Source organism: Eschrichtius robustus, chromosome 5 (assembly GCF_028021215.1).
Source record: "Eschrichtius robustus isolate mEscRob2 chromosome 5, mEscRob2.pri, whole genome shotgun sequence".
Taxonomy (NCBI): Eukaryota; Metazoa; Chordata; class Mammalia; order Artiodactyla; family Eschrichtiidae; genus Eschrichtius; species Eschrichtius robustus.
In genome coordinates this window covers 60,020,183-60,308,351 of record NC_090828.1, presented here as the reverse complement: position 1 = coordinate 60,308,351, position 288,169 = coordinate 60,020,183, and the positions used below count along the sequence as shown (strand labels likewise).

The window sequence follows — 288,169 nt, the reverse complement described above, 5'->3', positions numbered from 1 at the left end:
TGGAGCCTAGGTCTGCCAAAAAAACCCCATTGTTAAGCTGCATATGAAAGGAGGGGTGGGGTCCCACCATAGCAGCCCCATTCTTAGCATGCTCACAGCTGGCGCGGCTCTGCCTCTGAGCCCTGGGAGCATGCAAGCACCTGTGGATTGCGCACACACGGAGGTGGGTCTGAAATCTGAGCCAATTCCCCACCACTGTGCGAATTCCTGGGATTTACCCCTCCAGTAGCTCTGTAAGCTCAGCGCTTGCAGGATATCCAAGCAGATTGCTGGTGCTCCCATGGCGGGGGTGGGTCCAGCATTAGTAGCAGCGGGCTTTGTGGGTTCACTCACGAGGAGACAGGGCTGGCACGTGAGCTGATTACTATAGTTCCCACTGTGTGTCCAGGTGCATGACTACAGCAGGTCTGGGTACCAGACCAGTGGGTCTGGGCTGGACGCTTTGTGAGCACAGTGCCTGAGGGACACCCAGACTTATTTACTGCATTCCCAGGGTTGAGGCAATGCCGAGGGCAGTGCCAACAACAGTGTACTTTGTGAGCCCACACGACACGTGACAAATGACACCATAGAGCGCACTTCCACATGGACAGCTCCTGCGGAGGAATACTCAGTGCCTCCTCTCCCAGCAGGAGTGCTCCAGTAATGCCTACCTCACACCACAGCTCTGAAACGGATCTGAGGGCTTCTACTCCAACAACTGGGGGAGGAGACCCTGACGCCCACAGGGATGTGACAACCCCAGAGCAAAGAGGAAGCCCCATTCAACATCCAGAGCAGCCTCTGGTCACCACAACAGCAATCACACACCCTAACAAGGGGATAACAGCCAGCACACATTGAGGAAAGATATGGCAGACACCCATACCAGAAACAACCCTCACACCAAAAATATTAGACTTACACATGGACACTCCCACATAAAAATGGCCCTTCAAGACCATGGTAGATAACTGTTTCTCCTAAATTCAGAGAAAGCTAAGTAAAATGAAAAAGCAGAGGAATTACTCCCAGTTAAAAGAACAAAAGAATTCCCCTGAAAGAACAAACAATGAAACAGACCTCTCCAGTCTACTAGACCCCAGGTTTAAAAAGGAAGTAATAAAAATACTAAAGGAATTTAAAAAGGCTATCAATAGAAATTCAAGGAGTTCCCTGGTGGTCTAGTGATTATGATTCGGCACTTTCACTGCTGTGGCCTGGGTTCAATCCCTGCTCAGGGAACTGAGATCCCACAAGCTGCACATTGTGGCCAAAAAAAAAAAAAAGGAAAGAAAAAAGAAATGCAAATCACTGTAACAAGGAACTAGAGACTATAAAGAGGAGCCAATGAAAATTCATTTGCCAAGACAAAAACTGAGCTAAAGGCAATAAATAGCAAGCTAAATAACACAGGAGAAAGAATAAATGATCTGGAAAATAGATTAATGGAAATTACCCAATCAAAACAACAGACAGAAAAGCAAGTGGAAAAAAAAAAGCAATATGCAAGACCTATGGGATAATTTAGAGCGAGCCAGTCTATACATAATAGGGATCCCAGAAGGAGAAGAAAAAGAAAAATAGATAGAAATCATATCTGGGGCTTCCCTGGTGGTGCAGTGGTTAAGAATCCACCTACCAAATGCAAGGGACACGGGTTCAAGCCCTGGTCTGGGAAGATCTCACATGCCGCAGAGCAACTGGGCCTGTGTGCCACAACTACTGAGCCTGCACTCTAGAGCCCGTGAGCCACACCTACTGAGCCTGTGAGCCACACCTACTGAGCCCACATGGCCCAACTACTGAAGCCTGCATGCCTAGAGCCCGTGCTCCACAGCAGGAGAAGCCACCGCAATGAAAAGCCCGCGCACTGCAACTAGAGAAAGCCCGCGTGCGGCAACAAAGACCCAATGCAACCAAAAATAAATAAATAAATAAATAAAAATTTTAAAAAAAGAAAACATATTTGAAGAAATTATGATTGAAAACTTCCTGAACCTAAAGAAGGAAACATATCCAGGTACAGGAAGCACAGAGGGTCCCAAACAAGATGAACCCAAACAGACCTACACCAAGACATAGCATAATTAAAATGGCAAAAGTTAAAGACAGAGGATTCTAAAGGCAGCAAGAGAAAGCAAAGAGTCACAAGAGAACCCCCATAAGGCTATCAGCTGCTTTCTCTACAGAAACTTCACAGGCCAGAGGGAGTGACAAGATATATTCAAAGTCCTGAAAGGAAAAAACCTGCAACCTAGGATATTCTACCCAGCAAGGTTGTCATTTAGAATAGAGGGAGAGATAAAGAATTTCTCAGACAAACAAAAACTAAAAGAATACAGTAACACTAAGCCTATCCTAAAAAAAAAAATACTGAAAAGTCTTCTCTAAATAGAAAAGAAGAATCAATAGGAAAGAGAAAATCACAATAGAAAAGTATAACACTTAAATAGGAAAGTATATCACTTAAATAAGTCAGTAGATTTCTAAAAAAACAAAAAAAATTTAATTGTGAAAGCAATTATAACTACAATGAACAGCAAAAGGATAAACATGATGATGTAAAAGAGGACATCAAAAGATGGAGACAAGATGGCAGAGTAGAAGGACATGAGCTCACCTCTTCTTATGAAAACACCACAATCACAACTAACTGCTGAACAACCAACGAACAAAAAAATGCTGGAACCTACCAAAAAAGAAAACCTACATCCAAAGACAAAGAAGAAGCCACAACAAGATGGTAAGAGGGGAGCAACCACGATAAAATCAAATCGCATACCTGCCACGTGGGCGACCCACAAACTGGAAAATAATTATACCACAGAGGATCTCCCACAGGAGTGAAAGTTCTGAGCCCCACGTCAGGCTCCCCAGCTGGGGGTCCGTCAATGGGAGAAGCCCCCTAGAGAATCTGCCTTTGAAGGCCAGCAGGGTTTGATCGCAGGAATTCCACAGGACTGTGGGAAAGAGAAACTCCACTCTTGGAGGGCACACAAAGGTCTCGTGTGCATCAGGACCCAGGGAAAAAAGCAGTGACCTTGTAAGAGACTGGGCCAGGTCTACCTGCAGAGGTGGGAGGGCAGCTGTGGCTCACTGCAGGGACAAAGACACTGGCGGCAGTAGCTCTGGGGAGTACTCACTGGTGTGAGCCCTCCTGGAGGCCGCCAAGACCTGGCCCCACCCACAGCCTATAGGCTCCAGTGGTGAGACACCTCAGGTCAAACAACCAACAGGGCAGGAACACAGCCCCACCCATCAGCAGATAGGCTGCTTAAAAGTCTTCCTGAGGACACAGCAGCCCGCTAAACATACCCCTTGACACGGCCCTGCTCAGAGGGACAAGACCCAGCTCCACCCCCCAGTGGGCAGGAACTGGTGCCTCCCACCAGAGAGCCTGCACAAGCCTCTTAGTCTCATCCACCAGGGGGCAGACAGCAGAAGCAAGAAGAATTACAACCTGCAGCCTGCAGAACAGAAAACCCAGAAAGTTAGACAAAATGAGACACCGGAGGAATATGTCCCAGATGAAGGAACAAGATGAAACCCCAAAAGAACAACTAAGTGAAGTGAAGACAGAGATAGGCAATCTGCCTGAAAAAGAATTCAGAGTAATGATAGTAAAGATGATCCAAGACCTTGGAAAAAGGATGGAGGCACAGACTGAGATACAAGAAATGTTTGACAAAGACCTAGAAGAACTAAAGAACAAACAGAGATGAACAATACAATAACTGAAATGAAAAATACACTAGAAGGAATCAATAGCAGAATAACTGAGGCAGAAGAATGGATTAGTAAACTGGAAGACAGATGGTGGCAATCACTTCCATGGAACAGAATAAAGAAAAAAGAATGAAAAGAAATGAGGACAGTCTAAGAGACTTCTGGGACAACATTAAATGCACCAACATTTGCATTATAGGGGTCCAAGAAGGAGAAGAGAAAAAGAGAGGACCTGAGAAAATATTTGAAGGGAAAGTAGCTGAAAACTTCCTTAATATGGGAAAGGAAACAGTCACCCAAGTCCAGGAAGTGCAGAGAGTCCGAGGCAGGATATACCCAAAGAGGAACACGTGGAGACACATACTAATCAAATTGACAAAAATTAAAGACAAAGAAAAAATATTAAAAGCAACAAAGGAAAAGCAACAAATAGCATACAAGGGAATTCCCAAAAGGTTATCAGCTGATTTCTAGGCAGAAACTCTGCAGGCCAGATGGCAGTGGCAGGACATATTTAAAGTGATGAAAGGGAACCTACCACCAAGAACACTCTACCCAGCAAGGCTCTTGGTTCAGATTTAATGGAGAAATCAAATGCTTTACAGATGAGCAAAAGCTAGACAAGCACCACCAGCCCAGTTTGCAACAAATGCTAAAGGAACTTCTCTAGGCAGAAAAGAAAAGGCCACAACTAGAAACAAGAAAATTATGAATGGAAAAGCTCACCAGTAAAGGCAAACATATAGTAAATGTAGGAAATCATCTGCACACAAATATGATATCAAAACCAGCAATTGTGAGAAGAGGAGAGCACAAGCGCAGGATATTGGAAATTAACAGACCAGAAACTTAAAACAATCTTGTCTACATATAGACTGCTATATCAAAACCTGATGGTAACCACAAACCAAAAAATACAACAGATACACACAAAAAAAGAAAAAGGAATCCAAACACAACACTAAAGTTAGCCAACAAATCACAAGAGAAGAAAAGAGAAAAGGAAGAAAAAAACACCTACAAAAACAAATCCAAAACAATTAACAAAAGGACAATAATTAGAACATACATATCAATAATGACTTTAAACATAAACAGATTAAATGCTCCAACGAAAAGACACTGACTGGCTGAATGGATACAAAAACAAAACCCTTCGTCTTGTCTTTATATGTTGTCTACAAGAGACCCACTTCAGATCTAGGGACACATACAAAATGAAAGTGAGAGAATGGAAAAAGGTATTCCATGCAACTGGAAATCAAAAGAAAGCTGGAGTAGCAATACTCGCATCAGACAAAATAGACTTTAAAATAAAGACTGGTACAAGAGACAAAGAAGGACACAACATAATGATCAAGGGATCAATTCAAGAAGAAGATATAACAATTGTAAATATGTATGCACCCAACATAGGAGCACCTAAACTATAAGGAAAATGCTAACAGCCATAAAAGGAGAAATTGACAGTAACACAGCAATAGTGGGGGACTTGAAAACCGCACTTTCATCAATGGACAGATAGCCAGGCAGAAAGCAAATAAGGAAACACAGGCCTTAAATGACACATTAGACCAGACGAACTTAATTGATATTTATAGAACATTCCATCTGAAAGCAGCAGAATACACATTCTTCTCAAGTGCACATGGAACATTCTCCAGGATTGATCACATGCTGGGCTACAAAACAAGCCTCAGTAAATTTAAGAAAATTGAAATCATATCAATCATCTTTTCGGACCACAACGCTATGAGATTAGAAATCAACTACAAGAAAAAAATGTAAAAAAAACCCACAAACACGTGGAGGCTAAACAATATGTGACTAAACAACCAATGGATCACTGAAGAAATCAAAGACGAAATCAAAAATTACCCAGAGACAAATGAAAATGAAAGCACGACAATCCAAAACCTATGGGACACAGCAAAAGCAGTTCTAAGAGGGAAGATTATAGCAATACAATCTTACTTCAGGAAACAAGAAAAATCTCAAAGAAACAACCTAACCTTACACCTACAGCAACCAGAGAAATAAGAACAAACAAAAGTGAAAGTTAACAGAAGAAAGAAATCGTAAAGATCAGAGCAGACATAAATGAAATAGAGACTTAATAGAAAAGATCAATGAAACTGTAAACTGGTTCTCTGAAAAGACAAACAAAATTGACATGTAGCCAGACTTATCAAGAAAAGAAGACAGAGGGCTCAAATCAATAAAATCAGAAATGACAAGGAAGTTACACTGGACTCCACAGAAATACAAAGGATCATAAGAAACTACTGCAAGCAACTATATGCCAATAAAATGGACATCCTGGAAGAAATGGGCAAATTCTTAGAAAGGTACAATATCCCAAGACTGAGCCAGGAAGAAATAGAAAATGTGAACAGACCAATCACAAGTAATGAAATTTAAACTGAGATTTAAAAACTCTCAACAAACAAAAGTCCAGGACCAAGTGGCTTCACAAGCTAATTCTACCAAACATTTAGAGAAAAGTTAACAGCTATCTGTCTGAAAGTATTCCAAAAAACTGCAGAGGAAGGAACACTCCCAAACTCATTCTATGAGGCCACCATCGACCTGATACCAAAACCAGACAAAGATATCACAAAAAAAGAAAATTACAGGCCAACATCACTGATGAACATAGGTGCAAAAATCCTCAACAAAATACTAGCAAACCAAATCCAACAACACATGAAAAGGATCATACACCGAGATCAAGTGGAATTTACCGCAGGGATGGAAGAATTTTTCAATATCCACCAATCAACCCGTGTGATACACCACATCAACAAACTGGAGAATAAAACCTACATGATCCATCTCAGTAGATGCAGAAGAAGCTTTTGACAGAATTCAACATCAATTTATGATAAAAACTCTCCAGAAAGTAGGCATAGAGGGAACATACCTTAACATAATAAAGGCCATATATGACAAACCCAGAGCTAACATCATACTCAATGATGAAAACCTGAAAGCATTCCCTCTAAGATCAGGAGCAAGACAAGGCTGTCCCCCCTCACCACTTTTATTTATTATTATTATTTTTTATTTTTGGCTGCATTGGGTCTTTGTTGCTGCGCACAGGCTTTCTCTAGTTGCAGTGAGCAGGGACTACTCTTTGTTTCAGTGCACAGGCTTGTCATTGCAGTGGCTTCTCTCGTTGTGGAGCACAGTCTCTAGGCACGTGGGCTTCAGGAGTTGTGGCACATGGGCTCAGTAGTTGTGACTCGCGGGTTCTAGAGCTTAGGCTCAGTAGTTGTGGTGCATGGGCTTAGTTGCTCCACGGCATGTGGGATCTTCCCAGACCAGGGCTCAAACCTGTGTCCGCTGCATCAGCAGGTGGATTCTTAACCACTGCTCCACCAGGGAAGCCCCACCCTCGCCACTTTTATTCAACATAGTTTTGGAAGTCCTAGCCACGGCACTCAGAGAAGAAAAACAAATAAAAGGAATCCAAATTAGAAAAGAAGTAAAACTGTTACTGTTTGCAGATGACATGATACTATACGTAGAAGATCCTAAATATGCTACCAGAAAACTAACAGAGCTCAACAATCAATTTGGTAAAGTTGCAGGATACAAAATTCATACACAGAAATCTGTTGCATTTCTATACACAAACAGCAAAAGATCAGAAAGAGATATTACAGACACAATCCCATTTACCATAGCATCAAAAAGAATACTGAGGGGGACTTCCCTGGTGGTCCAGTGGCTAAGACTCCACACTCCCAATGCAGGGGGCCCAGGTTTGATCCCTGGTCAGGGAAATAGATCCCACATGCTGCAACTAAGAGTTCGCATGCCACAACTAAAGATTCCACATGCTGCAACTAAAAGATCCCAGACGCAGCAGCGAAGATCCCGTGTGCCACAACTAAGACCCAGCACATCTAAATAAATAAATGAATGAATGAATAAATAAATATTTTTAAAAAGAATACCTAGGAATAAACCTACCTAAGGAGGCAAAAGACCTGTACTCCGAAAACTATAAGATGCTGATGAAAGAAATCGAAGATGACACAAACACATGGAAAGCTATACCATGTTCTTAGATTACATGGATCAATATTGTCAAAATGACTATACTACCCAAGGCAATCTACAGATTTCATGCAATCTCTATCAAATTACCAATGCATTTTTCACAGAACTAGGACAAAAATATCTTAAAATTTGTATGGAGACACAAAAGACCCCAGATAGCCAAAGCATTCTTGAGAAAGAAAAATGGAGCTGGAGGAATCAGGCTCCCTGACTTGAGACTATACTACAAAGTTACAGTCTTCAAAACAGCATGGTACTGGCACAAAAACAGACATATAGATCAACGCAACAGGATAGAATAGAAAGCCCAGAAATAAACCCACACACCTATGGTCAATTAATCTACAACAAAGGAAGCAAGACTATACAACGGAGAAGAGACGGTCTCTTCAATAAATGGTGCTGGGAAAACTGGACAGCTACATGTTAAAAAATGAAATTAGAACATTCTTTAACACCATACACAAAAATAAACTCAAAATGGATTAAAGATCTAAGTGTAGGACTGGATACTATAAAACTCTTAGAGGAAAACATAAGCAGCACACTCTTTGACATAAATCACAGCAACATTTTTTTTTGATCCATCTCCTACAGTAATGAAAATAAAAACAAATGGGACCTAATTAAAGTCTAAAGCTTTTGCACAGCAAAGGACACCATAAACAAAACGAAAAGACAACCCACAGAATGGGAGAAAATATTTGCAAACAATGCAAATGACAAGGGCTTAATTTCTAAAATATACAAACAGCTCATGCAGCTCAATATCAAAAATCAAAAAACCCAATCAAAAAATGGGCAGAAGACCTAAATAGACATTTCTCCAAAGAAGACATACAGATGTCCAAGAGGCACATGAAAAGATGTTCAACATCGCTAAGCATTAGAGAAATGCAAATCAAAACTACAATGAGATATTACCTCACACCAGTCAGAATGGCCATAATCCAAAAATCTACAAACAATAGATGCTGGAGATGGTGTGGAGAAAAGGGAACCCTCTTGCACTGTTGGTGGGAATGTAAATTGGTACAGCCGCTATGGAGAACAGTATTGAGGTTCCTTAAAAAAACTAAAAATAGAGCTACTATATGATGCAGCAATCTCACTCCTGGGCATATATCTGGAGAAAACCATGGTTCAAAGGGATACATGCACCCCAGTGTTCATTGCAGTGCTGTTTACAATAGCCAAGACATGGAAGCAACATAATGTCCATCAACAGATGAATGGATAAAGAAGATGTGGTACATTTTTACAATGAAATATTACTCAGCCATTAAAAAGAATGAAATAACACCATTTGAAGCAACATGGATGGACCTGGAGATTATCATACTAAGTGAAGTCAGTCAGACAAAGAAAGACAAATATCATATGATATTGTTATACATGGAATCTAAAAAAAATGATACAAATGAACTTATTTACCAAAACAGAAACAGACTCACAGACTTAGAGAACAAACGTATGGTTACCAGGCGGAAGGGTGGGGGGATAGACTGGAATTTTTGGATTGACATGTACACACTACTATGTTTAAAACAGATAACCAACAAGGACCTACTATATAGCACAGGGAACTCTGCTCAATACTCTGTAATAATATAAATGGGAAAAGAATAATATATATTATTATACATATATAAACTATACATATAGGTACACATATATGTAAAAAAAATAAAAGAGGACATCAAAATCCTAAAATGTGTGGGAGGGGAAGTGAGTAAGAAAATGTAGATTTTTTTAGAATGTGTTTGAGCGTACATGACTACCAGTCTAAAGAAGAAGATATAGTAAGGGGTTAACATACTTGAAAACCACGGTAACAACAAATCAAAAATACACAATTCATTCACAAAACCAAAAAGAAGAGAACTCAAGCATAATACAAAAGAAAACCAGGGGAAGAGCAGCCAAGATGGTAGAGTAGAAAAACCCTGAGCTCACCTCCTCCCAGGAGTACACCAAAGTCATAACTATCTTCAGAACAACCATTGATGAAAAAGCCTGGAACCTACCATAAACGATTTTCTACAACTAAAGACATAAAGAAGGAACCACAATGAGATGGGTAGGAGGGGTGAACTTGTGATATAATCAAATCCCATACCCCCCAGGCAGGGGACCCACAAACTGGAGAATAAGTATATTGCAGATATTCTCCCACAGGAGTGAGAGTTCTGAGCCCCACGTCAGGCTCCCCAGCCCAGGAGTCCAGCACCAGGAAGACACACCCCCAGAGTATTTGGCTTTGAAGGCCAGTGGGGCTTTATTCCAGGAGCCCCACAGGACTGGGGGAAATAGAGTTCACTCTAAAAGTACACACACAAAAACTCATGTGATTGGGAGCCAGGGAAAAACAGTAATTTGATAGAAGCCTGGGCCAGACCTATCTGCTGGTCTTGGGAACTCTCCTGTGGAGGCAGTGGGGGTGGGCAGGTGTGGCTTACCCAGGGGACATGGACACTGGTGGCAGACATAGTGAGGAGCATTTGGCCTCTTGAACACTCCTGGTGACTGACACATTGGATCATTGGCACCAGGAGCTGGCTCCACCCAACAGCCTGTAGGCTCCAGTGCTGGGACGCCTCAGGCCAAACAACAAACTGGGTGGGAACAGAGCCTCACCTATCAGCAGACAGGCTGCCTAAAGAGTTGCTGAGCCCACAGCCACCTCTCAGCATGTCCCCAGACATGGTCCTGCCTACCTAAGGGCCAAGTACCAGCTCCACCCACCAATGGGCATGCACCACCTCCCACCCCCAGCCACCAGGAATCCTGCACATGCCTCTACACCAGGGGGCAGACACCAAAAGCAAGAAAACTATGGTCCTGCAACGCATGTCAGGCCTTACCTTGGGACCAGGTGGGCCCTGGCCCTGACCACTAGCAGGCCAACACAACCTTCGGAACACCCCAGACGTCATACCCAATTGTGTCAGGAATTGAACGCCCCACCACCACCAATAATCTGAAACAAACATTGGGATCCCTGGGCCCTGCAGCCAAACTCCAGGTACCAGCTCTGCCTGCCAGCAGTCTGGCACCAACCCCAGGATCTGGCTTCACCTGTTGTGGGTGGGCAACAGCCTCATTGTCTTCGGGACCCTGATTCCACCCACTGGTGAACCAGCACTAGGCCCAGGGCCCCCTAGGGTTTGGCATCCAGCCACCTCATGACAAGGCCCCACTAAACAGCAACCAGCAGGATCCACTCAAGACAGGGCTGGATACCAACCAGACTAGGAGCCAACCAAGCCTACCAGACTGCACACATAATCAGCCCACCACAACAGAAGGACCCACGCAGTCATCTTAGGGGGAATCCCTAGAGAATATAGCTTGAGTGATGAGGGGAGTGCACTGCTGGGACACATAGGACATCTACAGAGAGTCACTTCTCCAAGGTCAAGAAACATAACTAACCTACCACAGATGTAAAAATACAAATAGCAACTTAGACAAAATGAGGTAGCAGAGGAATATGTTCCAGACGAAGGAACAAGATAAAACCCCAGAAGAAGAACTAAGTGAAGTGGAGATAGGCAATCTACCTGAGAAAGAGTTCAGAGTAATGATCGTAAAGATGATCAAAGAACTTGGGAGGAGAATGTATGCACAGAGTGAGAAGTTAGAAGTTTTACACCAAGAGTTAGAAAATATAAAGAACAACCAGACAGACATGAAGAATACAATAACTGAAATAAAGAATACAGTAGAAGGAATCAATAGTGCACTGGATGATACAGAAGAACAGATCAGTGAGCTGGAATACAGAGTAGTGGAAATATCTGACACTGAATAGAAAAATGAAAAAAAATGAAAAGAAATGAGGACAGTTTGAGACACCTCTGGGACAACAAGAAGCACACTAATATTTGCATTATAGGGGTTCCAGAAGGAAAAGAGAGAGAGAGACCAGGGCTGAGAACATATTTGTAGATAATAGCTGAAAACATCCTTAACCTGGGAAAGAAAACAGGCACCAAAGTCCAGGAAGTGAAGAGAGTCCCATATAAGATTAACTCAAAGAGGAACACACCAAAACAAAAATTGTGTGTGTAATCAAAATGACAAAAATTAAAGATAAAGAGAAAATATCAAAAGCAGTAAGGGAAAAGCAACATATAACATACAAGGGAACTCCAAAAATCTAAATCAGCTGATTTTTCAGGAGAAACTCTGCAGGCCAGATGGGAGTGGCATGATAGATTTAAACTGATGAAAGGGAAAAACCCTACAACCAAGAATACTCTACCCAGCAAGGCTCTCATTAAGATTTGATTGAGAAATCAAAAGCTTTACAGACAAGCAAAAGCTAAAAGAATTCAGCACCACCAAACCAGCTTTACAACAAATGTTAAAGGAATTTCTCTAGGCAAAAAACAAAAGGCCACAACTAGAAACAAGAAAATTACAAAATGAAAAGCTCACCAGTAAAGGCAAACACACAGTAAATGTAGGAAATCATCCATACGCAAAACTAGCAGGGAGGTTAAAAGACAAAAGTAGTAAAATTACCTGTATCCACAATAAGAAGTTAAGGGATACACAAAACAATTAGATGTAAAATATGTTATCAAAAACAGTAATCATGAGTGGAGCAGAGTAAAAATGCAGGTTAAAGTGCATTTGAGGGAGCTTCAAGATGGCGGAAGAGTAAGACGTGGAGATCACCTTCCTCCCCACAAATACATCAGAAATACATCTACATGTGGAACAACTCCTACAGAACACCTACTGAATGCTGGCAGAAGACCTCAGACCTCCCAAAAGGCAAGAAACTCCCCACGTACCTGGGTAGGGCAAAAGAAAAAAGAAAAAAACAAAGATAAAAGAATAGGGACGGGGGGCTTCCCTGGTGGTGCAGTGGTTGAGAATCTGCCTGCCAAGGCAGGGGACACAGGTCCGAGCCCTGGTCTGGGAAGATCCCACATGCCGCGGAGCAACTGGGCCCATGAGCCACAATTACTGAGCCTGCGCGTCTGGAGCCTGTGCTCCGCAACAAGACAGGCCACGATAGTGAGAGGCCTGCGCACCGCGATGAAGAGTGGCCCCCGCTTGCCGCAACTAGAGAAAGCCCTTGCACGGAAACGAAGACCCAACACAGCCAAAAATAAATAAATAAATAAATAAAAATTAAAAAAAAAAAAAAAAAGAATAGGGACGGGACCAGCACCAGTGGGAGGGAGCTGTGAAGGAGGAAAGGTTTCCACACACTAGGAAGCACCTTCATGGGCGGAGACTGCAGGTGGCGGAGGGGGTAAGCTTCGGAGCCATGGAGGAGAGCGCGGCAACGGGATGCGGAGGGCAAAGCGGAGAGATCCCCGCACAGAGGATCGGTGCCGACCAGCACTCACCAGCCCGAGAAGGGGCTGGGAGCTGAGACTCGGGCTTCAGAGGTCAGATCCCAGGGAGAGGACTGGGGTTGGCTGCGTGAACACAGCCTGAAGGGGGCTAGTGCGCCACAGCTAGCTGGGAGGGAGTCCGGGAAAAAGTCTGGAACTGCCAAAGAGGCAAGAGACTTTTCCTTGCCTCTCTGTTTCTGGGTGCGCGAGGAGAGGGGATTAAAAGCACCGCTTAAAGGAGCTCCAGAGTCGGCGCAAGCCGCGGCTATCAGCGTGCACCCCGGAGACGGGCATGAGATGCTAAGACTGCTACTGCAGCCACCAAGAAGCCTGTATGCAACCACAGGTCACTATCCACACCTCCCCTCACGGAGCCTGTGCAGCCCGCCACTGTCAGGATCCCGTGATCCAGGGACAACTTCACCGGGAGAACACACGGCGTGCCTCAGGCTGTTGCAACGTCACACCAGCCTCTGCCGCCACAGGCTCGCCCAGCATTCCGTACCCCTCCCTCCCCCCAGCCTGAGTGAGCCAGAGCTCCCGAGTCAGCTGCTCCTTTAACCCCGTCCTGTCTGAGCGAAGAACAGACGTCCTCAAGCGACCTACATGCAGAGGCAGGGCCAAATACAAAGCTGAATCCCAGGAGCTGTGCGAACAAAGAAGAGAAAGGGAAATCTCCCCCAGCAGCCTCAGGAGCAGCAGATTAAATCTCCACAGTCAACGTGATGTACCCTGCATCTGTGGAATACCTGAATAGACAACGAATCGTCCCAAATTGAGGAGGTAGACTTTGGGAGCAACAATATATATATATTTTTCCCTTTTTCTCTTTCTGTGAGTGGGTATGCATATGCTTCTATGTGTGATTTTGTCTGTATAGCTTTGCTTTTACCATTTGTCCTAGGGTACTGTCTGTCCGTTTTTGTGTTGGTTTTTTTTTTTTAGTATAGTTTTCAGTGCTTGTTATCACTGGTGGATTAGTTTTTTGGTCTGGTTGTTCTTTCTTTCTTATTTTTTTTTAAATTACTTAAAAAAACTTTAATAATTATTTTTTATTCTTTATTTTAATAACTTTTTATTTTATTTTATCTTTTTTCTTCTTTCTTTCTTTTTTTCTCCCTTTTATTCTGAGCCATGTGGAGGACAGGCTTTTGGTGCTCCAGCCAGGTGTCAGGGCTGTGCCTCTGAGGTGGGAGAGCCAAGTTCCGGACACTGGTCCACAACAAATCTCCCAGCTCCAGGTAATATCAAATGGCAAAAATCTCCCAGAGATCTCCATCTCAATGCCAAGACCCAGCTCCACTCACCAACCAGCAAGTTACAGTGCTGGACAACCTATGCCAAAAAACTAGCAAGACAGGAACACAACACCACCCATTAGCAGAGAGGCTGCCTAAAATCATAATAAGGTCACAGACACCCCAAAACACACCACCAGACGTGGACGTGCCCACCAGAAAGACAAGATCCAGCCTCATCCACCAGAACACAGGCACTAGTCCCCTCCACCAGGAAGCCTACACAACCCACTGAACCAAACTTAGCCACTGGGGGCAGACACCAAAAACAATGGGAACTACGAACCTGCAGCCTGTGAAAAGGAGACCCCAAACACAGTAAGATAAGCAAAATGAGAAGACAGAAAAACACACAGCAGATGAAGGAACAAGGCAAAAGCCCACCAGACCTAACAAATGAAGAGGAAATAGGCAGTCTACCTGAAAAAGAATTCAGAATAATGATAGTAAAGATGATACAAAATCTTGGAAATAGAATGGAGAAAATACAAGAAACGTTTAACAAGGACCTAGAAGAATAAAGAGCAAACAAACAATCATGAACAACACAATAAATGAAACTAAAAATTCTCTAGAAGGGATCAATAGCAGAATAACTGAGGCAGAAAAACGGGTAAGTGACCTGGAAGATAACATAGTGGAAATAACTACTGCAGAGCAGAGTAAAGAAAAAAGAATGAAAAGAATGGAGGACATCCTCAGAGACCTCTGGGACAATAATAAATGAACCAACATTCGAATTATAGAAGAAGAAGAAGAGAAAAAGAAAGGGACTGAGAAAATATTTGAAGAGATTATAGTTGAAAACTTCCCTAATATGGGAAAGGAAATAGTTAATCAAGTCCACGAAGCACAGAGAGTCCCATACAGGATAAATCCAAAGAAAAACATGCCAAGACACAAATTAATCAAACTGTCAAAAATTAAATACAAAAAAAAATATTAAAAGCAGCAAGCGAAAAACAACAAATAACATACAAGGGAATCCCCATAAGGTTAACAGCTGATCTTTCAGCAGAAACTCTGCAAGCCAGAGGGAGTGGCAGGACATATTTAAAGTGATGAAAGGGAAAAACCCACAACCAAGATTACTCTTCCCAGCAAGGATCTCATTCAGATTTGATGGAGAAATTAAAACCTTTACAGACAAGCAAAAGCTAAGAGAATTCAGCACCACCAAACCAGCTTTACTACAAATGCTAAAGGAACTTCTTTAGGCAGGAAACACAAGAGAAGGAAAACACCTACAATAACAAACCCAAAACATTTAAGAAAATGGGAATAGGAACATACATATCAATAATTACCTTAAATGTAAATGGATTAAATGCTCCAACCAAAAGACATAGACTGGCTGAATGGATACAAAAACAAGACCCATATATATGCTGTCTACAAGAGACCACTTCAGACCTAGGGACACACACAGACTGAAAGTGACGGGATGGAAAAAGATATTCCATGCAAATGGAAATCAAAAGAAAGCTGGACTAGCAATTCTCATATCAGACAAAATAGACTTTAAAACAAACACTATTACAAGAGACAAAGAAGGACACTACATAATGATCAAGAGAACAACCCAAGAAGAAGATAAAACAATTGTAAATATTTATGCACCCAACATAGGAGCACCTCAATACATAAGGCACTTACTAACAGCCATAAAAGGGGAAATCGACAGTAACACATCATAGTAGGGAACTTTAACACCCCACGTTCACCAATGGACAGACAATCCAAAATGAAAACAAATAAGGAAACACAAGCTTTAAATGATACATTAAACAGGATGGAGTTAATTGATATTTATAGGACATTCCATCCAAAAACAACAGAATACACTTTCTTCTCAAGTGCACATGGAACATTCTCCAGGATAGATCATATCATGGGTCACAAATCAAGCCTTGGTGAATTTAAGAAAATTGAAATCGTATCAAGTACCTTTTCTGACCACAACGCTATGAGACTAGATATCAATTACAGGAAAAAATCTGTAAAAAATACAAACACATGGAGGATAAACAGTACACTACTTAATAACCAAGAGATCACTGAAGAAATCAAAGAGGAAATCAAAAAATACCTAGAAACAAATGACAATGAAAACACGATGACCCAAAACCTATGGGATGGAGCAAAAGCAGTTCTAAGAGGGAAGTTTATAGCAATACAAACCTACCTTAAGAAACAAGAAATATCTCAAATAAAAAACCTAACCTTACACCTAAAGCAATTAGAGAAAGAAGAACAAGAAAACCCCAAAGTTAGCAGAAGGAAAGAAATCATAAAGATCATATCAGAAATAAATGAAAAAGAAATGAAGGAAACGATAGCAAAGATTAATAAAATTAAAAGCCGGTATTTGAGAAGATAAACAAAATTGATAAACCATTAGCCAGACTCATCAGGAAAAAAAAGGGAGAAGATTCAAATCAAAAGAATTAGAAATGAAAAAGGAGAAGTAACAACTGACACTGCAGAAATACAAAGGATCATGAGACATTACTACAAGCAACTATATGCCAATAAAATGGACAACCTGGAAGAAATGGACAAATTCTTAGAAATGCACAACCTTCCGAGACTGAACCAGGAAGAAAAAGAAAATATGAACAGACAAATCACAAGCACTGAAATTGAAACTGTGATTAAAAATCTTCCAACAAACAAAAGCCCAGGACCAGATGGCTTCACAGGCAAATTCTATCAAATATTTAGAGAAGAGCTAACACCTATCCTTCTCAAACTCTTCCAAAATATAGCAGAGGGAGGAACACTCCCAAACTCATTCTACGAGGCCACATCACCCTGATACCAAAATCAGACAAAGATGTCACAGAAAAAGAAAACTACAGACCAATATCACTGATGAACATAGATGCAAAAATCCTCAACAAAATACTAGCAAACAGAATCCAACAGCACATTAAAAGGATATACACCATGATCAAGTGGGGTTTATCCCAGGAATGCAAGGATTCTTCAATATATGCAAATCAATCATTGTGATACACCATATTAATAAACTGAAGGAGAAAAACCATATGATCATCTCAATAGATGCAGAAAAAGCTTTAAACAAAATTCGACACCATTTATGATAAAAGCCCTCCAGAAAGTAGGCATAGAGGGAACTTACCTCAACATAATAAAGGCCATATATGACAAACCCACAGCCAACATCGTTCTCAATGGTGAAAAACTGAAACCATTTCCACTAAGATCAGGAACAAGACAAGGTTGCCCACTCTCACCACTGTTATTAAACATAGTTTTGGAAGTTTTAGCCACAGCAATCAGAGAAGAAAAAGAAAGAAAAGGAATCCAAATCAGAAAAGAAGGAGTAAAGCTGTCACTGTTTGCAGATGACATGACACTATACATAGAGAATCCTAAAGATGCTACCAGAAAACTACTAGAGCTAATCAACGAATATGGTAAAGTAGCAGGATACAAAATTAATGCACAGAAATCTCTTGCATTCCTATACACTAATGATGAAAAATCCGAAAGTGAAATTAAGAAAACACTCCTATTTACTACTGCAACAAAAAGAATAAAATACCTAGGAATAAACCTACCTAAGGAGACAAAAGACCTGTATGCAGAAAATTATAAGACACTGATGAAAGAAATTAAAGATGATACAAACAGATGGAGAGATATACCATGTTCTTGGATTGGAAGAATCAACATTGTGAAAATGACTCTACTACCCAAAGCAATCTACGGATTCAATGCAATCCCTATCAAATTACCAATGGAATATTTCACAGAACTAGAACAAAAAAGTTCACAATTTGTATGGAAACCCAAAAGACCCCGAATAGCCAAAGCAATCTTGAGAAAGGAAAATGGAGCTGGAGGAATCAGGCTCCCTGACTTCAGACTATACTACAAAGATACAGTAATCAAGACAGTATGGTACTGGCACAAAACCAGAAATATAAATCAATGTAACAGGATAGGAAGCCCAGAGATAAACCCATGCACATATGGTCACCTTATTTTTGATAAAGGAGGCAAGAATATACAATGGAGAAAAGACAGCCTCTTCAATAAGTGGTGTGGGAAAACTGGACAGCTACATGTAAAAGAATGAAATTAGAACACTCCCTAACACCATACACAAAAATAAACTCAAAATGGATTAAAGACCTAAATGTAAGGCCAGACACTATAAAACTCTTAGAGGATAACATAGGCAGAACACTCTATGACATAAATCACAGCAAGATCCTTTTTGACCCAGCTCCTAGAGAAATGGAAATAAAAACAAAAATAAACAAATGGGACCTAATGAAACTTAAAAGGTTTTGGACAGCAAAGGAAACCATAAACAAGACCAAAAGACAACCCTCAGAATGGGAGAAAATATTTGCAAATGAAGCAACTGACAAAGGATTAATCTCCAAAATTTACAAGCAGCCCGTGCAGCTCAATATCAAAAAAACAAACAACCCATTCCAAAAATGGGCAGAAAACCTAAATAGACATTTCTCCGAAGAAGATATACAGATTGCCAACAAACACATGAAAGATTGCTCAACATCATTAATCATTAGAGGAATGCAAATCAAAACTACAGTGCGATATCATCTCACCTTGGTCAGAATGGCCATCATCAGAAAATCTACAAACAATAAATGCTGGAGAGGGTGTGGAGAAAAGGGAACCCTCTTACACTGTTGGTGGGAATGTAAACTGATACAGCCACTATGGAGAACAGTATGGAGGTTCGTTTAAAAACTAAAAATAGAACTACCATATGACCCAGCAATCCCACTACTGGGCATATACCCTGAGAAAACCATAATTCAAAAAGAGTCATGTACCACAATGTTCATTGCAGCTCTATTTACAATAGCCAGGACATGGAAGCAACCTAAGTGTCCATCGACAGAGGAGTGGATAAAGAAGATGTGGCACATATATACAATGGACTATTACTCAGCCATACAAAGAAACGAAATTGAGTTATTTGTATAGTGAGGTGGATGGACCTAGAGTCTGTCATACAGAGTGAAGTAAGTCAGAAAGAGAAAAACAAATACCGTGTGCTAGCACATATACATGGAATCTAAAAAAAAAAAAAAAGTCATGAAGAACCTAGGGGCAAGATGGGAATAAAGACGCAGACCTACTACAGAATGGATTTGAGGACACAGGGAGAGGGAAGGGTAAGCTGGGACGAAGTGAGAGAGTGGCATGGACATATATACACTACCAAAGGTAAAATAGATAGCAAGTGGGAAGCAGTCACATAGCACAGGAAGATCAGCTCGGTGCTTTGTCACCAGCTAGAAGGGTGGGATAGGGAGGGTGGGAGGGAGGGAGACACAAGAGGGAAGAGATATGGGGATATATGTATATGAATAACTGATTCACTTTGTTATAAAGCAGAAACTAACACACCATTGTAAAGCAATTATACTCCAATAAACATGTTTAAAAAATAAAAATAAAGTGCATTTGAAATTAAGAGATCAATAACTTTAAAAAATCATGTTTATATGTAGACTGCTAGACAAAAAGCTCATGGTAACCACAAACCTAAAATCTGTAATAGACATACACAAAAAAGAAAAAGGAATCAAAACATAACACTAATGACAGTCATCAAATCACACGAGAACAAAATAAGACGGGGGGAAAAGACCTACGAAAACAAATTCAAAGCACTTAACAAAATGGCAATAAGAAGTACATATCAATAATTACCTTAAATTTAAAGGGACTAAATGCTCCAACCAAAAGTCATAGGCTGGCTGAATGGATACAAAAACAAGACCCAAATATATCCTGCCTACAAGAGATGCAGTTCAGATCTAGAGACACATGCAGACTGAAAGTGAAGGGAGGATGGAATTCCCTGGCAGTCCAGTGGTTAGGACTTGGCCCTTTCATTGCTAGGGCACGGGTTCAATAAATGATCAGGGAAGTAAGATCCCGCAAGCCACAGGGTGTGGCCAATAAATAAATAAATAAATAAAATTTAAAGACACTAAAAGCTAGTCATGAAAAACAAAAAGGGAATTCCCTGGCAGTCCAGTGGTTAAGACTTAGCGCTTTCACTGCTGGGGCCCAGGTTCAATCTCTGGTCAGGGAACTAAGATCCTGCAAGCAACATGGCGCAGCCCAAAAACAGAATAAGTGATGGGATGGAAAAAGGTATTCCACGCAAATGAAAATCAAAAGAAAGCTGGAGTAGCAATACTTATATCGGACAAAATAGATTTTAAAATAAAGACTGTTCCCCACTGCCCCACAGAAAAAAAAAAGACTGTTATAAGAGACAATGAAGGACACTACATAATGATCAAGGGATTAAACCAAGAAGAAGATATAACAATTGTAAATATATATGAACCCAACATAGGAGCACCTCAATATATAAGGCAATATTAACAGATGTAAAAGGAGAAATCAACAATAACACAATAAATAGTAGGGACTTTAACACCCCACTTTTATCAATGGACAGATCATCCAGACAGAAAATCAAATAGGAAACACAGGTCTTAAATAACACATTGGACCAAATGGACAATTGATACTTAAAGAGCATTCCATCTGAAAGCAGCAGAATACACATTCTTTTCAAGTGCACATGGAACATTCTCCAGGATAGATCACATGCTAGGCCACAAAACAGGCCTCAGTAAATTTAAGAAAATTGAAATCATATCAAGCATCTTGTCCAACAACAGTGCTATGGGACTAGAAATAAACTACAAGGAAAAAACTGCAAAAAACACAAACATGTGGAGACTAAACAATATGCTACTAAACAAACAATGGATCACTGAAGAAATCAAAGAGGAAATCGAAAAATACCTAGAGACAAATGAAAATAAAAACACGATGATACACAACCTATGGTCTCAAGAAAAGCAGTTTTTTTTTTTTTTGGAAATATAGGTTTTATTTATGTCTGAATAAAAATATTTTTTTCCCTTTAGAGTGTCCATTGATGCCTTCCCCTGCCATCTAGCCCATTCTTTTATCTCAGAAGCACTGAAATAAGGAATAGCAGTTCTGAAAGGGAAGTTTTTAGCAATACAAGCTTACCTAAGGAAACAAGAAAAATCTGAAATAAACAACCTAATCTTAAAAAAAAACACCTAACTTTATACCTAAAGCAACTAGAAAAAGAACAAACAAAACCCAAAGTTAGTAGAAGGAAAGAAATCATAAAGATCAGAGCAGAAATAAATGAAATAGAAACAAAGAAAACAATAGAAAAGGTCAATAAAACTGAAAGCTGGTTCTTTGAAAAGATAAACAAAATTGATAAACTTTTAGCTAGACTCATCAAGAAAAAAAGGGAGAGGGCCCAAACCAATAAAATCAGAAATGCAAAAGGAGAAGTTACAACGGACACCACAAATATACAAAGGGTCATAAGAAACTGCTATGAGCAACTCTACACCAATAAAATAGACAACGAGAGGACGTGGACAAATTCTTAGAAAGGTACAATCTCCTAAGACTGAACCAAGAAGAAACAGAAAATATGAACAGACCAATTACCAGTACTGAAATAGAATCAGTTATTTTAAAACTCCCAACAAACAAAAGTCCAGGACCAGATGGCTTCACAGGCGAATTCTATCAAACATTTAGAGAAAAGTTAACACCTATCCTTCTGAAACTATTCCAAAAAATTGCAGAGGAAGGAACACTCCCAAACTCATTCTATAAGGCAACCATCAACCTGATACCAAAACCAGACAAAGATTTCACCAAGAAAAATTACAGGCCAATATCACTGATCAACATACATGCAAAAATCCTCAACAAAATACTAGCAAACCAAATCCAACAATACATTAACAGGATCATACACCACGATCAAGTGGGATTTATCGCAGGGATGCAATGATTTTTTCAGTATCTGCAAATCAATCAATGTAATGCATCACATTAACAAATTAAAGAATAAAAACCATATGATCATCTCAATAGATGCAGAAAAAGCTTCTGACAGAATTCAACAACGATTTATGATTAAAAAAAAACTCTCCAGAAAGTGGGCATAGAGGTAACATACCTCAACATAATAAAGGCCATATATGACAAACCCAGAGCTAACATGGTACTCAATGATGAAAACCTGAAAGCATTCCCTCTAAGACAAGGAACAAGAGAAGGATGCCCAGTCTCACCACTTTTGTTCAACATAATTTTGGAAGTCTTAGCCACGGCAATCAGAGAAGAAAAACAAATAAAAGGAATCCAAATTGGAAAAGAAGTAGTAAACCTGTCACTGTTTGCACATGACATGATACTGTACGTAAAAAATCCTAAAGATGCCACCAGAAAACTACTAGAGCTCATCAATGAATTCAGTAAGTTGCAGGATACAAAACTAATATACAGAAATCTGTTGCATTTTTATACACTAACAATGAAGTATCAGAGAGAAATTAAGGAAGCAATCCCATTTACCAATACATTCAAAAGAATGAACTAGGGACTACCTTGGTGGTGCAGTGGTTAAGAATCTGCCTGCCAATGCAGGGGACACAGGTTCAAGCCCTGGCCTGGGAAGATCCTACATGCCATGGAGCAAGTAAGCCCGTACACCACAGCTACTGAGCCTGTGCTCTAGAGCCCGCGAGCCACAACTACTGAGCCCACGTGCCACAACTACTGAAGCCCGCGCACCTAGAGCCTGTGCTCCACAAGAGAAGCCACCACAAGAAGCCCGCACACCACAATTAAGAGTAGCCCCCACTTGCTGCAACTAGAGAAAAGCCCAAGCACAGCAATGAAGACCCAACACAGCCAAAAATAAATTAAAAAAATTTTTTTAATTAAAAAATGAAATACCTAGGAATAAACTTACCTGAGGAGGCAAAAGACCTGTACTCCAAAAACTATGACTCATGAAAGAAACTGAAGATGACACAAACAGATGGAAAGATATACTGTGTTCTTGGATTAGAAGGATCCTTATTGTTAAAATGACCATACTACCCAAGGTAATCTACAGATTCAATGCAATCCCTATTGTATCAACAATAGCATTTTTCACAGAACTAGAACAAAAAATTTTTTAATTTGTATGGAAACACAAAAAACCCTGAATACCCAAGACAATCTTGAGAAAGAAAAACAGAGCTGGAGGAATCATGCTCCCTGACTTCAGTCTATACTGCAAAGCTACAGTAATCAAAAGCAGGGTACCAGAACAAAAACAAACACATTGATCAGTGAAACAGGATAGAAAACCAGAAACAAACCCACGTACTTACAGTCAATTAACCTAGAAAATGGAGGCAAGACTACAAAATGGAGAAAAGACAGTCTCTTCAATAAGTGGTGCTGGGAAACCTGGACAGCTACATGTAAAAGAATGAAATTAGAACATTCTCTATTACCATACACAAAAACTCAAAATGGATCAAAGACTTAAATGTAAGACTGGATACTATAAAACTCCTAGAGGAAAACATAGGCAGATCACACTTTGACGTAAGTCACAGCAATATTTTTTTGGATCCATCTCCTAGAGTAATGGAAACAAAAGCAATAGTAAACAAATGGGACCTAATTAAACTTAAATGCTTTTGCACACCAAAAGAAACCATAAACAAAACAAAAAGACAACCTATGGACTGGCAGAAAATATTTGTAAACCATGTGACCAACAAGGGCTTAATTTCCAAAATATACTAACAGCTCATACAGCTCAATATCAAAAAAACAAACAACCCAATCAAAAAATGGGCAGAAGACCTGTTATGTGTTTTTGCTCCAGGGAGCAAACAGGTACAAAGCTAGTCTCTGAAAGAGCTGGCAAAAGGCTTCAGGGAGGGGAGGAAGGAGATAAAAACCCCATTCTGACATGCACCCCACTGTTCATAGCAGCACTATTTACAATGAACAAGACATGGAAGCAACTTAAATGTCCATCAACAGATGAATGAATAAAGAAGATATGATATATATACATACATACATATACACACACATACATACATATACACACACCTACGTAAACACACACATATACATACAATGGAATATTACTCAGCCATAAAAAATGCCATTTGCAGCAACATGGATGGGCCTAGAGATTATCATACTAAGTGAAGTAAGTCACACAGAGAAAGACAAATATCATATCACTTAGTGTGGAAGCTAAAAAGATGATACAAATGCACTTATTTACAAAACAGAAACAGATAGACAACAAACTTATAGTTACCAAAGGGAAAGGAGGGGATAAATGAGTTGGGATTAGCAGATACAAACTACTATATATGAAATAAACAACAAGGTCCCATTACATAGCACAGGCAACTTTATTCAGTATTTTGTAATAAACTATAATGGAAAAGAATCTGAAAAAGAATATATATATATATATATGTATAGTGTCTGGCTTGTTTCACTTAGCATTATGTTTTCAAGGTTTATGCACGTTGTAGCATGTATCAGAATTTCCTTCCTTTTTAAGGCTGAAAAATATTGTATTTCATGTATATACCACATTTTGTTTATCCATTCATTCATCAATGGACATTTCGTTTGTTTCCATCTTTTGGCATTGTGAAGAATGCTGCTGTGTACATGGGTATACAAATATCAAGTCCCAGCTTTTAATTCTTTTGATACATACCTAGAAGTGGAATTGCTGAACTGTATGGTAATTCTATGTTTAATTTTTTGAGGAACTGTCATACTGTCTTCCACAGTTGCTGCACCATTTTATGGGCTACATTTGACATAGCCCATGATTTTCTACATCATCTTGGAGATGGAAGCTGACAATGTATGGCATGGCTGCTAGGAAAAGCAATGGCTAGAGGACCCCGGGCTCAGTATGTGGGTGTCCAAGCATGGAGAAGGAAGCCTCCACTTGTTACTGTGCCCTCCTTTAAGCCATGATGGCCCAAAGGCAGTCACAGCTCCAGAACCTTGGTCTGTCCTTGCTGCTCTGTTGGCTAATTTATTAGACTACCGTTGCCTACTGCTTGACACTAAAGGATGGGAGAACTAGAGGAAATGTTACTAACCCCAAGAGAACAAGAGCTTGGGAACAGGAAAAGTGCCTGCCTTGCTTCAGCTCTTTGCATGTGCTTGCCCAGCAGCTAGGGAAGGTCAAGATTACAGGAAGCTAGGATTGTTGTTCTTGAGGCAATTAAAATTTGGAAAAATTGAGACCAAAGCCCTGCTCTAAAGGGAAGTGAGCACAAGGTATTGTGAATTTGTGGGTATTGATTGGCATGGGAGAACCTCCAGACTTAGGGAAGAGTCTAGAGAGGCTGGGGTCAGGGCATGTGAGCACAGCCCAATTCTGCAATAGTCTCCTCCACTCAGCAGGGGAGGGTTCAGACTCTTCCTAGACAGGGAGAGTTGAGGAGAGTGGAATTCTGCAACATGAGGACCAACACAAGAAAATAATTGGAACAAAAGTTGGCATAAAATTTTTCAGAATAGGTTGTAGTCCTCTTCTATTCTCAGGTCCTGCAAGAAGACCCTCATGAGGTCTCCATCTACTACTTTAGCCATAGGCGGGTGGCAAGAGTCTCTAGTGTGATAACAACAGGGACCTAGAAGGAATGGAGGTGCATTGATGGTTCGGTCTCCTCAGCAGGAAAAAGGGCTGAGGGTAAGAAGACTCAGCAGCTCTGGGGGGAGACAGGTTCTGTACTAGCCAAGATGTAGCCGTTTTAGAAGGATGAAGAAAGAGGTGGTTCAGTGGAAAGATAAACTACATCAGCAAGTGTATCAGTTACTGTGTGTATTAGACAGGTTTCTCCCAAGAAACAGCACCAATAGAATGTGTATACATGTAGGAGAGCTATTATGAGGAATTGGCTCACACAATATGGAATCTGCAGTGTGGGCCAGCAGGTTGGAGGCAAAGGAGAGCTGATAGTGCAGAGAAAGTCCAAATCAGTGTGCTGGGGAAATCCCTCTTCCTTGAGGAAGCCAGCCTCTTTGTTCTATTCAGATCTTCAACTAATGGAATGAGGCCCACCCAATTATGAAGAGCAATCTGCTTACATCAAGTTCACCAATTGAGGCAGAAAGAGTCAAGATGGCGGAATAGGAGGACACAGAATCCGTCACTTCTCACAAGTTCATCAAGAATACATCTACAGGGACTTCTCTGGTGGCACAGTGGTTAAGACTACATGTTTCCAATGCAGGGGGCCCGGGTTCAATCCCTGGTCAGGGAATTAGATCCCACACGCATGCCGCAACTAAGAGTTTGCATGCAACAACTAAGGAGCTGGCGAGTTGCAACTAAGGAGCGTGGCTGCCACAACTAAGGAGCACACCTGCCACAACAAAGACCCAGCACAACCAAATAAATAAAACAAATATTAAAAAAAGAAGAAGAGTTAATAGAATTCTTTTAATGTTTAAAAAAAAGAATACATCTACAAATGGAACGGTTCTCACAGAGCACCTGCTGAACGTTAGCAGAAGACTTTGGGCACGTAAAAGGACAAGAAAAATCCCCTCGCAACCAGGTAGGATGAGAGAAAGAAGAAAAAAAGAAAAGAGGAATCAAAAAAGGGACCAGCAACTCTGGCAGTAAGCTGAAGGTGAGGGGAAGTCCCCGCATGCAGAAAAACTTCCTCACGGTGGGGAAATCAGCTGGGACAGAAAAAGAACTTTGGGGGATCAAAGGAGAATGCAGCAGATGGTCTGTGGAAGGCAGGACAAAGTAAGAACCGCATGCATGGTCTACACCACAGCACTGCGCATCCCAGCCTGAGTCGCAAGTCTCCTGCTGCGAAGGGGGCTGGGTGCTGGAAAATGGGATTTGGAGCACGGACACAGGGAAGGGACAGCTGTTGGCTGTGAAAAGACAGCCTGAAGGGACAGGAGTAAGGAGCCCCACAAAGTCTGCAGAAAAAGCCTGGAGCACCATAGAAGCAAGGTGTCATTGTTGAGTGGTGTGCAAGTGGCAGCGTCACCATTACAAACCCTTTCCCCAGCCACCGGCACTGGGAGGGGCTCCCATCTGAGTGGGCCCATCCGCCCCACAGGCCGGGGTCTCCTCCACCCATGGGCTCCAGGGGCCTGAGCGCCGCCCATCCCAAAGTCTCCTTGGGAATCAGCCCTGGGTGCCCCTGCCTGGGACAGAGTCTGCCAATGCTGCGGGGGCTGAGTACTAAGGTGTGGCGTTCAGCAGATGGATCCGGGGAGAGGAGTGCTGTTGGCCGCGCGGGTACAGCAGAGGGGACGGGAATGCAGGGATGCACGGCCGGGAGTGCCCCTAGAGGAAGCATGGTCTGCCTGAAAATCGAGGCACCAGTGTTGAGAGGTGTGCAGGGGGAGGGCAGGGCTGCCACTGCCCCCACATGCCAGCTCCTGCCTCCACAGACACTGGGAGGGACTCCAGCCAGAGGGAGCACACCACAGTCTGTTGCAACTGCCTGATGGTTCTGCCGCTACAGGCAACTCACACACACTCCAGCCGTGGCCGCAGTACTGCTCCCTGGCTTGAGTGAGTAAGTGTGCCCCAAGCAGCCACTGCTTTCACTCCCTCTCACCTGGGTAAGGAACAGATGCCTAAGGGTGGCACACACACAGAGGTTGGGTCAAAACCAAAGCGGAGCCTCAGGGGCGGTGTGACTAAGGGAGAGGAAAGGAAATCTCTCTGGGCAGTTGCACAAGCCGCGGATTAAATCCGCAGGATCAGCTTGGTAAATCCTGCATCTGTGGAATACCTTAATAGACAACGAGCGTTCCCACAATTGAGACTGGCCTAGCCTTCACAGCAATGGACTTTGGGGGCAAGTATACGCGGGAGTTGGGCCAGGTCAGAGTCTGAGCTGGCCCTACAGTGGCCACAGCAGGTCCAGAGACCTACCTAGAGGTATTGAAAGGCCTTCTGGGGAGGCAGAGATGGGCTCTGGCTCACTGTGGGAGCAAGGACACAGACAGAAGAGGCCCCAGGAAAATAATCTTATTACTTTTATTCTTTTTTTTGCTTCATTTTGTTCAGTCGCTGGTGTTGTTACTTTATTTTTTAATCTTTTATTTTTAATTTTAATTTTTTTATTTTTAAATATTTTTTTATTTTTATTTTACTGTTTTGTTGTTTTGTGGTATTTTCTTATTTTTCTTCTTTGTTTTTTATTTTATTATTTTGATTGTTTTCATGGATATATTTTATGTTTGCTTTTTTGTTGTTTGTTTACTTTCTGTTTTTCTTTTATTTTTCATTTTTTGTTTTTGTTAGTTTAGTCCTCATTGACTGTTCTCAATTTTAATTCTTTTGTTTGTTCTCTTGTTTTTGTTTTTTCTTTCTTTCTGTGTCTGTGTGTTGTGGTGGCTGCTATTTGTTTGCTGTTGTTTTTGCTATTTGTCTTGGGGTCGGTTTGTCTGTTTGTCTTCTTTTCTTCTCTTTTTTCTCTGGCCACACTGCACAGCTTGTGTGCTCTTGGTTCCCTGGCTAGGGGTCAGGCTCCTGGGCTCCTGGGGGGGAGGGCTAAGTCCAGGACACTGGACAGCCAGAGAATTCCTGGGCACAGGGAATATTAATTGGCACGCACACTTTCAGGGGTATCCATATCAACACCAAGACCGGCTCCACACAACTGCCTGCGGGCTCCAGCGCTGGAGACCTCATGCCAAACAACCAGCAAGACAGGAACACAGCCCCACCCATCAGCAGACAGACTGCCTAAAGTCGTACTAATCTAACAGACACCCCAAACACACCACCTGATGCAGCCCTGCCCTTCAGAGGAAAAAGACTCAGCTCCACCCACCAGAGCTCAGGCCTCAATCCCTCTCACCAGGAAGCCTACACAAGCCCCTGGACCAAGCTCACTCACCAGGGGGCAGACAACAGAAGCAAGAGGAATTACGACCCTGCAGCCAGTGGAAAGGAGACCACAAACACAGTAGGTTAGACAAAATGAGACAACAGAGAAATATGTTGCAGAAGACGAAGCAAGGTACAATCCAACAAGACCAAATCAATGAAGAGGAAGTAGGCAATCTATCTGAAAAAGAACTGAGTAATGATAGTAAAGATGATCCAAGATCTTGGAAATAGAATGGAGGCATGGGTCGAGAAGATACAAGAAATGTTTACAAAGACCTAGAAGAACTTAAGAACAAACAATCAGTGATGAACAACACAATAACTGAAATGAAAAATACACTAGAAGGAATCAATAGCAGAATAACTGAGGCAGAAGAACGGATAAGTGAGATGGAAGACAAAATGGTGAAATAACTGCCGAGGAGCAGAATAAAGAAAAAAGAATGGAAAGAAATTAGGACAGTCTCAGAGACATCTGGGACAACATTAAATGCACCAACATTCGAATTATAGGTGTCCCAGAAGAAGAAGAGAAAGGGAGAGGGCCTGAAAAATTATTTGAAGAGATTGTAGTCGAAAACTTCCCTAACATAGGAAAGGAAATAGTCAATCAAGTCCAGGAAGCTCAGAGAGTCCCATACAGGATAAACCCAAGGAGAAACACACCGAGACACATATTAATCAAACGAACAAAAATTAAATACAAAGAAAAAATATTAAAAGCCGCAAGGGAAAATCAACAAATAACATACAAGGGAATCCCCATAAGGTTATCAGCTTATTTTTCAGCAGAAACTTTGCAGGCCAGATGGGAGTGGCAGGACATATTTCTGATGAAAGGGAAAAACCTGCAACCAAGATTACTCTACCCAGCAAGGATCTCATTCAGATCTGACAAGAAATCAAAATCTTTACAGACAAGCAAAAGCTAAGAGAATTTAGCACCACCAAACCAGCTTTACAACAAATGCTAAAAGGAACTTCTCTAAGTGGGAAACACAAGGAAGAAAACGACCTACAAGAACAAACCCAAAACAATTAAGACAATGGTAATAGGAACATACATATCTATAATTACTTTAAACGTAAATGGATTAAATGTCCCAACCAAAAGACATAGACTAGCTAAATGGATACAGAAACAAGACCTGTATATATGCTGTCTACAAGAGACCCACTTCAGACTTAGGGACACATACAGACTGAAAGTGAGGGGATGGAAAAAGATATTCCATGCAAATGGGAATCAAAAGAAAGCTGAAGTAGCAATATTCATATCAGACAAGATAGACTTTAAAATAAAGACTATTATAAGAGACAAGGAAGGACACTACATAATGATCAAGGGGTCAATCCAAGAAGAAGATATAACAATTGTAAATATTTATGCACCCAACATAGGAGCACCTCAATACATAAGGCAATTACTAACAGCCATAAAATGGGAAATCGACAGTAACACAGTAATAGTGGGGGACTTTAACACCTCACTTTCATCAATGGACAGATCATCCAAAATGAAAATAAATGAAACTCAAGCTTTAAATGACACAATAGACCAAATAGACTTAATCGATATTTATAGGACATTCCTCATGAAAGTGGCAAAATACACTTTCTTCTCAAGTGCTGACAGAACATTCTCCAGGAAAGACCATATCTTGGGTCACAAATCAACCCTTGGTAAATTTACGAAAACTGAAATCATATCAAATATCTTTTCTGACCACAATGCTATGAGACCAGATATCAATTACAGGAAAATATCTGTAAAAAATATAAACACATGGAGCCCAAACAGTGTTACTAAATAACCAAGAGACCACCAAAGAAATCAAAGAGGAAATCAAAAAATACCTAGAAACAAATGAAAATGAAAACACGATGACGCAAAACCTATGGGATGCAGCAGAAGCAGTTCTAAAGGGAAGTTTATAGCAATATAATCCTACCTCAAGAAACAAGAAAAATCTCTAATAAACAACCTAAACTTACACCTAAAGCAATTAGAAAAAGAAGAGCAAAAAAACCCCAAAGTTAGCAGAAGGAAAGAAATCATAACGATCAGATTAGAAATAAATGAAAAAGAAATGAAGCAAACAATAGCAAAGATCAATAAAACTAAAAGCTTGCTCTCTGAGAAGATAAACAAAATTGATAAGCCATTAGCCAGACTCATCAAGAAAAAAAGGGAGACGACTCAAATCAACAGAATTAGAAATGAAAAAGGCGAAGTAAGAACTGACACTGCAGAAATACAAAGGATCATGAGAGATTACTACAAGCAACTATATGCCAATAAAATGGACAACCCGGAAGAAATGGACACATTCTTACAAAAGCACCACCTTCTGAGACTGAACCAGGAAGAAATAGAAAATATGAACAGACCAATCACAAGCACTGAAATTGAAACTGTGATTAAAAATCTTCCAACAAACACAAGCCCAGGACCAGATGGCTTCACAGGCTAATTCTATCAAACAATTTAGAGAAGAGCTAACACTTATCCTTCTCAAACTCTTCCAAAATATAGCAGAGGGAGGAACACTCCCAAACTCATTCTATGAGGCCACTAACACCCTGATACCAAAACCAGACAAAGATGCCATAAAAGAAAACTACAGGCCAATATCACTGATTAACATAGATGCAAAAATTCTCAACAAAATACTAGCAAACAGAATCCAACAGCACTTTAAAATGATTATACGTCATGATCAAGTGGGGTTTACCCCAGGAATGCAAAGATTCTTCATTATATGCAAATCAATCAATGTGATACACCATATTAACAAATTGAAGGAGAAAAACCATATGATCACCTCAATAGATGCAGAAAAAGCTTTTGACAAAATTCAACACCCATTTATGATAAAAACCCTCCAGAAAGTAGGCATAGAGGGAACTTTCCTCAACATAATAAAGGCCATATATGACAAACCCACAGCCAACATCGTTCTCAATGGTGAAAAACTGAAACCATTTCCACTAAGATCAGGAACAAGACAAGGTTGCCCACTCTCACCACTATTATTCAACATAGTTTTGGAAGTGTTAGCCACAGCAATCAGAGAAGAAAAAGAAAGAAAAGGAATCCAAATCGGAAAAGAAGAAGTAAAGCTGTCACTGTTTGCAGATGACATGATACTATACATAGAGAATCCTAAAGATGCCACCAGAAAACTCCTAGAGCTAATCAATGAATTTGGTAAAGTTGCAGGATACAAAATTAATGCACAGAAATCTCTTGCATTCCTATACACTAATGATGAAAAATCTGAAAGTGAAATTAAGAAAACACTCCCACTTACCACTGCAACAAAAAGAATAAAATACCTAGGAATAAACCTATCTAAGGAGACAAAAGACTTGTATGAAGAAAATTATAAGACACTGATGAAAGAAATTAACGATGATACAAACAGATGGAGAGATATACCATGTTCTTGGATTGGAAGAATCAACATTGTGAAAATGACTCTACTACCCAAAGCAATCTACAGATTCAATGCAATCCCTATCAAATTACCAATGGAATTTTTCACAGAACTAGAACAAAAAAGTTCACAATTTGTATGGAAACCCAAAAGACCCCGAATAGCCAAAGCAATCTTGAGAAAGGAAAATGGAGCTGGAGGAATCAGGCTCCCTGACTTCAGACTATACTACAAAGATACAGTAATCAAGACAGTATGGTACTGGCACAAAAACAGAAATATAGACCAATGGAACAGGATAGAAAGCCCAGAGGTAAACCCATGCACATATGGTCACCTTATCTTTGATAAAGGAGGCAAGAATATACAATGGAGAAAAGACAGCCTCTTCAATAAGTGGTGCTGGGAAAACTGGACAGCTACATGTAAAAGAATGAAATTAGAACACTCCCTAACACCATACATGGAAATAAACTCAAAATGGATTAAAGACCTAAATGTAAGGCCAGACACTATAAAACTCTTAGAGGATAACATAGGCAGAACACTCCGTGACTTAAATCACAGCAAGATCCTTTTTGACCCACCTCATAGAGAAATGGAAATAAAAACAAAAATAAACAAATAGGACCTAATGAAACTTAAAAGCTTTTGCACAGCAAAGGAAACCATAAACAAGAGGAAAAGACAACCCTCAGAATGGGAGAAAAATTTGCAAACAAATCAGTGGACAAAGGATTAATCTCCAAAATATATAAACAGCTCAGGCAGCTCAATATTAAAAAAACAAACAACCCAATAAAAAAATGGGCAGAAGACCTAAATAGACATTTCTCCAAAGAAGACATATAGATGGCCAAGAAGCACATGAAAAGCTGCTCAACATCACTAATTATTAGAGAAATGCAAATCAAAACTACAGTGAGGTATCACCTCACACCAGTTAGAATGGGCATCATCAGAAAATCTGCAAACAACAAATGCTGGAAAGGGTGTGGAGAAAAGGGACCCTTCTTGCACTGTTGGTGGGAATTGATACAGCCACTATGGAGAACAGTATGGAGGGTCCTTTAAAAACTAAAAATAGAACTACCATACGACCCAGCAATCCCACTACTGGGCATATACCCTGAGAAAACCATAATTCAAAAAGAGACATGTACCACAATGTTCATTGCAGCACTATTTATAATAGCCAGGACATGGAAGCAACCTAAGTGTCCATCAACAGATGAATGGATAAAGAAGATGTGGCACATATATACAATGGAATATTATTCAGCCATAAAAAGAAACGACACTGAGTTATTTGTAGTGAGGTGGTTGGACCTAGAGTCTGTCATACAGAGTGAAGTAAGTCAGAAAGAGAAAAACAAATACCATATGCTAACACATATATATATGGAATCTTAAAAAAAAAAAAAAAAAGGTTCTGAAGAACCTAGAGGCAGGACAGGAATAAAGACACAGACATAGAGAATGGACTTGAGGACACGCGGAGGGGGAAGGGTAAGCTGGGACGAAGTGAGAGAGTGGCATGGACATATATACACTACCAAATGGAAAACAGATAGCTAGTGGGAAGCAGCCGCATAGCACAGGGAGATCAGCTCGGTGCTATGTGACCACCTAGAGGGGTGGGATAGGGAGGGTGGGAGGGAGGGAGACCCAAAAGGGATGGGATATGGGGATATATGTATTTGTATAGCTGATTCACTTTGTTATAAAGCAGAAACTAACACACCATTGTAAAGCAATTATACTCCAATAAAGACGTTTAAAAAACTTATTAAAGAAAAGGGCACATTGACCATAAGTAAATAATATCCATGTTAAAGGTTAAATGCCCCTCTTCCTGGGATGCCAATGCTGGTACTCCTTTGAATGTAAGACTGCCTTCCCAGGTGTCAAGACCATACTAACTCACTGCGGACACATTGATCGGTTTTGTTTTTTGGTTTTGTTTTGGCCGCAGCGGGCGGCTTGTGGAATATTAGTTCCCTGGCCAGGGATTGAACCTGGGCCCTTGGCAGTGAGAGCGCGAAGTCCTAACCCCTGCACCGCCAGGGAATTCCCTGTTCTTTTTTTTGAAATCTTAAAGAAATGTAATCCTGACTTGTTCAGTGTTCTTTGTTCTGACAAGATATAAAACTGTGCTGAAAACCCTCCTTCTCTGGAGTAGTTTCTGAGAGTAATCTGGCAAGTGGGATTCCGGGCTAGACCTCAGTTTGGCTCAAATAAGACGTTTCTATTCTTATTATTGATTGTTTATGGATTATTTTCATTGACACCTCTGACCACTCTACAACCTTTTTTCCAGTGGCAGCCTTCAGAACCAACCACTGAGCTATCCTCGGCCACCAGGACCAGCCAACACCATTTTTTGAGCTTAGCGCCTTATTACTCATCAACCATGAGCTCCCAGATTCGTCAGAATTATTCCACCGAGGTGGAGGCCGCCGTCCACCGCCTGGTCAACCTGCATCTGCAGGCCTTCAACACCTACCTCTCTCTGGGCTCCTATTTCCACCGAGACGACGTGGCTCTGGAGAGCGTGGGCCACTTTTCCCACGAATTGGCCGAGGAGAAGCGTGAGGGTGCCCAGCCGTCTCTTGAAAATGCAAAGCCTGCAGGGCGGCTGTGCCCTCTTCCTGAACGTGCAGAAGCCACCCCAAGATGAGTGGGGTAAAACCCAGGACTCTGTGGAAGCTGCCCGCCAGACCCCCACCTCTGTGACTTCCCGGAGAGACGCGGCCTGGCTGAGCAGGTGAAACTCACCGAGAAGATGACGACCACGTGACTCACCTCTGCAAGCTGGCTGGTCCCCAGGCTGGGCCGGGCGAGTTCTCTTCCAAACACTCACCCTCAAGCCTGGCTAGGGCCTTCTGGAGCCCAGCTGTTACCAACCTGGGTTCTTGGCCTCTTTAATCAATAGAAATTGATAACAGGCCAGAGGGGGAATTTAGGCAAGGCTTTACTGGGACTCGTGCTGCAGCATGAGGGAGCAAAAGCAAGGAACAGGTGCCCTCACTCGTTCCTGGGAATGGCGAGAGTGTGTTGCACTGGTCCCTTAAATGGGGTGAGGGTAGGGGTAGATTGGTGGGTCGGGCTGGAGGGGCGGCTTAGGTGATCTGCCTATCCCTTTGGTGGTGCTGTGAGCAGGGATCCTGGGTAGTACCCTGCTTTTGCTCCCCACACCTCAGAAGTGTCAGTTGGGTTTTGGCCCTTTTGTATCTCTTTGTTCATAATTTGCCCCAACTGTGCATGCAGGCAGTTATTTTTAGTCCCTTATAGTTTCTTTGTATTCTGTTGCTGGAGGAGAGATTTGTCCAGGTGCAAGCACTCCAGTAAAGGGTCCCAGGTCCCAGCCTGTCTCACAAGGGCCTTTGAGGAGCCCTTCCGGTGTCAAGGCTTCTACCTGAAGCCACTAGGCAGCTTTTTAACCACCCTGGAGCCCTCTCTCAAGCCTTGGACCAAATGAAAACAATAAAGCTTTTTGTAGCAAAAAAATCATCATCATCATCATCAACTCATAAAATCGCCAAAATTTTGCTCTGGATAGAAAACTAAATTAATAGCTCAATTAATGTTTTCAGCCAAAATTCAACTCTTTTAGACTTCAAAAGCAAGAAAAAAGAATAAAAAAGAGTTTTCCATAGGAAAACAGATTTTACTTGTTTTTTTGATGTCTTTTTAAACTCAGAGGTCTACTGTGAAACTATTTATGAACCTGGAATATAAAATTGCATGTTGTTTAGTTATCTAAAATGCAGATATTTTTCCCTTCAAATCTTAAATTTAGTACTGAATTGCATTGAGAGCCAGTTATGAAAGGATAGTATGTCTTTTGCCATAAAAGTGGACATTTACTGAAAGTTCAACATGGAAAACCTCTGGAAAACCAGCTTTTATTTCTCAATGAAAACAATATTTGTATTTGTCTTTACTATGTTTCAATAAAAATAATACCATTTATTTGCTTTTATATCACTTATAAAACACATTTGCATGAATCATCTCATTTGAACTTGACAACACTCCGAGATGAACAGGCGAGTTATGAGAGGACAACTTATTACCGAACCAAACAGGTCCCCTCACCTGCGCATAGTAAAGCCAATCTACTGACACCGGGTTGTGGTGAAGGAAAATGCAGCGTTTATGGCAGGGCACCAAGCAACGAGTTCAGGACAGCTCGTGTCCAAAAAGCCAAACTCCCCTATGGATTTCAGTAAAGCATTTGCCAGCTACAAATTGGCACTTGGCATCTACCTCTACAAGGATTAAATCATGAGCCGCTGCAGCTGCTGACTTTCAACACTCCTTGAAAGGAATTCAGGGTGGAGATCAGGAATGAGGCACTCTGCTCTGGGAAAAACTGGCAGAACAGGTCTTCAGATAATTAGATATTTTCAGGAGAAGGTTTTATGAGCCCAATTCTTGCATCTCCTCATATCTAGGAAAACGCTAAAATCCTTCATGGTGACGTCTGCTCCTCATGACTAGCAGCAACCTGCAAAAAATGTGCTTGATTGCATGTACTCCCCCTTCACCAAAATCACATATATACTGACCTTCCCCCTGCCTCTTTGGAGTAGTTTCTCAGAGCTATCTGAAATGCTGTCTCCTGGGCTATAATCCTCAATTTGTCCCCAATAAAACTTAACTCACAACTCTCATGTTGTGCATTTTGTTTTCAGTTGACACATTTTAGAGGCAAGGTGAGGGAGGGGAGTCACAGGGTGCGTAACCAACTCGTGCACAATACTCTGATTGGTTGATGGTGAGGTAACAGGGCTGTGTCACAGGGGTTATTATCAATCCTCAGGTGCCAGCAGGTCTGGGGGCTACATGCTCACGATTATCAAGTTGTTAATTTCTTCCATTTGGTGGTGGTTTTAGGATCTGTAAAACAACTCAGGAAATGTGCATCACATATTTTTATCTAGGCACTTTAGAGAGGAGCTAAAGCAGAGAATATGGGGGAAGGGTCTGTCCCGGGAAGGTCCCATAGGGTCCTGCTCGGTTACAAATTCACAGAGGGGGAAACTGAGATCTAGAGGTTAAATTTCTCAATGTGGAAAAGAAAAGATTACCATGGGATTGTACTCAGTTGACTTTATAAGGGGAAAAAAGAGAGAGAGATTGAGAGTGAGGGAAGAGAAAATATTTCCTGGAAATATTATGTATTGAATTGTATAGAAACATGAAGACTAACCTCCTGAAAAATTATTTAAAATTTCAATATGTGGGACTTCCCTGGTGGCGCAGTGGTTAAGAATCTGCCTGCCAATGCAGGGGACACGGGTTCAATCCCTGGTTCGGGAAGATCCCACGTGCCGCAGAGCAACTAAGCCCACGGGCCACAACTACTGAAGACCGCATGCCTAGAGCCCAAGCTCCGCAACAAGAGAAGCCATCGCAATGAGAAGCCCGCGCACCGCATGGAAGAGTAGACCCCACTCACCACAACTAGAGAAAGCCTGCGCGCAGCAACAAACACCCAACGCAGCCAAAAATAAATTAAAAAAAAAAATTTCAATACGTGAACCTTAAGTGACATGTGGGAAGCCTCATCTCATTGAAAATGAAGACTGCCACTATTGAGGGCCCTAATAAGTAGGATGATGTGTGACACAAAGTGAAGCAAAGGCTTAATGAATCTCATTCTCTGATTTGAAGGTGGCATGTCTAAGTCTTTTATAAAAAACAAAGTCACCCCAGAGTCTCTAGGAGTTAGGGAGTCAGTGAGCTGATTTATTATAAAAGAAAGTATATACACACACTTCTAATGTATCTATATCTCTCTCTAGATATAGATATTATATATTATTTATATAAAATATCTATTTAATATATATAAATGTAATATACATTACATTTACTTGCTTTAAAAATCTAGACTCTATTTCTTTTTAGAACATTGATACCATGCATAGGAAAATCAAATATTATGGTTATAAAATAATTTTTAATGTTAGAATATTCCTTTTATCAGTGGAAGAATATCCACTGAGAAAGAAGACTTAATTTCCTTTTATAAATAGTGGTGGATTAGAACTACACAATAGTTCTAACTCTGCTACTGCTGTGTATTTAAAGCCAAGATGATGACTATATTGAAAAAGAAGGAAGAGAAAATCAATAGATTATTGCTTCAATGGAGCTCACAACAGTGCTGATTAGAGAACACAAATGGATTGCATAATAGTAAAATAACTATAAACTGGGTATGGATTTAAGCCTATGTTAAGACCATTCTTAACTGCATTGTATCTTTAGAAAACATGCACTGAAATTACAACAGCAAATTAAATCTATTCGACCGCAAAATTTAATACATAAGAAAATAGCATTTATTAATGATCTGGAAGAGGGAGTAAATAGCATGTTAATGAAATTTGCAGATGATAGTAAATTGGAAGGTGTTACAAACCACGAGGACAGGGGCTTAATACAAATGGACATTAAAAAGTTAGAGAAAAGCCAATGGTGGCAAAAAAAACCCCAAAAAACAAAAAACAAGTAAAACTTATAAAAATATTTGCTAGAAAAATTTCAACTTGAAAAAGAATAATATAAAAGAATTGTAGATGGAAAAGAGACTTTGAAATTTGATCAGGATTTTCTGATTATAATAAACTGATTAATCCACTCTTGAGAGGTCCTGAGCCAGCTACTGGAAAGTAGTCATTCCTTCACTCCTTCCTCTATCCCCTTTCTAGGCAGACCAGAAAAACTATATCACCTGGTTGTAGACTTTTTGGAGGCAAGCAAAATGAAGAAAACAGAGGCCAGGCAAATCAGTTTTTTAAAAATTGCATTTTGAAGAGAAAAAAATGGCTAGTGAAGACACGTGATTATGCATTGGCATCATCTAATGGTGTTTATAGTAAAGAGGGGCCATGAAAAATCTACAGGTACCTGAAACTTTTATATAGAAGGTGGCTGCTGTCACTTGATTGCTTATGAGCAGTTATTAAATGAAACTAATACTTACCTTATGAAATATAATTCTAGCTTTTCCAGATACGAGCAAATAGAAGAGTTCTCCTTCCTAATCACATGTGCCTAAATCCAAGAAACTGGTGATATTCTGAATGTCATGTGGGATGATCCTATTGGTCTTCCTAGAATGTCTGGAAGTTTGGGTCTGAGAATTTGGTTTATCCAAAAAACAGCATCATGTGTCTCCTGGAAGCTCTGGAAACCCTAAGAAACCAAGTAATGTATCTATAATGTTTTACCAGCTCATCTGGGTCTAAGATACAGTTATCTGGGGATGAAAGCTTATCTGTATTGGATCTAAGACAGAAATCTCAGTTTCAGAAACTGGACTATTATCGTAACATTTTAGGTTTCCCTTAGATTTCAGTAATGTTATCTTTGAATAGAATCTGCCACTGCCACACCTGTGATGGAGGAAGAGCACAGTATTCTTGGTGGCCAGATGTGATGATAAGAGTGAGAACTGATGTAGGAAAATTCCAAGGAGGAGGTGAAAGGTGCTGGGGGAGAGGGGCAGCATGTAGCCCACAAAGATGGGAGGTAATGTTGGGGAGGAAAATTTGGGTGAGCTAATGGAGGGTTTTGAATATGCCCTAAGGATCTGGGACTTTAGTAGGCAGTGAGGTGTCAATAAAGGTTTGTGAGTAAAAGTTTTTAAGTTTTGATATGATTCTTCTATGTAATATGTTAGCTATTCCTTCCAGATACATGTTATTCCCTAATTAGATAGGCATGCCACTTAGGTCTTCATCCAAGTTGTAGAAATATTGAACAGGGCAGGCTAGAGAGAGCCCAACAACATCCCTTCTTAAGATAACACTGCACCCTTAGTGACATCAACACTTTGGGGGTATAGCTTCTAGGCTGTTTTCAGCCTAACAGCAATTTATGTTGTACTGTCATCAGTTAAAATGCCCTTCTGACTTACAAAGCCATCATGAGAAACTTTGTCACATTTCACTGACAGAAGTCCTCAGAGTCCTCTATGATCCCAGTAGAGAAAACTAGATTTATCTGGTACATCTTGATTTCAATGAGTCCATGCTGGTTCCTAGTGTTCACATTCAAAGTGCTTACCAGCCTTTCATGTAATAGTGCCATTTAATAATAACTCTAGGATCTTGCCAAAAAATAACATCAACCGTCGTTTCTCTGGGGTGTCTGCAAGGTCAGAACTCTTCTCATAAGAATACTAAGAAAGAGACTTCCCTGGTGGCGCAGTGGATAAGACTCCACACTCCCAGTGCAGGGGGTCCAGGTTTGATCCCTGGTCAGGGAACTAGAGCCCACATGCATGTTGCTACTAAGAGTTCACATGCCACAACTAAGGAGCCCACCTGGTGCAACCAAATAAATAAATAAATATTTAAAAAAAAAAAGAATACTAAGATGTTATTTTCACTGTCCTCTCTTATGAGTGTACAGTGGAATCTTCCACAGGGTAAATGTAATATGATACTGGAATAGATTAAATGTCAAAGCAGATATGAGAATCAGCTGTCTTCTATTAGGCCCGATATTAAAGAGATTTGCAAAAATATAAAACAATGACACTCTGCTCACTAACTTTTTTTACTTTGGACAACAGTTACTTTTCATTAAAACATGTTATTTACGTTAATATATGTGGCTTTGTTATTTTTAAATGAATTAAAAGATTTCAGTTTTAATTTCCTGTATGATGAATATTGACAGGTATAACATAAACAAAAGCTATTTGATGTTCTCAAGGACTTATTTATTTATTTTAAAATTTTATTTATTTTGAAATATCGTTGACATGCAACGTTATGTTAGTTTCAGGTAGTATAGTGATTTGGCACGTGCATACATTATGAAAGGATCACCACAATAAGTCTAGTAACCATCTGTCCCCATACAAAATTATTACAATATTATTGACCATATACCTTATGCTGTATATTAATAAGCCACCCCCATGGCTTATTTATTTTATCTCAAGGATTTTTTAGAGTGTAAAGGAACCCTGAGACCAGAAAGTTGGGGAACTGCTTAGTCGAAATGAACAAGCCCTAAAGTTTATGTCTTGCTCCCTGAGCGCAGACAATTTGCCTAGGATTTCCAAGACTTCTTCCTGCTCTACAGCGTAGGATGATGATTTAAACTGCCTTGTCGGGTTACTTTGAAGATTGGGTGGAGTGAGCTTGTGTAAATCTCTTAGGTCGGTGCATGGCACATGAGTTCTCAGAAAATATTAGCCACCACTGTTACTAGTACTGCTATCACTACTACTATTACCACCACTATGAGGATTATTATTCCCTCCTGGCAATGTCTTTACTTAGCTACTAGGGGATTTGGTCTTTGAACTTGTTAAATGCTCTTGGGCCTTTGTACTTGCTGTTCCCTTTGCCTGGAATAGCTTTCCTACCTTTCTGTCCAGCAAATTCTCACTGTTCTTCTCATATGGACTTAGAGCTTCTTTGTCTTGGAAGCTTCTTTGTCTTTTATGGCTTTCCAAAAAGGTGTCCTGCTGTAGGTCCCCATATATGCCCACTTAGCACACTTCCTGTATCTTTAATGGCTTTTCTATTGCATTCTGAAAACTCTGTGACAGTGGGGAACACGTCTGGGTCACTGCTATAATTGCAAAGCTCAGCACAGTGCCTGCCGTTCAGTAAATGCTTGTTGAATAAACTTTGCAAAAGTCCCCAATTTCTCTTCTCACCTATTGCTCCTTTCATATCCTGGAACACCTAAGCAAATTTGGTACCCGAAATACTCTTGTGAATTCTTCAGTCCTCAGATTAGATGTGAAATTTAAGCTTGAAAAGTGACCTGGGCTTCATTTGTCAGTTTAAGGTAATGGCTACTTATCTTAAAAGATGTTTGATTGTATGCCTTCGTTTCCCAGGGATCCAGAGTTGTGCAGACGGTAAAGTATCAACTTTTGTATAAAAGCTGGTTAATTCTTAGTTATGATCCAGACACAGATCACTCACAATCTAAGATAGAGAACAGAGATGGCTAGAAAAAATGCTTCTGGGTACCAGCATCACAGCTCTTATTGCTGTAAAGAGAGGGAAGAATACTTTGCTTCCTTTTAAGTTGCCTTTCCTTCCATCCTTAATGGAATTCATGCCTGCACTTCTCTGATCCACTGATAGCAGTTCCAGAATTTCTATTTTAGAGGAGCTTAGGGACAACAATCTGATTGAATAAGGGGCTAGGAGACTTTTTCTTTAAGCTATATTTGCATAGCAAATACACTGTTTTTACTGACATTGCATGTTTACTTTGGAGGGTATTCTTGGATATAAGAGGGTGCTAAGGACTCCTAAGTCACCTTACTGCTGAAAGTACATCTATTTTTAGTATGGAGACATGTGAAGTAAAGGAATAGGAAAGCTTGATAAGAGAGGTTTGACTAGGTCTCTTTTGTTACTGCTATTTACATTTGTAAACCTATACTCTGCCTGGTGAGAATTAACCAATATGCTTTCAAAAAGATTTGAAAGTCTGACAAAGCAGAGTCAACCATGGGAATAAGCACCAGAGTATATTTATTAAGTCTGGGGCCTAAAGAGATCAGTATAGTCACAAGGAAACAGGCAGGTTGACCAGAGAAAAATAAGACTTGAAGAAATCAGTTTATCACACAATTATTATGTATTTATTTCAGATACAATAAAATATAAGACATGACCTCAAGGAGCTTGCAGCCTAATTGGGAAGACAAGAGAGTGCCTACGAGGTTATCATTTAAGCATATTTGTGAGACTACTTTTTAGCATTCACTGTTCCTGCTGGTTATTATGTTCTTAGCCTAATTTATGTGAAGAAAAATAAAATGAAGAAAAGAATGGATAGAAAGGAAGGGGATCGTGGCTAAACGTATTACGACATATACTCCAAATTTAAAGCAGTATTATTCATAGTTTTAAAGCTGGAACCTTCAGCTAACATTTAATTGGGCCTTCTTATTTTGCAGAGGAGGAAACCGAGGCCTGTCTAGCAAAATACCCCAGCTGATAAGTGGCAGGCCTAAAACCAGAAGCCAGGTTCTCTGTTCCCATTCTAGTGTCCTTTCTATCACAATCTAGTGCCTTTGAAGTTGAGGTAAAATAACTGGAGTCACCCTATACCTAGGTCTGTGCTAAAGAGCCTTAGTTTTCCCTTTAATGGTTAGATGGCTTTTGGAATTCTTTGATTACCTACATCAGGAATTTCTTTTTTTTTTTTTAGCATGACAGTTTTCATCAATCCTAATTTCTCAGTTCCCCAAATAGAATCTATCAATGCTAAAGTTCCTAGTCCTTATCAAAGGGAAAATTCAAATAATTAATCTGAATCACAGACTAGAAAGTGGGTTTTTTTAACCTCTATTCACTCATCTCTCCACTTCCATATCTTTAACCATATGAATGATTTCCAAATTTTATATTTCCCTCCTGACCTCTTTTCTGAATCATTTTCATATTTCAACTGCTGCATCTCTACCTGTTTTTCCTCCCATGACCTCAAACTCAACAGGAAGCCAGCTCCTACTCCACCGGTATCTCTGTTTCTGTCAATGACACCATCATTCTTCTAGTCACCCAGGTCTGAAATCTTGGCATCATCTTTCTTCTTTTCCACATCTCGTGGATCACCAATTCCTGTGGCCTCTTCCTGAAACATGTCTCTGAAGTTCATTTCTTCTTTCCTAATTCTATTTTGTACACGCCAACTCAAATCCTCACAATTGCATAACCAGGTGGTAACAATATGCTGCTTCCCAGTTTTGCCCTAGCAACCCATTCTACAACCACCCTGGACTGCTCTCTCTCGAAATCACCATTAAAAAACAAAACCACAAACACCTACTTCACCCCTTTGATTCTAACTTTCCACAGTTCCCCAGTGTCCATAGATGATAAGATTCAAAATCAATGAGCCCTGGATCATGCCTCCCATACTTTTAGAACCTCGTCTCCCGTTTCCTCCACAGAACCGTCCTCCCCACTGACCATAACTTCTCTCCCCAGTACTGATTGCCACCTTTTGCTCACACCTGGAGCGGATTCTCGTCTCATCTGAACTCGGCTTTGCTAAAGTCATCAACCAGGGCAGCAGACCATGACCCCTCCTCAAAATTCCGTAGGTATCTACTGATGGTTCCACTGAGGCAGCCTTCAGCCCTACCTCCCCCGAAATATCTGTACACGTCGGTCGGTCCCCTTCCCAAGCAGATAATTAATATCTGTCCGGCACGAAGGAGCCTCCCGTGTCTTTGTATCCCAGCGCCTTTTTCATAGTAAATGTTTGTTGATAAGGATGAGTTGAGGGAATACGTGGTGTTAACTTGTTAAAAAGATGGGAAGGCACAAAGGGAGGCAGAGGCACACCCCTTCTCCCCGCGCCCCCGCGGTATGGGGTGCGGTCTGAGGGGTGCGGCGGTCTGGGAGGGGCCCAGGGCGCGGGGCGCAAGGTGCCCTCGGGGTGCAGCCTGGGAGCCCGAGCGCCCGCCCCCGCCTCGCTGTCTGGCGCCTCTGCGCTGCGGCCGGGCCGGCGGGCGTGTGGGGCGCAGACAGCGAGGCCCGGCCGTTCCGCGCTCGGAGGTAGGTGGTGCTGTTGCCGTGACTGTCTTCCTCATTGGCGCGGGCGGAGAGGCGGAATGTTCAACTCCTGACTCGGGCGGAAAGCGTGGGAGCCGCGCCGGCCGCAGTCCTCTCGAACCCCGGCCGCCGCCCCTGCCCTCCCCGCACGCGGGGCCTCGGCGCCCCCGGCTGCTGCTCGCGCCCGGCCCGGGAGCCAGGTAAGGGGCCAGGCCGGAGGCTGCGGGGGTGAGGGTGCGGAGCAGGCCCGCCGCGATCGCGACTCGTCCTGGCGTCGCGGGCCGAGGCCCTGCCGGGGTCAGGGCCTCCACGGAGCACCCCTGTCCGACCCGGAGCTGGCGTCCCCGGTTCCCGCGCCCTTGCACGGCCGGAAGCGGCTCGGGAAGTTCGCACGGGTCCCAGGCAGAAGTTGGCGCCGGGAAGAGCGGGGCGCAGCCGGAGAGACTCCGGTGGTCTCGGCCCCGGCGGGCGGCGCCTCCCGGCCGCCGCTCCCCTCCCCGGACGTGGAGCGCCGGCCTCGCCGGGGGTGACCCGGGCGTCTCTCGGGAGGCGAGGCGCGAATCTCCCAGATCAGCGCAGGGTGCAGGCCGCTTCCTGGCAGAGGTGCTTGCGTGCGAAGAGAGGCCACTAACTTCTGCTTTCCTGCTGGCCGGCCCGGGAGCTCGCCTCCCGCCGAGAGCGGCGGCGCCTGCACTGCCCCGGGCAGCGTGGAGCTCGTGCCTTCCGCGGGCGTCGGGGTGGCCGCTTTGCCGACCCGGTGGCGTCCCCGGGTTCCTGGGCTCGGGGTCCTGCACCAGGCCGGAGGTGAAGGCTGAGGCGGCCGCCACGCCTCGCTTGCTCCTGACGGCTTGCAGACAAACTTTAATCCAAAACTGGCCGGAGGACATTGAATTTCCTACAAAATGGGGCAATCGTTAGATTGTTGAAAATGTATGTTTCTGATGCGCCTCTGGGTCTTGGATAAGCAGTGTTTATGGGGAAACTTAATTACTACTTTTGTTAGTTTCTTTAATAATGAAAGCAACACCATTTAGTGTCCTATTCCAGTGATATTACAATAAACAGCTTCTTATGTATGATAGTGTATTAGAATGGACTTACAGAATTAATTCTATGATTTTTGAGCTACAGTGGTTGTTAAAGTATATTCATATTTTAACCTTAAAGCTGCTTTAGGAGAACCTTCTTGCTTTCCTGACCTCCGTTGAAGTGAACAGCTAAGATTCAGTGGAACCAAACCTACAGACACATTTAGACAAAAAATAAACAAGCAATCCAAGACAGTTAGTGTCTTCTTTGTAGTAGGCCCATCTCCACAATGAAATTTCATGTCGTTTTTTGATTTTCAAAAAATATGGGATGGCTGCATTTTAATTATAGTTTTAGTCATTTGTGGAGCCTTTGTTTTACGTTCCTGCTACAATAGTGAGAGATTTGGGAGATTGTAAATGAATGCGAATTTAGTTTGTTTGGAAAGAGAGAATGAAGATAAAGAAACATGGTCTTTTAGAGCAATGTGTACTGTTTATTTCAATCTTTCAGAATTTAATTTTTATTATAACTTTTTTGAGATTATTGTGGGAAGTTTTTTAAACTGGAAAATATTGTTTATATCAAAAATTCTAGTGGTAATAATTCCAGAGTAAATGACCATAATGGCAAGGACATTTTGTTCTTGTCTAGGAAAGCAAATAGATGATTGATCTCTTTTTCTTATTCTTTTAGGGAACACATAAGGACAAATTAAAAAGAGAGAGAGAAATATCCAAATATTAAGCACTGAGGATTTGGATCTAAAAATGGATGGTCAAAGATCTTGGGAACTCAGGGACCTTCTTGCCAAATAAGGAAACTTGGCAGGCTAAGCTGTGTATTTTAAGTTAGCACACGAGTGAGTGTTATTGGCAGTATATTGGCTGAGTGCCTATCTGGAATGAGCGGTGAAACTGATAGGGCTACAAAATTATAAACAGGAGTTAACAGGGGCATGGAGTGAATAATCTAGTAATCAGAGAAAACACTGGAGAAATTACAGTGATGTTTCATGAAAAGGGGTCAGACATGGAGTGAAACTGTTAGTGTGGAGTGAAAGAGAAAAGTGGACAGTTGATTTTAGAAATTGATGGATTCAGAGAAAAGAAAGGAGAGAATCAATGATTTTTTTTTTTAAACCAGAAAAGGATGTTTGTGGTGATATAGGCCTTCTTGGAATAAGATAGCCTTATATCTGTATCCAGAGATGCTGGAAATAAAAATCAATTTGGATCATTTGTTTTCCATTTTATTCTACCCAAGACAGATTGACAGGGAGGGTGTCTTGTCTATCTACATGTAATAGGAACAGCTAAGGCACCTTTTGGCCTTACTGCAGGGAAGATTTAGGCTACTTCTTTTGTGGCTGTTAACCTTGCCCCACTACACACAAATAAGCAGACTTCCAGCTGTGACCAGAAAACTGTACCTGTTAAGGAAAGAGAGCTAAAAATGCTAGAGCTTAGATTGGTTTGACTGATACCTGGGTGCTTTTGTGTCAGACCCTCCTACAGACAGCTGAACCATCGATTATGCCCTAATAGCAGTTAAGTAATCCCAACACAGTAGAAGATTCTGTGAGAACAAAGCAGCCACGCATTTGACACCCTAACCCCAGCATCACATTAAAGCCTCACATTGAACTTTAGGTGGATGGTAAGCAATCTAGTAATTAACTGTAATAAGAAAAGTGTTTGTTTAAAGAAAAAAAAGGCAAATTAGGAGGAGGCAGAATGATATAGTGGAAAAAAGACATGATATGGTGGAAAAAATGATATGACTTTGAAGTCAGACCTGAATTTGAATCTCAGTTGTGTCACTTTAAGTTAGGTAGTTGGCTTGGGCAACTTTTACACCGTTGATCCTCAGTTTCCTCACATGCAAACTGAGGACAGTAATCCCTGCTTCATGAGCAGAAGGGTATGAGACAGCACATGGAAATGCTTGAGCCAGTGCCAGGAACTTTAGCCACCATCACTGAGTGGTAGAGAAGGGGTTTTCCACACTCTCAAGTTATACACAGAGAAAGCTACCTGTCTCACTTGTTCCCAGCTAAGGCTTGCCCTTGGTAGCCTGCCCTGTTCCCAAATCATACTTACGTGTGTATGTAGGGCTAGGAGGTTTTCATAGCTATTCTCCTGCTTTGCACATAAGGATTTCTAAAGCAGCTCTGTGGGTACCTCTGTGTTTATACACAGCTTTGTAATATTCTTGGGGGGAGAATCTGAAAATTAGTGCATTTATATTTGAAGAATTTGGGAGCTGTAGGAATGGTGGAAGATTATGACCTTGAAGACCAACATTGGAACCATTCTTACAGCTGATTTTGAGCACAGATTGCCTTCAGGGACCAACATTCTTCTTTGTGGACTCATCTCTGGACTTCCATAGAGGAAAACCAAAAAGAGACGGCAAGGATCACTGCCTAAAGGTCATGGAGTAAATCTTTGCTTATTAAACTTTTCTACCAAAAGTGGGGAAGAATGTATTTCTTCAGGGATCTGTAGGTATAGCCATAAATACCCCCAGTGTAAGCAAGCACTTTTTTTTTTTTTTTTAAATAAATTCATTTAGTTTATTTAAATTTGGCTGCGTTGGGTCTTCGTTGCTGCACGCGGGCTTTCTCTAGTTGCGGCGAGCGGGGGCTACTCTTCGTCGCGGTGCACGGGCTTCTCATTGCGGTGGCTTCTCTTGTTGTGGAGCACGGGCTCTAGGCAGGCGGGCTTCAGTAGTTGTGGCACGTGGGCTCAGTAGTTGTGGCTCGCAGGCTCTAGAGCACAGGCTCAGTAGCTGTGGCGCACAGGCTTAATTGCTCTGCGGCATGTGGTACCTTCCCGGACCAGGGCTTGAACCCGTGTCCCCTGCATTGGCAGGCGGATTCCTAACCACTGCACCACCAGGGAAGCCCAGCAAGCACTTTTTTTTCAAATCTTGCATTTAATCTTAAAAATTCATGTGACTTTGGCATTGTCTTCTGTACTGTTTGACTTTATTGAACAAACCAATACAAACAGACATTAGCAAGTTTATTCCTCCAAATCTTAAAAGTAAAATCTTAAAGTAAAATCGCTGATGTAAGACGTGTGTTTATTCGTGCATCTTCTGCTCAGAACTGGGTACTCCACCTGTGGGATTACCCACATTTGGGGAGCATGGTCCCGGTTCTGGTAAATCGTACTGCACCATTCTGCTTCATAGGCCAGCCCTCCACACGGGGTAATGCAATTCCATTATGCTGAGAAAAGAATAGGGGTAGATCATCATCCAAAGAGTTTTTTTTTTTTCCTGTGGTCATACTGTGGCTTTTGAGGTAAGCAGAGCTCTTTGCTTTGGAAGTCGAGAGGAGGGGGGAGGATAGTTGTAGGATAGAAGTCTGAAATATGGCTCTCACCTTCTCAGCCAGTTTGGGAGGAGAAATTTAGGAGGATGCCCAGTCATCTCCATTATTCCCATTGCTGATATTGATCACTGTGTTCCTCCACAAGGGAGGGGGCTCTCAGTGTCAGGTTCATGACTGTATCGCTAGGAAGGGAAGGGAGAGGTCAGTTAGTCATGGTGTACTCATAGGGTTGGAGTGGATCTTTGTGAAACTAGTCGTTCTGCCCTCCTAGTCTCCTGCCCACACTCCCGTTGAACACTGTCAGTGATGGAGGACTCACTACTAAACAGGGTAGCATATTTCCTTGTTAGGCAGCTCTGATAACCCAAAATTCTTTCTGTAACTTTTGTCCACAGATAGCGTTGCCTCTGGCTCAGTGATACATACTACTGAGTCTTCCTTTGGTCTTATCTAGTTTTAATGACCCCATTTTTTTTTTTTTTCATGTTACGTCAAGGTTACCAGTTTTTAACTCTCATATTTCCCTTTCTCAGGGAACCTTCATTCTAGGTTTGTCCAAAATTGTACTGTTTGTTAGCAGCCAGGAAGGTGAGATACTTCTGTTTGACAGAAAACTGTTCTAGAGTAGAAATAAGAGCTGAGTAGCAGCAGGATCTAGGGATGGGTGGGCCTGCTGACTGAATAAGCCGTGTTTACTCACCAGGCTTTCTCCCCTACCCTCACCCGTATCCCCAAACACCAGTGTATTCCTCTTCCAGCCAGCCCATAGAAACGTGCCCTCTCCATGCTCCTTTGCTTTAGTCAGACTCTGGCCCCGTTCTCCTTCCTCATGCCTCCAATCATTCAACGCTAGAAGCTTCTAATCATTCAACACGAGAAGCCCCTGCAGTGACCCATGTCCTGGATTGTACCTACTTCGAGTTTCCTAGTTGGGCTTCTGTTTGAGCACAGACACATTTACACACGGCATTTCTGTGGCATAAGTGCCCCTGCCCCCTACATTCCTGTTCCTCCTGTATTTTGCTTCTAGTAACAACATTTCTGGCAAGAAAAGTATGTCATGGAAGTCTCTTTTCATTAACTGAAGTATTAAAGTACAAATAATATCTCATTTAACTAGTTCATTTTAATTTTAACCTGTGCTTTAACTATGGAGTTCTATGTTATTTATGTGATAAAGGAGAGAGGGGGAAAAAAAAAGTGAAACAATAGCTTTTCTGTTTTTTTAGACTCTTAAAGTTGGCTTCTCTCAGATATCCATGACTGAAGATCCTCTTCACTGAGCCCAGCAACCTGTTCTAGACAAGATAGTCTGCTTTCTGGTAGCAGCCTTGGAGGAAGGAAGGACATAGCTACAGTAGACACAATACTAGTTAGTTCTATTCATACCTAGTCTCTAGCTAGTCTTAACAGATCTTATCTATCATAGCAGAACAGCAATCCTGCTCAGGAACAGAATCTCTGAATCTTTGACCTTGGTGTTATAAACAAATACATCAAACCAGAGCTTTCCCCAGTTTTTTGAAGATAAGACTTGCAGAAAAAAAAAAAAAAATTGCAGACCTGCAATCCAAGTGGTATTGTTTTTATATACATGGTGTAAAAGCACATTTTTATTAGTTTATTTACTAATCTGTGTTAAGGAGGCTGAAATAATACTAGCATAAATAAATATTAGGGCAGTGAGCTTGGCAAAGGAATTTCCTGAGGGGGGTTTTTTGGGTTTTTTTGGTCATATTCAGGTCATGACAAAACAAATGAATTTTTTTTTTCTATATTGCATCAGAAAATAGACTTTTAACTTTTGTGAAGAGAGGAAGAAGAGTAGTGTAAATTAGGGGTAGAAAAGGATCTGAGTTGAGAAATAATAGGCCCGTATAAACCTAAAAGATAGAAAAATCCAGAAAAAGTCCAAAGTTCTTTTCTAATAAAGCTAATCCTTTTATAAGTAGATCTAATTTTTTTAAATTAAGATTTGCAAGTATCTTGAGTCTATTTGATATGCAGTAGATAAGATCTGAAAGAAGATAATGGCCACCACAGAAATGTATACTCTAAGACCCTTCCAAAGTGAGGGCTATAATTGACTAAATAGGTCCCAGAAACTCTAGTATCTAAAAAGTGCCAAAAAATAAAAGTATTGTCTGTTAATAACTTAAATATTCTCCTTATGAAAAAAATGTTTGAAAGAAAATTATATTACTAAGAAGATAGATCTTGCAAAAATGGCCAAAACCAACAGCAGCAACTAGAGGAGTGAGGAAAAAAAAATAAAACGTACACAAAGAAGCTCACAAAATAGGGATTTAAGGATCAACAATACATTATTTATAGTTGTTCTGCAAAACTAATGAAGATATAATATAAAACAATTCTGAAAACAGGGAGAGGAGAACTATTGAGGAAAGCATACCTAACTACAAAGGCTAAAAAAATAGATGGTTAAATATGATATCAAGATTTCTTAAAATAATTAAAGAACTATAGTTTCCATTTATTGAGTATTATATACTGGGTGCTGGGGCACTGTACAAGGCCTTTCACAGCATCTCCCACTTCTCAACAACTACACAGAATGGGTGTTACTGCCAGTGAGAAAGCTGAGGCCGGAGAGGCTCAGTGCCCTGCCCAAGGCCTGGCAGCTAGTCAGTTCAGACTTGCTACTAGAGCTATCTAACTGGGGTCTTTCCCCTGGATCATGCTGTGTCTGTGTTGAAATATCTGTTACTTGGAAGTGAGACTTAAATCAAAGAAGTCAAATAATACTGTTCAAACTTGATAGCTTTTGGACTATCAATTTTGAGACACATGGTAACAGAATGAATATTTCATTTATTGGGTCTGGAAATGCCATGGTCTGAGAAAAGTGATTGATTCAAGGTTACTGAGAGGTAGAGGCAGAGTTCTAACTCACATCTATCTAATTCTAAATTTGTGGGGTTTTTTTTTTCTTTTTTTAAAATCCAGGGCAAAAGTCCATTTTTTTGGACTGGAAGGCTGAAAACTTTAAAAAGTAAAATAATACCCCTATAAGGTTTTCTTCCTCCCTATAGCTCCACTTTTGATAATTACCTGATAGTACTATATATGCTTTCAGCAATTAATAGTTTAAAAATATTTTAAAATTTTAATGTAAGGAAATTTTTTTTTTTTGGCCACACCCTGTGGCTTGCAGGATGTTAGTTCTCCGACCAGGGATTGAACCCAGGGCCCGGGCAGTGAAAGTGCAGAGTCCTAACCACTGGATGGCCGGGCAGTTTCCTAAGGAAATCTTTAAAAATTAAAAAAAAAAAATTAGTCTTACTACTTAAGTACTCAAATGATTGGATTCAACCACTGAGTTAGTGATTTTCAATATTTTCAGAGTTCTGACACCCTCTTACACATTTTTGTGATATCCCTGTTCTAACTTACCCTTCAGTGCTCTGTGATAGATACTTATTAAAATTTAAAACAGCGTTGAGAGTTTATGAAACCAAAGTTAGGATGCTACAAAATTAGGACTGGGAATTATTGCATGGAGAAAAATTGCCTTTCTTGTGTAAAAGCAGTTGTTTTAACATGGTGGGATGAAAACATCATTTGATTGGGTATACTATGTAAATACATTTATATAGATGACTCTTATTAAATTCTAGTCAATTCATTGGAGAATACATCTGAAAAATTAGAACATAATTTCATCAGGTAGCAGTCTTCCCCAAGATGCTCTAAGTATGATTAATCAGCAACTCAGTTTATCCATTCTTCTGGTCATAAGTTGATCCTCTTAGAATAATGATTTTAAAGGAGAGAAAGCTCAAAGGGAAAAGTAAATATATGCGGTCAGACAGTCACATAGATGACAATGGGAATCTCAGTCAGGTTTTTCAGCTATGTCCATGATGCTTTGCTAAGCTCACTGGAGTTAAAACCTGTATTCATACACCCCAGAATTGTTAGTCTCTTCGGTAATCAGATGGGACCTAATTTTTTATGGTCTCAGTAAAACACTCAAGTAATTATATAGTTTCGTTCATACATAGCCAGTTTCCAAGAGGCAGGATGTATCACAAAATGAGTAACAGTGATTCTGGGAAGAGCTGACTGGTTACCTCATCTCAGGGTGAAGATCCTGGAGAACTATGCTTCTCAGAGGTCAGCCTCCCTCTGGCACCACTGGGTCAGTTTCAAATGGCACTGATCCTGCCTCGGTTCATCCACATTCCCTGGACTTGCTCTGCACCAGAGGGTTCAGACTTATTCATATTGATCTCATCCTGGTTCAGATCTGTTTGTTCTGGAAGGATTTCTTCCCTCCTCCTCCTCCTCCTCTCCCCCTCCTCCAGACTCAGATACACCTAATCCTGAAGAGCCCAGATATACTCTTCTCAGTCTCCCAAGAAGGCTAGGCAGCTGTTTCCAAATCAGGATTTGCTTCAGAATCCTCTGGGGGGGGGGCACTTATAAAAACTATAGTTCTCAGATTTTACTTAATCTGATTGGAATCTTTCCAGCTGCAAAAGGCATAACAGGAATAGCCAGAAATTATTTATTCGTTTATTTATTCATTCATTCATTCAATACATACTTTTTAATGGAAAAGGTGTGATGCACCTAGCTGCGTCGTAGGTGCTGAAGTTCCAGATGTAAATAGAAATGTGTCTTGCCCTTAAAGAATGTGTAGTCTGGTGGGAAGTAAGTGGGAATGATGAACGGGTAAAGAGAGGGGCTGTGGTACCGAAGGAGAATTAACTCTGCTCGTGAGGCCCAGAGGAGGTGGTCAGGGACATCACTGGGCAGGGAAAGGCATTCTAAGCAGAGACACTAGCCCGTGCAGAGGTGTGGAGATGTGAAAGCGTGTACTGGGAACTGCAAATCGGTCCTCCTGTGTGTCTGGGGAGGGAAGAGACAAGAAGTAAAAGTGGCTATAAGTGGTGAAGGAAGATCACAAGGAAATTTTCTGGAATTAAAAGACATGAGTCACAGACGGAGAGTATACTGAGTATCCCACCAGTGAATGAAAAAGACTCACCTCTAAGCATATCCTATTAATTTCAGGATTCCAGGGATGACTACAAGGTCCTAAAAGCTTTCAAAAAGGAAAAAATAATGTAAAAAGAATTAATAACCAGAGTAGCTTCAGGCTGCTCTACAGACACATTAGAAACTAAATGAGTATGAGGTAATATTGTACTTTTGAAATTATAAGGAGATTATTTCCTATCTGTAATTCCATACTACCAATCAAGACATTTTAAGACATACAGATTCTCCCAAAAAATTGCATCCTGGGCACTCTGTTCAGGTAGCTAATGGGAGATGGTGCACTGTCAAAGTAGGGGAATAAACCAAGAAAGAGAAGCCAGGAGATCCAAGGACAGGAGTTCCCACAGACGAAAAGGGGAAGGAAATGCTGAGGAGGATGGGGAGGGGAAGTCCCAGTCAAGTCTGGCCTAGAGCAACTATTCCAGCTAGACTGACTGAAGTTGAAGGGTATAGCAGGAATGTCTCCAAGAGAAAATAGAACACCGCCCCACCTCCTGCCAAATTACCGGATGTTTTTACTTTATTGAGAGGAGTTTTGCAGTTCTTGGGAGAGTTTGATGAGGTGAATACGTTTTAGGTGTATAAAAAGCTAAGCAGGGACTTCCCTGGTGGCACAGTGGTTGGGAATCCGCTTGCCAATGCAGGAGACACGGGTTCGAGCCCTGGTCCGGGAAGATCCCACATGCTGCAGAGCAACTAAGCCTGTGTGCCAAACTACTGAGCCTGTGCTCTGGAGCCCGTGAGCCACAACTACTGAGCCTGTATGGCACAACTACTGAAGCCCGCGTGCCTAGAGCCCGTGCTCCGCAACAAGAGAAGCCACCGCAATGAGAAGCCCACGCACCACAACGAAGAGTGGCCCCCACTCACCGCAACTAGAGAAAGCCCCCGCGCAGCAACAAAGACCCAACGCAGCCAAAAATAAATATAAAAAAATAATAAATAAATTAAAAAAAAAAAAAAAAGCTAAGCGAACAACGAAAACAAAAGCAGAACAACTAGTAACTCTGGGAGAAAGAAAAAATTATCCAAGAAAGGAAAATTCATTGAGTCCTGCTTAGCACTCTTGGGAATAATGTTTACTTTGTCAGACTACTGTAAACAGTGAATATTGACTTAACCAAACGTTACAGTAGAGTTGGATGCTGGGAGGATTGGGCAAGTGTGACATATTTGTATGTAAGGAGGTAAAGGATGGGATATGAGAACTAAATCCTTATCTTCCACAGGGAGAAGTTAATAGGTAATAACTAAAATGGGACAATCAGGAATTAGCAATATAAAGACATTTTTAGAAATATAGATATAAAAATATCATATGAAATATAAACATCAGAATAAAATCCTAAGCGAGTTGAAATTAGTTCCCTCTGAAGAGAGAATTGGGTGTGGGGAGGGGGGCGGGAAGGAGAGTTCTATTTTTTTGATAAAAATAAAAGTGAATAATAAAAATATAGTGTCTATAATACTTAACACTGAGGAACTCTTGCAAGTGGTGTTTTGCATTTTGTTGAACAAACTTTTTTTCATCTTTATTTTTAATTTTTAATGACATTTTATTTTTTTATTAATTTTTATTGGAGTATAGTTGCTTTACAGTGTTGTGTTAGTTTCTACTGTACAGCAAAGTGAATCAGCTATATGTATACATATATCCCCTCTTTTTTGGATTTCCTTCCCATTTAGGTCACCACAGAGCACTAAGTAGAGTTCCCTGTTTAGTTATCTATTTTATACATAATATCAATAGTGTATATATGTCAGTCCCAATCTCCAAATTCCTCCTACCCCACCTTCCCCCTTGGTATCCATACATTTGTTCTCTATGTTTTTTGAACAAACTTTTTGGGGATGAGAACAAATTTGCATGTTCTGTGTACCTACCTTTGGCACATTCTTAAATTTTATCTTTTTTTTTTTTTTTTTGCCTTCTTTTCTGTAATTAGCTAAATATGAATTGAAGCAAAAGTGAGTAAGGTAAGTTGTTGACTCAGATAGGTACAGACTGTATCTGGATACAATGTTTATTTATGTAGACTCTAAACTATCTTTTAAACTGCAAAGGATAAACAATCCTCTCTCTTGCCTTCTTCCCAAAGTAGAGCTGAGTTTGGCTTCTCTTAAGAAATCAGCATTCTTCAGTGACCTGATGTTCCTAAAATGGGATGGCTAGTCAGCTGCACGTTAAGGTCTCTGAGCTGACTGTGTACATCACTCTGCAAAGCTGCAAGTTGTTTAAGAAGAAATTTTGTCAATCTATATAGGTGCAAACTGCCTCCCTCCACCCTTTTCTTTGGAAAATAATCAAACTCCACAGAAAAATGGAAAGAGTAGTAAAACGCCCATATAACTTTCACGTAGATTCACTAGTTCTTAACATTTTGCTGCATTTGCTTCCTCCCTTTCTATACCCATTCACTTTTTTTGGAGGGTGAGGGGGAATTGAACCATTTTAAATTAAATTGGAGATATCATACTTTAATACATCACCCAGTATATCTTTCAAGAGCAAGGACATCCTTCTACAAAACCAAAATACCATTATTTGCCATGGATAAAATAATATTATCTAATATATAGTTAATATTCAAATTTCCCTAAAATCTTAATAACTTCTGTAGTTTTGGGGGGGGGATCCAGAATCTAGTCAGTGATTATGCATTGCATTTAGTCATCATATTTAAGTCCTCTGTGTGCTGTAAGTTTCTCTGCTTTTTTTTTTTTTAATGTTTCATGACATTGACAATTATGAGGAGCCCAGGGGAGTTGTTTTGTAGAATGCCCTGTACATACGGATTCGTCTTTTTGCTCCCTCATTATAAGATTCTGATTTATAGTTTGGGAAGAATATGTATACAAACTTTTTTATCCATCTGCTTTTCATGCAGGTTCAAAATTTTAGACCTTCGTTTTCTTGTTTGTGTGTTTTTGTTTTGTTTTTCCTGCTAATCTATGGTTTGGTATAGGGTGTGAAGAATGACCCCTTACCTGGAGAATAGTAAAACTGCTTAGACTGCAGGAAACATCACTGTAATAATCTCTGGGAGAGGTAATCAGTTCCTCTGGAAACAAGCATAATATTTTTTTAAAAACATTCTTGGCAGAGTTCTCTGGATGACTTAATATATTTTGTAATCAAGGGCAAATTTTCTGCTCTTTAATTAAGTTCTGTTCCAGGATACAACCCAGGGAGCCACTTCTGCAAAACACTTGGCCAGCTCTTCTCTCATCCCGAAGCTGACCGCTTGCTTTTGGAATCCCAACACTGAATGCGCGTTCAGTTTGCAGCATCTGGGCCCTCCTGTGCCAGCATGCTCAGATGCTTAGGTTATGTATATTTTGTGTGAAGTGAGTACAACACGGGGAGATGGCGTGCCTCAGATGCCAGAAGAGCTGTGCAAGCCTGCTGCTGAGGGCACGCTTCCCGTTTGTTGGGGCTTTGGGGTAGGAGACGTGGTGACACAGTAGCCTTTAGGCAGAGCTGGTTGGGATGTGCAGGAAGTGGTGCTGCAGGCTTTGTCGGTGGGGGGGGTGGGAATCTGAGCCATTTCTCTGCGGACAGCTGTGTTTCAGAGTCTGGACAAGTTGCTGTTGAATTTTGCATGGGCTGCCAGGGTAAGTGTTTTCATGTTGATTTGCTTATACTCTTGTTTTCCTTCCTCCTAAGTCATCAGGCCCTTTCTGGAAGTGCTGCAGGACTTGGTATACGTTAGCTAAAGTGGAATACAGAGGTTTCATTCTAATATGTTTCTAATCCACCTTTCTTTTCCTTTCCCTCTATAGATTTTGTGGAAGTATAATACTTTGTCATTATGAGATGTCGTCTCTCGGTACCTCCTTTGTGCAAATTAAATTTGATGACTTGCAGTTTTTCGAAAACTGCGGTGGAGGAAGTTTTGGGAGTGTCTATCGAGCCAAATGGATATCACAGGACAAGGAGGTGGCTGTAAAGAAGCTACTCAAGATAGAGAAAGAGGTAAGGTCTTTTCCTGCTATCAGAAGTGGTCGCGATAGCGCTTATGCAAGCTTTTCAACCTAGAGTCAGAGGTCACAGGCCACCAGGGACCTAGCAGAGCCTTTGGGGTTGATCCATGAGGCCGTTTCCCAGTTTCCATTCTGGGAACTCCATAAATAGCAATCAATGCCACGTGTGCTGTAGGGTTGACTTTTACTAGGGGTCATCTGAACTGAGGATTTCTTTCCATGGCGTGAAAGACCGAATGTTCTCTGAGCTCTCTCCAGGGGAGGTGAGCTTTCAGGCCTTCCCAGGCTTCAGGCTTTTCCCTGGGTCAGCCAAGAGGGGTCAGTAAAGAGTAGTGTGTAAAGTTTTCGTCCCCTTTCCATTTTCTGTCCATTAATTTGTGGTCCTCAGGAGTTGTCTTTTGAAAAACAAAAAGCATTATTTTTCTACTGAAATATAAGCAATACCAGCTTCTTGCATTTCACCTCTACTTGAAGCCCAAAGTGGTGGACTTTGTTTAATAAAGATGCTAGACAGAGAGCTGGCCTAGTTGTAAAATGGGAAAAGGTCTTAACTTTCAGAGTCTGGGATTTGTGCTGGTCCTAGTCAAGCCAAAAACTTATACACAGGCCCTTTATCTTTCTTAGGAAAGTGACACATCATCCCCACATTCAGTTTGGTACCTAAACTCCACAATAAAGCTAGTTGTGGAGCTGACCTGCAGGGGCTCAGGGCATTGATAACTTTTAATAGTTACCCTCTGGAGTTTGCTTTGGTCATTTCTATTTATGTCCTGTTTTGGCTTATTATTGTTCTTTTCAATATCTTTTTGAAGTGAACTTTTCCATAAATATCTTTTCATCTCCCTGAATGATTTCATTTTTTTCATTAACCGCTGCCAGTGAACCATAGCAATTGATTGGAGACGGAAACCCAAATGGAAAGCACTATGTGGCATTTCATCCCAGCACTGCTGTGTGACTGTGTGATCACCATCTGTGTTTCCGATTGTTGAAGCCAAGTCAGAAGGACTAAGATATCTCTGCCTTGGTGTATCTGTAGGTTGTGGAAAGCATTAAGAAGTGATAGCTTTTAAAGCCAATGTGTGCCCCAAACCGAAGGGCACTATGTAGAAGAAGTTTCCTTCCCCTCATTTCTTGATCAACGAATTTTTTAAATAGTAGCCAAATAATAATAATAATAGTAGCCATTTCTTACTCTGGACTTGAATAATAATAATAATAGTAGCCATTTCTTACTCTGGACTTGAACCTAGCTTTTTTTATCTAGTGAACTCTTAAGCCCTTTACAGGCAAGCATTATTGTACCCATTCCGTAGGTTGGGAAATAGAGCTTTGAGAAACATGTTAAGCTGCCCCAATAGGGGCAGGTGAAATCCAGATCAGACCCCCTGTTCTCCAGTTTTTAACTCTGAAGCCTCTAGTTGACCAGCTAAGAACAGAAAATAAACCAGTTCCATCAAATTTATATTCAAAGAAGTGTATAAGTATGCTAATATTTTTAAGCATCATGCAACTTCAGTACAATGAACATGTTCTTGTGTGATTGTTGGATGTGAGAAAGACTTTATGAGACATGAAATAGATTTTGACAGGAAGACAATAATTGCAACCCATTCACTCCACCCCCAGCCATACCCAATATCTTTTTTTACTGTCTTTGACAAAGCCAGGAAAATGACATACGAAAGCACAGGGGTGAAAGCAGGAACTGGAAACTGCCAAATCCTGCTCTTGTGTAGATATTTAACCTGAGTATCATTCAGAATTGGAGTTGATTACAGTAAACTGCAGGAGCATACCTCATAAACTTCTAAGTAGGAAAAACAGAAACTCAGTTTCAGCTTTGGGGCTTGATTTAATCAGTGACTGTCAGTGATAAAGAGACACGGTAAGTTATTGCAAAGCATCCCCACACTTACTGACTTAACATGCGTTTAAGATGTAAATAATTTTGGCTAGGGGTTGGCAGTTATTGGAAAGGAAATATGCATTTCTTATGTAAATGTTTGTTATACTTTATGAACTATGTATTGCCTTGGTGGCTAGATGTTTTCCCAGTGAAAAGATAAAGGTAATAAGCTCTGGATTTTTTCCAATTTATAGATTCAGTCCTGTGTCACTTGGTCATTTTTGCCAATGAAGTTTAGAAGTGATGGAACATTTACTAATATGTTTGTAGCTCGCTCATGGAACTCTTTAAGAATGACCTAATATCTGATTAAATATATGTTTTGTGAAAGGTGGAGAAAATATATTCAAAACTCTAACTTTGCTTATGTGAGAGTATAGAGGAATGCTGTTTATTTTTGCTTCATTTGTAGACCTCTAGTTTAGTGAGCATATGTTACTTTTCTGATTTAGAAAAATGGCATTTACTTAAAATCTTGGTAGTTCTTTAAAACTTAATTTTTTTAATATCCATTTGTTTTATTTTTTAGATTCCACATATAAGTGATAGCAACAGTATTTGATTTCTCTGACTTATTTCACTAAGCATAATACCCTCTAGGACCATCCATGTTGTTGCAAATGGCAAAATTTTCATTCTTTTTTATGGCTGAGTAGTATTCCATTGTGTACATATACCACATCTTCTTTATCCATTCATCTTTTGATGGACACTTAGGTTGCTTCCATATCTTGTAAAACTTCATTTTTAAAAATCTTTTACACCTAGTGAAAAACTACAAGGAGAGTACCATGAACTCTAACATATCCTTCCCCTAGAATCACAACTAATTAACATTTTGCAACATTTGCTTTCTCTTTATATATTATTGATTTATACATATTCATACATATTTTTTACTGAACATGAGAGTAAATTGCAGATGCTATGTTCCTTTATCCCTAAATACTTCAGCTTCTCCCGAGAACACAACTGTAATACAACTATCAAAACTTTTACCTATTATACGAGTCTATTTTCAGATTTTGCCAATTGTCCCAGTAATGGCTTTTTATGGCATTTTTTTCCCCAACCCAGGTTCCAGTCCAGGATCACATACTTCAGGGGGGTCCCCAACCTCCGAGATCTAATGCCTGATGGTCTGAGGTGGAGCTGATATAATAATAATAGAAATAAAGTACACAATAAATGTAGTGCGTTTGAATCATCCCGAAACCACCCCCCACCAATCCCCCCCACCCCCAGTCTGTGGAAAAGTTGTCTTCCACGAAACTGGTCCCTGGTGCCAAAAAGGTTGGGGACCGCTGACATACTGCATTTAGTGATATATCTACTTAGTCTGTTTTAATCTGTAACAGTTTCTCTGCCTTTCTTTGTCTTTTACACTTTGACATTTTTGAAGTGTGCTGGAAAGTTTTGTAGAATGTCCCTCATTTGGACTTTATCTGATTTTCCCTCCCTCTTGCCTAGTTTAAAGTTATGTAGTTTTGGTAGGAATGTTATGTAGGACATGTGCCCCTGGCGTGTCTTAATGGAAGACCTGCGATGTCAGTTTGTCCCATTATAGGTGATATTAATTTTGAACCCTTGATTAAGAGGGACTCACTCAATACCTCCCCAGTAAAATACCTGTTTTCTCTTTGTAATTAATAATTAAGCTATTGGTAGATACTTTGAGGTTATGTAAACATCTTCCCTCAACAAACACTACACAATGTTTTTAGCATCCATTGGCGATTCTTGTTCGAATCAAATGTTATTATGACAGTTACTGTGTAGAAAGCAAAAGGTTCTAGCATAAATGAGAGTCTTTCTTCCTTGTTTCCTTACTTTTCACTTATTCATTCATTCATTCATTTATTTATTGCTTCATTGTAGACTTACGGATTCTTTTTCAAATTCAAAATGTTATAGTTCATTACTATCGTTATTCACTTTCATGCTTAAATTGTCCCCGATTTAGCAAGTAGGAGTCCTTAAATTTGGCTCCTATGTCTTTTTGATACTTCTTCATCATTTTTTTAGCCTTTTCATACTCCCTGGCACAAAAAGATGTTCCAGCCTCAGTTAGTTCCATTCCTGGAGTCAGGTATTTCTTCAGGAAGCCCTGATTCAGGGTACCTGATTTGGGAGTATGATATTTAGAAACCAAGATTTGGGTACTAGGTTTGCTTATCGTAGACTCTTTTAAAAAGAGCCTTTGTTCTTCTGGGAGAAAGAATGGTTATAGATAAATTTTATTTATGGGAGCATTTAATTAATATTTTAATATCATACATCTGGATAGCTATGATCTGTGATACACTCCTGTTAGAAATGTAAATTGATACATGTTTTGGAGAAGAGTTTAGCAAAATATATCAAAAATATTAAAATGTTTCCGTCCTTTGAGCCAGAAATTTTACTTCTAGGACTTTATCCTAAGGAAATAATCAGAGATATGCAGGAAGAAGGATATAATAGGTTGCTTATCTCAAATAAATAATGAAGAATTAGAAACAACTCAAGTGTCCTACAACAAATTATCTTTTAAATTAGGCTACATCTTACCACCCTCCCAAAAAAGTAAATGTGAAAGATGACGGTAGTGTTAATTAACTTGATCTTGGGAATCCTTTCACAATATACATACGTATATTGACATCATCATGTTGTATACTTTAAATATATTACAATTCTACTTGTCAATTATACGTCAATAAAGATGAAAAAAATTATGCTACATCTGTATAATGGGATTCCATTGCATTTGGAAGAATACTTAAAGAGCTAGGAAAATGCTCATAATATATTGCTAAGTGGTAAAAAAGTTACAAAATAAGGTATATAATATCATCCCAGGTGTCTGTGTGGTGTTTTTCTTTTTCTTATACTTTGCGTTTTTCATATTTTTCTATGATGATCTCATATTTCTTTTTTAAGAACATAACACTTTATTATGAAAATTTTCAAACATGAAGAAAAGTTGAAAGGGTAAAAATGAACATCTGTATGTCTGCCATCTAGGATCTGTTATTAACATAAATACTTGCTTTATCACATGTATGTCTATGTATTCTTCCATCCATCAATCCATTTTGATGCATTGCAAGATAAGCTGCAGGTGTCAGTAGTTTCCCCTTAAATATTTTAGCATGCATGTCATTACCAGAGTTCATTATGTGTTTGCAGTTCTGTTTTCTTTTAAGGTAAAATTTACATACAATGAAATACACATATCACTAAGTTTTGACAAATGTAAACACAGTGTAACCCATATATTTACAGGAAAAAAACTCAAAAAAATCATAGCTCTGGCAACCTTTGTCACTTTCTAAGGATGTTCAAGTGAATTAAGTTTTATAAACCTCTTTAGTATGTCACAAATCACAAATTTTTCAGTCTCAATATGTGCTTTCAAAATGTTTAATGTTTACTTCTACATTGCTTTCTCATAGCAGTGCTATGGGTTTTTCAGTGGTAATTTAGCTTGTTTTTGTTGGTTGCAGATTTACTTACAGAGCACTATTTATTTTTGTTACAAAAAAAATTTTCAACAGGAAAAAAATAATATGGTCTTAAGGGCATATACCGAAGGTAAGAAAAGAAGCCATTATTGTATCTTTTTGGTAAATTCCACATGAGCTGAGATCAAACCAAACTGCTTAGGCAGAAATTGAAGCAGGGGGTGGCGAGGGCAGAGGAAGACACTGTGGATCCCAGTGCCCTCTTTCCAACCACGTACCCAGAGGAGAGCAGTCCCCACACGAGTGGTTCATCAGCTTCACAGCATGAACCAGGCATGTCTGTACCTGGTACTTTTTTCTGTCGGAGAGATGGAAACCTGCAAGCATTTGTGTTAACTTGAAATCTGTTGATATTTAACTGAGAGTAGGAAACCGGATTGAAGTATGAGATATGAAGGAAACATGATTCCTTTTTATTTCCCCAAAAGAATGAAAAGGAAGCAGAATCCTCAAAAGGTGAAATATGAGGCCCTTTCTTCAATTGCCTTGACTTTTGCAAGGCCCCACTCCCTTTATTTAAAAAAATCTTTTTTCCTACCAAATTTAACTGTTGTAGAAATGTTGAAAGCCAGATAAATTCAAGTTTCAAAACTTTCCCACAGTATAAATATTTATAGGTAAAGAGAGAAGATCAAAATATCAAAACTGATCATAAGAACAGGAGCTCTCAGTAGCTTTGTATATAAAGGGAGAGATACCCGTGTGAGATAGAAAATACAATCTTGAAATTGACACAGAACTCAAAACTAAACATAAGACCTTTTATTATACAGACTTTATCAACATGACAGCAATTAGTGCTTCACTAGAAGACTAGTTAATGTTGTTGTCATTTTATTAACTCCTGGGAGACCCTTTTTCCTCTTCTTTGCAGTTCTGTAGCTGACTTTTTATTAAGGAATTATTGCCTTTGCTGTAACTGTAGGAATGTGAGTTATTATTTAAGATAACCCCATGCAGAGTTTTTCTGTCCGCAATCAGAATTTACCCATTCTGCAGTCTATTCTTTTAGGTCAGTGGTTCCCAATGTGTGGCCCCTGGACCAGTAGCATCAAGCGTCACTTGGAAATTTGTTAGAAATGCAAATTCTTGGGCCTCACCCCACCCCGACTGAGTCGGAAACTCTGGGGTGTGGGGCTTGGCAATCTGTGCTGCAACAGGCTTCCCAGGTGTTTCTGATGCTCACTGGAGCTTTAGGTTGAACCTAGCCAATCATGTCAAATACAGACGATCAGTATGTTAACTCCAGTTTGGAATTTCAGGTACTTGGTGAAACTGGTAGTAGAGAGATTGTTGTTGTTAGAGGCTTTCGAGACCCTTAAATTCACCGTGCTCAGGTGACCACCTGTGCGCAGGCCCTGCTTGGCAATGTCCTTGGGCATAACGAACTCAGGCAGATGCCCTGAGATTCCAAACCTTTTCCACTGGGGTTCTCACCTGACTTTCCGGCTTTGTCTTTCATTTTCTGACCTGAAACCACCTTCCCTTCTCCCCCTCTCCCCAGCCCGGTCCAGCTGTTCTTCCATCCTGCTTTCCCGTTTCTGTAACCTTGTCCACATTCTTTCCTTCACCTGTAATACCTTTGTCTTCTCTGCCTGAGCAGGTCCTACTCATTCTTCAGCTTTAATTTCTTCCTTCTCTGTGAAATGTTCTCAGATCACACAAGCATAATTTTTCTCTTTTTCTTTTGAATTTATACCAGTTAGCACCCATACAACTAATTTGACAGGTGATTAAAACTGCCTTGTGGCTCTAGAATTACTGTAAGGGGTAGCCACTTAACTTTTCATGTGAACATGCCACGTCTTCTCATCCGAAAAGTGGGGCTAATAACAGTACCTCCATCACAGGGTTGTCGAGAGGATTAGAGAACTTAACACGTATAAAACATCTAGAAGAGTGCTTGACACAGAGGAAGACTTGGGTGACTGTTAACTGTCAGTTATATCTTCACAGCCATGCTCTAAGGTCAGGATAGCAGATAAGTGTCATGTTTTGTGAAAACTTCAATTTGTTGGTTCCTAGAACCTCAGTTATATCTTCACAACCATGCTCTAAAGTCAGGATAGCAGATAAGTGTCATGTTTTGTGAAAACTTCAATTTGTTGGTTCCTAGAACCTCAGTTATATCTTCACAACCATGCTCTAAAGTCAGGATAGCAGATAAGTGTCATGTTTTGTGAAAACTTCAGTTTGTTGGTTCCTAGAACCTATGTTGAGAAGGGGCCAGAGGCCACACTTACAGTCTGCAGGAAAAATCCATGGCAAGGCTCAGCATGAATGCAGAAGGGCAAGCATGTATACGTAAGTGTATGCAGCATTCCTGGTGAGAACTCTGTGAGGGCAAGAACAGCCATTAGCCATTGCCTTTGTTGCTGATGCTGTCACCATCCCGGTCATCATCACTGTACCAAGTACAACTACCACTGTGAGCTGATCACTTGGTTAGGGGCTTTCCATCCTTGACCTCTTCCTCTTCACAGCTGTGTTACAAGATTATACTCTCCATTTGATGGATCAGAAATTAAGGCTCAGAGAGGTTAAGTAACCTGGCTAATATGAACAGCACCCTTCTTACCTGTCTCACAGCACCTAGCACTGTGCCTTGCTCAGAGACAAGTATTTGTTCTTGGGATCATGTCGCTATAGATGTCCCTCTCATTCTCATCCGGGAAAGATATCCTGTATGGATGTATCTACATTTTCTTCATTTACTCTCTTTGAGCTATGAAGAGGATAGAGCACATCTGTCTTTACTGTGTCAACTGTGTCACTGTACCACTTGCATTCAGCTACATAGTGGCTTCCCTGGTGGCGAAGTGGTTAAGAATCCACCTGCCAATGCAGGGGACACGGGTTCGAGCCATGGTCCGGGAAGATCCCACATGCCGTGGAGCAACTAAGCCCGTGCACCACAACTACTGAGCCTGTGTTCTAGAGCCCGCGAGCCATAACTGCTGAGCCTGCGTGCCACAACTACTGAAACCCGTGTGCCTAGAGCCCCTGCTCCGCAACAGAGAAGCCACTGCAATGAGAAACCCGCGCACCGCAACAAAGAGTAGCCCCCGCTCACCACAGCTAGAGAAAGCCCGCATGCAGCAGAGAAGACCCAACGCAGCCAAAAATAAATAAAATAATTTTAAAAAAATATACTACAGCTACATAGTACTCTTAGCTATTGGTTTGATTTTTATAAATTCCTTTGCTTTTGTACCTTTTTTAGACTGTCATGCCATTTCCACTTAAGGAATTTTAAGCATTTCACTATGCCATGCTTTGATTTTGACTACATACATAAATCATCACTTTGAATTAGAGAATAAGCAGTTTAAAATAATGAAATAATGAATCATTTTATTTGATCATTAATGTAGTCACCACTCCAAAGGTATATATATAAAACAGCTATCCATCACTCAGCTCTTTTCTATGAGACATTTCTGTTACTGGGAGCTTATAATCTAAGACACCCCAAAGTGAACTGCTATAAAGAGATAGAGAAAATTGGACAGGGACTTCCCTGGTGACGCAGTGGTTGAGAATCCGCCTGCCAGTGCAGGGGACACGGGTTTGATCCCTGGTCTAGGAAGATCCCACATGCCCATGCGCCACAACTACTGAGCCCCTGTGCCACAACTACTGAAGCCCGCGCGCCTAGAGCCCGTGCTTCACACCAAGAGAAGCCACTGCAATGAGAAGCCTGCACACTGCAACAAAGAGTAGCCACTGCTCGCCTCAACTAGAGAAAGCCCGCGTGCAACAACGGAAACCCAATGCAGCCAAAAATAAATAAATAAATAAACAAATAATTTAAAAAAGAAAATTGGACACATGTTGAACAAATATGTAAATTACACGAGTAAGCGTATACTACTGATATATCTGAAGGTAACACAAACCTTGTGGAGAGGTAACCTTACAATGAGGAAAAGCTGTAGGAATGGCTTCCCCTGGGACCAAGAGGAATTTAGAAAATTACCTGAATTATAAATAATTTTCTTATCATGTTATGTGAAATGCAGTTACATTAAGACAAACATCATTCTAGGATATTTTCAGAACACTTACGCGACTGTATAAGTGTTTTATTTTCAAGAAAAAGCCCCTATCCTTCTTATTTTTGCTTCTCAGTCATTTAAAAATTTTTTAATCCTTTCAAAACTTTGTTAGATTACATATTTACTTGCATGTGGAGGTTTTTTCAATTTGCCATATGTAACATTACATATTACAACAGTTATTTCAGCTTTTCATTAAAGTTATTATTGATCTCAGTATATTAGGCAATAAACATTTCAGTTAGTTAATAATTTTTTTCCAGCCATCCTGTAAATATTGTGCTGAAATCAAACCAATGAATGTATTCCAGTAAAGCTGTTATATCCTGACTAACTGGTATTATACAAAGCTAGGCTCTTGCTGCTAGAAGAAAAATAGTACGAAGCACGAATTGGATTTTTGAGAAACACAAAGCCTAATATAGAGAGAACAATTTAAAAACTGAAAAATTGGAGGAGAGGAAGAGCTACCTGAATTTCAGATAGTTTTAAAGTAGATATGATTAATTGTCAGTCTTCAGAATAGAATTATGTCACTTGGGTATTAAAAAGGTGTGTAGTTTTCTTCTCTGCTTTCTAGTGAAGACAGGAAGTCACTCTCATGAAAGTACTTAAGACAGAGACCATCTTATCAATTTTTTTTTCACTGATGCTTGATTCCTGCTCCTGGTTAGGACAACCAGTTTCTGTTTGAAGGCTGCCATTGATGACATGTGAGTTGCAGGCTGTTCAATTTTGCAACAGTTTAATTCTTAGAAAGTTCTTTATAATGTAACTTCCAGCCATGGATACTGGTCTCTTTTTCTGGGGCCATACAGAACAAATCTTACCCACTTCCTTCCATATGTCTGCTTCTTGAACACAAGATTTGTATCTGATTGATCTTTTTTTCTAAGCTCTGCATTGTACCCAACTCACCATAAGCAATCAATAAATGCGTAGGGAGTGAATAAAATAATAAACCTAGTAATCATATCTCAACTTTCTCTTCTTTTGTAAGATTTTCCAGAAAGGTTTTGCTCTTCCTGAATCTACAGAAAAGAACAGCCTGCATTCCTAGTCTACTTCATTCCTAGCCTTTTCTTCTCCATGTTTGGCTGATCTTTTGAGCTCTTAACAAATTAGTTTGTCTTTGAATGAAAGGTTCTGTTCTATGGCTGTTAGGCAGGATTTTCCTGGCCATGGTTCTTAACTGGTTTGTTTTTTTAACATGTTTCCAAGAAAGGAATCCAAGATGCTTTTTCTTAGCAGTGTTAATATCTGATGTTCATGATTCATGACCTGAGAAAAATTAAGGTGTCCTAAATGAAATGAGACCGTTGGAGTCTTAATGACTTAAAAATATGACTTCTACCCCTGATACTATTCTTTAGGAGAATAGCACTTGGTAAAATTAGCTGCATTACAGCAGCTACACTGTTAAGGGTGGAAATGTCTGGTGAGTGTGCAGGCTCTGCTCAAGAAGGAGGGGACTACACGGCTGATCTGCCTTTTTTTTTTTTTTTTTAAATATTTTTATTTATTTATTTATGGCTGTGGGTCTTCGTTTCTGTGTGAGGACTTTCTCCAGTTGCGGCAAGTGGGGGCCACTCTTCATCGCGGTGCGCGGGCCCCTCACCATCGCGGCCTCTCTTGTTGCGGAGCACAGGCTCCAGACGCGCAGGCTCAGCAGCTGTGGCTCACGGGCCCAGTCGCTCCGCGGCATGTGGGATCTTCCCAGACCAGGGCTCGAACCCGTGTCCCCTGCATTAGGCAGGCAGATTCTCAACCACTGCGCCACCAGGGAAGCCCTGATCTGCTTTTGAAGACAGATTATATTAAGCAATTAATGAACAAAATCCATTTAACTCACTACGTTTTAAAAACATGCAGAATAGTGCATCCTTTAGTGGGAAACAATTGCTTCTGTTATTGGAACTATAGTCGTAGAGCCTATCTTAAGAAGTATGTATTCATTTTATTTTAATCATTGGATGAGTATTTTAAAATATAATACATAGTTTGGTTAACATCTAAACTAACTTCTCCTGAACTAATTAGCTGCTGACCAAATCTTTAAAGTTGTGAAAGTGGAGAACTTTTTTCCCTTAAAAATCTCAGGATAGGGACTTCCCTGGTGACACAGTGGTTAAGACTCCAAGCTCCCAATGCGGGGGACCCAGGTTCAATCCCTGCTCGGGGAATTGGATCCCGCGTGCATGCTGCAACTAAGAGTTCACATGCCACAACTAGGGAGCCGGCAAGCTGCAACTAAGGAGCCAGTGAGCCACAACTAAGGAGCCCGTGAGCTGCAACTAAGGAACACACGTGCTGCAACTAAGGAGCCCACCTGCCGCAACTAAGACTGGGTGCAACCAAATAAATTAAAAAAAAAAAAAAAACTCAGGATAGTTTCTTAACCTCAAAATAAGGCCTCGAAGTGCAACCTACATTCTTCTTTGGGAAAAACTTGGGAACTGTGGCTAAGGCCAGGGTACTGGTCTCAGAACAGGGAGGATATGTGGGAAATTCTGATTCCAGTTAGACTTACTGTAAGTGCAGGTCAGACCAAGAACAGATCTAGTAAGTGATCAAGACATTAATATTAACTGGATTTGGGGGTGTGGAGCATTAAAAATGTATACTCTGCCTTTTTTCAAAAACTATTTAAGATTATTAGCAGGTAGAATAAGCATGTTTTTGAGATTCCAAGGAAGACCCTCTATACCCCCCAAATCTCCCAGACCTGAATGTAGGGTAAGGAAATATAAGCAAATTAACATTTCCTGAGTTCCTGTTATTGACAGCCTCTATTCCAAGCCGTTTACATATATTCTCTATTTAATCCTATTGCTAATGCCTCAAATTTTAGCATTGTAATTTCATTCTTTAAGATTGTTTACCCTAATAAAACTGCAAATACCACTGAGAAAAGAAACATGTTAGTAACACCTCAGAGTAAATGACATATGTGATTTTTTTTTCCTGGGACATACCTTTCTAGGTGGGCAGATGCACAATTGATGCTGTAGGAGACTATGACCTACACAGATTAGTAGGAAATCTCCTTTTCTGTATTCTGTCATCCAAAAAATATTGGATGTTTATTACATGCCAGGCACTATTCTAGATACTGGAGCCACATCAGTAATAAAATAAATAGACAAAAATTCATGTCCTTATAGAGCTTTACCTTCAAATGTGGGAAATGAAACAACTAACTAAAGCGTATATTAAAACATTGTAAAGACCCTTATGCCTCTTAAATATGGGCTGAACTTAGTGACTCACTTCCAAAAATTAGGGTATAGAAAAGAAAAAATTAGTAACTTTACGATCGACAAAGCTGGCCAACACTACCTTAACCAGGTGACATGGGTTAATATCGTTAGTGTTAAGCCGTACTGCCAGCCCATAACCCCAATACGATGTGATGAGAAAACCACTTCATGTCTGTGGTCCTCTTGCCCCCAAACCCATAACCCCATTCTAGTCGTGAGGAAAATATCAGATAAACCCAAAATGATGGACATTCTACAAAATACCTGGCCAGTACTCCTCGAGGTTATTAAGGTCTTGAGAAACAAAAAGACTGAGAAACTGTCACAGTCCAGAAGAGATTTGAGGCATGATGACCAGACGTAATGTAGTATCTTGCACTGGATTCTAGAACAGAAAAAAAAAAAAAAAAAAGACATCGGTGTTAAAAATGGTAAAATCCAGATAACGTCTGGAGTTTAGTTAATAGTAATATACCAATAATGGTTTCTTAGTTCTGATACAGGTACCCTGGTGATGCAGTATGTTAAAATTAAGGGAAGCAGGGTGAGAGGAATGATCTGCATTATCTTTCCAACTTTTCTGTAAATCTAACATTATTCCAAAATAAAAAGTTTATATTAAAAAAGTGAGGAAAAACATAGAGCAGAGTACGGGGCATCAGGAGCGCCGGTGTGGGGCTAGTGTTGCCAGTTTACATGGGCTGGTCTAGGTGGGCCTCGTTGAGAAGGTGGTATTTGAGTAAATGCCTGGAGTAAGCGATGGAGCCATGTGCTCACACGGGGGTAAAACAGTCCACGCAGAGGGAACATGCAGATGCCAGGTGGGAGCATGCCTGGTGTGTGGGGAAGAGCAGGGAGGCCGTTGTGGCTGGAGTGGAGTGAGTGAGGGGGGGGAAGAGACAGGAAATGGGGCCAGAGAGGTAACAAGGCCAAATGGGATAGGGCCTGTAGGCAATTGTAAGAGCTTCTGATTTAAATCAGGAGGAAATGGTGAGCAGTTCAATGCTTTGGAGTAGAGAAGTGAAATGACTTCCATTTTAATATGACTACTCTGGTTACTCTGCTGAGAAAAGACCATATGGGGCAGGGGCAGAAAGACCAGTTAAATTATAATCCAGACAAAGAGATGTTTGTGGCTAGGCCCAGGAAGGTTGCGCTGGTGGCAGTCAGAAGTGGTTGAATTTGGGGTATATTTTAAAGATAGATCTAACCAGATTTGCTCACTGGACGTGCTGTGTGAAAGTAGAGTCAAGGAAGTCTCAAAGGTTTTGCACTGAGGACATGGAAGGATGTATCTGCCATCATGGGTGGAGCAGGTTTGTGAGAGCAGATCAAGAGTTCATTTTTGATACAAGCAATGAACCAAGGAAGGAATTAGCCATCTAAAAAATACCATCTATAATGCAACGAAAATATGAAATAATTGGAAATAACCGAAATGTCCATCGCCAGATTCATGGATAAACAAAATATGGTGTATGTATGCAATTAAATAGTATTCATTCCTTTAAAAGGAGTGTAATTCTTATACATGCTACAACGTGGATGAATCGTGAAAACATCATGCTTAGAGAAATAAGCAAAACACAAAAGGACAAATATTGTATGATTTTACTTATATGAGATACCTAAAATAGGCAAATTCAGGTACAGAAAGTAGAATAGTGATTACTAGGGGCTGTGGGGAATGGGGAATTGTTTAATTGGTATAAAGTTTCTGTTTGGGATGGTGAACAAATTCTGGAAATAGATTAGTGGTGATGGTTGCACAACAGTGTGAATGCGCTTAATACATTGTACACTTAAAATGGTTAAAATGATAAGTTATGTATTATGTAGCACAGCTAAAATATAAAGTTCTATTTCAAAAAAAAATGAAATACTGAGGGATACACTTAACAAAAGAATTGTGCAGTATCTTTACACTGAAAACTATAAAACATTGCTGAGAGAAATGAGACATAATAAATGGAGAGATATGCTATGTTTATAGGTCAGAATATATGTCAAGATGTCAGTTCTCCTGAAATTGATTTATATATTCAATACAATCACAACCATAACACCAGCCAGCTTTTGGTAGAAATTGATAAGCAGATCATAAGACATATATGGAAATGCGAAGGACCTGGAATAGCCAAAAGAATTTTGGAAAAGAGAGCAATGTTGGAGAACTTATGCTACTGCCTTATATCAGTACTTACTATAAAGCTACAGTTTTCCACATTGTGTGGTGTCAAGATGTATGGATAGAACAGTGGAACAGAACAGAGAGTCTAGACATAGACCCACACATATTTGGTCAATAGATTTTTTTTTTTTTTTTAATTTTTTTGGCTGTGTTGGGTCTTCGTTTCTATGCGAGGGCTTTCTCTAGTTGCGGTGAGCGGGGGCCACTCTTCATCGCAGTGCGCGTGCCTCTCACTGTCGCGGCCTCTCTTGTTGCGGGGCACAGGCTCCAGACGCGCAGTCTCAGTAGTTGTGGCTCACGGGCCTAGTTGCTCCGCAGCATGTGGGATCTTCCCAGACCAGGGCTCGAACCCATGTCCCCTGCATTGGCGAGCAGATTCTCAACCACTGCGCCACCAGGGAAGCCCTGGTCAATAGATTTTTGACAGAGGTCCCAAGGCAGTTCAGATGAGGATGAAATGATGAAGAAAGGATCATATTTTCAATAAATGGTGCTGGAACAATTAGTGTCTATATGCCAAAAATTTCAGAACCACTGGAATAAGGAAATGTAGTTGGTTGCTGAGTACCGATAAGGGTGTGTGTTTTCTCCAGGCATATTCAGCTCACCAGGTACAGGAGTGGAGTAAATAGAACATCGGATTTATTCACGGTTGTGGTTTTCCTGAGTAAAGTGAAGTAAAAGCAGGACAGAGGAGTTGAGGATGGATTTAAGGGAAGGATTCTATGAATTGCCATGGAATTTAAGTGAGGGGAAGAGGGGAAGGAAGACATCCGGGAAGGGAGTGGCATGAAAAGATATAGGAACTGGTGATTGTAAGGCGAGGGATTGCTGGAGTCCAGGTACAAGAAGGAGGGAGCAGGAAATATAAGAAGTGGGATGGGTGGATTTTGGATTACGGACGGTACAGTTGCTGGTCATGCAGGGTCTAGGGTGTGACCAAAAGAATGTGCTACTGAGGTGCGTTGAAGGATTAGATTGTTGCAGCAGAGTTCAAGGACTTGAGAGGACAAGTGTCCGAGGCTCATCTATGTGCATGTAAACATTCCTACACTATGAGACAAGAATTGTAATTGGAGAAAATGGCAGTAAGCTAGGAGCTGAAATCATCAAGCAATGAAAGGGAGCTCTCTGGAACTGGTAAATGTTGGCAACTGTAAAGGATAATGGATGATGCAATCTAATGACATAGATTCAGCTTTTAGGGAGGGGAGGGAGAGCTGTCTGGAAACGGTTATGAGGAGCCAGGAGGACACCTTGTTCCCCTCCAGGCCCCATGGAGCAAGTGCTGAAAGAGACAGACTAGCTGTCATTGGGAGAGCTGCAGAGGAGAGCCAGCTCCTGTCAGAAGATGAGGGAAGGTCTAGGGAAGTTTAGACTTTCGGTGGAAGTGTAAAATGGCATAGCCTGCTGTAGGGCAGTTTTGGAGACTGACAGAAGTCTTAAAATGAAATGCTATTTGATCCATCACTCTAACTTTTAAGAACTTGTTCTAAGGAAATAATTGGAAAAGGGCATATGCGTATGTGTTAAGAGTTGTATATGGCCATGAAAAATGGGAAACAGTGAGCATATGCTACTTTTATAATCAGAAAAAAAAAACAAAGCTAACCAAATACATGGAATCTTATAGCATGGAGACAGGAAAAACATCTTTATGATTTGTCAGTTTTGTACACATGGGCAGTTCACCCCCTGTTTAGTTTTAAATCATGAAAATACCTTGAAAATATACTCATATGCTTTTGGTGTTTTCTGCTTCAACTCCCCTAGAGTATCATTGATGGCATCCAATTTTTTTTTTTTTTTTCATGCCACACGGTTTGTGGGATTAGTTCCCTGACCAGGGATCAAACCGGGCCCTCAGCAATGAAAGCACAGAGTCTTAACCACTGGACCACCAGGGAATTACCCATGGCCCCCACTTTTAATCTCCTTGTTTATCTTAATTTTTTCCCCTTAATTTCTTTGCTGTCATGAAGTTCTGCATACACGTGGTATAAAGTAAACATGAATTCTACTTAAGAGTCTCTCCGGGTATGAGTTGATAGCTGAAGAAACACTGCAGGCATTTTAAGTTAAAATATTGTACATTTCTTTGTGTTTGACATCTTAATGTTGTAGTATTCTTTAGGAAAACAAATAGAACATTTGATTACTAACCAACAGGGCTTTAGAATTTTGCCTTTGTTTCTAGCTTGCTCCAGATTTGGTAATTGTAAGGGGGAGAAATCTGTATTAGTTCTGTAGGTGAAAACTTGTAAAGAACACATAACCAGTACTTGGGTGGTATTTGAAATGTGTTTTTTCCTTTATTATGGTGGATTTTTTTTTTCTTTTTGTTTTAGCAAATTCATAAAGGTTTTGGAATGTTTACCCACAGCCATTTGTCAGGATGAGTTAGGAAGAAATTTCCCTTTTTAAGAACTACGTATAAACAGAGAAAAACATTTCACACCTGTTTATCTTAGCAAGGCCTGCAGAGAAGGAGAGGCAGATTCTCCATTAACTCTTCCCTTCAGAGAGGAGTTTAGAAAACAGACAGAGCAGCCTGTGACCTTATCAGCCTTGGGTAAGAGCGCTCACAGCCAGCTGGAGGGGCCCGCCATTTGTGCCTACAAACAAAAACCTTTCCTACGTTTTTTATTTCTCTTTTTGAGCCCCTCTGTACAGTTCTTTCAACTCACCTAGCTGAATTGTCTATGTTCATAAGATACTTCTATAATACATTTTCAGAAATACACTTTAGAATTTTTTTCTTTAATGAAAACTACCTTTCAGTTTTGGTCCTCATTTGATACAGTAAATGTCTCTCTTATCCTCGTATATTAGGAAATCTAGTTGTGGGGTGGGGTAGGGTGGGTGGGGTGTGATATATTTGTCTTCTCTAAAGGAATGTTTGATAATCCTCTTCCTTTTAAGATGTTAATTTGATTCAGTAATAAGTGAGGCATAATAAGTAAAATTAATAACCTTTTAACTTTTTTAAAAAATAAATTTATTTATTTATTTATTTTGGGCTGCATTGGGTCTTTGTTGCTGCACGCGGGCTTTCTCTAGTTGCGGTGAGCGGGGGCCACTCTGCGTTGAGGTGCTCAGGCTTCTCATTGCGGGGGCTTCTCTTGGTGCACAGCACGGGCTCTAGGCACGCGGGCTCAGTAGTTGTGGCGCACGGGCTTTGTTGGTCCGTGGCATGTGGGATCTTCCCGGACCAGGACTCGAACCCGTGTCCCCTGCATTGGCAGTGGATTCTTAACCACTGCGCCACCAGGGAAGTCCAATAACCTTTTAACTTTAAAAAGAAACAAAGTCTTTTTTTTTATACAACTTATAAATCAAAATAAGTGGTGTCCTCGTTGACTGAATCAGTCCATAAGCCGTATAAGAAAATCAGCCTGCTTTCTCATTTGCTACCACCCCTCTTCATGGACTCTCTCTCCATACAACTTATTTAAACCACTTCATGTTGCACACATTCCTGTCTTCCTTGATTTCAGTACCTGCCTCACTTATTGTTTCTGTCCTGTCTTTGACCATCAACCATCCTGAGTGAATTTGGCATCCACTTTAAGGACCCTTGAACCGACTGCAGACTTCTGTCACTACCATTTGCATGGCTTTTAGTTCCACTTCCCTTCAGCCACTTATGGGTAAAACCTCATAGCTTAGAACTGCTCTGCCTTCAAAATAGCAAGCCTGAGCTTCCCTTCTCTGCCCGTAATTTATTTTACCCAGTCTTCAGCAGCTCTGCTTTTCTTCACCCTTATCACGGCATCTAGCCTTTATTCTCCAACCTCAGCACTCCCTTTTGGATTCCTTTGCCTCCAGGCCTGCAGCTTTCCCACCATGCACTTATTTCAGTGTTCACCTCTTTAATCCCGTTAAATCCCTTTGTTCCTATCTCCTTGACCTATTCCTTGAAGACAAAGACAATGGCTTTGTGCATCTGTGCATCACCTTGCTCAGTGTTCACTATTTCCTTAATGGGCAAATGACATTAACATATGTATTCACAGGTTTAGTTTTAATAACTTTTGACTGTGTCAAAAATTAAACCTGCCATCAGAGGACAAATGTTTATAACACCAGGAACCCAGCTAATGGAATTGCAGGGCCTGTAGTTTTAAATCAGGGCTGCAAACTGCCGAGTCTACTTACGGTAATCTAAAGGAGTAAAGTCAGCACAATGGGAAGTGGAGGGAACTGGGGAGGTGGAGAGGGCAGCTCCACTGTGTACAGCTGTGTGTTAATCCATCAGGGTTGTCACTGTTAAACGTGGTACCAACTGGTAGTTCGTGGGTATTTCTGTCGTACAGGTATTTTGTGTTTTGTCCACACAGTATTTTAATTTTAAAAAGTTCATTGTCAACATTTAAAATTTAGATGATTTTATATGAAAATCCAGATTTCTAGCTTCCTTGATAAAGAAGCAAACTGGGTCCTGTTGTTGAGTGGTGACACTGATGACTTCTTTGATGAGGGCAAGGCTCACTTGGGAGTATTAATTCTAAAAGATTTAGTAAAGATCAGTACTATAATTTTATAATTATGCCTCATTTAGTAAGATGCAATTTTCATTAGTATTTAACAATGCAATCAATAAAATAAAAAGAAGAATTAGTCTGTTAAAAAATTTATCTGTGAAGTATATCTGAAGGACTAAGGAATGTTAAGCTGAATCTCTTAAGACTGCCAAGAGTGCCTCTTATGAAGAAGGGATATGTTCTTGGTAAACTTTTAAACTTCCTCACTGATTTTTCTCCCTAATAAAACATACTGAACTCTGTTCTTGGAATGGACTTTTAGCACAGAAGTGTAAAGTACCAATACAAAAACACAAAATGTAAAAGTCATGAGCTGAAATGTATCTTTAAGCAAGAAGCAGCTTTGCAAACTACAAATATCGTATTTCCTGAATTATTTCTGATTTGATAGCAATACCTTCCTTATCTCCATTCACTTTCCCAAACTATAGACATGGATTAGATTTTTATGTGGCGAAGTGTTAATGGAGTGACTCTTTGGTTTCTGTCCTATGTGGCAATAAAGGAATGAGACGAAAACCAAGAACAGTGATAATGAAAAGATCACTGTCTCTTTTCCATTTTCTTTTTCCACATGAAGCTCTCTCTCCTGTCCTCAGTTATCTCTGTAAGGAAAGCTACTCTGAAAAAACAAATCTTCCTTTGAAGATTCTGGAACGATCAGGCTGTGCATATTACTCTTGTTTTTACTGATTTGCTTCTATGATAGCGAAAGAAATAAAACATGTAACATTTTATGCATAGTAAAATATTATATTTGCAGACATTTCCATTCCATTTAAAGGCTTCTGCCTCTTTTGGAAGTTTTTCCCCAAATATGAGGAGTGTTAAGTGCATTGATATATTTAATTTTTTGTTTCACTGATGAGAGAGTTTTTTTAAAATGATGAAGTTTGTAGCAATAAAAAGATAAAATTTTATATGAATTGGCTCCTTGATGATTTACCCATAAATGAAAATAATACCAAGGCTCTTATATGCCTCAACTATTTTGCTATTTATTTTCTTAATAAAATTTTTACTTAATAAAATTCTATTTTTTACAATAAAATTGTAACCTCAATATCCTTAATTGCACAAGAATTGGTTAATAATGTCCAAGATTACACAATACAGGATAGGACAGATGTTAGGGTAGGTTAAAGGAGTGCTCATCTAGAAAATGTCTCTGAGTGGGACAACAGTCATAAATCATTTTTTTAAAATTTATTTTTATTTTTATTTTTATTTTTGGCTGTGTTGGGTCTTCGCTTCTGTGCGAGGGCTTTCTCCAGTTGCGGCAAGCAGGGGCCACTCCTCATCGCGGTGCGCGGGCCTCTCACTGTCGCGGCCTCTCCTGTTGCGGAACACAGGCTCCAGACGCGCAGGCTCAGTAGTTGTGGCTCACGGGCCCAGTTGCTCCGCGGCATGTGGGATCTTCCCAGACCAGAGCTCGAACCAGCGTCCCCTGCATTGGCAGGCAGACTCTCAACCACTGTGCCGCCAGGAAAGCCCCCCATAAATCATTTTTGGCTATGGAAATTTTTGTTAATCTCTTGTGGCATCTAATACCAGAGGCACTCTCCCCTGAGGTATGTTAGGAAAACATCTAAGTTATATATAAAGGCCTTCTCTGTTCAATTAGAGTGAAGTACCTGCCATTTGTCAAGGTAAAGAGGGTGGGAATGGGGTGGCGGATGCTTGAGGGAGTGGTCAATGGAGAGATGTAACAGGAGTATGGTATCTAAATCTCTGGTAAGGGTGACTTCCCTTATGGTGCAGTGGTTAAGAATCCGCCTGCCAGGGCTTCCCTGGTGGCGCAGTGGTTGAGAATCTGCCTGCTAATGCAGGGAACACGGGTTCGAGCCCTGGTCTGGGAAGATCCCACATGCCACGGAGCAACTAGGCCTGTGAGCCACAATTGCTGAGCCTGCGCGTCTGGAGCCTGTGCTCCGCAACAAGAGAGGCCGCGATAATGAGAGAGGCCCGCGCACCGCAATGAAGAGTGGCCCCCACTTGCCGCAACTAGAGAAACCCCTCACACAGAAACGAAGATCCAACACAGCCATAAATAAATAAATAAATTAAAAAAAAAAAAAGAATCCGCCTGCCAGTGCAGGGCACACGGGTTCGATCTGTGGTCAGGGAATATCCCACATGCCACGGAGCAACTGAGCCCTTGCGCCACAACTACTGAGCCTACGCTCTAGAGCCTATGAGCCACAACTACTAAAGCCCATGCACCTAGAGCCCATGCTCTGCAACAAGAGAAGCAACTAGAGAAAGCCCGCGTGCAGCAATGAAGACCCAATGCAGCCAAAAAATAAATTTAAAAAAATTAGAAAAAAAATTTTTTTTAATAAAATAAAATAAATCTCTGGTACAGCAGGAGACTCACCCCAAGGGGTTTTCTGTTCTTTATACAATTAGAAGCAGAAAATTTGTGACCTGAAAGCATATTATCTGAAGCCAGCTCTTTTTGCTCCCGCTGTTTTACAGATGGAGAAATCTAGCCACGTACAATAGTAGACCTTAAGATTAATTATGTTTCATCTCTTTTCTCTTTGTAATTCTATTTTCTTCCAATCAAGTCAGAATATTTCTTAGTTTATTGAATTGTTTACATTTAAGGAGTTAAAAATCTTTCTTTAAATAGATGTGCCCAAAAGAATGAGACCTGATATTAGTTAGTAACATTAATGAGTCTGGTTCGGGGAGACCACAGAGTTTTATGGACCTGTTAGTTTTTTGAAATTATTTCCAGATTCTTGGCTCCGTGTTATGGGCTTGTGGTGGAGAAGCAATTTAGAAAAGCAACAAGTAAAAAAAGTAACCTATAAATATTTTATGTGTTGGTTCCTTGGGTTGACTGTGTGTCTAAATTTTGATCTCTGTGTCCGTGAATACTCAGGAGCCACAAACATACACCCACACAAACACACCCACACACAAACACACCCACACACTTTCTCCCTTAGGTTTTCACAAGACCTTGTTCTGGAATCAGTGATTTTACAGTATAAAGCAGGGAATGGAGATTGTGTTTGACAGAGACTAGGTTCCTTAAAAGGGAGGAAGTCCTTAATGGCAAGGCCTGACTTAGAAGTTGGTAGTAGTTATGTCTGTTCACCATCATTTTTTGCATCTACATCATCATATATGTAGGGCTTGATTTCAAACTGTCTTCTTTATTCAAGAAATTGCAGCTTCTTCCTGTTATTTACTTAAAATATTATCAAAATAATGGTAATTAAGTTTGAAAAACGTACCATTTGTAAGGTTAGTAGGTCCTGTCCAGTGGGTAATACCATGATATAAGAGATGCCTCAGTACAAAACAGTAGATTATATCAGTCAGGGTCCAATCAGGCAACAGAAACTACACCAGTAATTTGAACAGTGAAAACTCAATATTAAAATTACTAACTAGCGAAAGGTCAACTACTATTCACTAGTAAAAGTCTCTAAAGAATATCGGAATAGCAAAGGTAGGGAGCAGCTACTCCCTCTGAACCTAGGAAGAATACCAAAGGGAGGAACAGACTTGGGAGAGAAATTTAGACCTCATTGGAGGGCATGTAGCTGCTTCTGGGTGGTGGAGGGTTTTGCTGTGGTGTCACAGTCTGGAGCTGGTTCACAAGAAGCCGTCCGCTGGGGTTCCAGTGATGGTTCTCAGGGGTACCACAGCTGGTGCGTAGGAAGCCACCTGCTGGGGAGCTGGCAGGCTGAAGCTGGTCGACTGAGGTGCCAATAAAACACTTGAGGGTGAGTAACATTGGGTGTCGCATATGCTACTGGCAACCGTAGCCACTGGAGGAAAATCACACAGGAAACAGGAAGGGAAGGCCCCTCCTCTGTCATGTCTTGCAGTGACTTTCCAGTGCCCTTTATTGACAGCCTAACATTGTGCCAGCTGGCAAAAGAAAAATGTTTATAGGGTCTGTCTCCAGTATCATAAGGCAGGATAAAACAACAGATATGGTGCTGAGAAGCAACTGATTGGTAACTGGCACAGCTCACCCTGTTGGCTACTCAGCTTCTGTGTACAACCTGTATGCACATTTGAACTTCCATATAATAATGAAACAACTCTGTGCTTTTACCAATCAAGAGCACCTGTCCTTTGTACAAGTGAAGAAGTTTTCACCCTTCCCCCAAAATAAGGAGACACACACTCCCAAATGTCATTGTATCCATTGCTGACCTTATTAATCTCTCCTCAGATTCCACTGTAGTCTCACTGAATACTCTGTTACCTAAAGACTAAATCATAAAGTTAACCCCTAACAACTTGCATATAAAACATGGGGGAAATAGACGTTTTTCCAAGAAGACATACAAATAGCCAGCAGGTATATGAAAAGATGCTCAACATCACTAATCATCGGGGAAATGCAAATCAAAACCACAATGAGAAAAAAAAAAAAAAAAAAAACCACAATGAGATATATAATCTCACACCTGTTAGGATGGCTGATAGCAAAAAGTCAAAAGATAACAAGTGCTGGCGAGGATGTGGAGAAAAGGGAACCCTCATACAATGTTGGTGAGAATGTAAATGGGTGCAGCCACTATGAAAAACAGTTATAGGGGAGGGAATCCTCAAAAAATTAAAAATAGAACTACCATATGATTCAGCTGTCCTACCTCTGGGTATATATCCAAAGGAAATAAAATCACTGTCTCGAAGAGATATCTGCACTCCCATGTTCATTGCAGCATTATTCACAGAAGCTGAGATATGGAAGCAACCCAAGTGTCCATTAATGGATGAATGGATAAAGAAGTTGTGTGTAAGGTACAAACTTTCAGTCATAAGATGAATTAGGTCCTGGAGACCTAAAGTACAGCATGGTGACTATTAATAATAATGTGAAATTTGCTAGGAGAGTAGATCTCAAGTGTTCTCATCATACAACACAAAAGGTAACTATGTGAGCTGATAAATATGTTAATTAGCATGATTGTGGTAGTCAATTTATAATGTATACTTATATCAAAACATCATGTTGCGGACTTCCCTGGCGGTCCAGTGGTTAAGACTCCGCACTCCCAATGCAGGGGGCATGGGTTTGATCCCTGGTCAGGGAACTAAGATCCTGTACGCCGCGTGGCGCAGCCAAAAAAAAAAATAAAAAATCATTGTCAATCGCAATTGACAATTTGTCAATTTTGTTTGATTTTTATTTGTCAATCGCACCTCCATAAAGCTAGGGAAAAATAATAAGAAAAAGAGATAAGAAATAGTTAATATACGCAAATAAGTATACATATATTATACAGATATAGATATAATTATATAGATATCAGGCAAAGGGAAAGATACACAAAGCTCCTCCCATCCTCATTTACAATCCTCATTTCTGTAACTAGTCATGATTTCTGGCTTCCTTCCTCCTCTGCTCGTTCCTGATTTCCTTTTTCCCTCAGCCAAAACCTCAGCTGTTCTTTACTTGGTGGGGTGACCTGAACTTTCATTTCTGAAGGTTCTGAGTCCTCAGTAGTCCTGCCTGTTACTGGTTATCGTTGTGTTTCATTAACTCTTGTTATTGAGCATAGACGTATTAGGGGTCACCTCATAGAATCCACTGGGTTTCAAACATAGAGTTCCTTTCCGCCACTGTTGAGCAACAACCTGTTTTTTCTTTGGTAGTTGGGATCAATCACTCCCATCAGTAGAGGAACTTCTTTTTCTACTTTTTGGTTCAGTGGCATAAAAAACCTAAAATAGCCAAGTGGCATTCTTATATTCCAATTCACTGGAATCATTATTATGTGTCCCCCCGGTTGGAAAATTTCACCCTCTGGGACTAAGGCTTCCAAACTAGCAGAGCTCAAAGCTGCCGTGGTGGGGAGCGCAAATCCTCTGAGTGGATTATTAGGTATAAGAGCGATAGGAGTCACTCTCCGTTCCCAGACCCACGTCTTCCATCACAGGGGAGACAGTGGTCTCTGATTGAAAGCGTGGACTTCATCCTCTACGTCAGAGACGCTTTTAGGGCATTGTCTCTCAACTGGTGACATAGCTGAGACTTCAGTAAGCCACTTCCACCTTTCTGTTGGAGCCGCCGCTTCTGAGGGAAGGGGTATATGGTGTGACTAGTCACTTCCATGGGGATGAGCCCATTGCTGCGCCTCCTTTGTGGTGAAGTGGTTTCCTCCGTCAGAAGCAGCGCAGTAGAGTGAAGGGAGTGCGATAATGGTGAACAAGGCATGCCGGGAGGCCGCTGGTGAGGATGCCGGCAGGGACATTACTGCTCCTCCACGGCAGCAGCAGACCGCTCGCTCAGCCCTGCTGAGGGGCAGGTCCGTGTTGCTGAGTCTCCGTCTGTGCCACCACGGTCACTTTGTTCACGGACCCATTGAGCTAGCATTGCAGTGGCTGGGAAAGAGGCTGAATGACATCTGCAGAGCATATAATTTTGTTTATCTGATTATTGAGCACCCCATCTGCGGTGGATGCCCTTTGGTGAGCATTTATATGGGACGTAGTCTGTGCCCGAGCCGAGACATCCATCTGCTTACCTCTTCCCCCCCAAATTCTTGGTCATCAGTCTTCTAATCCTGTTCCTTTCAAGTCCCTGATCATTCAGACAAACTGTAGGCGATCACCCATGAGTTAGTATAAATTCATACTTCGGGCCATCTCTCATTCCAGACAAAGTGGGTCGCTAGATGTACCGCCCAGGTTCTGCCCACTGGGAGGATTTTCCTTAAAAGCTGTTCCTTGGGGATTATCCCTGCTTGGGGCTGCAGACATCTACTTTTAGTCGGTACTAATGTTATCACACAGAACCGTTTATAAATTGAGCTCATGTGTTTTATATCTCAGTCAGCCTGCTATAGGGAACTTAGTATTGATTCAGAGCTAGTATTTCATAATCTCTGAAACTACTGGGCATTTCCTTTTCCCCAGTGCACTGTCCGTGTAGTAAATGGCAGCAGGTCCCTTTGGTGAATGCTCAGAGGAGGATTTTCTATGCCTGTGACAATACAGCAGGGCTCTTCCTCAAGGACACCTGGACTTCCCTTCAATCAGAGAGGGCTCTGGTCTGAAAACCAGCCTAGGCCTAGAAACTGGGTGTGATGTTTGACTCCCTGGTGGTGACTTAGTGGCTGCCAGACCTAGAGATTTTTCTGTTTAATAGATCATGTAATATTCTAGTAGATTCCACGCTGATTTCATTCCTAGGGACACCCAGTATCCCTAAGCGTTTTGGTTATCAATACATCCCTGCTGCCTTTTATGGTAAATGCACCAGTCTTGTCTTTGGCATTAAGTGCTTGCTGCTTGGCCTCTGCTAACCCCTGTATTTCTTCGTCACCAAGGAAATCAGAAAGGCTGTCTCAATGGTGACATCTCCTGCGGTCATACCTGGTCTACAAATGAGAGTAGCCACAGAGTTTTTCAGCGATGCAGTGCTCCTTTCACCAATGTATTTTTCAACGTGTTAGTGAAGGGAGTGTCTCTGGTCTTCCTCAGGAGATCTGGTTAGGGTGGGTGTGTATGCAGTTTGCCTGTAGTAATCAACTCCAACATTCTTTTCTTCCTAAAAGCCTTTGGATTCCTTCTTCCACATCACGCCAGGGAAGTTCTAGCATCTCAACCTCATTACATGTAGGCTACCGCTGGGTTCAAGTTTTAGTCGACCAATCAAGTAAACTATTAGAGACACTTCCAGCTTCATGGGCTAACATATTAAATCTGGAATCTCTAGTAAATGCATCCATATCTCTGAAATCAGCCTGATCTATATATTCCCACCCTCCTCTGTCTAACACCTTTGGTATTTACTCCTACACACATTCCCTGGGTTTTTCCCATATATATTAACAAAAATCTTGCAGGTTTTTTTGGCCTATAACATATTTACTTCTGGATGATACTGTGTACCCGACCACCTGGAGCATGTTGAGATTTGGGGACAATGAGTGGTTGTGGTCAATCTTGAGAACAATGAGCATCCCCTTGTAAGGCATGTACTGTAGGTGAGGCTCTCCAGCAAAAGAAAGAAGGCTTGTCTCTTGAGACATAGGAGGGCAAGCTACTTCTATAGGCAAGGGAGCCTCAGAGTGTCTTTGGGGCTTGAAATGGTCAGTTTTGTCTTGAATCTAATCAGATGTACCCCTTTCCAGGTTTCCAGGTCCAGTTCTTTCCCAATCAATACACTAACTTTCACATGAGGAACTTGGTGAGGTTGTGAAATCCACTGATGTTGTAATTCAGCAACATACACAATAGACTTTGGTTTTAACTTCTGGAAATAGTAGTCCTGTGGCTACTGGAAATAAAACATCCTTTTAGAGCTGCTATGGAAGCTCTTTGGTTGTTAGACCATGACTTGCGCTGGGGATTAAAGGACCTGGCTCATCATTTTCTCTTGGTAACTACCTCATTGCCCTCAAAAGAACCCATCCTACCCTACAGTCCTTACGTTCATCATTACTGCCATGATGGTCAAGGACAGCAGACACTTTGGCTTCCAGACCTTGTTTCAGTTGGCGCTTCACCTCAATTAACCACAGGTGATAACATGATGAACGTTGCGGCCTCTTTATGCCATGGATTATACCATCCTCTTTCCCGTTGACAGGGAACTTGGCACTGCACTGCAGTCCACATTCGTGACCAAGCTAACCCTAAAAACTTATTTTTCAGGGTCTGTAACCTGGGACCACACCCAGTACCAGCTGTTTGTCAGTCAGAAAAGTTAATACAGAGAATTATTGACTAGTAAAAAGTGGTTAACCACCCAGCGGGGTAAAACAGACTCAGGAGTACAGAAATAACAAACACGGGGAGCAGCCACTAACTCTGGAGCTGAGGGAGAGTCTTCAAGGAAGGAGCAGACTTGGAAGAGGTCCCATCCACCACACGATGGTTGGGACCCGTTGGCGGGGCTGTAGCTGTGAATGGGTGATAGGGGAGCTCATGGTGGTTCCACGGGCTGGAGCTGGTTCACGAGAAGCCACCTCTGGGTGTGCTGGTGACGTTGCATGTAACGCCCTGGGTTGGAGTCGTTCCACACGCAGCCCCTCTCTGGGTTATCTGTGGGCCAGAGCTGGTGAACATAAAGCCACTTGCTTGGGTTCCTGTGGACCAGAGCTGGCAGGCAGGAAGCTGCCCATTAGGGTGTGGCTTCCAGAGCTTGTTACAAGAAGCCAGCTGCTGGGGTGCCAGAGAAACCTGCTGAAGGATGAGTGCCCCCGGATTCGTGCTGTAAGAGGGAGACGAAGCACCGAGGAGCAGGAAAGAGACACCCTTTCCTCTGCTGTGCCTGCATTGACCCTCCAGAGCCTCCATTCACAAAGCCTGAAACCACACCCACCGACTAAGGCGAAATGGTTATGGGGGTCAGCTCAAGTATTGCAAAGGAGGGCAAAGTGTGGGTGCAGGATTAATTGAGAGGCAATTAATTTGTAACTGGCACCTATTTATAAGTACTAGGTCAGTCTGAGAAGAAATGATACCATTTTTTCTTCCTATATTGAAAATCAACTGCTGAGTCTTTAGTTTACATGTTTAGTGGAAGATGTGTATTTTAATCCGCATTTAAATATATCCCTTGTAGAATCTCTCGTATATTACCTCCTAAGAGAAAGAACGTTCTCAGTGCAATAAATTCTTGCCCGTGTATGTCAGCCTTCCATCCATGAGTCCTGAGACCACAACTAAAGAACATATATTGTTTTATGGCTTTTTAGCTTGGTGAGAGCTCTCATCACAGCAATACAAGGATCTCAGATTACCTTTATAGCAACCTCACTTACTTGTGTTTTTCTGCTTAGAAGTTTTTACCTCATAGTTTGAATAGGAAACAAAGTTAAATTTCAGATATGTTCTTTGAAAATAGAACTTTATATACTAGTATTTCTTGCCTAACACTAAAAATGTCAGTACACTGGGGAGTGGAAGAGAGGATGCATTTCATTCCAGAGAGGAGTTTTCTCAGAAAGCTTTCTTTTCTTTATTTCCTTTTAATTTTCTAGATTGAGGGATGTATGCTTTCCATTTCTGTTTTGCAGTAATCTGTACATTATAAGTGAACAGAAAATTATACCTCAAAGAATGATTAAAAGCAAATGCTTGGAAGCAGTATAATTACATTTCTTTATGGAATTTTAATACGTTTAATCCAAAGAATGAGGCATTGTTTTTAAATATATATTGTTTAAAACAGCTTTGTGTGATGCTTTTGCCCATGGCACTTATATAGGGCTTATATAAATTAGGGTATAGAATTTGGGGTTTCATACTTTATAGTTGGGACAGGGAAAACAATGACGGGCATGGGCAAGAAAGAGATAATGTTGTAATATTCCAGTGGTGATATGGAGGGCAGGGTGGTGTCCAAAGTAACAAAGCAAGCTTCTTTACAAGAGAGTATTCATTTCCTGTTCTTACTGTCAGTCCAGAAGGAAGGAGAATGAGAAGTGCTCAGATTGCAGATGCTCTCGCAGACTATTTTGGGCAGTAAGGTTTGCTTAGAAAAACAGGATAAATATTGATAGGCAGCATCCACATGTTCAACTCTGGTGGTGGCCACTGCAGCAAGTAGGAGGTTTGTGCTTTCTGAATTTTAGAAAATGAAATAGAGCCTACCAGGATCCTTCACTTATGTGACAACCCGGTGGTTTTGGAATGGACAGTTATTTTCTCGTCAAACCACCATCCTATCTGGGTTGCTTTTGTGGTTTTCTTCGGACATGCACCAGGAAATAGGGATTAGCAGTATGACCACTCAGTGAACATCAGGATTTTGATCACGAAATGAATGAAACAAGGAATAAGAAAGCAAATTTCCACTGCAGAGGACCACCCAGTGGTCATTTCCTTCTAATTACCTCAGCAAGTCTAAGAAAGAAGGAAGAGATGGATGGATGGATCTACACTGATGGTAAACTCTCCGGAGGTTGGATTCCCTTTTCCTCATTCCATTTCCTCCCTCATTTAAACATTCTGTTGATATTTAAATAATTCAAATAATGACTTGCTACTCTCTCACCCCTTTTCTTAAGACTTGCTCTGCTATTCACAATGGGGGAAAGAGAAGAAAAATACTTTGATAACTATTTAGAAACAGAAATTTTGCTTTTCTGAGGATTCTGTTAAAAAGGTGACCTTTAAAAAGGAATTAGCAGCATCTTTCAATTTAGGATCCCAGCAAAAAACAAGCATGTTTACATTTTGGAGGGTGGTGGGGAAGAAAGATGATGGGAACTGGTATGAATATGAGAAGAAGCTAAAATGTACATCTTTAATAACAAACCAGACCTTCTTTCTTGGGGAAGCTTTTTTTTTTAAAAATGCCTAATTCCTAAATCAGATGGGCCTGGGGACAGGGATACACAGAAATGTATATGTTAGTTTGGAATATAATGTTCGTAAAGTTTATCCTAAATTAGGACAAAGGCATTAAGAGATGAAGTCAGAAGCCCCATAATTTATACAGATCAACTAATAATAGTATGTGCAATCCTTTATTGAACTCTTCCCTTATACCAGCACTCTGTGTGCATAGGTAACACCCCTGTGAGTTAGGGGTTACTACCAATACACAGGTGAAGCAATGGAGAGAAGTAGATTTATATGCCCCAAGACACATAGTAAGTGGTAGAACTCGAATTTGAATCCATACCTTCCTGGCTTCCACCATACGCATACGCAACTGGACCTCTCTTAACTGAAGCGTACCTAGTTGAAGACCTCCCACACCTAGTTATAAATTTCTTTTTGATTCTAACAAGAGAAATATAATGAATTAATTTAGAGGCAAAAATTTTATGAAAACTATTGAAATAACAAGGGAAAGTTTTTTTATCTCACATGCCTCCTTGATGCCCTCTCCAGTGTTTCTCATGGTAGTTTTCTAATTGCAGCTCCCAAGAAGCAGCGTTGGTTTGGGTTTATGCATCTGCAAAAGATCCTTTGACAGAGTAGCAGATGGAAAACATTATGGTTACATTGACTTTAATTAAAAGTTTTCATGCTGTTCTTTGCATTATTTCTTCCACAGCTATTTAGGAGACTGTGTTTAAGATCATGATTTTAGGATCTTAGTGGGCCGATTCTTTCCTGAAAGTTCAAAATGATAGATCATTTCCTGCTCAAATAGAATTTCCTTTAAATTCCATTAAACAAGAACCTGTTTTATCTGTGATAATTTTAAAATGAAAAATTTTCAACTGTTTTATAATAAAATACGCTTCAGGGAACTGTAAACATTCTTCAACTCAATTTTAGAAATCTTAAACATTGAAAACAGAATTACAGAAATATGTGACACTATGTCAATAAATAGTAACATTTCTGGAGTGTTTACTAGGGAGGGTAAGCTCATACATTTGTTATTTCATTTCATTCTCACCACAACTCTGTGAGGTAGGCACTACCACATCTCATCAAATCTAAAATGCCTTCGGTTTAAAATGAGCCATTATTTTATGCACCACTAAGAATGCTGCCAGTGAAAACTGCAAGATGACCACCAGCTGCAATACAACCTTGATTTCAGTGATATCTGAAGAAATAAATGTACACCTTAGAATCCATGAAATACGTCACTATCAGCTTTACATGTGAGGAAACTGAGACAGAGAATTAAATAACTTGCCTGAGATCATCTGGTTTATAGGTAGCCTGCTAGAATCAGAGCCCGGGGCTCTGACTATACGTTTTATGTTCAAACTGTTACACTTGTGCTCTCACAAATGCTTTCATTAAGGGATCTGGGACTGATCCACTTTACTGGATGATTTATCTATATTTGACTTATTAAAATTAAGTTGAAATTGCCTTTTAAAAATTTATACATAATCAGAAATTAGAATTGAAACCCACGTAACTAACATGGTAAAGAACTAAAGCAGGGCCAAACGTACTAGTATAAAAAGGACACGAAGAGACATTTCACCAAAAATAGACTATTTACTGTTGATAATGATAAAAACATATGTAAATTTTCACTACTATTGAGGGGGCTGGGGAAATGGATACTGTCTTAAATTATTGGTAGAAGCTTAAGCTGACATATTTCTAAACTGCATCTGTGTATTATTCTGTATCAAAATGGGCATCCTTTTTGACCCAGGCATTTCCCAACTAAGAATATGTGCTGAGCTTATGGGCAAACAAGTACATCTGATAAATATACAGTGATGTTTTTATAGTCATGAAAAATTAGAAACAATCTAAATGTTCAACAATAGAGAACTGGGTAAACAAATTCTGGTGTTCCCATTCAGTGAAAATTAAGCTGCTATGGAAAACGATGATTTCGATCCATAATTACTGACATGGAAAAATAAAGCAGCTTATAGACAATATATATTTGCCTAATGAAGAACTGCTTTGAGATGATATCCACTGAATTTCCATCGCTATCACACACACACACAAAAAAGGGTTATGAAGCTACATCGATATTTTAATGCTGTCAAGGAGAGAGTGGAATTCATATTTTTATCCTAGACTCTGAAATGAGTCCCTTCACCTTTCTGGTTCCCTCCTCTGTAAAAGAGAGGGTTAAAAAATAGAATTATTAGAATCTTTCCAGTTCTAAAATTTAAATGCACACTCACTAAAGAGAATTAAATATGACACAAGAATGTGTTGGACCCCATCCAGAGCGTGCTAGTTAACCGAGGTACCAAGTTCAGGTGTGATGGGGCTAGGACAGTGCTGAGCGCATTGCTAGGCAAGTGCCCTCGTGGAACGGGCTTTGCATTTCTGTTCACTGCCACCGCCAATCTAGGAGATAAAATGAAATCGTCAATGAGAGAAAAAGTCAGGCTGATGATTGTTACTGCTGCTGGAGTGTCATCACATCAGGGTAAAACAAAAACTTTTAACTGCACCGGGATTCAGAGTTTGACAAGATTTTAGAACCTGCCAAAACTCTACTGAAACATGTGGCTATGTCTAAAACAAATAAGATACTGTCAGAAACAGAATTTGACCTGTCTGTCAGCACCTTTGAAAACAATGTGCATGCAATTTCTTAGGGATGGTAATTACTTCACATGGTAGTGGCATTAGTGCAGAGTTTTTGTCTGCCTACATCAAATCCTTGGCTTTGTGTTCTAACTTGGTGGAAATAGCAGAACCAGCGGCAGCCCAAAGGTCTCAAATCATCCTTGTGCATACACTTATTTTGTTTTTCTACTCTGGCTTTTACCCCAGAGGAGATAATGCATTGTCTCCAGGGAATTCAGAGACTATTGTATATGTCTTATAGAATCTAAAGGGGATTGAATAATAATACATACACATGTAAAGTTGCATGTATAGTAATTGACATTAGGTGCTCCATTAAACAATGAAATGTCACGGTGTACCAATTTTTCAGGACATGTTGCCATGGATACCCAATGTGATAGAGGTAGGGAAAGAGTTGCTTAGGAATTCGATGATTTCATTTTGAGGTGAAGTGAAAAATAAACTGTTTAGAGATAGGAACCATTAAACTAGTTGTTTATATCTACAAATAACTTGTTTTCAAAATCATCAGTCTCTCAAAATGAGTATCAATTAATGACAGTTTAATTTATATTGTCTGTTGTTTTGTAAGCCAAAAGGCTAGGCAGAATTCTTCATTTCAGCTAGGAAATTGTGTGGCATATAGATATTCTTAAGAGAAAATATTTTAATCAAAGAAGAATAAAACTCAAAAAAATCAAATGTAGGAATACAGAAAGGTGGCAGGAGGCTAGTAGGAGGCAAGTTCTCCGAGGGTCTGCTCAGATGCACTCAGTACTGTGAACCCTCAGGTAGCCTTTGGATTGATTACAAAGCAAAGATTTGGGAAAGGAACAAGTTTTAAGAATTAATAAGATGGAACAGAAGCAGTGGTAAGGATGGCAGCTAAGTAGTTTGATATGATTTCATGTCCTCCCCTGTGTCCAAGAGCAGTTTGCAACCAGGACTAATTCTAATTCTCCGGTTTCCTGGAGGTATCCCTGATCTCACCCCCAACACTCCCCAGTGGAATTCTCATCTCTAATCGAATAGATTCCAAAACAAGTTCCCTGGAATGGAAGGACAGGGCTCCTAAGGAAATGGGTGTTCATCTAGCTGTGTTCTCAACCATGTACATTTTGTTGACAATAGAAAGATTTTTTGGAATTGGTGCTCCCTTATTCCATCTCTGCTTCCCTTAATACAAGTCATTATTCCCTCTCCTTCCAGTATCTATTTTCCCTTTCTAATCCATCTACCATATGGATACCAAAACAAACAAACAAACAAAAAACTCACCAGGTCAGATCATGTCATTTCTGCACCAGACACTTTTGATAGTTCTCCATTACTTATAGAATAAATTCTAACTCCTTAATATGACATTGGGGAATTCCCTGGCGGTCCAGTGGTTAGGACTCTGAGCTTCCACTGCAGGGGGCCCGGGTTCGATCCCTGGTTGGGGAACTAACATCCCACAAGCCCCTCAGCCTAAATAAATAAATAAGTAAATAATACAAGGAATAAGATTTTTTTTTAAAGTGCACATTTAAAAAAATATATAACATTAGCCCCCTTTAAGAAAGTTCACCCCCAGTAAAACTCTTCAACCTCTTATGCTACTTTCCACTCATGCAGGCTGTATATCAGCTTCATGAGAGGACAGGACGTTCTCCAAATGGGCAATGCGCTTTCCTGCCTCCAGCTGAAATGCATTTCTACCTGCTCCCAGCCTGTCAGAGGCCTGTTGTCCTTAAAATACCCCTGCTTGAAAGCACTTCTTCCTCGCCTCCCCTCCTCCCAGGGGAGTTAAAATGTCCCTCTGTTTTCACAGAAGTCTGTTTACACCTCTACTGAGCCCTTAGGTTGCTTTTGTAAGACTTTCCTCTACCCCATCAGGATGTGTAGCATACTGGTTAGAAGTACAGGCTCAGCGTCCTGTAGTGGCTGGAAGTACAGCTCAGAGGTGGTGGTCCTGCGTTTGAATCTATCTCAGCTGTTCTACTTATTAGCTTTGTGACCCAGGGCAAGTTAATTAACCACTAAATCGCACTCTATGAGAAACTGTAGATAACATTGGTAGCTCTCTCATAGGCTCCTTTAAGGCATTAGATAACACAAGAAGCATTTAGCCCAGTGCCTAGCACACAGTAAGCATTAAACAAATGTTAGAAATATACACTGTGTCTCTTTTTATCTCTTCCATCTCTGAGCTCCCAGTGGTACTTTATTTATAGTCGGTACTCAAAAATATTTATTGATTGAAAACCGTGGCTCGTTTTTTTTTTTTTTTTTTTGGCTTCGTTGGGTCTTTGTTGCTGCACACGGGCTTTCTCTAGTTGCGGCGAGCGAGGTCTACTCTTCGTTGTGGTGCACGGGCTTCTCATCGTGGTGTCTTCTGTTGTTGTGGAGCATGGGCTCTAGGCACGCAGGCTTCAGTAGTTGTGGCATGCGGACTCAGTAGTTGTGGCTCATGGGCTCTAGAGTGCAGGCTCAGTAGTTGGGGCGCAAGGGCTTAGTTGCTCCGCGGCATGTGGGATCTTCCCAGACCAGGGCTCGAACCCGTGTCCCCTGCATTGGCAGGAGGAGTCTCAACCGCTGCGCCACCAGAGAAGCCCAAAAAACCGTGGCTCATTTCTATAGAGTCCTCAGTAAGTGTTTCTCTATTAAGCAAGTGACGGAGATATATAAAATTTAGGGAGCAATATTTTGAAACGCTTTACCTAAATATCTGACTGTTTTAAGAGGGCAAGTTTGGTGAAGAATACATAATTTACATGTAAATCCTGAATTTTAGAAGACTGTATAGTAGTAAAGCAATGAAAACTTTTAAGTCCTTTACCCATAGAGCTGATGTCATTATTTTTATCCACAGTAATAAAAGTGGGTACGATCTGAAAACAGATTGGGTAACATGTAGAGAGATGACGCACAATTTGGAAACTCCCAATTGACACTAACTTCCTGGAAGAAGCTCTCTCACAATAACTGTAACAGAAAGAACTTCGTGGAAGGAGAGACGAGGTCAGAGTTTGATGCAGAGTGAGGGCATTTGGGGACTATAGCATCTGTAGGGCTTGAGAGTGTTAAATACGGTCATAAAATGAAGAGACAGTTGAGAGCATACCTTCATAAAATTATAGAAACTTCAAAGTTGGAAAGGATCTCACAAGTCCCATTTTCCTCATTTTGTCTGCACATCAGAATGACCTGGTGGGCTTGTTCACATACACATAGCTTGACCCTAGTTCCAAGAATTCTGATTTAGTAGTTCCAGAATAGAACCTAGGCGTGCACGTGTGTGTGTGTGTGTGTTTAAATAATTATCCCTGATGTAACAGGTCAGTGGACTGACATTGGCATTTAGGAAGCACTGATCTCCCGTAACCAGAGATTCTCATTATGGGATGATTTTCTCCATCATCTGGTTATCTGGACGCTTTAAATACCTCTGGTAATTGGAACTTACACTAAGACACCCTTTCTTCTTTTGCACTGCCCTCTTTTAAAGGCCTTTGTTGGTTTTAGTTAGAATTTGCTACCTTTTAACTCTGCCCATCGGTTCTAGTTCTGTCTGCTGGAGCCATATAAATTGGGTTTGACACCTCCGCCATCTGCAGCCTTCAGATATTTGGAGACAGTTATGATGCTCTTTTAAAAACCTTCTTTTATTTAGGCTGTAGAACCCTCTCCATCCTTAGTGTGCTATGGCTTCAACTTAATTCAGAAGCCATATAGCCATATATTAAGGACTTAGTATATGCCAGAACTGTGCTGGAAGTTGGAGAACCCATGGAGATCTTACATTTGAACTAAGAGAGATGAACTTGTAAATAGATACCTTCAGTACAGAGGCAGTGGTGTAAAGTGTGGGTTCTGGAGTCAGACTCTTCTTGGAATCCCTAGTTCAGCCACTTGACTAGCTTAGTCTTTCAATAAGCTTTTTGTGCCCTGATTTCCTCATTCTAGGGTGAGAATACTAATATGACCTGCCACAGAGTATCTTTGAGGGAATTAAAGGTTTTCAGTACAATGCTTGGCATACAGTAAGTGTTCAATACATTTTGGATAAAAAATAAAGCTAAGGGCAATAATAGTGATAGGAACAAAGAGGATGGATTACAACTTGGAAGGCAAAGTTTATCTGGTACTGAAATAAAAATATTGAATTAAAGTTTCCATGTTCAAATTAGGTGAATTTGTACATGCTTTTACACGTACATAAAGACATAAAGAGCATTTAATCCTTGTGGAATTAAATTAAATACATTTACTCACATCCTTCTTAACACTTACTTTAATAATTTAGGTAGCATCTGATTCAGTTAGTATGACAGTAGGAAAAGTAGTTGACATGTTAAAAGGCTTGGTAAGAACAAGAACCTGAAAAGATATCAATGGATGAGAGCAATGAGCCAACAGATGGAAATGAAAAATCTTACACGTAGACTGTGGAGAGCTAAGTGTAGGCAGAAGGTGAGGAAGATATGGCTTAAGGGAAGGACGTATTAGATTTGGTTTATTATGAGTTAAAATGTGATATATTTGCCAGAAAAGTTAATGTGATTTTCAAACCGTGATGAGAGAAATTTAGGATCCTGAACAATTGAAGGTCGTGCCCTATTCTCTGTTTAAAGTTCTAGATCTGTTCTTACTTTGCTCTTATTAACTGGGATGTTGGGCAAGTCAGCTAACTTCCCTGGAACTTAGTTTCTTCACCTATAATATGGGGATAACTCCTGCCTAGTTGTATTTCCTTTGAATTGTAAAGATCAAATATAATGAATACAAGTGGGATTGTTGTCGCTTTAGAGAATTTTGTCACATTTTATTCATATGGTTCAAAACCCTCTTTCCTTGATATGACTGACAATATTACTAGTTTTATTAACCATCTGGAATTTTAATTAACTAAAATTTAAATACTAAAATCTTAGAGATTGTGCCGTATACTTTATTGTTCATCTTGCTTTGCATTCAGTAGAAATATGGACATCCAAGTGGTTGGTAAATGGTGAATTATTTTTTACCTCTTTTAATTTGTATTTTGACTGGCAAACCTAACTGTGCATTAAACTGACCAAGGTATTTTAGAATAAGTTGTACTGAAAACCTCAACAGTATCCAGGGCTAAGATTAGGTGTAGCGGGGGCTTCCCTGGTGGCGTGGTGGTTAAGAGTCTGCCTGCCAATGCAGGGGACGTGGGTTCGAGCCCTGGTCCAGGAAGATCCCACAAGCCACGGAGTAGCTAAGCCCGTGAGCCACAACTACTGAGCCCACGTGCCACATCTACTGAAACCCGTGTGCTCTAGAGCCCGTGCTCCGCAACAAGAGAAGCCACTGCCATGAGAAGCTTGCGCACCGCAACGAAGAGTAGCCCCCCTCACCACAACTAGAGAAAGCCCGCGTGCAGCAATGAAGAACCAACACAGCCAAAAATAAAATAAAAAAAAAAAAAAAAAAAAGATTAGGTGTAGCAAAAGCAGTATGAACTACCTCACTGCATAGCCAGTGTTCTACTTTTCGGGGAAAAGGATACTCCAGGAATATAGGAAAAGAACAGGGTGGGAGTTTCTTTTACACTCTTTGCTACTGGTGGCTTGTGCTTTTTTGGGAGGCGGGAATGGTCTCCTTTTCTCCATTCTTTGTCTCTCTGTCTCTCTGTCTTTCAACTGTTAGAACAACAAAAATACATAATATGGAGATCAAGAGCCTGCAGATTACAGTTCTTTCTAATTATATTTTAAACCCAAACATGAACATTAGAATCCTTTTACACACAATATGACAGTTTTCCATCTGCCTTACATTGACGTTTTGTATTGTGTTCTCTGTAGCTACCAGAGAGCCTCGATAGGGAAGGAAAGAGACAGAGGGTGAGAAAGAAAGGGAGAGTCTAAATGACAGTCTTTTGAATAGTGTTAAGTTCAATCTCTAAAACAAAAAGCACGATCTTTTTTTCCCCTAAATAATGTGCTCTCCAGCTTCACCTCTCATCCTGAGAAACATGAAAGAGAAAGTAAAAGAGGTGACCCAAATCACAGAGTGCCTTTGATAGGAGAAATTCAGCTGTTTTGAACACTTAAAATCAAAGGAAGTGGTTTCCCTAATTACGTGAACTATGTGAAATCTCTCAGAATAGCTCTTCCACCCCAGGATTCCTTGCACTTTAGAAGTTTGCATAAAAAGCTCACATGGAGAATCAGATGCAAAGTGTTTGATTCAGATTTTATTAGGCAGAAGAGTGCCCACATCCATCCTGCAGTTTGCCAGCTGCTCGGGTTGGGACCACTATACCTGGTTTTGATGTGGGTGTCTTTCAGACCTGCAACATTAAGATCTTTGTTCTATCCTTTTCTTACAAGGAGCACCACTTTTCAGGAGCAGTAGCTGTGAAAATATTCAGAAGATTGGTCTTCCCAATTTCTCTCTCAACCTGAAACGGATCCATAGCTGTGTTTGTGAACTTTGCATGGGAAAACGTGATTTCCCGGGTTGGTTGCTGGGTCGTGTTAAAGTGTTAGATTTTATTAAGCTCTTCATTATATTTTAATATTTTAAATATAATCATTTACCTAAAATTTATATGTAAATTTCCCCATTTACTCTCAGAATCTAGAAATCTGCCAAAACACTTGGCCTAAAGAATAGTGATTATAGCTGTATTAAATCTTTTGTATTTTGATAGTCACCTTGTTATTGAGGCATTCAGGGTGGTACAGGTGTGTAGAGAAGAGAATTACAGATATCCTGAGTTCTCTGTTTGGGGAGGCAAACATCAGTATGAAGGCACCAGAAGACAGAAGCATCCATCTTAATTAAAATGTCAGCTTGAGAGCTTCCCTGGTGGCGCAGTGGTTAAGAATCCACCTGCCAATGCAGGGGACATGGGTTCGAGCCCTGGTCCAGGAAGATCCTACATGCCACGGAGCAACTAAGTCCGTGTGCCACAACTACTGAGCCTGCACTCTAGAGCCCACAAGCCACAACTACTGAGCCTGTGAGCCACAACGGCTGAAGCCCACGTGCTGCAACTGCTGAAGTCCACGTGCCCAGAGGCTGTGCTCTGCAACAAGAGAAGCCACTGCAATGAGAAGCCCGTGCACCGCAATGAAGAGTAGCCCCTGCTCGCTGCAACTAGAGAAAGCCCGCATGCAGCAACAAAGACCCAATACAAAAAAAAAAAAAGTGATACATGTTCTTTGTAAAAAAAAATAAAATCAAACATTACAGTAGAGTAGAAAGTAAAAAAGGCAAAATATTTCTCCTCCCTACAATCCTATTCTCTAAAACTTCTCAGTTTATGAATGACTTAACAGATTGATTTTTTCTCTGCATTTATAGCTATGCTAATACTGTCTCCACCCCATAAAAAAATAGATCATCCAAAAAAGAGAATCATGTGGGAAATTTGTGATGGAACTGCCTGTATCTTGACTGTTGTGGAGATCAGTTGAATACATGTGTGATAAAATTGTGTAGAACTACACACACACACACACACATGCATATAAAACTGGTGAAATCTGAATAAGGTCTGTGGATTGTATCAATGTCAATTTCCTGGTTATTTTTTTGTACTGTAGTTATGCAAGTTGTTACCATTAGGGTACACTGTGTAAAGAGTATATGGGATCTCTCTGTATTATTATTATTATTTTTATTGAGTACAGTTGCTTTACAATGTTGTGTTAGTTTCTGCTATACAATGAAGCAAATCAGCTAAATGTATACCTATATCCCCTCCCTCTTGGACCTCCCTCCACACGCCCGCTCCCCATCCACCCGTCTAGGTCATCACAGAACACCAAGCTGAGCTCTCTGAAACTACAATTATCTCAAAATAAAAAGTTAAAAAATTGGATCATGCTGTTATATATATACTAACTTGCAGCTTGAATTTTAACTTTGTATATTGAGGTACCATGTGACTATATATAGAGCTACCTCATTCCTTTTAATAACCTTTATACTTTGTGTTTAAATAGTATTCATTTGTTTACCTTTATTTTACTAGATTATATTCTTGGCCAATGTACAATAAAAATTTACTAAACATGAGAAGAAACATGAAAATGTTTCAAAAGAAACAAACTGTGAGCTGACCCAGATGTTGTAATTAGCAAACAAAGACTTTAAAGCAGCTTTTATAAACATGTTCAAGAACTTAGAGGAAACCATGGCCCTAAGGAGAGAACAGAGTGGGAAATTCAGCAGAGAAATGGAAACTAAAAATTCTAGACCTGCAAAACTGCATTTTCTGAAATGTAAATTTTACTAGATGGGGCTTAACAGTAGACTAGGAAATGAAAAGGAAGTGTTAGTATATGTAAAAACAGATTAATAGGGTTTATCAAATCTGAAGGACATAAGAAAAAAAGACTGAAAAAATTGAACACTCAGTAATATGAGACAATATCAATCAATCTAATATACATGTAATTGGAATTCCAGGGGGAAAAAAAAGGAGGATGAACAGAAAAAAATTGGAAGAAATGATGACTTAAAGTTCTCCAACTTTGGTAAAAAGCATACACTTATAGCTCCAAAAAGCTCAGCAAGGGCTTCCCTGGTGGTACAGTGGTTAAGAATCCTCCTGCCAGTGCAGGGGACATGGGTTTGAGCCCTGGTCTGGGAAGATCCCACATGCCGCAGGGCAACTAAGCCCACATGCCACAACTACTGAGCCTGCACTCTAGAGCCCGCGCACCACAACTAAAGCCCGCACGCCTAGAGCCTGTGCTCCGCAAAAAGAGAAGCCACTGCAATGAGAAGCCTGCGCACCGCAACGAAGAGTAGCCCCGCTCACCACAGCTAGAGAAAGCCCACGTGCAGCAGCAAAGACCCAATGCAGCCAAAAATAAATAAAATAAATAAATTTATTTTTAAAAAAAAGCTCAGCAAACCCCAAGCAGGATAAATTAAAAACAAAAATCAAAACCAAAAACACTGCACCTAGTCACATCATAGCTAAACTGATAAAAATCAAAGGTAAAAGAAAAATAGCAAAAACAGCCAGAGAAAGATGACACATACATAAAGAAGAAAAATAATACAAATTTCTGGTAATTTCTCCTCAGAAACAATGGAGGCCAGAAGCATTTTTAAAGTGCTGGGTGAAAAAAAGAACTGTCAACAGAATTTCTATATCCAGTTAAAGTATTCTTTAAAACTGAAGGTGAAGTAGACACATTCTTAGATAAACGAAAATTGAGACAGTTAGTTGCCAGCAGGTCTGCACTACAAGAAATGGTAATTTTTAATATGAGGATAAATATAAAAGACAGTCTTTTTATTTTGTTAATTTCTTCAAAAGACAGCTGTTTAGAGAAAGAGTTGTTCTGTCATATTATGGATTTTATAATGTCTGTACATTAAATTACATAATGCAAATGACACAAAGGATGGGGGCATTAGAAAATTACCTATAGTTTATGTGTAGCACAAAATTAAATCTAGTAGACTGTGATAAAGGTACAGATTGAATTCCTAGAGTAACCACACACACACACACACACACACACACACACACAAAAGGTATTGCGTAAAAGCCAATGGAGAAATGAAAATGAAATACCAAAAAAAAACTATTAATCACAGTGAAGACAGGGAAGGAGAAAAAGAGGACCAAAAAACAAATGGAACAAATGGAAAAGATAACAGTATAGTAAACTTAAAGCGATCAACATATATAATAACATTATGTATAAAAGAATTAAGCACCCCAGTTAAATGTCAGATATTGTCAAACTGGATAAAAGAAAGCAAGACCCAACTATAAACTATATTCAAGAAATGTATTTTAAATATTAGAGCTCTGTTGAAAGTAAAAACATGAAGATATCTTACACAACTGGAAAGCATAATAAAGGTGCTGTGGTTCAGGAACCAAGAATATTACCAGAGATAAGGATATTGATTTAATAATGACCAAAGGGTCAATTCCTTAGAAGATATAACAATCGTAATTGAGTATGTAAATAATGACTAAGCTTCAAAATACATGAAACAAAACCAACAGAACTAAAGACACAAATAGACAAATCCATCATTATATTTGTAGATTTTAAACATCCCTCTCTAGGGAAATAAGAACAAAGGGCAAAGTATGTGGGAAGGGATGTGGAATTTCCACCCTCTGTCCATGCGTACCACTCTCCCAGCACCTCCATGTGTTCATCTACCTGGAAGCCCTCTGAACCCTGTTCTTTTGGATTTCTATGGAGACTATTTCATAGGCACGATTGATTAAATCATTGGCCCTTGGTGATTGATTCAACCTTCAGCCCCTCTGCCCTCCCTGGAGGTCAGGGGGATGGGACTGAAAGTTCCAACCCCCCTAATCACGTGGCTGGTGCTCCTGGCAACCAGCCGCCATCCTTAGGTGTTTTCTAAGAGTCATCTCATTAACATAACAAAAGGTACCTTTGTTGCTCTCAGTATTTAGGGAATTCTAAGGGTTTTAGGAGCTCTGTGCCAGAAATGGGAACGAAGCCCAAATACATATTTCTTATTATAAATCACAATATCACATACTTTTTTCCTTTTATTGCCAAATAATATTCCATTGTATGAATATACCACATTTTATTTATCCATTCATCAGTTGATAGACGTGTGGATTTTTTCTACTTTCTGCCTATTATGAATAATGCTCTTATGAATGTTTGTGTATGGACATATGTTTTTAATTTTCTTTAATTTTAGTTGCTGAGCCAGATGGTAACTATATGTTTATTATTTGAGTAACTGTCAGATGGTTTTCCAAAGTGTCTGTACCATTTTACATTCCCACCAGAAGGGAATGAGGGTTCTAATTTCTCTACATTTTCACCAGCACTTGTTATTGTCTTTTTTTATTATAGCCATCCTACTGGGTATGAAATGGAATTTCATCGTGTTTTTAAAAATTTACTTTAATTAACTTATTTATTTTTAAATTTATTTATTTTATTTTATTTATTTTTGGCTGCGTTTGGTCGTCATTGCTATGCGAGGGCTTTCTCTAGTTGTGGCGAGTGAGGGCTACTCTTCGTTGCAGCACGGGGGCTTCTCATTGCGTTGGCTTCTCTTGTTGTGGAGCACAGGCTTTAGGCATGCGGGCTTCAGTAGTTGTGGCGTGCAAGCTCAGTAGTTGTGGCTCACGGATTCTAGAGTGCAGGCTCAGTAGTTGTGACACACAGGCTTAGTTGCTCCGCGGCATGTGGGATCTTCCAGGACCAGGGATTGAACCCGTGTCCCCTGCATTGGCAGGCAGATTCTTAACCACTGCGCCACCAGGGAAGTCCCTCGTTGTGGTTCTGATTTGCATTTTTCTAATGAATAATGATGTTGAGCATTTTTTTGTATGCTTATTGACCATTTATATCTTTTTTGGAGAACTGCTATTTAGATTCTTTGCCCATTTTTTAACGGGGTTGTCTTTTTATTATTAAGTAATAAGAGTTTGTATATATTCTAGATATAAGCCCTTTATCAGATATATGATTTATGGATACATTCTCCCATTCTATGAGTTGTCTTTTCATTTTCTTAATGAAGCCTGTTGAAGCAGAACTGTTTTTAATTTTGATAAAGTCCAATTTATCTATTTTGTTGCTTGTACTTTTGGTATCATATCTAAGACGGCTCTGCCTAACCCAGGGTCATGAAGATTTACTCCTATATTTTATTCTAAGAGCTTGATAGTTTTAGCTCATCATTTTTGTCTGTGATCCATTTTGAGTTAATCTTTCTGTATGGTGTGAGGAAGGGGTCCAACTTCATTTTTTTTTTTTTAATATGAATGGCTGGATTTTATTTATTTATTTATTTATTTTATTTTTTTGGCTGTGTTGGGTCTTTGTTTCTATGCGAGGGCTTTCTCTAGTTGTGGCAAGCAGGGGCCACTCTTCATCGCGGTGCACGGGCTTTTCACTGTTGCGGCCTCTCTTGTTGCGGGGCACAGGCTCCAGACACGCAGGCTCAGTAGTTGTGGCTCACGGGCCTAGTTGCTCCGTGACATGTGGGATCTTCCGAGACCAGGGCTCGAACCCGTGTCCCCTGCATTGGCAGGCAGATTCTCAACCACTGCGCCACCAGGGAAGCCCCCAACTTCATTTTTTTGTGTGCATGAATAATATCTTCTTACATCTTATTAGAATTTTGTTATAAGGTCACATTAGCTATAAGGGGGCTTGGGGGATGAAAGTTTTGGTTGGGGACATTGCTACCCTAAACAAAATAGAATGCAGCCAGCAGCAGCTGTCAGTTTTTACTTTTCACCCAAAATAGTGTACCACAAAATTTCATGAAGAATTATCCTAATCTTTCTGAAATATGAATTTGATCAAGAGGCATTCTATAACTGGCTTCAAAAAAGACTTTTTAAAAAGTTTCCTGGATTATATTTGTTAACGTGGTTTTCCAGAAGGTAATGTGGAAAGCTGAAAAGAAATGCTATTTATTACAATTAAAGTATTTATTTCACTCTTCTTTATGCCTCCACTCAACTATTTGCCCACCATCACTCTCACACACACACAAACACACACACACATACACACACTCTGTAGTTTTTGCTTGCTAACATTACATTATATTAATGCATTTGACAAACATATCCTTAAGGACCTGTTGGCCTCTCAGCTAAATAACAGGTCATAGTACCTCCCTGGTTTTGGGGTCGTAAAAATTTCTGAACACTGCTTAGTAATACGTTATGCAGTGAGAGGCAGGATGTTTAGTGGCTTTCAGTACATGTTCAACTCCAGAACGCTTCCTTTGTTTTATTCTTCTAAAGCAACTTGAAATTTATTCACTATTTCCTGATATTGTTGGGATGGGTTATGTGAGTAGCGTGGACTCTGGTTGAGCTTTCTCCCAGGCAAGTTAGCAAGCTCAGTGCACTGACGGGTGAAGAAAGCTTCACTCTCCTGCCTCCCCCCCTACCACAGGTCATCTTTTCTAACTTCCTAATGGTGCTTGGAAACTGTGCAGATTGTTTAACAGGAAATGTATAAGTGTTGGTTGCTTTGCTGATTTCTATGGAATGGTCCCTCTTAAACTTCATGGCTTCTTTGGCTGTGTAGCTCTAGGACTAAGATTGATGATGAAGTGAAACCTGCGTGGCTTCTGAGGTTCCACTGATGCCTCCTCTGCCTTCACTCTTGTCACTTGTCTTTCCTGCTCTGCTAGATTGAGCTGCTTTTGCTAACTCACTTGGTTAGAGCAAGGTGTTTTTGAAGATTTGGTCAAGGGCTATCTCTATAAAGCTGGCTTCTTACGGAGAAAAATCTGTAATTGTAGAGGAATTCTGAACCCCAAGCAGCTGTTGAAGACATGTAGAACTGGCCACATTATAGGACAGGTATAAATATTTATAATGATAATGCTAATAACCCATAATGGGAGCTTAATACACCCCAGTTTTCTTGGTGCTTTATATGCGTGGACTCATTTAATGCCTAACAGTAGTAAAATGTATTCTAATACTCCTTTTCATTTTATGAAGTGTTTTCACATTTATTTGATTCTTATTAAAAGCCTGTGATAGGAGGCCAGAGAAGACTAGGGAGACCTAACAGCTAAATGTGATGTGGTACTCTGGAGTGGGTCCTAGATCACAGAGAGGACATTCATGGAGAAACAGGTGAAATCCAAACGAAGTCTGGAGTTTGGTTAATAGTAATGTACTATAGTAATGTATGATATTAACTGGGCGAGGGCTCTACAGGGCCTCTATTTTTTTCTATGACTCTAAATGGAATCCGAAGCACAGCTTTTCTCTGAATCTAAAAATTATTCCAAAAGAAAAAGTTTAAAGTTTTTATTATCCCCCATTCCACAGATTTCTAGTGTTTGAAAGGCCAAGTAACTTGCTGTATGGCACACAGGGGAGTTAGTGAAAAACCAGAACCGAAAACCCAAGTCCTTGCTTTTCTGATGCCGCACCTGTATTCCTCTCCGTGCTGCCGCAGTAAGAATGCGCTGCTCTCTGGGCCATCCTCCCGACAGCCTTTAGAGAGCTGAGAGATAATATCCTCATTTTACAGATAATAGATCATTGTGATCCGTGTTCAGTCCTGGAAAAATAACTGAAAAATATTTTCCCCATTGCCTTTGAGCCAATAGTCCTTCCATATTTGAATGGAGAATACAGTTACATATACTGGGCTCATTTGATTAAACTAACACAACAGAAACCTTATTATGATGAATGACAGCCAGGGCCACAGGCAGCTGTTTTGAAAACAAATAATGGTATATAGTGTGCTCTTCTGTGACCTCTGACACAGAGATCTGAGAATAGGCAGAAGATAGAAACACAAGACCTGCCCCACCAAATTCACATTCGTTCTGCAAATGCAGTAATTGTGAGGCTAATGATGGTAAGCTGGATTCCTTACCCCGTGTGTGGAAAAGAGAAGTTATGTTCACCTTCCTTCAGCTTGGCACTTTAATTTTAAAATAGTAGGGGACTTTAAGAGATTTATTTAGAGATTAGAAGAACTAGGCTTAACAACTTGTGGTCTTCTTGGTATGTTTTGGTCTTTGGATTTAGAGATTCTTCCAGCTGCTGTGGTGTTACCTGAGTATGCAGGATGACATATGCCTTCACTCTCTTCCAGTGCTGTATTCACTAGACGCTCTCTGGTTTGTGGTCACTCTCCTGCCCAGACCTGTGGCAGGACAGGTGTTCTCTCCTTTATGAGTTTCACTGTGCTGTTGCTGTCAGTCTTTGCATCTGTTTTCCAGCACTTCATAGTTCTAACTGATGTTCTGTGTATCTGAGTTCAGTTCTGTATATCTTCTAAAAATTTCGTCTTTGTTCACTCTAGGAATGATTCATTGAGGAAAACCAGGTGCCTAGCATGTATTTTCCATGCATATTTGGCCCTCATAGCTGCTTTAAGTAGTTACTGGTTTTCTTATTTTACAGATGGAGAGCAAGCTCAGTGACATTAAGAGACTCGCAAGGCCACACAGCTCACACATGAGAAAGTTGAAATTCAGCCCCAGGGTTTCCGACTCCAAAGTAACGAGGCTACAGTGTAGCTTTGCCACAGAAACCACTCTCGGCCAGTGCACATTAGACTCACCTGGGAAGCTTCTAAGACACACCCATGCCTGGGTCCCACCCTATACCAATTAAATCCTATCTGAGTCAGAATGTTAGAGTTGAAGGGACTTTAGATCATTCATTCTGTCCTTTTTACCTCCACATTTTGACATTTTATCATTAGGTGAGCTGAGGCCCCAAATCACATAGCCGTCAAGTGTCAGAACCAAGACTAAACGTGGGTCTCTTGATTCTGATTCTAGAGTTCTTTCCATACCCAGATCAAATAAATATGTTAGAGTATTTACTATATTAGGCATATGTATTGTCACAGGTGAGTTTGTCCATTTATATGAAATATATAGAAATGTGTGTCCATGCACATCTGTGTACATGTATAGAGCATGTACATCTATCGACATTCATTTGTGAGAGAGGCGGTACTGTGTCATGGTCTAAATCATAGGCTGTACAGCCAGACTGCCTGGGTTGAATCTTGGCTTCACTGCTTCTCAGCTGTCTGACCATAAGCAAGATACATAGCCTCCTGTTCTTTAGTTTCTTAGAGATAAACTGGGGGTAATAATAGTATTTACTTTGTGGATTAAATGCATTAATGTCTGTAAAGTGATGAGATAGTGTTAATACACAGGAAGCCCTGCATGAGTATTAGGTAGTGTGTGAGTGATGGTGTACTCAGCTTTCAACTTCTGAAACTCAAAAGTTATTACATTCATTGATTGCAAAAGAATTATAAAATGATAGTATTTATGGGAGCTGGTTCATCCGTGTCAAGTCCCTTTAGAAAATTGTATAGCTTTCTTTAGGCCCTTAACAAGGTCTATGTTCTCATGCTTCATAACCCACAATCTTCTATCCAACTCCTTTGGAAAACATGCTGATGTTCTGGTTTATTTTCTTCTTTATATCTGGGTTCACTGTTGGACCTCACTACTTAGTGAGACCCTTTACTCTGGGCTCACTATTCCATCCCGGCTATATTCAGCAATGACTTTCTTTTTTTTTTTTTAATTAATTAATTAATTTATTTATTTATTTTTGGCTGTGTTGGGTCTTCATTTCTGTGTGAGGGCTTTTTCTAGTTGTGGCAAGTGGGGGCCACTCTTCATCGCAGTGTGCGGGCCTCTCACTGTCGCGGCCTCTCTTGTTGCGGAGCACAGGCTCCAGACGCGCAGGCTCAGTGATTGTGGCTCACGGGCCTAGTTGCTCCGCGGCATGTGGGATCTTCCCAGACCAGGGCTCGAACCTGTGTCCCCTGCATTGGCAGGCAGATTCTCAACCACTGCGCCACCAGGGAAGCCCCAGCAGTGACTTTCTTTGTGTTTTGTTAACGAAGGTCTTGGGCTCCCAGAAGTGTTGCTCTTGTTGATATATAGCATACGTCATCTCCAGGTTTATATTTGTTTACATACAAAATGATTCTTGTCTTTTGAGGGTCATATGCCGTTGATAAGCATAATTATCCAGAAAATCTTGAATTATTTTCTCTGAGACTTTTAGTGGTGATAATGGTCTGTTGCGTGAGATGAGTTCCACCTAGGGCGCTCAGAATATAAACTGAGGCCTGTCTCTGATCTCTCCAGGGTTCTAAGCGTTGTTGCATGAAATAAAAGGAATCCTGTTACACAAACACTGCTTCAGTCAACAGGCGTGGGAAGAATGTTACAGTATCATTAAGTACCGTTATCAAATGCCAAGAAAAAGGGACTCTTTCTTTCTGCTCAGAGGTATCAATGTTAAGGTATTAAATAAAGCCGCAGTCAGATTAAGGACACCAGCTGACTCTTCAAGCAAAGAGAAAAATCAGAATTTGGGGTGTGATGGTGTTTGGAAATGACATAAAAATCTGAGCAAGCAAGTTCAAGGAACACAGGAAGTTACATAGGTCAACTCAAGTAATTTGAGACAACAGAATAGGCTATCTTGAAAAGTAGTTTCCTACTATAAGAGATTGAAGGCTCCCAAGGATATAGGGAAGGCAACTTCTAGGGAAAGCTGATAGCTGCCCAAATAGCTCACTAGTAAGGTAGCTTCTGCTTTTTTTTTTTTTCATTTTTTGGCTGCACCACGTGGCATGTGGGATCTTAGTTCCCTGACCAGGGATCGAACCGCGACCCCTGCAGTGGAAGCACGGAGTCTTAACCATTGGACCACCAGGGAAGTCTCAGGTAGCTTCTGCTTTATGTGATCAGAAATTTCAGAGTTGAGTGGACTCAGTGCTAAATCATGCTAACATATTTGACTGCAACTGAAGAATAAAGTCAACTTACTAATTTAAAAATTTTCCATTCGTAGGTGAGACATTGCTTTGTGAGTGTGGACTCAGAACAAGAGGAGTTAGAAATGGGATTTGAATACGTTCTACTACTACATTCTGCTGATAATCTGATTTATCTACTCTCCAACAGGACCCGCCTCACTGGGGAAGTTATTATGCCTTACAAACTTCCCTGCCAGTGCTTATTTTCTCTAACTTTTTTCTAGACCATTATGGCTGACCATCCCTAACTACCACTAACTACACAAATATATACATGTGTACACACGTGCACATACATGAACTTTAAGTATGTTAATACTTTCAATCAAGTTATCGCCCACGCTGCTGGCCTGAAAGGATCTTTTCACTTTAGAGGGACTTGGCATATCTCTGCTTTCACCTGTTTAAGTCAGTCATTTACAAATTCCCAGCAATACATCACTGCTTTCCTGGTGTTAACTTGTCCTTAGGAGTGTTCAATCAGAGGTGGAATGCCTATTTCTTAAAATATTACTAAGGGAATTATTTCATTAGAAGGACAGTTGGAGCAGATGACCTTAAATTCCAACTAGTGGTAAATTAATAATTCTTTTACCTCTGCAGGCCAGGCTGGAAGGTCTGTTTAAACATTAATATGTTTTCTTACTTTTTAGGAGTCTCTCCTACTGAAATTCAACCTGAAAATCAGCTTAGCATGTATTGTCGTGTTGCTGTAGGTTTGCAGGTCCATCACCTATCTGTGTTCTGCATATACTCAATGTTCCAACCAAGCAAAAGTGCTTTTGCTTCTCAAATATGCTGCCCCATGCTGTGTCTCTACCAAAGCTCTTGCTGTTCCCTTTGCTTGGAATGCCAAGCCTTCCCCGGCTATAAATCAAAACTGAATTCATTCTGCATTGTCTAGTTGAAGCTTTCCATTATCCCCCCAGCTTCACCTAATCTCCACATGGGTCCTCCACAACACTTTGTACTTCTTACGGTGGTTGTGTTGCATCTTGTTATTATGCACTTTTATTGTTCCCCTGATATTGTGTAAGTCTTGATGGTAGGGGTTTATTTTATTTTTATATAACTTACAATGCCTGTGTCTCATCCTTGTTTTCATTCATACCAGGATATAGCACAGGTATAGATGCTAAGGGCAGTATCAGACTGTTAAGGGGAGGTTATATTTAACTTAAAAACTCAAAACAGAACCTATAAAGGGTATTTAAAAGAAAAGATCAGAATTCAGAGTTAGTTAGGGAAACTTTAACAATAGAATAAAAATCCAGCCAAATATAATTGGATTAAGAAGTGAATAGAAAGCAAGGAAACAGAACTTAGTGTAAAGTACTATTTCAAGACATTTTGATGTTTAGGAAAGTAGTTTGAGAAGGAGAGAGGGTCAAGGAAAGTTGTTTGTTTCTTGGAGAGATGAAACTCAAGCATTTTTTCGGCCTAGAGGATAGAACTAGCTAGAGATTAAAGGCTCCGGGAAGGATATAATTGATGGATCATAATGTCCTCAGGGAAGAAGGAGAGATATAAAGAGCACAGGTGTCAGGGTAAGGTCTGGGGGAGGAAGGATACCTTTTTCTCAGAGGCAGAAAGAAAGGCAGGAAGCATAAGGAAGGAATACTGAAGGCAGTTATGCCTGTTTCCCCAGTGTAGAGTAGTCATAGTAATCTGAGACTGAAAAAGGCAAGAGTAGCTAAAGGACATGAAAATAGTCAAGGTTTATTGTAGCTGATTCATAAAGGTTGTCTTGCTTACTACTTGATATCGTCATTGTCTGTCTTCCTCTACTAGACTGTAAGCTCCATGAAGGCAAGGGTTTTGCTATCTTGTTCATCACTATCCTCAGCACCAAAAAAATAGTGCCTGGCACATAGACACTCAGTAAATATTTGTTGGGTGAACAGAGAATGAAGAAGGGAGCTGGGACTTCCCTGGTGGTCCAGTGGTTAAGACTCCGTACTGCCAATGCAGAGGTTTGATCCCTGGTTGGGGAAGATCCCGCCTGCTGCCTGGTGCAGCCAGAAAAAAGGGAGCAAACTGGAGATACTCAAAATTACTGCTACAGTTTTTTAGCTTTCAGTAATCGGAGATGTAAACAGAACTCATTGGATGAGATTGCTGAGAAAGCTCTTTAAAGGAGGCTGACCTAAGAGGATGCCCTTATGCACTTTCCTCCTTCCTGCTGCGTGGAATGTAAATATAATGGCTTGGAACCTCAGGGGTTGTATTGTGACCATCAGGTAACCTTGAGGATGCCAACCAGTGCTAAGGGAGGATGGTGGGACAGAGGTTAATTGTGGGGGCTGCCATATTGGGCTTTGTGCAGCCTTCATGTTTTGAGACAATATAAACTACTTCTTTAAACTACTGCTATTTTGGATCTCTGTTTCTTTCAATAGAACCCAGTTGATTAGAAAGGAAAAACTGAAAGGAATTAAGGGGCTAGAGACCTCAATGTGATCAACTGAAGAGCAGGTTTAAGGGGAATAAGGCTAAAAGATTAAGGTCAAGGAGGGGCTTCTAAGTTTGAGATGGGTGGGTAATGGAAGGATCTAAGGGATTGTCATAAATTTCTAAAGCAGAATGCTGGTGAAGCCTGCTGGAGGAGAAAAAGCTAAGGAAATAGTATCTGTGTGCACAGATAGGTAACCAAGAGGTAACCCTTCGACTAGACCAGTGTTTCTTTGAGTTTTCACTTGATGGGCTGCCAAGGATCTATCTATGGCCCCCGGAATCTTATCTTGAGGTCTCCAATTTGAGATACACTGCAGAATACTATTTTATTATATGACCTTGTTGTCAAAGCGATTTAAGGCAGCTAATAAAAATACAAATTGTGAGATGTAAAAAAATTAAAGTAGGAAAATGGGGCAAACGGAAAATATGGTACGAAAACAGGAATGAAGTTAGTATGATAAAAACACACTCATGAGGTTCTTTGTACTTTCTAGATGTAGGCAACAAATTTGTGTCTGAGCTTTCTAGCAATCAACTTGAAAAATGTAACATGATAGATTGTTGAGCAATGGGATAAAAACAAACCAGTTCAGGAAAATCACAAATATTCCTTTTACTAAGACTATTATACTTAAATTATAACTTTATATGATTGAACTAAAAAGAACATCAAAAATTTTCTTTTAGATGGGAGGAATATAAAGATGGTTTTGAGGAGAGCCACGGTAACCAAGTTTACAACATATCCCAATATTGGGCTGAAAAGTGAATACATTCAGTCAGATGGCTGTACCTAATACCAATTATTTAAATATGTTTTCAGAATCACTGATGTCTTTGCATAAACTTAGGTAAAGATAACCCCCCAAAATTGAAAGATAAGATGTGTCAAGAAATTGATAAGAATTAAAATTTTTAGGCTTAGGAAAATGTATAATGTAATATAATATAAAAATTAGCTTTCAGATGTTATCTTTCACCATCTCTATTGAACACAAAGAAAGACTTAGATTTCAACATGAAGGTTAGTGGAAGGACAGATTGTCATGGTAGGTGGTGATAGTTATTAGTACTGGAGGGTTTGCTTAAGTGGAGGCTATCTCTTCATCAGACCTTTAGGGGAGAAGTGATCTTAAGAGCCTATGATTCCAGATTATTTTTACTATATATTTGTTGGGATTTGGTACTTTTTTTTTCACTCAGTAGTCTGGCAGATATCACACACATGCCTTTGTCATTAGTTATTGTTTGAGTATGCTGACAGAGCCCAGAAATAGTGAAATCATTAATTTAGCTGAAGAATCCAGGTATTCAAGATACTGTCTAATTGGAGTCTATAAGATGTGAAAGGGTTTTTCAAGACTATTTAAAAATTAAATTTGCCTGAATTCTTCTAAATGATTTTTCAGATTTCCATAATAAATGTAGCAAACATTTCTCTTATGGGATGTAAATAATCAAACTCTGTTGCACTGTAGAGTAATATTATAAAGCACTTAGCTAATCAGATTGCAAGAGTCGCTCAAAATTCCTAACCATGTAATTTTTGCGTAGAGAGAGGGTGCTTCATGCTGTGCAATTAACTGGTTTTATTAGCTATCAATTTGGTCGTTGCTGGCTGGCCTGACGGCCTAGTGCCTGCGGGAATTAGATCTTGGTTCTTGACTTGACCCTGCACGGTTGAGTGTCAGGAAGGTATGGAAATCTTGCAGTGGGGGCAGTGGCCAAGGCCCTAAGGGGGAGTTGTTTCTCACACTTCTAAATTTTCTAGGCCTATTGTAATTTTCAGATGTTCTATAAACTAACGTTCCATTCTGCATTCAAATTAGGTTTGTAAAGTAAAGTGGGATGGTTTAGTGATTATAAGCAGAGCTTTGACATAAGACAACCTGTGTTAAAAACCTGGCTTTGCCATTTTCTGTGCCCTTAGGCAAGTTTTAAAATTTCTCTGTGCCTAGTGAAGGGCCCTCGCTCATGGTTTACTGTGAGGATTTAAAAGGTTAGTCTACCAATTGCATATGTAATCACCAGGCAGAATGATTTTTTGCATTACTCACCTTTCTAAAATATGATTATTGTCATCAAGTTCTTTAACTACCCCTTCCATTTCTTCCTTTAATTTCTTCATACTACATACATTCAAAATAAAGATAAATAAGTACCTCTGCTCAAAAAAAAGTATGCAGTTTAAAATTACATTTATATTATGTTTTAGTTCTCTAGATTGATCTAAGTCATTAAATAGCATTAGCAAATGTATTCACAGCAAATATAAAACATTTCAAAATAAAAGAAGAAGACAGCAAACTGAAATAAAAACAAATGGAAGAGGAGGGGGAAGGGGAAGCTGGGACGAAGTGAGAGAGTGGTATGGACGTATATACACTACCAAATGTAAAATAGATAGCTAGTGGGAAGCAGCCGCATAGCACAGGGAGATCAGCTCGGTGCTTTGTGACCACCTGGAGGGGTGGGATAGGGAGGGTGGGTGGGAGACGCAAGAGGAAGGAGATATGGGGATATATGTATGTGTATAGCTGATTCACTTTGTTATATAGCAGAAACTAACACACCATTGTAAAGCAATTATACTCCAATAAAGATGTTAAAAAAAAAATGGAAACATTAAAAAACAAAAGCAGTCTACATGAAGCGCTTGGCATACTAGGCACTTAATACATCCTGGCTGTTATTATTCAGGAGTCTGCAAACTGGAATCTCTTTGAGCAAGGGCAGCTTTTAATAAAAAATGTTTAGAGGGCTTTCCTGGTGGCGCAGTGTTTAAGAATCCACCTGCCAATGCAGGGGACACGGGTTCGACCCTGGTCCAGGAAGATCCCACATGCCGCGGAGCAACTAAGCCCATGCACCATAACTACTAAGCCTGCGCTCTAGAGCCCACGTGCCACAACTCCTGAGCCCATGCGCCTAGAGCCCACGCCTCGCAACAAGAGAAGCCACCTCAATGAGAAACCCACGCACCTCAATGAAGAGTAGCCCCTGCTCGCCGCAACTAGAGAAAGCCCACACACAGCAGCAAAGACCCAACACAGCCAAAAATAAAAACAAATAAATAAATAAATTTTAAAAAATATATATTTAGATGAAAGGACTCATATTTTATTGGACTCTTTTTTAAAGGGGGGTGGAAATTTATAAAAAGAGGCAGAAGTAGAACACCTAGTTGCAAATTTTATTACTGACGTTTACTAGGCTCCTGGAAAAAAAAATGAGCCTGCACAAATCAAATCAATGACCCAGTTTTCTTAAGTCTTAAATATAATAAAAATATCTAACTTATTTGTGAGAGTCAAATAACATAAGTGCTTTGGAAATGTTAAAGTGCTATATTTAGGTAAAAACAGATAAACATAAAGTCAAATATAATAAATACATGAAGCTAACTAATACAAACCATTTCGAAAGTGGAATCCACTGCTGGAAGAGATCTGATCTTTGCTCGTAAGCTTGACTTGACTCTGAATGATGAACTGATTAAAAAGGAAGGGGAAAGCCTTCAGAGAAAGGAATTAGCATTGGTTAAGCACCTAGTATTTGCTAGACACTGGGGTAGGGTTTCTGTTCTCCCTTAAGGAGACTGGGGCCCAGAGAGGTTAAATAACTTCCTTTAAGTCACCCAGCTTATTGGTGGCATAGCCGAGACTCATGCTTCAGCCTGTTTGACTCCAGAGGATGTCCTAACACACCACAGTTAATTACCTCATTTCAGTTTAGCAAATATCTATTGAGCACCCACTCTGAATAAAGTACTGTTAATAATGCATCAATTTTTTTTTTTTTATAGAAATGGAAAGAAATTTAGAGCATGAAGGAATCTGGAAGATAATTTTGTCTAACCAAGTAGTTTTCTAGGAAGAAAACAAGGTCCAGAGTGACCAAGTGGCTCCAGGGCCATCTATTTTGTAATTAGAATTTAAATTTCCACTCACCTAATCTAGTTTTTGATTAAATTATATTGCTTTTCATTTTTTAAAAAAAGCCTAATCCTTCATTAGTTCATACTTCAAGTCTTATTCAAGGGCTTTCTTTGGGGATGTTTTCTGTGTAATTTTAGCCCCAGGTGATCTCTTTGACCAAGTTACATAAGTTGTTTAGTGGAAAGGTCGGTGCTTGAATGTGCTTTTGTCACCCAAACTCAATACAGGTTGTTTATAATATATTTTACTTTTTCATGTCATCACAGTGACATTCTGTTGTGAGCATGAAGAATCTAAAATCTCTTAGCCTTTTTATGCCTTGGAGATATCTCTTAAATCCCTATCCTTAAATCTTCACTATTTATTTCATTGAGTTTTAGCCACCCTTCCATCCTGCCCGGTTAGTCTGCCCTTAGTTGGGTATGTAGTTAACTAGAGAGCGGCCTGATCCCGGGAGGGGAGCCTAGGCTGCTGTCCAAGGAGCTGCATGTGGTGAGTCTGCTGCAACCCACCGGGAAAACCATTGAGCAATTCAGACTTCCCAGTACCGGTGACATTTGTAATGCATCCCACATGGCTCCGTCTTGACTGTTCATGAAGAGTGAGCAGAATGACTTGTTTATTTTTCCTTCTTAGTATTTCCAGCCATTTTTCTTCCAAAGAAAAGTTTCCATGACATCAAATGTCATGAGGAATATAGGCTGTATTATATTATGGAACCTGAATTCAGTTCATTTATCCTTCTTTATTTCCCTGAATACCTAAAGGGCAGCATTTGAAAGAGAACGTACAGAACTTAGAGGTTTGCTGCTTGTCATGTTATTGAATGAGTCTCATTAAGCCTAAAATGACTCAAAGAGCATGACCTGGGTATGACTCTGGTGATTAAATACAGGATTGAAAATCATCCAAGCCTACTTTTAAAGTTGTTCTATAGCACTGAGTTTTTAGGAGGAATGGGGGCTGGTTTTCCATCTTGCCATGCATGTAAGAATCAAATTTTTATTTTAGGAAAATGCCTCTAGCCATGATACTCTTGGAGTAAAAATGCAATGAATTAAACAACTTTTTCTTGACCCTGGTTCTTGTGATCTGATATGTAAATCTTCTGATTACTGAGAGTGAGCATTCTGCCTCAGTTATCTTTATAATCAGAGCCTGAAAGAGTTAGAAGGGAAGGGAAGGTCTACCCACTTGTTGCCTGAAAGAACCAGGTATTTTGACCTTATAGACTTGTAAATACACTACTGTTTTAGGAGTTTTTAAATCAAGAATTTCTCCTTTTCCCTTACATTCCACTGCTAAGTCCGATAGTTCTGGGCTCTGTGGGGATAACAATAAGAGGTGTGCCGTTCTGAGAAGACCAGTGGCGTTGTCTTTTCGAACCCCTCCTATTCATAAGAGGCCTGGTTCAGTTGTTGTAGAGTTTTGTTTTGTTTTTTAATTTTATTTTTTTATTTATTTATTTTTGGCTGTGTTGGGTCTGCGTTTCTGTGCGAGGGCTTTCTCTAGTTGCGGCAAGCGGGGGCCACTCTTCATCGCGGTGCGCGGGCCTCTCACTATCGTGGCCTCTCTTGTTGCAGAGCACAGGCTCCAGATGCGCAGGCTCAGTAGTTGTGGCTCACGGGCCCAGTTGCTCCGCGGCATGTGGGATCTTCCCAGACCAGGGCTCGAACCCGCATCCCCTGCATTAGCAGGCAGATTCTCAACCACTGCGCCACCAGGGAAGCCCATGTTGTAGAGTTTTGTGATACTGGCCCAAGCCTAGGAAGAGGGCTGTCTTAGTCCATTCAGGCTACTGTAACAGAATACCGAAGGTGGGATGGCTTATAAACAACAAACATTTATTCATCACAGTTCTGGAGGCTGGGAAGTCTGAGATCAAGTTGTTAGCAGATTCAGTTTCTGGTGAGAACCCGCTTCCTGGTTCACAGATGGCCGTCTTCTCGCTGTGCCCTCACGGGGAAGAAGGAAGGGGTGAGAGAATTCTCTGGGGTCACCTTTATAAGGGCACTAATCTCATTCATGAGGGCTTCACCCTCATGACCTAATCACCTCCCACAGGCCCCACCTTCAAATACCATCACATTGGGGGTTAGGTTTCAACATATGAATTTTAGGGGAACACATTCAGTCTACAGAAAGAAGCCTGCGTGAAATGTAGCCCCACTCCTGAGAATCAGGGCTCCATTTTTCAGTGTGTGGTAGAGAAGTGTCTGCCGCAGTGGGTTCGGAAAGTGTGGACTTGATAAGAAGCTGGCTTAATTGCAGAGGTGATTTTTGGAAATATAAATGGTAAAATGCATTGGGTAGAAAACTGGAACTGGAACTGGAAGGTTTAAGACTAAGCAAGCCTCTGCATTCTGAATCTGAAAAAGTGCAGTGAGGGCATGCTTGGAGAATAGCCAAACAGGGAAGGGCGGTCAAGAAATTTTGCCTGTTTGATTGTCGTGGACGGCAGAGCCTGCAAGAGGCAACTTGTAGCCATCCAAGTCTTCATTCTGAAAGTTCAAATCAATAATGAGCTGGTGAACATAAATTTCCATATGGCTTCTACTATGGTTGTATAATTGATTGTCATTCTTATAAAATAATACCCTTAAGTAACCCTTATGCATGTAAAAGAACAGAATGAATATTAAAGCAAACCCACACCCACAGGCATTTTAATCTTCTTACTGTCCTGTTCAGAGTAAACATTTACCTAACATGAACTCTTACCGTGGCAATTACTTAAACACATTTAATATCATTATCATCAAATACTATTTGTTCATCCACCCTTCAGATATTATTGAGTACTTCTGGTATATAAAGCATCTGACCTTTCTCCCTCATGTGGTATTATACTAGACATGGTGCAAGATGAGCAACGTAGGGAAGGCTTCCCTCAAGAGCACTGGGCCACAGGAGCAAATGTCAGAAGGGAGAGGAAGGACGATCATTTAATAAAGCACTGAGCCAGACTCTGAATAGGTGCACTCAGTGTCCAGCACCTTTGTCTCATGGCCTCTCAGAGCCCATGGCCTTCTTCAAGAATAACCCAGGCGAACACTTGTTTGCTCTGGAGCCATATCAAGAGAAACTCATAGCTCAGAGGTTAACTAAACTAGTTTTTGTATACCTAGGGTAGTTCTGGGGAGGTAAGGAAAGAGTTTTATCTCTTCCTGACCCAATCCTAGGGAAAAATCAGAATTTCCATGCAAATCAATATTTTTAATTTTATATTTATATGCTCTAGTCATATATATTACATATAACATGAATGTATTACTTTTTCTGATTCAAAAATTATAGAGGCTTATTGTAAAGAATTTGGGAAATATATAAAAATTTTAAATCATTTATGATTCTTCTCGCTACCTACAGATAACCACAATTAATATGTTATTTTATTTCTTCCCCATCTCTCTTCTTATATGTGTAATTTTTATTTTTTTTAAAAAAGTGGGTTCATCTCATATCTTCTTGAACTTTGGGGGACCATACTGATCCTGGATCAGATTGATATTTTGGAGACAGAGCTGTCTTTGGAGAGAGCCTTTGACCTTGAATGCACAGTGCAGTAAGGAGACTGCTTCCTTTTGAAGGATTGGATGAACCACTTTTCTTTCTTCTACTATCATACTCTGATGGAATCATAGAATCTTGGAATTGGTGAGGACCTCAGAAATCAGGGTCCTCCAGAAATCAGGAGTGTTTTAAATACCACACACCAGAGGGCAAGGAGGAGCAGCTGACACTCGTGGACAGTAGAAGTGTACCTTGGATTTTTTTTTTTTTTTAACATTTTAGCACTTTTTTTTTGAAGAGTAGAAGGTTTCATTTTTTTTTTTTTTAATTTTTATTTATTTATTTTTTATTTATGGCTGTGTTGGGTCTTCGTTTCTGTGTGAGGGCTTTCTCTAGTTGCGGCAAGCGGGGGCCACTCTTCATCGCTGTGCGCGGGCCTCTCACTATCGCGGCCTCTCTTGTTGTGGAGCACAAGCTCCAGACGCGCAGGCTCAGTAGTTGTGGCTCACGGGCCTAGTTGCTCCGTGGCATGTGGGATCTTCCCAGACCAGGGCTCGAACCCGTGTCCCCTGCATTAGCAGGCAGGTTCTCAACCACTGCGCCACCAGGGAAGCCCCCCTTGGATTTTTTTTTACACCTACTGTCTTTGTGGTCGGTACCACATCACAGGCAGAAAGATGGACCCTGTGAGACACAGTCCTGCTGCTATGTAGCGGCTAAGAGCTGTTGACAACCAGGGAGAAAAGCTTGTTCCTAATATAAGATGTAAATAGAGCCTGCCAGCCTCATGATATGGGTCTTCATAAACTACTGCTTTCATTTTATAGTGATAGGTAGAGTGCCATTGGTATCTTTCTTTCACAAAAAGAAGTGAACCCAACTTTATTTTTAATATGTTATCACATAAATACATACAGACTGTATCAATGGAATATTTTAAAATGTAAAACAAGCTTTAAAAACACAAGATCTTTCACCCCAGTGTTCATAGTAGCACTATTTACAATAACCAATACATGGAAGCAACCCCCAAGTGCCCACTGGTTTAAGAAGATGAGGCATATATATATATATATATATATATATATATATATATATATTCACACACACATGCCTGCGTGCGCATATACAGTGGAATATTACTCAGCCATAAAAAAGAATGAAATATTGCCATTTGCAGCAACATGGATGTACCTAGAGAATATTACACTAAGTGAAGTAATTCAGACAGAGAAAGATGGATATTATATGGTATCACTTATATGTGGAATCTAAAAAATAATACATATGCATCTATATACAAAACAGAAACAGTCTTACAGACGTAGAAAACAAACTTATGGTTACCAAAGGGGAAAGAGAGGGGAAGAGATAAATTAGGAGTATTGGATTAACAGATGCAAACTACTATACATAAAATAGATAAGCAACAAGGATTTACTGTACAGCACAGGGAACTATATTCAATATTTTATAATCTATAATGGAAAATAATCTGAAAAAATATATATAACGGAATCACTTTGTTGTCCACCTGAAACTAACACAATATTGTAAATCAGCTATCAATTAAAAGAAAAAAACTCATAGAATCTTTAAGGGTTCTATGGTAGCTCTCCAAAATTAAAGAGACAAATTAAAATTTGGGATTAGGTTGAAAAAAGTTTTGAATAGAGGGAAAGGGATTGCTCTGAAGATGAAGATACTAATTAACTTAAACCCTTATTATAAAACTGTTGAAAGTACTTTAAAGGAAGGCTGTTAAAACTTAACCACCCCCAAACTTAAATTTAGTTAAATTATGATACTTAGTAAATTTAGCTAAATTATGATATTTAGATTCTCTTATTCTCTCTGATTGGATCCGCCATTTGGAACCTGCTGGTCGAGTTCTGGAAACATGGCCAACTGAGCTAATGGGTCATCTCCCCACATAAATGCTTAGAAATGCCAGTTGAAAGAAAATTAACAGAGTGCCCACCTCCTCCCCAAATCCCTGATAAGTTTTCCTATGAAGAAAGAAGGAGGGAGAGAGGGAAGAAGAAACCAGCCCCGATTGGAAACAGTGGGAGCAGTCACATATCTTACTGCAAACACAATAGCTGTATAGACATCTGTGTGCTCTGATAAGGACATTACTACTAGACATTTTTATGAATAGACCTGTGGTTACTCCACTTGTCTGTCACATTGGGATCCTTTATTTTATGGAGAATCTTTGAGCGTGAGTTTAAATTGCTGTAGTCTGTCCCGGTCTTTCCTTAAATCCTCACATCCTAATCTGGAAAACTACTTATTTACCCCAAAGATCTTTAGACCTTGGGTTGTGTAACTCTTGGATGATTAGTAAATAGATTATGATCATTCATCTCTGCAAAAGTCTAGAATAACATTTTTAAAACATTTAAAATGTTTATTGTACTGAAATACATACAGCATAACATTTGTCATTTTAACCATAATTAAGTGTACGGTTCAGTGGCATTAACTATAATCACAGTGTTGTAATCAACCATCGCCACTATCTATTTCCAAAATTTTTCATCACTCCAAACAGAAATTCTACATGTTAAGTGATAATGTCCCATTTCTTCCTCTTCCAGTCCCTGGTAACCTCTAATCTACATTCTTTCTAACCTGTGAATTTGCCAGCTTCAAGATATGTCATATAAGTGGAATCATCCAATGTTTGCCCTTTTGTGCCCGGCTTATTCACTTAGCCTAATGCTTTCAAAGTTCATCCATGTTGTGGCAAGTATCAGAGCTTAATTCCTTTTTATGGCCGAATAATACTCATTGTATTTATATACTACGTTTTATTTATCTGCTCATCGCTTGATGAATGCTTGGGTGGTTTCTGCCTTTCGGCTGTTGTGAATAATGTGAGTCGGCATACAAGTATCTGTTAGAGTTCTTACAATAGCATTTTGCAAACAGAAATGTAAATTCGTTGTGTAGAAAAATGAAGTCATCTGGACTTCTAGTGTTGACTAAAATTATTATTTCAGTGTAACTTGAGTAAACATAAACATAAACCTAAGAATTAACTCTTTATTGTGTATAGCTCATAAAATCAAAATCAGTTTTTCAGTTAAATAAAAATGCAACTATAAAATCAGCACAACAGAAATAAACAACTTTCATCAAATTATATGTACTAAAAATAATTCTTTTGTTAGTTTTAATAGTGTAAAAAGATATTTACATTTTTCGGTACAATGGAGCATTATTTTAGCCCTCGTCATTGTTATGTTTCCTTTTTAATAGTGAACTTTTTAAAACCACTAATCCATTATTTTGATGTGCAGGCCATTTGCTAGAGTATCCCAGAATTTAAATCTGGAAAACAACAATCTAAGGAAAAATTATTTGCTGCATATTTACTTCAGCAATTTCCATTAATGAACTGTTGGCAAGCAGGTGCCTATAAAGGCAAATCTACATAATACATCCGCTTGCTATCAGTTACTGGCTGCTACAAGTACAGGTTTTAGTAATTCAGTTAATCCCAGGTATTTCTGTTGGAGCTTGTTTGAATTGCTAACACGGTGTCACCTGACCTTCATTTATTGCAAATACCACTTATTTATTTAATCTACCTCTGCTTATTATTAGCCCATTTCCATGAAACGAGTACAGCACTCTAAAATAGCATGTTGTTTTCAAGATGTTAAATCAAATTCTTAGTTTATTAAATTGGAACCTAAAGTCTCATTCCATAAAAATGTCTTTTACTTGCTAATCATACTGCAAGAGTTTTTTATAACTGTAAAAAAATTAAAATACGAGCACAACAAAGGGACACAAGATAATAGTTGTTGTTTTGTCATTAGCATATGCCTACTCAAGAGCTGTTAGACATGCTTACCAATACCTGCAAAGATAAATTCTCTCTCCAAGGTATAGTTTGTCAATATCTTAAACGTAAGCATGAAAACTAGCTGGAACACTGAAAATCCCATGTCGTGCTGAATTATAAAATGGTCGTCCAGGGCTTCCCTGGTGGCGCAGTGGTTAAGAATCCGCCTGCCAATGCAGGGAACACGGGTTCGAGCCCTGGTCCGGGAAGATCCCACACGCCGCGGAGCAACTAAGCCCGTGCGCCTCAACTACTGAGTCTGCGATCGAGAGCCCGCAAGCCACAACTACTGAAGCCCGCGCGCCTAGCGTCCGTGCTCCGCAACTAGAAGTCACTGCAATGAGAAGCCCGCGCACCGCAACGAAGAGTAGCCCCCGCTTGCCGCAACTAGAGAAAGCCCGCGTGCAGCAACAAAGACCAAATGCAGCAAAAAATAAATAAATAAAATAAATAAAATTTTAAAAAAAAGGTCGTCCAAGGATTCAGAATATTCTTGTATTTATTCTTTATTGTTAACAAACATTTTTAATGGTCACAGGATTTAGATATTCCAAAGAATATACCAAAGCACACCAAAGGATAACAGTCCCCTATTTTGACCAATACTAGTCCCAACATTAATGCTTCCTCACATTGAACTCTCACGGTTTACTCACAAAAGAGTTGATTTGCCACTTAAAAATAGAGGGCTTATGATTTCCAAACTTCACATGAACTCTATCTTTACAACCAAGGTCATTTATGATTATTTAATGAGAAATAGAATTGTCATATGGATGAATAATTGTATTTATTACTCAATGCATTTTCTTTCTACTTGGAAAACTAAACTATGAGAAGGTTGTTTGATGAATACAGAACCTCTACACACAGTGGACGCTCAGTGAATGTTAAGGAATCGTTTTGATAGCTCCCTTCAACACCTATATTACTAAAAGAAAAAACTGTCAAATCAACCTTGATAAATGTCTCATCCAATCACGAATAAGGTTCCTTTCTCTTGTTCCCACATTGACCCCTTGTCAACCCTCAACCTTCTGTTTTCTGTCTAGTCACACCACCTTCAAAACAAGTTTCACAGCGTTTTAAATGAAAACTCAACTCCTACTATGAAAAGAAAAATGTATAACAAATGTACAAATTCCCAAAGGGGAGTATCCTTTATGACCAAGGCTTCTCCATTTTTATTCATTGTTGACTTTCTTTAATTGTACTTTTAACTCTTGATTAGCCATATTTTAACTCCACAAAAGCAATAAAATTTTAATGACTACATGTGATTTACTTAATCTAGAGAACGTCCTCCTATAGGCATTAGCAGATATACACTGTGGTACCACTTTTTTTTTTCATTTTAAAAATTAAGTTTAGGGCTTCCCTGGTGGCATAGTGGTTAAGAATCCGCCTGCCAATGCAGGGAACACGGGTTCGAGCCCTGGTCCGGGAAGATCCCACACGCCGCGGAGCAACTAAGCCCGTGCGCCTCAACTACTGAGTCTGCGATCGAGAGCCCGCAAGCCACAACTACTGAAGCCCGCGCGCCTAGCGTCCGTGCTCCGCAACTAGAAGTCACTGCAATGAGAAGCCCGCGCACCGCAACGAAGAGTAGCCCCCGCTTGCCGCAACTAGAGAAAGCCCGCGTGCAGCAACAAAGACCAAATGCAGCAAAAAATAAATAAATAAAATAAATAAAATTTTAAAAAAAAGGTCGTCCAAGGATTCAGAATATTCTTGTATTTATTCTTTATTGTTAACAAACATTTTTAATGGTCACAGGATTTAGATATTCCAAAGAATATACCAAAGCACACCAAAGGATAACAGTCCCCTATTTTGACCAATACTAGTCCCAACATTAATGCTTCCTCACATTGAACTCTCACGGTTTACTCACAAAAGAGTTGATTTGCCACTTAAAAATAGAGGGCTTATGATTTCCAAACTTCACATGAACTCTATCTTTACAACCAAGGTCATTTATGATTATTTAATGAGAAATAGAATTGTCATATGGATGAATAATTGTATTTATTACTCAATGCATTTTCTTTCTACTTGGAAAACTAAACTATGAGAAGGTTGTTTGATGAATACAGAACCTCTACACACAGTGGACGCTCAGTGAATGTTAAGGAATCGTTTTGATAGCTCCCTTCAACACCTATATTACTAAAAGAAAAAACTGTCAAATCAACCTTGATAAATGTCTCATCCAATCACGAATAAGGTTCCTTTCTCTTGTTCCCACATTGACCCCTTGTCAACCCTCAACCTTCTGTTTTCTGTCTAGTCACACCACCTTCAAAACAAGTTTCACAGCGTTTTAAATGAAAACTCAACTCCTACTATGAAAAGAAAAATGTATAACAAATGTACAAATTCCCAAAGGGGAGTATCCTTTATGACCAAGGCTTCTCCATTTTTATTCATTGTTGACTTTCTTTAATTGTACTTTTAACTCTTGATTAGCCATATTTTAACTCCACAAAAGCAATAAAATTTTAATGACTACATGTGATTTACTTAATCTAGAGAACGTCCTCCTATAGGCATTAGCAGATATACACTGTGGTACCACTTTTTTTTTTCATTTTAAAAATTAAGTTTAGGGCTTCCCTGGTGGCATAGTGGTTAAGAATCCACCTGCCAATGCAGGGGACACGGGTTCGAGCCCTGGTCCGGGAAGATCCCACATGCCGTGGAGCAACTAAGCCCGTGCACCACAACTACTGAGCCTGCGCTCTAGAGCCCGTGAGCCACACCTGCTGAGCCCACATTCCACAACTACTGAAGCCCGTGGGCCTAGAGCCCGTGGTCCACAACAAGAGAAGCCACCGCAACGAGAAGCCTGTGCACCCCAACGAAAGAGTAGCACCCCCTTGCAGCAACCAGAGAAAGCCCATGCACAGCAACGAAGACCCAATGCAGCCAAACATAAATAAATAAATTAATTAATTAATTAATTAATTAATTAATTTAAAACAATTAAGTTTAATAAACAGTATTTTTTACCATGACACTCTGCAGTACAGTTTTCTAATAATTAACACATTTCACAGTGTAAAGTATGGCTTCCCTATCAAATCACCACTGAACGTCAAGAATCCACATGTCTGTCCTTTACAGTACTTTGCATACAGTACGAGAGCAATAATATATTTTAAATAAATGGTTAGATAAATAATATAAGTAGATATTACCTGAATCTATTCCAGTAATAGTTAAGAAACCCTGCCGTAATTTTGTCATGACTACTCATCCAACCGATAGAAGTTCAGTCTTGTTGCAGTCTCCCAAAAGAAATATTATGCAGGAAAAAATGTATTTGACTTTTAGGAAGAGGGCTTTTACTGTAAATAAATATGGCATCTCCCCTCTTTAGTCATCCCCTTCCACTGTCAGTCATGCCAGCTTGCTAGTAAGCACCTCTTCTGCCGCCAATTCAACCCCACTTCTTTTTTAAATTTTTCAGAAAGCTTCAATATATAAATTCTTAATCTGTCAAGAATGCTGCCAAAGACAGAGTTTTATCAGCATCACATACTTGTTGAGCACATATACATCTTTGTAAATGTATGTAAAAGAAAATTGAATAGGAAACCTATTTTATGAGACTTTTATAAATGTGAAATTTTATGCAATTTTGTATTTGATTTTTGTATAGGCAGAAATACTCAGTGTCCTCAGTCACAGAAACATCATCCAGTTTTATGGAGTAATTCTTGAACCTCCCAACTATGGTATCGTCACAGGTAAGAACTCTATTTGACTTTTTTCTTTCCCCAATTACCTAGCTTTAGATTCTTTAATATGCTAAAATGCTTAATATTAGGTTCTGTCATGAATTGTGTGCTACTGTCAGATGTCACTTTTGTTGCTATAAAGCATTAATAAAACTGATTATATCAATATAATTAAGAATGGTGTTTCCACTTCTACCCATGTTTAATTGTGCTAATTATATCTGCGTAAATGCTATTTAAATGCACTTGCAGCTGCAGTACCAATATTTAAAGGTGCCATTTAACTAAAATTTCATTTAATTAGTTGAAATGAGCGATGTTTTTTGTAACTCTGTGACCTTTTACAAATTAAGATTTCTTGAGCTATTCATGTTATAATTCTTTGCAAGGCATTTAAATCCTGTTAGAGCATTCTTTCTTCAAGGCCTCTGACATGAGAATATTTTTCAGATTTGGTCATCTGGGTTGGTAATGACCTTGATCTAAATTATCACATAATTTGGAGTAGCAGTTTATAACTGATGGAAATACCCTTTCCAAAAAGGAGCACACAGAAAATTTTACCGTATAAAAACACAGAAAGGCACATATTTTTAATACTTTATACTCATATTTGTATAATCCAATGAGCAACTTCAGGTCTATGATAAGTATAGGGCTCAATTTTACAATACGTAACTTTGACCAGGTTCTTTGTCATGGCAGTTCTTTGATCAAAACAAAGCAAACAAGAAAACCTTAAAAGATTAGCCATCTCTTCTTCTACTGTAGTGTTAAGGACTTGGATTGTCTTTATATAAAATAACAAAACACCCTCAGTATAAAAAGGACTGGATTAGGTACTTCCTTATAAATTATCTCATCTAACAGTTAGAATAACCCTATGAGATAGATAAAGTAATTTTATTTCACATAAGGAACTAAAACTCTAACTTAAGTACTTTCCCAAGGTTACCCAGCTAGTGGTAGAACCACAGTGGTATACATTTCTCAATTTGATTTTATACAGAATCTCCTCTTCTTGTATGCAAGAAGCCTATGAGCACACTGTAGATCCAACGGATGTGGAGGACTGACTGTACTGCACCATTTTATATAAGGGACTTGAGTATCTGTGGATTTTGGTATCTGCAAGGGGTCCTGGTACCAACCCCCCACAGATGCTGCGGGATGACATACGTACGCGAACTGAGTCAACTCTGGAAGATCAAATGGGTAGGGGATGATAGCACTTGCCCTGCCTCTTGAAATGAACGCAAATAAGTCTTAGTACGGGAAGGTTAAGGCAGAAAGAGAGACAGGCACACAGACCTTGATCACCCTGCCTAGCTGGCTCCCCCTCTTTAGAACCTCATTGTCTTTCTCAGATGTTGGGGTTCTGAGGGGGGAATCTTGAATGGCTTGAATCTATTCCAACTTGAGTATGCTTGTTAATAGAAAAGGTTATTGCAGCAGGCAGCTGTTGTCACTCATACTGAGGACTTGAAAGAATAATTTATCAGAGTGATGGAATGGAATGAACACCAGAATAGGAATTGAGAGATGAAATCTTGCCTTGATTCTGCCAAAGCTGCATAGGTGGGTCACTGATGATCTACGTCTCAGTTTTCTCATACGTGAATGAAGGGACTAGAATTGATGATTTCTGGGTGAGAGTGTGTATGTGTATGTGTGCACCTGTGCGTGTGTGTTTGCTGAAACTTCTCATCACAGAGAAGATTTTCTAAAATCTGCTTATAAGACCTGGAACAGAGTCCAAGAGGCAGCTGCCATTTTATTTCCCTTGGAAGGGAAGTGAACATCTTTCTCCCAGATCTACAAAGAAATGGAGTGACTAGAATCTCAATCTCCAAAGTCAAAAGAAAAGATACAATAGTGGACCATCTTTTCTTTGATCTTTGGAAACCTTAATTCTGTACTACCGTGCAAGCAATAACCATGAACTGGAGTAACTATCATAATTTCAGACAAAATAGGCTTAAGAAAAGAAATATTACTAGAGATAAATTGGGTCATTTCATAATGATAAAAGGATCAGCATATCAGGAAGATACAGCAATTGTAAATGTATATACAGCTAACAATAGGTTCTCAAAGTACATGAAGCAAAAATTGACAGACTTTAAAGGATAAATAGTCAGTTCAACAATAATGGATTTCATTACCCCACTCTCAGTAACTGAGAGAACAACTAGATAGAAAATCAGCAAGGATATAGAAGACTTGACAAACACTCTCAACCAACTCTACCTAACTCACATACATAGAATACACCACCCAACAAAGAATACATATTCTTTTCAAGGGCACATGAAACATTCTTTAGCATACATAAGTTAGGCCATGAAATAAATCTCAATATATCTAAAAGGACTGAAAAGTTCTCCAACCACAGTAGAATTAAGTTAGAAATTAATGCAAGAAAGAAACCTGGAAAATTCCCAAATATTTGGAAATTAAACAACATATTTCTAAATACCCAGTGAGTCAAGAAACTACAATGGATTTTTAAATATTTTGGACAGAGAGAAAAGAAAAATGTAGCATATCAAAATTATAGGTGGCAGATAAAGTAATACTTAGGGGGGGAATTTATAGCTTTAAATATCTATGTTAAAAAAAAAAAAGGTCTGAAATTGATCATTAAGCTCCAACCTTAACAAACTGCAAAAATAACAGAATAAACCCAAAGCAAGCCCAATGAAAGGAAATAATAAGGATTAGAGCAGAATGCAATAACATAGAAAACAGAAAAATAATAGAGAAAATCCATGAAACTAAAAATTTGGTCTTTGCAAAGATCAGTAAAACTGACAACCCTTTAGCTGGACTGACCAACAAAAAAGAAAATACAAATTAGCAAAACCAGGAATGAAGGAGAGGATAGCACTACAGTCCCTACAGAAATTTAGAAGGATTATAAGGGAATGTTATGCCCAACTTTATGCCAACAAATTAGACAATTTAGTTGCAATGAACAAGTCCCTGAAAAGATAAAAAATTTCAAAACTGACTCAAGAAGAAACAGAAAATCTGACCAGAACTATAAGTAAAGAAATTTAAATTTATAATTTAAAATATCTTCATAATGAAACGCCAGACCCAGATGATTTCACTGGTGAATTCTATCAAATGTTTATAGAAAAAATAACACCAGTCCTTCCCATACTCTTTCTGAAAATAGAAGAAGGAACACTTACCAACTCATTCTATAAGGCTAGTATTATCCTAATGTCAAAGCCAGATAAAAACATAATAAGAAAACTTCAGACCACTGTCCCTCCTGAACATAGGTGCAAAAATCCTTGACTATGTATTAGCAAACTGAATCCAGCCACCAATAAAAAGGATTATACACCACAACCAAGTGGAATTTATCCCAGAAATGTAAGGTTGATTTAACATCTGAAATCAATTAATATAAAGCATCATAATAGATAATAGAATAAAAGACAAAAACCATTTGGCATTCTACAACACCCATGTACGCTAAGAAATCTCAACAGGCTAAAAATAGAAGTCAGTTTTCTCAGCGTGATAAATAGCATCTATTAAAACCCACAGCTAAGATCATACTTAAAGGTGAAAAATTGAATGTTTTTCCCTTAAGGTTGGGAACAAGGAATGAGGTTCTGCTCTTGTCACACCTAGTCAACATTGTACTGGAGGTTCTAGCCAGTTTAATCAGACAAGAAAAAGAAAATAAAAGGCATCCAGGTTGGAAAGGAAGAGGTAAAACTGTCTTATGTGACATGATTCTCTAAGACTCAGGAAACCCCAGGAATCCACAAAAAACTACCAAAACTAATAAACATGGTAAGCAAGGTCACAAGGATCCAAGATTAATATACAAAAATCAATTGTATTTCTATATACTGGGAATGAACAGTCTAAAAATGAAATTAAAAAACCATTCCATTCACAGTACTATCAAAAAGAATAGTACTTGGGTATAAATTTAATAGTATTTGGGTATAAATTTAACATAAGAAGTGTTGAGACTTGTGCAATGAAAGGTACAAAACATTGCTGAGAGAAAATAAAGATCTAAATAAATGGAAAGATTACGTGTTCGTGGCTTGGAAGACTCAATATTGTTATGAGGGCAATTCTCCCAAATTGATCTACAAATTCAAAACAATTCTTATCTAAATCTCAGCAGACTTTTTTGTAAGAAATTGACAAGGTGATCCTAAAATTCACATAGAAATACAAAAGACTGGAATAGCCAAACCAGTTTTAAGAAAGATCTAAGTTTAAGGTCTTTGCCGCATTTCAAAACTTATTATATAAAGATGTTAAAGAAAAAAACTTATTATAAATCTGCAGTAATTAGCATAGTGCAATATTGGCACAAGGACAGGCATATAGAGCAATGGAGCAAAATTAAGAATTTAGGGGAAAAAACCTTACATTGATGGTCAATTGATTTTCAACAAAAGTGTCAAGACTATTAAATGGGTAAAGGATAGTCTTTTCAACAAACTGTGCTGGGAAAATGAGAAATCCACATGCAAAAAAAAAAAAAAAAAGACCCTCACCTCAAACCATACACAAAAGTAAACTGAAAATGGATCATAGAAGTCATCAAATTGTACACTTATAGTATGTGAATTTTAAGATAGAGAATTTATATCTCAAAGCCATTTTTAAAGGAATTTTCTCACTTTCTTGGCCTTTTGTGCTTAAAATTTGAGGGCTCTTCTAAATCCTGATGCAACAAATACTGATTTGTTTCCATTGTCACATAAACCCTCTGACTTATGTGTTTAATCTTATTTATCTCATAAGAATAACAAATTTTTGAAGAAATACCTATATTCATGCCTGCCTTTGTTTCAAATACATTCTTGCAACATCCTTGTGTTTCTGAATTCCATCTGAATGTCTTTGGATTTCATTGTCAGCTCAAGTTTTATTGTTCATTCTGTTAGTGGTCTTGTCTTTGACAGATTTCTTTTTTTTTTTTTTTTTAATGAATTTATTTTATTTATTTTATTTTTGGCTGTGTTGGGTCTTTTGTTGCTGCGCGCGGGCTTTTCTCTAGCTGTGGTGAGCAGGAGCTACTCTTCGTTGCGGTGCGTGGGCTTCTCATTACGGTGGCTTCTCTTGTTGCAGAGCACGGGCTCTAGGCTTGCGAGTTTCAGTAGTTGCGGCTTATGGGCTCTAGAGTGCAGGCTCAGTAGTTGTGGCACATGGGCTTAGTTGCTCCATGGCATGTGGGATCTTCAAGGACCAGGGCTCGAACCCGTGTCCCCTGCATTGGCAGGTGGATTCTTAACCACTGCGCCACCAGGGAAGCCCTTTGACAGATTTCTTACCAGGATGATATTAACTTTTAGAAACCACAGCATGGAACAGTTTTTATAAACTTTTAATGCCTTTTGTTAAATTATTTAACACATTTTCCCAATGAAACACTGAAGTCTTATTTCTGAAATGTGCCTTGGTTTTCATTATATGCTTATGTTTCCTTTGAAAATAGAATATGCTTCTCTGGGATCACTCTATGATTACATTAACAGTAACAGAAGTGAAGAGATGGACATGGATCACATTATGACCTGGGCCACTGATGTAGCCAAAGGTAATGCTTTGTGTATTCTTACAGAATTGGTGGAGAGCATCCTGACATGGTGACTTTAGTCGGAGGATTTCTTATTCTGTATCTTAAGATGTTCTTTTTTCAGACCAAAAGGAGCAAGAATTCTGCAACTTACTGTGCACATAATATTTTAGATCATTGCCTTTCTACTCCTGCATTTCTTTTCTCTCCTTCCTTTCTTTTTTACCGAAAACCAAGTTCCAACAAAATCAGTGGCTCCAAGGCAGCATTTTTGCCCTATTTTGTGACATTGTAATTGACCAGCTTGTTTGATACATTAAATGGAAAGATGATAATTCTGTTGTGCTGCAAGTCTCTACTTAGATGCAGTATCCAGAAAACATGACTTACTGTAGGATTAGTTCTACTCATTTCGGATACATAATAATATGCTAAAAATAGTAACCACTTGCAAAAAATTTTTTTATTTATCCTGCCATGCGAAAGCAATTCAGATTTTATTTTATATTTAATGTAAACTTGGAAATCACCCTTGGAAATGAAATGTTTTTAATACACAATATGCCTAAACAAGGTGCCTAGTTCTTTTTCCCTCATAAATTCCTGCATAGACAAATGCTTTCTAAAGCAATTTAAATTCCATTTATTTTTATCTTTTTATTTTCCATAACTGAATGTTTCTGAGTTTTATTTATAACTGTCAAAGTTGCTTTGGAAACAACTTAATCTAAATAATGAATGCTGATGGTTACGTTTGTATTCTAGCAACCCCTAGAAAGCAAGTCTTTCCAAATTTTACTGGAGCAATTAACTCCTTTGCATTTTGCTGCTCCAATCTCTACCAACATCTCTTTACAAAGCAAATAAAGGGATATTTAGCATCCAATCAGGAAAGCAACTCATACTTTGCTTTCACTGGGAAGTCACACAGGGACTTCCAAAAGTAATAGCCTTTCCTTTGGGGAATTATCTTGTCTGCTTTAAGTTTCATCAACACCTGCCAAATTCTTCAAATGGAGAAAGTGAAAATTAAAAAAAAAAAAGTTTCATGCTAAATGCTGCTGCTTGAGTGATACTTCATTACCTTATAAGAATAATAAGCTCTATGTTTAGGATGGTGTACCTAAGGCTTTGGCTGTGTTAATTAACTTAATTGTGTATTCATGCATCAGACGTCTCCAATCAGCCTTAAAATTTCACATTCTTCAAGACATTTTCATGTAACGTCATAGCCACTTCTCTGCATATCAGTAGGCCACCTGTTTGTAAGCAGGGTAATGTGCTATTATTGGAAACTGCCTGAAGCATTGTGGAAATACACTTACAGAAATGTAAATACATATACAAGCAGTCCTTGACTTAAAACACTTCACCTTACAGACATTTGCATTTAGGGTGCTCAGCCAATTACACCCATCTTATTACTTAATGGCACTTAGGATGGATAGACAGCAAACAAATCAACCGACACCAGTCACTCAGCTTCCAGCTGTACACCCTTCACTTAAGCTTCTCTGGCCCCCACCCTGTAAACCTCATCCCTCCTGGTCCTTTCCCCTGCAACAGTCCCTGTCTGTAGGGCAAGTCCTTTGGCTCCAGATTAGCTCAGTCATTCCTGTGGTTTCTCAAGAGCCCTGGCACTCTGTATCAGAAGGACAAGGAAGAGGAGGAACAGGACTAAATAACACACTGGAACTAGAGGTAAAAAATAGGGATGGAGAAAATGGGAGTGTCCAGAACCACACAGTAATAAAATCTCTTTTTGGTGGCTGATGAATTAATCTGAAAGGCAAGTTCTAATGTGTTTGGACTCAGGTGAGAAGCGTGAGGCAGAGAAGAGACTCGTTTATGGGTAGTCACAAGTAATACTTAATGCTTAAAATGGCCTACGAAAGGAAGAAGAAATCAATGCTTTCAGAATGACTTCTACCCTCTCTGATAAAGCTATGTGTAGAACTTGGAGATGAAATAGGAAGGCTTGATTTTTGTTGATTCCATTTTGAGTTCAGCTGTGCCCTTCAGTTTGACCATGACTGAAGCCACTGAAGTAACAAGATGTTGAGAAATCAAAGGATGAATAATTCATTTCAAATAAGAGTGGATTCGTGCATTTTGAAATAGGCATTGCTTAACATCACTGCAAAGAGAAAACCTCCTAAAAGGCAAAAAAAAAGATTCTCTTCTTTCTGGGTGGGAAGAGGGATGGAAGGCAGACCAGCCAGTATATCTGAAATTGCTACAAGTCAGTCAACAATGGGTAAAAGGAACAATTAAAGCAAATAAACCAGGATCCAATCTCCAAATAGTCATCATTGATTCCAAATCTCCCCAGTGACTCCTGTGAAATCTTTTTTTAGGAAACTCTGAATCTTAAAATTGATGAAAATATTTTTCAGCATTCCTATTTTTTTGCAATAAAAATAAGGCAGACAGAATTGTAGATAGCTCTATAAAAACACATTAAATAGAATTTTATATGATTTTGATTACAACTGTTTATGTACACTAAATAGTCTATAAATGTATACTATATGTTATACACAAATAATTTATAATACTTTTTCTCGTAATATCTGCCATGAGGAAGAAAAGTGCCTGTATTTAAAACTTTTTTGCTTGAGCGTTTTTTGAAATTCTTTATTGTCAGCAAATGTAGAAACGATCTAAGTATACCTCTAATAGTAATTAAATAGTTTCTACCTGAAAAATTATTCAGGAATTTGATTCTTAAAGAGAAAGAGAAATAACTATGAAATTCTGTCATAAAAATTGTTAAAAGTTACCTGAGTTGTAGCTTTTGAATTTTCACAGCTTAGAATATGTAGAACTTAATATTAGAAGAAATATTTCTTTTATTCCAGTTATATCTTGTTTAAGATCATTTGAATTACTAACACTTTTGTTGACTCTTCAGTAATATCTTTATATGGCAAGAGTTTAAATTTTTTGAAATTTTTCTATGTTCTTTCATGATTCTTTACTATATAATAATCAGAATAATAGAAAATAATAGATTATTTTTAAAATTAGCCTTTATAAAACTGAAATTTTCTATATACTGAAAAAAAGAACCAAGGCCTAGTTATTAAATTATTGTTCAATAGATAGTTCATTAACCAAAGGAACCTGTTTGATTGGGGTGAGGGGGCTATTCCATTGTTTAGAAAAGACAACTTGAGAAATAAAGAGAGGAAATGTTTCAGTAGAAATTGCTCTTGTTCTTTATTCTAAGGGGATAGACTATATAAATACTGGGAAAGAGTCATTTTTTTATTCAAAATAATAAAACTCTATATATATCCAATTTACTGAAGTAACCTGATTTTCAATATGTTGTAGAGAATTTTAGAGTACATTTAAATATAGATTATCTCGAAGATTTATCCTTGTAAGAAGAATAAAATATTTTGTAACTACTGTATATTTTTCTATCTGAGGATCCCCAAATCCTTTACCAACCACAACTAATGAATCCAACCAGTTCTCACCAACCCTACCCCACCTCCACTCCCGGGGTCTTACTGGAATGAGTACTGAGAAACCAAGCTGCACTGGGTAACTGCAGACATGCAAATGAAAACTGAAATTTTTGATCACAACTTTGGCTGATTTAGAAGGCAGTTGGTAGTATAGAATACCTTAGTCATTGGAGCCTTTCTTCCAGTGGTATCTGTGCTATTTTCGTGCAGACTCCAGAAAATTAAGGTGTCCTTATTGGGTATTATAAGAAGCTCACTTTATCCACAATCAAAATCCAACTTCTAAGAGGTTAAAGCACATAAATTTTTCTTAGCAAATAAATTTTCCTAATGTGGGCATATCCTGTCCCTGTTTTATCCATCATGGAAAAACAGAGTACATGAATTTAGTTTTTGCTATTAAATCCTTTGCAAAAATATGGAAAGTAATACTGATGTTTAAAATAGAAAGGTAATACTGATGCAATGTTGAAAAATTATATTAATAGGCCTTTCTTCCTTTTTGTACTAAAAGGAATGCACTATTTACATATGGAGGCTCCTGTCAAGGTGATTCACAGAGATCTCAAGTCAAGAAATGGTAACGTAGTCATACTTTTTTATTTTACCTATTTTATTATAAAATACATGCACCGTTGTATAGGCATCATGCTTTCCATATCTTTTGTAACCTGCTCTTTTGACTCACTGCTGATACTGTGAAAATCTTTCCTCTATTAATAAATGTGAAAATCCTCCACATTATTTCAAGAGGATGCATAGTGTTCCACTGTATAAGTAGCACAGAATATGGACATTTGGGTTGTTTACATTATTTTTTCTATGATAGGAAATGTTGAAGTTAATACTTCTCAGTAGAAATTTTCAACACATCCTAATTATTTCTCTAGAATCATTTTCTAAAACAGGTATTGCTGGTCAAAGCACATAGTTGTGTATTTCTAGTCTTCTATTTTTAGATGGCTCTCTGTACTAGCAGTTTGGAGTTTTGTTATTGTTACTCCTGAGTTATTTGGCATAAATTTTTTTTTTTAATTTATTTTTATTATTTATTTTTGGCTGTGTTGGGTCTTCATTTCTGTGCAAGGGCTTTCTCTAGTTGCGGCAAGCGGGGGCCACTCTTCATCGCGGTGCGCGGGCCTCTCACTGTCGCGGCCTCTCTTGTTGCGGAGCACAGGCTCCAGACGCGCAGGCTCAGTAGTTGTGGCTCACGGGCCTAGTTGCTCCGCGGCATGTGGGATCTTCCCAGACCGGGGCTCGAACCCATGTCCCCTGCATTATCAGGCAGATTCTCAACCACTGCGCCACCAGGGAAGTCCTGGTGTAAATTTTTTATGTCACTCATATTATCTGAAGGAGCGCCCAAAAATGATGCACAGGTTTGGAAAGTAAGAGCTTTCTTTTTCTTCTTCTCTACTTGCTAAAGTTTATTTATGATCCTGTATTTTATAATTCGGAGAGTGAGCACTTTTAAATGGCAGGATTAGATGTTACCTTCAAGTAGGAGTGGTAATAGAATGCTTTGTCCATTACATCACTTGAAAATTAATGGAGAAAGGCAGTGGGATTATTTAGCTAGCCAGCACTCAGAGTTTGCCTCAGCGTTTGCTACTTAAAAACAAAAAATCTTGCTATCAATTCATTTACATGCTTTAATTTTTTACTTGCTTTCTAAGTGATTCTTCTAAGTATGGAGGAGGAGGAAAACAATTTATTTTTAGAAAATCTTTAAATCACTGCAGTTAAAATGGGTAACTACTAATAGTGTGATCCTTAGAATGGGTAGTCCTGGTCAGCAGAGGAAGAGAACTCAGGAATCCAACCAGCTGCCCAGGACCATGATGCTTGTGGGGGTGGAGAAGGGGAAGTTGTCAGCAGCTGCCACTCCTCAGCAGTCCAGGTTGGACCAGCACCCTGACCCTGACAGTTCACTCTGGCTGATTGTTCTTGCCCTTTTCTAGGTTTCATCACTTATCCTTTGGCTTTTCTTAGACATAAGCTTCCTGGAGCAAAACACTTTTAATATATATTGGCTAGCAGGAGGTCATTAGGAAATAATACAGAATCTAGTAGGAAGTATCAGAGTTTTATGACTTTGTACATTTTCAGTTCTTGCTCAGAATTTCAATCTAAATAAGTTGTTTAACATCTCTCCTTTTAATCTAGTTTATCTGTGTATCCTAAATATCCCATGAGAGGAGAATGGTTAAATTATCCAAGATGTCATTATGAAGACTAACAATGGAGAATGTTCCCATTTTTAAAAATTACAGTTTGGGGGCTTCCCTGGTGGCACAGTGGTTAAGAATCTGCCTGCCAGTGCAGGGGACATGGATATGAGCCCTGGTCCGGGAAGATCCCACATGCCACGGAGCAACTAAGCCCATGCCCCGCAACTGCTGAGCCTGCACTCTAGAGCCTGCGAGCCACAACTACTGAGCCCGCGTGCCACAACTATGGAAGCCCGCATGCCTAGAGCCCATGCTCCGCAATAAGAGAAGCCACTGCAGTGGGAAGCCTGTGCACTGCAACGATGAGTAGCCCCTGCTTGCTGCAACTAGAGAAAGCCCACGCACAGCAACGAAGACCCAACACAGCCAAAAATTACAGTTTGTGTAATTACTTGATGGGAAAACACATACACATTGAAACAATATAGATCAAACTTTTAACAGTTTTGGGGGGGTGGAGACAGAATAGTAGGACTTTCATTTTCTAAGTTATATAGATTTATTTATTTATTTTTCATTTATTTATTATATTTATTTATTTTTGGCTGTGTGGGGTCTTCGTTGCTGTGCACGGGCTTTCTGTAGTTGTGGCGAGCGGCGACTACTCTTCTTTGCGGTGCGTGGACTTCTCATTGCGGTGGCTTCTCTTGTTGTGGAGCACAGGCTCTAGAGCGCAGGCTCAGTTAGTTGTGGCTCGCGGGCTTAGTTGCTCCGCGGCATGTGGGATCTTCCCGGACCAGGGCTCGAACCCGTGTCCCCTGCATTGGCAGGCAGATTCTCAACCACTGCGCCACCAGGGAAGCCCTAAGTTACACAGATTTATAATGTTAGACTTTTTAAAATGAACACGTATTAATCTTATAATCAAAAAAAAAGTAGAAGTATTTTTTAAATAACTGAATATAGTATTAACAATATTTATATTTTTATTTGAAAAAATGTATAGCTTGTTATATATAGTATCAAATTTACCCTTAGGCTATTTCTGTGTATTGGATCATGCAAAGGTTATTTTCTCCACTTATCAAGGTCATTAGTAACAGCTAATAAGTATTGCTAAACTACCATGTTCAAGACACTGTGTGGCTTACAAAGGAAAGGCTAGAAACATTTCTTCAGGATTCTGCCCTTGGCCTCCTCCCTTCTTATGCTCTTATTCCCCCACTCCCATAAAAGCCCCAACTACATCTTAACACTCTCAAATAGATCTCACCTTCAAAACTATATATCTATCTGCTTATTGAACATATTCACATACGTATCTTGTGTGACCCTAAAATGTGTTGTGTCCAAGTTGATCTTTTCATCTTCTGCCTACCCCCCAAAAAATGATTCCTGCATTCCCTTTCTCAGTGAGTGACAATACCAGTTGCCTAATCCAGTAATCAAATAAAAAGGAAATACGGTTTGATTGCAGAGGTCCTGTTCTAACCGTTATGCTGTATTGCCTCTATTTTATTTCCTCTTTGAGTTCTCCTCCTCCTGCCCCATAGCCAATTATCCAAGCCCAGTTGATTCTGCTTCCTAGCTGTTTCTTGACTCGGTCCACTTCTCTCCTGTCCTTTGCCACAGCCTTAGTGCAGGCGTCCTCATCTCTCTTGGACTACGACACTGGTGCATACAGTGATCTCCTTACCTGGGTTCTGTTCCCCTCTGCACATTTGACCATTTCATTCCTCCGCTTAAAATCATTCATTGCCTTTCCATTTCTCACAAAGGCTCTTCTGGACCTGGCCTGTGCTCTCCAAAATTGCATGCCTTTTCCTCTGTTCCTGACCTTTTGCACAAGCTCACTCTTCTGCTTAGAAAACTGCTTTCCTCCCCCGGGTCTCCTCTTTCTGGTTAGCATAGCATCATTTCTTCCAGGAAACTTCAACCTCCTTACACTTTAACTTCTTAGACTGCTCTTTGGTCCTATGGCAATCTCCATGCCTCTCATCATGGAACTTATCCCACTTTATTATAGATGTTTAACTGTCTTTACCATTAGACTGTGATCTCTACCAGAGCTGAGACGATGCCAGTCTTGCTCACCTTCCTCTGCTAGAACATAGTACATGGCCTTGACCATAGTATATGCTCAACAAATATTTGTTAAATGAATGAATGTATGAATAAGTAAATAGATGAGTATTATCTCTGCCTTCAAGAAAATTACTCTTCAACTGGGAGGAAAAACCATATATACCATGAAGTAATAATGCTAATTATTCCTCAGTATCATGTTGACAGTCTAGTGGCAGAACCCAAGTAAAAATTTGGTTCTCTTTACTACTACTAATCTATGCCTTTTTTGCTCCACACTACTGCATTTAATTTAAACCAGTGTTTTGAAGCCTTTTTTAATCAGCACCTCATAGAATTAGTTTTGTATTTTTATTTTAATGTCAGCTCCTTTTTACAAAATCTTCAGTGCAGTAAATACTTTGATTTTACCTTTCATAATGCCATATGGAAGATAGAAATAGAAGTTTATAATTTTTTTCAGTATAACTCAAATTAGATGAGTTTCATAATTTATCTTTTTTTTTTTCCTTTTAGTTGTTATTGCTGCTGATGGGGTGTTGAAGGTAGGACTCTTTATTTTAATTTTTAAAAATTTCATTAATTTCAGATGTAGGTTTTGTGACTGGTAATTCTTTTATTAGTCAGTGAGTCAAAAGTTGATACTCGTTTCTCTTTTCTCAGATCTGTGATTTTGGTGCCTCTCGGTTCCATAACCACACAACGCACATGTCCTTGGTTGGAACTTTCCCGTGGATGGCTCCAGAAGTTATCCAGAGTCTCCCTGTTTCTGAAACTTGTGACACATATTCCTATGGTGTGGTGAGTTCACTTCACATTTTTGGTTGCTAAAGGACATGCGAAAAGCAAACAACTTACAGAAGCGGGGTATAACAATTTAACACAGTCTTAAAACCATGATGCTGTTTCTGGTGGAATGCCCAGAGCAGTGGCAACAGAGAGAATATTTTCTAATTACTAGAAGGTTTCCTTTGATCATTTTTATGCATCTGAGTTATTTTGTCCTGTGTTGAGAAGAAGCCAGTGCCATCTGCAAGAAGCAAATTTAGATGGAACCTAAAATAGTGTTGGGCCTGATGCCCTCCTGTGGAGAGTGCCTTCCTGGGTGGACATACGTCTGTAGAATATCTCTGTAAGTCAGTGGATACAATGTGGAACAGGACTTCATTGTAATGTGTTGCTCAAAAAACCACCAGTCGATCTGCCAAATGAGTTAATTAACAGGAAATGTCAACCATTAAACTGATTAGTGAATTTCTGGAGAATACAGAAGAAAATGTGCTCATCATCTAGCACATAGCCTTGTCCATGTCTGCTGCAATGGCTATCTGAAGCATGAATCTAAGGTCTCACATAAGAATACCAGCAGAGCAACATAGTTACAAGAACAGAATAATGTGCGGGTCGGGAGGTGGGATGCTCAAGGAATAGAGACCACAGGAATGAATCAGTGAAGGAGCAGAAGATGCTAGAGAAGGAGTTTTTTTGTTTGTTTTCGGTTTTTTTTAATTTATTTATTTATTTATTTATGACTGTGTTGGGTCCTCGTTTCTGTGCGAGGGCTTTCCCCAGCCGCAGCAAGCGGGGGCCACTCTTCATCGCGGTGCGCGGGCCTCTCACCATCGCGGCCTCTCTTGCTGCGGAGCACAGGCTCCAGACGCGCAGGCTCAGTAATCGTGGCTCACGGGCCCAGCTGCTCCGCGGCATGTGGGATCTTCCCAGACCAGGGCTCGAACCCGTGTCCCCTGCATTAGCAGGCAGATTCTCAACCACTGCGCCACCAGGGAAGCCCTAGAGAAGGAGTTTTGAGATGGATCATTCTTGAGGAATAAGTTGTATCTGAATTAGCAGCGAGAAAGAAGTGGGGGCAATGGGGGAGGAGAGGCGGGGAGGGGAGACTGGGCGGGGAGGTTCCTTGGTGGAGGAAGGAATTTATTTGTTCCCCTTTTTTGAGGATAAGTTTTTTATCCCTAAAAATGCTGTATTTCCTTTAAAAAGTCCAAAATAGTGTTTGGAACCCCCTGTCTTCGCCTCTCATCTCCTGATCATATTGCCTCTCTGTTTTATAACTTCTTAAAAGGAGACTTTCATAATAATGGGGAAAAAGCAGTCTAACTTTAGACCAAATCAACATGCCTCTTCTTCCTGAACTTCTGTGTTTTCAACTGAAGGTGAGAGCTGACAGCACAGGAGGAGACCAACACCGTCAAACCCATTCCTTTTTCTTTAGAGTTCATCAGTCTCTAGGTAATTACTGCTAGCCTCAGTAAGTTCTGGGCTGGTTTCAGTTAGCTAGCTTTTTCTAAATCATTACTACATCTTATGTATACCAAATTAATATAATATCAGTTTTGTTGGCTATTTGAAAAAAATCATTTCTTGAATGAAATATATGTTTTTGATGAAAGGCTAGAATTGTAAAAGTTGGAAGACAGTAGTAGCATCAGGTTAAATACCTAATTTTCCTTAATTCTTTGTGTTCTAAGGATGAAGGCTATAACCTATTTTAGACAGCGATCAAATAATTCTTATCAAAAGAACGGGAAAAAACCAAAAGTTCCTAAAGAAATATATTCTAAAGCTGGTCCCGTATGTCAAAAGTTACTACGTTCTAACCATCCTACAAATCATCTGCTGGGGAGTCTGAAAATGGGGAAATTTGTTGCGATTTAAGACTTTGTGAGATGATTTCCTCTTAATGAAGTTCTGTTCCTCATTTTTAAGCAAAAATCTATTTATTGTGTCAGGCACTGCGCTAGACACCAACTTAGGGCAATTTAAATTTTACTTTGCCTGCTCCTTGGGACTAGTGTCTCATTTTATCCTGTGGAAACAGGAGCCAGCAAACTTTTTCTATAAAGGCCAGAGAGTAAATATTTAGACTATGAAGGGCCACTTACAGTCTCTGTTGCATATTCTTTTGTTTTTTACAACTCTTTAAAACCGTTAAAACCACTCTGCCATCTGTAGCGGACTGACATTTGAGACCCCTGTGGAACCCTCTTATTCCAGATTGGAAGACAAGCCACATCGCTGAAGAACGGTTCCTAGTATTTTGATAAGGGACCACAATTCTCACTCTTTCCCATTGCATGTTAGTTTTAAAGCAGGGGCTACTCTTTTGCTATCTTAAAGAGAGGGGTTTACTCGGAATGCTGGTTATTTCTTACCCCATAGCTGCATCAGCAGAATTCCATTCAGAAAAGTGCACATGTGCTCATTTAGTTATAAATGACAAATCAGGATTTTATTTAATTCTGACCCCTTCCCATAGTACTGTCAATTAACACCATTAGTGAAAGAAAAAGTACAAGGCATGCTTTACTGAGCCTTTTTGTTTAAACAATCACAGTTTTTTTTTTTTAATGAAAATAGCGTTACATGTCCAAAGTAGGTACTCCCTAAAAGAGCAGTAGAGGACAGTTATTAAGGTAGGGGCCATGTTAGTTGTAGAAGTTTGTAGTGCATAAACCTTGAAAATGATATCTATCTAGGAGAGCAATGCGGGCATTTAGAATTTTTGATGTCCTTTCAAAACAGGTGAGTAACCCGAACTCCTTTGTCAGTAGGTGCATCTGTTTGCAGAAAACATACCCGGGTTCATTAAAAGCCTGTTCCATTAATTGAGCTCCCACCCACACAGCAGTCACATGCAGATGAATAAGAACATAAAAAACAGTTGTCCCTTTTTTGAAACCCATCCCCAAAACCCCAATATATGTTTGCTTTTTATTTTTCTTTCTCAGACTTGCTGTAAGAATTTAGCCCTTCATAGTCTCAAAGTCCCTAGCCCTCCCCAGTTTAATTGACCTCTGTTTCTTCTTAACACATGAGGAGACTAGCCAGCCTTGTATAGCCCTGAAATAAACGTGCTGGTGAAATGCCAGAAATGGATCTTGTTATCCTTGCTTCTGCGCTGGTAAGCTTCGCTAGGCAGGAAATTGTTTCTGTTTTATAAGGCACTAGATTTTTTTCTATCCCCTTCTGGTGACTTCTCTTGAAGGACTAAACCAGGAGTGTTTAGGATATTATCCACGAAAAAGAAAAGACTTCAGGAGAGCCAAAATCATTGAAGAATTAGCCTTCTGAGAACTCAAGACCTAGCCACTCTTTAAAAACAAAGCTCTCCTAATGATAATGCAGAAAGGATTACCTTCTCAGAAGCTTCTCAGCCAAAACCAGCTTTGAAAATAGAGTGGCTTAAGAGCAAGCATCACTGCCTCACTTGTCTCTGAGCCCTGTTCCAGAATCAGCCCGGCTCAGGTAATGGCTTTCCATTGTTTGTAAAAGAAAAGGCAGGAAAAGTACACAGGCTTGTCCAAGTTTCTCTTCTGTAAACTGAAAATAGAAATTTCCCTTGTGAACCCAGTTTAAACATGGGGACGTCTCAATATAAAATGAGTTGGAAAATATTTTTAAGGTGAAAGATCACAATAATGTTTGGCCTGCATTTTCCATAACTGATATTTTCAGTCATAGTTTAATACACTTTTTGACCTCTAAGTGACTTCCTCAACAATGTTACATTTTTTGTGCCAAATGTCATTTTGTTCAGTAGAAAAAGCTGTTGTCCTATCTCATACCACCTACTTTTTTGATACATTTCTGAATGGTGAATAAATAATAGGAAATCTTGAGATGTGCTGATCGTGGAATTAAACTAAAGACCTCATTTGGGCTTCAGGACCCAGTGGTTAAGGACACCATCCCCGTCATCCTTGCCAGTTTCACATCCATCAAGTGGCTCCCTCAGCTGTGGTAGCTCTTTAGAGACACAGAGAGGGAGTAGAATGAAACTTATTTTTTCCAGGATTAGAACCCTCGGAGAAATATAACTCGGGTCTTACTAGATTTTTGGACACTTTCCAACTGAATATTTTGGGATAAAGAATGACATAAATCTTTTTCTGGTGTCACTCCCCAGGCTCTTGGTTCTGCATCTTACCCCACAAAACCCAGGCCGCCTTTGTGCATGTGTGCGCGCGTGCAGTGTATTGTGCAGGCAGGCCAGACTCCAGAAGGAAGGGTGCAAGGCTGCTTATCTAGACGTTTTGGGGTCCAGGGCGTTAGATTTATTTGAGGCAGCCATTCTTCCCATTCTCCTTAGGAATGCCAAATCCATTCACCTACTTGCCCTTCATACGCCTTCCCCTCCCCAATCCCAACACCGGGACGGTGGTAATTGCAACAAACTGAGGGGCTTCATTTCCTGCTCAGCCCTCTTGCTGCCTCTGTCCCCCACCCCACCCCCGTGCCGCCCTGTGTCAGGTGACCACATACCCGTTCTAGTTCTCACCCTTTCTTTACTTTCAGTGTTTGCTGGAATCATCCCCTTCTGGGATGCCCCTTACCTTTTCCTAAGCACTTCTGTGACTCAGATAGAATTATTCAGTAGCTCTTCTAAAGAAGTACCTGACACACTTGATTAAAAACCCAAAGAGGCTTCAGTGAATTTCTTTTCCTCCTGCTTGAGCAGCATCTGCCAATTTCCCTGATTTTGCTGCTAATTATCTTCGTATTAGCCAGAATTCATTTAACATGTTATGGCTCCAATAAGACCGAGCGCTGGCTGCGGAAATAGTGGATATTGGATTCCCTTGAATAGTGTATATATCCTCAATCTACATTCTTATTTAGAAATGGGTTTTTGTTTTTAGGACAACAGAAGTGTAAATCAGAGGTGCTGAATTCGCTTCTGCCATGGCTCCATACCGAAACTAGGGCCCGCTGCATTCTCTCTTATACTGTAGCTCTTCCCTCTCTACAATTACATGTGGTCAAGACCTTGACCTTCAGGGGTGAGACAGCAAATTCATATTCTAGCTCTGCCACCTGATAACTCAGTGCCTTTGGGCAAGTTTATTTAACTTCCTTAAGCCTTAGTTTCCTCATCTATACAATGAGAATGATACCTCTCTGATGGGATTGAGATTAATCATGATAACACACCAAAAGGGTTTAACAGAGTAACTGGAACATAATCAATAAATGATAGTGGTTGTTATTATTACGATTATTATTGATAAAATTATAATTGTTTTTGCACTTCACAAAAGTATTGGTAGATTCAAATCTTAATACTCATTTGTATAAATAAAGAAAGAAACTGAATGTAAAAATCTCCATTACTCAGAGTTGAAAGAGAATACAAAATCATTGGCTGTTTTCAGCATTTCCAGCATCAGTTTGCTTTGCTTGGGCGTTCCAGTACAGATTTATTAATCCTGCTAATCTCAAGGATTGCAGAGAGATAACACAAACATAAATTTGCACACACATGAACACGCACGCATACACAGCCTATATATGTGTATATATAAGGCGTTTATTACATTTTAGAATATAGTATAATAAATTATGTGGTAAGTGGAGGAAAATGAATCCCTTACACTGACTCATTTTGAGAGAGATTTCTCCAAAGCACGAAATCTAAATGTTACAGTTTGGGGAGTACCTACCATTGTGGAGTAAGTGGTATAGCCAGTGATTTGGATTTGGCGCTCGATTTTTTTTTTTTTTTTTATGAGACCATTATTGAACCTTTGAAAATATGGTTGAATTCCCAGTTATTATCTTATAGAGCAATATGTCAGAGATTGAAGGTGCAAAGAGTTTTGACCAACAAAATATAAAATCTAGTTTATGGTGATACATGAGAATTCTGTTAATTTACAAGATAAAGTTAAATCACTGAGGCCCACTGGTTTCATGAACTTTTAAGCCTGGCTCTAGATATTCTAATTCCTAAACCAGATTTTTTGTCTTTAATTTAAAAAAAGAACAGCAACAACAACTAAAAATATATATATATATAAAATATATGGAAGAAGTCCTCTGCATGAATATATACATTTTGCCGAAGTTTCTACAGACGGAGTTGGTTGTGCCTGGTAACTGGATACAGTTAAATGTTAAAGTTTCAGTAATATACCAAAAATATGAAGTACAAGAATAAAAATTCCATTTTCTTTTTGTTCCAGGTTCTCTGGGAGATGCTAACAAGGGAGGTCCCCTTTAAAGGTCTGGAAGGATTACAAGTAGCTTGGCTTGTAGTGGAAAAAAACGAGGTAAGACTGCGATTCTCCATTCAGGTACATAGATCAGAAAACAGTATTGGGGTTTTGCAAAAGACTTTTTCATCTTCTTCAAATTGAAAGTAAGTTCACGCTTATGGAAAGATTAGCAGTAGGAGCTAACACAAAGGGTCAAAGTGATGTTATTCCTCATGAATGGACCCTTTACATCTAATTGTTGCAGCTTCACGTCGTGATGCTGTAGATCAAAAATTGTACAAGTACTGTACTAGTTTCTCAGTCTCAATTGTAAAACCTAGGGGTTTGTTCTTAGTGATGAAAGAAGCCATTGCGTCCAAGGTAGGGGAACAGTTTTAACTCCATCTCCTGCGTTTAGGACATCTTTTTTACTGTCCGGGAGTTGATATATCTGTAAGAGACCTTCAGCTACTTCAACTTACCTCTCCCAGCAGGAGTCACTATAGTACAAGAAACTGTCGCTTAGATGAGAATTTCAAAAATAAAAGAAGAAAAAATAGTTTCAAAAAAGGGAAAAATTACAGTTTTGCCACCTACGTTGAACACTACATTGAAGATGAGCTCCTCACTGGAATTGGCGAGGCAGTGGCATAACTGTTCCCTTCTTCATGCAGAGCCTTTCCATTTCAAAAGAACTTCAGTGGCGTAAACACCGTTTGTGCTGTGTCCCCAGCCTCGCTTTTCTTCTTCCCACAAATTGAGGCTTTCCGTTAGTTGGACCTATGAGCCAACATCAGAGAACATGGTACATTCATATCAAAGAGAGCAAATACATTTTGAAAGGTTTAAAATTGTGACTGAAACGCACAGCCATGGAAATTCTCAGCATAAGGATGAAGCATCCATTATCAAGGTATTATGAGAACTTAGATCAAGTAATGGAAGCACGCAGTTGTCTTTGCAACGCTGCAAAACAACTTTATTTCACAAAACTTCTTCATTTCCACATCTTATCTGTGCCCTTCACAAAAGGGAAAGGTGCAGCCTTAGGGTAAAATAATTTGCAAAACGGTGAATATGTAGCAATATTCCCTTTTTAACGCTTTAAAAGAATTAGATTGATCCGCTCCCCACGTGAGCGCAGGAGCGAACTAGATCAATCAAAAAGCTGCTATTGACTGAGAGAAACCAAGTTTCCATATTTTAGATCACATAATTCATGGTTACCTTATTAATTTGTCCTCCTGAGCCATTGAGAATGGATGAAATGTTCATGATAGCTGAACTTGATGGGAGAGAGCTGCCAATTTAAGAAAAATAAAAAGATGTTATATTCAAGAATGTGTCTTACTCATTGTTTCACAGAGGCTGCCCTGTTTTAATTAAATGGGATGGTTATTCCTGGTGTGCTATTAAATCAGACCTCACACGCAGGGTAACTGATTATCTCATGGTACGAGAACCCACTTGATTCTGTTCAGTTTCTTTTGCCAGTGAGATGATTAGACGTTTAGTTCTGGGTTGACAAATAGAGTGAAGAAGATTATTGACCTTCTGTTGACTTCGGAGCAGAACACTCAATGTCATTTTTTCCCTCTGTATCATTTCAAGATAAACTAGGAGGAAATTTTTTTTAAAAGCTGACTGGACCCTCCAAATATGTATAAGACAGAGTAATTAATATTTTAAAATATTTCATTTAAAGGAGGGCAGAAAAGGTGTGAATCTAAAGCACTTTAAAAACAAAGAGAAAAATGAATTCAGAAGCTGCCTTTGAGTAGCTGACTTGAGGGTTGAGAATCCCCCATGAATCACCTTCAGAATCTGCTCAGCAGGCTATATGAGGAGGCCATCTCCCCCTTTCTCCCCAGGAATCCCCTAAAGTAGAGTGTCCATGGTATGATCTCATGATCAGCTAATAACAGATGGAGTCTCTTCAAATGCCTCACATACTATATTTATTAAATGAACTAGTCATTTGAAAGAAACCCACATGGTGAAATAATTTTTCTCAACTTTCTAATGAACCTAATGAAAATTGGGTATTACAAGGATATTTGTTTGTCTGTTCTCATTCTGCATATTTATTTCATTTATCAGAATATAGAAATTAAGTTCAAATGTAGTTTCCATTGTCATCATTCAAGAAAATGTCTTCATTCTACCTCATAAATGGAGGCACTTATTACAAAAGCAAATTCTGTTGAGATAGCATTAAAATAATTCCCAAGGATTTATTTTATTTTATAATAAAATTGAGACTTTGACTTAAATAAAATTTATAAAAATCCCTTCAAATTCCAGTTATTTTATTTTAGTTATTTTTACTCTGGAATACCTTGGGTTATTGAGTTGAAAAGAGAAAGCTATATTTTTTTTAAGAGGCCTCATTGAAATAAAAAATGACATGTTTAACTTTCAGAGAGACATTTTAAATGTGAGCTAGTCACACTAGAACGCTAGTCATCCTAGACTCATAGGAAGCTGCAAAAATATTACAAAGAATTCTGTGTACCCTTCACCCTGCTTCCCCCACTGGTGAGACATAGGTATAGTATAGTATCAAAACCAGAAAATTGACACCGATACATTACTGTTAACCAGACTCTACACCTTATTTGGTTTTACCATTTAGGATTGCTTTTTGCATCTATAGGAAGATCAATACTTTCTAAAAATTATATCTGAAGACCTTTGATTCCAAACCCTTAATAAAGAAATAAGGTCTTCAAACAATCATTTTCCTATTATTAAATCCTATTGAAACTAGAATCCATAAAGCACTGTTAAACTTTACAAAGCAAACAGTGAACTCTTATATTATAGAAGGCATGAAATTAAGAGGGTATTACTAATAAATTTTTAAAATCTTACGGATATGTCTATCTGCCTTTGTAATTTCCATAAAACTCAATTAGTAGTCATTCAGAATGTTCTGGCATTATAATTTCTATCTTTATAAATGCTTAAGTGTGTTTTATTCTAAGTAGCAAAATTACTATTCTTTGTTAACATAGAAATCCTCAAAAACTTAATCCATTGTTCTTGACTACACTTTAAAAAAAGATAATAAACTTGACTTAAAAAATAATTATTGCATCTTATGTTGAAAATGGTGCAAAAAAGAATGTGATCTTTTTAAAAAATATCATGCCTAACTTAGTGATTAGGAAATATTTTAATTTTAAATTTGAAACTGTTTTATTTTAAAATATTTAAGTTTTAAGTAGTGTTGCAAACCTGGTGCTACTATCTGGTTATTTCAGGATGTTTTAATGAATTAGGAATGCCCACAGTTACGTAATCAGGACTTAAATATTTTAGATTCTCTTTTAAAGTACTTTTTAGTGTTCCCAAATAATCCATTACATGAAGTGTCTGAGTCTAGATTTAACTGATATTTGACCGTCTCAGATAATTTAAAATAATTATGTCTCCTTTTATAATGTCTTATATGTGGTATCTAAAAAGTTTGTCAGTAAGAAAAGATCAAGATCCATATTCAGCCAGTTCACATTTCAGTTCTTGGGAAAATGTTGTGCTAAAGTTATGTTGAAAATGTTACCTTTTATGAAAACTTATTTTTCATTACACATGGAGTACATTCCGTCACATAATTGCAATGACTGTCTGTTTTTATTAGTTGCCATCCCCAACCATCTTACTTTTTTTTTTAAGTAAACACTTGATTTCCCTTTTGACCTTCATCAAAAGGTTTCCAGTTTGCATTACAGTAAAATAATAGTACCATTTACTACATCTTGCTGTATTCTATGAAATCACAAGACCAGAAGTTTAAAAATGCTTAGTGTAGCCTCTAAGTTGGAGAGTTGTTTTTTTTTTTACTTTGCTTTAAAGTTTTATTTATTTTGGTTTATTTTTATTTTAATTCCAGATATAGATTGTCTGTTTTCTTGCCAAGGCAACTGTTTTTCTAGTTTTATACGTAGCCTCCCCCAAATCCAACTAAATTGTTTTCGGTTTTTTATTTGCAAAACTTCTTGGCAAAAAATACTGTAAAATAAATCTTCTTAGTACAGAGGTTCTCAGCTCTATCACACCCAATGTCCTCTTTATAACAGCTATGTTAATGCTTCGTCTTCTTCCCTGAAATGAAATTCAGAGGTAGTACAACATTGTATTTTAAGTCAACATGATGCTCTAAATGTAATATAAGGAAGAAGTAAATATGTATTGCAATGTATAAATGCTCAGGTATTAACAACAGTAGAGGTGATAATGGAACAGTTTTAGATGCTTCCACCTATGGATAAATAGAATTCAACAGCTACAAATGCAGAGTAGAAATGGGTTGTATTAATGATTCCAGTACCATGAGCAACACTGTTGTAGGCAACATTTTCCCAAAATCTTGGTAAGGTTATGTATAATGCAAAAATCAATCTGCCCTTGATTTATTTTATTTAGTAGTTGCATTCATAGAATGTTCAGTGTATTTTTAAAATATTTTTTAAAATACGCTATTTATAAATCAGATTCTAAGGCTCAGAAAATTATAAGCCTCATTGTTTTCTTGTTTTACTCACATGAATGCACACAGGGCATTTGAAGTTTGGTGGAATGCAGGAGAATTTTTAATCAGGGCTTTACTATATATTGAAAGATGGCCAGCATTCTTGACCTGCTCCAGGTGCAGCCCTCCAGCCTTTAAAACAAAAATGTCTCTGTAGATCTGTAAACTGCCCCTGGGGGCATTACATGTCCTATGAGAACCACTGCTGTACAATGTTAGAACAAGACTAATCCTCACATTATAATCTTTGTTCTATCAAGTCATTATAGTTTATGCATTTGACCAAAACTAAGCCATAATGAGTCATCCATTCAGAATGTCTCATTTGCTGCTGAGAAAATGCACACTTCTTTAAAATTATCACTGTGCTCAAGATGTTTTCAGAAGTTGTACACCTATTGCCAAAGCTGAACTGTTTTCCTAGTTACCTGGCCTGTTTGCATATCTCATAGTTGCCTATAAAAATACAGTGATAGATGTGTGGTTTAGATTTAGTATTTAAGTTCCAACTTGCCCCTCTCGTACTGCAGTTTCTTTTAGACTTGATTCTATATTTTGTTGCACTTGTTGTGCTGAACCCTATTTCTTCATCCACTGTGATTTTGGAGGAAAACGGTAAAGTGTCTTTAGAGATTAGATGCTATGAACCTAAATGTAAATTCTCGCCAGTCACATATTAATCAATGCAAGTTTTAAATTTTATGTCTTGTTTATGCTACTAAATTAACTCTTGTATACCTTTCAATTAGAATTTCCTTCCTTTAATGAGAAAATCCTTGTGTTTTGTTTTGTTTCGGTTTGATTTATTTTTTCTTTCCCTGTTACAGAGATTAACCATTCCAAGCAGTTGCCCCAAGAGTTTTGCTGAACTGTTACATCAGTGTTGGGAAGCCGATGCCAAGGTACACACACACACACACACACACACACACATATATATTTTGTTGTTGTTGTTCTGAAATTTCACTTGTTTGTTTGGCTTTGACTTTTTAAAACTTGGGGTGATAAAATACATTACAAAGCAAAGCTGGGTTGCTCTTCTTCCGAGTCCCAGATGGAGTGTGAAGGCTTTCTGTTGACATCTACTTCTCTTGATCCCTCGAAATCGTTACTGGGTCTTTCTTACAGCACTCTGGCATTCTTGAGTCCATAAAAAAGAATTCTGTTACCTTGTTTTTAATCTTTAATAGTAACTGTTACACCTTCATGTTATACAGATGCTAGCACACAGCGCTTACTGTAAGCCAGGAACAGTTCCAAGCACTTTATGTATGTTAACTCACTTATTCCTCAGAATATCTCTGTGAACTAGGTAGTGTTATTATCGTCATTTTACACATGAACACAGAGGTTAATTAGCGAGCTCAAGACCACACAGCTAGTAAGTGGTGGAGCTGGAGGGTGAGCCCAAGCCAGCTGACATGAGTGCCTGTGCTTAACCACTACACCATATTGCTTTTCTAGCCAAGCACCAGGCAAAGGTAGCACCTCTAGAGAATCTTGATGCGCACTCCCTGTGGCGTTTCAGTGATGTTTTTTAAGCTATCACAATAGAGTTGGAGAAATTCCAAAAATTAAGGCTTTCCTGTGGTTATCCCATTCGAGCATGAATGGCTCATTTCCTTTCCCCGCAAAGATCTGTTTAAAAGACTGTTATATACATACAGAAATGTTTATAGGTAAAATGATAGGCGAGTCTTGGATTTGCTTCAAAATAAAGTGAAGGGAAATGGATGACGGTATAGGTTAAATACCGTCATCCATGATAATTTTTGAAGTGATAGGTATATGGAGGGTCATTATATTGTTCTCTCTACTTTCTTGTATGTTTGGAATTTTCCATAATAAAAAGATAAAAAATAAAAAAGATCCTCACAGATTAAATATTGGAATAAGAGAGATACACTCAAGGGACTTCCCTGGTAGTCCATTGGGTAAGACTCTGCGTGCCCTCGTGCTGCAACCAAGACCCGGTGTAGCCAAAAATAAATAAATAAATAAATAAATAAATATTTTAGGAAAAAAAATAATAGGGGGCTTCCCTGGTAGTGCAGTGGTTAAGAATCTGCCTGCAAATGCAGGGGACACAGGTTCAAGCCCTGGTCCAGGAAGATCCCACATGCCGTGGAGCAACTAAGCCCTTGCGCCACAACTACTGAGCCTGCGCTGTAGAGCCTGCGAGCCACAACTACTGAGCCCATGTGCCACAACTACTGAAACCCGCGCCTAGAGCCCGTGCTCTGCAACAAGAGAAGCCCCCGCAATGAGAAGCCCTCACACCGCAACGAAGAGTAGCCCCCGCTCACCGCATCTAGAGAAAGCCCGCACTCAGCAACGAAGACCAAACGCAGCCAAAAATTAATTAATTAAAATAATAATAATAAAAGAGATACACTCAAGAAAGGAACTAAAATTTTATAGTTCAAATTTGTCCAGTTTTTCATGGAAATAGGTGTATTACAAACTGACCTTTTAAATAGAGATCTATAAAGAAAGACTTAAGAATGGAATTTCTCCCTTAATTTAAACGCAGTTCCTGTATGACCCCCAAGAAGAATGAATGATGATAACATATACAGCAGTTCCTCGGTATGCGGTTGGGAGGGTGGGGGGGGGTAGTTGGTTCCAGGACCCCAGTGGAATCCACGGATGCTCAAGTCCTGTATATCAAATGGTGTAGTTGAGTCAGGAACCCACCCAACCATCCTCGGGTTCAGTAGCCTGTTTGAACTTGGGTTGATTGAATTCACCAATACGGAAACCTGCGTTTTGTCTAGTGGGAGTAACTCGTAACACTTGGTGAATATGGGGATTGTGTTAGTATCAGGCAGAATTCATGTTGAATCGTGAGCAGTGGTTTTCAGCACACTGTTCCACACCACAAGTGAGAACAACTGAACACCAAGCACAGCAGTGCAGCCAGTAGCACAGCAAGGGACATGGACCCAAGAGGTCCCTCTGCCCCACGTGCTCCCTGTTGGCTGGGATGAGCGGTGCTTTGTCTTGGAAGAGTTTGTTGCTGGTTCTCCCCAGCCTTGTGCGTTTCACCTTTGGCCTGGTGAACCAGCAGCCTCAATCTGCTTTCACTCCTGTTCATCAAACTACCCTCACCCTTTTTTAAAGAGTCCTATATTTACTTAGTATTGTTTTTTATTAAGGAATTTAACAGTTTTTAAACTGTTAGTATTTTTATTTAGGTTTATTATTGTTTCATTAGTTTTTTTATGACAAAGTTGATAGGCTTTGAATGGTCTGTCCTGCCCCTGTATAGGCCTTATTTTAGTGTGTGATTTTTTTAGAATATGGGGATTTTTAAGCATTAAGAGAAACGCCTGCATTTTGCAACTAATCCAGTGGAAACTGTAAGTGGCTATTTGCAAGCTTTCTGTAGAACATTTATTTTATACTATTAAAATACTACCCTTTTCATACTCTACCACTTATATGTCCGTTGTGGCACAGTTGGTAATTTTTGTACTATTTTTCTCTCCGATAAGTAGAAATTTCACCTGAAATTATGTGTGCTGAATTAGATGAATGCAACTAGATCTCTGTAATTTTAATTATATTTCAGTATGCAAAGCAAGTTTTGAGTTTCTTAATCAGAAACTCTGTACTACATTAATTAAAATTCTAAGAATATACATTTATGGTGTATTAATTAAATGATAGTGTAAACACCTACACAACAAGGACATTAGGTCCAGAGTTGATGCCATGAAGTTGGCATGTCTCTATTTAACATGTAGTAAGCTGACCCTTTTTTAGGGTCAGAGGAATCTTGTGTTCTAGCCCAATGAAGTATGAAGAACGTTTGAGATCAATTTTTATTTCCTAAATTCATGGTATTTTATTCTGATACAAATAATATATGCCCTCTATATTTGATTTGATTATGCATCCAGCTCACATTTCTAACTCTCTCATTGCTCTCTCCTCTAGACACACCTTACACACCTTCTTTATTCCCTGAACATGTTCTTTTCCTTCTTTTCTTTTCTGCCCTGATTACTTCATTATCAAGCCTTCCCTGGTTATTCTGTTTACCCCCGTCCATACTAACTACTTCTTTTCCAAAACCATAGTCTGGGCTACTGCCTCATCTTGTGCTGTTGCGTTTTTAAAAATATCTTTTCTTTCTAAATGGATTACCGGCTCCATGAGGGGATAGAGCTAGCTTTTCTTTGTTTCACTATAGCATCTTCCATAAATTTAGTAAGTAGATGCACAATTTTTTGTTGACTCAAGTGGCCAGACCAAGGTTTATTTCCTGAGAGGCACATTTTAGTTCTCTGGCTAGAAGTATATAGCAATTCAACCAGAAGTTGGTGCCAGTTCTATGCACATAGATAGAGCAATAGTAGGTTAAAATATATTTTATTTCTTTTTTTTTCAGTCCTTAGACTCTAGGGTATTAACACGTAGATTAAAATATTTAGCTCACCTATAGAAATATATTCTTTTGCAATGAGGAAGTAGAAATATATACAAGAGAAAGCTGCTATTAGGTAAATAAATGTTGGATCATTCCAGTGGCTTCCACCAGGTGTTCAAAAAATTTTTTTTGAAGAAAAGAAGGAAGTAAAGGTGGGTATTGGTTCAAGTTCTAAAATGATATTTCTAAAGGAGAAAAAAATAATAGTTAAAGCCCTGAGTTTGATAGGAAGTAATATCTTGCCCTCATGTGATAAAACATTTTGAAGTGTTTAAGAGCATAGACCCTGGTTCTGTAGCTTGCTTCCTGTGTGATACTGGGCAGTTCATACTTTTCTGAGACTGATCTTCCTTATCTATAAAACAAAAATAACAAATAATGTATAGAGATGCTTAATAAATTGTTCTGGTTGTGCCTTTTTAAGTAAGCAAAGCCTACATAATACATAAAAGGAACCTAAACCCCTTCGGAGGAAGATCCTAGACCAAATGCTGTATTCTGTAACCAGAATACTCATTAAATATTAACACAAAATTCTACATTGTTACTACCTTCTAAATGTTCACTTTGATAATTTCCATCTGAGAGCATATTCGAACTATAAAATTAAGATTTTTTCAGGGATACTTGCCATCCAATTACAGAAAGTTTTACCTTATCTCAAGAATGATCAAGTGTAGGGAAAATATTATTCTTTGAAAATTTGTCAGCTCCTCCTACTGCTTTTCCATGAAAAATGAAAATCCTATATTTATTATAAAATTAGTTCCTGTACAAACAATTAAAACATTTTCCCTTTTGCAACCTTGACACATGGTGGGAGAAATTAAAATGGGAACAAATTCAAAGAAGACAAACAGAATTTTTTCAAATTTCCTACTTAAGGCACTTTTCTCTTTGCTTATTACAAGGCTTAATGTACAATCAGTGACATTTAGCTACTTACACCCTCCTTTAAAACACACACACCCACACATACACACACACACACCCTTGAAAGAGAACAATAATGGGAGAACTCAGAATAAATATCCCAGTTTTATATTCCTAAGAAAAATTGCTTTTCTTAATGTAGGAAGCACTCAAGTCCTGAGAGCAAGCCACCTCAACATTCTTCCTTGTTTTTGTGCTCCTAAATTAAAATGCATGTTTTAATTGCTGCAACTGTAATTTGTTCAGAAATGGTATAATTATGAGGTGTGATGAAGAGAGAATGTACATCATCCTTTTATTATCTTTCTCCATTTTTGTTTAAACCTTTTGTCTCAATCTTGGCTAGAGTCTAAAGAGATAGACTAGGGTAGTTTTTGCTAGCTAAAGAAATACATCTAACCACTCCTTTTTCAATTTCTAGTAAACAGTACCTGAGAGTTTCCCAGCATCAAAACTAGTTATAATGTGGAATAAACATTGAGAACAGTGAAGTTATGATGGCTTTAATATTGGGGAATTTTTCTCTGAGCAACTGGTTTAGGAAATTTTATAAGTTCTGCTAGATTAGTAAGTAGATTTCCCCCAACATTTTATTATAAAAATTTTCAAACATATGGAAAAGTTGAAAGAATTTTGCAGTAAACACTGGTATACCCATCGCCCAGACTCTACTGTTAACTTTTACTATACTTGCTTTATCACATAGATTTTTTTAAATAAATTTATTTATTATTTGTTTATTTTTGGCTGTGTTGGGTCTTCGTTTCTACACGCATTTTCTCTAGTTGCAGTGAGCGGGGGGCTACTTGCGGTGTGCAGCCTTCTCATTGCGGTGGCTTCTCTTGTTGCAGAGCACGGGCTCTAGGTGTGCGGGCTTCAGTAGTTGTGGCTCATGGGCTCTAGAGCGCAGGCTCAGTAGTTGTGGCACATGGGCTTAGTTGCTCTGCGGCATGTGGGCTCTTCCTGGACCAGGGCTCGAACCCGGGTCCCCTGCATTGGCAGGTGGATTTTTAACCACTGCACCACCAGGGAAGCCCCTATCACATAGATTTTTTTTTTTTTTTTTTGGCTGCATTGGGTCTTCGTTGCTGCACGTGGGCTTTCTCTAGTTGCGGTGAGTGAGGGCTACGCTTCGTTGTGATGCGCGAGCTTCTCATTGTGGTGGCTTCTCTTGTTGCAGAGCACAGGCTCTAGGCGTGCGGGCTTCAGTAGTTGTGGCATGCAGGCTCAGTAGTTGTGGCTTGCGGGCTCTAGAGCACAGGCTCAGTAGTTGTGGTGCACGGGCTCTAGGCACACGGGCTCAGTAGTTGTGGCTCATGGGCTCTAGAGCACAGGCTCAGTAGTTGTGGCGCACAGCCTTAGTTGCTCCGCGGCATGTGGGATCTTCCCAGACCAGGGCTCGAACCTGTGTCCCCTGCACTGGCAGGTGGATTCTTAACCACTGCACCACCAGGGAAGTCCTATCACATAGATTTTTAAAAGACTTAACTTCTTCCTTTTAGGTGCCCTTAATCATACCCAAAAGAGAGAATTAGTTAGTACTTTCCTTACCTGGAAAAATACTATAATCACTCCAACCTCAGGCCACACAATAGAAAAATGACATCTGAGTCTATTATGAATAATTGATTGAAAATAAGAAGTATGGTTCCCTAAACCTGAGCAGTCTGACAGTTGTAAAATAACTAAATCAGGACATTACACCATATTTTATTTTGTTTTATATAGTAATAAGGTGACTTGACCTTATTACTATACTTGTGAATTTTCTCTTAAAGATCTACTTTCTTATGTCCCAACAAGTGATTATTTTTTCTCCTTCAGAAACGGCCATCTTTCAAGCAAATCATTTCAATCCTGGAGTCCATGTCGCACGACACGAACCTTCCTGACCAGTGTAACTCATTCCTGCACAATAAGGCGGAGTGGAGGTAGGTGCCTCGCATCCGAGTCACGTCATCCGACTTTAAGCGATCATGACTAGCTTCAGCCAGGAAGAGAACCTGGAAACTTGGTGACAGTCCTGATTCCTTAGAAATTGGGGCTTTTTTGTGGGTTTTTTGTGTTAGGAAATTTTGGAGATCGAATAAGCCCTCCATCTCATATGTAAGCAAAGAGTTGGTCCTCTAAGCTTGTTGCTTTATCATATGTCTTAAGTATTTAGAAAGAATATTAAAACAGCATCTTCTGAGATAAAAGACGGATACCTGACATTCCTCTGTATACACTCTGTGTTAGGAAACTTTGGCCTCTGTCCAGTGAGAAATAAAAAATGCTGTCTGCTTGGAAATATGCAGAGCACTGTATCTGTTGATGGAAGAGATAAGGAGACTGTAAAAACACTTTTAAAAGAAAGCTTTTGATGTTATAAATCCTATTAAATTTTTTCAGGTGTAAACAAACTTAGTAATGAGAGAATTGTATTGTGTGAGTGGAAGAAGTAAGCCCGACATGAGACATTTGAGCCGGGTCACATGATGCACGAATATAAATAGCATGTTTGGAAGCTGACATAATTCCTCCCTGACTCAGCAGAGATTTAAGTAACTCTGCTCCTGTTAGCTATAGCAGTAACGTGACGCCTGGCGCCACCTGCCGATGCCAAATGAACACTGCAGGCACTTTAAAAAGAATCGTTTACTCCTGTGATTACACATTTCTTTGGGCTTTCTGTTTGGCGTTTTACAATAACCTTCTTTATTTTTTATTCTTTGAGAATCTCTAGGACCAGTGAGTTAAAATGAATTTTTACTTAGTGATACAAAAGTAATACTGTTTGCTGGAGTCTAGGTGTGTGCGAGGGACTTTGTTCTGGGCTGAAATAATTAACAAAACAAAACATGTAAGTAATATTTGTTTCCTACAGTAAGAGATCAGGACAAATCTAATCAGATCACTCCCCTTTTAAATCAGTATAAGGGGCTCCCATTACTCTAGGACAAAGGCCAAAATACTTAAGATGCGTGACGCCCTCTGTGCTCTTGCCTCAGTAACCTCATCTTAAGAGCGTCATTCTACCCCTTAATTTTTGACGTTGGTCCCTCAACACATGCATATTTCTCCCTCATACCTTGCAAATGCAGTTTCTTCTGTATAAAATTCATCCCATTTCAGCGGCACACCAGCCCTGATGCCCAAACCCAGCTTAGCTCCTACTCCTACTGCTTCAGATAGTAGCTGAAAAAAGCACTCCTTTAAGGAGGTGTTTCCTGACCCCAGACCAGCTGAGGTTCCACTTTATGTGCCCTGAGAGCATCTCCTTCATAGCTTCTACTGCAGTTGAAATTAATAAGTAGTTCTGCAGTCTGTTGTTTAATAATGTGTGTCTCGCTGGCTAAAATGTAAGAGGGTCGGATCATCTCTTTTGTTCCTCACTGTAACTGCAGCCTCTAGAACATATCTTGAATACCGCAGTTGCTCCACAAATATTTGGAGAAGGAAATACCACAGTGGTAATAATATTAAAAGATGTCACAATATTACACAAGAGAATAGAAATATGTAAGTTAATTTGTTTGCTTTGACAAATGTGCTTCTTACATTCATTCATTCAGATATTCATTAAACCTCTGCTGGGGAAAGGTGTCCTTTAGGTGTTGGGATCTGGTGATTAGCAGAACAGCCCCAGTGCACCTGGAGTGTCAATATTGGATTACTAAATACAAATATACAAATAACTTTCATTACCATTTTGATAAGTATTATGACAGAACATTACTGGACATCTGAGTGTATATAACCATGAAATCTAATCTAGTCTGAGGGTTTAATAAAGGGATTCTCTGAGGAACTGCTGTTTGATCTGTTAGCCAAGGGATTAGTGGGATTTTAATACTACTATTAATACCCATGAGATAGGGAGTCTTTAAAGTATGTCAACAAAATCAGAAAATAGGGGGAAAGTTGGTAAGTTTTCTATATAAAAATGTAAAACCTCCATAAGACCAAAAGCAATACCCACCATCAATAAATTTATAAGACAAATGCCATACTGTTACAAGTTTTTTCCTATATGATAGATCATCTGTTCTAAAAGTTTCTAGTCTCAGGACTCCATTACACTCTGAAAAATTATTGAGGACTCCAAAGGGCTTTTGTTTAAATGAGTTACATCTGTCAGTATTTACCACATTCAAAATTAGGACTGAGAAAAAAATTTAAGTATGTAGTTATTGATTCTTTTAAAAGACAATAATAAATCCTGCTTCTGCATTCAGCCTATGGTACTATCCCATGTCATGAAGGCTGTGGAAAAGTCTGTACACTTGTGAAAGAATGAGAGTAGAAAAGGTAAATCATGTCTTAATGTTATACTGAAAACCAATTTAACCTTTGAAAAGCTCTCATGAGTCCCCAGATCACACTCTAAAACCAACACTTCTGTCTTTAAAATAACATTTTAATTAAAATATCATATTAAAGGGCCTGAAATGGCATTTCACAAAAAAAGAAGTCAAATGACCAATAAACATGTGAAAAGTATTCAACCTCTTTTAGCAATCAAATCAAAGGGAACATAATTTATTCATCAGATTGGCAAAAATTTATATCATGAAAATATCCGGTGTTATAAACTTCCTCATACTTCGCTGGTGGGAAAATACTACCTTTCTGGAGGACAGTTTGGCTATATAGATCAGACACCTCTCCCACTGCCATTTCATTCCTAAGAAAATAAACGGGAAAGTTGTGCAAGAATGTATGGACATTTGTTTATCACATCCTTTAGAATTATAAAACTGGAAATGAGCTTAAAGTGAAATAAAAGATTGACTTGGTTTTTTTGTGGTTTTTATGATTTAGAAAATTATGATATCCCCACACACAAAATAGTATGGAGCCTTTCATGATATTACAGAGCCGATAAACGATTTAAAAATGGATGCTACGGTCCAGCATGTTCAGAATGATTCCATTTATTCTAAAATAAACACATATTTATGTGTACATGTATGTGCACATAGAGAAAAGTATAAAAAGGTCAGTGTTACATATCATTGGGTAATGAGATTATGGGAAAGTGTTTTTTATGTGTATATGTTTATTTTCTATAATAAACCTGGATTAGTTGAATAACAAATTTATTTTTTTTAATTCTTCAAGCTAAAAAGATGAGAGAAATAAAATTGGTAATACATTAATGTATTTTAGTAAAAGGCAAACATTTGCCTAGGGGGCTTCCTCATTGGCTGTCTTTCAGGAATTCGTTAATCCTGAGAGCTGGAGAAAGAATATATATCTTTACCTGAAGCACTAAACCACAGTTTGAGAGGCAGCAGAGCCGTTTTACTTGAACTTGACAATTGGTTAAAAACGTGGGGAATAATAATAATATTAATTAGAGTAACAATAATGCACACAGCTGTCATTTATCACATTCTTAACCAGATGCTCGTACTTTATTTGGATTATCTTTTTTAATCCACATAGCAACCCTAGTATGTACATCACAGGGGCAAGAACCAAGACCTGAGCAGGTTGGACAACCTGCCCAAGATTATACCATGTGAAACAGAACCAGTGCTGGCACCCAGGTGGCACCCAGGTGGCCTGATCCCACGGACCTGCTGTGGCACACACGCTGTGCGGTGCTGTCCCTGAATTTGTGGCCAGTGTCATGCCCTCCACTGGATTCCCTTTTAGCAAAGAGAAGCATCACAGGGGCATGATGGTTTTAAGTGATGATTAGGGCAAAACAACTATCCCACTCAACGTGCCCAGTGTCCAAAAGAAGGAAATGTTTTGTCAGGTCATCTGGATATTTCAAAGGACGGCACATTCAGACCACTCCTCTCTTTCCCCTGACTTTTATCTGGTGTCTGAAACCACGCGTCTAGGGTCCAAAGTGTGTGTAGGAAGTTAACGAGTATCAGTGAAGTCGGACTCCCGTCCTGCTCTGGTGTTTCTGGCAAATGCTTGTTTGCTGGTGGCGCTTCCTCTACACATAAACCAGATGGAACATCTAGTCTTAGAAACTTAAATGATTATTCTGAAAATTCTTTTTAAAACTAGGTTATTAAAAACCACATGAACTATGTCCTTTCCTTTTACCTAATAGGTGATAGGCAAGAAATCTAGTGTCAGACCTTTCCTTGTTCATCACATCTTTACCTTGTTTCTCCTCCTATTGACTTATTAGCAATAGTGGCCACGAGCATTAAGAACAGAAAACGTGTCGTCCTCTTGGTCGTGTTTTCAATTCTCGTTGCCCTTTGTGATTGTCTGCAGGCCTGTGGTCACCTGCACTGAGTGAGCCTCATGTTGCTGTGATGGTGCATTCAGGGTCTCTGTCTCTTGGCAAAACACTCTGCTGGTTTCGTTCTTCCTCAATGATCAAAATATTCTTACTCTGGCACGCCTTCTTAAAAACAAAACACAGAGATTTAAAAAACTGATCTTTGCAGTTTGGATTTTAGCACAAATCATTTAATATATAACACTAAGTGTAATATATATATATTATCTATTTCTCATGTAATATACATAAATGTTTTTATGAATTAATCTTTTATTTCAAAGTAAGTTTCTGTCTAGTAAAAAGACAATTATAGTTCATTGCCTGTTTTTGACATAGGGAAAATTTTCATCAACTTAAAACATATTAAACTATATTTTTAGAACAGGAGGGTTATATAAGTGCATCAGCCAATGCATTTGATGCAAAACAGTGCATCAAGAAAAACAGAGGGAACAGCCAGGGGAGGAACTGTCTTTGTGTTGCCCCCCAGGTTTGGGTTACATCTCTCGTGGCGTAGGACCTCGACCACTGCTGTCAAGATCCCAGGGCGTCTGGGAAAGCCTCGTTGGGGAGCATATTTACTCAGTCAGTTCTTGTTTTTCTGCGACAGCTCTCAGCTTACTTAGCTTACTTAACCGTTGATGTATTTTCCAGAAGGGCTCAAACTCAGAGTGGGCTCCCAGAGCCGGAACTTGAGATGAATCCTTGGCTTAAATTACAAGTGAAATTGAATGCGTTGGCCATTTACCCTGATCAAAAAGAACACCAGTGAGCTCAGTCTCCCTGGCAGAAGAGCTGGGACTGGGCTTGGTGGAAGCATCGCGTGGGCAGCAGCCCAGGCCCCTGCCATATCCCACTGAGTGTGCCCAGCTCTGCCGCCTCCTTTTCTCACCCTCTCATTTACTGAAGATGGCTCATTCTTTCTTTCCTTTTTGTTACAAAAGTTTTAACCTAAGGTTTTCTCCACGGTGCTTTTTTCCTTAATCCTCCATTTGAAAAATAAAAACACTTATTTATAAATGGGCATAATATTTTGTCTGAAATATCAGGGATAAAATTTGGATTTTATGATACAGTCATCATTTTGAAAGATGGCTGATTTACTGCCTTTCCTTAGGGACTCTAGTGCGACTTGACTTACCTGGTTTTATAATTTTCAGATGGCACCAATAAAAGGGACAGGGTTGACAACAGAGGCTTTTCCACTTACTTCCCTGCCTCCCTTGCTCTGAGGTACTTTGCAGACAGCCAGGGAAGTAAAACGTGGAGCCCAAGTCCAGATCCACCTCAGTAGCTGTTCTCTGAGTTGGGTTTTGCCAATTAATACCCAGAACCTTTTTGTTTTCCTTTATCTACTTCTCATCTACAAGGGCATTGGGATACGCTGTCCACTTATTCTTATTTTCCCTGGACATAAAAAGGCAGACTTTGGCTACATACAGTCATCAACTTAGATCCGGGGGCATCTACCTTCTGGAGTCAAAGTCCCAACCAGGATCGCACAGTCGGACGTGTAGGTGTGTCAGCAGCTAATCTCCAGCCTGCTCCCCTTTCCAGTCCCTTCCTTGTCCTGCGTCCTTCTCTCTGCGCCTTCGCTAGCCCTTCCTTCTACCCTTCGCTCTGCTTCCTCTCCTCCTTTCCCTCTTCTTCCCTCCCTCCCTCTCGGTCTCTCCTTTCTTTCAGTCTCTCATTACCGTTGCTTTTCTCACAGGCTCTTCAGAAACTGAAGGGGAAGAACTTCCAGCTCTCAGAGCGTAAATTTAGACTTAAACACGATGACAGCCCTGAAGGAGAAAAAAACCTGCCCTGAGCCATCTTACCAATTTCAGTTTCCATAAAGGACAGGTCTCTGTAACTGGACATATTGTTCCAGGTGGTGAGGTTGGTCAGCCCATAGAGACTAAGGAGGGAACTAACTTGCTTTTAAAATTATTAGAGTTAAAGGGAACCTTAGAGTTCATCTGGCCCAGAATTCCCACACTTGCCTGATTGTCAAAAAACGACCTGGCTCTTTTATCAGATAATGGAGATTCCTAAGCCCCACCCAGCCCTACTGAATCCTGAGCTCTGAGGAAGGGTCCTAGGAATCTACGTTTTGTTGTATGTTTTGCCCAGGTAATTATTAGGATCAGGCAAGTTGTGGAGCCCTGATAGAAGATAACTACCACCCCGTACAACTGAGGAGACTGAGTCAAGTTAATCAGTCAGTTACTTGAGCTACTCAGCGAATAGGATGAGGTGAACTTACTAGTGGTGTGACAGTGATCATCTAAATGGAGTGTCATTTTCCCATCTCTCTCTCTTTGTGAGATTAGTACCTGTTTCTTGGGGCTGTAATGAGAATAAGATGAGATAATATATAATAAAGCCAGATGACCATAAGCATTTTTTTTTGGCTGCACCATGCAGCTTGTGGAATCTTAGTTCCCCGACCAGGGATCAAACCTGGGTCCACGGCAGTGAAAGCCCAAGTCTTTTTTCTTTTTTTTTTTTTTATAAATTTATTCTTATTTACTTATTTATTTTTGGCTGCGTTGGGTCTTCGTTGCTGTGCACGGGCTTTCTCTAGTTTCGGCGAGCGGGGGCTACTCTTCGTTGCGGTGCACGGGCTTCTCATTGCGGTGGCTTTTCTTGTTGCGGAGCACAGGCTCTAGGCATGCGGGCTTCAGTAGTTGTGACATGTAGGCTTCAGTAGTTGTGGCTCATGGGCTCTAGAGCGCAGGCTCAGTAGTTGGGGCGCAAGGGCTTAGTTGCACCGCGGCATGTGGGATCTTCCCGGACCAGGGCTCGAACCCGTGTCCCCTGCATTGGCAGGTGGATTCTTAACCACTGCGCCACCAGGGAAGTCCCAAAAGCCCAAGTCTTAACCACTGGACTGCCAGGGAATTCCTGACCATAAGTATTTATTAAATAGCTAAACCAAGACACCAGCTCCATAGCTCAGGCCCCACCCAGTGGTTCTTCACTGCTTTGAGAAAGGATTCTGAGCTTACGTTTCCAAGCTAGAAACTACCTGTTGATTTTGAAGGCTATGAAAGATTTCCTATTCTCTGCTCATTTACTGTTTGGTTTCAAAGCACAGGTTTAGCCTTTTCCTTTGATTAAGCATTGTGATGGACCCCTCAGCATGTAACCCCTCTTCAGCAAAGTTGAGACTTAAACCAGTTATATCCCTGTGCAGGTGTGAAATTGAAGCAACTCTTGAGAGGCTGAAGAAACTAGAACGTGACCTCAGCTTTAAGGAGCAGGAGCTCAAAGAACGAGAAAGACGGCTGAAGATGTGGGAGCAAAAGCTGACGGAGCAGTCCAACACCCCGGTGAGTGCTCCCTGCAGGGTTCACCGATCCCGCGCTCAGGAGACTGGCTGAGCATGGCAGCATGGCACCCCTCCCCCCTCCCCTGCTGCCTCCTCACTTCCTGCCTCGTGCCTCTACACTAAAGGGTCCACATTTATACTGCAGTAGCGCTCCTATCTCTTTTCAATTAACAAAATGCCAGAAATTTAGAAGGAAAGCTTAGCCTATTTCTGGCTCTTTCTCTGAGAACTGTTATTCTGTCAGTGTGTTTGTATATTAGAATTACAAAAATAAAATTCAGTGTATTTTTACACCATCTGCTAGATCCCCAGAGCCTGTGCCTCAAGGCTGATTAACTCTTTATTTAGAGTCCATCGGTAATTAATAAATGTTATACCAAGGCAGCTAGCTGTCTGAGAAAGTCGTTGATGTGTCAGAACTTAACCGAGTTTTCCTTCTAAAAGAGAGCTAACTTAATGACCTGTAAATGACGAGAATTAATATTCCTTGCTCAATTTAGGGTCACGATCATGGGCAGCAAAAGATCGGAAAAAGACTTCTCTCAGGACAAGCTTCCAGTATTTACTCCACCAAAAAATATCTTGGTTTTTTTTCCAAGTCTTGTATTTGGACTAAGATAAAAATTCTTTGTAAGGACTTTGCTATTTATATACTTACCATGAGCTTATATGTTAACATGATATATTAAAGTCTAGTCAAATTTCAGCATTCTTCCCTATTTTGAATAATTTATTATTTTAGGAATTAAGTATAAATTTATCATTGACTTTTCCAGGGTTTTTAATGGGCAATACATGTCCACTGTAAGATCACAAGTAATAATAAGATTAAAAGTACACTTGTTATGTACTTTAAATTCATTTTTGATAGCTGCTATGGTGATTATACCAAAAAAAAGTCTTAAATGCCCTTCACTTTGTGATCTTCAAAAAACTTTCCTATTTTTAAAAGTCTTAATCTCCATTTAGCAACCACTGCCCAACTGCAAAGTATTTTCCAGTGTCTAAAGAATAAAATAGTTTGCCTCCTTTTCCAATTTATGTGGTGAAATAACCTGATTTCCAAAAAAGGAAAATACAGTGAAGTTAAATGTTTATTATCAGATTTAACTTTTTCAGAAATGACTTTGGTTATCCAGGGAATCCCAAAGTAAGAACTGAATTGCTATGCGTAAGACTGTCATGGGACATTAAAACAGTACCACATGTTACAAGTTCAGTGAATTTTAACTTGGCTCTCAAGAAAGAAGTTAAGGAAAGTTTCCTGTTCTGGTTGAATTGGTACCAACAGGCAGACTCAGAAAGCATTACCTTAAGGATCTTCGAGGGAACACTGCTTCTCCCAGAGCTGATGAGAGGCAAAAATATGACCATCTTCTGAAGTCTGAGAGTTGTGGGGATTTTTTAAGTACATTGAAATCTTAAGCTATAAAGCACTGCATGGCTTGACTCTTTCTAAATGTAGCATTTTAAGAAAAAGCTTTAAAGGACCCATTAAGGTATGCTTTAGAACCTTTCTTTAGTTTACTGGCATTAGTTTTGCTAAGAAATTATGGGCTGCCTTGCACACATTATTGCTATTAGTAACACAGTTGTATAATAAATGATGAAACACTCTGAGTGCACAGTAGGTTGTATGCTTGCGTTTTAAATGCAGAAAACTTTCTGTAAGCGAACTGCTCTGAAGGCTACCATCTCACAATGGACAGCATGCAGCATGATCTCAATGAGAGTTTCTTCCTTTGTTTTACTTATGAAGGCGAACTCTTCTTTCTGTACAGTACTTGCTTTTAATGTCTCTTCTGCTTAGAGCCGGTATTTCTGAAGGGGAGGTTTGTGCTCAGGTATTGTATAAGTAGATGTTTTCTTTTATCCTCACATCAGTTTCTAGTTGACTTTAAATGAGGTTTCTGAGAGACTGACAGAATAAACCTTTTTTGAAAGGAAGCGACTGGAGATTGAGGTTTTCTCTGTGTAGCCTCATCTTAATTGTAAAAGTTTAATATTTAAGTAACGTCATAAAAAATTGTATTACTGCATTTATTTCGAGGAAGGACACTGCTTTCTTTCCTGAAATTAAAACATTAGTTAAAGATATTTGGGAAGGTGAATTTTCCATACTCAAATATGAGCAACGTTTATCTTTAATGATTGTTGTAGGCTTGATGTAGAAATTTTACTTCTTTTAAAAATAATAGCTTATTTGAGAGGCATTTGTTGAGATCTTAACATAATGTGAGGAAAGACCTATGAAATAATAAAATAGATAAACAGCAAAGAGATCCTAAGAGTATCTAACAATTGAAAACAAATTTGAGAGGCTGGGAAATTTGACTGCAAGGAAAGTAATAGCCTGTTTCCGGTGTTAAAGGATCTAAAACAATTTCTTTCGTCCATGTAACTTCTGCTTTTTAGTTGAATTATATGAAGTTCTGATTGAACTAATAGCTGTAGAGGTCCTTTCCTAATGGAGTTAAGATAGTTTTTTTTTTTTTAAAAACTTGATTCCAACTTTAATTTAAAAATTAGGAAATTGGTCCTAAAAAGTACCTTTACATGCAGAATATGAAGGTCATCCCAGAGTTATATTATTTGTACTTTTTTACCCTTATTTAAACAGCATCAAAATGTAAGCCTTAATTTGCTTCTTTCTCAAAGGAAGAGGCAGTAACACTTTCACATCCTAACAGTTTTACCCCTGAAAAGAACAACATTTATGGAAATAGGCTGGCTGTTTAAAATAATTATGTAAGATTGAAAATAAATGTCTGTATCCACTCTGAGAAGAATTCCTAGAAAAAAATTCTGCTAAAAGAAGGAAACTTGTAGAGAATAGAGACAAAGGTAACAATCTAAACTAATACTAGTTTCCTTGCCTCCCAGTTTTCACACGTATTTACGTACTTGTTTATAACTTAAATGTTAGAGACAATCTAGAATTTGTTTACAAGTGAATTATTTCATAAATTGGATAACAAGTATTATATCTGGCGGTAATAAATAATAAAGGGAGACAAGTGAATTCTAGACTGTTTATTAGTTTATAGATACTTAATCTAGCTAAAAAGGTAGCTAATGACCCAAATCTCCCAATTGACTGCTAAACTGTTTTTATGCTTCCTCTAAGCTTTTCTTCTTTGGTCCAAGGTTTCTTGTTTATTTTTTTTAATTCGAGATTTAATCTCTACTTAATTTCTCTTTTAATATAATAGTTAACTAAATGTTTCCATATGAAAGTCAAATTGGGAAAAATCGAGAGAAATTCTAAAAACTACTTTGTTTTAAGGAAAATGAGGGCTTAAAACTTACAACTTCCTTCCTGTTTGAAATTCGGCTTGCTGTGGTGCTTTGCAAACCTTTGGTTGTGATTTACTCTGTCATTTATAAATTATGGTAAACACGCTGGAGCCAAACCTGCCATTAAACAAATTCTCAAATAATCCCTTACATTCATTTATTTCACTAATCATTTACCTTCTGTGCAGCACCCACTAATTTTGTGGTATCTGTTTCCTTGATATAAATTGGTCCTAATTTCTCTTTTTACTTCTGTCCTTTCTTCCCTCATGATAGCTTCTCTTGCCTCTTGCTGCAAGAATGTCTGAGGAGTCTTACTTTGAATCTAAGACAGAGGAGTCAAACAGTGCAGAGATGTCATGTCAGATCACAGCAGCAAGTAACGGGGAGGGCCATGGCATGAACCAAAGTCTGCAGGCCATGATGCTGATGGGCTTTGGGGATATCTTCTCAATGAACAAAGCAGGAGCTGTGCTGCATTCTGGGATGCAGATAAACATGCAAGCCAAGCAGAATTCTTCCAAAACTACATCTAAGAGAAGGGGGAAGAAGGTCAACATGGCCCTGGGGTTCAGTGATTTTGACTTGTCAGAAGGTGATGATGATGGTGATGATGACGGTGATCAGGAGGATGATGACATGGATAACAATAGTGAATGAAAGCAGAGGGCAAAGTAATACAATTGAAAATGTCCGGGAAAACAAAAGAAACGTGTTATCTCAGTCTGTACAAAAACCAGTAAGGAGGTAGAAAACCAAGCACTACATTTTTAGGCCAATCACATTTATATGCCAGTCATTTCTTTACGATTTTACTTTTGATTTGTCTTTGCTTACAGAAAAGGGGGCAGGGGATTAAGCCAAAAAGGTCTGTTCAATGAATCAGCAAATGTGGTGCCTGATTATAGAAACTTGTGATTCTATATGTGATACAGCATTTTTTGACTAATGACATTCTGGCTTTTTAAAAATGAACACATTATAGTTTGATTTGATTTGATTTATTCAGTTGCTTTAAAAAAGTACATTTTGAACAAGCACTCTCAACTCCTAATTCTTCTTTGACACTTGATTTTCTGGTAACATACTATGTTTTTTTCCCTTATGGCAATACACCATACTGTCAGAAATAATTGATAGTGACTACAAAATCCAACAATACAAAAATTGAAATGAAAGGAGGTTGTAACAAGTACTTCTCCAGAAATACCTAAGTGCTGAGGATTTTTAATACTTAATAGCACAACTACTGAAAGTAAAACCCAAGAGATGTTTTCAGTAGTACGTTTGCAGGAGAAATACTCTAACTTGAAACCAACAGCAGATGTTGTGGCACTTTCATACCAGTGCTCACCCTAGAAGCTTCTTAACAGCACACTGTCATCTAAGGCTTAGCTTGTACTTTATACAAAGAGAAAGAGAGGGTAAGGGATCACACTTCCAGGCAGTGTGAGTGTTAATACGGGGGCAGGGGTGTATGCGTGTCTGTTTGTTTTCCAGAGGGGCATGAGAATCCTGGATTCTAAATACATGTAGAGATATTTTAAAGACGGAACTAAATATTATAAAAAGAATAGCAAAGATAAGCTGTCCTTACTTAGGCAAAAGTGCAGAATGAAGGGTCCTTTTTATAGCAGATCTAGCCTTCCAAATTTCTCTTTTTTTTAACCCTGACTCAGCCATGCTGGTGTTAAAGAGAAATAAATGTAGGTGCTGCTCTGAAAACCTAGCTAGCCAGAGAGAGATTCTCAGAATGTTATCACAGAATTGTCAAAGCTTGTTTAAACTATAAAACACTTTATTAAAAAACTACAGAACATTTGTAGTTATGTACATACAGAAAGGCAAAAGAACAAAAAAAGACTTTTTTTTTGAGTCTAAATTTGAAAGCAGTGCCGTTCATTTGACTATTAAACCAAAGTACTTTGGGTGGTTCTTTTTATGGAAGATTTTTTTTTTTTTTTTAATTTTATTTTTGGCTGCATTGGGTCTTCGTTGCTGCGCACGGGCTTTCTCTAGTTGCGGCGAGTGGGGGCTACTCTTCGTTGCGGTGCGCAGGCTTCTCATTGCAGTGGCTTCTCTCATTGTGGAGCACGGGCTCTAGGCACACGGGTTTCAGTAGCTGTGGCATGCGGGCTCAGTAGTTGTGGCTCGCGGGCTGTAGAGTGCAGGCTCAGTAGTTGTGGCACACGGGCTTAGTTGCTCCGCGGCATATGGGATCTTCCTAGACCAGGGCTCAAACCTGTGTCCCCTGCATTAGCAGGTGGATTCTTAACCACTGCGCCACCAGGGAAGCCCATAGAAGATTTAAGAAAGGATATCATCATAGGTATTATCTAATACTATTTTCAAGTATATTTGATCATAAAAAGCCTCCTGGAATTTGAAGAATGACATGCTTCCAATCCCCATTAAGGGTGGAAAAATACCACAAAATGATCAGTACTCTGTGCCAGCTTTATTTAGAGAAAAATTACTAATAAAATGTTCTGGGTGTGAAATGTAGACCAGTCTGTATAGAATAGTGATAAACAGAAGGATCTGGAGTCAGATCATGATTCAAAATCGCTGTGCAATCTTGGGCAAATTATTTAACTTGTATGTCTGCTCACCTTTAACTTGAGAATGGTAATAGTACTTACTTAAAGGATTGTTGTGAGGATTAAATAAAATGATACATGTAAAGCATTTAACACAGTACCAGGACAATGGTAAGTGGTCAGTTAATGTTAGCTACTGTTAACTATGCCAGTGAAAAGACACTGAAAAACAAGTGGTTTCTGTAACCTGGAAAATGAAACTATCAATTTCAAGTGATATTTGTTGAGTAGGATGAGATGAAAGTTAAAGTGAATAGCTTTCAGGAAAGATAAAGAGAACATCTTTAGAACGTAAGCTGTACGAGCCCATCTACTCTGTCGCCCTTTGAAGACCATGCACATGGCAAGGTTTAGCTAGTCTGAGGTGTTTGCAGGCCCTGCTACCACCCGCAGACCAGGCAAACACAGAAAGAAGGGGTAAACGTTTCCCCTGGAAGATGGGTTCCCCACATACCCAATCTGATACACTTCCTATGTCTATGCACACATAGACACAGATACACACACACCGCAGTATATTGCTGGTGACAAACAGGTGCAAACATAAATAGGCATCCTGTCTACAGTCAGGCATGGAGGAGTCCTCCTGGATTCAAGACGAGCCACTCAAGCAGAAGATCTTGGAGTGGAGCAGAGGGGATGGTTTTCAGCTCTTGACTTCCCAGCATGCCCTGGGGCTCTGTGGCCATGTAACCTGAAGGAGAGCCAGAGACCAGGTAGTTCACAGCCTGTCGTTGCACATCTTCCCAGGCCAAGGTACAGTCATCCATCCCACCAGTATTCACTGAGCCCCTCCTTTGCACCCGGTACCGTTCTAGGGAACAGCTAGATGAAAATCTGCACTTGCGGAGCTTACAGGCTCGCAAGAGGAGACGGACAACAAACGGAACAAATGCATCATGTAGTAAACACTTGATAAGTGCACGCTGGGAAACGAAGCGGGGAAGGATGAGGCCCATAGGGGAGTGTTGTGGACTTTCAAGTGTGGTCAGGAAAGGCCTTACCCATAATGGAATCTCTGTGGGCTGATTTTGGGATCTGTGCACCTTATGTAAGAGTGTAAACCTTAAAAAAAAAAAAAAACAGTGTAAACCTTGCCTCTCATTTGAGAATAACCGGAAATAAATTTAGAACGTATGAGATGAATGGGATGGACATTTAAAAAAATTTACATTAAATAAAAATGTATAATAATAATTAGATCTATTATGATTATACATAAGGTTTTGGTGCATTAATAAAAGCAGCCAAATAAGGCCAAAAGAGAAAGGTAATAACCCAGACCTAGGTTTACCATCCTTCAGGTAATATTTCTCTAATCTCTCAACTGCTGCCATTTTCCTCACAGAAATTCCAGAGATGGTCATAGCTCAATACCCTGCCATCAAGAAACTGCAGAGATTTTGGACACAGCAGAATTGATAACCTCAGTGATAAGCTTGAAATGTTCTAACCTAAAATTGGGCTATAGATAATTACTATATGGCACTGGCTATTTTACTTTCTGTTCCAAATCAGTGTCTCTCTAGGGTTTTGAACATCCCTGAAATCTGAATCATATAAACAGAATCTTAAAGTGGTTTCACTTGATCTATGAAGATGATTTAGAAGACTTTAGACTCTATTATTAGCCTTATTAAGTTTAAAAAGAAATATTTATTAGCCATATGCAGAATTTCTAATGAAGATGTTAATTATACAGCTTTTAATTCACTTTTTAGATCAGTTTTTGTTGTTGTTGTTTTTGTTTTTTAACATCTTTATTGGAAGATAATTGCTTTACAATGGTGTGTTAGTTTCTGCTGTATAACAAAGTGAATCACTATACATATACATATACATATATCCCCATTTCCCCTCCCTCTTGTGTCTCCCTCCCTCCCACCCTCCCTATCCCACCCCTCTAGGTGGACACAAAGCCCCGAGCTGATCTCCCTGTGCTATGCGGCTGCTTCCCACTAGCTGTCTGTTTTCCATTTGGTAGTGTATATATGTCCATGCCACTCTCTCACTTTGTCCCAGCTTAGCCGTCCCCCTTCCTGTGTCCTCAAGTCTGTTCTCTACGTCTGCGTCTTTATTCCTGTCCTGCCCCCAGGTTCTTCAGAACCATTTTTTTTTTTTTTAGATTCCATATATATGTGTTAGCATACAGTATTTGTTTTTCTCTTTCTGACTTACTTCACTCTGTATGACAGACTCTAGGTCCATCCACCTCACTACAAATAACTCAATTTCGTTTCTTTTTATGGCTGAGTAATATTCCATTGTATACATGTGCCACATCTTCTTTATCCATTCTTCAGATCAGTTTTTAAAATGGCAAATTATTGGTGTTGGAATTATTTCCAAATACTTGACTTACAAAAATATACATTTATAAAGAGAAGAGTTAAAGAAACAGAGAATATAAAATAGATAATAACTAATAAGAACCTACTGTATAGCACAGGGAACTCTACTCAGTACTCTGTAAAGACCTATATGGGAAAAGAATCTAAAAAAAGGAGTGGATATATGTATATGTATAACTGATTCACTTTGCTGTACAGCAGAAAATAACACAACATTGGAAATCAACTGTACTCCCATAAAAATTAATTTTTAAAAAAAGAAACAAATTTGAAGAATCACAATGAGAATTGAAACTCCAAATTGTGGTAATAATTATCAGAGCCATACAACTGAAAATATAACTACTCTTTCATCTTTTTTCCTTTCCTCATAAAGTGGATCATGTAGAGTTTGATGACACCCTCTTAGTGGTTGTCACCCGACTGGTGTTTGGTGATGCTGGGGCATATATCTGGTTGTCTGGGAGCATATTTAGTGCTCAGTGCCCAAAATCCTACGTGCCAGTCCCACTCAATAAAAAAATTCCTTCCAAAATACCCATAGCATTGTCCTTTCCTCCACTGAGAAACTTAGCTAAACCTGGCAGTTTTAGAGTTCCACGTCTCATTTTTTTTTCCCCTAAACAGAATTACCCGAGTCAAAAGATGCATTTTCAGAATTACAGCTACTTACACAATCTGAATTTTGTAGACTTGTGCCATTTATCTTAAATCCTCACTTGTGGAAATTGTTTCTTTCCCCTTCAGAATGCTGGTGGAAACTTTATGAAACAGCTAAGTTTATCAGGGGAGGGGGGGACAAGGTGTCTCTCTCCTGTTACACTGATTCCACAATAAATAAAAAAGAAAAATATCACTGAAGTAGTTACAATTCTACAAAGTAGCCAGGTTAACTTAAAAGGACCCGTTTCTTAATAGTCTTTTTTTTTTTTTTAAAGCAAAATCACATTTTAATATTTTACGTAAATAACTAATGGGAAGAGGTTGAAGGCACATAGCACACTTGTTTTTGAGGCTCTGGAGATGTTGAGGGCTTGATTTTAGCTGGTGATTTTTTTTTTTTTTTAACATCTTTATTGGAGTAGAATTGCTTTACAATGTTGTGTTAGTTTCTGCTGTATAACAAAGTGAATCAGCTATATGTATGCATATATCCCCATATCCCCTCCCTCTTGCGTCTCCCTCCCACCCTCCCTATCCCGCCCCTCTAGGTGGTCACAAAGCACCGAGCTGATCTCCCTGTGCTATGCGGCTGCTTCCCACTAGCTATCTATTTTACATTTGGTAGTGTATATATGTCCATGCTACTCTCTCGCTTTTTTCCAGTTTATCCTTCGCCCTCCCTGTGTCCTCAAGTCCGTTCTCTACGTCTGCGTCTTTATTGCTGTCCTGCCCCCAGGTTCTTCAGAACCTTTTTTTTTTTCTTTTTTTTTAAGATTCCATATATATGTGTTAGCATACGGTATTTGTTTTTCTCTTTCTGACTTACTTCACTCTGTATGACAGACTCTAGGTCCATCCACCTCACTACAAATAACTCAATTTCATTTCTTTTTATTAGCCAGTGATTTTTAATATGCAGTAGATTCGTTAGTTTAACACCAGCTGGGGAATTCAAACTTGATCCCCATGAAAATCAAGGAATTGGGGTGGGGGAAGGTTTGGGAGAGATCTAAAATGATTTCTCATGGCCCTACGATGTACACAACTTTGTTTTTCAGACGTTTCATTGGAGTGGTAAGAATTTCATGAAAGATAATTTTAAAACTTACTCTGAGTTAAATCTTGATCCTTTTTTTTTTGATACACTATACTTGTTCCTGCCTTTTGAAACTAGCAGTCTACTATACTGCATACATAATAAAGCATAATTTTTCTATAATCAGGTACCTTTTGCTGCTCTGGGGTAAGACTGTTTTCCTGTTTAGATGTTAAGCATTGCCAGAGAGAAGAATCTGTCCTGTTCTTTTGATTGTAACATAGCCTGATAGCTGTAGATGCAGCCTCTCTGATGAGAAATGAGCGTCTACCAGGACATCTGGAGGACTAGCTATGCTTCCTCAGACTCCAGCTTAGTTTGCACTCTATTGCCTGTGAGGAGCTTTCTGGCATGTGATTATTTACTTCAGAGCTAGAGTTTCAGGCACCTACATTAACTATTTTATATTGTGTGCAGAATAATAGATCTTTTAATGTCAGATACAATACACTGCACATATTGCTTTTGCACTGTTTTAAAATTTTTGTACTAAATGATAGAAAATATTTATATTCTTTGAGTGTGAGCTTTGAATAGATGGCATTATCACCTTATTGGTTTTTTTTTTAACAAAACGTTTTTCTCAATTATTCTATCGCAATGTTATTCTGAGCAAGTCCTATGCCAAAATCTTGTATCATGTTTGTATGGAAGATTAAATTTTACTCTTGTGTGGTAAGACTACTCAGTTATTGATTTCAGTGTTGGAATTTGATATTCCAACACAAAGTCCACAATGTATCCACTTGAAATCCAAGTCGGTGTCATACATTTCATTTTGATGTGAACTTTGCTTTCCTTTGTTTTAAGACTCCATTTTGCAATAAACGTTTTAACAGTAAATCCCTTTGTTATGTGTTATTGTGTATATCAGAGCTTTGTTAGATTGGATTCCCAACATCCTTTGAAGGAATCATTATCACATGCATGCCCATGAGTGTGAGCTTCTCTCCTGAAATCAATTGGAGTGTAAATAATGAATTTGTAAAGTGCTGGGGCAGTCACAAGATGGATTTTTTTTTTTTTTTTTTATCCCCAAAGAGAGACAGAAAAGCTTAGAACTCACCCTATAGCAGATACACTGATATGTTAACAAGGTACAGCAGACATAGAGGAAATGGGAAGCTACTCTGTGGCTGGAGATATTAACTCTTCTCCCCTGTTCTGCCAAATTCAAACCGTCTCGAAGCAGTGCCTGGCTCCAGCCTTCCTCTCACTAATCTTTGCAAGCAGCATGCAAGAATCCTGCCGGAGCAAGTCTCACACTGAATCCAGTGCCTTTCCCTTGGTGTCATCTTGGTGAGCCATCCTCAGAGCACAAGTGAACTCTTCTCCTCTCCTTCTGACATGAAAACCAAAGATGTTGGTTTTGATTAGTTGTTTCCTTTACAACCTTTATTCAAGAAATACTTATCAATTTTGTTCAGCACAACATTTGGGAATTATATACAAATCAAAACATTCCATACACCCTCACTTCTTCTAAAAGCCAGCCTTGATGCAGCCTTAAACGTCTCTGTAAAGCAGTCTGTTGTTTCTTAAACTAATCAGACAAGTTCCTTATTTCACATTTGATTCTGTGATGGGAAAAGCGAATGACGTTTCTGCAGCTGTATCCAGCTGCCCCGTGAAGAAATAAAACTTGTCATGTATTTTCTTTGATCAAGTTCAGTTTTAGATCCTATTTCTCAAGTCACTTTCGTTTCTGCATTATTAAAGCAGGTGAGTGCATGTGACTACAGACACCATGTATTTCAGAGGAGGGAAGGGGCAGTCCTGTGGGAATCGGAGCACATGAGGGTAGCGGAGTACATATAGAGTGGTAGCGATTTATACCCTTGCAACTTATCTGTACGTCTCAAACTCTATGCATTCAGATTTATTGTAACTAGTGGGTTTTTAAAATAATTCTGCCTGGCCCCCTAGAGTTGGCCGCAGTTCCCCCTTATCCTTGGACATGCGCACACTGTATCTGGAGCTCCGGTCGGGCAAACGTGCCGTGCCCATCCTTCCTTCCTGTCCCGCCTCCACCACTGCCAGTGTCTCGCCTTGTTGCTTCTCACCAGGAGTCACCTCTCTTCTAGCCCTGCTGTGCCAGCTCAAGCCACTATGCCTTCCATCCCCCATGTTAGTCTATGAAACCCTCCCTTTTCCGTGGTATAGCCATAGAGATTGAACTCTATACCAGAGAATTTAGCATCATAGTGAATACAGCCTTCAGTTTTACTCATTCAACAAACTGTTCAACAAAAATTTACCAGGTATTGTGTGCCAGGCACTCTGCTGGGCACTGAGGAAACTAAAATGAAGGCGGCCTTGAACTCCTCCCAAGGTATAATCCATACCTACTTTACCCCCCCCTTAAATTAAAAGCTCCTTGGGGCTTCCCTGGTGGCGCAGTGGTTGAGAGTCTGCCTGCCAATGCAGGGGACACGGGTTCGAGCCCTGGTCTGGGCAGATCCCACATGCCGCGGAGCAGCTGGGCCCGTGAGCCACAACTACTGAGCCTGCGCGTCTGGAGCCTGTGCTCCGCAACAAGAGAGGCCGCGATAGTGAGAGGCCCGCGCACCGCGATGAAGAGTGGCCCCCGCTTGCCGCAACTAGAGAAAGCCCTTGCACGGAAACGAAGACCCAACACAGCCAAAAATAAATAAATATAAATAAATAAATAAATAAAAGAAAGGAATTCCTTTAAAAAAAAAAAAAAGCTCCTTGAAGGCAGGGGCATGCCTTTCCTAGCAAGGTTTCGAGCATGTGAATTTAAAATACCTGCAGATTAGAAGGATTAACTCACCCACCCTCTGATTTTTACACTAATGGTAAAAGTAACCAAATCCAACTTCTTTTTTTTTCAACTCACCCGCACAAAAAATACTATTTGTAACGGGTTGAAAGACACTTTGCCATGTTGCCTCATGAGCAATCCAACCATGCTGGCAAGTTAAGTTGGTTAAAACTAATGGCTATAGCAAACTAATTCAAGTCACAAGACACAGATTTTCTTCCCGTTACGTAGGTATTTATTTAGTCTGTGGCCATGGAGCATATATTGAAGCGAGTAGCCCTTTGGCTCTGAAAATGGGCAGGCAGGAGTCCTCTTGCAAAGTTGTCGTTCATGTTTGTATACTTGCCAGGGAGGGTGGTTAGTTTAGTTTTAGTTAGAGCAACTCTGCAACCTGGGTTCCTTAGGACGGCTCCAATTTTTCATGTCCTTCTAATATTTGGTTTTAAAAATATAGTGCAACTGAGACATTTAGTTAAACACTTAGAAATTCCCCTCTAAAAATAAGCATGTAAGACATCTGGTTACCAAGTGGTTGCTTTGGAATTTTTATTAATGATCAAGCGATCTTCGTGTTGATTGAGAATTCAGAAGACGGCTCTGGTATCTGACAAACGTCAGAAATTCCTTGACTGCCAAGGCCTTCTCGTGGGAGGTAAAACTACTCTCAGTGTGCCAAGTACAAAGAGCGGAAAATCCCAGGATGTGCAGAGTCCCATTGTCACGGCTCACCAAGCACAATGAACTGTTACTGAGAGGTCGATTGGCTTCTGTGGGCAACATCTTTGGAACCCTGAGAAATTCCTTAACGGTTGGGAAAACTGGTTTCCATTCAATGCCACCTGCAGGAGGAACCAAGCCAGAGCAGCAGCCCTAAAATACTGAAAAGTGGGGATAAACCAAAAAGACAGTGATAATATTCCTTCTTTTTTTCCATTTCATTCATATTTCCCATGCAGCTGCTGCCTTCCTTTGAGATTGGTGCTTGGACAGAAGAGGACGTGGTAAGCAGCTTCTTTTAATGCCTCATTTAACCTGGGCAGGTAGTTCATAAATTTGTCCACAAGTTAAAAATACAGGGAGAGGGGTTTGGGCCTTAGGAAAGTGTTAAGTAGGAGAAGTTGACAAATTCCATGTCTTTCTATTTTTAATGCAGTAATGATTTAAAATAAGGCCTCGAGCAAAACAAGTATCTCTTCAAATCTTACAAGAGGATTCCACCTCCCTATTTGCTCTGAAAGGTATTCCAGAATACAGTAATGAATACCAGTTAAAGGGGGATCCAGGATACTAAATGAATATACTTGGGAAAAAATTGATCTTAAGTTTTCCCAAAAGACCAGGGATGGACTTGAGCCATGGTGGGGAAAGAACTGGTAAAGGCAGTGCCTTAGCCCTGTTCATTTTACCATCTTTACTCTGACCTTCCCAAGAAGGAATAGACCCGAGCTCCCAGACATTCTCTGAAGCGGGAGCCAGAGAAGCCCCATGTTTGGGGGAGGATGTGAACAGACTAGTTAAGTCCAAAGGAAATCCCACACCCTACAGTCTGGGTAGAGACCCTGAGGAACAATCCTGCTTAGCCTGTTATATCTCTGTATCTGTTTCCTTAAGTGAAAAACAGGTCCAAGAATTCTTGGTCAGAGACCTCAGGGGTTTATGCCTGTCCAGGTCCATTTTATAAGTTCAAGGTTTCATTAAATGAAAAAGGAAAAAAAAAAAGCTTGTATGCCAGCCTCAGCAGGCCCACACCCCAGGAAATAGACTGGGTACCCCAAAGTCAAACTCATTATTAGAAACTCTTGGGAAGGGCTCTGGAAGGTTTACCAGACTCAACTGGTTTCTGGGCCAGGGCACATCCTCCCAGCCCTTGGTCTTCTGGTGAAGTAATACTGCTTTCAGATAAGCTAATCTCTGTGGCTTCTGCAGGGGAAGTACGCTGGCACCAGTTGCCTCTATTTCCCATTCCCTGAGTCCTGGTGATTCTAACTTTCCTGCCAGCCCTGCTTAACAAGGACAGAGGACTTAGGCTCGCCTCTTCACAGGCCTGAATATAATCCCTTTATCCCCAGCTGCAAAGTTGGCCCTTCTCATTTGAGAAGAAATGTTTTAAAAGGCACTGAGCTCTAACAGCTATTTTTAGTCTTTGCTCTGAGGTTGAGTGGTTTTCAAACCCTTTAAATAAAATTCCAGGGTCAAGGGCTCCCTAGAGAAGTGGTGGGCCTGGGTGTGGCCCCCCATTCTGTCTCCCTTCACCTGGATAGTGTGAGAGGCTACGGTAAACACACACCAAGGGAAATTCAAGGACTGAGGTTGCTGGGTCCAACCTCATTCTGTGTACGAAGCTCCACACTTTAACTTGTCTTGGGCCACAAAGCTACTTCATGACCAGGCCTAGAACAGAGGACGCATTTTATCCATCTTTCTGTCCACTGCCGTGTGGTCCCTCTTACTCATACAATTCCTGGGTAAACCAGTGCCCTTCAACAACCCAGCGGACCACTGGCACATGAATGGAAAAAGCATTATAAGTAAGAATCTTCTTGAAAGGATTTTTAAATATCTTTCAAATAAGGAGGAAAACCAATGGTCCTTCAAGGGTCCAAGACCCCCAAAGGGAGGATGTCTCCAATTTGAAACCTTGAAGTTTTAAAACAGTAAAGAAAAAAAAAAAAACAAAAAAAAACAGTAAAGAGAAAGTCTTCTGTTTTCCCTTTGTGGTTGAGCAAGAATTAAAGATACTTTAATCCATTGAAAAACTATGCGTTTTACTGTTAAGTCTGGCCACTGACCATGAATGAATCTTCAAAACCATATATGTCCTCTCTTCCACAGTATTTTTGGGTTCAGCAGCTCGTCAGAAAAGGCAAGTGGAATAACTTACCTTCTTAATTCATGGAGTTAACTTTGCTTGGGATGTGATTGAGTCTAATTTTATTCTGTCTTCTAATCACTCCCTTCAGGTGACACTTCAGAGGAGATAAGCGTGTATGCGAACTTGTTTAAGGAAAACAACATTACAGGAAAGCGACTGCTGCTTCTCGAGGAAGAAGACTTGAAAGACATGGGCATCGTCTCCAAGGGGCATATCATCCATTTAAAGGTACCTCAGAAAGGGAGAACATTCAGTCAGCAAATCTGTATTGAGCTCCTACTGTGGAGCAGGTCGTGTGTCATGTTAGAGGCTGAGCTGGTGGTCACAGTGTGGAAATACTTCATACCAGCTGATCATTAGCTGCCGCCCCCATGGGACCCCTACTCCCTCTTCATAATCCCAGAACAAAGGGTTAATACCTGGTCCAGCAGAAGTCACATGGATACACCTGCATAGCACCCCCGTGCCCTCAGGAAGTCTCTAGTCTAGTGGAGAAGACAGTCATTAATCATGCAAAAATGGTAACATGGCAGCTGTAAGAAGTGCCACAAAGGAGAGCTGAGGTTGGGCTGAGGGAAGGCTCCTGGGCAGAAGTTCTGATGGAGCTGAGAACTGAAGGGCCCGGAGGTCTAAGCGGGTGAAGGGTGTGGGGAGGGGGTGTTCTGGCGGGAGGGCTCTGCCTCTGGAGAGGCCTCAGTGTGGGAAGAAGCGTCGTGTGGCACTCGGGCCGTGTGCGCCTGCAGAGCTGCCAGCCCACCCGGCAATAGCAGGAGGCAACTTGCTTTGAGGCCAGAGAGGCTGGATATCCATTAGGGACCCATAACGATGCCAGAACGTGTCCGTGGACTGAGTGAAGCCTGAGCCACCATGGCACCTAAAACCATGGGAACGTGTGTTCAGTCTGCAATCTGCCGAATTTTACCCAGAACAGACACCACTTTATGTGTATTCTTATCCCTCATTTTCTCAGGAAATCCTAACATTTCCCCCCAGAACTTCAGTCTTGAAAGCTTTCTTTTCTCTTTTTCTTAATAAATCTATTCATTTATTTATTTGGCTGCGTTGGGTCTTCGTTGCCGCATGCAGGCTTTTCTCTAGTTGCGGCAAGCAGGGGCTACTCTTCGTTGCGGTGCGCGGGCTTCTCACTGCGGTGGCTTCTCTTGTTGTGGAGCATGGGCTCTAGGCACGCGGGCCTCAGTCGTTGTGGCGCACAGGCTTAGTTGCTCCGCGGCATGTGGGATCTTCCCGGAGCAGGGCTCGAACCTGTGTCCCCTGCATTGGCAGGCGGATTCTTAACCACTGCGCCACCAGGGAAGTCCCTTGAACACTTTCAAAGCTAAACCTCTGTTTGTGTTGTTGTTGCTTTTTTGGTAGTTTAGCAACCAGTTCTGGTTTTTTGTTTCTTTGCTTTGTTTTGCTTTTTAGTTACCCAAACCAAATAACACTTGCTGGCATCTGTGTGCACCTTGTTATTAATGAGAAGTCTGTTTCAAGAGAGATCTTACAATGAAATCGAGTTTACTCCCCAAACCTCCTCAACCCCAGTGTGGGTAGATAGAAGGGTGAGCACAGGTTAGAAAGAAGACAAATAGAATAAAGAAGGAAATGTAGGGACTTCGCTGGTGGGTCCAGTGGGTAAGACTCCGCGCTCCCCATGCAGGGGGCCCGGGTTCGATTCCTGGTCGGGGAAATAGATCCCGAATGCATGCCGCCAACTATGAGTCCGCAGGATGCAACTAAGACTCGGCATGGCGAAAATAAATAGATAAATAAAATAAATAGTTTTTTTTAAAAAAGGGAAGGAAATGCAGAAAAAGCACCTTCTTATCCAAATCCACATCTTGACAAAGGCTCTACCAACTTGCCAACGACTTTCCCCTTTGCCTCAGTTGGAGCTACTGATACCAGGCTTTTTCAGGGAAATCCTCCCTGAGGTCCGAAGAGGACACATCCACTTCTGTCCTATGGGCCCTGGATCCACATAAGGAACATCCTTACAGCCCCTCAGCACCCTTTAGATGATGGCTTAGCCTTAACCTACCACCTGCTCCCTCTCACAAGATGGGCAGGAAACCTCATGCATAAACATACATCTTAAATGATGGTAAATAATTTAATCTCAACCTCCGGCTGTGGGCAAATCCATCCTGAAAAGCAACGCTGGCTTAGATGGGCTACGGTAGGAAAAATTCTTTTCTCTGGTACAGAGAAGTTTCAGGGTTCAAAGAGAGAGATTTGGTAAATCTTGTCCCATTTAGCAGATGCCAGAAAGACGCTCCCAACTCCCCTTTCCCTCTCCTGCCTTTGAAATAGGACTCGCGTTCCTTAAGGGGGAGTCAGGAGGAAAAGCGGTGGCGAGCTCCTCAACAGCCTTGGTGATTTAACTATTCCCAGACCCAGCCCAGGACAGTCTAAGTGCCCCTCTGTGGTGGCTGGTATCATTAGAGCAAGCAATGTCCAAACTTACTGATTATTGTTCAACAAATCCAGTGGATGCCTACCGATCACAGCCCTGGGCCTGTGAAGAAACAAAGAATCCTGCCCTTAAGGAATTTACATCCCAGAGAAGAGAGAAAACATGTATATACAACTTCTCTTAATTCAGAGTCTTGGCATTTGGGAGCGGAGTGTCTGTCCTGAGCCCCAAAGGAGGGGCGTAGCCAGCATCTGCGGGGACCGGAGACTCCCTCCTGGAAGAGTCTGTATGTGCACAGAAAGACAGTCAGTCCCGGGGTGGGGGGGGAGGTCTCAAAAGTCAGGCGTGCGGGCCCTCCACCTCTGCCAAAGCCAGGGCCCTATTACAGTGGCCACCCCAGGGGTGGGCGGAGGGGGGGGGGGGCTCGGCCCACAGCTGACACTCTCTTAAACTCAGCTGGGTCCTGGGTACTTCTGACAAATAAGCTTACATGAGAGGGAGAGGGTAAGGGGAAAGGGTCATGGAAACAGACCTTTCCATGGGAGGTCTGGGAGCACCCTGCATATACTCTTGGGGCAACGAGGATAAAGAATCCTTCAAGCTGGGCCATTCGGGATGGGACGCTGCAAGGGGACCTCCAGACTGGAAGAGCCTGCCTGGTCCTTGTCACCGTTCTTCACACGCGCACACACACACCCATCCTGAGGGTGAGAAAGTGCCCTCCATTCTCTGCTGTCTCACTGAGGAAGGCAGGGCCTTGCTGTACACCTTCTCAGCGAGTGAGTCTCTCAGCCTACAGATGATAGATTATACAACTGCAAAGTGGACGGTCTGTCCACCTGCCCTTTGCTACTTGGTTGTTCCTTTCAGCCTGTCTTGGCTCTCTCCTCACCCGAGCCTGGAAGCCCTCTGTGGAGGAGCCTTGAAGAAGGAATAGAGCCTAACATCCAATAAGTGCTCATTATTGGATGATGTGTGAACAGCTTTCATTTCACTTTTTTAAAAATGCATCTAATTTTTCTCACATCAGTACTTCTTCACTCTCTATGTGATATGCTCAGTTCACAGAAAAGCTGGATTATACCTGATGAGTATAAACAAGAATCATAATTTAAATTGTCCTCCTTTCCTTTAAGAGTTCTTTGTCCTCCACTGGGGGAGGGAGCTTTGGACACAAACCCACAGAAAAGCCCTTTCAATGCAATAAACCCGGTAGTGAGATTTCAGCCCTAGTGAGAGGCTCTGGTGATATATTCATGTTCTTTGTCGTTTTTCCCACAATTACTCGAGGTGACAACTGCATTCTGTACACTAGAATATTAACTTGTCACTACTATATTCTACCGGTATTTGAAGAACGGTTTTATTTATTTTTTACTCTGAGATTAAACATCTTTAAAATATCTTCCTGTTCCATTAAATAATTATAAACTACCTATAATACTTTGAACAACCAGGTTTATTCTCAATAGATGTTGGATATTAACATCCCCAAGGTATTTTCTGAACTACGTAAATAAAGAATGCCTTTATAGGGCTTCCCTGGTGGCGCACTGGTTGAGAATCCGCCTGCCAATGCAGGGGACACGGGTTCGAGCCCTGGTCTGGGAAGATCCCACATGCCGCGAAGCAACTGGGCCCGTGAGCCACAATTGCTGAGCCTGCGCGTCTGGAGCCTGTGCTCTGCAGCGAGAGAGGCCGCGATAGTGAGAGGCCCGCGCACCGCGATGAAGAGTGGCCCCCGCTTGCCGCAACTAGAGAAAGCCCTTGCACAGAAAAACGAAGACCCAGCACAGCCAAAAATAAAAATAATAAATAAATAATAAATAAATTTAAAAAAAAAAAAAAAGAATGCCTTTATATGTGCACAATAATTTTAATCCTTTCTTGGCATTATCCGATCATTAATAAAGTCACGTGGGTTTCTTGTGTTTTTTTTTTTTACAGTCAGCCATTGAGAAGTTAACCCACGATTACCTAAACTTGTTTCACTTCCCACCACTAATTAAGGTAAGGAAGGTTTTTCTTACTGAGAATATGCTACTTTTATTGACATACGCACCAGCCATATCCACACCTAAATTTGCCAACGTCGGGAACCGTTGTTTGAAGTGAAATTTAATCATATCTGTCCAACAAAAGGCCCTTTGAGTGAAGCTGAGGATGTGCATAAATGGAGCAACCTTGTTCCCTGCAAGTTGAAATATTAACAATACGGTCATGATAAGAACAACACATGTCACCTTAGTGGCTAGGGGATATAAGTGCTAACATTGTAGGTGAGGACCTCTGGCCTCCCACCTGGCTCGGGAGACCTTTGTCCGACATGGAAGCCGCTGAAGGAGTGCACACGCTAAGCTCTGGATTACCACTTGCATTGAGGGGTAGGAGTTTTATTGTTTGAATAAGATATTAATATATTTAACATATTATTTTGAATATAGTCTAAAGGTATATGGCATAGTTTGTTATAAGATTAGTAGATACTTGCAAACAATATACAGAACTCTTCTCATTCACTAAGAACTTTGGTTTTCCATCTGTAAGCCCACGAAGATTCATTTGTTCCTCTGCTTGGCCCTCTATCCACAGATGCTCTAGGAACTGCATAATTCTTCTTTGGGAATAGGGTGTAAATATCTTGAGTGTTGTGAAACTCTCAAGGTGAAGTCGCTGTGCATCTCCAGGGACGAAGTGCATTTCTAGGGTAAAATTGCACAATGCAAGATGCATTGTGAAAAATGTCAGATGGTGACATTCAGTTTGTAGTGCATGAGACAAATCATTTGGCAAAGTTCTCAAAGGCTTAATATGTCATTTCTCTTGCTTTTAGTAATTGGAATTTGTAGTGTAATCCAAAATAACCAAAAATTAAGCAATAGATTAGAATGGAAAAACTAGTGCTGGGAAATCATCTCCTTTACATGAGAAGTAAAAGTAAAAACACTATGTAGTATAAACAGTGCTTAGTTTTCTGTTTCAGGACTCAGTAGGTGAACCTGAAGAAAATGAGGAAAAAATAGTGCACCTTGAACTTGTTTTTGGTTTTCACTTGAAACCAGGGACTGGCCTACAGGTAAATCATATTTTAAATCCTTTGGATAAATTTCAGTCTAATTTACTCTTTTTCTCTCCTGGAACTCTGTGGTTTTATATACCCCCTACCAGCTGGTAACATGATTCTGAGTAAATTTATAGACTTTATAAAATAGAATTTAATTGAAAGGCTGCCAGCTGCCTCTGTAAGCCAATCTAGGAATCTTTCTCATTCAGCTGAAGACCCCTGTGTGAGGCCACCCAAACCCTCAAGGAAACGCACTGCAAACCGTGGGGGTCAGTGGGGAGCGTTAAGGTCGGGGGCACGGACACTAGAGTAATTGTTTATGCTTCTTGGCGTCACAGCTTCCTGATTCCAGTTTCTTTGTTTTTTAAGGGGAATCACTTTTATAATATCGAGAGTAGAACAACAGCAAGAATGGAACTGTAGGCAAAATGGAAACCCAGATTATCAGCGCTAAATGGGGTGGCAGGACATTTGACCAAATCTCATTCAGTCAGGCTGCTACTTTATGTTATGTTTAGAGTCTGGGCAAATTACGTGGGCTAGGTGTCATATGAATTGGAATCATAATAGGTTTGTGTTACTTTGGATTACTATGAATAGCCAGTAATAGTGATCACGTCTGTTAATTGACCACTCGTGTTCCAGGCATACAGGACTCAGGTGTAGGTGCTATTTTTCCCCCATTTTACAAATAAGGAGACTACGGCTCTGAAAGGCCAAGTAACTTGTCCAAGGGTTACATGGCTAGCAAGTAGCAGAAGACGGATCTGACGCAGGCCTCTCTGACCCCAGAACCAAACTCTTAACTACTGCACTATTGGTACCTTTCCTTTGATGCTGCAAAGAGACCTTGTAAAAACAACTCCTCACAACGTGAGCCCGTTGCTCTGGGAGAGCTGGTGGGGCTCAGCTGGCCCACCGGTCCTCACTAATTAAACCATGCTTACCCCAGGTCATTCCTGGAACCAGCACTTGGGAATGATTGGAAATTGTTGCAAGGGGTTAGTTTTACCAGGGGCTTCAAAAGATGTTCTTTCTGGACACTGGACAGAGTGTTTTACCTGCACCACTGCAGGTATGTTGATGCTCTTGCTGAATGGAAATCTTAACCTCCCTTGTTTGGGCCACAGAACTTGGTTGAGTGAAAGCTGCTCTGACTCTAGGTGTCTGGTATAGGAACACTTTTCTTTTCCCTCTGTGAACGGGTCACTGTCTGTTCATTCCTGTTGTTAGAAGCAGCTACCAGAAAGGGGAGAGTAAGTTCCTCTCCAACAATAAGCAAGGGCCCTTCCAATCCTGAGATTCTGTAGCTGTGGGCACCCCAGGTCCATCTGATGGTAAATAAATAGCACATTTTAATTTGCCTTCTTTGGTATGCTCCACTCTATGGCACTTTATTTATGAGTACTCTGTGTTTAAACATTTTTATGGCTTGGAGGGGGTAAAAGAAGAGGGAAGAATTTTCCTGAAAAAGACTTGTCAGGAGTAATCTCAACCAAGAAAATTATTTTCAATTAACAAAGAAATGACTTGTTAATGTGGAAAACTGAAATATATATGTAGTTAGTAAAAATCAGAAGCTATAAATGATATTGGAGACCAAATATAGTGGTCTGGTTTTGACCATTATGGTGTAGACTTCTTGAGTCATTGGTTATCCACAAGGCCTAAAGTCACTGCAACTTTCAATTATCTGCTGATCCTTGGTCACCCATGCAGAGTAATAATTTCATCCATTCACTCAGCAGAAATTTACTGAGGACATACTGTGTGCCTGGCTCAATGCTAGATGCTCAGAATGCAAAGTAAAAAAGTATAGTACTGCCTTGCAAGGAACCCATAGTTTATGGGAAGAAATAGACAAGATCAATGAATGGTTTTAATACAGAATGATGCATTTTTTACAACATCATGCACATCATTCAATGAAAGCACAGTGGATGAGCACTGAAAGTGATGCAGAAAGGGGTCAGAAGAGGATCTTGACGTCTTCTTGGTAGAGGTGATACTTGAACTAAAATTTGAAAACCATCAGGAATTATTAGGTAGGGAGAAGACATTGAAGGCAAAAGGAACAGCATGTGCAAAAGCTCAGAAGCCAGGAAAACACAGGCACCTCTTCTTTGGACTGATTTCTATACGAGCTCACAACTCAACTCAAGCATCGCTGCCTCTGGGGCGACTTAACATGGAGCAGGTGGAATAGTGTGGGGAGAGTTAAGGCCAGAATGGTGGCTGGAGACCAGAAAAAGAACTGTTTTATGTGCTGAGCTAAGGAGTTTGAAGCGTTTTAAGCAGGGAGTAGAGAGGATTCTATTTGCATTTTAAAAAGATCTCTCGAAAGCACAGAGAAGGATGAATTGGAAAGGGCTCAGGAGAGAGTGATAAAGTCCTGTGTGGGGCAGTGCAGACAACCAGGTGAAAAGGGACAAGGAGCTGAGGCTATGCAGTGCCATGGAAGTGCCCTGTGTCCAGGGACACTGAGACGGAACTGATCAGACCGAACTGATCAGACTGTGTCACTAGCTGGAGTTGGGGTGATAGGGAGGAGCCAGGATGGCACCCAGTTTCTAGGGTGAGCAGCTGGATAGATGACATTATAATGCAATAGATCAAAAGTGAAATATACAATGCGGATGTAACTAACGCCAAGGTGCTAAAAGTATAAAGAAGTGACGGGAATGGGTGAGGTTAATCAGGAAAAGCTTTTTTTTCTTTTCTTTTAAATTTTTAAAAAGTTTTTGGCCACGCCGCGCGGCTCACAGAATCTTAGTTCCCCGACCAGGGATTGAACCTGGGCCCTCAGCAGTGAAAGTGCGGAGTCCTGACCACCAGGGAATTCCCAGGAAAAGCGTTTTTGGAAGGGATGAGTTTTGAATATGGGCTCGAAGAGGCTCATGGTCGTTTGCAAATAATTTTCTGAATATAATGTTTTAAAACTTATGCTTAGAGAGTCCTTCTTTCTGAAGAGCTCAAGTTATTTCATACATGTCATCTCATTTATCCCCCTTGGCATGTCTGTGAGATGCATAAGGCACATGGTGTTGTCATCCTTGATTACAGAAAGTGTGTTACCAGTCTAGGGTAAGAGGACGGAGCTGAGACCAGAAATTACGTCTTCATCATCACCTATATATTAAACATGTGCTAAGCTCTCATACCTGGCCCAAGATATTTAAGCCATCTGGAAACTTCCACAAAATAATCCTAGAGTAAATTATTGTCCAGGTCTAAACTACCCAATTATGTCAGACTATATCCTAACATTATGAAATATCTTCTCACAAATGTGCTTTAAATTGAAATTTAAATTCCCCACATGAAAACCTTGTTACCTTGACCCTTCAAGGTAGAACCCAAGAAAAAAGGTCATCCTCAAAATCCCAATTAACTGAGTTCCCATAAGCCCATCTTCACAGAAAAGATGAAGCCTTTACCCCGTCTCCATGACTAGAATAAGTTACACGGGGGTTTTGGAAGTTCTCTCCAAACCTGAGTTTGTGTATCAGGGAGATTTGCTTGACCATTTCACCTTTTCTTTTACAATTAAAATGAAAGATATATTCTAAAGGCAGCCATTGGGAATAATGTATGACAGTGACTTTATCATGCAAATAGTAGCTGTGTTTTCCCATTGACTCTGAAAAGGACCACCAGTTAGCTACCACTTAAAATTGGTTTGTTGTTTCAGTAACTGGCCTACTAAGAGGAAACAATGGAAATGTGACCTTATCCACAAACATACAAATATATGTAGAAAATAAAGCCTTTCCTTGTAAGAAAGACCTGTCAACCTTTATGGTCAGAGAATTCAGATTAAATTCTTTTTTTAGCCTCATTTTACAACTAGACGGATTATGGCACATAAGTGAGGTTGATTCACCAGACCCAGGAAAGCCTTTCACGTCTGGGAGCCTGTGTCTGCTCCAGTAGTCCAGAGCACCTGCGTGACCCCCTGCCCGTGATCTCAGTCTCTGCTGCCACCCCCAACCCCTCGGGATGACCAGGCCCTCACCAGACACCAGCACTGTATGGAATTCAAGAATTCATCCACAAATGAAACAAACATCCTTTTTCCTTTCCTTTTTTGAGACAACCTGGCAGGGGAAATAATTGGACGAAAGGGTTCCCTGAAAATTTAAATTAATAAGAAGTTGAGAATAAGTTTTACCCATTTACCTGACCCATTTCTAAAGAGTAAAGTTAATTATTAGTTTGAATAACAATGTACATTGAGGCAGCCTCCAAGTTGACAGTGGTATTGGCAGAAATTGGGTCTTTCTCAGCTCAAGTTTCCTGGGCGAAGGGCTTGAAATGCTTATGGTAATTATTATTATTTCATACCTCAGCCAGACATTGTGGCAAGCGCTTTGCAAACATTTTTCTGGTGTAATTGTTACAACCCACCTTCACAGGGAGCAGTACCCCTGTATCAGGCCCAGGAGGAAACTGAGGAGGGGAGAGGAAAAGTTCCTCCTCCAGAGTCCCTACCTGGTTAGGGGCAGATCCAGCCCAAGGGCTCAACCATGGTGTCATACTGCTTCTTTTTGAAAAGTATCATCATCCCCCAAAATAGGTGTATTGGTAATAAAAAGGCAAACACTTTTTTTGGTCAGTTAATACTAAACCACCACTATTTTTGTTCCATGTGGAAAGTGCCTTGCATTTTGTAATCTAAGGCCTTGGACTTGCTACAGAAGGAAAGCGGCTTCCAGAATCTCAGGCAGCTTCATGCACTCCCCAGGGTGGCGACCACCCTTTTTTATTGAAATATTCAGCTGCATAGAGTTTATTATTACATCTCTTATAAGCTTACCAGTCAGGAACATTGATTCTCAAATTGCCAAGGAATAAACTATCAACCCACCCAGGAGTTTTCTCACCCACCGAGATCCTTTTGAGACTTTGTGTCATAAAAATTCAAAAGCAGAGTTAGGAGGGAACTCTCCGAGAAGCTGTTCATTCCTTGTGTGTGCTGGACAGTCACAGACTTTTCTCTCGTGTCCTTAGTCCCTTTTCTCCCCAGTGAGGCAAGGAAACCTGATTGAAGCTGGGCTCCCTTGGGTCTAAGTGGGTCACCAGCTGTAGAGAAGAGATGAGCTTAGGGGAGAAGCCGGGGAAACGACACCCTGGCTCCAGTGGACCCTTAACTAGAGACTGGCTCCCAGACTCCAGCCACCTCCCTCCAGATGACCATCTCTTCTGATTTCCTTTCGACAGGCATTTTGAAGGGGCAAGCGAACCAGGTAGAGAAAATAAGAGGGACATTTGGAAGGGGTGAAAGCAGCACTAACTGCCCCCATCGGAATAGAAGCCTTTTCCATCCCCCTCGCCTCCCTCCTGACGCCCGTCACTGTTGCACCTGGCCCCCTTCTCCCACTCCCCACCCGAAGAAATTCAGTCAATAGTTCTGCTTCTCCAGTTGTTTCAGCTATAGGTTATAAATGCTGCTTTTCACAAATACTTCCCACTTACTATTGTGCTTTTACGTCTTTATTAGATTGCTTATAAAATGTGGCATTTAATAAACTTAATTGAATCTCCAGGCCCTTTCCCAAAGCACTATAAATATTAAAAACTGCCAAATAGGGCTTTTTTTTCCTATTGTGGAGTTTTTATAAATGGTTAGATAAACATGAATAAAATAACAGGGCACAAAGGATTTTGTAAGGAAGTAAAAAGTCAACACCTTTTGTACATTTCGGAAGAACTAAAAGGCAGTGCTTTGCCTTACTTTGATATGTCTTGCGTTTATGAAAAATTCAGTGTAGGGAAGTTTATTTCCCATGACCAACTATTTCTGGGGGGAAAGATACACGTACATACACATGTGTTTGTGTGCCTCAGTATATAAGCTTGCAGTGGTAGGGTTCTGTAAGAAATACAAATTTTAATTGACAGCAAAGGAGCAAATGCAGTTCAGAATTTGACTACATGACTTGCTGCTGACTTCTAATTCGCGTTGGCGATGTGCTTCGTCAAACAGGTCAGGCAGCCTCTTATAGAACTAAAACAAAACTGGGAGAGGCGTCCAGTACATCCTTGCTGATGGGTTGATAGTCATGTGTAGAAATGGCCTGCCAGAAAATGTCTAATAACTGGGGAAACAGCCCTGACTTGTAGTGTTTGCAGCTTTCCATGTCGTCAATACTCCTACCGTGGCCAATTTCAAATTGCCAATGTGACATCACCGAACTTGAAGTTGGGAAGAGATGAAAGCAATCAGCTCATGAGGGCTGGCTCCAGCACGGATTGGATCACTCTTAGTCTTCTTAATCAAGATTATGAATTCCTTTCAAAATCATGAGTAGCAAGGAAGTATACCTGACGAAACATAGGTTTAAATAAATTGCAAACACATTATTGCTGGTTTCCAGCTATATTAAAATGCGTAGTTAGCTCAGAGAGTGTTCCAGGCTCCCAATGAACCCATTGTTGGCTTAGATCCCCTTGGGTGGCTATTGGCTCATACAGCTACACTGACCACAGTGTATGAATCACAAGTTAGGATTTGAGTTTGTAGGAAGTAAGAATATAATTATACAAACAGAGAAACAGAACTTAAATTTGTGACTGCCTTTTAAAACGGTTGTAACAGCCATCACTGGCAACTTTATGATGACAGGCGCAGTTGTTGATCATAACAGAGATCTTTGCTTTTAGAAGCAGGTTTTGAAAAGTCTCTGAGAATCACTGTAAGTTCTGCAGAGAGAAGGCCTTGATAACTCACAGTGACTTGTGTATTCTGAACCAAAAATTAGATCTTGGAAATAATCAACTGTAAAAGAACAGATTATTTGGAATGAAATTAAAAGCACTATGTTAGGAAAGCAAAGATGTGTGACAACCACATCAACATTAGGATTTGGATTGAGAATAAACAAGGCCTGCTAACTAGGACAGTTTAGGGGTTTTTTTTCCAAAAACTCTATTTCTAAAAAAAAGAAACAAAAATTGTATTTCTTAGAGTCATTTCTGGAGACATGGGAGGTAGGAGGAGAACTTAGTAGGTAGCGGAGCTGTTTTTGTATTTGGAGGGTCCTGGGTGAAAGTTTATTTGCAGCCCATTTCCCAGTATTAAAAACATTTAAGCAGTAATTAGGTAAGCGAGACCACTTTCTATATTGGTTAAGAAACCCAGTCTGAGATAGAATAGATTCTTATTTATTCAAAAATCAAGAGGAAGACCTACTATTCTTTTTCTCCAAGATGAATACCTTGTACCCCCCAATTTCAAATACAGTTTAAAAATAAATAAATTAAAAAGCCCTTTCCAAACATGTCAACTAACATCAGAACCATTTCAGGTAGTCAAGTGTGTGATGCATCATATGAAAGTGTATCTCACTTGATTTGTTTCACTTTATTTTAACATCATCCCTAAAGTCCTTTTTTCAAGCATAACTCAGATAACAAGCCCCCAGAAGGCAATAGAACCACCTTATCTCCACTGGTGTCTAGTTGGCACCAGTCTGCCCTGACCTTAGACACAAGCCATTGTTAAGGGTATAACGCATTTACATATTTTGCAATAAAACATCAGTTATTTGCATTACTGTGTCAAGTTTTATTTGATTCTTTCACCTAAAAATGACTCATTTTCCTTTCTTGTATTTTAAAAACCAACTACTCTAAGCTTGTTTGAGAATAATCAAAAATTGCCCATTTAGCTAGAAGTCATTTTCTTTTCAAAAGGCAAATGTTATTTAATCTTTCAGCTGTTCATTGTGCCATCATAAATACTTTCTTTTCAGCACAGTTGTGGGGACTGAAATGAGCCCACTAATTGCCTCCCATTTCGACTGACATGTGGTGGTTTAGTGGAAAGAGAACACAGCAGGGAGAAGGAAATAGGAGGCTGAGAAAATGAGAGCTAATTATTTTCACTGCCTCATGTCAGGCTCTGTGTCAGCCTTGTTTTTACAAACTGGAAGGTTTAGCACTAAATAAAACAAACTGGCGTCATGTTTTTATATACTGGCAGTGTCATGGAAGCAGCTGCACATCTCAAAGACAATATAATGCCTGCGTTCACATGGACACCATCTGACAGACACTGTGAGCCACGGCTAATGAGGACATCACAGTGGTGCCAAGTGAAAGGTGCTGAATTATGTATGATTCTTCATCAGTACAGCAATAGTCCTGTACATCATTATGAGACATTGTTTTGCTGGAGAGATTAAAACATTCTTAGTTCCAGACCCTGCAACCTATATGCGCTGAAAGAGGTTATTAATGGAATTTTTAGGGAGAGTTTCTTGTGGATTTCTTTGCGGTTGAAAAACAAATCTCGTGGGACAAAGCCGTGATGGGTCACGACACTGTATAGATAAAGAAGAGAAACAAATTAACCATACTTGCATTATCTTCCTTTTAAAGGCAGCATAATAAAATAGAGTGTACCAGGGTTATACATAATGATAAATAACCCAGGTGCTATCTGGGGATGTTCCACTCTCCTGCCTTTAAAACAGCAGGTTTCAGCAGCTGAGCGAGATAATAGCAATGCATGTAAAGGAGCCTTCGGAGGCCTAAATCATCAACATCTTACTACTTTTAATACCAGCATGACCAACATTTCTATCGTATTTTTATTTCATCTTGTATGACTTCTTACATTTCAAAATAGTCAGTTGCCTGCTATGAGACTGTTTCCCTTTTTTCCCGCCCTCTTGAATCTTAAAAAGTTTATTCTGACCTCTGTATTTTAGATTTTAAAATGTTTCCCCAGTACAGGCCATTTTTTTTTTTTTAAGGTGGAAGGGCCTCTTTGCTAGAATCCTGGGCATTCTCTGGTGATTTTACTTTTTCTCTGGTCATGGGGAACAGGTGGGGTGGTGATGGGGATTTTAAAAACCAGTGTCCCCTCCATTAGACTGGGCATGCCCAGTGCAACTAAGTTAACTTGCTGCAAATCTCTACACTTTCTGAGTCTCAGTCTACTCATCTGTAACGTGGGGGCAGTGCTATCTAGAACAGGGTAAGCCTGTGGGGATTAAATAAGAATCTCGAAAACATTATGCCTAGTGAAAGGAGCCAGACATACACACATGCATACTACAAAATCCCAATTTTGTGAAGTTCTAGAGCAGGCAAAATTAATCTAGGGTGGTAGAAATTGGACCAGTGGATGCCCCTGGTTGTGGAGGAGTTATCAACTGGAAAAGGGCATGAGGGAATTTTCTAGGCTAGTGGAATATCTTACCTGTTTGGGTAGTTACACTGGTGTACACATTTGTTAAAATTAATTGAGCTGTACACTTAAAAATCTGTACACTGGACTTCCCTGGTGGTCCAGTGGTTAAGACTCCGCACTTCCACTGCTGGGGGCACGGGTTTGACCCCTGGTTGGGGAAGTTCTGCATGCCCGAGTGGTGTGGCCACAAAAAAAAAAAAAAAAACAAACAAACCCTGTACATTGTATTGTGTGCAAATTATACCTCAATAAAAAATACATTAAAAAAATGTTAATGTCTGTAACCTTCAGGTAATGGTCATCTATAGGAGCCTGAAAGCCCAATGTGGAGGTTTGTTTCCTTCTCAAATGTCCTAAATAATCTTGGCCCTAGATTTTTAAAGGTTTACCTATAATGTTCATGTTTGCAATAAAATTTTGGTAGGAAATAAAAAAAATAGAAAGAGAGGTTGTTGTTTCTGAATTGCCCAGAACTTAAAATAATATTTAAGTATAATTTTTATGCTAACTTCAATCACTTTTTCTCTTTAGAAAATTTTCCTCTATCTTGCTTAGTTCTTTTTTTATTTCTTTTCTACCTTTTATTTTTTTTCTTCTTTTTTTTTTCTTTTCATGGAAGGGAGAAGGGATGTGTATGTTTGGCATCACATGTATTAGCCTGGAACTCCAAAGAATTTTAAACAGCTTGCAGAGAATGTAATAGTGATTTCTCACAAAGAGATATTTAATTTAGCATTAACTGAGTGTTGTTTAGGATGTTAACTTCACAGTGTAAGAGTTTCTGTTTTACTTGGCCGGTAATCTTAATTCAGAAAATTTTTTCACATGATTGGCAATGCTGAAGCAGTTCAAACGGAATGCTTTCTCATCCTCCATTAACCACACACTTGCTCCTAAAATTATCCAGGTATTTCAGCAGCTGAAATGGTACATATCCTGGGCACTCAACAGAATTGTCATTTTTTTTTTCATCAGTTTCCAATGCAAAAATTCCCCTCTCCCCCACAGAATCCCATCTGTTTCTTATAGATTTGCACTGAGGGGCAGATTATCTAACTAGTAGAAAGGTTTGGATAGCTGTTTTTTGCTATTCAGCCTCAGCGAAGAACTTCCCCAAAGGCTCCTGTGTCACTGCCTTTTCCCTATAGATTAGTAATTAGCACTCCCTAGAGATGTGCAAGGTACAAATCTGAAAAGTGGGCATGTCCTCTTGGGTGGGAATCTAGTTATGAAATAAAAAATCCATGGTAGTCAGGACCTGCCCCATGATTTTGCTTGTGCAAACAGATGGGAGAAGGTTGTTTCTGCTTTGGAGAGTGGCCGTCCTGCCTAGCCACAGAGCCTAAGCCAGGACTGGAGGGAAGTGTCCGTGATTCCAGATCCTGGTCCAATCAGTCAAGAAAAGGAGCTTACAAACAGTGGAATGACACCATATACACTTTTAACAATGATCTTTTTCAACAAAGGAGGGGGAAATTGACTATGTTGGACTTACTGGAGAGACTCAGTATTTCAGTCTCTGCCGTGGAGTCCTATAAAGGAACTCACCAAGATAATTTGGACTACGCGTTGACTTTGGAAGGTGGAAAGTAGTATAATTCTTACTCTTGTTAACCCATAACAAGGAAAGTTCAGGATTCAGAAAAGACAGAGGGGAAACCTGCTCTTCATAGCACAGTGGGCCCCCTTGGTTTAGTTCTGAACTCCACCACTTGCTCTCTGTGTGATCTTGGTCAAATTACCTCATCCCTCTGTGCTTTAGTTTCCTCATCCAAGATAAGGCTCTCTGGCTGTCAGTCACATTTCACAGCCATTGTCCCTCCGGACATCTGCTGGTTTCTGTTGGTAGGGCTGCATCAGGATCTGTTGAAACAGGAAAGGGCAGTATTGGTGTTATCTAATCCATGTATGCAAGAAGATGTAAGTTTCTTCCTTCTACGTATTTCATAAAGGCAGTCTTTGCTGTGTTGCCACTTGGCTGCACCTTCTTTTTTCCAACACTGATCAGTCCCCGGCACCAGTGTCAGTCAGTGCCCTCTGGATCCCCAAACTCCTGCCCAAGGAAGATGCTTTGACCCAGCCTATCCACTCTGGCCAGGTCCCTATTCTAGACACTCTTTTTTTTTTTTTTTTTTAATTAATTAATTAATTTATTTATGGCTCTGTTGGGTCTTCGTTTCTGTGCGAGGGTTTTCTCTAGTTGCGGCAAGTGGGGGCCACTCTTCATCGCGGTGCGGGGGCCTCTCGCTGTCGTGGCCTCTCTTGTTGCGGAGCACAGGCTCCAGACGCGCAGGCTCAGTAACTGTGGCTCACGGGCCCAGCTGCTCCGCGGCATGTGGGATCTTCCCAGACCAGGGCTCGAACCCGTGTCCCCTGCATTGGCAGGCAGATTCTCAACCACTGTGCCACCAGGGAAGCCCTCTAGACACTCTTTGAACCTTCCTGCCTCACCTACCTTCTGGCCCATTCCCTTAGATGGCTGCTAGAGGATGGGCTGGCTAATGTAATAACAGATTGGAGCTCTGTTGGTGACCAGTATTGGTAAGAATAGTAATCACTTCTTTGGGGGCTCCTAATTTGGCTCTGGCACAGTGCTGGGTACTTTATTTACATTATCTCATTTAGTCCAAATACAACCACCCACTCGTCATTAAAGAACACTGAGATTCAGACAGGTTATATAACTTGGCTGAGGCTGTGGGGAAAGCGGCAAAACTGGGATTCCAGCTCAGGTGTTTGGACTTTAAACTTGTGATCTTGGACTTCCCTGGTGGCGCAGTGGTTAAGAATCCGCCTGCCAATGCAGGGGACACGGGTTAGAGCCCTGGTCCGGGAAGATCCCACATGCCGCGGAGCAACTAAGCCCGTGCGCCACAACTACTGAGCCTGCACTCTAGAGCCCGTGAGCCACAACTACTGAGCCCGTGTGCCACAACTACTGAAGTCCGTGCGCCTAGAGCCCGTGCTCCGCAACAAGAGAAGCCACCGCAATGAGAAGCCCGCGCACCACAACAAAGAGTAGCCCCCACTCGCAGCAACTAGAGAAAGCCCGCATGCAGCAACAAAGACCCAACGCAGCCAAAAATAAATAAATAAATAATAAATTAATTAAAAAAAAAAAAACTTGTGATCCTTCGCCTCACCCCTGTCTTGCTCCCCCAGTAATGGCTCAATGATGATCCTTTCCTATATTGTTTCCATTTTAATAGGAATCCTCAGCACCTTAAACCAAATGAGTGAATAACAGAACCACTACAGACTGCCAGGGGTGAAATGGTTTTGGAAAAGGAATCCTTCAAGGCCCCCATGGGCTCTCTCAGAATACAGAGCTGTCTGCTTTTGATTTCTGCCTGTCAAGATCAAGAGTTGTTCGCAGACGTTCAAAGTAACTCTTGAATGTTTCCCATTCAAAAATCAATACCCACATTTCTGTCATTCACATCAAGCCAAAATCAATAGTTCACCCTGGTAAAAGTGAATGGTTTTTAAATCAGAGTCTATTCCCACTATCTGGTCCGTATCACTACCAAGAAACTGAAAAGCTAGCAATTGTGCTTGTAAATTCTATATTAGGCTCATAAATATGCAGAATTGTTATTTTTAGTGATATTATTGATGATTTAATTCATCTTATTCATATGAAAACCTTTCCAATGATCAGTTGGTTAAGAACTCGGTACACGGCGGCATCCCGTCTGCAGTCGGGTCCTGTGGAATTCAATAAATTGTTTAAATCCTGGGAGTTGTGGAGAATGCTTTTGGACACCTTTGGCTCACCGAGTAACAAAAATGCCAGGAGTACCTTAGGGTAATTTAAAATTGAGCAGAATTTAAAGAATTCCATTACTTTATTTGTAGATTACTTTTCTTAACTAGACAACAATAAAATCATACATGCCCTGAAAATACCCAGGAGTTACATCAGGGCCTTGACACATTAAATTAATAATTTGGGTGAACGCTGCATATTTCCTTTCCTTCTCTCCCAGCTGTGTAACAGTCAATGCCTACTTTTTAATGAATGGATAATGCCCCTCTTGTCTTATCACTTCTCTGATTATAGTTTTATGGCTTCTGTAGAAGATAGCTTCTTTTATGGTTCAGGTAAAAGGCTTTCTTTCAGCTAAGAGGAAAAGAATTGAAAAAATAAAAGGTCTGTAACCCTATATCTAGATCCTGTTTCTCCACATTGGACTTTGAGGAAACAAAGAAGTTGGGGCTTAAGGGAGGACCTGTGACCACTTGCTTTTTTGGTTGTATTAGCAAAGTCTTCTCTGGTCCTGCTCCTTTAATAGCTGGTCCCATTCTGGAGCTCTGTCAACCATTCAATGGGTCTGTCCTGCCACCCTCCCAGTTGCCCTTCCCTGTTAGTATCTCCTCCAACTTTGGAGCCAAGCAGCCTTGGGCCTTTTTTTTTTTAATTTTATTTTTGGCTGTGTTGGGTCTTCTCTCTAATTGTGGCGCACGGGCTTAGTTGCCCCGTGGCATGTGGGATCTTAGTTCCCCAACCAGGGATTGAACCCACGTCCGCTGCATTGGAAGGCAGATTCTTAACCACTGGACCACCAGGGAAGTCCCCAGCCTTGTGCTTTTCTAATCCCACCTCCACCACTTCTTGGCTAGGAAAACCTAGAAAAATTCCTTAATCTGTCTAAGCCTCATTTTTCTCACTTGCCTGATGGGAAAATAAAGCTAACTTGCAGGGTCATTATGGATATCAAATAAAAGAGCACAGTGTAAGTACCCAGCAAGATGCCGAAAGCGTAGTAAGCACTCCACAGCCTGGGTTCCCTCCAATCAGACCCTTCTCCACGCAGAGCTCCCCTGAGCCTGTCCTCGGCAGGGTCTGATTGGGGCCTGAGGTCACGGAGGTGAAGCAGAGGGGATTGGGCATTTGCACCACAGTTCAAGGTCTTTTAACTGTGCTTTTGACTAACTTCATTCCAAAACTTGACAGGCACAAGAAACAGAACTAAGTAAACTTGTCTTTTCTAAGGCTTTTTATTCCAGCTACTGCCTTGAGGAGGCTCTTGCTATTTCAGAGAAGAGCAGTCATGACTCCAAAGACTAATTATCCTGCCCAGTTATCTCAGGGCTCACGTTGCCAGGGTAGCAGTGGCTCCAAAACAAAGAAATACTGAGAGATTTGTCAATTCTGAGCGACTAATTTGACTTGTGTTAGCCAAGAGCTAGTTTTTCACGTTATTGAATAGACCTTTTCCTTCACTAATTGGCTCTCCATCTTGTGAATGTGGCTGGGCAAAGAGGGCCCTCCCTTCAGGCCTGGGCCCTTCTTGGTGCTGCAATTCGTCCAGAAGCTTTCCTAAAACATGGGGCCCCCCCAGCTTCCTACTGAAGCCAACAGGTTTTCAGCAGCCCCTTTGTTAATGTTCTTCCACAATAATTGTGTCCGAGCTTGCTCAGGGAACATTCCAGGTCTGCTTGTGTGAGAGCATGTTCTGGTTTCAGCATGTAAGGAGCTCAGTGCATTATCCTTAATCTCTCAGAATCCTTCATTCTTCAAATAATATAAGAAAGAAGATGAATTTATGATCCAGGGGTCAAATTTGGTGCACAGACATGGGTTTCTTTTTCCTTTTAATTGCATACACAGTGTTTGTACCCCAACATTTTTATTATTAAATTTTTCATATAAATTTTTCAGCAAAGTTGAAAAAATTTTATAGGAATTCTTGTATACGCAGCTCCTAGATTCAAGCATCAGGATCTACTTGCTTTATTACATATCTGTCCATCCCTCTATCTTCTTAACCATCTATCAATCTTTATTTCTGGATGCATTTCAAAGTAATTTGCAGATACGAGCACACTTCCTCCTAAATACTTCAGTATACTAGAGTTCAGTAAGAAATGCACATATCTGAAGTATACATTTGCTGAGTTTTAACAAATGCATACACCTATATAACCCAAACCGCTATCTATAGAGCATTACCATCCCCAGAAAGTCCCCTCATGCCCCTTCCCAGTCAGTCCCCATCTGCAGAAGCAACCACTTTTCTGAATATTTTCCACTGTAGATTGGTTTTGTCTGTTCTAGAAACTCATGTAAATGGAAGCCTTAGTTTGTTCGTTTTATACAAAATTTCACTCGCTGTAATGCTTTTGTGATTTATCCATGTTATTGCATGCATCAATAATTAGTTCCTTTGTATTTCTGAGTATATTCCATTCTATGAAAGTGTTGGTCAACACTTGGCCTGTTTCCAGTTTTTTAGCTATTATGATAAAGCTGCTCAGAACAATACTGTACAAGTCTTTTTTCATTTTACTTGGGTAAATAGTTAGGAGTAGAATTTCTGTGTCATAGAGTACGTATATGTTTAGTTTTATAATAAATTGCCAAAACTTTTCCCAAAGTGATTTTACCATTTACACTCCAACCAACAACCCAGTAGCTCCAAATCACAGCCAACATTTGATGTTATCAGTCTTAGCCACCTGGTAGGTATATAGTGGTATCTCATTGTGGTTTTAATTTGCATTCCCCTGGTGACTAACGGTGTAGAGCACTCTTTCATTACATCGTGGTTTTACTGAAAATTTAATTAACATACCATCATTTAAAAAATCAAGAGGTTTCATACAAGAATCAGATATCCAACTTTTCATAAATCATTAAAGGACCTAGCAAGACTAGACTCATATTCCCACATGGGAACAATCAACAGAAGCTGAGTGGTGGCTGTCCCTTTAGGGCAGTTGCCCTTTAGATCCCAAGGGTCCCTTAACCCTTCCCATGACACCCCCTCCCCCCAATGCTTGGGCCAGTTATGCATTGCCATACATCCTCACATTTCCTGTTAAGAAGAAAGGGAGCTATTTCTTGAACCCATGTCATTACCAACACTGGAAAAGTGAAAGGTAGATCAAGAGGGACTTATATTTCAAAAAAAGTGGGAAGACCACATTTCTTTGGGTCAATGCAAAAATATCCCTACAATGTTTAATATGTAAATTAAGTGGGTCTATTTTGAAAGATTACAATTTAAGGCTCTGTAATGAAACTGCCTGGCTTTATTCATTTTTATCTGCCTTGTTCCTTTAGGATGTGGAGTTTGCAACGCCTATAATAGAACATTTAGATTGATAAATGGTGTCTCAAGACCGCCCCACCTGGGGATTATTTAGATATAGAAAGAGATCTAATTTCATGTCCTTTTATTGATAAAGAAAAAAAAAAAAACACTCCAGTAATCATTTAGAATACGTCATGTGTTATAAAACATTGAGACTAAAAAAAAAAAAAATTGTTTTACTTTCTCAAATTCTATAATTTTTCTTTTAATTCCAGGATTGTAAGTGGAAAATGTATATGGAAATGGATGGGGATGAAATTGCAATAACCTACATCAAAGATGTGACATTCAACACTAACCTGCCTGATGCAGAGATTTTAAAGATGACAAAGGTAGAGTTCTATTTACTGCTTAAAAGCTTTTTTGAATTCACAGATATCAACAAAGACATTAGAATACCCCAGCAGTGTGCTTTTGTGCTTGTGATGCTCACACCAGCTCAGCCTCAAGCTGGCTGTTGAAAGGCACATTTTATTTAGCAGATTGAGATCATATAGTTTTTTGTTAAAATTCCACTTAACGCTGTGTGAACTAAAAAGTACTACAGAAAAGTGTCGTTTAATTTTTTTTAACTTTCTTCTACATTTCTTTATGTGTATTCTGTCATTTATTAAAGGAAAGAAAATGCTAATGATGTAAATATTCACCTCGAATTTTGGGTCATTTAAACTCTTAAAAACTTGTCAGGAAAAGGCTTTCTTGGTGGTGTTGAATTTCTTGAAGAACTGAGACGAGATTATTCATGAAGCACATGTTGAAGTCTTCATGGCTTCCTTGAGTTCACACCCATGAATTCCCAGAGTGGCCAGAGAGCATCTTACTACTTTGGGGTCAATGGTACAAGCACACCCATTAAAACACTGAAGACAGTCTTAGAGAAATGCTTAGCTTCTCTTCAAAATGGAAAAAATTCAAATCTGTCCAATAATACTGAAAAAATACATATAAGACTTCAATTGTAGAAGGTCAACAACTCAGGTGAATAACCATGATGTCAATAGGACAGTCACGCTAAACGTCACATAAGCCATTAACTCTAGTACACTCTTGACTGTGTATTTGGTTTCAGTGAGGAAAATGGGGCTGGCAGCAAAGAGCCATGGTACAAACACAAGTGGGGAAGTGAAAAGAGTCTTCAAAGCCACAGCATTAGACTTGCGAATGTGTTCGCTCCCCAGGCATGAGATTGCTAACCACCCAGGTCCTTTTAATTTAGAAGTATATGCGTATTCCTTGTTGGATTGCCCTGAGTAACTGGAAGTTATGTTATTTATCACAAAGGTTATGATCTGCTTTCACCTTTCCCTTATTCTGTTGGGACAGACTGTGTTTTGGTATCTTGGAGACTGACACACACTTTCTCTTTCCTCCCCACCTGTGCCATCTCTGGTTGCCACCAGTTGTTAGTGGCTTCAGTGTCACTGAGAAGCAAGTCATTGCCTGATAACGGAAGGAAGTCACTCAGAGCAAAAAGAACGGGGTGGAGTTATAAAACTGAATACAGGTGCTTCTGCTCTAAGGCCATATATGCATTCTAGAGGAACCATATCTTCTGCAAAATCACGCAGCAACATTAACAGGGCTTATGGGAAAAACAGGATTGGGGAGGGCCGTTCAAAATCTGTAGAACTTTTTAACATCAACAGAAATAATAAAAATCCTAATTAAGGAAAAAAAAAAAAAAAGAGAAGATTGATTCTTGTCACAGGAGAGACTAGAAGTTGACTCCATACCCAGACAAACTTTGTCACAAACCTCCCATCTGTTCCTCTAAGGGCCCATTCATCTTTCCTAAAAATCATTTACTCTCCTCCGAGAGGCCTACATCCCCCTCTTCCCCTTCCTCTATAAAGATGGCATTTAATCCTGAATTCTTTGAGTTACGCATTTTTCCCTGGGTATCTCCTGTGTATACATGAGGTATACATGTTAATAAAAATCTCTTTGTTTTTCTCTTGTTAAAAAAGAAAAAGCCCAGTTAAATCTCTGCCACATTTGCTTTGTGCCTATCTCATGGCCAGTCAGTCATTTGCAGCCTTAAACCTGGAATGATGGGTTGGGGGGTGGGAAGAGAGTGGAGCTTCACTTCTAATAAAGACCATTTTCATCAAACTTAAAATAGGATCCAAGGCATAGGCTTCTTTATTACTCATTTATTTTAATACAGAGGAGAAATGTCTTCCCGGTTTCATTTGCACCTGCAGCATTGCCGGGCAGCCTGATATAGCCAGAAAGCAGGGTGGTTATGAAGCCGCAAAACCAGCCACTGCTTGCACCCAAAAAAGTCACTTTAGGGTCTTGTAAGGTCGTTAAGGCTTTCTCCTAATTGTGAGAAAGCTTTCCGCTGAGGCTTCCAGACATTAGCTTGAGTTAATGACCTAATGATTGGATTGAGTGATGTATCAGAAAAGAGAAGATTGTGGGAGACAAGATTAGCTGTTCACAAACATAGGAAAGGATATCTTATGAAACCAAACCCCCAAACATTAGACATTAGCATGTTGTGAGTAATCACATGTGAACCAACATGAGTTTCCTAATAATCTGACATCATGGCTTTCGTGATAACCTGAATCACGCCCTATTTGCCAATTGTGTACGGCCCAGCCGGCCTCCAAGAAACCTGCGCTGTAGCAGGCAGGGCAGGCTGTATGATGGCACTACGCCCATCCTAACTTTTGTTTTTTTCAGCCCCCATTTGTAATGGAGAAGTGGATTATAGGAATAATGGAAAATCAGACTGTAGAATGCACAGTCACATATGAGGTAAGCTTGGCAGGGGGTGGGCGCCTGTTGGCTTCACCATCAGTAGTTTCTCTGTAGGGATTTATTTGCTCCCTCAGAGTGCTTAAAATTTATTGGAAGAGAAACTACTTAACCAACATGAGTATGGGAAGATCAATACAATTATTCTAACAAAGTGTTGGGAAGGATTGAGAATGGCATACACTTGCCTAGAGATTGAGGTAGTAATTCATTCATTCATCAGTTAATGATTGAGCACCTTCTGCATACCACGTATGCATGTGTGAGGTACTGGGGAATATGGAACAGTGACCAAAACAGAGCTCTGCCTTCTTGGGGCTTAGAGTCTAGGGGTGAAGGTAGATCAGCAATTCTTCACAGAGTGCAACTTCTACTACCACCTGGGGGTAAGGGGGGGATCTACTATCAAAACCAGACTCCATGTATTTCATATATGGAAAAATAGAAAAACGTATACTTTAGAAAAATTAAAATTCATATATTTAGCAAATAGCTACCAATCAGTAACGTTCCGTGATTAGGATAGACTAAATCTCTACTCTCTCGAGGCTTATATGTACTCCAGTGGGGGGAGATAGATGATAAATAAGTAATCTCAGAGTGATAAGTGAGAACCAGAAAATAGTGAGACACGGGGCGTTAGATTGGGTGGTGAGGGAAGGCCCCTCCTCTGAGGGGGAGGCAACAAGGAACAGCAGAGGAAGGGCAAGTGCAAGTTCCTGAAGCACAGAGGGCGTGACAAGGCTAGAGAGGTGGGCGGGGCCGAGCATAGAGCCTCCGGAGCCGCAGTGAGGAGTTTGGATTTACGGTAGGCACCGTGGGACGCCAGTGGGTGTTTTAAGTAGTCTGCTGCTTTAAATGATCTAATTATGTTTTAAAAATCAGCAAGGTCTTCATGGTGGTGGGAAAATCTGCTTCACGAGGTAGAGAAACCCTGGGGGAACGGGGTGGAGGGAAACAGTTACAGCAGAGTCTTGGCACCCATGGAGGTATTAGGATGCAGCTACCCTTAATAGGACATGCCCTCATTCATTCAGTCATTTATTCAACCAAGAAACATTTAGTAAGTATTTGCCATGACCTAGGCACTGTGAGAGGAGCTTACACCTGTGTTATCTCATTAACTTTGTGCAAATAATCAAAAATAGGGAGCATTGTCTTCACCTGGCAGCTAGGGAAAACGGGCTCAGAGGGATGAAAGGCGGTCCCGAGGCTTGGGGTAGTCAATGAGAGTGGGTGGAGTCACACCCAGGTCCTCTGACTGTGAATACAGTTTCCCCTCTTCCTGTTCCGTCTGTTCCCTTCCTAGCAGTAAGGTGAGGGAAGTCAGCCTGGAATGGGACTTAGTGAGCTGCTGCATTGGGATGGCCTTCTGAGCTGCCAGGGTGTGGCTTTTTAACGTGAGAAATCCAAACCCTGGACAGTCCGCTTATCCAGGGTGGCCCGATGCTGGAAGCTAATTAGGACAACAGCAATGATTTATCCTCATCAGCCAGGAGGCACTGCCTGTCAGGGATGAGGCACCAGAGAAGAGCATTAATCGTCAAAGCGTTGCCTGCAGGGCACAGAACCTAAATAAAAGGAGTTGACTGGTCTTGAGGAACTTGGAATCTGGACTATTCTAGAGCCTGTTGACCAGCACCCCCCACTACTAAGGAAAAGGCCTCTTTTAGTAACTGGACAGTCATAACAGCCAAGTTTCATCTCTACCTGCCTTAGTTCTGGAGATACACCTCACCAAGTTTTCCCTTCTCTTTCTCTCTCTCCTGCCTCTTCCTCCTCTCCTTCTTCCTCCTCAGGCCCCATGATGATATGCTACTTGTGTCTGTAACAGTCACTTCAGGATTTTTAAAAAAATATGTATTTTCATAACCGTATCAAATCCTTTGATAGAGGCTCTTCAGTCTAGTCTGATTTGTGACACCTGGTGATGAGGGGAGCACAGGACAAAGAAAGTGGTGTGTCTTGATCCGGCGTCCTCTCCTTTTTCTAATCCTTATTCTTAATTCTCTATCCTGCCTCACTTTTGCATTTGTTACCCTGTACCCTCCCATGGGGGTAATTAGTCCCACCAACCTACCCACACTCCCCCAGTTACCCAGGATGATCACAGGCAGTCCTGGGCAAAATAGTGGTCAGATTTTTATTTATTCAACAAAATATCTGTATTCAACTACTATAAACAAAAGACATTGTTTATCATTACTTATTAAACGAAGAGGTAAGTTGAGATTTGCCAACTAACAGATTCTTAGAGAAGACAACCACCTTTTTAACTACTATAGTCCACTAAGGAATATAGTGGTTAAAATTTTTCTTTTAACCAGATTACCATATTCAGGCAAACCGTGCAAATATTTTACCTAATGCATTATGATAGTGTTCTAAGGAGTTACACTGAAGGGATATGATAACCTGGTTTTCCTTCCTTCCTATTTTATAAACATGTGGATATTTGGTTGTGGGTTTCTCTCCCTTTTTTTTTTTTTTTTTTTTTTTTAACAGAGTGATGTTAGAGCTCCAAAAAGCACTAAGCACGTCCATTCAATTCAGTGGAGTAGAACGAAACCTCAGGATGAAGTGAAAGCTGTCCAGCTTGCCATCCAGACGTTACTCCCCAACTCAGAGGGCAACCCTGGCAGCAGGTCTGACTCAAGTAAGTCAGCTGTGCACTAGACATGTTCCAAAGCGGAAATGTCAAATCCTCAGACCAGGGATGAGGGCCAGTCTGTGAATTGATATAGATTTCTAATATAATACTTCCTTCTTCTTTTTTTAGAATATTGGTTTTATACACAAATTATACGGAAAGCAGTATTTATGGGCTTGGAAATAGGGGCATATTATAATAAAGTACAATATTTGGATAACTACCATAAAAAATGAAAATTAGTGACTATTTTATGTTGGTAAATAAAAATATGTATGTATATACATACACATATATATTTAGTTTCCAGAATTGTAGATAAAGATAAGAATCATCTTCCATGTCCAACAAACCTTCCTGTAGAATCACTGCTATCACTGGGGCAACCTCTTGAGTCCTGAACACCATGGATCCGCCAAAGCATAAGATAGGGGTGGGACTTTCCTGGTGGTCCAATGGTTAAGACTCTGAGCTTCCACTGCAGGGGGTGTAGGTTTGATCCCTGGTCGGGGAATTAAGATCACACGTGCTGTGCAGTGCGGCCAAAAAATGAGAAAAAAAAAAAAAAAGAATGATAGGGGAAGGGAGGGAGGGGGGAAAATAAAAGGAAGGAAGGAAGGAAGGGAGGATAGAGAAAGAGAAAACATGAAATACATATGCTGGGTAGCGGTGATAGTAATTACAGATGCTATAAAGAAACCATTTAGAAATAACAGAGGAAGGCAGGCTGACTTGCTGTTGAACTGGTCATTATTTGCTAGCTTCAGGGAAGAAGTTCTGACCTTCACCTTTGCAGGTCCAGAAACTCTAACACAACCCAGAGTCAGGCTAACAAACATTCAGGAGATGGCTACATAAAACCCCATGCAAATCACTTTTCACGTGAGAAACATACCTCCCCAACAAACCAGAAACACATGTTTTCTGATCAGTGCCTCTTCTTCCCAATAAGAAAATATACCTGAGAAGCCATAACAGAAGGTTCTTTGGTGGCATGGAAACAAAGTACCCTGATGGCTAGTGTCCCTGAGTTATGAGAGCCTAGCTTCTGTGTCCTTCACTATAAGGACTTGCTTGCCAAGCAGACTAGGTGTGTTTTTTGTTGTTGTTGTTGTTTTTAAATTAATTTATTTTATTTTATTTATTTTTGGCTGCATAGGGCCTTCGTTGCTGCTCCCCGGCTTTCTCTAGTTGCGGCGAGCAGTGGCTACTCTTCATTGTGGTGCGTGGGCTTCTCATTATGGTGGCTTCTCTTGTTGCGGAGCACGGGCTCTAGGCACGCAGGCTCAGTAGTTGTGGCTTGCGGGCTCTAGAGTGCAGGCTCAGTAGTTGTGGTGCACGGCCTTAGTTGCTCCGCAGCACGTGGGATCTTCCTGGACCAGGGCTCGAACCCGTGTCCCCTGCACTGGCAGGCGGATTCTTAACCACTGCGCCACCAGGGAAGCCCCAGACTAGGTGTTTTTAAACGCCCACCAGCCAGGGGGCCCAGGATCCTGGGCAGTACTCTAAACCCAACAACACGGGTTTTAACTATAATAAAATTTATTGTCTTCCATAACGAGAAGTCCAGAGGTAGGCCGGGCTCCAGGTGCAGTACGATAAGCTGCTCGACCATGTTAAGGATGAGAAATGAACCTTTCCTTCTTTCCACTCTGCCATCCTCAATATGTTGCCTTTGCCCTCAGCCTAGCTCCTCTCGTGTTCACAGTCATCACATAAAGATATGATAACGCCCACAGGAAATGAGAGGTCAATCCCCTCCCTGTTCTCATGTTTTGGAGTAAGAAAGACTTGCTTAGAAACCCCCTGCAGACTACCTTTCAGGTTGCTATGGCCAGAGCTGAGCACCTTGTGCATTCCTACCCATGGCATCGCTATGTCTGGCTTGGACTAATCGAAGTCTGCCTTAGAGCCAGATGTGGTCAGCTTCCCCCATGCACATGGCTCCATGGAGGGGGTTGGACACTGCACAAAATCAGGGTTCTGTTGGAAGCCAGGATTTCAGAGAAGTCCAAATGACGGGAAGAAGGCGTGCGGTGGTTGAATGAAACCTGTGAGGAGTGTCTGAACACAGGAGGTCGCCCGTGTCTGGATGCGTCGCTCACCTGAGAGGCGTGAGTCACCTGTGCAGAGCAGTGAGGGAGGTTGCTTGCTGGCAGAGGGAGGTAGGCATGCTCTGTTCCTCTCCAGAAGCTCCATCGGCACAAGCAGGGCCAGAGTAGCTCAGTGAGGACACCAGGGAACTCAAGAATGCGGGCAACTCAGGCCCTTGGGAAGACAGAGACCATCTTAAATGTGAGGAACTTGCTTATTCACTGAAATATAGCTTACTAGATGGCTCTTGTTAATTAACCATGTTCTTTTACCGTAACTTCTTCCTGTTTGCCATGAAGCTTCATTCTTCATGCAGAAAACATTTCTTATTCCTGAACCTCAGGAATCTCTCCTCTGGAGATATGAACTGTCTTTCTCCCAAACAATGTCTAGCTGTTTCAACCATTAGAACCCAATTTCTTTTATCTGCATTTAGGGTTCTTGAGGATTTAAAAGTGCTGGTTGGCAAAAAGCCTTTTGTTTACTAAACATACCTCTGCCATCCAAAGACACTTAAACAGCAATTTCTAGAAGTGACAACATGGCTAAGTGGGAAGAAGATGGGATTTAGATGCAGAAGGACCTGAGATTCTTAACTGAGTGACCGTGGGTCCAGTGACTTCACCTCTCAAGCTTCGGTCTCCTCAATTCTAGAATGATATTATTAGTGTTGACCTGAGAAGATTTTTGAAGGGTTAAATAAGATACTATACGAAAAGCCTTTGGAACAGTGCCAAGCATATAGCATAAATCTGGTAAGTACAAATGTCCTTATTTTTTTTTAAGTACTTATAATAATAAAGGAAATGTCCTTATAACTAGCCTAGAACGTCTATGAATGGTAAAACTTCGAGCTTCCCAAATAGGCTTGAAGTATCCTGAGACAGGCTTATGAATTAGGCATGCAGATTTACTGTAGCTTCAAAGATGTTCATTTCCATTTCTTCCGCAGGTGCTGATTGCCAGTGGCTGGATACTCTGAGGATGCGGCAGATTGCATCCAACACCTCCTTACAGCGCTCCCAGAGCAACCGCATCCTGGGGTCACAATTCTTCCCCTATCTCAATGACCAGGACTCCTATGCTGCTGCTGTGAGACGGACCCAGGTGCCCATTAAGTACCAACAGATTACACCTATAAACCAGTCCAGAAGCTCCTCTCCTACTCAGTATGGACTGACCAAAGACTTCTCTTCTCTGCATCTCAACTGCAGGGATAGTGACTTTTCCAGTCTTAATACTGACAGCTCTTTAGAGAGGGGTCGATACTCAGATAGAAGCAGGAACAAATACAATCATGCTAGCCTATCACTCAGTTCTTCTCCCAGAGGAAGATTCAGTGGAAAAAGTCAGCATTCCACTCCTTCAAGAGAAAGATATTCTGGAAAATTCTGCAGGGTTTCTCAGTCAGCACTCAATTCTCACCAGTCACCTGACTTTAAGAGAAGCACAAATGCCTCCCATCAACCCAGGACCATCCCAGGGATGCCTTTGCGCACAGACACTGACTCACAAGCCAATGAAGAGGAAAGCAAAGTCAGCGAAGGGGGGTGGACAAGGGTAGAATACCGGAGAAAACCCCATAGGTCCTCTCCTGCCAAGACCAACAGAGAAAGACCCAGAGGAAACTTCCGTGGAAGGAGAAACTTTTGATGAATTGAACTAGTTGAGCTTTTCCTAGCATGTTTTTTTTTTAATGTAATGGATTTTGCTAATGTGCTGCCTTCCCACAGAATTAACAAAAAGACAACCTTTCCATTTTTTGGATTTGGGAAATACCTTCTAAGTGAGACTATAGCCAAAACAGGGCCAAATTATGGATGTTGGTTGTCCAATGTAAGTAACTAGACTTAAATGTAACCAAACATGTTTTATTTCCCTGAATTAACATCTTTAGAGGAGGGAATATACCATTTTATTACCCTAGCCATCACTGTTCTGGTTAGCAGGGCCTAGACTAGGGTGAGGTTAAATGGAAAAACTTACCTTAAATGGGGCACTCATCTTGGGTGCAAAATTTAAGGGAGGAGTCAAAAAGCTCAGTAATCAAGATAAATAATATTCTAGTGTAATATTTAAATAAATGAAAATTAATGCAAAAAAACTGTGATAAAGAATCGAAATTCTACATAAAGACAGAATAAGTATTACTGATTTTTCCTTTTGTCTAAGGCTCCCATATGGCTTGGCAAGGCACTGTTACTGATCCTGTATTTAGAATTTTGATGTTTTTTTCATCATGTATTTTTTGCATTAATTTTCTCTTTTAAAAATATTGCATTAAAATATCATTTATCTTGATTACTGAGGTGTTTTTTTTTTAATGACCCCTTAAATTTTGTGCCCAAGGCAAGCGCCTCACTTGCCTTACCCAGTCTCCACACTGCTGGTTAGTATTTATTATAGTAAGATATTTGGGTTTTTATCACGGTCAGAGCCAAATTGATTTGACTTGTCATTTTTAGGCAATAAAAAAGGTTAGTGAACTTAATGTTGATTATGATGCCATATATCATACCTTAAGACTCATCAGAAACCGAAGATCTCAATTGCCTAGGAGATTTGTGGTTATTTCTTTCCCAAAGTTCCCAGGGACTGCCCTTGAATATCATTTTCTGTATTTTGCCAAAGGAGGAGCAAAGAGGGGAAAACAACGGTCCATAAAGTCCTCTTGGGATGTCAGCACTCTAAAATCTAAAAGAAAACAGACACAGAATGGGATGATAACATCACAAGCTAAAAGCCAGAGAAATTTAAAATTACCAACACCCTGTTAGAGCAAGACAGTAAATACCATCCTTGTAGCAAGAAAGCTGTAAGCAGCTGGGGGTAAAGAGGCGAATGGTACGGGTGGGTGGAAACTGCCTGCAGTTTAGGACAGGAATTGTGGGATCCAGCTTGGGAAATTCTTCATATTTTTACAAATCAAAGGGTCAGGTGGCAACGAACATATTATATGGCAAATGAAATAAGTGTTACTTTCAGTACCTTCTGAGATTCTGTTCAACATTCACTGACCCTGAATATCAAGTGTCCTTTGGCCTGGATAGGATTCTCAATGCTCTGTAGAAATCCACATGACACACTGGCAATTCTGGGGATGGCGGGGGTGTTGGGGGGAGTTCTCTTCTAATAGAAACCGGTCTTCAAGTACGTGCGTATATTCCCAGAGTAGCTGCCCTGTTCTAATACAGTGCTTGGGGCCTGGGGGTGGAAACTGCATTTGGGCAGCATTAAAATCTAGGTTATAGGAAATGACCTTTACTTGCGAGGGAAGCTGTGACCTAAACATCAATCCAACAACTCAGTTGTCTAACTCTTATTGTTTGCCACCTGCATTTACAAGCAAAAGCGATAGGAATTGGTGACATCAGACACCAAGGTCCTCTTTTCCGCCATGGATAGCCAACTTCTCTAAGGTTTTAAGCTCCACTGTGATCCTTTCTCACTAAGCTTGTATCAACCACAGTCTGTTTTCAATTATTTTTTTCCCTTTGTCCTTTGTTCATGTTTAATTTTTTTTTAAAGTGAGCTAATACAAAGTATGCTATCTTCATAGCATGCTGCTTCCAAATAAGCAATAAAATATTTTCTTTGATTAGAATTTCTGGATAGGGCTTCCCTGGTGGCGCAGTGGTTAAGAATCCGCCTGCCAATGCAGGGGACACGGGTTTGAGCCCCGGTCCGAGAAGAGCCCACATGCCGTGGAGCAACTAAGACCGTGCGCCACAACTACTGAGCCTGCGCTCTAGAGCCCACGAGCCACAACTACTGAAGCATGCGTGCCACAACTACTGAAGCCCGTGTGACTAGAACCCGTGCTCCTAGAGCCCGTGCTCCGCAACAAGAGAAGCCACCGCAATGAGAAGCCTGCGCACCGCGACGAAGAGTAGGCCCTGCTCACCGCAACTAGAGAAAGCCCGCGTGCAGCAACGAAGACCCAACGCAGCCAAAAATAAATAAATAAATAAATAAATAAATTTGTTTAAAAAAAAAAAATTTCTGGATAAGTAGCTGAATGTATTCTTAACTGGGTCACTCTGATGGGAACACAAAGTGTGGCTCTAATTATTAAACAAAATGCATTCTAGGGGATTATTTAAGACTCTGGTTTAAAAGGTATTATGCCAGTGATTGCTTGTTTCATGCTGTTTCCCCTCTTCTTGCTTTCTTGGGCTATTTGTTAGAGAATCCAACCTGGTAGTAAAATGACTTATGACCTCATCCCTAGTTAGTGCAGTAGCTGATCGCAAAGAGGTTATTCCAACAGTGCACAAAACTGACCACTACATAAGATCTCATGAAAAAATACTTGTCACCTCAATGCTCCCAGCCAAAACCAAAATAAGAACGTCTGGAGTCTGCTTCTTGGTTGTAAGGAAATAATAAGAGTGGATGTTATTTTTTTTTCTAATGATGCTTATTCACCACAAATTGCTTGCCAGGTTGAAAGATGAATGTAAGTCAAGGACAGAGCAAGGATGAACAGGACTTTTTTTTTCCCATCAAGTTAAATCAGTTGCAAGAGGCTGAGTTTATAACAACCACCACCAATAAACACCGCCAAAAAAACGCACCAGGGATATTTTAAGAGAAAAAAATTATAGTAGGAATAAATTAAGAAAGTATCTCTTTGAGTTGGGCACCTCTATGTGTGGGTGATGTGGTCGACCCTCGTAGGCTTCTCATCAAGTCTGGAACAGCTGAGTCTATACTGGTTGCTACCAAAGAGGCAGCCATCACTCCAGGCATTGCCCAGACAAAGCGGGATGTTTTTCTCTTTGCACAGTCACTAGACTAGCAACTCTATAGAACTAACCTGAATAATTGAATAATCCCAAATATGTAAAGGGGAACTAGAGATTATTTATCAAGGATACTTTAGAAGTAAACATAACCTGGTAATTATTTTCAACCAATTCCTGAATATAGTTCATAAACATAATAAAAATTAAACGGCCATGGTTTTTTTGTTTTTTGTTTTACTTTTTGGCTGCACAGCGTGGCCTGCGGGATCTTAATTCCCTGAACAGGGATGGAACCCACGCCCCCTGCAGTGGAAGCCCGGAGTCTTAACCGCTGGACCGCCAGGGAAGTCCCTAAATTGCCATGTTTAAAAGTATTCACAGTAAAATTTAGAATAGTAAAATCTGAAATGGGATAATTGGATGAAGAAACAACAGCTACAAAAGAAGACTCACAGTGACACAAGTGATAACTGGTAATATTTGGTATGAACAACAGAAAAATTGATATATAAAATCTTCATTGTAAAACTTACATTGAAAAGAACTGACCCCATGGGGGAGGATCAATACAATAAAAAAATTAATATAAAAATGGGAAAATTTTATTATGTTGGATAGAATATCAGGGAATTAAATTGGCATAATGACATTCTTTCTTGACAAACATTTCTCAGTAGTTATAGATTTCTGATCACAATATTTTACTCATAAATATAGAGTCAAAATGTCCTAGGGTCAAAACATCAAGATCAGGATGTCCAATAATTCAAAATGGCAGGGTCAAAACATCCTGCACACAGCTCAGAGCATTCTGACTTAACTGCAACTGTTCCAATTCAGAAATACCAAATATTTTATAAGCCTTCTAAGTATCTTCTCTATAATTTAGCATTTCACCTCAACAAGTTGCAGTAGACATGGCATGCTTCTGAAACTCTGGCTCTCAGAAACTGCTCAGTTACAAGATGCCATGATTTGGTTGTGCCAGCTTGTTCAGGATGCAACATCATTGAAATTTTAAATTAGAGATGCTGTAGTGAGGAGGCTTATAAAATCTCTTGCCATCACTTGGATTTGAGAAGCTGCAGTTAAGCCAGGGTGGCCTGGGGAAGTCAGAGCATAAGATCTGGACCCAGCTCTATTTGCTATTCCTGGAACTGGTATATGAGATTGCGGAGGTGGAAAAAAATGCCAGATCCATGGTCAAAATTGTCAAGGCCTTAGCGTAGCAGGCACCAGTGACCCCTCATTCAATTTTCCTTTCCCTTTGACTCACTGGCTGGCCAAATAATGCATGAGCAAATCAAGAGAGTTAAAGAATGAAGTAGACTTGTGACCTCATAGTTCATTCAAAACTAAAATCAAGATTTACTCTCCATAACCAATGTTCAGTTTACTCAACTCTCCCAAAGAAATTCCTTCCCTACCACCTAGATGAATCTCACTCAGCCCTCACGGTCCAGCTGACATCCTGTTTCCCCAAAGGCCTCTGTCCACAGTTCCAACCACTTGACCCATTCTGGACTCCTCTTGGGGGCCTTTTATCACATAGTCTCTTGCACCATTGCTTAACCCTTGTGTTCCCACTCCCCTGAAGGTGCTCTGTGAGGACAGTGCCGTGCTGCCCAAGAACTTGACGGTAGGAAAATACAACTAACCTCCAAGAATTCATCAATGGAATGGCCACAAACATCGCAATACCTCCCAGACCTGAACAGCGTGTTTAAAAATCAGACCGGAGGCATGAGGCCATCCAAAGAGAGCATGAGTCTTCTAGAGGCAGTGGCAGGGTTAGGGGGTGGGTTTGGGGACAGCCAGAGGCGGTCAGCCTTAGAAGGCCAGAATAGGGTGATCCACAAAGGAAAAGGTTAGCCATACCATCCACACCAGGCCTTCACACAGGGCATAATCTGCCCAATCACCCTGGAGACCAGTAAGCAGGACAATATATTGTCTGCAGAGCCCTTTCCAAACTGATGTGAGAATCCACTTGGTTAGGGAAATATAAACCTGTTGTGGAGATGGTCATATGATTGGGCTCCTGCTTACCTTTTCCGCATCACTGTCTGCCTCTCCCCACAGCAATCAAACTGAAACGCTTCCATGTTCTCTCTTGTCTTCAAAACTTCTACTCTCTCCACCCAGCTTCCCCTGCATTGTCTAGCTAAGTCAGCATTTAGCTCTCTGCTAAGACCTCACTACCTCCAGGAAGCCCTCCCTGATCCCCAGGCCCAGGCCTGGGTCAGGCCCTTCTTCATGTGTTCACATAGGACCTTGTAGTTAATCAGATGTAGCTCCCTTTGTTAAAATTGTCCCCAAATCTGCTTCTCTGTATTCCTCACTAGACCATCAGCTCTATGAAGGCAGGGACTGCACCTATCTTGATCATCAGTGTATCTCCAATACATAGTTGGTACTCAGTCTGTTTATTGAATGAATGCATTAATTGATTAATATATTAATCAGGCTAACAAGCCATCAAATCATCTAAATTCTTGTACTAATCCCATGCTCATTAAGTGACCTTAACAGGAATCTCCAGTCCACTTTATTTATTTTTTCTAATATTTATTTATTTATTTTTATTTGGTTGCAGCGGGTCTTAGTTGCGGCAGGCGAACTCTTAGTTGGGGCAGGCGAGCTCTTAGTTGGGGCATGCATGTGGGAACTAGTTCCCTGACCAGGGATGGAACCCAGGCCCCCTGCATTGGGAGCGCAGAGTCTTAACCACTGCACCACCAGGGAAGTCCCTTCCAATCCACTTTAGAGTTACATTTCTAGTGTTAAAAAAAAATTGCCATTCTGATTTTTACATCAGAGCTTTGCTTGTGAGCTTTGCTAATATGAATAGGCCCCTGAGAACAACTCTGAGACACTGATTAAATTTGGGGGCTTATTGGGAGTTCCCTGGAGGTCCAGTGGTTAGGACTCAGCGCTTTCACTGCTGTGGCCCAGGTTCAATCCCTGGTCTGGGAACTAATATGCTGCAAGCCATGCAGTGTGGCCAAAAAAAAATTGGGGGGCTTATCACTGAGAGCAGATTCTGGGTGTGCCAAGGCCTCCAAGGGAAAGGCCTGCCTGTTTTTCCAGAAGTAGCCCCTTGGATCATAGTGAACTGTGCTCATTTTCTGTTCTTTTTTATTATTTATTTATTTATTTATTTTTGGCTGGGTTGGGTCTTCGTTGCTGCGCACGTGCTTTCTCTAGTTGTGGTGAGCGGGGGCTACTCCTCATTGTGGTGCGCGGGCTTCTCACTGCAGTGGCTTTTCTTGTTGGGAGCTCGGGCTCTAGGTGCGTGGGCTTCAGTAGTTGTGGCACACGGGCTCAGTAGTTGTGGCACACGGGCTCAGCAGTTGTGGCGCACAGGCTTAGTTGCTCTGCGGCACGTGGGATCTTCCCGGATCAAGGCTTGAACCCATGTCCCCTGCATTGGCAGGCGTATTCTTAACCACTGCGCCACCAGGGAAGCCCAAACTGTGCTCATTTTCCATTTTGAATTTCTGTACCGCGTATAGCACTATAAACACCAAATCTCAAGAAATGCGTGTCACAGGAATAAAAAAGAATAGAAATATTACGTATGTTCAAGAAATTCCCACACAGACATTGTCCTTTTAGACATTTATAGAATCTCACTATATGGCTTTCCTTTCCAGAGACCCAAAGTTTGCTGATGTTTTTTTGTTTTGTTTTTTGTTTTGCCTGCACTGCAAGGCTTGCAGGATCTCAGTTCCCCGACCAGGGATTGAACCCAGGCCACAGCAATGAAAGTGCAGAATCCTAACCACTAGACCACTAGGGACCTCCCCACAAAGTTCTTTTTTTTTTTTTTTTAATGAATAGCAATTGTTCCTAAAACCAGTGCCCTCTATCGTCCTGCTGTGACTGCTTCTAAAAGTACATGAAGTTTTACTGAAAGTCTGACCTGGCAGTTTTCCTTTCTCATACCCATGGGCTCCAGGTGCACTCCTGATGCCAGATGATGTCTGTCCTGGCTGAGACAGGGAAGGCTTAGCCTTAGTGCAAGGACGGTTCAAGATTTGTCAGCTGATTGTGGCTGATTATCAAGATGTCCAAACGGGTTCCTTTGCTATGTGTAAGCAATTTAATTTTGTGCCTAATTTTAATGCGCAGTGTACTGTTATGTCTGCATCTGCTGTGTTAAAGCATTCATTAGCATTTAAAGGAGGAGCTGATGGTATTGATCACTTTTATTAAAACCAAAAACAATCATGCAGCAGTAACTGATGAGCCTTCTCTTCGACCACTGAAGTCACAGCCGAAGTGTATGTACTCAAAACTCTGGCAGAAACAGAAAATGCGATATTAAGGCAGAGACATCAAAGTGGCATCTGTTATAAGCACTTATGATTTACCACCGTCCCCTGCCACCCCCAGCTTTCCAAATAATGAGCTTCTTGAAGATAGGAAACTTCATTTTTTCCTGAATTTCTACCACCTTGCACAGTGTCTGGAACAGAATAAATTTTCTGATGAGTGAATAAATAAAGAAATGAAGGTGAGATAGCCAGTGCATGTTATATAAACACTCTACAAGAACAACTGTATTTTTCTTATAGATGTTCTAACAGCTATGTATTGCTATGTAACAAATCACCCCAAAACTTAGTGGCTTGAAATAAGAAAAAACATTTGTTATCTCACATAGTTTCTGTAGTTCAGGAATTTAGGAATGGCTTAGCTGGCTGGTTCTGGATTGGGTTTCTGATGAAGCATCAGTCAAGATGTTCACTGGAGCTGCACTCATCTGGAGGCTTGACTGTGGCTGGAGGTTCTGCTTCCAAGATGGTTCTCTCAAATGCAGCTGGTTGTTGGCACAGGACCTCAGTTGCTCCTCGTGTGGACCTTTCCACATGCTTAAGTATCCTCATGACATGGTGGCTGGATTCCCCCAGAGAGAAAGATCCAAGAGGGTAAAGTGAAAGCCACAGTGTCTTTTCTGATGCAGCCTCAGACGTCACACTGAGGCATGTCCCGTAATATCCTGCTGTTTAGACAGGTCACCCTATTCCATACGGGAGGGATGACACGAGGGTGTGAATACCAGGAGGTGAGAATCACAAGGTCATCTTGCAGGTTGGCTACCACAGACACCATTAAAATCTCTGTACTCCCTAATTATAAATTGATATCTCCTCTCCTGAACTTTGCCTTTTCTGCTTGTTTTACATTTTTCTCCCAGCCCAAATTTTGAACCTGAGCAGGCTTCAATGGAGTGTTAGAGCAGGAAGGCATCTTGAAGACCATCTCCCAAAGTTCAATGTCCTCATTTTACAGATGAAGAAACCAAAGCTTGTAAGGGTGAAGTGTCTGGCCAGTCACTCAGCCAGTTACAGGCAAGGCATCACTCAAGGTCCCCAGCCTAGGCTCTTCCCTACCCTGTTCTCATGGAAGCAGTGCTTTGTGAAATGTTTAATCATGTGTGAAACTGGTGTTTGTGAGGTCCAGCAGCTGTAAGTTAACACTTATTTTATTTTGGTATAGCTGGACCTCTTAAGTCTCCATAGAGATTGGGAGAGTCATTATGGATTAGGTGTGGCTAAATGCTTCTAAAACCAAAACATTCAGTCAATTACATTTTCTCTTTCTTCTATCAGGCCTGTGTCAGTTCCCTCTGGATTTTATGGTAGTTTAGAGAAAGCATTTGTTTTATGGAATTTTAATGCTCAGTTCGGTCAGGCAAAAGTTTGCTGGGGTCCTCATGAGTTAGGCACAGGCCCTGCGTTCTCTCTGATTTCCATTGTCAATTCAGAAACAAGTGTCAGAAGTAGGTGGAATTATTTCCCTATTGACTAAATTAGAAATTTGGAAAGGAAAAGATCGAAACATAAAATGGAAAAAGAGAAAGCTTCTATTTTGTGAGACAGGAATAATTCTTTCCCTGCTCCTTTGACAGTTCTTTGGCTCCTACTGCATACCACCACTTCCACTGACTGTATGCATTTCATCCTTGCCTGGGGGACCTGTGGCTCTGAACTTGAAGTTCCTGGGACTTGGCTTACCCAATTACTTGTCTTTGTCTAAAAAAAGTCTAAAAATTACTAGTTCCTCCATTTGATGTAACACACTCAATAATGACCATTCCTTAAATTTAAGCCACTATAGTAAATCACTGTCTTATTCTATCAAAGAATCAAAATGAGTTTACTGAAAATGAGCCATCCGATGCTAGATGGTCAGTTTTCAGAAATCCCCTACTTCTTACCGACACAGATGAAGTTCCAAGGAGACTCAAAGGATAAAAACACCACCTGCTTATTTTACTGAGTTTTCACTATAAGAAACAGCATCCCATGCTAGCTTGTTCAAACACAAATTTATTGTAATGCAATATAAAACATATCATGGAAGAAATAATTTTGATTAGAGTTAACATTTACTGACGGAGCACGATGTGACAAGCCCAGTTCTAAGTCCTCCCCATTTTAATCTTCTCGACCTATGAGGTCGATTCTATTATTATGTCCATTTTACAGTTGAGAAAACTGAGGCATAGAAGTCAGCTATCTGACCAAGGTAATTAAAGAAGTGGCAATGTACCAGGCTAGGACCTCACAAAGGCTGGTACTGGAGGGAAGGTGGCTCCAAGGGCCTGGGTGGGGTTGCTGGCTCCTTGCCCCATGCTCCACCATCAGTGACTCAGCTTCCCCCACGCTGCTGCTTTCCAAGACACCAACGTCTGCTGTTTGCTGCTCCCCCACATTTCAGCCTGCACCAACAGGGGGCTTCCCATCCCTCGTGCTACTTTCTGAACTTTCAGCTGCAACTCCCACCTGTAACTGTTAAATTCCTTCCATAGTCCTTGTCTCAAAGTCCCGAAAGAGAGAGAATCGACTTGGCCCAGATCATATTTTTGAGACAGACCAGAGAAGGCCCAGGTTGCTCAGTTGACCTTAGGTTGGGCAGGTACCCTCCCTGGTCCTGTGACCTGTGAAGAGAGAAGTGTGAGGATGGCAAACAATAGAAAGCACGGCCATGTAGGCTGCAAGGGTAGGCAGCTGCCATCATGTCTCTTAGAACAGGGTATAGGCATACTTTTCCAGCACATTTTTATTCTCTAATGTCTAATCTACACTGTTTGCTAGAAGGGCATATTCAAACACATTGGCTGAATTTAGTTAAGTCTTTGTATGTGTAATTTATAAGAACTGTACCAAGAAAGTTATACGGATAAAAATGTCTGCTTTTTAAAAAAGATTGGGGGCTTCCCTGGTGGCGCAGTGGTTGAGAATCCACCTGCCAATGCAGGGGACACAGGTTCAAGCCCTGGTCCAGGAAGATCCCACATGCCGCAGAGCAACTAAGCCCGTGCGCCACAACTACTGAGCCTATGCTCTAGAGCCCGTGAGCCACAACTACTGAGCCCATGAGCCACAACTACTAAAGCCCCTGCCTAGAGCCCGTGCTCTGCAACAAAAGAAGCCACGGCAACGAGAAGCCCGCGCACTGCAACGAAGAGCAGCCCCTGCTCGCCACAACTAGAGAAAGCCCGTGCACAGCAACGAAGACCCAATGCAGCCAAAAATAAATAAATAAGTAAAATAAATTTATAAAGATTGGCTTGTGAGTAGGAAACCTACACCACTCCTATGTTTCTCCTTTACTCTCACATTACTATCACACTCATAACACTTCTGATATTACATGGGTGGGGGATTTTCCCCCTCACCAAGCAGTCCTGCCACACCAGCAGGGGTGGCCTACAATTTAACTCCATTCTGACACTGTCTACCTGGAGATAGTGTCAGATCCCCAGGTTAAGGGCTCAGTCCCACAAGACTGCCACACACACTCCTCAGCTTGGAATGTCAATTGCAAGTCCACGTTGTCACCTGTGCTTCTGACCAGTGGGCTATAAATCAGAGGTTCCCATGATCCCCTCCTTGGGTTTGATTAATTTGCTAGAGCAGCTCACAGAACTCAGGAAAACAGTCTACTCATTGTTTACCAGCTAATTACAAAATGATATGATAAAGGCTACAGATGAACATCCAGATGGAAGAGCTGTATAGGGCATGGTATGTGGGAAGGGGCTCGGAGCTTCCATGCCTTTTCCAGAAGTGCCACTCTCCCAGCACCTCCATGTGTTCACCAAGCCAGTTCTCCAAACTCCATACTATTGAGATTTGTATGAAGGCTTCATCACATAGACGTGATCAATTATTAACTCCTTTTCCAGCCCATCTCCCCTCTGGAGAACGAGTGGTGGGGCTGAAAATCCCAAACTTCTAATCATGACTTTGTCTTTCTTGTGACCAGCCCCATCCAGGAGCTTACCAAGTGCAAAAGTCATTCCTTACCAAGTGCAAAAGGCATTCCTTACCAAGTGCAAAAGGCATTCCCATCACCCAGGAAAAGGCAAAGGATCTAGAAGCTTGGTGTCAGGAACCAGAGTCAAAGGTCAAATATTAGAACAAAAGGTGCTCCTAATGCTCTTATCACTTAGGAAAGGGTTTTAGTAGCTCTGGGCCGGGAACCGGGGCAGAGACCGATGTATATAATTTCTATTATTTTACAGACTGGACAACTCTATATACCAAAGGGTAATCAATTTAAATCAGTATCTCATTGAGCGTCTACTGTGAGGAACGTCACGGACAAACTTCTTAAGAGTAGAAATAGAGTTTGTAGAATTTGAGAGCTAGGAAGGACTTACGGATGACTTAGTATCCCTAAGTGTCCCTCGGACTGGAGTCAGATGTGTTCTAAAGGTCACACATCCTTTAAAAATTTTTTCAAAGTTTTCTGTTTGTATTCCAATAATAATCTAAAAAAATATGAGTGTATTTTGGATCACCTGTTTGGCTTCCTCAAACCTATGTACTGCTGTACAATTTCAGGGTTTGAGTCTGTGTTTTTGTTGATGCTAAATTAGATTAACATAATTTTGGTGGCCTAATGATAAAAAAGGAAAACTTAATAATACAAATGAACTGCATTTATGCCAAAACCACTGCATTCAGTGATTTTGTTGTGGAAATCCAAGGCCCAAGAGTGGGCGCTTGTCTAACACTCAGAAATGAATTGTCTGAGGAGGCACACGTGCTGACAAAGCAAGAGACTTTATTGGGAAGGGGTGCTGGGGTGGAGAGCAGCAGGATAGGGGAACCCAGGAGAACTGCTCTGCCATGTGGCTCGCAGTCTCGGGTTTTATGGTAATGGGGTTAGTTTCCGGGTGGTCTCTGGCCAGTCATTCTGACTCAGGGTCCTTCCTGGTGGCACGTGCATTGCTCAGCCAAGATGGATTCCAGCGAGAAGGATTCTGGGAGGTTGGTAGGACATAAGGACTGGAGTCTCCTCTCTCCTTTTGACCTTTCCCGAATTCTTCCCGTTGGTGGTAGCTTGTTAGTTCCGTGTTCCTTATCAGGACCTCCTGTTGTAAGATAACTCATGCAAGTGGCTACTATCTTGCCTGGCCAGGGCAGGTGGTTTTGGTCAGTGGTTCCCCTAACAGTCTGGTTTTCCAGTGGTTTGAACAGAGAAGGATGATGACAGAATTTGTGTAGTTGAGGGCACCGTACTCGTGAGGGAGACAGGAACTTCACTTCAAAAAACATCATTCTCCATATCTAATGAAATGTTTATTTTATTTTATTTTATTTATTTATTTTTATAGAATGTCTATTTTTCTTTTTTTTTTTTTGGCCGTGCCATGAAGCTTGCAGGATCTCAGTTCCCTGACCAGGGATTGAACCCGGGCCACAGCAGTGAAAGTGCCGTGTCCTAACCACTGGACCACCAGGGAATTCCCCAGAATGTCTTTTTTTTTTTAATTTTAATTTTATTTTGGAGTATAGTTGATTTACAATGTTGTGTTAGTTTCAGGTGTACAGCAAAGTGATTCAGTTATACGTATACATATATCTACTCTTATTTAGATTCTTTTCCCATAAAGGTCATTACAGAGTATTGAGTAGAGTTCCCTGTGTTATACAGTAAGTCCTTATTAGTTATCTATTTTATATGTAGTAGTGTGTATATGATCATCGCAATCTCCTAATTTATCCCTTCCCCCACCTTTCCCCTTTAGTAAACATAAGTTTATTTCCTAAGTCTGTGGATCTTGATTTTATTTATATTTAGTTTGTAAATTTGTTTGGGTTGTATAGTTAGTTGAATGACAACTGTAAGGTAAGGAGTTTTTTTGGGTGGTAGTGTTTATTTTTAAGTAGCATTATAACCAAAATAATTTAGTAATACTGGCAGAATTTAAGAATTCTTTTTGTTTAAAAGGATACCATACATTACTCAAGTTTGAGTAACACTGATTTAGGTCAACTCTACTAATTTTCAGATGGTAGGTACAAGGCACTGAAATATAAAGAAATCTGTGAGCTACTTACGACAGGAAGTGACTTATTCATGCCGAGTGCATGGAACTTAGATCCCTAGTTATCTGTAACTGAACTAAAAAAAATAGACCACAGCAAGATGGTGACAGAGCCAGGATGAGATTTTTACACCTGTCTTCTTTCCTATTCCCTGCCCTCAGAGGCTTGTCAGTTCCTTGCTTACCTGGATCACCTAACTGTGACTTTCTTTTTTTTTTTAATTGAAATATATTTGACATATAACATTGTAAATGTAAGGTGTGCAACATGTTGATTTGATACATTTATATATTATAATATGATTGCCATTGTGATAATAATTAGCACCTTTATCATGTCACACAATTATAATTTCTCTTTAGTAGTTGGAATAATCGAGATCTAGTCTCTTAGTAAGTTTGATGATTATAATATAATAGAATATTGTTGTCTATAGTCACTGTACTGTGCACTAGATCTGTAGGACTTATTTACTACTTGTTACAAGCTTATACTCTTTTTTTTTTTTTTTTAATGATTTTTTTTTTTTTTTAAACTTTGGGTTTATTTATTTATTTATTTATTTATTTATTTATTTATTTATGGCTGTGTTGGGTCTTCGTTTCTGTGCGAGGGCTTTCTCCAGTTGCGGCGAGCGGGGTCCACTCTTCATCGCGGTGTGTGGGCCTCTCACTATCGTGGCCTCTTTTTGTTACGGAGCACAGGCTCCAGACGCGCAGGCTCAGTGGTTGTGGCTCACGGGCTTAGTTGCTCCGCGGCATGTGGGGTCTTCCCAGACCAGGGCTCGAACCCGTGTCCCCTGCACTGGCAGGCAGATTCTCAACCACTGCGCCACCAGGGAAGCCCCAAGCTTATACTCTTAAACAACACTCTCATATCTCCCTACTCTTCAGCCCCTGCTAATCACTATTTTATTTTTTATTTTTACAAATTTGGCTTTTTTGGAATCCACATATAAGTGATATCATACAGCATTTGTCTATCTCTGTCTTACTTATCTCACTTAGCATGATGTCCTCAAGGTCCATCCAAGGTTACTGCAAATGGCAGGATTTCCTCCTTTCTCGTGACTGAATAATATTCTTCCATTGTGTGTGTGTGTGTGTGTGTGTGTGTGTATATATGTCTATATATATGTCTATACACACACACACACACACACACACACACACACACCCCACATCTTCTTTATCCGTTCAGCTGTTGATGGACGCTTCGGTTGTTTCCATATCTTTGCTATGAGAATACGGCTGCAATAAACATGGGAATCATATATCTTTCCAATAGCCTGTTTCCATTTCCATTTCCATTTCCTTTGGGTATATACTCAGAAGTGGAATTGCTAGATTATATGGTAAATCTATTTTTTTTTGAGAAACCTCCATATTGTTTTCCATAGTATTCCAACTTCTTTTTCCTGTCTTTTTTCTCTCTCCCATTCTCAGTAGTAGCAATAATTATAACCACAATTTTATTATAGCTTGCTATGTGCCCAGTGCTTTATAAACATTATCTTGTTCAATGTTTGATTAGGTTCCTCAAATCTTGAATTGTCTTCAGTTTTGTTTTGTTTACCATTTTGTTTTTCCCATGTCTTTGTCTTGTATAAGTTTCTTTAGCTGGGCAGCTTTTCAGGATGAAAGGCTGCTGAGTGTTCCTGAAGGGTGACGCTTTCAACCTGAATCAGGCTATTGTGTCTATTACAGGAATCATGAATTAATGATACTTGTCCAGTCATTATCTCGAGAGCTTTTTGTTGTCCTTAAAAAGAGACAGTTCATTTTGCTTGGGATATGATTGTGGTGATTTGGTTCTCAATAAAAGACAGCTTCTATGCTGGTGGAAAGCTTTGTATTTTAGAGTGTTCTGCTGTGAGTTGCCTTCCTTAGGTTCCTTGAAAGAAAACACCCTTCCTCTTCCCCTCTCAATCCATCATTTTTACATAGACAGGTTTCTCGAACACAGACAGGAAAAGTATCAAATGTAACAATGCCTTTCCTTTATGCAATGCTTTACAGCCAAGCCACAAAGGCCGGCCCCAGAGCCGGCAACACCACTGCGTTGAACACCCTTATCTCTGTTCTACAGAGGTGAAAAGATTTCCCTAGAAATCTAGAAAAATCTAGAGTGCTGTCCAAATTGGAGCTTAAGTTTAGTCTTTAATTCAGATTACTGTGGTCCCATTCACAACACTGTCATTGTAAAACTGACTGCCATCATAGCTACAGAATAAAAAGAATGAATATTGTAGGGGAGGAAAAAGTTTCCCTCGACCCTCTTAGGGTCCCTGGCTGGGTCTGAAAATTAAACCAACAAAGACAGATTAACAGGAGAAAAGCATACAATTTATAGTATCGGGGAAAATTCCCTCTTTAATTTTATGCATATCTTAAAAGAGAATTTCTCAGAAGATGGCTATTCCCCCCATCCCCGCTGTCACTCACTCTGTTATATGGGAGGCGTATCTCAAATTGTTAACAAGTTATTTTACTAAAAAAAAATCTAGGCATATCTAAACGATATATTTGTTCTATAGCTCCCTAGCACTGATGCTATATCAAGATTGAAAAGAGTGACTTTACATTGATTCTAGTTTAAAAACAAATGATTAAGAACACAAAAACATAAAAAATAAAGCAATGATTATCAATACACTCTCTTTTTCAAATCATCGTTCCCGAGTTTGCTGATTGCAGCATTTGAAAACCAAAACATTACCATTAACAGGCTAGGGAGTGGAAAATAAATGCCACCACTTTCTGCACTTCCAGGATTTGACCTTTAACATTGGGCAAATTTGTAAATTTGCCAAAGTCAGGCTGGCTTGAGGGTAAGGAGGAGCCCAGCTTAGCTCATCTGGTTGTTGGATCCACCACTGAAAGTACTGGCTCATTTACCAAAGTAAATAGAACTGTAAAGACTAAAACCAAACAAAATGAAAATTGATTTTTTTTAAGAGGTCATTCTGGAAATAGTTTTTCTCCTCCTTACTGAAGGGTAGCTTCAATGTGCCACCCCAAAATATGTCTCTTTGGTATAAGAATTATTTTGAGGGGATTATTTTAAAGAAACTGCAGATGCAAAGAAGGCTCTGAAAACAGTAGCAGTTACCCTTTGGTAAAGGAAAATCTTCATTTATAAAGAAATTTACATTAGAAAGGGGGCCTGCTTTTTCAGCTGAGGGGCTTACCTGCAGTGGTGGGCAACCTTTGTTTACCAAACCTTCCTCTTCTCACCTTCCTCTGAATTGCTTCCCCCTTTGAAGCCCCAGCTCCCATCTCTGTCCTTAGATCAGGATGGCATTTAAGTCTCAACTGTCTGGCTGCCTTCTGAGTCTCAAATGTTAGGCTCCAGTATGAATGTGCGTAATAAAATTGTTTTATTTTTCTCCTGTTAATCTGTCTTTATTATGAGGACGAGGGGATCTTAGCCAAGAACTCGGAAGAGTAGAGGAAAATTATTTTACCTCCCCTACATTACCTTAGAAAGCAGAGCGCTTAGCCCTTATTTCACTAAGATTACTCCGTAATAGGAGTGAGATAAGTATCTTTAAAAGACAAAAGGGCCTATATGTAAAGTGCTCAGTTCGTAGCTGGCTCCAGCCAAGGGCTCAATAGATTATAGCTGTTACCATTGTTGTTGGCAGTATTTTATTAGATCTTAAAACTCAAATTCAAATGGCCAGGCCTGAGAAAGAAGCAGTAAAACTATTTTCCATCTACTTGTTTTAGTCTTTTTATTAATCTTCTTTGTTTAAACCATTCCCCCGAGCCTTTTTCTTTGTTTTGTTTTTATATCGTTTTAAGGAGACTGGGTTAGTAGTGGGCTAATTTTTCAATTCCTTAAAATTTTGTAATCCAGTCGTTTCCGCCCACCCCAAAATAAATATACTTATTGCCTCCAGGCCTTGGCTATTTTTAAAGGGTTGTATACCTGGGACTTGGTTGTACAAGTTTGTATGTTCCTAAACACTACATACCATGATGTACCGATAAGTACCGATAAGTGGAACATTGCCTGCCATATCAGTAAGCTAAGGATGTCACAGTTCATCAGCGATTGCAGCCACAGCCAATGGTGAGCTGGTGAGCCCTGAGGGAACTCAGGAAGGAAAAGAATACCTGCCAGCTAATAGCCATCAGACTGCAGCCAGTCCCCACGGTGAGCTCTAAGGAAACTCAGGATATGAAAACACAGGATACTGGCCCCGAATAGCCGAGGTGCACATCAAAGGAATGATTTCAGTGAACCCAGACTCTTGCATCTTCCCATACATAGAAAAGCGCTAAATTCCTTAACTTGACATATCTGGTTTTCTTTAATTAACAGTAATCTTTTGATGCTCAGACCACCTGCCCTTTCCTGCAAAACTCCTATATTTCCTGGCTCCCCACCTCGGCTCTTTGGAGCAGTTCTCTCAGGGTTGCTTAAGATGTTGCCTCCCGGGCTTGAAGTCCTAAAACTTCCAGCTGAATAAAACATAACTCTCAACTTTTAGGTTGTGAATATTTTTTTAGTCGACAGTACATTGAAGAAAATTCTGTAAATTTTTAATGGATCCCCACTATTCCAATCTAATATTATTACCTAAAAAAAGACAACTAAAAATACCCACGTGTGTGTGTGTGTGTGTGTGTGTGAGAGAGAGAGAGAGAGAGAGAAAGAGAAAAGACAACGTCTGGAAGGATATACAATAAAATATTAATTTTGTCTCTGGGTGTTTAGATAGCAGGTGCTTTGTATTTTATCTTTGTTTTGCTTATTTGTATAATACCTCAAAAATGAGGGTGAATTACTTGTATCATTTTTTTAGTTAAAAATGTACTTATTATAATCTAATATCTTTAACATACACACTACTATATATAAAATAGGTAAACAACAAGGACCTACTGTATAGCACAGGGAACTATACTTAATATTTTGTAATAACCTATATAGGAAAAGAATCTGAAAAAAAATACACACACGCACACACACACACATTATACTTATAACTGAATCACTTTGCTGTACACCTGAAACTAACACAACACTGTAAATCAACTATACTTCAATTTTTAAAAATTAATTAATTAAAAAAAGGAAGATATGGATTAAAAATAAATTAATAATCTAATATCTTTAGATAAACCTACTAGAGAGAGCTTTCTATCTTCTCAGCCCAGTGAGGTCTTTCTGTATCTCACTGGACTCTGAAGGAATCAAACCGATTATCCATGATGAGACCAGTTTGCTGTCTGCACGCCTAATTCCAGCCAAGCATTAAAAAAATTTTTTTTTGGCCATGCAGCGCGGCATGTGGGATCCTAGTTCCCTGACCAGGAATCGAACCCAAGCCCCCTGCATTGGAAGTGCAGAGTTCCAACCACTTGACCGCCGGGGGAGTCCCCAGCCAAGCATTTTCAAGGGGTAACCAACAAAACTCAGCACAAATGGATTCCATTGCTACTGGAGACCGTCTCTGAGCTCTTGTTCCATCAGACGTGAGCCGATGGTTTCATCTGTGGGATTGAGATAGCCCTGAATTTTAGTCCATCACTTAAGAGCTGTATCATGTTGGATACACATCCCCAATCTGTAAAATGGGTACAAGGATCCTGACTTCACAGGAGCGTTGTGATTTTTAGGGATGAGTGTTAAAACTCCAAAAAGAGTGCCTGGCAAGAGCTAGCATTCAACACTTGGCAGCCATTCTTAAAATTCTCTGTAGACAAAACGGCAAGTGGTCCTTGTCCTTTCCAGCACCTCCTAAGTTTAAACGCCTCCTAAGTTTGAACGCCTCCTAAGTTTGAATATCTCCAAAAGGCAGAGCCTTCTACACAGCCTTGCCCGTGAAAGGGAACCAGCCTGCACTTCTTTGGTGTTGAAATGATGCATGTACCTCTTAAGACAGTACTATTGTATATTGTACATCTATGTGTTTTACATAAGATAGATATATAGATATCTAAAATCTGTATTTAATTCAGCCGCTTAGAGTGACTGCCGAATCGTAAATGTTACTGCTAATCTTTGAATAGCTTTCACTCTGCTTATTCTTCTTCTTTATTAACCACCCAACCCCGTAAAGATTTTCTCCCTCTCTAAATAATTAAGTGGATAAAATATTTCTTGGGCAGTGTTCATTTTCAGATTCCTCAAGACCGCTAAATCTCTTTGTAAAAACAGTTATCTTGGGACTTCCCTGGTGGTGCAGTGGTTAAGACTCCGCCTGCCAATGCAGGGAACACGGGTTCGAGCCCTGGTCCGGGAAGATCCCACATGCTGCAGAGCAACTAAGCCCGTGTGCCACAACTACTGAGCCTGCGCTCTAGAGCCCGCAAGCCACAACTACTGAGCCTGCGTGCCACAGCTACTGAAGCCCGTGTGCCTAGAGCCCATGCTCCACAACGAGAAAAGCCACCGCAGTGAGAAGCCTGCGCACCGCAACGAAGAGTAGCCCCCACTCGCCGCAACTAGAGAAAGCCTGCACGCAGCAACGAAGACCCAATGCAGCCAAAAGTAAAATAAATAAATTTATTTTAAAAAGTTTTCTTTTTTTAGCTTTTTAAAAAATAAATAAATTTATTTTAAAAAACAGTTTTTTAGCTTTTTTTAAATTAATAAATTTATTAAAAAACAGTTTTCTTTTATTAGCTTTTTTTTTAAATAAATAAATTTATTTATTTATTTAATTTTTGGCTGCCTCTTCGGAGCAATCTCTCAGAGTTATCTGAGTTGCTGTGTCCCAGGCTTCAGTCCTCAGTTTTGTCCACCAAATAAAACATAACTCTCCACTTTTAGGTTGTGTATTTTTTTTTTCAGTCGACAGGATGATCCTTGTCAGAGAAATCATTAAATGTGCATACAATTGTCAGCAAAGAGAACGCAGCGTACGTAGACATTCTCTAAAATAATTTCTGCATGACCCGTGTTACTGGAAGTTGAGGGGCAGGACGTTATTCCCTCCTGCGGAGAAACTTGGTTTGGGGGTTTCCAATAATCTACAGTAATAACTAGCCGGCTCTGCCACCAGTCCAGTTCACTCATCTCCGATGTGTTTGAACGCTGAGTTTCTTATTATTTGTTTAATCCCCGGTTTCCTCTCCTTTATTCTGGCCTTTCCCAGTAGATGTCCCCACGCACGGGGAAGTGCTTGAGGAAGGCCAGCAGAAGCATACCCCACAGGGGACACATCAAAACCATTCCCTGGCCATTATCTAGAAACTTGCTGAGCTGATGGAAGGGCACAAAGTTTCTCAGACATTCTTTGCTTCTCCCTCAACAGCTCCCCCGCCTCCCGTGCATAATCACTCAAAACCTGGACCTCTGTGCCTGGCCCCTCTGATGATTCTGTTGCCGGGTGTAAGAGATACTGCTGAGGCTCAAACCTTTGCCTTTTAAGCCTGTGTTTTCCACAAACCCGACTCCAAAGGATACTGAGGATGTGCTTCAAAGATACTCATTTGAATTTCTACTTCCATAGTGACATGCCCTCTGACCTAATTACTATTAATTACTATTATTACTCCCAGCCAGAAAAAACAAGTTGCTTTATTTGGAAATTGAGAGGAAAAAACTTGAGCCAAAAAGACCTCCTGCCATTTCATATCAATAAATTGGAAGAAAATAACCATGCTCTCTACCCTTAAAAAAAATTAGAGATCAGCAGAAATACTTTGTGATGGGCTGCAAGCAATGCGGAAATTTTTTTTTTTTAATTTTATTTATTTATTTATTTATTTATTTATTTATTTATGGCTGCGTTGGGTCTTCGTTGCTGCGTGCAGTCTTTCTCTAGTTGTGGCGAGCGGGGGCTGCTCTTCGTTGTGGTGCGCGGGCTTCTCATTGCGGTGGCTTCTCTTGTTGCGGGGCACAGGCTCTAGGTGCGCGGGCTTCAGTAGTTGTGGCTCGCAGCCTCAGTAGTTGTGGCTCATGGGCTCTAGAGTGCAGGCTCAGTAGTTGTGGCGCACGGGCTTAGTTGCTCCGTGGCATGTGGGATCTTCCCGGACCAGGGCTCGAACCCGTGTCCCCTGCATTGGCAGGCGGATTCTTAACCACTGCGCCACCAGGGAAGTCCCTGGAAATATTTTTGTCTAATTTTTTATACTAATAAACTTCCAGAACTCTGAGAATCACATTGTTGGTTGTGACAGGTTGGGGGTTATATAGGAGGAGTTTCATATGTCTAAAGTTAATAACAGTATGTGGAGATTATATTTAACCATGTGTAAACATCTGGTATGGAAAAAGAATACTCAGCCACAAAAAAGAATTAAATAATGCCATTTGCTGCAACATGGATGGACCTAGAGATGATCATACTAAGTGAAGTAAGTCAGACAGAGAAAGACAAATATCATACGATATCACTTATATGTGGAATCTAAAAAAATAAGACAAATGAACTTATTTGCAAAACAGAAATAGACTCACAGACATAGAAAATGAATTTACGGTTACCAAAGGGGATAGCAGGGCAGGGGGAGGGATAAATTAGGAGTTTGGGATTAAAATCTACACACTACTGTATATAAAATAGATAACCAACAAGGACATACTGTATAGCACAGGGAATTATACTCAATATCTTGTAATAACCTATAATGGAAAAGAGTCTAAAATAGAATATATATATACATATATATGTATAACTGAATCACTTTGCTATATATTTGAAACTAATACATTGTAAATAAATTATATTTCAATAAAAATTAAAAAAAATTTTTTTTAAATAGAAAAAAGAGTATAGGTCCAACGTTAGGCTCAGCTGCAAAGTGCCAGAATGCTTTATCTAAAGACTGCAGAGGTAGCCCCAGTGTCCATCTGCCTCTCTTCTGTAGGAGGTACCAGGCTAGGTGACAACTCCCAAGTGACTTTCTGGCCTTCCCTGAGTACCCAGGCCACAGAGAGTTTGATTTTCCTTCCTAAAAATTTCTGTACCACTTACAGTCTGACATTAATATTGTGTCACTTTTTTTTTTTTTAAATAAATTTATTTATTTATTTATTTTTGGCTGCTTTGGGTCTTTGTTGCTGTGTGCGGGCTTTCTCTAGTTGTGGCGAGCGGGGGCTACTCTTTCATTGTGGTGCACAGGCTTCTCATTGCGGTGGCTTCTCTTGTTGCAGAGCACGGGCTGTAGGCACGCGGGCTTCAGTAGTTGTGGCACACGGGCTCAGTAGTTGTGGCTCACGGGATGAGTTGCTCTGAGGCATGTGGGATCTTCCCGGACCAGGGCTCGAACCTGTGTCCCCTGCATTGGCAGGCGGATTCCCAACCACTGCACCACCAGGGAAGCCCAACACTTGATATTTTTAATCACTTGATTTTAATACAGAATATATAATAAAGTGTTAAAATGATCTCATTGTTTCTGTAGGTTGGTCTTCTCTCACGAGGCAGTAGCTCTTTCCTCTTCAGGGTCATTGATAATATCCTTTGACCATCCAATAACTCACCAAAAATAACAGGCACAGAGCAGCTCATACTATCAACTTGACTGAAGTGATGATTTTTTCAGGATAAAAACACCAATGTTCAAATGTCACACCAGCTCAGCCTACTGTTTCCTACCACATGTCAAAAGGCAAACAAAATACGTGCTTCATGAAACAAAAAATATATTTAAGTATTTAGCTATTTATTGCATTATTCTGGTGTGGTAGAAAGATTTTTTTTCAGCCAGGTGACCTGGTTTACAATACCAGCTCTGCAAATTACCCACATGACCTTAAGCAAATCATGTAACCTCTCTGCACTTATAGTGATTAGTTCAGTGAGCCAGTCATTTAACAAATCTTTCATTATCATTTGATCTGTGCAGAGCGTGGTGCTAGAAAGGGATGCAAAGGTGAACAAGGTTGCCTCAAATCTATCCAACACTTATAGTAAAGTTTTCATTTCTGCAATTTTGTTTGTTTTGAAAAGCTTTCCTTTTGTTGTCCTCTGAACATTCCCTCTTTAGAGCAATCTGTTCTTGTTTAAAATCTTCTCATATCTGCAGATATTAATATAGTCTTTTTTTTCCCATTGTTTATTTCCCCCCCCCACCCCAGAGTCTCTGTTTTCACCAAGTTGCTTTTTCTCTATTTTTCTGTTTGTTTTCTGTCTCTTTCACATTACATGCTTTCCTCCAGTACCATCTTTTAGAGTAAGAAAAGCTGATAGGAAGCTCTGAACACTTGAGTGTAGCCTATTAGCTGTGATCTCACCATAGTGCAGTGGTTTTCTACATGTTTTGACCAAGTGAACAGTAAGAAATGCATTTTACATAATGACCCTGTGTATGTGGATGTGTGTGTGTGTCTTAAAAGCTTCACAATACTTTGACAATACTTTCCTTTATTATATGTGATACAGTCTCATTTTTCCTTTTCTGTTTTGTGGACACAACCTACCGTAATAAATTCATGACGCAGTAAAGTATTATCACCATAAGTTGAAAAGCACCAGTAGAGGTGATCTAGCTGGGCTGTTTTCTGGAGGAATCCTGGTCAGTCCTTCTCTCTTGGACTTCTTAGACAAGTACCCAGAAGATACTTTTCTTTTTCCCTGCATGGAGAGTGTCAACTAAAAAAAAAAAAACCACAGCAAGCTGCAAATCAGAATGGTTTATTTGGGGTTTTAAGTATTGCAATTCAGGACACACAGATTCAGGTAACCCCAAAAGAGTGTTGTGAGGAAGAGAAAGAGTCAGGGGCTTATAAAGACAAAAGGCCATGACGTTGTTAAAAGTTGCCTGGGTAGAATTGTGATGGATTCTGACTTGAGTCAGAATATATTTGCCTTTAAGGAATCACAGATTGTTTTAGGGTAGGGGTCTGATAAGTAGCTAGACTGTCATGAGTTATTTTAGGGTAAGGGTCTGATAAGTACAGTATTTTGAGTTTCTGGCAGGTGTTCTGGATGCCTTCATCAGGTCAAAAGGTCAGATTCCATTCAGGTTGAGATGTGCATAAGTCACACATCCTTACTGGCTGCCCAGCTACATTTTGGAGAGCTCTCTTAATGATACCAACTTCATATTGATTTTCCTTTCACAACAGTTCATGCCTGGTGGCCAGAGGTCTGGAAGCCAAGTTGGGGTAGAAGCTGGGGGCCTTGATCTTCAACATGTGAATGGTTATTAATCACCAGTTTTTCAAGTTAGAGGCCCTCACTTCAGAAGCCTTTCATATTAACCTCTGCAGATGATAAACCTCAGTCTCGGGAGAGAGGCAGCCACTTGGGGGTTCCAGCGGGGGAGGGGCCTGGGGCCCCAATTGCTCCTTACACTGAATTTCAACCATTCCTCCTTTTTGTAGCTCACCTGTACCCCTCTTCAGAAAGGTATACGATGCTGCCAATTTCTGAGTCTTTTGGGAATTCTGCCCTGTAAAAAGGAATCCATTTTCTTTTTTTGTTTGTTTGTTTGCTTTAATCTTTTTTTTTTTATGCTGCTTATATGCCATTGTCCTTTCTTAATAATTTCACCATCGTGGACATTGGGCTTGTTCCTGATTTCTCCCCGTTATGAATAATACTGTAACGAACATCTGTGTGTATAAAACCATGACCCGATTTTAGCTGATTTCCTTAGAACTGTTAAAAAACAAAATTCAGCTGAGTAAATGTAAAGATCTAATTGGCTTTATTCAACAATTCATGAATCGGGCAGCATCCCGATAGGTAGGTAGAGAGGAACTCCGAGGAGCTGTACAAAAGGGTAGAAAGGGGCAGGGATAAGGCAAGAACGCAGTTTCAGGCAAGGTCACCTTCCCACGGGGGATGGAAGGGGTCTACCCGGTGGATTACCTCATTAGCACTGACCAGGTAATTCCGGACTGGCTAGTTAAAGGTTACATTCCTGGGAGAGGCAGAAACTGCAATTAGGTTAGGTACCGAGTCTTGGTTTGCCGATGTGGAGCTTAGCTCAAGTGACTCCATTTGGAGCCTGTTGTCTCCTTTTCTTTTAACAGAATAAATTCCCAGAGGAAATATTACACGAAAAAAGAGAATGCAGATATATGAGAGAGCAAATTTACAAAAAAGTAATTCTCAAACTTCTGTTGCCTCAGAATAGCCTGGAGGGCTGGTTAAAACAGCCTGCTGGGCCCATCCTTAGAGTGAATGATTCAGCAAGTCTGGGGCGGGGCCAATCACAATTTGCATCTTTAACAAGTTCCAAGGCCTTGGCCAAAGCTACAGGTCGGCGGCCACACTCAGAGAACACTGATCTAAACCACAGACAGAAAAACAGTCTCGAACAGAAGAAGATAAGGAGGTAAACTGAGAATAGATGAAACCGCAGAGGTGTTTGTTGGTGGAAACTGGGCGAGAAGTTGCATCTTTTTTCTGCCTGAAGTAGGAGGTGGAATCCTCGGCCAGAAAAGAAGGTAAGAGTAGAGTAAAAGGTGTGATAAAAGGAGTGAGTGGTTTGGGTAAGCCTTGGTGGGATTTAATGAAGGAACTGACTTGGAACCCTATAAAGCATTAACTAAGGGCATTGAAAAATCTAGCTTAAACTAGCTGTCATACATCTAAAATGATGACTAGTTTCATCATCCTTTGATCTTTTACAACAGTGCTCAGCTGCCAGAGGAGGCCTTAAGGGCAGCGCCCCAAGAGGGTGAGGCGCTCAGGCTAGTGGTGAGAGAGAGTGAAGCAGTGACCGTGAGGTCTAGGCTAGTGATGAAAGCTCTATCTGTGCTGACCAACTTGCCAGAGGGCAAGAAAAGAAAAAGTCAAATGACAGCACGTTTGATAAAATACAAAGCAGGCCTTGTGGAAGTAAGGGAGTGAGAAAGCTGGAGAGAGGACAGGAGTGGTCTTGAGTCCTGCTATTAGAGCTGACCATTCTGAGAACGGACCTGTGCTCAGGTGTGAGAAGAATTTGGAGATCAAGAGAATCTGACTGAGGAAATCTGAAGGCAAACTGTTAGATGGGTCATTTGCACGGGCGTAAAAATTCCTGAGGATAATGACAAATCCCTGCTCACCTGGAGGTTGGTAAATAAGTAGCCCAAAGGGGGGATAGTGGAATTGAAGGGAGAGGTGGGGTGAAACCGTTGGGTGTCATTTCTGTGGGCTCCAAGGAGCCCAGTTCTTTATGTCTCAGCACAGAAAGAATTCAGTGAGAGGCAAAGTGATAGATAAGAAGCGATTTATTAGAATAGGACGCTTGTAAGTCTTACAAGCAGGCAAGCAAGCTTTGCGCTGCCCCGAGTACTTAGTGGGTTACATTTCTGTAATCAAAGGAAGGCGGGGGGAGAAGACCTTCTTTATCTTTCTTGAGTAGACATCACGTTTCCATCATCAGCTCCTCCTCCAGGTTGGGTTTTTTGTCCCTACATGGTCAGGTCAGGACTGTCATGGCACATTGGAAAAATTATTTCAGGTCTCGGTACCATGAGGGTCTTTCACTTTGAAACGTCACCTTTCTATAAATGATGGTTTTTTTGTGTGCACAGAGCATGTGCTGGGGATCATTAACTTGATGACACTACTGGGCAGGTTGTAAGTCTTATTCTTCACTGTTGTTTTATTGTTTTTAGGGAATTGTGCGAAGAACATGTCCTAGGGGTCAAAGAGCATGTTTTGAGGGTCATTAACTTACTGAGCTCACTGGGCAGGATGTAGGTCTCATGCCACCATTGTTTTATTGTTTTGGGGCATGTCTCGTGCTTCTGGTGCATGATTTTGTTGCTAATTAAGTTAGCTTGATTTTTGTTGTTAAGCAAGCCAGTCTGGCTTTGATGCTAAGTGACTTGTTCTGCTTTATGAGTCAAGCAAGCCCACATTGTTTCAGGATTTTCCCATTACTTTCTTGAGTGGCCAATAATCTTACTGTGGTCTCCCAAAGCCCCCTGAAGTTCCCTCTCTATCTACAATCCCCTAATGGGGTTTCTAAGCTGACTATTTGATTATCCTACTCAATCCCTATCAGAAGTATACCTTTCACATGAGAGATTTATTTCCTGCTTTCAGGGAGAAAGAAAGGAGGGTCAGAGCGTCCCTCCTGTGTTGCCTATTTCTTAAGTAACTTTAATTCAAAACAATGACTATGCCACTGAGGCACATTTGGGGGCAGCCTACCCTGGGCCCCAACAATTCCTATTAAGCTCTAGAGTTGGGCGGCTGCTGTTCTCAACCCCCCCAGGATCACGGTCACTCTCAGTGCTCCAGGCAACCACTACCAATCTCTTAGAGTTTGCACTCAAAAATGAAACTCCCTTGCCATTCTTGTGCTAGGCATTGGGAACACTAAGTCCCTGTTCTCAAGGACCTTAATGGCTGGGGTGAGGAGGAGAGAGTGGGAAACAAAACAAATCTTGATGGGGGCTCAGAAAAGGAACACCTAACTAAGTCTAGAAAGTGAGATAGAAAATGACCTCTCAGAGGACATTTCTTGGTGAGACAAAAGCTGTTTGAGACAGAGGAAGGAAGGAAGGAAGGTAGGAAGGAAGTTTTTTCAAAATGCAAATAAACCACTTAAGACAAAAGAGTACCTATTGTTTCTCATTGTCTGCTATTTGTGGCCCACCTTGTGAGAAAAGGAGTTAGCCTGGGGCCAAGTGAAAAAACTAGGGGAGAGAGGGAGATATTTGTAGCTGCGTTGCACTGCAAAGACGGGAGCCTTTGCCAATTCTAGGGCGGCCCAGCTTGTAGGGAGAAAGGGTATAAACAAATACACTACTCTTGGGTGTCACTTACCCTCACTCTGCCTGTGAAATTGTTCACCTTTCTTTTAAAGAGAAAGACACACCCTAACTCTGAAGACTTGGCCCAAAAAAGGATGAGTAGAGAAGGAAAGGAGAGAAAAGAGGCAAGCCTGTTGGGTGTGATCACGGAGAGTGTGTGGATAGAGGAGGGCACCTAGAACAAGCCCCAGGAACACCCGCATCTTTAGCCTGGGCAGAGGAAGTGAGAAAGAGTGCCTGTAAACGTGGCTACATGGGTTCCTGGGGAAATGTAGCCAAGTCTTGGAAAAGGGAAAAAAGAACACCAAGTGATAGAGTAGATGGTGGATGGTGGGAGTTTTAAGAAGGAATGAAAAACAGGCGGTCATTGGAAAGGGCAAACAAATAAAAACCAATACGTAAGTGAGCTGGGCTGAAATTCTTGAATTTTTATTCAGTAGCAGATGGAGAGCCACTGAGGTATTGCAAATAGGGGAACTATGTGGGTGTGTGTGTGTTAAAATCGCTCGCTGACCGGGAAGAATCTGGGTGGGTGGGTGGGCTGGCTGTTGGCAGTGGGACCAGAGGTAGGGAGATGATTCAGCAGCTCCATACATCTCCTTCATTCTTTGTCCATCTTTTATTTTCGCTCTTCCCCTCCCTATCTATAGGAGCCTAAAAAATCCTAGTCCGGAGGCTTTATTTTTCCTCCCAGGCTGTGTGGGGTGATTTCTCCTTTTTACAGTTGTCAGAAATGAAAGTGACAAACGTAGCCTCTTTTTCACTGAAAGGAAAGAAGCCTTGCTAGGTTTTAACAAAAAGGAGACTGTCCGAATAGGTTTGTTATAAGTACTATAACCAAGAAACTCTCAGTTAGCTGTCCTGGCATCCCCAGGTATTATCTTAATTTATTCAACATTTACTATACATCACTGTAGAGGAGGAAAAATAATTTTGCCTCTACCCTTCTTAGGTTCTTGAATGAGACTCCCCTGTAATAAAAAGACAGATTAACAAGAGGAAAATTTAATTCCGTTGCTATATACAAAAGCCCCACAAAGATAAGAGACTGAAAGACGTGACCAGAGCAGGAAGCTTTTCTAACTTTTAGACAAAGAAACCATAAATTTGTGAAGAACTGACAAGACAAACAGGTTTGGGCTAGAAGTAGTAAATGGTGAGGAAGTACCAAGATTTGTTTATCTAGTCTTTTTGGCCCTAGATTCCCTGTATCTTGTGGTGAGGATGCCTTCTACACTCCAGGTACAGGGAAGGTAGGTACCTTTCACAGGGGAGATTTTTTTTTAAAATTTCTGCTGTACAGCAAAGTGACTTAGTTGTATATATATATATATATATATATGTATATATATATATATATGTATATGTATATATATATTCTTTTTCATTCTGATTTATCACAGGATATTGAATATAGTTCCCTGTGCTATACTGTAGGACCTTGTTTATCCATCCTATATATACTAGTTTGCATCTGCTAATCCTCTAACCGAGCAGGACCCTATGGGGCCTTCCCCCATATCCTCTGCTTTAGCTCCTCTCTGAAGTACCTGGATAACAGTATTTGATGCACATTCCTGAGCTGTTTTACAGATGTGAAAACCCCCCACCAAATGGAAGATGTTAACTACTTGATGACCATGAGCACATAGCCCCAGGCCTCTTGGAGCCTAAGGATAGATAATGTTCACCCCTGTGACCCCGCCCTGTTACCTCACCATCAACCAATCAGAATTTTACATGTGCTGATCACATACCCTGCGACCCCCCTCCCTCACCTGGCCTTTAAAAATGCTTTGGTGAAACCGTTTGGGGAGCTCGGGTTTTTTTTTTTGGGCTGAGCCACTCGTCTCCTTGCATGGCCCTGCAATAAACCTTTTTCTGTGTTCCAAACTCCGACATTTCAGCTTGTTTGGCTTCACTGTGCGTCCGGCACACAAACTTGCGCTAACAATCCCAAGCTCCCAATCCTTCCCTCCCCCTCCCCCTCCCCCTTGGCAACCACAAGTCTGTTCTCTGTATGTGAGTCTGTTTCTGTTTCATAGATATGTTCATTTGTGTTGTATTTTAGACTGCATATATAAGTGGTATCATATGATATTTGTCTTTCTTTTTCTTACTTAGCTTAGTATGATAATCTCTAGGTTCATCCATGTTGCTGCAAATGGCATTATTTCAGTCCTTTTTTTATCACAGGAGATTTATCTGCTACTTTCAGGGGACAAAGGAGAGTCAGAGTGTCCTTGCACTGGCTGTTTCTCCAGTACCTTTAATGCAAAATAAATGCCAGAGTGGCATATTTTGGGGTGACATGTTCTGAACCCCTGTATCAGTCATGGTACTAAGATGAGGACCATGAATCAGACAGATCGGAACCGGTTTGCAAGGGAGAAATAGAGACACAGTGTAGAGAACAAACGTATGGACCAAGGGGGGAAAGCAGCGGGGGGTGGTGGGATGAATTGGGAGATCGGGATTGACATATATACACTAATATGTATAAAATAGATAACTAATAAGAACCTGCTGTACAAAAATAAATTAAAAAAAAAAAAAAAAAAAAAAGACCGGGTCTTTGCTCTCCTAAAGTTTAAATTCTAGGTAGGTTTTGGATATGTGTGTGTGTATGTTGGGAGTAGTGGGTGAGACAGATTGTAAACAAATAACCATGAAAACTTCAGATTCTGAGAGGGGCTGTGAAGACAATAGGGTCCTGACATAGAACATAATAGGGTTGAGGGGAGGGCTTTCTGAATGTAATACAGGGCCTAGGGGAGGTGACATTTGAACTTAGACTTGAAGGCGGAGAAGGAATCAGAGTACAAAGGTCCTTTCAAGCAGACAGAATAGCCTGTGCAAAGAACTCTAGGTGGTTATGAGTCTGAGGTTCCCGTGGCTGAATCACGTTGAGCAAGGGGGGCCATTGGTATAGGATGAGATGGAGGAGTTCGGCAGGGTTGGAGCAGTGGAAAGCTAATGAAGGATTTTTTTAAACAGGAGAACCATCCCAGTTACTTTTCTTAAAAACTGTTCTGGCTTCTGTGTAGATATATAATTCAGGAAGTCACTGGAGTATCCAGAGGGATCTGGGTGGTATAGACTAGAACAATGGCAGTGGCAATGGAGAAAAGTGGATGGATTTGTGATATATTTGTGGAAGTAAAGCAACAGTATTTGGTGACACATTAGAAGGGAGAAACAAGGGATAGAGAGGACTATCGACTAATACTTGGTTTTTAGTTTGATCAGTTGGGTAGATGATGATGCTATTTACTGAGGTAGAAAGATCTGGAGATGAGTGGCTTTTTGAGGAGGGAATTGGAGATCTATTATGACATGTTAAATTCAAAATGACATCAAGTAGCTGATTTAATATACGAGTTTGGAGTTCAGAGGAAAGGTCTTGGCTGGAGATATAACACTGGGAGTCACAGGATATGATGGAAGCACTGTTCCTCAAAAACAGTCTGATAAAGTCACATCTTTCCTAATTGAAGAACATGTCATCCCTCGGTGCCATCTTTCAGGTAATCCCCACGTTCCACAGGCAATCACCATTCCGATTTCTATTGCCATTGTTTCATTTCACCTGTTCTGATACAGGTTTCCCCTCCGCTATCTGAAAGTAGAGCGCTTCTATGAAATGTTTGGTAAGCCGAAATGGTGTGAAGTGAAAAAGCAATTACCTTAACACTTCTTGCTAACTGGTGCACAAAATAAATTGAGATAAAGCACAGACACAGTTCAAATCTGTGGCGGCTTGATGCTGAGATTCTGAGTGTAGCTCCTGGGGAAGGAGGTTGGCAGTGCCACCTCTATAATGGTGGCTGGAGGCTGGCTTCAAAATAAGTGCTGTACGTGATTTTCATTTTTCACCTTTTTTTTCTGTAAAAGTGAAAATCCTCTTTGGCTCTCTTTCCAGTGTGGAAAACAGGTAAAAGTGAAGAGGTTGTAAAGTAAACTTTCGAAAAGTAGGGGATACCTGCATTGTACTTTCTTCATCATCCAGTTCAAAACATTTTTTCCCTTGTGATTTCTTCTTTGACTCATGGATTATTTAGATGTGTGCTGTTCAGTTTCCAAATATGTGAGACTTTTCTAGATGTCTTGATGTTGATTTCTAATTTAATTATCTTGTGGTCAGGGAATAGACTAGGTACAATGGCAATTCCTTTTGAAGTTTGCTGAGACTTATTTCATAACCTAGAATAATGTGTATCCTGATGAATGTTCCATTTGTACTTGAAAAGAACATGCATTCTGCTACTCTATGGTTGCTGGATGAAATGTTTTATAAATGTTAATTATATAATTAGGTAAAGTTGCTTAATGATGTTTTTCAAATTCTCCATATCCTAGTTTTTTGGTGTGTGGGTGTGTGTTGGTCTAATTCTATCAGTTTTTGAGATGGGATGTTAAAATCTCCAACTATGATTGTGAGTTTCTCTATTTCTCCCTTTAGCTTTGTCAGATTTTTCTTAATGTGTTTTGAAGTTCTGCTATTAGGTTCATATACATTTAGGAATGATATGTCTTCCTGGTGAAACAATCCCTTTATCATTATAAAATATTCCTCTTTATCTCTGGTAATACATTTTGTTTCAAAGTCTAATTTGTCCTGTATTAAAGTGGTTCTCTTTTTGGGGACTTCCCTGGAGGTCCAGTGGCTAAGACTCCGCACTTCCATTGCAGGGGGCATGGGTTCAATCCCTGCTCGGGGAACTAAGATCCTGCATGCCATGTGGCGTAGCCAAAAATAAAAAAAATGAAATAAAATAAAGGGGGGTCTTTCATCGATAGCACATAGTTAGGTCTTCCTTTTTTATTCAGTTGGACAATTCCAGTCTTTTAGTTGGTTTGTTAGGTCCATTTACATTTGCTGTAATTATTGGTGTGATTAATTCAATACCACTATTTTTGCTATTTGTTTTTTATCTGTCTCAGCTGATTTTTGTTCCTCTATTTCTCCTTTGCATCCTTCTGTTTGGGAAATCATACTTGTTACTATTCAATTTTAGTTCCTCTATTAGCTTTTTAGCCTGATACCACAAGCCAGTAAGACTGCAGATTTCTGCTTGAGTTCTAGCTCCCCTAGACATGGGAACATTCTGTATGAGTGGATCTCATCCAGTGAGTGTAGTTCCCTTTTAAGGCTTGAAGGCCCCTCCAGTTTTTGCTTGCTTCAGCCCCTCTCCAGTATCTTCAAATAGTTAATTACATTTTATCCACAGTTTATGACTGTTATCTGTGGGAGAGTTATTCTAGTGCTGGTTATTCTGCCATTATCAACACCATAACTCTCAGTTCTCTTTTAATCCTTTAAAAGTCTTTCTTATATCAATGAGAAAGCCTCAGTTTGATGTTGTTATTTAACATCACACTTTTTGTTTTGTCCAAGAGATCATGTCTCAGACTTTAGAACACAATAAAATCTAGTTAGAATTTAATAATCATGTTTCATATTTTATCCATCTATCATTTTATTGATGGCCAGTTATACTGTTTTTCCAATTGTAGCTATAATTTTAATTTTTATACAAGTAAAACAAGTGTGAGTCAATGCAAAGAAAACTAATAAGAAGTATTAGTAGAAGGATTATACAGTTATGGCAAAACATAAGACAACAGTGCTGGGAACACTGAAGTTAGGAAAATGCCCTTCAGTAACATACTTCCTGCGACCATGAGACACTGGTGAATGGAAGTTTAGAGTTAGGAAGAGAAGTCAGGACAGGAAATAGAGATTAGAGCATTCAAAGGCTTAAGACCTTCAGTCCAGTGCCATTGTAAGAATCAGGTTTTATAACTTTAATGTAAAATGTTGTTGAGAATACAGCCATTCTAAGAGGTTCTATCTTTGGTTCCCTAAGATGTTTTTATCCTTATAGGTTGTTAAATTTTATAAGAATCAGTATAACCTGTTCAATTCCACTTCTGATTTATGTTTTTTATTTGATGTTTGCTTTCTATTTCCAACCATTGTGAAGGTAGCTTTAAAATACGTCTATAAATTCATTTGTTTGAATGTCTCTGATGAAACTTCAGTTTCAGAAATGTCTATTGTTAACCTTTCTTTTTTTTTTTCTACATTGATCTTGATCCTGAGGAGGGTTATAAATTTTCTTTTAAGTCATCTGACTCTAGTCCTAGATCAGGTCGATATCACCTGGAAAGTAACACTTTTGTTATCTGAAGAATATAAAGAAAATAAACCCCCAGGGAGGCAGCATTGAAAAGAGATTAGAAAAGGGGCTATCAGGATGATAATCCAATTTAATCAGCTCTCCTTTTTCTAAACTCTCTGCTACCAGTTCTTTTTATCCTGGCTTTTTAAGGACTGGTATGACTACCTGGTGTTAATATATATTTATTTATATAATGAAGGCACGGTTTTATTTTCTTAAGTAAGTAGGTTTTAGTCAGTTCACTGTGGAGTAACTGGTCCTTTGATCTATTTTGAAGGGTGGACTGAAGAAAAAATTCCTGATAATTCTGTTAAGGGCCTCATGTCATGGACACGATGCTTATACTGTCTTTTCTAGCTGGTACTATGCTAAAATTGCATTATGCTAAAACACAGACTTTGGAAATACAAATACTTTTGATGAGAAGTCAGTGGTCACTTGTATTCTCTTGTATATAATATATATATTTTGACTGCTTTTAAGATTTTTCTCTTCATCTTTGGTTTTCAGAAAATTTACGAAGGACATCACAGATGTGGTTTTCTTTGTATTTATCTTGCTTGGGGTTCGCTGAGCTTCTTGAATCTATAAATTTCGGAAATTTTCAGCTATTATTCCTTCAACTATTTTTTTCTGCCTCATCCTCTCTGTGCTTTCCTTTTAGGACTCTGATTACACATATATTAGAATTTTTTATATTGTTCCTATAGGTCACTAAGTCCCTTTTCTATTCTTTTTCCTTTTTTCTCCCCAATCTTTTTTCCTCTTTGTTCTTTATACTGGATAATTTCTAATCAACTATCTTTATGCTCACTTATTCTGGCATCATCTCCAATCTTAAGTCTATCCATTAGATATTTTATTTAGGTTATTTTCTTTTTCTTTTTTCTTTCTTTTTTTAAATAAATTTATTTATTTTTATTTTTGACTGCATTGGGTCTTTGTTGCTGTGTGCGGGCTTTCTCTAGTTGCGGCGAGCAGGGGCTACTCTTCGTTGTGGTGCGCGGGCTTCTCATTGCGGTGGCTTCTCTTGTTACGGAGCAGGGCTCTAGGCGTGCGTGCTTCAGTAGTTGTGGCACGCAGGCTCAGTAGTTGTGGCTCGCGGGCTCTAGTGCACAGGCTCAGCAGTTGTGGCACACGGGCTTAGTTGCTCTGTGGCATGTGGGATCTTCCTGGACCAGGGCTCGAACCCGTGTCTCCTGCATTGGCAGGCGGATTCTTAACTACTGCGCCACTAGGAAATTCCCTATTTTATTTTTCAAATCCAGAATTTCCATTTGGTTCAATTTGTATACTTTTGATTTCTCTCCTGATAGCTTTTATTTGTTTATTACAAGATATTTTCCTTTATGTTCTTGAGCTTAGTTATAATAGCTGTTTTATCATCTTTCTTTGCTAACTTCAACATCTGGGGAATCTTGAGGTCAGCCTGCATTGATTGCCTGAGTCATGAGTATTTTCCCCCTTGTCTAGTGATTTTGGGTTTTATTCAAAACATTATAAATAATCATTGTAGACACTCTGGATTCTGTTCTGTTCTTCCAAAGAGTCTTGATTATTTGTTTTAACAGGAGGTTAACTGGGCCTGCCTCAAACTCCACACTCAGACTCCCTTGCAGTTGGTAGCAGCTGAAATCTCTGTTTAGTTTTTTTAGCCATGGATGAACTTCTTGGATCTCTCATGCACATGTAGTTTGGGAATCAGCCAAAGATTTGGGCAGAATTTACATGCAAAATTTGAGGCAACCCCTTTATGACTCTTCTTTTTGAGATTTCCCCTCAGTTTCCAGTTGCTGTTTCCATTTCAAACTCTGGTTCTTCAAACCAGTAAGACTGCAGGATTCTATTGGAGTTTTAGCCACCCTGTCTTGTGCCAACTAAGGACTGCCTTCAGGTAAAAAGACATAAAAATGGGAAATTCACACAGAGCTATTCCCTTTTCCCAACTATAAACATCTTTGCAGTTCCTGTTTGCTTTTGGTCACTCTCTAGTGCCTTTGGGCAACTGATTTTTATATTTTTGTCCAAGAGTGTTGGTCCGTCCTATAGGAGTTCTACACCATTATAGGAGCAGAACCTCATAAGCACTTATTTGTCTTATATTTGATTTAATTTGTCTCTTTGTCTTTGCAAAAAAGTTAATTGGCCTGCTTTAGGGACAGTATTTTTACTTTAGACCTTTATTTTACAGATCACTACTCAGTATTTTTTTAAGCTTAACAGTTTTATTTTTTAATTAAACATTTTATTTATTTTGAGATAACGGTAGATTCACGTGCAGTCATAAAAAATAACGGAGACGCCATCTACCCTTTACCCAGTTTCCCCCAATGGTAACATCTTGCAAAACTATAGTACAATGTCACAACCAGGACATTCGCACTGATACAGTCAAGATACAGAATATTTCTGCCACCACAGAGATTCCTCATGTTGCCTTTTTATACCTGTGCCTACTTCTTTTTTGCCCTCACCTCCTCCTTAACCCCTGGCAACCACTAATCTGTTCTTCATTTCTATAACTTTATTATTTCAAGAATGTCATATAAAGGGAATCATACAGTCTATAACCTTTTAGGATTGGCTTTTTTCACCAGCATAATTCTCATAATTAATCCACATTGTCATTAATATGTAGTTCCTTTTTATTGATGAGTAGTACTCCAAGGTATGAATATACCATAGTTTGTATAAACTTTTTGCCACTGAAGGACATCTGGATTTTTTTCCAGTTTTTTACTATTATGAATAGAGCTCCTCTGAAAATTCATGAGCAGGTTTTTGTGTGAACATAAGTCTTGATTTTTCTGGAATAAATGCCCAGGAGTGCAATTGCTGGGCCCTATGTAGTTGCATATTTTGTTTCTTCTTTTTTTTTTTTTTAATTTAATTTTATTTATTTTTTTATACAGCAGGTTCTTATTAGTTATCCATTTTATACATATTGGTGTATATATGTCAATCCCAATCTCCCAATTCATCACCACCCCCCCGCATATTTTGTTTCTTAAGAAACTGTCAAAACTATTTTCCAGAGTGTCTGTGTCATTATACATTCCCACTAGGAATATATGATCCAGCTTCTCTCCATCCTCACCAGCATTTGGTGGTATTACCATTTTTTATTTCAACCTTTCTGATAGGTATATAGTGTTAATCTCATTGTGGTTTTATTTTGCATTTCCCTAATAGCTAATGATACCAACCTATTTTCATGTGCTTATTTATCACATATATATTTTTTCTATGAAATGACCCTTCATGTGTCTTGTACACACACAAATTGGATTGTTTGCTTTTTTGCTGTTGAGTTTTGAGAGTTGTTTATATACTTTAGATAGTAGTCTTTTCCCAGAGACACGGTTTGGAAATATTTTCTCCCAAACTGTAGCTTGTCTTAATTTTGTAAACATTTGGTAGAATCTCCAGTGAAACCATGTGGGCTTGGATATGTCTTTTGTGGGAGTTTTAAAATTACACATTCAATTACATTGAGTTATAAGGTCTTCAAGTTATCTATTTCACATTGGGCAAGTCATGGTATTTTGAGAAACTGGTCATTTCAACTAAGTTGTCAAATATATGTGTGTAGAGTTGTTGACAGTATTCTCTTATCCCTTTCTTGTCTGCAGAGTCTGTAGTGACATCCCCTGCTTTATTTCTGACATTGGAAATTGTTTAACCTCTTTTTATCAGTCTTATTAGAGAATTGTCAGGTTTATTGGTCTTTTCAAAGAACCATCTCTTTGTCTCGTTGATTTTTTCCCTATTGCTTTTCTGTTTTCAGTTTCATAATTTTTGCTCTAATTTTTATTATTTCTTTCCTTCTGGTTGCTTTGAGTTTAATTCGTTCTTCTTTCTTGAGGTGGGAGCTTAATAAAATATTGACTTGAGACTTTCCCTCTTTTCTAATGTATGCATTTAGTGTTGTATATTTCCCTCTCAACACTTCTTTACCTGTGTCCCTCAAAATTTGATATGTTTTATTTCCATTTTCATTAAGTTCCATCTATTTTCTGATTTTCTTCGAGACTTCCTCTTTAACACATGACTTATTTATAAGTGTGTTGTTTAGTCTCCAAGAGTTTGGAGATTTTCCTTTTAGCTTTCTGTTATTTAATTCTAGTTTGACTCCATCAAGATTACACAACACACTCTCTGTGATTTACATTCTTTTTAATTGCTTAAGGTTTGTTTTATGACCCAGGATATGGTCTGTCTTGGAATACTTCCTCTGGACACTTTATTTTTATTAATTAATTAATTAATTGGGCTGCATTGGGTCTTTGTTGCTGCGTGCGGGCTTTCTCTAGTTGTGGTGAGCAGGGGCTACTCTGTTGTAGTGCGCGGGCTTCTCATTGTGGTGGCTTCTCTTGTTGTGGAGCACGGGCTCTAGGCGTGTGTGCTTCAGTAGTTGTGGCATGCGGGCTCAGTAGTTGTGGCTCGTGGGCTCTAGAGCACAGGCTCAGTAGTTGTGGCACACAGGCTTAGTTACTCCGTGGCATGTGGGATCTTCCTGGACCAGGGCTCGAACCCGTGTCCCCTGCATTGGCAGGCGGATTCTTAACCACTGTGCCACCAGGGAAGTCCCTGGACACTTTAAAAGAATGTGTATTATGCCATTGTTGGATGGAGTGTTATATAAATGTTGATTAGGTCCTGTTGGTTGGTGGTGTTGAGTTCTTCTATATCCTTGCTCATTTTCTGTCTAGTTTTATCACTTACTGAGTGAGGAGTGTTGAAATCTCCAACTATAATGTGGGCTTATTTCTCCATCCATTTCTATCATCTTTTGTTTCTCATATTTTGCAGCTCTATTGTTGTGTGCATTCACATTTAGGACTACTGTTCTTGGTGGATTAACCTATTTATCATTATACAATGTCCTTCTCCATCTTTGTTCATTTTACTTACTTTGAAGTCTCCTTTATCTGATATGAATATAGCCACTGCTACTTTTATTAATGTTTGCATGCTGTATCTTTTTTCATCTGATAATTTATTATAAGTAAGTTTCTTATAGATGGCATATAGTTAGGTTGTTTTTCAAGAATCCACTCTGCCAATCTGTCTTTTAATTGATTTATTTAAGCCATTTACATTTATTTATTTATTATTTTTGGCTGCTTCGGGTCTTAGTTGTGGCATGCGGGATCTTCGTTGCAGCGTGCGGGCTTCTCTAGTTGCGGCGTGTGGGCTTCTCTCTAGTTGTGGCATGCGGGTTTTCTATCTCTCATTGTGGTGTGTGGACTCCAGAGTGCGTGGGCTCTGTAGTTGTGGCGTGCAGGCTCCAGAGCACATGGGCTCTATAGTTTGCAGCACGTGGGCTCTTTAGTTGAGGTGCGTGGGCTCAGTGGTTGTGGTGTGCACAGCATGTGGGATCTTAGTTCCCCCACTAGGGTTCCAACCTGCGTCCCCTGCATTGGAAGGCGGATTCTTTACCACTGGACCACCAGGGAAGTCCCCTAAGCCATTTACATTTAATGTAATGATATATTAGGGCTTAAATCTGCCATTTTGTTTTTTCTGCTTTCCCATGTTACTTGAACATTTTTTAGAATTCCATTTTGACTGATTTACAATATTTTATAGTGTGTCTCTTTGTATATCTTTAGTATGCTCTAGGTATACATTATTATACCTAATTTGTCACAATCTGCTTGTGTTTTATTTCAACAGTTCAAGTGAAGTATATAGAAACTTTATTTCTTTTTACATCCCTTTACGCTCCCATTTTATAATTGTTTTAAATATTTCCACCACATAAATTTAGACCCATATTAGACATGTTATAATTTTTTCTTCAATCATCAAACATAAAGTAGAAAACTCAGGAGGAAAAGAAGTGATGCTCCCCCTCCCCCCAAATATTGGTATGTCCTTGTCCTAGTACCCAAACACTGTAAATGTTACCTTATTTGGAAAAAGGGTCTTTACAGATGTAATTAAGTTAAGGATCTTGAGATGAGATCATCCTGGATTACCCAAGTAGGCCCTAAACCCAATGACAAGTGTCCTTATAAGAGACACAAGAGGAGGAGTCACAGACACAGAGGAGAAGATCATGCAAAGATGGAGGCAGAGACAGTTGTGAGCAACCATAAGCCAAGGAATGAGGACAGCAATCAGAAGCTACAAGAGGCAAGGAACAGAATCTCCTCTAGAGCTTCTGGAGGGAGCACAGTCCTGCTGAGACCTTGATTTCAGACTTCTGGTCTCCAAAACTGAGAGAATAACTTTCTGCTGTTTAAGACACAAAGTTTCTGGTAATTTCTTACAGCAGCCACAGGATCCCCATACAATACCACACCCAGCCTTCCAGTCTCTAATCTGAAAAAGAGGAGTCCAAACAGACCCAGCTTGACCAAGCTCTTATCCTAGAGATGGGATTGCCATCACAACTCTGGTTACAAACTAGACTAGATCTTTCAGACTCTTACTTTGAAAGACAGTAACTAGAATAACCAGGCTTTACCAATTTCCAATTAGGAACTTATGAAGCCAATGTTATGGATTGAATGTTTGTGGCCCCCATCCCCTGAAATTCGTATGTTGATGTTTAATCCCCAGTGAGATGGTATTTAGAGGTGGAGCCTTTGGGAGGGAATTAGGTTATGGGGCCCTCATGAATGGGATTAGTGCCATTAGAAGAAAAGATATGAGAAGAAGAAGACATGAGAAGAGATATGAGAGAGCTTGCTTCTCTATCTCTGCTCTCCACTGTTAGGATATAAGAAGAGGGCCATCTGCAAATCAGGAAGCAGACTCTTGCCAGACACCAGATCTGTTGGCACCTTGATTGTGAACGTCCCAGCCTCCAGAACTATGAAAAATAAATGTTGTTTAAGCCACCCAGTCTATGGTATCTTTGTTAGAACTAAGACAGGCAGTTTTTACAGTTTCTAAATTTTTGAGTTTCGGATAATTCTTCTTGCTTCCCTAAGCAACCCTCTTTTCTTACTGGCCATTTGGTCTCTTTTGCTTCCTCATAACATTGGCTCATCGTAATCTTTGGTCTGCTGTGGACTCAGAGCATCATTTATTTGCCTTCAATCCCACCTTTGGCCAGTGTTATCTCTTGGTATTAACTAAGCTAAGAGAAAGAAAGTGACTGGCTTAAATTCACCTGTGTATGTGAATGTATGTATATGGGACCACTAAGGTATTATGGATCAGTGGCCCCTACCTCAGGTGTCTAATCTGTGGTGGCTGGGAGCAGGGGAACATTATCACCTGGTATCAAACATGATGCTTAAGGAGGTGGGGCTGGGTATTCAGATGCTGTCAGGTACAATATAACAGTAGAGTGTGGGCTCTGTCTGGGTTGAAATAGCAGCTCTGCCATTCACCACATGTTCTATGACCTTGAGCAAGTTAATCTCTCAGTTTTTGTATTTTATCTATAAAATAGAGAGAATGAACCAAGCCTGCCTTATAGGATTGGTGTGAGGATTAAATGAGTACATGTCTGGCATATAGTAAGTGCTCAGTACATTTTAGCTATTATTATTGAGCCTGCCAAGCACATAACTTCTTCCATTGTGTAGTTTCAAAGACGCCCCAGACCAACATGATTCATATATCACTTTTCTAGTCAGAAACTCATAATCCTGTTCCTAATTTTTAAAATAAAGCTCCTAAAATCATAACCACTGTATCAAGAGACAATATCGTGGGGCAATATCAAAGGTGCTTCTCGGTCTAAGAGTTCACAACCTCCTGGCACTATCATCTCATCTCTAGTTCTGCTACAATTCTTCCTTGCCATTCAACAACCTATGGTATAAATGGTACCTTTAACCACCATAAACACTGCTGATATATTATTTAGATATTTATTATTTAACTACTTTTTAAAGTGTATGAAAGTATTAAAGTATATAAGTATATTAAGTATATAAGTATCTATTAGTTAATGAGGAAATTTAAAAAATAAATTTCTAAGAATTAAAGTAATTATAGGGATGAGATCAGCTAACCATGAGCCTTGCCCCAAGAAAGCCAGATCCCCTATTTTCCTGCTTTACGTTAATATATGTTAGTAAAGCACCGGGTACATAGTGGATATCTATAGACAGAGCAAAGTACACTAATGTGGGGTCTGTCTTATACTTTTTTATAACCCTAGTAATTATATAATTTCAACTGGAGGACCAATGTTGCACTTTTACTTCTAACTGCTATTTGATTATTGGAATTATAATCATGGTTTTTGACTTTTCACATAGCTTTCAAAATATATCTCCAAATTTACAGAGCATTATGAATGTAGTTCAGTGGCTTGTTTTTCGAGGACATCAATGAGTTTTTTTTCTTTTAGTGACAGCACTCTAAATCTCTTTTTTAATCCTACCATTTTATGCTCCTCTCCCACTGGTTATATTCTTGTTCTCTCTGACCTCCTAAATATCTCTTACATCCTGTTTTATGCTCACCCCTCCCTCTAATCCCACCAGAACAATATTAATTTAGGCCCTCATCATTCTGTGTCCTAGATAGCTGGAATAGCTTCCCGTTTCCCCAGCATCCAGCTTCCTTGTCCCCTTCACATGCATTCTTTATCCTTCCAGAGTGATTTTTCTAAAATGCAAATTTTACTATATGGTTCCTTTGCTCAAAACCCTGTTGCTTTCAGGATACAACCTAAACTCCTTAGGCCTTTCCAATTCTAGCCCAACGGGTTCCTGGGATCTCCTTGGTTGCCATTAAATCGTCTGTATTGCACCTGTTGGTGCCTGTTTTCTGCGCCACTGCCTGGTAGTCCTACTCGGCAAAGCTCCTTGCTATAGTACTACCTACACCACCTCATCATCCCCTCAGTCATTAATGAGGATGTTTGGTGGCACTTGTAGCTGCAGATGCTGGTCTTGCTGAGACAGGAAAAGAATCTCCTCTCCCACCGCCCACTTTTACAATTCTTTCAATAAACGCCAAAGGGAGCAGTCCATTCTGAGTTACAACCCCAGGAGGCACAAGTTTCATCAGCCTGTTTAAAGACCATTTGAGTGGAATCATTGTGTCCTACTCCAAAACCATTTAAAGACCATTAAAGACCTGTTTAAAGACCATTTGAGTGGAATCATTGTGTCCTACTCCAAAACATCCCTTTGGGCCAAAAATCCATAGGTCCGGGAGATTCCCAGTCTAGCCTGAGTATCCGTCAGGGTCATTTCCTTTAACACTGGGTGACACTCACCAAGGGATGTGCATGCTGGTTCTCCCAAGGCTGGATCTCTGTACACCCCGGCCAGACTGACAGTGCTGGGTGTTTTCTCCTCGTTTCTTCCTGGTGGCCCATGAAGAGAGGACATGTTTGTGAGTTATGGATATTATGTGTCATGATCATGAAAATTATTTTATTTTAAAAAATTGCAATCTTTTTTTTTCCCCCCTGCTGTGCAGCTTGTGGGATCTTAGTTCCCCGAGCAGGGATCGAACTTGTGCTTCCTGCAGTGGAAGCGCCGAGTCCTAACCGATGGACCGCCAGGGAATTCCTCCAAAATTGCAACCATGAAACACTATTGTAGCAAAAAGGAGCTGTGAATTATGATGACTTTTTGGACTATTAATAATTCTATCACATTTTCCACATAATTTCTTCTGTCTAGAAATCTGGGAGAGGGTGGGATGGGAACGTGGTTTTCCTCCTCACTCCCGGCACCTTTAACCTGACCCCATGAGTCCTTGTGGGATCCAGGTTTTTGCTGAGCTGCTGTTGTTGTTGTTGCTATATATATATTTTTTAATTGAGGTAAAATGTACATGAAATTTACCACTTTAACAATTTAAAAGTGTACAATTCAGTGGCATTAAGTGCATTCACAATGTTGTGCAAGCATTCCAGAACTTTTTCATCTTCCCAAACAGAAACTCTGCATGCATTAAACGTTAATTCCCTCCTTCCCTCCAGTCCCTGGTAACCTCTATTCTACTTCGTGTTTCTGAATTTTTCTACTCTAGGTACTTCATATAATATTTGTCCTTTTGTGTCTGGCTTATTTCAATTAACATAACGCTTTTTAGGTTCATCTATATTGTAGTATGTATCAGAATTTCATTCCTTTTAAGGCTAACATTCTATTGTACGTATATACCACATTTTTTTCTATCCATCTGTTGATGGACATTTGTATGATTTACACCTTCTGGCTATTGTTAATAACACTGCTACAAACATGGGTATCCAAGTTTCTCTTTGAGTCCCTGCTTCAGTTCTTTTGGGTATATACCTAGGAGTGGAATTGATGGATCATATGGTAATTCTCTGTTTAACTTTTTTTTTTTAAATTTTTTTAATTTTTGGCTGTGTTGGGTCTTCGTTGCTGCGTGCGGGCTTTCTCTACTTGCGGCGGTGCACGGGCTTCTCACTGTGGTGGCCTCTCCCGCTGCGGAGCATGGGCTCTAGGTGCACGGGCTCAGCAGTTGTGGCTCGCGGGCTCTAGAGCGCAGGCTCAGTAGTTGTGGCACACGGGCTTAGGTGCTCCACGGCATGTGGGATCTTCCCAGACCAGGGCTCGAACCTGTGTCCCCTGCATTGGCAGGCGGATTCTTAACCACTGCACCACCAGGGAAGCCCTCTCTGTTTAACTTTTTAAGGACTGCTGGTGGACTGGTTTTGAACTCAGATTAGGCTCTTCCTTGGGGCCCTGACCAATATCTTCAATTTTTAACCAATCTACAGTCAATCCTCAAGTCTCCTTTAAGCTAACAGTTAAACTTCCTCTCTCTACAGCAATTCTCTTTCCACAGAGTTGTTTAAGAGGAACAGATCTGAAGAAGAAATCAATGATCTGGAAAATTCACAACTAGGACAGTTTACAATAAGTTGTCTATGTAGCAAAACCCAGAAAATTTTCACACCTTTGTTTTGGGTACACTCCAGTTGTTTCCAGTGTATGTGGGGGGATGATCAAATTAAAAACAAACCAAAAACTCTTGAGTACAAACAAACAAAAACCTTGCTAAGTGCAAATTTTTAAAAAATTTATGGAAGGAGAGAGCAAGTTAAAGGGGAGTCTGGATCATAAAAATGTAGGCAGAGTTAGGTTGTAGTTATAATTCAGTGTCTATAATGTTGGGACCGACTGATTGAGTAATTAAAACTTGACTTTATCTCATCCAGTGTTTAATGGTGCTCTAACACTAGCAATCAAGTATTTCACAATGGACAATGCTTATCCATGAAAAAACAAATATTTCCTCTCCCTAAAAATGGCCAGGTTTGCATTCATGTTTCCATATTCCATTCTCGCATCAGGTGTCAGATGTCAGCAAACTGACCTACTTAAAATGGTGTTGACATATGATTAAAAGCAAACATACCAATATGGTTTGGAGGGGTAGGATTTGTGGATCTGACTGAGCCAGGGTGGTCATGGACGGGGCCCTCCTGCAGAGTGGCTTCTGCCAGCAGAAGGATAACTTAGACCTTTTGGGTTTCTTGCCTTTGTGTATCCTGAGAGCAGGCGGGGGGGGGGTGGGGTGCGTGTAAATCGATAATTAGGGGGTTATTTAAAATAAAGATTTGTCACCTGACAGACTGCAACCTGCCCGTATCCACAAATACAGTGACAACTCTCCCCAGCCCTTTGTTCCTGGGTGTGTGGCAGCTATTGAAGGTCTCTTGTTTACAGAGCAGCGTGGGTTCAAGTTACATTGCCTGAAAGAAGGAAAGGTGTGTGGGACTAGAGCAGCACACCTACAGGGACGTTAGCTTTGTTTTGAAATCCATCTAAAAGTGATAACGTGTTATTAATTGGTGCATTCTTTGTCCTAAAACCAAACATCTAGAGGTCAAGGTTGACTTCAGCTCACCTTGTTATTAGTGCTCAGAACCTCAGGGTCAAGTATCATACTTAATAATAAGAAATGGAATTCTTTGTGCAAAGTGAATAAAAGCTATGGGACAGCACACAACCATCCTGAAAGTTCATAATAGCCTGAGGAGTTCAAAGCTCTTTAACAGGAGACTGGTATTTTAGAATGTTTTACAGATTTAACATTCCTCCTACAATCATTCTGGCTAGTAATAAGTAGTTACTGAGTATGTGCTGTATTTACAGCCCTCGTACCAGATCCTGTCTATATATGTCAGGTGTGTGCTTATGAAATGTCAGGTATGTACCTATTACCTTTGCTCTGGCCTGCGCCCTCATCTCTGCACACTGAATTTCCATTCTTATTCATTTTGTGTCTTTCGTTCAAAATGAACATATTTACCCGTATATGATTAACATAGTGACAGAAAACCTAATTTATGAGATGGCTAAAATTACAAGACTAACTCGTATTCCAATTTATAGGACCCTATAAAGGGACTGCATATTTAACACTACCATATATATCTTGACTGACATAACAAATGTTTCAAAATTAAAAAGTTTTTTATCATAAAATGTTTCAGATACAAAAAAATCCCACAGAAAGTGAAAATATAAAAGACACTTATGTATCTACCACTCACATTTAACATTTTGCCATATTTGCTTCATACCTTGAAGACCTGACCCTCCCCTCCATCCTCCATCTTTCCCTCCTCAGAGTTAACCTCTATCCTATTCCAACTGCACATGTTCTTATATACTTTCACAACTTATGTATGTTTTGTGTTTCAAGTTTGCATAAGGGGTATACTTTACAGAAATGTTTGCAATCTGCTTTTCCATTCAACTTTAAGATTTACCTACATTGATGCAAGCAAGCTATGCCATTCCTTTGAACACTTCAAATTCTATTGTATGAATACACCACTGTTCACGTCTCCATTTCCCTTCTGAGGGCCATTTAGGTTGTTGGCAATATTTTACTACGATACACAAATACTATTGTGAATGAACCATCCACTCCTCTGGTCTGGTTAGCTCTACCTTCAAAATAATACATCTTAAAATCTGACCACTTCCCCCCATCCCACGATCACCCTAGTCCAAGCCATCATTTTTTCTTCCAGGGGCTCCTAAGTGTCTCACTCTTGCCCCCCTTTAGTTTATAGTTCACACAGCCCATGGAGTCTGATTGGGTCTTTTCTTCATCAGAATCCTTCCTATCATACCTGATATAAAATCCAAACCTCTTCCTATGGCCAGGGAAGCCCCATGTGATCTGTCCCCTCACCCTCTCTTTCCCTAGCTTTCTGTATAGTCCAGTATGGTCCTTTACTGGGCTTCTGTTCACTCTGCCTGACACCAGCACTTCCTTCATCTTCCTATGGCTTCCTCCCTTATTTTTTTTCAGGTTCCTGATCAGATAACACCTCCTTTCCTGTTTCTATTTTCTGAATTGGTACCTCTTTCATTTCCTATCCCTCTATCCTGCTTTTTCCTTCTTGGAATTTATCACACCTGAAATTATCTTATTGTTTACTTCCATGGCTCCACTATAATGTAAACTTCCCAGCTTTATGTCCCAGTTCTCAGAATAGTGCCTGGTGTCACGGGTGTTGGCAAGCCTCAGCTGAATGAATAAAAGAGAGAGCATCAGTACAAGCCTCATAATGTACCTTCTCCAGGACAGTATCTTGGAAACTTTGTTGATGGTGAAGCACAATAAGAAGTACGCGTTTTATACAGCATACACACAGACAGGCACAAGCGCTTCAGGAAACAATACTCACACTACTCTTATTTTTTTAAATTCTATTTCAAAAAGAAAGAAGAAAATATGCTAGTTGCAACCCACTAAATTGATTTCACAATTTGCCAATGGGTTCTAACTTGCAGCATGAAAAACTTTGTTTTAGGGTATATATCTGGAAGTGGTTTTGCTAAATATTCCTGAATTGCCCTCCCAAGTGAAACATTTACACTAATAACATCATTTCAGGGATTTCCTCATATCCTTACCAACACCTGGTCTTAACAGGCTTTAAATTTTTTGCCAGTCTGAGTGAAACTGTATCTCTGTTTTAATTTGCATTTTCCTGATTACTAAAAAGACTAATAGACCAGTGATCTTAACCTTAAAAAATATGTAAACTATATTCTGGTGCCCCAGGAAGACTAATACTTTTCTTATCAGAATAAATAGGCAAAGTGACTTAATCTTCCCCTACTTTATGTAGTTTAACAATTCCAAATTCTCATGTTTAATTTTAGTGGCACAAGATTGTATTTCCAAGGACACAGCACTAACGACAATTTTAGTTCATTCACCATTCATGCAGTCGTTTATTTACTCAACAAATATTTATTGAGGGCTCGCTACTGCCAGGAATTTCGCCAGACAGACCAACAACCTCCCCTGGCGCCTACCTTCCAGACCGTGAGTTCTTTGTTCCTCGCTCTGTGGCAGAGTGACCAGGGATTAGGCGTGTAGTAGAAAGGCTCGAAGACTCTGATCAAGTCCTTAACGATTCTTCCAATGCACGTTCTCGTGCATCGCTTATTCACAAGTTTTTGTATTCAATATACCCAGAGAGGAACGCAGTGTGTTCATGCATGCTCTCTCCCTGCAAAGGAATGTTCCCAAGAGATGTTTTGAAGGAGAAAGCGAATGCTTCGTTTAAAGCACTTGTTTTAAACGTAAGATTATAATTAAGATCTTTTAAAGCAACACAATTTATTTTACTTTTTCTTCTAAAAGCAACTTTTTCCCCTGTTCTCTACAAAAAAGTTTTTTTAAAGCCTCACACTGTATTTCGTCGTAATGTCAGGTTCGTTTCAAAGGGCAGTGAAAAATCTCACGCTCATTCTGACTTAGGTAATTCTAAATTTTGACGGAAGAACGTTAACTCCAAACCACATTAACGCAGTGTTTAGCTTCCATTCTTCTATAATTTCTATACTTTATTATCCCATAGATAAGTCTTAACTAACAGCAGCCCTTTCTCATTTCAAAACCACAAGTCATATAAAACAACTTCCCGTGCTTTCTGGAAAGAAACATCAGGATTTAACTCATTTTATTGCTTCAGATAATGTTGCGGTTACCAGATAAGAGGTGCTACATCTAGGGACAGTGCCTGGGCTGATAAACGGAGTTCGTGCTTCATTCTTCGATTTTTATTTTATATAACGTAAACCGCACACCGCAGGGAAAGTGCTAAATGCAGAGGCCGGCGCAGCTCTCCACTACTCCCATCTCCACTTTTCCTCTCCCAGCCCCGGAATTCATGCAAATCAGTCTGCTAACCCCGGGGCAATACGACCCATTTTCGCGCCATTCGCTCGGGACCGTGCAGCTATGTAAAGAGGGTGGTCCTGGAGCTCCCAAGGCACCACATTTCCAAGGAGGATTTTAGGGGACTGCATGGCTATCACAGGACTTCAGGGTATTTGGGGGGACCGCTTTTTTCCCGGGGCCGAGTGGGTCTCTCGCGCGGGTGGGCCGTTACCACAGCTGGCAGGACCTGCGCCCCAACGCGGGAAAGCCTGCCGCGCCCCGCCCCTCCGGCCCAGGCTCTGAGCGCCCCGCCCGCCCGCCCGCGCGGCTCGAGCTCCGGCTCCTGCGTGGTGGGACGGCGGCGCGCGCGGCTGCTCAGCTCTCAGCGCTCCGAGCGCCAGCCGCCAGCATGGACTCTCGCCGCGTGCCGGTGAGGCTGGACGGGCGAAGGCGCGGGATTGGCGCGGTGGGTGTTGGGCACGGGCGGACCCCCTCCAACTCCGCGGCGGAGTGCCCTTATCAACTGGTGGCCGTCCTGGGCGGCGCCCGTTGAGGCAAGCCCCAGATTTTGTGCACTTGCGGGTAGTTCGGGGACTAGGGGCTGTCCCCGACGGGCGTGTGCACCCGGCGCGCGGGCGGTCCGGAGATTTGAGATGTTTGCAGGATGGTTGGCAGCCCGGGGGAGCTCGAGGCCACGTGCGCCCGAGGTGCACGTGCGCTGGGGGCTGGCCGGGGCGGCCCATTGTGTCCGCTGTCCGGAGCCCTGCCCGCGGGGCGCGGAGGGGAGCGCCGCCCTGCAGCCTCCAGGCCCTTTCCCGCGCGCAGCCCCGCGCGCACTGGGGGTCCTTGGGCGCGCTTCCCTCCCGCTTTTGCATCAACCATGCCGGCAGGCGCTTCTAACCACTGAGGGTTTGGAGTTTGGAGTTTAAAGGTCTTGCAAATCGGTCTCTTTAGAACTTGGGTTGCGCACACTTGAGGGGGCATTTCCAGTCCCAGGCGGTGATTTAGTGCAGCGGAAGGACTTGGTCTGAACGGTTCGCCGACCGTTTGCTCATTTCCCACTCCCTTCCCCACCCCCCAACCATATTCTCAGCAGCAGGACGTAGCCCTGATGGAACGTTACTTTCTGCTCTAACGGAAACCGGAACGGAGGGTCTGCCCCAGAAGAGGTTAGAGGGTGGGGGTTGGGTGAAAAGGAAGAGAGTGACACCCTTAAAATAAATATCTTGGGTAAGGGACCCACGTGGGGAGGCTGGGATTCCCTGGGGGTGGGTGGAAGAGGGCGTGTTGGGGGCGTGGTTTCAGAGACAGCTCTCCTGAATGGACCTGGGCATTGGCTTTCGGCATGAAGACTAAAGAAGTGTGTAGCTGGACTTGGACTCTGACGTGCCTGGGTTCAAATTTGGGCCGTCGTGGGAATTGAATAGTTCCTTTCACCGCTCTGAGCCTCAGTTTCCACCTTTGTTGCAAGGGATTAATGTGAAAGCATACTTAGTGCCTGGCACAAAAAAACACCTATTAAGTGGTGTTAGTTATTACCTGTTTGCCAAGAAAGTCCATCTCAACCATGATCATGTGCCTTGCTTCTTTCTAGGTCTTTTCCTCCAGGTATACATTTGCCTGATAACTAACTCTTGGCATGTGGTGACTAGTTAAAGCTCAGCAGGTATTTCCCTGCGAGCTTCCAATAGAATGCCTCCCTTGAGGCTGTCTTGGGCGTGACTGCTGGCAGGTATATTGCTGAGTGAATGGTGATAATTCCTGCAGTAGTGCAAGGAGCATTGCTGTTTTAGGAGACTGCAGACTCCTTCCAACCCTGTGATCTTGGGCAATCTGTTTCTCCTCCCTGGAGCCTTTAATTTGCTCATCTGGAAAATGGGGAATTTCTGAGATCTCCTTTAATAGGTAGTACCTCTACCTATTATCACATTTTCCTGCCTTTCTAAAAGGACAAAAGACTAAAACTTCCTAAGATGATTGAATGGAGTCTGTTGAGGAACACTGGGTGGTTGGGTCCCATCATCATGAAAATAATTTTATTTGCAAGAGAAATGCATAATGTTAAGTGTAGAAGGAAGGTCAGAATGTTCTGTTCACCCGACACCTCACATCTTGGCATTATTTTTGTGGGACCCCTAGCAGAGCTTGCCTTTTCAAAAGTTTTCAGTGTAAGGAGAAACTTCTGTTGCTCCATGGCTATACTTCAGAAGAGAAAAATACAGGAACTGCTAATACAACATTTAAGAAATCTCATTAAATATTAAGAAACGGTAGAAACTGCTATCTTTTTACATGAGGTAGATGCCAGTTGCATGTTCTGATGAGCAGTGCCAGGCTATTCAGTGTTCATGAATGAAGGCTGCATTTTCATATCCACAGGCCATTTGTGTCTTATGAAAGGACTTCTAAAAACTTAAGACTTGTGCAGCAAGGGGACTGCAGAAAGCGCTGAATGTCTGGCCAGCCTAATAGAGCCCTGAAGTGGAATCAGGCATTCTACCTGGGTTTGGAGGACTGTTTGACCTTTAACTTGGCTCCTGTACATTTGTTCACTGGGTCGATACATTTGATTTGTAAGGACTTGTGCTGAAATCACTCTACCCCTCCTGATTGGCACAAGGCCTGTTTGAAAGCCTGCCATCTCGAAGTAGAGGTGCTGCCCAGTTTTTACAGTTTGGGAAATTAGCATCACAGTACAGAGCCCAAAGCTTACATAGAAAGATCTCATTAGCTCGATTTTGGCTGAGGGAGAGAAATCACTCTACCATTTTGTACTTTTGAAGTACAGTTTAATTTTTTTTTTTTTCTTAAGGGCAGATTTTAGGAGTTTAGCTTTTAATGCCTTGGGAGCTCAGTATAATAATGCTAAGAGTTGGGGGCTCTTAAGGTGGGTAAAGGGGTAGCTCTACAGATATTTGAATAAATTGATAGTTGTCATTATAATGTTCCTTCAAAGGGATCTCTTTTTAGGATTTTACCTGGTTTTGAAAAAATTTTTGTAGCAGTTGCAAACCCTCCTTTCTCTGTGTAGGGTATAAGAAATGGACATATCTCCTCTGCTGTTTGAACCTACTCAACTCAAAAATGATATCTTTCATTAGATTCTGCGGTAAGCATCCCATTTAATAGTGTTGCCATTTCTGTTTGCAGCAAAAGGATCGCAGAGCAAAGAAGAACTTCAAGAAATTCAGATATGTGAAGTTGATTTCCATGGAAACCTCGTCATCCTCTGATGACAGTTGTGACAGCTTTGCTTCTGATAATTTTGCAAACACAGTAAGTGCTGCCTGAGAATAAACAGAATGGAGTCTGCCGTGCTCAAAATGCCTCAAATGCTTTGTGCGTGATTAAAACTGCTTGCTTTTTGCCTACATTTCTATACAGCCGTTATGAAAATACAGTGTGCACTGTAATTTCATTTCACTTTTTGCTATGGTTCTAGGTAGTAATTGTTGGAGGTAGATTAGCTACTTATTCTATCCTTTTGAAATGTCGCCTAACCTAACATGCCTGATGATTTGCCATAACAACTCAGAAATCATTTGTAAACCTCTGAACCATTTTTCTTTGTAACAAAAGCTATTCTCTTGTAGTGCACTTGTAAATGTGATTTGCTCTCTGCACGGTTTATGGAAAATTGGTTCTTGAAAAAGGAAAAAAAAAATGCACAACCACATTTATTTATTTATTTTACAGAAACCTAAATTCAGGTCAGATATCAGTGAAGAACTGGCAAATGTTTTTTATGAGGACTCTGATAATGAATCTTTCTGCGGCTTTTCAGAAAGTGAGGTGCAAGATGTGTTAGACCATTGTGGATTTTTACAGAAACCAAGGCCAGATGTCACTAACGAACTGGCCAGTATTTTTCATGCCGACTCTGATGATGAATCGTTTTGCGGTTTCTCAGAGAGTGAGATACAAGATGGAATGGTGAGTTTGAGAATTTCACCAATATCAAGAAATAAGGTACATTTAGAGGCATGACATACTTGCTTAAAAAGTTTTTTTTTCTTACGATTTTCGTTTTAGTCATGCCAGAAGATTTTGTTGATCTTTTAAAAAGTTTTAAGAGTATTTTCTTCATGTCTTAAAGCAGTTTTTTACTCATGTAGTTCTACTTGTAAAGCTTGACCATTTTTGTAGTCTCTGAAAATCTTGGAAACTGGTAAGATAGAATTGGCCCACCTGCAGATTTCTGTTGCTACAGAAATCCAGCCTAATCAGAGGAAGCACACGTGTCCTCAAGATGAGCTGCATTCACATTTAAGTTCAGGTGCCCAGCCCAGGGCCTAACATAGAGTAGGCCTTCAGTAAATGTCGGTTCCCGTAGTGGATCTGTGCCTGCATCTGGAAAGCCTGTGATAACTCCCATGCAGGAGCTCAAGTGCAGGTAATGACAATTAGGGCCCTGCCTGCTTCCACTTTTGCTCCTTTGTTGGCTTTTCCTGTGCATGCTGTCTTACCTTTGGCCTCTGTTGACCTGCTCAGGACACTGCTGCCGCTGATGCGCCTCGGTCCTACTCTCCCCGAGCATGCTGGTTACTTCTGCACACGTTTTTCTGTTAGCAAGACTTTCTCGACAAACTGTTGATTTGCAGTCGGGTGCGTGCTCTTTAGCTCATTGTGGTCTGACGTGGGTCCACTGCCTGGGACCACGCTTGAGCGGCACTGACACGAGTGAGAACGCCTGCCCAGCGAGTGTTTATCACTGTCTAACTTCATGATGATGTAATATTTCCTCTAAGAGGTGATGTTGGTCTAAATCAGTATGTATTGGAGTTATTGGCAGGGGCTGATCTGTGAATCTGGATGTCACCCAACATTGTCTATAGCCTGAATCATTTCTGGGCAATGTTTCAGTTCTTTGTAGATGCTATTTGTTGCGATTGATAAAATGCCAATTGATTAAAAGGCTTAAGAACTGATAAAAGTCTTGTCATTTTATATCTTTCAACCCATGCACACTAAAAATATATGAAGAGTACAAAAAGCGGTGGGGATTTTGGAATGTTAAAAAATGGGTCTTCCGTTTCTGGGACTTTATGGGTGGTATTTTTTTCTTCTCTCTCTTTTTGTTTGTTTTCAACCATCACCACAGTCAATTTCAGAATATTTTCATCACCCCAAAAAGAAACACTGTACCCGTCAGCAGTCACTTTGCATCCTTTCCCAATATCCTCAGTTCCTGGCAACCGTTAATCTATTTTCTCTCATAGATTTGCCTATTCTGGGCATTTCCTATAAATGGAACCCTACAATATGTGGTCTTTTGTGACTGGCTTGTTTCACTTAGCATAATGTTTTCAAGGTTCTTCCATGTGCCAGTACTTCATATCTTTTTATTGCTGAATAATATTCCATTGTGTGAATATACCACATTTTATTTATCCATTCATCAGTTGATGGATGTTTGGGTTGTTGGCACCTTTTGGCTGTTAGGAATGATCCTGCTATGAACATGTGTGTACAGGTTTTTGTATGGACATATACTCTTCAGTAGGAGTAGAATTGCTGAGTCATATAGTCCATGTGGTTAACCTTTTGAGGAACCGCCAGACTGTTTTCCAAAGTGGTGGCACCATTTTACAGTCCTACCAGAGTGTGTGTGTGGGTTCCAGTTTCTCCACATCCTTGCTGTACTTATTGATTTGGCTCTACTAGTGGGTGGGAAGTGATGCCTTGTGATTCTGATTTGCATTTCCCCAGTGGCTAATTTTCATACATTTTAAATGATGGAAACATATTACTTTTGGAATCTGAGATTTTAAAACTTTTAGGCTTACAAAAAGTGGATAAGAGATGGAGGTAGTCAGATCTCAGAGAGACAGAAAGTAGAATGGTGGTTGCCAGGGGTTGAGGGGGAGGCGAGTGGGGAGTAATTGTTTAATGAGTATGGAGTTTCAGTTTGTGAAGATGAAAAAGTTCTGGAGATAGATGGTGGTGGTGGTTGCAGAACAATGAATGTATTTAATGTCATTGAACTGTACACTTAAAAATGGTTCAAGTGATAAATTTTATGTTATGTTATATATATTTTGCTAGTTTTTTAAAAATGTAGATCAGAGCATTGAGACATCTTTTAATAAAGTTTAGTATTGCCATAAGCACTGAAATCGTATTTATGAGAGCACACATATTTACTCCTAGGGGAATTCTTTTAAAAATGCATAAAGATTCTATTTTTAAAGAAATGAAAAAGGGAGCTGGGATTTTCACATTAAAAAAAATGGCTCGGAACCACTGGCCTAGGGACTGTGAAGGTGGCTTATAACAATGTCTCAGGTAGGCTCCCCGAGTTAAACTACACTCAGGTTGTTGTATTTATTTGTAATTCCTGATTTTGTTACCCAGAGCTGTCAATTAAACTTGACAATTAAAGTGTTCAGTGCAAATGTATTTGCTGCAAGCTTTTTTTGTTCCAAAGGCATATTTTGTAGTCATACTCTTGCAGACTGTGCAACAATCAGCAAGTCATTAATGCCTCACTCGTTCTGATTGACTAGAGGCTGCAGGCAGACCACGCGGGCTGTCGGACCCGCAGTCAGTGCAGAAGTTCCGGACCTCTCCGGGTGGCCATGAAGTTTCCAACTCGAAACACCAGGGGAGCAGCCAAGGAGAGAGCAGCGCCCCCCGAACCCTCAGAGAATTCTGTGACTGATTGCAATTCTGATTCAGAAGATGAAAGTGGCATGAATTTTTTGGAGAAAAGGGCTTTAAATATAAAGCAAAACAAAGCAATGGTAGGTATCTGACTTTGAATGTATTAGAACTCACCCTTCCTTCCCAGCTTTTCTCTAAGCCACTTGTTGCTTATATCTTTGTCATAAGAATTATTTTCCATGTAGCTCTGAAATCTTTATAACATATGTTTTAAAATGTGTTTCTTTCCCTAAACTGACTTTTCTTTTTTTAATCTATTAAAGTCTTGGTAGATGTATAGGGGAAATCAGAAACTCTTTGAAACGTGCTATTGTGATTTTCAGAATTTACTTGTTTTCAGTAGTTATTCTGAACCAATAACTTCTGTTTAATTTCCTCCCTTTTAGCTTGCAAAACTAATGTCAGAATTAGAAAGCTTCCCTGGCTCCTTCCCTGGAAGGCGTTCCCTGCCAGGCTCCAGTTCAGTAAGTACAAATCCTTGTTTGTATGGTACTGTTTTGGGCAGGTCTGATTTTAAAGTCCAATTTCGTTATTTCATGTGGTCTTGTAGACAGACTTAGAGGTGATAGAGGAAAGCTTCTGACAGATCTCTGGGACCTCTTCCTTGCACCCTGGGCCAGGGTTGCCCCTGCCCCCCCCATGCCCAGCTCCTGTGGGACTCAAACCCCACCCCCCTCCGTTTTCCTTGGCCACCCACGTGGCACGTGGGATCCTAGTTCCTGGACCAGAGATCGAACCTGCGCCCCCTGCAGTGGAAGCACGGAGTCTTCACCACTGGACCGCCAGGGAAGTTCCTCAAACCTCTTTTGATTGGTTGTTTCTCTTCCTCCCACCCAAGTAAACCTAAGACCCTCAGGGTTAGGAAATAAAGATCGAAAATTGTTTTTTCTGTATCCCCAGCATTGGCAGATTCCTCCTACATGGTAATTGATGTTTTTAAAATCTGAGAATGAAAAAAAAGAAAGAAAAAACAATTTGTTAACCAAGTCATGGCCTAATATATGTGATTATATTCTGAGGAAACTAAGCTGGTGCAACTCAGGGGAATCTGGTGTGTCTGGTGTGGTACAAAAGAAAAGATTTCCTTTCCCACCTCTCCGGGAGCAAGAATAGAACAAGGAAAACCATACATACATTTCTCTCTTGGGCAGTATAGGAACAGTGAATATGTTTCAGGGCTCAAGAGATGTTGTAGAAAAGGTTTTTTTTTTTGGAGAACGAGATTCTTTCTTACATCTTTATTGAGTAAAGAATAAATAGATCATCCCTCAGTTTGAGAGAAACCAGGTTTGGTGTTAACAAAAGCCAAATTACAATGGCTGTATCATTTCTGGGCTCATTTTCCATGCATTACAGAGAGGATGAAGGAAATTAGAAAGTGGAGTACTCCTTTTACTTAAAGGAAAACCTGGTTCAGGAGACGGTGCCCCTTCTCATTCTGGAATAAACGGCTCCAATCCTCTGTGTTTTGTTCAGCGTCCAAAGACACCCCGAAGGCGCACATTCCCAGGTGTCGCCTGCAGGAGAAACCCTGAGCGGAGAGCTCGTCCTCTCACCAGGTCAAGGTCTCAGGTCCTTGGGTCTCACAGTGCCCTGCCCATGGAGGAGGATGAGGAGGAGGAGGAGGAGGAGGAGGAGGAGGCGGCGGATAAGTACATGTTGGTGAGAAAGAGGAAGCCCATGGCTGGCTACATGAACGTGAGTTCTCCGCTTTTATGCTTTCTCTTCTGTTTGTCATGTTTTGTGGGCCCAGGATCATGGACACAGCACGGGAGCACACACACCCTCAACACCAATGATCCGTATTAAATGTTCGTCTCAAAACACTCCAGAACGGTTAAGGTCACATCAGCTTATTTTGATGGTTCTTGGTAGCAGGCAAGAGAATCAAAATTATCTTGGGCTTTTCTTAATTGTAGGAGTCATTTCCATGATGTTGTCCCATGATCCTTAGTAAACTTAGGATTCGCCCCTTCTCCGTAAGCTCTAAGAATGATTTCCAGGTTGAATTCTCTGAAGAAATGACAAAGCGAGTATCTTGAGATTCAGAGCTGGCGAGAGCCAGGAAGGCCACTCTGTTCCATGTTTCTCATTATGCAGGAAGATGACATGCCCCGAAGTCGTCGCCCTGGATCCATGACCCTTCCCCATATAATTCGCCCAGTGGACGAAATCACGGAGGAAGAATTGGACAACATCTGCAACAACTCTCGAGAGAAGATCTATAACCGTTCATTGGTCAGAGCCTCTAAATGATGTCTGGAAATGTACACGTCTGTGAGAGAGACATTTTGCTAATGTTCTAACAATCTTAGCGTATGGGATGTGTGCCTGTGTGTTTTTTCCATGTGAGAAAAGAGAGTTTTGTAGCATCCTTGGGATTTAGCTTTCTTAGTAAGTTTGCAGTAGTAGTAGTTGCTTAGTAAGTCTTCAGTAACATTAAATCTTTTCTCTTAATTTAGAAATTGATTCATTCAACCTAAGTGTTTATTAACGTGTGCCTACATAGATAGGTGCTGGGGATATGGTGGTGTGCTAAAGATAAACAGATCTTTTCTTGATGTAGTTTTGATAACATAAGGTATTGAGTCTGCCAGATGAATGAAATCACCATGCTTGAGATACTTTTCATGTCCTTTTGTATACATGTGTATATAGATGTGAACTAGGATTCAAAGAGAAAATATCAGACTCTACCCACAAAGAGGGACATTCTTTTTTTTTTCCTTTAAATTTTTTGTAGTCAAATTCATCCTTTTTTTGGCTGTGCGGCTTGCCCTCCGCAGTGAAAGCGTGGAGTCCTAACCACTGGACCGCCAGGGAATTCCCAAAGAAGGACATTCTTCTAAGTATTTTGTCTACAAAAAGCAGTGTTTTTGTTTTTGGTTCTTATTTGCTTATTGTTTGCAGGGATCGACTTGTCATCAGTGCCGCCAGAAAACTATGGATACCAAGACAAACTGCAGAAACCCAGAGTGCTGGGGCGTTCGAGGCCAGTTCTGCGGGCCCTGCCTTCGAAACCGTTATGGTGAAGAAGTCAGGGATGCTCTGCTAGACCCAGTAGGTGCCTTGAAGGGGTGGTCCTGTGGGCTCGAGAGTCCGCTGTGAGCTGATAGGGCCAGAAAGAGATTGAGCCCTTAGTGTCGTGGGACATTCATTTCGGGGAAGGCAGATGAATTCAGAGTGTTGGTGCTAGATAGCTGTGAGCCCTTCTGGAGAGCTCCCAACCCGGCCATTTGGGGAAGTCCATTCTCCACTTAGCCCTGCTAGTGGCTGTGGAACTTTTTCCATGGGATTTCCTAAGGGAACGTGATGCATGACTAACGGATGTTAACCACGTTACGAGTTTTTTAATAATTAAAAAGAAAAAGATCTGAATGCAATTGATCATGCCCACCTCAAAGGTTAAACAGGAGTAGATAAGTAAGCAGCGGTGTGAGGTTTAACTTAATGGTGCCTTTTCATGCTTATTCAGAACTGGCACTGCCCACCGTGTCGCGGGATCTGCAACTGCAGCTTCTGTCGGCAGAGAGCCGGGCGGTGTGCAACTGGGGTGCTCGTGTACTTAGCCAAGTACCACGGCTTCGGGAATGTGCATGCTTACTTGAAAAGGTAGGGCTGGTTTTTCCCTCTTCCACACCCAAATCTGACATTCATTTTTGTATCTTAATAAAAAGATGGTAGAAGTCAGAATAGTGGTCTTATGGAGGGCAGGAGGGTGCAGGTATTAACTAGAAAGGGGCACATGGGGAGTCGGGGAGCGTTGGAAACATTTTATATCTTCATCTGGGTGGTGGTGACCCTCGTGGGCGTGTGTGTGTAAAATTCAAGCTGTACACTTAAGATGTGTTATAACTCGATAGAAACGTTTAAAAGAGTGAATTAGGCTCAGCAGATTATTATTTTTTAACTTTTTAAAAATTGAAGTATAGTTGATTTACAATGTGTTTCAAGTATACAGCAAAGTGATTCAGTTATACATATATATATATATATTTTTCATATTCTTTTCCATTATGGTTTATTACAAGATACTGAGTTTAGTTCCCTGTGCTATACAGTAGGACCTTGTTGGTTATCTATTTTATATATAGTAGTTTGTATCTGTTAATCCCAGACTTCTGATTTATCATCCCCTCAACTCCCTTCCCCTTTGGTAACCATAAGTTTGTTTTCTATGTCTGTCAGTCTGTTTTTGTTTTGTAAATAAGTTTTCATTTGTATCATATTTTAGATTCCACATATAAGTGATATCATATGGTATTTGTCTTGCTCTATCTTATTTCACTTAGTATGGTAATCTCCAGGTCCATCCCTGTTGGTACAAATGGCATTATTTCATTCTTTTTAATGGCTGAGTAATATTCCATTGTATATATGTACCACATCTTCTTTATCCATTCCTCTGTCGAAGGACACTTAAGTTGCTTCTGTGTCTTGGCTATTGTAAATAGTGCTGCTATCAACAATGGGGTGCGTGTCTTTTGGAATTAGTTTTCAGAAGAGAATTCTTAGGCCAAAAACCATATCCTGACATGTTCCCTCTTCTCTTTCAGTCTAAAACAGGAGTTTGAAATGCAAGCATAATAATTGGAAGATCCACTACCTGCCTTCCACTTCACAAATCTTCCTTGTTTTAAAGTTTTCATTTTTGTCATGTGATTGAAACCCGAGTTTAAGAATTCTGATGATCAGTCTGTCTTATAGGCAAATCAAGTTAACCTCATTAGACATGCCTGCATGTCTGGGCGTCAGGGGGGTGTAGTGCCAGCTGTACTCTGCCCTCCTGCAGTTTCTCCTTTGCATTTCCCCCCACACCTCATCCCATGCCATCCCCCTCTTATTTCCAGTGGTTCTCTTCCATCATTTAGTTTCAGGATCCTTTTTAAATGACAATTTTATGAAAGCATGTTTGATTTAATTGGTGTTGAAATAGCCCTGGAATCCACCCATAAAACCAAGCACTTAGAAACGCAGTAGTAGTGTTAACTAACTACATCTCTCGATTTCCAGAGACTAGCCCTCTAACTTGCTTACGTGAAAACACTGGGTCTGATTTAGTGTTTGCTGACATTTTTAACAGAATCAAGGCACAAAAGTCTTAAAACCATGTGGAAAAATTAGGTGATTGTTGGCAAGTGGAGTATATGACTGTGGAGGCCTCACGGTGGAGGCCTGTGGAGGAGAATATTCCATGTACTGTATTCCATGTATTGTGCTTATTATTCAAGTTGTCACAGTTGAGGCTTAGTTGCTGCTGATTTCTTCCACCAAGTGCATCTGGCCCACACGGTCACGACCCAAAGGTTCTTGTGCAGTGCTATGCTTGAAATCATTGTAGAAAAGCCATCCTGGGGAATTGGGACGGGGAGCCTTCAGTAGTAGGCCGATTTGAATTCATGGAATAAAACTTCAGGATAATTGTAGTTTGCCACGTTTATTTCAGTTCATAACGTAAGGTATTTCAAATAAATTCTTGCTTATGTTGCATGGAAAATTGATACTTATACTCAGCTACAATTCTTTGCAGTTTTTACTTTCTTGAAGAAATTATAAGCCAGGCACAGGGTTCACATTCAGGTTTGAAGCACTTTTATAACACTGAGAAGTGCCTTTTTGGAGAAGGGTGACTTTCAACAGTTTGCTAACTTGACATCTCTGCCAGTTTAGTTTCTGGGCAGAGTCCATGTGTCGTCTCTCCCTCCCCCTGTTTCGGCATGAATCAAATCGTTCGATAGAGGTAGAAGCTAAGCGTGTGTGTGTTTATTTTGCTTTGCGTCTGCAGCCCGTAGCTGTGCCCGTGCAGTGTTTGGTGCATAATTGGACCTTGAATCAATAAATGTAAATAGAGCATTTGATCTGTTATGCTTTTATACAAAGTTTTTTATTTTAATAATAAAACATTTTGTTCTAGCTTGTCTGCTTTTTTGAAAATCTTTGATACTCAACCTTACTGCACTGAGTCCTAATTTTTTCCTCCTATTGAAACAAAAGACCATTTCTGCCTTTTCGAGAGGCCCCCCCACCCACCTGCACACACACACTTTGGCTTAAGTTTCTGACAGTCAAGGGCCAGCTCTTTTGAACAGGGCCTGGCTTGGTGATATGCCTGATAGCTGTGAATCAGAATCAGCTAAGACGGCTACATCACCAGATAGAAAATACGGGCCCATGAAGTTTTACAATGTTGTTTTCTTTTCTTTGACCATTTGCCAACCCAAAAACCAACAGCGATTTCACAATACCTGGCTTGCTTTTATCAACCGTTCGGATATTTATTACAGGCACGCTGTGCCTTGAGATCTGTTCCAGAACTGAGAGAATCAAAAGACAAAAGAAGCATGGTTCGAAAGTTCTCGTACCCGATTCTTTAGACCAGGGTTGGCAAACTACAACCTGGGGACCAGATTCTGCTGCAGCCTCTATTCATATGACACATGAACTAAGTATGGTTTTTTACATTTTTAGAGAGTTTTTAAAAAAAGAAAGCATGTGACAGTGGCCCACAAAGCCTGAAATGCTTTATGGTAAGTTTGCTGACACCTGCTCTAGACTTACCCGAGAAACCACGTTTACACCACATACATTTGGGGAGAAGACCAAGATAAATGAAGTTACACAACTGTAACTGTATTCCATACAAGTCCAAAAGAAATTGACATTTCTTTTCATAAAGTCTTAGTATCTTAAGAAGCCCAATTATAACCCAACCTTTTTAGGGACGCAATTGGGAGGCTTATATTTTTGGAGTTAATCAAAATTGGTCGTCGTTTGGAACACTTTTGGTGTTACCATGTTTTAAAATTATGAAGTGGCACTTATGTGGTTTTCATTAAAAATACTGCTAGCAACAGTAGATGCTGAAGCCTTATACCCTGAAAGGATTTACAATCTAGTGGAAGAACTAAGACAAAAACCTAAAAGTAACGTTCTGTAGGAATGAAGAGAGGAAAAGCAGTTGGCGTTTTCTCACTAGTAGGCGTTTTACAGCATTGATGGGCAGGTCTGCTGCTCTGTCTCAGCCTTGACTTTGGGAACCTATACTTTCTCCCATGCACCCCACTGTAAAGCTCCACACGCCGTCCTTAGAGTTGAGAGAACTCCAGTTTGGACAATTAGATGTAAAAGTAGTGTGAGGGTATTCATGCTTCAGGATTGCCTTTGTATTTCTCCATCCTGGGTTCCCAGAGGTAGAGATGGTATCCACCTTTATCTTCACCTGCTAAGAGGTTGAGAAAGGAAATAGAAACTATAATAGACTTAGTAGTTTCATAGGAGGGGCAAAGGCAGTAGTTAGAAGGTGCTGCAGGAGCGGGTTATTTGTGTTTTTATTTTGCTTTTAGAAAAGAAGTGAGAGGGAGCTCCTGATGGCTCAAGGTCGGGTAGGCAATTGAGTTATTTGCATGCCAGGGGAATGGATTACGGGTTCAGGGATTTAGAGCATGGCTGCAGAGGATTAGGTTCTGACAGGAAAGTGATAGCAAGTCCTGAGGGGAATAAAAGGTGAGCAAATGTGACTTTTGTGTTAATGTTAACTGCACATTTGTGGGGTAGTAGCTCAAGGATGAACTAAATCCAGAGAAGTTGAGAAAAGTGCCCAATGCCACGTAGCTAAAGTGGCTGAGCTTGGCTAGAGTATTCCGGGGAGAAGCCTTTTTTGCCTTTTTTTTTTTGGTAACTAAGCAGAACTCAGCCAGCCTTAGGAGTCAGAAGCAGAGGAAAGGGCTGTGGATCAGGTTGTGTCAGTGAGAACAAGGGCGTCTTGGGTGCTGGGGCAGTCCTGGCTGAGGTGGCTTATGCGGAAACCCTGTTGGTGGGGAGACAGGAGGGCTGGGAGGGGCTGAGGGCTTCTGTGGTCAGGAGGGGTTGGGGGTAGGATTCCGTAGGCCCCCCTCATCCCTGGGGGATATGTTCCAAGACCCCCAGTGGATGCCCGAAGCCACAGATAGTACCAAACACTATGTATACTATACTTTTTCCTATACATACATACCTATGATAAAGTATGATTTATAAATTAGGCACAGTTAGAGATTAATAACAACACCTAATAATACAATAGAACAAAGGTATAATGAAAGGGGAATGTGCACACTCGCTCTTTCATAATATTGTACTGCACTCACCCTTCTGATGGCCATGTGAGAGGATAAAATGCCCTACGTGAGGAGATGAAGTGAGGTGAATGACAGTGGGCATTGAGACGTTAACATTAGGCTACTATTGATCGTCTCCTTCCCGTGACCCTGGATGTCAGGAGCAGACGATGTGGATGGCTGGGGATCTCCCAGTGGGACAGAGCAGGGCAGCACGAGACTTCATTGTGCTACTCTGAATGGCACACAATTTAAAGCTTCTGAATTGTTTGTTTCTGGAATTTTCCGTTTTGTATTTTTGGACCAAGGTTGACCTTGGGTAACTGAATCCGAGGAAAGCAAGACTGCGGATAAAAAGGGTCTGCTTACTGTGGTAGGTATTGGCTCATCCATCATAGATGTTAGAAACTCGTGAGGCTCTTAACTGCAGGTCATTAAAGTCCTGTGGTTAGAAGACTCCTTAGTTAACTACAAGGTTGAGGAAGGAGGAGGAGAGGGTGAGAACTTCCAAAGGAGGCGTTGCTATGAGACAATGGAGGATGGACTAACACTTGGAATGGCGGGAGGGAGCTGGGGATCTTTGCTTTCGAATGTATAAGGTATGGACTCAGCTGTAGAGAAATTGGTGTGCTCCAGGTAGAGACCTTTATTCATAATAATAGCCAGGTGATGAAAGACTTGTTTGAGGCAAAAAGCGAGAAACAAAGGAGACATCACTTAAGGTTAAAAGTCACTAACGTATTTGTTTTTTTTTCAATCTTCCCTGCATTTTATATGTTAGCATTTATACTATATGTACAAATTCTATAGCATTAAGAATGTCAAAACATTTAAAATGGCTATATAATAGTATTTGTTTATATGAATTGTCCATATTTTACTTAAACAATTCCCAAAATTGGGGTATCTTGGTGGTTAACAATCTTTTGCTATTACGAGTAATGCTATTGTTAGTATTGTTATGCCCAAATCTTTGGTTAAAATAGATTTCTAGAAAGTGTGGTAACTCTTAGTTACAAGGATGAAGAAAGGTAGGAGGCTGAGAATTTTGGGGAGTGTGGGGCTGGTCTGTAGCCCTAGACTGTAGCACAGAGTTCTAGGTGAACTTGGGTGTAGCCCAAGGGTGGGGAGAGAGGAGGAAAGCTACTTGACTAGACACCAAAATGGGAGGCATGGCTCATTGTAGGTGAACTCAACCTGTAGGATTGCAAATGTGCATAGCCTGCCAAATAGGAAACTTTTTTTTTTTTTTTTAACGTAATCCTGTGCCTTGAAGATTTGTTGGGAGTGTTTATTGTCAGATGAAAGTACCTGCTGATAACACATGATTGCAGCAATGCTCAATCCAACATTATATTGATAAATATTTGCCAAAGGAGGGACACTAGAGTTAGTTGAGCCACCTCCTAGGTACGAGACACAGTGCTCAGTACAGTATGTACGTTAGCTCTTCATAGCAGGTATTTCAGAGATGAGGAGACTCAGCGAGGTTAAGTAACTTATGAAAACTCAAGAGCCCATGCCTGCTTTTCTAGCCAGAGAAGAGAGAGATTAGAACCAAACACTGTTCTGAGGACTTCTGATAGACCAGGCTACATACTTGATAGGGCTACATATCTTGATCATAACATATAATACCAGCCACCCATAGTTACGTGTTTATTTCACTTTCTCCCCTCATTAAGACTGTGAAGTCACTGAGAGCAAGACCATCTTTGATCCGAATACCCTTATCATGTACTAGGTACTCAACAAATGTTTACTAAGGGAGCGCCTTGGTGGTCTAGTGGTTAGGATTCCGGGCTTTCACTGCCATGGCCCAGGTTCAATCCCTGGTCAGGGAACTGAGATTCCGCAAGCCACGTGGCAAAAAAAGAAAAAAAGAAAAGAAAAAAAGAGTTCACTAAATATTTATCGAAAGATGAGTTGAGGGTTCTGGGCAGGAAAGTTCCTGAGATTTGGGTGGAGAGAACTAAAGTCGTGGAGGAGAAATAATGGATAGATCCCAACATTGAAGAGTTGGTTAATCCCAGCATTAACCCCTATGAGGTGTAACCTTTCTGTGTGATATAATGCTTAGCTTTCTATGGAGCTGCAATGGTCAATTCATTAAAAATCATGTATTTCTAGTAATGTATTTTTCTATGGGAAAAATACATTTTACTTCATTATACTAACTTTAAAGAATATCTCTATTCTACTGAGTAAAGAATTTGTATTATTGAGCTATAAATGAGCTACACAAAGATAATTTTAGATATAGTAGCTCTAAGTGTTATCCATTTGTTGGGGGGAAACTTTTGGTGGCAAAAATTGTGTGCATAGAAGTTAAACTTTTTTTGAAGAGAGACGAGACCCTCCCCCACTGTGTGTGCCCATCACTAACTTCAGCAGTGATCAAACCATGGTCCATCCTGTTTCATCTATACTCTTTTACTACCCCCAGTCCACTGAATTATTTTGAAGAAAAGCCCAGACATTATATGACATTCATACACACTTCAGTATTTCTAAAAGATAATGACTCTTTTTTTAGAACCATAATAAAATATCATTATTACACCTACATAAAGTTAGCAAGAGTTCCTTAATGTCAAATATCCAATCAGTGTTCAAATATCCAATCAGTGTTCAAATTTTCACTATCCCACCCCTCACCGTCCATTTATACAATTGGTTTATTTGAATTCAGGACTCGACTCTTATTCATTTATATATTTAAAGTCTTTTTTTAAAAATTTTATTTATTTATTTTTGGCTGCGTTGGGTCTTCATTGCTGCGTGAGGGCTTTTCTCTAGTTGCGACGAGCTTGGGCTACTCTTCGTTGCAGTGCATGGGCTTCTCATTGCGGTGGCTTCTCGTTGCAGAGCACAGGCCCTAGGCGCATGGGCTTCAGTAGTTGTGGCACGCGGGCTCAGTAGTTGTGGCTCGGGCTCTAGAGCACAGGCTCAGTAGTTGTGGCGCATGGGCTTAGTTGCTCTGCGGCATGTGGGATCTTCCCGGACCAGGGCTCGAACCCGTGTCCCCTGCATTGGCAGGCAGATTTTTAACCACTGTGCCACCAGGGAAGCCCCTAAAGTCTCTTTTAATTATTAGGTTTCCCCTCCCTTTATTCCCCTTGCTGTTTATTTGTTGAAAAAAGTCATCTTTCCTAAAGAGTTTCCCACATTTTACTAATTGCAACCCCATGGTGTCATTTAATATGTTCCTCTGTCTTCTCTGTTATCTAGAAGCTTGATCTGATTCAGATGCAGCAACAGTACTTTGTATTGTGTACTGACATCAGAAGACTCTTACTATCCTGTTCTCTCCCTTTTTGTACTGTTAGTGGCCACTGATAAACATTTTCTGTAAATTCTCTCTTTCTTCATTAATCAACTGGAAACTTCCCCTCAAGTATCTAATTACACAAGGTAGAGTTTTTATTACATAAAAGGTGTATTAAGGACTTGATTATTTTTTTTAACCAGTCTTCAGAATCAAGAATTAGTTCTCTAGTATCTTCTAATGGTGCCTACCAAGGGTTTTTGTTTATTTGTTTAAGTATCACATGAACTCTTGGATTTTTCAAATATTTGATGTGTTTCAGTCCTTAGCAGTTATTATTCTTATTGATGCCCAATTTTGGCCCATTGGGAGATGTGTCACATAGGTTCCTGCATCCTTCTGATATGACCCCAGTGGTCTTTGATAGTTTCCTTTGTTTTCTGGTAAGACAAAATGTTCCAGGCTCATCTTACACACTTTCTGCCCCAAACCTAGAATCAACCATTCCTTCAAAGTATTTTGTTTTCAAAACACATTTCTTTCATATCTGTCTATGTATTACATATACATACAACTTATGTAAATGTGCTCCTATATAAGCAATTATATATTAGCATTTATATATAAATATATTAGTAACATCACTATATATAAACATATGTATGGTTTCAGAATAATAATACCAATATTTTACTTAAATATTAACATTATTACTGAAAACAGTTGAAGATAATTTTCTGTTTTCGTCCTTGGTGTCAGTCCTGTGTTACATATTACTGTTTTTAAAGTCATTTTAAACTCTTTTTTTTTTAAAATAAATTTATTTATTTATTTATTTATTTATTTTTGGCTGCATTGGGTCTTTGTTGCTGCGCGCTGGCTTTCTCTCGTTGTGGCAAGCGGGGGCTACTCTTCATTGCGGTGCACGGGCTTCTTCTTGTGGTGGCTTCTCTTTTTGCAGAGCATGGGCTCTAGGCACGCAGGCTTCAGTAGTTGTGGCACGTGGGCTCAGTCGTTGTGGCTCGGGGCCTCTAGAGCGCAGGCTCAGTCGTTGTGACACACGGGCTTAGTTGCTCTGCAGCAGGTGGGATCTTCCCAGACCAGGGCTCGAACCTGTGTCCCCTGCATTGTCAGGTGGATTCTTAACCACTGTGCCACCAGGGAAGCCCTTAAACTCTTAATGTAGTTAAGCCACCAACTTGATACATTGTTAGGTTTACTTGTGTTATTTTGCTTTTGCTTTTAAAGACTGCTCTTCAAAAAATTAGGATTTAATTTTGTCTTGTAATGATGTAAAACAGTTACATGTTTCCAAAGTCAAGCTCAGAAAATAAGGTGTTTTTAGTGAAGTCTAAATTTTATTCCTATCCTTCCACCCTGATCCTTCTCTCCTGCTCTAGGTTAACATCTTGAAGTTTTTTATGACTTGTACTCTGATTTTCAGAACTGTAAGCAAATACGTATATATATCTGTACCCTCTTTCTGCCTTCTCAGATAAATGATAGTATCCTACTCAATACATACTTTTCTTTATCTTGCCTTTTTTACTTAATTACATATGGGAGAGAGTCATAATTAATTTTATTATACAAAGAATTCTGAAATATACTCACGTGTATGAACATGGAACTAAGCCTTGAGGTTTCAGAGAAAAAGATATTGTAGAGAGTGGTTTTCTCTCCTACTCAAACACTGAAGGACAGACTCTTCTGTGAGCTCGTGCTAAGATAGTCAAATTCTCTCTTCTCACATGCTTAGTGGGCAAGCCATATCAGTAGGAACCAGTATTTCAGTTTTATTTTTATTTGATTACACACTTTTTAATAGACTGGTCCTCAAGTTTGTCTTCTAAATTGTATAGCTGTAAATGTTTCTCACTTGTTGAAGACCCTCCAGTATGTCTTTTAAAAAAGTAATAATGACCACTGGAGCTTGCCTGAATTTCCAAGACATGACCATTTTGAGTAACCTAGTGCTTGAGGAGAAAAATATGTAAATAAAATTCCTGCATGCAAATGCTCCCTGCAACTCTCATTGCCAGTCAGATTTCTGTAAATCATGATTAAACAGATGCTACCAAACTAAATGACTAAGTAAAATTATGGAGATAGATTCTATTTATCTTACTTTTCAGTGTTGGGGAGGGAGAAAAGGATGATTAGGGCAGACACCAAGAACTCTATTAATTGATTTCAGCAAAGTGAGATGTGGGATTCTTAAGAATTGGAGAGAGCTGGCCCTGGTAAGAGAGAGGTTTGATTGCAACTTAGTTTGCTTTACCAGAAAACTGGGTTTTGGAAACAACCTAATATCAAGCTCATTGGGTCTTCGCCTAGTGTTTAGCTTTTTGTCACTTTTATTCTTAACTTTAAAAAAAGATTGAAGTAAAATTCATATAACATAAAATTTACCATTTTAACTATTTTAAAGTGTACAATTCTGTGGCTTCCAGTACATTCACAGTGTTGTGCAACCATTGCCACTATGTAACTCCAGAACATTTTCATCACTCCCCAAAAGAAACCAGTCACTAAAACAGTCACTCCCCTTTTTCTCTCTCCTCAGTCCATAAGAACCCATCTGCTTTTCTGTCTCACGGATATGCCTATTTTGGACGTTTGGGAACATACAATATGTGGCTTTTTGTGTCTGATTTCTTTCACTTAGCATGTTTTCAAGGTTCAACCTTATTAGTAGTTCTCAGTACTTTATTCCTTTTTGTGACCTAATTATATTCCATTTTATAGCTATACCACAATTTCTCCATCAGTTGATGGATATTTTGTTTGTGTTCACTTTTGGCTGTTGTGAATAGTGCTTCTATGAACATTCATTTGCAAGGTTTTGTTTAAACACCTGATTTCAATTCTCTTGGGTATATACCTAGGAGTGGAATTGCCAGGACATAGAGTTTGAGTAACTGCCAGACTGTCTTTTTACTTGCTTGATTGTACTCTATTATGCACAAACACAAAAGTTTTCATTTTCACAGGGTCCAATTTATTGATTTTTTTCTTTAGGTGCTTGTGCTTTTGCTGTTGTATCTAAGAATCCACTGCCAAATCCAGACTCATGAAGATCTATGCCTATGTTTTTCTTCTAAGAGTTTTATGTTTTTTAACTTGTACATTTAGGTCTATGGTCCATTCTGAGTTAATTTTTGTATGTGGTATGTGGCATGTGTCCAATTTCATTCTGTTGCATGTGGATATCCAATTGTCCAAGCACAATTTGTTGAAAAGACTTTTTTTTCCCTGTTCAATGATCTTGGCACCCTTGTTGAAAATCAGTTAACCGGAGATGTATGGGTTTATTTCTGGACTCTTAATTTCTATGTCATTGATCTTTATGTCTATCCTTATGCCAAGACTACACTGTTTTGATTACTGCAGTTTTGTAGTAAGCTATAAAATTGGGACATGTGATCCCTCCAACTTTCTTCTTTTTCAAGATTGTTTCAATTATTTGGGGTCCTTTGCAATTCCATATGAGTTTTAGGATCAGTTTATCCATTTCTGCAAAATTAGAAGTTGGGATTTTGATAAGAATTGCATTGAATCTGATTTGTGGAGTACTGCCATGTTAACAAAATTAAGTCTTCTAATCCATGAACATGGGATGTCTTTCCATTTATTTACGTTTTTTTTGGTTTTTTAAAATGTTTATTTATTTATTTATTTATTTATTTTTGGCTGTGTTGGGTCTTCGTTTCTGTGCGAGGGCTTTCTCTAGTTGCGGCAAGCGGGGGCCACTCTTCATCGCGGTGCGTGGGCCTCTCACTATCGCGGCCTCTCTTGTTGCGGAGCACAGGCTCCAGACGCGCAGGCTCAGTAGTTGTGGCTCACGGGCCTAGTTGCCCTGCGGCACGGCATGTGGGATCTTCCCAGACCAGGGCTCGAACCCGTGTCCCCTGCATTGGCAGGCAGATTCTCAACCACTGCGCCACCAGGGAAGCCCAATTTAGGTATTTTTAAATTTCTTTCAACAATGTTTTATAGTTTCTAGTGTACAAGTCTTGCATCTCCCTGGTTAAATTTATTCCCAAGTATTTTATTCTTTTTGATGCTATTATAATTGAAATTATTTTCTTAATTTTATTTTCAGATTGTTTATTGCTTATATATAGAAATACAACTCGTTTTTGTATATTGAAGTTACTATTATTTTTAAGGAAACTGTTTTCTCACCAGTGCATCCTTGATAACTTGTGCTAATTCTTTGGGTTTAACAGTTACTCTCTGACCTTCATGCTGAAGAATATTAATACCTCCTTAGTTTCACCCATCTTGATATAGGGATTTCAACACTGTCTTGTTAGCAAGAAGTTTCTGCTCTTTAATTAACCATGGATAATACTACATTTTAAAATGCTGACTGATATGTTGGGGAGGAGAAAAAAAGAGAGATATGGGCAATAAGCTTATAGTCATCATATTTTAAAAATTTATTCTTATTTATATTTTTAAATCACTTATTATATAAAATTAGAATTTCATAATTTAAATCACCCATAATCCTGCTACTCACAGGTAACCACAGTTAAGAATTAGATTACTCATGGGTGCTGAACATAAGTATTGTTAATATTGCTAAGATCATACTCTTCATATAATTTTTGTTCTATTTTTAAAATATCTAAATTCTGTAATAATGACTCACTGTTAGAAAACATCAATTTAAATACACTATAAAAATAAAGAGTAATAGTAATTTCTTTACATTTATTTCGGACAGCCACTTTTGGCATGTCTTTCATGGGCCTTTTTTTTTTTTTTAAATTAAAGTGTAACACGTGCATTTGGTTAAAACAATCAAATAGTTCTGAAGGATTCATAATGAAAAGCAATGGTGCCTTTCTCCACTTCTCCAGAATCCCAGTGCTGCTCTCTAGGGGGAAATCACTTTTAACTCCAGTTTTTGTAACTTTTGAGGAATAACCTCCATATCTCAATATTTTTCCTCATATTTCTTGATTTATCAACTTTAGACACTAATATATTGGATCTCCTGACCTCTCTTCCCTACATCCTCATCATCCCTCAAGGCCTGACCAGAATAAGCACATTGGCCCAGATATTAGGAGAGACTAGAATTTCCTAAGCACTTACTATGTGCCAGGCTCTGCTCTAAAGTTGCCATTTTAATCCTTACAACAACCGAATGAGTTAGTTTACATCATTCTAGTTTAATGGTAAGGAAACAGAGGTTCAAAGAGGTAGAAACTTGTCCAAGTGTGGCAGATCGCATTTTCCAAAACATGGCCACAACAATATTTCTGGTCCCACCTGCTTTTCCAGAACACTGCCATTTATTTCCCCATTGCCTTGGAGTCTATTTCCTCACTCCTTAAGCCTGGGCAAGCCTTTGTAGCTGACTTGATGAACAGAATGCTGTGGATATATTGCTGCTGCATGACTTGCCTGGGTTTAGAAAGGTGGAACGCTTCTTAATGTCTCTCTGCCTGTGGATTCTCACCCTTGGAACCCAACCACCATGTTGTAAGGAAGCCCAGGCTCCATGAAGAAGCCACATGTAGGTTATCTGGCTAATGGTGTCAACTTAGGGTCCAGCCAGCACAACAGCTGGCATCAATCACCAGACACATGAGAAAACAAGCCCTCAGCTGATGAGTCACTCTCATCCTTCCAATCTTCCAGCTGAGGCCTCAGACATTGTAGAACAGAGACAAATTGCCCCCTTTATGCCCTGTCCACATTCCTGACCCACAGAATTGGTGAATGTGACAAAGAGTAGTTTTATGCCACTAAGCTTTGAGGTAATTTCATACACAGCAATAGATAACCAAAACATCAAGGCACCATACATCTGGTAAGTGACAGACCTTGGGTTTGAGCCTTGTTCCACCTCCAGAATCTCTGCTTTTAGCCACTAGGTTCCACAATCTGTGAAAACTACTGTATTCGTTTGCTAGGGCTGCCATAACAAAGTACCACAGACTGGGTGGTTTAAACAATAGAAGTGTATTTTCTCACAAGTCCAAGATCAAGGTGTTGGCAGGGTTGGTTCCTCCTGAAGCCTCTCTCCTTGGCTTGTAGATGCCATCTTTTCCCTGTATCTTCACATGGTCTTCCCTTTGTGCTCTCCGGTGTCCTAATCTCCTCTTCTTATAAGGACAGAGCCTACATATATGACCTCATTTTACCTTAATTGCCTCTTGAAAGGCCCTATATTCAAATACAGGAATATTCTGAGGTACTGGGGGTTAGAATGTCGACATACGAATTTGGGGAAGACACAGTTCAACCTATAACAACTACCCACAGGGCGTGGAGCTCTGGCTCCTGGCTCACTCTCTACCTCCTGCCTGCGTCTGCTTTATCTTCCTGGGCAGTGGTTTTAGACCCTTGCCACACATTAGAATCATCTGGTGAGCTCAAAAAAGAAGAGTTCTAGCCAGGCCCTACCCCAGACCAATTAAATCAGAATCTCTGGGGTAGGGCCTGGGTACCAGCATATTTTTAAAGTTCCTCCATGATTCTAACGTGCAGCCAGGGTTGAGGATGACCGCTCTGGTGTGGAAGAGAGGTCTGGCGAGAGCGGTGAGCCAGCCAGGACAGGTGAGGGTCACCTGGGGCAGCAAATTCATGTTTCGGTTACAGAAAGAGAAAAATCACAGAGAATCCCAATGTTTCATAGTAGCTTAGATATGAAGAGGATGGGGTATCAAGTAGGAGAAAAAGCAGAAGATATAGGGAAATAGCCATCCCACTAGTTAAGGTGTGAAATTCCATTGCATGACATTAGAAACCAAGAAAAAAAAATAAAGCAGGAAAGCACAAGATATTCAGTGGCAGTGAAGTAACACAAATGAGCAAGTAGGGTTTGGTGTGAGTCGTCCCCCATTAGAGCCTGGTTTTCACGTTTTACTTTGTAACTGAGCAGAATTTATTGACTATTTTATAAAATGCAAAAATCAACTGCCAGCAGTATAGCTCAGCCCGGGAGCTCCATACCCACATGTCAGGAATCTTGATCTCCGTTCACTCTCAGAAGTCCGAGAAGCACCAACCCGTCCCTATCTCGCCCCGGCTGGCCACAAACACTCAGCAGACCTCTATATTCCGGACAGATTTTTCTTTCCTTCTGACTCCCAGCCTTCTTCCCCTTTGGCTGTTTCTGGGGCTCTATGTTGCTTGTGAATTGACACGGGGGATGTTGCCTATTCCTGAAGTCATTTATATTAGTATTACTACAGTAAATTCTTTATGAAATAAAAATCAATAGTCACCGACATCCTGAGTAGTGAGGAAAATAATTGTTTATGGCACTCAGCTTAAGCTGTTCTGGTAATCACGTTGAAAAATACAATATTTATTCATTAGATCAAATTTAATGAGGCCTCCTGGCAGTAATTATAAAAATTACTGTAGCAGTAAATTACTAATGAGTTGTGATGTGCTTCCTACCTGTGAAGAAGGACTGGGGGTTGAAAAAGCCTGCTACCCAGATGAGGATGTGAGGGAGGGAGGCCCACAGGCTTCGCGCTGCTCCCTCACCCAGGCA

The 288,169-nt window shown here is 40.3% G+C and overlaps 2 protein-coding genes, 1 non-coding gene and 1 pseudogene across 11 annotated transcripts; 3 read left to right on the top strand and 1 right to left on the bottom strand.

Annotated features, from left to right (window-relative positions):
• The first annotated feature begins 35,083 nt into the window (after window positions 1-35,083).
• On the top strand, window positions 35,084-35,611 carry LOC137764632 (ferritin light chain pseudogene; annotated as a pseudogene).
• A 9,584-nt stretch (window positions 35,612-45,195) lies between these two features.
• Window positions 45,196-216,464, top strand: MAP3K20 (mitogen-activated protein kinase kinase kinase 20). 6 transcript variants are annotated; one of them, XM_068544904.1, is made up of 20 exons: window positions 45,196-45,252; window positions 58,433-58,625; window positions 126,789-126,876; window positions 132,353-132,454; window positions 136,427-136,492; window positions 140,685-140,713; window positions 140,832-140,969; window positions 147,149-147,235; window positions 152,522-152,596; window positions 158,887-158,993; window positions 166,482-166,617; window positions 180,365-180,409; window positions 182,241-182,271; window positions 182,369-182,508; window positions 186,644-186,706; window positions 187,680-187,772; window positions 204,275-204,391; window positions 206,751-206,825; window positions 209,331-209,481; window positions 212,522-216,464. In XM_068544904.1, exons 2-20 carry the CDS (start codon window positions 58,467-58,469, stop codon window positions 213,220-213,222), a joined length of 2,403 nt encoding a protein of 800 aa, XP_068401005.1. In that variant the 5' UTR covers window positions 45,196-45,252; window positions 58,433-58,466; the 3' UTR covers window positions 213,223-216,464. The 6 variants fall into 6 exon arrangements, with proteins under 6 accessions (XP_068401005.1, XP_068401010.1, XP_068401008.1 ...); XM_068544909.1 differs by lacking the exon at window positions 45,196-45,252 and adding an exon at window positions 45,271-45,449; XM_068544905.1 differs by lacking the exon at window positions 45,196-45,252 and adding an exon at window positions 58,008-58,264.
• A 9,547-nt stretch (window positions 216,465-226,011) lies between these two features.
• Window positions 226,012-226,083, bottom strand: TRNAE-UUC (transfer RNA glutamic acid (anticodon UUC)). Its single transcript has one exon. It is a non-coding gene; the product is annotated as a tRNA-Glu (tRNA).
• A 36,858-nt stretch (window positions 226,084-262,941) lies between these two features.
• Window positions 262,942-275,133, top strand: CDCA7 (cell division cycle associated 7). 4 transcript variants are annotated; one of them, XM_068543906.1, is made up of 10 exons: window positions 262,942-263,047; window positions 265,768-265,893; window positions 266,314-266,550; window positions 269,124-269,360; window positions 269,667-269,744; window positions 270,757-270,978; window positions 271,381-271,518; window positions 272,191-272,340; window positions 272,756-272,892; window positions 273,837-275,133. In XM_068543906.1, exons 1-10 carry the CDS (start codon window positions 263,027-263,029, stop codon window positions 273,865-273,867), a joined length of 1,377 nt encoding a protein of 458 aa, XP_068400007.1. In that variant the 5' UTR covers window positions 262,942-263,026; the 3' UTR covers window positions 273,868-275,133. The 4 variants fall into 4 exon arrangements, with proteins under 4 accessions (XP_068400007.1, XP_068400006.1, XP_068400009.1 ...); XM_068543905.1 differs by having other exon boundaries at window positions 262,942-263,083; XM_068543908.1 differs by lacking the exon at window positions 266,314-266,550.
• The last annotated feature ends 13,036 nt before the right edge of the window (window positions 275,134-288,169 follow it).

Bases quoted from the DNA above. Each gene is read 5' to 3' on its own strand.
- MAP3K20 (XM_068544904.1), top strand. From the start codon at position 58,467: ATGTCGTCTCTCGGTACCTCCTTTGTGCAAATTAAATTTGATGACTTG. The intron at 58,626-126,788 runs GTAAGGTCTTTT...ATTTTTGTATAG, and splicing joins TACTCAAGATAGAGAAAGAG to GCAGAAATACTCAGTGTCCT. The intron at 186,707-187,679 runs GTAAGGAAGGTT...TTTCTGTTTCAG, and splicing joins ACTTCCCACCACTAATTAAG to GACTCAGTAGGTGAACCTGA.
- CDCA7 (XM_068543905.1), top strand. From the start codon at position 263,027: ATGGACTCTCGCCGCGTGCCGGTGAGGCTGGACGGGCGAAGGCGCGGG. The intron at 266,551-269,123 runs GTGAGTTTGAGA...CTGATTGACTAG, and splicing joins GTGAGATACAAGATGGAATG to AGGCTGCAGGCAGACCACGC. The intron at 271,519-272,190 runs GTCAGAGCCTCT...TATTGTTTGCAG, and splicing joins AGATCTATAACCGTTCATTG to GGATCGACTTGTCATCAGTG.